General features: G+C 42.2%; 5 protein-coding genes and 2 pseudogenes across 26 annotated transcripts; 3 read left to right on the forward strand and 4 right to left on the reverse strand.

The window, feature by feature from the left end:
* Positions 1-6180: 6180 nt before the first annotated feature.
* Positions 6181-49455, reverse strand: SRSF12 (serine and arginine rich splicing factor 12). 17 transcript variants are annotated; one of them, XM_078369772.1, is made up of 9 exons: positions 48975-49455; positions 47183-47290; positions 29868-41943; positions 22330-22427; positions 22082-22192; positions 20873-20920; positions 20526-20637; positions 19602-19743; positions 6181-9189 (listed from the first exon to the last, which is right to left on the reverse strand). In XM_078369772.1, exons 6-9 carry the CDS (start codon positions 20906-20908, stop codon positions 8820-8822), a joined length of 660 nt encoding a protein of 219 aa, XP_078225898.1. In that variant the 5' UTR covers positions 20909-20920; positions 22082-22192; positions 22330-22427; positions 29868-41943; positions 47183-47290; positions 48975-49455; the 3' UTR covers positions 6181-8819. The 17 variants fall into 17 exon arrangements, with proteins under 17 accessions (XP_078225898.1, XP_078225895.1, XP_078225896.1 ...); XM_078369769.1 differs by having other exon boundaries at positions 22082-22427; XM_078369770.1 differs by lacking the exons at positions 29868-41943; positions 47183-47290; positions 48975-49455 and adding an exon at positions 29284-29471.
* Positions 49456-49523: 68 nt separating this feature from the next.
* Positions 49524-96001, forward strand: PM20D2 (peptidase M20 domain containing 2). Of its 2 annotated transcripts, none has more exons than XM_078369767.1 (7): positions 49524-50079; positions 52898-53046; positions 56155-56297; positions 62984-63138; positions 66455-66590; positions 70217-70324; positions 92910-96001. In XM_078369767.1, exons 1-7 carry the CDS (start codon positions 49615-49617, stop codon positions 92912-92914), a joined length of 1161 nt encoding a protein of 386 aa, XP_078225893.1. In that variant the 5' UTR covers positions 49524-49614; the 3' UTR covers positions 92915-96001. The 2 variants fall into 2 exon arrangements, with proteins under 2 accessions (XP_078225893.1, XP_002746859.1); XM_002746813.5 differs by lacking the exon at positions 92910-96001 and adding an exon at positions 70541-71041.
* On the reverse strand, positions 86924-133664 carry GABRR1 (gamma-aminobutyric acid type A receptor subunit rho1). 2 transcript variants are annotated; one of them, XM_002746814.6, is made up of 10 exons: positions 133412-133664; positions 117792-117845; positions 115834-115940; positions 107646-107713; positions 106390-106613; positions 98798-98880; positions 94782-94922; positions 90960-91112; positions 89357-89553; positions 86924-88463 (listed from the first exon to the last, which is right to left on the reverse strand). In XM_002746814.6, the coding sequence occupies exons 1-10, from the start codon at positions 133513-133515 to the stop codon at positions 88170-88172; spliced, it is 1425 nt and encodes a 474-aa protein (XP_002746860.1). In that variant the 5' UTR covers positions 133516-133664; the 3' UTR covers positions 86924-88169. The 2 variants fall into 2 exon arrangements, with proteins under 2 accessions (XP_002746860.1, XP_078225892.1); XM_078369766.1 differs by lacking the exon at positions 90960-91112.
* Positions 133665-155960: 22296 nt separating this feature from the next.
* Positions 155961-157167, forward strand: LOC100397973 (eukaryotic translation initiation factor 1 pseudogene; annotated as a pseudogene).
* An 8626-nt stretch (positions 157168-165793) lies between these two features.
* On the reverse strand, positions 165794-229327 carry GABRR2 (gamma-aminobutyric acid type A receptor subunit rho2). 4 transcript variants are annotated; one of them, XM_002746816.6, is made up of 9 exons: positions 229081-229327; positions 212311-212417; positions 185997-186064; positions 183350-183573; positions 182062-182144; positions 181727-181867; positions 177113-177265; positions 175960-176156; positions 165794-168561 (listed from the first exon to the last, which is right to left on the reverse strand). In XM_002746816.6, the coding sequence occupies exons 1-9, from the start codon at positions 229266-229268 to the stop codon at positions 168250-168252; spliced, it is 1473 nt and encodes a 490-aa protein (XP_002746862.3). In that variant the 5' UTR covers positions 229269-229327; the 3' UTR covers positions 165794-168249. The 4 variants fall into 4 exon arrangements, with proteins under 4 accessions (XP_002746862.3, XP_035152221.1, XP_035152223.1 ...); XM_035296330.3 differs by having other exon boundaries at positions 177095-177265; XM_035296332.3 differs by lacking the exon at positions 181727-181867.
* Positions 229328-236877: 7550 nt separating this feature from the next.
* On the reverse strand, positions 236878-260936 carry UBE2J1 (ubiquitin conjugating enzyme E2 J1). Its single transcript, XM_008994763.4, has 8 exons — positions 260617-260936; positions 251829-251902; positions 250761-250892; positions 247668-247752; positions 247414-247519; positions 243900-244029; positions 242035-242154; positions 236878-238917 (listed from the first exon to the last, which is right to left on the reverse strand). The coding sequence occupies exons 1-8, from the start codon at positions 260645-260647 to the stop codon at positions 238639-238641; spliced, it is 957 nt and encodes a 318-aa protein (XP_008993011.1). The 5' UTR covers positions 260648-260936; the 3' UTR covers positions 236878-238638.
* Positions 260937-264615: 3679 nt separating this feature from the next.
* Positions 264616-264790, forward strand: LOC118153429 (U2 spliceosomal RNA; annotated as a pseudogene).
* The last annotated feature ends 7293 nt before the right edge of the window (positions 264791-272083 follow it).

A 272083-nucleotide genomic window follows, 5' to 3' on the forward strand; every position in this document is an offset into this window, starting at 1 on the left:
TCCTGCCTTTTAAAGCCTTTAATGCTGAGATTAACTCCAGTGGAGTAAATGAGATGCTAAAGGCATTGTTTGAAATTATTCCTTAAGTGATGTAGTTCCACTTTTTATGACAGACACTGAAACTACAATCTTTTGGTCAAAATAAAGGGTGAGGCCAGGCTTAGTGGCTCATGCCTGTAATCCCAGCACTTTGGGAGGTCGAGGCGGGTGGATCACCTGAGGTCAGGAGTTCGAGACCAGCCTGACCAACATGGCGAAACCCTGTCTCAAAAAAAAAAAAAAAAAAAGATGGACAAGGTGTGGTCACAGAAACCTCAAATGAGTTGTCAGTTATATTTGACCACTGACAAGTAGCTTAGAGCTTTGTATAAAGGACTATTTGAACTATAAAATTTTCATCCATGTTTTTAAGTGACATTTATTAAGTATCCCATTTAATAGGATATGTAGTATGAGTAAGAAATTATAAAGTGTAAAACAATATCAAAAATTGCTAGAATTTATATAGTCATGCACTGCATAACAACATTGAGGTCAACAGTGGAACACATATATGATGGTGGTCCCAAAAGATTATAATGGAGACTATATAGAAATCTGATATATGGCACTAAATGTGGCACTGCAGATCAAGTCATGGAAATATCACCATTACTGCTATTCAGTAATGGTGCTGGGACATTTGGATTTCTGTATGAAAAACATGTAAATAAAAATATGCATACCATCTAGATTTGTGTAAGTACACTCTATGTTTGCACAACAGAATCACCTAATGATGTGTTTCTCAGAATGTATCCTGTCATTAAGTGATGTGTGACTATATCCATTAAAAACTGTAATGAACATCCTAATTAGAATATTAGAATTTTAAATTCAGCTACATTTAACATTTTAAGGCCAAAATTTTAAGGTTTACTGACAACAATGAATGTTTAAAGATGCTTTTTCCTAATAGTCTTTTTATTAGTTTTTTCCTAATAGTCTTATGAAATTATATAAATACTGGTCAGGCATGGTGGCTCACAATTGTAATCCCAGCACTTTGGGAGGCCGAGGTGGGTAGATCACGAGGTCAAGAGATCAAGAGCATCCTGGCCAACATTATGAAACCCCGTCTCTACTAAAAACACAAAAATTAGCTGGGTGTGGTGGCGTGCACCTGTGGTCCCAGCTACTCAGGAGGCTGAGGCAGGAGAATTGCTTGAACCCGGGAGGCAGAGGTTGCATTGACCCAAGATCATGCCACTACACTCCAGCCTGGCGACAGAGTGAGACTCCATCTCAAAAAATACATATATATATATATATATATATATATATATATATATATATATATATATATATAAATACTTCACAGTGTTAAGATAATTTGAGTAACATTCTTTTTTTTTGTTTTTTGAGACGGAGTTTCGTTCTTGTTACCCAGGCTGGAGTGCAATGGCGCGATCTCGGCTCACCGCAACCTCCGCCTCCTGGGTTCAGGCAATTCTCCTGCCTCAGCCTCCTGAGTAGCTGGGATTACAGGCACGCGCCACCATGCCCAGCTAATTTTTTGTATTTTTAGTAGAGACGGGGGTTTCACCATGTTGACCAGGATGGTCTCGATCTCTTGGCCTCGTGATCCACCCGCTTCAGCCTCCCAAAGTGCTGGGATTACAGGCTTGAGCCACTGCCCCCGGCCGAAGTGTGAACTTTTTTTTTTTGAGACGGAGTTTCGCTGTTGTTACCCAGACTGGAGTGCAATGTCGCGATCTCGGCTCACCGCAACCTCTGCCTCCTGGGTTCAAGCAATTCTCCTGCCTCAGCCTCCCGAGTAGCTGGGACTACAGGCACCCACCACCATGCCCAGCTAATTTTTGTATTTTTAGTAGAGATGGGGTTTCACCTTGTTGACCAGGATGGTCTTGATCTCTTGACGTCGGGATCCACCCACCTCGGCCTCCCAAAGTGCTGGGATTATAGGCACGAGCTACGGCGCCCGGCCTTGAGTAACATTCTTTTTTTTGAGACAGAGTTTAGCTCTGTCTCTTAAGCTGGAGTGCAGTTGTGCAAACATGGCTCACTGCAGCCTCAACCTCCTGGGCTCAAGTGATCCTCCCATATCAGCCTCCTGGGTAGCTGGGACTATAGGCATGCCACTACACTGCTAATTTTAAAAAATTTGTTGCAGAGACAGGGTCTGGCCATGTTGCCTAGTCTTGAACTCCTAGGCTCAAGTGATTTCCTGGCCTCCGCTTCCCAAAGTGCTGAGTTTATAGGTATCTGCCACCATGACTGGCCTCTTCTTATTTTAAAAATATAAGATTGCTCAGAAGAGTCTGACAAGTTACATAGTTTATGTCAGGTCTGAAAAGATCTCTAACAGAGTAGAATTGTTACTATGAATCCAATACTGCCTCACAAATGTAATTTCCCCAATCCACAAAAGTCCATAATGTTTTCTTTTTTCTTCTTCTTCTTTTTTTAAATATTTTCTTATTATTAAAAGAAACAGGCTACAGTTGGGACTTGGAAGTCTATTTTATATTGAGATTTTTGTTGGTATTAAAGTCAATTTAACAGTGTTTTAAGTCCATACTATTAGGAGTAAGCTAAGAAAACTGGAATGCAGTTTTTGTTGTTGTTTTTAAATAGAGATGAAGTCTCACTGTGCTGCCCAGGCTGGTCTCAGACTCCTGAGTTCAAGTGATCCTCCCACCTCAGCCTCCCAAAGTGCTAGGATTATAGGCCTGAGCCACTGTGCCTTGCCACAGTGTCTTTAGATAACAAGTGATCAGTCTTTTTTTTTTTTTTTAAGACGGGTTTTTTATGTTTTGTTTTGTTTTTTTTTAAAGATGGGGTTTCACCATGTTGGTCAGGTGGTCTTGAACTCCTGACCTCTCAGGTGATCTGCCCGCCTTGGCCTCCACAGTGCTTGGATTATAGGTGTGAGCCACCACGACCGGCCCAGTGATCAGTCTTATAAGCTGCATTCCTGTAAAAACGAAACAGGTGGTCATAAGCAAATAATAATTCTGGATCATGTCTCTCCATCTATCTCTATGAAGCAGTTTCTAAAAAGCATGTGGTACTTAGGCATGTGGTTAATCGAATTCTACTCCTAGAGAAGTGCTAATGTTGCTTCTTGCTTCAATTACACACTTTCTGAGGAACTACTTGCCCTACACAAGCTTTAACACATACAAAACCAAACAGTAATGCACGTGCAAGCAATGTAGTTATAGGACTAAGTATTAATTACTGGCTAGGCAGTCTCTCATGTGAAAAGACTGAACCTTTAATCTACTGACATTCTGAAAGAACCTGAAACCTGGCACACAGTAAGACATTCTTTTTTTGTTTCTTTGTTTTGTGATGGAGTCTTGCTCTGTTGCCTCGGCTGGAGTGCAGTTGAGTGATCTGGGCTTACTGTGGCCTCTGCCTCTCAGGTTTAAGTGATTCTCCTGCCTCAGCCTCCCAAGTGGCTGGGATTACAAGCACCTGCCACCATGCCCAGCTAATTTTTGTAATTTTAATAGAGACAGGGTTTTACTACGTTGGTCATGCTGGTCTCGAACTCCTGGCCTCAAATGATCCACCCACCTCAACCTCCCAAAGTGCTGGGATTACAGGCGTGAGCCACAGGGCCCAGCCTAGATATACTTGATTTTTAATTTGTGACCTATTTACTACTTTATAAATAGATGTAGGTTGAGTAAGGTGTATTAAATTATGTGAATCAAACATATACTTAAAAATAACATAGTACTTCAAAAAAAAAAAAAAGGATAACCATTGAGCATCCATCTACCTAAGTTGGCACTATTTCTTTTCACAAACTCAGTAATGCTATATTCCTGGAATATAAAATTCAGGAAAGAGTAATTATATAATCCTTTTTCCAAAACAGAATAAAAACACCATGATACCATGTTTTGGAAATAGTAGTCTTGGGGTATGGTAGTCTTTGTATATTTATTTTTTATTCAACTTTCCTTCACAATTACTCCTAGCCTTTGGGAGTCCAAGGCAGGTGGCTCACAAGGTCAGGAGACCGACACCCTCCTGACCAACATGGTGAAACCCGCCTCTACTAAAAATACAAAAATTAGCTGGGCATGGTGGTGCATGCCTGTAATCCCAGCTACTCGGAAGGCTGAGGCAGGAGAATCTCTTGAACCAGTGAGTCGGAGGTTGCAATAAGCTGAGATCATGCCATTGCACTCCAGCCTGGGCAACAAAGGGAGACTCCATCTCAAAAAAAAAAAAAAAAATGTGGATTTGTCATAATTATCCTAAGTACTGTTTTAACTTGAGATGTTGAATCAACCTGAAATATCTAATACTTCTATTAAGGACTATTATAAGAAGGTATTTGTTTCTCTTGGTGTTGTTAAGATAGTGTCTTATTCTGTTGCTCAGGCTGGAGTGCCGTGGCGCACTTACTGCAGTCTCAACCTCCTGGGCTCAAACAATCCTCCCTCCCCAGCCTCGTGAGTAGCTGGGACTACAGGCATGTGCCACCACACCTGGCTAATTTTTAGAAATGGGGTCTTGCTCTGTTGCCCAGACTGGTCTCAAACTCCTGGGCTCAAGCAATCCTCCTCCCTCAGTTTCCCACTGTTGGGATTAGAGGCATGAGCCACCTTGCCCAGCTTTTTTTTTTTTTAAGCAACCCAGTCTATTATATCAAAAAAGTTATATGACTCAATTATCTGTGTGCTTAATTTGATCAGCATCTTTTTAAAGGTATACAAGATAAAAAATTTTTCCAGAGTGATAAAATCAAGACTTGGTAGACCAATGTCAGAGTTAATGCTATGTTCCTAAATACCCTACTTTCATCCAAGGAGTGATTTAAATGCTAAGGTGCATAATCCCCATTTAGTACAAGGAAATGTTTTCTAAATATTTAAATAAAGAAATTGACATTTAAATGCCTATCAGGTACTTGGCGTTCTGCTAAGCATCTTTCTTTTTTTTCCCAAGCATTTTTTTTTAACCCTAACAACCCAATGGGACAAATATATCCACATTTTACAGGTAAAGAAATTGAGGCTCACAGATGTTAGGTAATTTGTCCAAGGTTGCATAGCTAGTAAATATGTGTGTGGAATTCAAACTGAATTCCGACTTCAAAATTAACATGTCTCACTGAACTGTCAGTCCTTAAACTGTTGGGGGTCATGGAATTGTTTCAAAATGATATAAAACTACATCACCTTTCTTTTGAGAACTGCACATACAGTAGTTTGGCATTTCACTTTGCAGGCCCTAGACCTGAAGCTCTGGGTCTATTATGCCAGGTTAAGAGCCCCTGCACCAGACTGTACTGCATTAAGTAACATATATCTATCTATACAAGTACCCTACATGTTCTACTACCCTTTGGAAAACAAATTTAATTTTTTAAATTCTAAAAAATTACTTTTTTTGAGACAAAGTCTTGCTCTGTATCCCAGGCTGGAGTACAGTGGTGCCATCTGGGCTCACTGCAACCTCCAGCTCCCAGCTTCAAGAGATTCCTGTGCCTCAGCCTCCTGAGTAGCTGGGATTACAGGCATGTGCCACCATGCCCGGCTAATATTTTTGCTATCTTTTTTAGCAGAGATGCGCTTTCACCATGTTGCCAGCTGGTCTCCTGGCTTCAAGTAATCTGCCGACCTCAGCCTCTCAAAGTGCTGAGATTGCAGGTGTGAGCCACCATGCTCAGACAGAAATTACAATTTTAATGTAGTTTAGAAGGATTCCAAAAGTATTTGCATATGCCTTCCTTTAAATTTTGACTAATTTTGCCTCTGGCAATGGGATCAAAATAAAAGCACCAATTCTTATTTGTAATGCAACAGCGTGTCTTAGAATAGATCTCAAGTAAACGTTACAAATAAAATACTGAAATTAATTTACATTAAAAATAAATTACCCAGTAGCATAAAATTAAATCCAAAGCTCCAAATAAAAATTTCAGCAAATTCCCCTATTATCTGTTAGCACCGAAAAATATCAGCTGCTATACATAAATAATTTGTGCATTATTCATGGGTAGAAGGAAAACAAGCAGCTGTCATGGTAGTCTTTCTTTTCTTTGACCTTAACTTATCCTCTATAATCATTAATAAATGGTAGGTAGTACCCCTGCACTAAACTTGGGAAGTACTTAAGTAAATATATTCTCAAAAAGAATTGATCACAAATGTCTAAAAATTAAAACATTTGATTTATTAATAAACAACTTAAAGTATCTCTCTTAAATGGGCCAAGAAACAATTCTATGACAAAAGCGAACCCTAGAACATACATATTCCCAGGAGAAAATTTTGCAGGATACCCAGCCAAACAATTTCACCCAAGCACAAAAGTCATTTGCATTGAAGCCTACAGTTATTTCTTTTTCTAATTCTATTCCCTCATTTCGTTCTAAACATGATCTTAATTAAACATATACTTGTCAAAGACTTCTCTTTGCAAAGCCATGGGAATAGCAGTCAGAAAGAGAAATCTGGAGCCCACTCTACAGATCCAAAGTTTAAATGCCGTGTGCCCTTGTAACTTAGCTTCTCTGCATCTATTTTCTTGTCTGTAATGGTATTAGGTTGGTGCAAAAGTTATTGCGGGATATTTACCTTATAAGGATGTTGATAATTAAAGACATGAGTGAATAACCTAAAACGTATAGAAAAGTGCCAAGCATGTACTAAATGCTCAAGAGTTTCAGCTATTATCATTCCAGCTTTTTCATCAAACCAAACAGTATCCTCCTAAGTAACCTAGGGATTACAATGACAAACCCAGTCAGAGATAAATCAAGGTATTACATATGTTTGGGAATACAGAGATGATTTGTGAATACAGAGTAAAGATACTATAATTAATCCCAAGTTATTATTTCTCACCATAGTATCTGAAATATGGTACCTAGTTATTATTATTTTTATAGATACAGGGGTCTTGCTATGTTGCCCAGGCTGGTCTCAAACTCCTGGCCTCAAGTGATCCTCCTGCCTTGGCCTCCCAAAGTGCTAGGATTACAGGCATGAGCCACTGTGCCCAGCCCTAGTTTTTAAAATGATTTATATGTGTGACCCAAACATTTTGAAAATACTAAAAATTACTATCAATATTTGTCTTACTCATTCTTCAGATTCTTCTTTAGATTTTCAGTAGTGCCACATAATTTTATAACTAAATTTTATTATAGCTGAACACTTCAAAGAGTTGTTGTTTTGAAATAAATAAATTTTGCTATGATTAGAGAAAATCTATTCAGAAAGTACAATATACATGAATTTATGGCACTTGTCCAAATATCAGCATACAAATTATTGTGTAAAGTTTTTTTTTTACATGTAGGATCTAATATGCAAAGAAAAATGGAATTTGTATTCAAAACAAATAGAAGCAACACTGACTCCTATATACTAAAAATATAAGACAGATTTTTTTTTTCTTTAACACTCTGGATACAAATACTAACTGTATGGGTCGAGAACTTTTAAGTTTTCATAATATAATTCACAAAGTATACAAGTAGAGCTCTATAAATATATCCCCTATAATAATCATATGCAAAACCATTCTATCACAAATACGACCAAAACCCTTTGAAAAACATAAACTACAAACACATTTTCAAAGAAATTATTAGTTATAACAACTACAAAAGCAATCAGTATCAACAAAGTTATTTGGCTGTCAGAAATGAAGGGCAGTATAATGTAAAATTCAAATACTGCAAAGTTGTTTTTTGAAGATGTAGTCTTGAGTTTCTTCTTCTTTCTTTAAATCTTAGAGTCAAGGTTTCACCATGTTGCCCAGGTTGGTCTCAAACTCCTGGACTCAAGCAATCCACCCACCTCAGCCTCCCAAAGTGCTGGGATTACAGGTGTAAGCCACCATGCTTGGCCAAGTTTCTTAATACAAGGTACTAAACACTCTTTCAAAAATAATAAGACTTATACTGTATAAAGCTGAGCTAGAACTCTAAAAAGAAAAAATTAAGCAGCAGATGAAAAGTAGGTATGTGGAAATAATGGTATCAAATATGATTTTATACAAAATGTACCACTCTTCAAATGTGTAAGGCTTAATATGAATATTTTTGAATTGTGAGTGTTGCTCATCCTAATTTTTAAAGCATTAGTCTCAAACCATTCAAAATCCAGTAATTCACAAATGTTTTGACATTACTGATGTGGACATGGTATAGGATGCAATTTCATGACACCTTACCTATACTGTTCTACCCAATAAATATATAACCTTTGAGCTTAGGAGAGAATGTATCTTTTGATATATTTATATTGATCTCTATATAAATTCTACTTTCCGGAACATCAGAATTTTGTAGTATGAACTAATATCCACCAGGAATTGGTCCAAGTTTAAACAGAAGACCCAAAAGAGACATAGGTGTCAAACAGTTTAAGTCTGCTCTATGCAATTGTACAGTTATAGTTACTTTTTACAGGAAAGTGCTTTAAAGTCAAAAATACTTGTGTAAAAAGTATTATTAATAATACTAATACTATCCAAGTAGAATTTTAAAAATTAGTTCCCGTTTACTCATTTATCTTGAAAAGTACCCTTCTGCCACAACGTAAATAAAAAATGGTCCATAAAATGGTGACATTAGACGAATCATAATTTGTGGTATGGGCCCTTTAAATGGAGACCAAATTTTTATTAATACAAAGCTAGAGAGATTTTATTTCTTCCATATGCCCAAAGTAACTAATATCAACTCGCATTTTCTGTACACCTTAAGGAATTTTTATTTAACGTAATGAGAGGTTTAATAACTTATATTAAAGACTACGTAGTGCTCTTTCTGTTGCTGTTCACCAACTGTTTTTATGACGATAACTTCGAGATCTGGAATGTGACCGAAAATGAGAATGCTTTGCTGTTTGTACTTTCGTTTCGGAATTGGTATACGCTTTGGGAGATTTACATGGGGATCTTGCTATTGAGTCAGAATGTCTTCCATGTGATCTTGATTTTGTTCCTGAACTAGTCTGCTTCTGAGGTGAACTTGACTGTGATTTTCCTATTGACTTGGACCTTTTTTGTAAGGACTTGGACCTTGACCGTCCTCGAGAGCCAAAATTCCTTCTTGGAGTTCTTGACTGCCTTGCTGAGGTAGACCGCCTTGGTAATGATTTGGAACGAGATTTAGACTGGCTATACGAAAATCGCCTGTGTCGAGACCTGCAAATATCCATAATGTTAGAGCATATATTTCACACAAAATAAGAGATCAGAAAACAACACTTTTAGGAACTTAAATACTTTATATAACATTAATTATATTTTTACTAGGTAAGATAAAAACATTTCTCATTTTATTATGCATGCTTTTGGTTCAAACGTTAAGTAACAAGTTTGTAATATTTATTATACTAGAATATATGGCCAAAACTTTTTACTTTGCTAGATATGTCTTACAGGAATCAGTTCTGAAAAATGCACTTCATATTTAGATTGGGTTATATAGCTCTAAAGAGGTACAAAAATCTGAAGGAAAAAAGATTTTTTTTTTTTATTTATTAAGACGGAGTTTCGCTCTTGTTACCCAGGCTGGAGTGCAATGGCGTGACCTTGGCTCACCGCAACCTCCACCTCCTGGGTTCATGCAATTCTCCTGCCTCAGCCTCCTGAGTAGCTGGGATTACAGGCACGTGCCACCATGCCCAGCTAATGTTTTGTACTTTTAGTAGAGACAGGGTTTCACCATGTTGACCAGGATGGTCTCAATCTCTTGACCTCGTGATCCACCTGCCTCGGCCTCCCAAAGTGCTGAGATTACAGGCTTGAGCCACCACACCAGGCCAGAAAAAAAAAATTTTTTTAAACCCAATTATTTATGCCGGGCATGGCGGCTCACAACTGTAATCCCAGCACTTCGGGAGGCTGAGGCGGGTGGATCATGAAATCAGGAGTTTGAGACCAGCCTGGCCAGTATGGTGAAACCCTGTCTCTACTAAAAATGTAAAAATTAGCTGGGCGTGGTGGTACGTGCCTGTAGTCTCAGCTACTTGGAAGGCTGAAGCAGGAGAATCACTTGAACCTGGGAGGTGGAGGTTGCAGTGAGCTGAGATTGCACCACTGCACTTATTAGGGTGACAGAGTGAGACTCCGTCTCTAAATTTAAAAAAGAAAAAAAAAAAAAAATATATATATATATATATATATTTAAAGTTCAAATAATGCTTATAAAAATAAAAATCTAGATACAGGACTCTTGGGTCCTGCCATGATAGAACAGCTTGTTATTAGGCTAATCTTCCCAAAGAAGACAGCTGTATTAAATAGCTACACAATATTTATAAAACAACTCTTCGAAGGCACTGGAGAATAATCAACTGAAGCAGGAAGAACCTGAAGCATTACAAGCCTTGGCTCTTTTACTAAGACCACTGCCAAATGACACCATGGAGGAGTTGAGCCCAACCAGAAAATGGCTATTTGATTAAGCCGAAGAGATAAAAGAATTCAGGACTACCAAAATGCGTAAGGCTTGAGAGGCAAAAACTCTAGAGATGAATGAATTACAGACCAAAAAGTACCTCTAAAATCTGCCTACAAATTTTCCTTAAATTACTGGCCATCTTCTAAGTTGTGTGTGTATGGGAAGAGATTCCAAGGGGCCAGCAAAAAAATGGAATTCAGAAATTCAAGAACTGAGCAGAAATTTTTATCAGACACATGGTGCTGGGGAGAGATTAGAGTTCAAACTCCCAAAAGGCCAGTGAGGAACATTAGGCAACAACCCAGACAGGCTACATTCTAGCGGTAAGGACGATCATGCCCTAGGAATGGGTGACAGGCGAGACTCTATCTCAAAATTAAAAAAAAACAATTAAAGCTCAAAGCCAAAACAGAGCAGCTTTAACAATGCCCAAAACCAAGCTTTAAGAAGATCAAAGTGATCTGCCAGCACTCTGCCTGCTAGAAGAAAACACTGTCTTTGGAGAATAATATCATGTAGCACCACTATAATTTTTTGCCCATAATGTCTAACATGCTATTTTAAAAAATTATGAGATATGTTTAAAAAAACAAGCAAGAATGACTAAAAACTAAGGCAAACAAAAGGCAAAATAATCATTCCCAAAGTGATTTGGATATTGGCATCATCAAACAGGAATGGAAAAATTACTATGACTAATATATTCAAGAAAATAAGAGGAAAAGACAAAACAGATAAAAAGATAGTTTCAGTGGAAAACTAGAATCTATAAAAAGAAACAAACAGACATTTAAAACTAAAAATATATGATATCTGAAATTAAAAAGTCATCAGGTGGTCTTAGCAGGAATCTGGATACAGCAAAAGAAACAGTGAACTAGGCTAGGTGGCTCATACCTGTAATCCTAACACTTTGGGAGGCCAAGGCAAGTGGATCACCTGAGGTCAGGAGTTCAAGAGCAGCCTAAGATGGTAAAACCCCATATCTACTAAAAATACAAAAATCAGCCAGGCGTGGTGGCACACGACTGTAATCCTAGCTACCTGGGAGGCTGAGGCAGGAGAATCACTTGAACTTGGGAGGTGGAGGTTGCAGTGAGCCACGATCATGCCATTGCACTGTAGCCTGGGCAACAAGAGAAAACTTCGAACTAAAAAAAAAAAGAAGAAACAGTGAACTAAAAGATCATTAGAAAAACATCCTACTGAAAGAAAATGCGAGAAAAGGAATTTTAAGAAATCCATAAAAGAACACAACAGATATATAGTATACAGTCACACAGGCAAGAAGAGACTAAATAAGGCAGCAGCAATATTTGAAGAGATAATGGCCTAGAATTTTATAAAACTAACAAAAAGCATTAACCCACAATTTCAAAAAGCTCAATAAACTCCACATAGACAAAGAAAACTATACTAGGCACATTGCAGTAAAAGTGCTGAAAACCAAAGTCAAAGAAAAAATCTGAAAACCAGCTGAGCACAGTGGCTCATGCCTGTAATTCCAGTACTTTGGGAGGCCAAGGCAGGCGATCACCTGTGGTCAGGAGTTCAAGATCAGCCTGGCCAACATGGAGAAACTCCGCCTCTGTTAAAAATACAAAAATTACCTGGGTGTAGTGGTGTGTGCCTGTAATCCCAGCTACTCAGGAGAATTGGTCCAATCCAGGAGGTGGAGGTTGCAGTGAGCAGACATTGTACCACTGCACTCCAGCCTGGACAACAGAGTGAGACACCGTCTCAAAAAAACAAAAGGGCTGGGCGCGGTGGCTCACGCCTATAATCCCAGCACTTTGGGAGGCCAAGGCAGGTGGATCATGAGATCAAGAGATCGAGACCATCCTGGTCAACAAGGTGAAATCCCGTCTCTACTAAAAATACAAAAATTAGCTGGGCATGACTGTAGTCCCAGCTACTTGGGAGGCTGAGGCAGGAGAATTGCTTGAACCCAGAAGGCAGAGGTTGCGGTGAGCCGAGATCATGCCATTGCACTCCAGTCTGGGTAACAACAGCGAAACTCCGTCTCAAAAAAAAAAAAAAAAAAAAAAATTGAAAACCTTGCCAAAGAATGAAAGACAAATTACCTTCAAAGGAGCAATCACAAGACCGACAACAGACCGATATCAGAAAAACAACAGAATGACATTTTTTTTTTTTTGAGACGGAGTTTCGCTCATTACCCAGGCTGGAGTGCAATGGCGCGATCTCGGCTCACCGCAACCTCCGCCTCCTGGGTTCAGGCAATTTTCCTGCCTCAGCCTCCTGAGTAGCTGGGATTACACAGGCATGCGCCACCATGCCCAGCTAATTTTTTGTATTTTTAGTAGAGACGGGGTTTCATCATTTTGACCAGGATGGTCTCGATCTCTTGACCTCGTGATCCACCCGCCTCGGCCTCCCAAAGTGCTGGGATTACAGGCGTGAGCCACCGCGCCTGGCCAGAATGACATTTTTAAAGAGGAAAAAGAAAAGTCACTGCCAATACAGAATTCTATATACAGCAAAAATATTTTTCATAGATGAATATTAAATAAAGATGTTTTCAAACAAAAGCTGAGATAATTCACTATAAGCAGATGTGTATTATAAGAAATACTAAATATTCACTGCCCTGGTACTTCCTGGTGAGATTAAAGAGAAAAAAAAAATACTAGGGCGGGGCACGGTGGCTCACGCCTATAATCCCGGCACTTTGGGAGGCCGAGGAGGGTGGATCACGAGGTCAAGAGATCAAGACCATCTTGGTCAACGTAGTGAAACCCCGTCTTGACTAAAAATACAAAAAAAAAATTAGCTGGGCATGGTGGCGCATGCCTGTAATCCCAGCTACTCAGGAGGCTGAGGCAGGAGAATTGCCTGAACCCAGGAGGCGGAGGTTGCATGAGCCAAGATCAAGTCACTGCACTCCAGCCTGGGTAACGAGCGAAACTCCATCTTAAAAAAAAAAAAAATAAAAATAAAATAAATAAATACTAAATATTCTTTAGACTGAAGAAAAATGATACTATATAGTAACACTGAACTAGAAGAAGAAATTTAAAAAGCTTTCTTTGGATAATAGCATCATGCATAGCCTCTTTAATTTTTGGTTTTGTTTGTTTTTGAGACAGAGTCTTACTCTGTCACTCAGGCTGGAGTGCAGTGGTGCAAGTTTGGCTCACTGCAACCTCATCTTCCCAGGTTCAAGCAATTCTCCTGTCTCAGCCTCCCAAGTAGCTGGGATTACAGGCACGTGCCACCATGCCTGGCTAATTTTTGTATTTTTAGTAGAGACGAGGTTTCACCATGTTAGCAAGGCTTGTCTGACCTCAAGTGATCCATGTGCCTCAGCCTCCGAAAATGCTGGGATTACAGGCATGAGCCACTGTAGCTGGCTTTTCTTGAATTTTTTAATTATATATTTATACCAAAAATATATTGATATCAAATATGTTCTGGAATAAATACATAGTCTTTTAGAAATTATTAAATTTCATTTTGTGGACAATTGTAGAAAACAAAATGAAGAAAATACTCTTGAAAAAAAATCCTAACATAGGAACATTTAGAGTTCTAACATACACATTTCTTGATATAAAGTTAAAAAAGATTGATGGAATACCTTTTAAAATTTTAATTTAATTAATTTATTTATTTATTCTGAGACAGAGTCTTGCTCTGTTGCCCAGGTTGAAATGCAGTGGCGTAATCTTGGCTCACTGCAACTCCACCAGGTTCAAGCAATTCTTGTGCCTCAGCTTTCTAAGTAGCTGGAACTACAGGTATGCGCCACCATGCCCAGCTAATTTTTGTACTTTTAGTAGAGATGGTGTTTCACCATGTTGGCCAGGCTGGTCTTGAACTCCTAGCCTCAAGTGATTTGCCTGCTCCAGCCTCTCAAACTGCTGGGATTACAGATGTGAGCTCCCATGCCCAGCTGGAATATCTAATATGAGCTAGCAACTACTTTAAGTGACAGATATAAACATGTGTTAGACAAAAGTCCTTGTCTCTTGAAATTCATAGCCTAGTGCAGCAACAAACTAGTTTTCTGGTATATCCACTAAAAAAAAATAAAAGACCTCTTTTAAGTCCAAGGTAATACCACATATACTGCATACATTTACAGTATATGTTGGCTTATATATTCTGATCCATATACATACATAACATATACATATATAAATATACACATATGCTCACATACCCACCCACTGATAATCTGATCCTTATGAATACTTTGAGAGCTAGGTCAGAGTTCATTCTTTGCAATACTATTTTTATTATTTTATTATTTAATTAACACAGGGTCTCACTTCACTGCCCAGGTTGGAGTGTGGTGGTATAATCATGGCTCACTGCAGCCTTCACCTACTGGGCTCAAGCAGTCCTCCCACCTCAGCTCACCCTCTTCTTACCTCCCAGTAGCTGGAACAGGCATGTGCCGACACACCTGGCTAATTTTTTTTTTTTTTTTTTTAGACATGGGGGTCTCACTATGTTGCCCAGACTGGTCTCTTGACTTCCTGGACTCAAGTGATCTCACTCTGGCCTCCCAGAGTGCTGGGATCACAGATGTAAGCCAATGCACCTGGGCATAATACAATTTTTAAAATGAGAAAAACTGGGGTCAGGGAGGTTAAGCAATGGTCTCATAACAAGTACAAAGCAGAATAGCATTGTCCTGAAAGATGTGGTCCTTCTATCCCTGAGACTCCATGATTTGAGATAGTCAAGTGTTATACTTCCACTAGAAGGCAGAAAATGATGGGAATATCCACCTTACTTAAATCAAGCAGGAGAAAAAAACTGGTTCACTAAGGCTGTAATGAATTTAGAAACAATCAATTTAAATTCTTTTTTTTTTTTTTGAGATGGAGTCTTGCTTTGTCACCCAGGCTGTTGTGCAGTGGCATGATCTTGGCTCGCTACAACCTCTGCCTCTCAGGTTCAAGTGATTCTCCTGCCTCAGCCTCCTGAGTAGCTGGGACTACAGGCATATGCCACCACTCCTGGATTTTTTTTTTTTTTTTTTTTGAGATGGAGTCTCGCTTTGTCACCCAGGCTGGAGGGCAGTAGCACTGTCTTTGGCTCACTGCAACCTCTGCCTCCCGGGTTCAAAAAATTCTCTTGCCTTGGCCTCCTGAACAGTTAGGGTTACAGGCATGTGCCACCACACCCAGCTAATTTTTGTATTTTTTGATGGACACGGGTTTCACCACGTTGGCCCAGCTAGTCTCAAAACTCCTGACCTCAGGTGATCTGCTTGCCTTGGCCTTCCGAAGTGCTGGGATTATAGGCATGAACCACTGCACCTGGCCCGTATTTTTAGTAGACACAAGGTTTCATTCACCATATTGGCCAGGATGGTCTGGAACTCCTGACCTCAAATAATCCACCCACCTCTGCCTCCCAAAGTGCTAGGATTACAGGTGTGAGCCACCACGCCCGGTCCATATAATTTCTGCTGTGATTCACTTATTATTCTAATAGAAATAAACTCCTGGCTAGCAAAATAAATAACTTGCAAATATCTTTCCCCCTCCCCCCAAATTACTAATATGTCTTCAATACTGCCATACTTGGAACTTGTTCTTGATAACTTACCTTTCAAAAGTAAATTGATTTACATTAACTTTAGTCAACCACCTTTTTCATAGGGAATTTTATTATATGTCTTTTTTTCTTGTTTTTTTTTTTTTTTTTGCAGAGATGGGGGTCTCTCTCTGTTGTCCCAGGCTAGTCTTGAACTCCTAGCATCAAGTGATGCTCCCATCTCAGCCTCCCAAAGTACTGAGCTTACTGCACCTGGTTATTTTATTATATTTCTTATGCATTTAAACATTTTAAAGTTGAAGATTCCAAATTTTTGGGCACATTTAGGAAAATATTATTTATCTAAAATTTATCACCTTATCATTGTTTTTTTTTAATTTTTCTTTTACTCAACAAGTAGTACAAGATTTTTTTTTTGAGATGCAGTCTTGCTCTGCCACCTAGGCTGGAGTAGTGGTGCAATCTCAGCTCACTGCAAGCTGTGCCTCCCCAGTTCAAGTGATTCTCCCGCCTCAGCCTCCTGAGTAGTTGGGATTACAGGTGTGTGCCACGATGCCTGGCTAATATTTGTATTTTTAGTAGAAACAGGGTTTCACCATGTTGGTCAGGCTGGTCTCGAATTTCTGACCTGTGATCCGTCTGGCCTGGGCTCCCAAAGGGCTGGGTTACAGGTGTGAGCCACTACACCCAGCCGAGTATATATTTTCTTACCTTTTGTTTTTTGTTCACTATATATTATCTTCTCATATAAAAAAGTTAAGTCTTTAACTTTGACATAAGAATGAATCCAATAAACCCAAATTAAATAACAATATATGATAAATAGAGAAGAGCATTATCTTTTAACAGAAATTGATTATTTTTATACATTAAACAAAATGACTCAAGTGGACTGTTTATAAAAAGTTTAAAGGTGGAGAACGATCCAAGATGGCCAATTGCTAACATCCCGGGATTGCAGCTCTCAGGGAAGGCGCGGAGAACTAGAGGACCCCACACTTTCAGACAAAGTCTGGTCGCTCACGAAGCAGAAGATCCCCCAGTGGTGGAAACACACAAGTCGCCAGCGCGACTCTAGTGGTCGGTGCAGCGGTTCCACCCGCACCTCGACGCGGCAGTGCTCGGCGCAGAGTAAACGGGACTGGTTCCCCTTCTGACCGAGGTTTGGAGCCCCGGGAAGGCAGAGTCGCTTACTACGGAAACAAGAAGGAAGCCCGACAGGAGAATCCTGGGCAGAAAAGCACCATGAGTTTTAACGCCGCTGCTCTGGCCCTGGGAACTAACAACCTGGACGTCCACTCAAGAGACCTAATCTGAAAGTTGGTAATTTCAAAGACGATAGGAGGATAAATTTACAATGACAGGAAGAAACCAGCGTAAAAAAGCTGAGAATACTCAAAGTCAGAACGCCTCTCCCTCTAAAGATGATCACAGTTCCACATCAACAATGGAACAAGGCTTGATGGAGAACGAGCGCCTCCTGATGACAGAATCACTCTTCAAGGAATGGATAATAACAAACTTCGGTGAGTTAAAAGAACATGTTGTAGCCCAACGTAAAGAAACTAGGAACTTTGAAAAAAGGTTTGATGAAATCCTATTGAGAATAGACAACTTAGAGAGGAGTATGAGTGAATTAATGGAACTGAAGAATACAATACAGGAACTCCGAGAAGTATGCACAGGTTTAAACACCCGAATTGTTCAAACAGAAGAAGGGATATCAGAGGTCAAAGTCCAACTTAATGAAATAAAACATGAAGAAAAGATTAGAGAAAAAAGGATAAAAAGGAATGAGCATAGTCTCTAAGAAATGTGGGACTATGTGAAAAGACCAAATTTACGTTTGATAGGTGTACCTGAGTGCGACAGAGAGAATGAATCCAAGCTGGAAAATACCCTTCAGGATATTATTCAGGAAAATTTTCCTAAACTAGCAAAGCAGGACAACATTCAACCCCAGGTAATACAGAGAACACCACAAAGATATTCCTCAAGAAGAGCAACCCCAAGGCACATAATCGTTAGATTCACCAGGGTTGAAATGAAGGAGAAGATACTAAGGGCAGCCAGAGAGAAAGGTCAGATTACCCACAAAGGCAAGCCTATCAGACTTACAGCAGATCTCTCGGCAGAAACTCTACAGGCCAGAAGAGAGTGGGGGCCAATATTCAACATCCTCAAAGAACAGAACCTTCAGCCCAGAATTTCATATCCAGCCAAACTAAGCTTCACAACTGAAGGAAAAACAAAATCTTTTATGAACAAGCAAGAACTCAGAGATTTTATTACCACCAGGCCTGCTTTACAAGAGCTTCTGAAAGAAGCATTACACACAGAAAGAAACAACCAGTATTAGCCTTTCTAAAAATACACCAAAAAGTAAAGAGCACCAACATAAAGAAGAATTTACACCAACAAATGGATAAAACAGCCAGTCAACATCAAATGGCAGTAACCCTAAATTTAAATTGACTAAATTCCCAATCAAAAGACACAGCCAAAACCCAACGGCATGTTACATCCAGACCTGTTTCACATGCAAGGATACACAAAGACTCAAAACAAAGGGATGGAGAAAGATTTACCAACCAAATGGAGAGCAAAAATAAATAATAAATAAATAAAAAGCAGGAGTTGCAATTCTTGTATCAGATAAAATAGATTTTAAAGCAACAAAGATATAGTGGTAAAAGGATCAATGCAACAACAAGAGCTAACGATCCTAACACCCAGATAGGAGACTTAGATTCAATGAGACAGAAAATTAATAAGGATATCAAGTACTCGAACTCAGATCCAGAACAAGTAAACTTAATAAATATTTATAGAGCTCTCCACTTCAAATACACAAAATATACATTCTTGTCAATACCACATCACACCTACCCATAAGTTTAAATGAAACATTGATTGGCCATTATTAATACCCAATTTTTTTCAAAATAAAGCAATATTTCCATTTACTCTCCCTCTTTCTCTTCCTCTCCTTTACTTATTTATTTATTTATTTTTCTTTCCTTCTCTCAAAAAAAAAAGAAATCAACTTGTAAACCTCTAGATTCAGGTCGGCAATGTCTCATTGCTTGATTTCCTTTCTTCCCTTCCCTCCCTCCCTCCCTCCCTCCCCGCTTCCTCCCTTCCTTCCTTCCTTCATCCCTTCCTTCCTCCCTACCGTCCTTATTCCCTTCCTGCCTGCCTTCCTCCCTGCCACCAAAAAAAAAAAAAAAAAAGTTTAAAATATTTTCCAGGCTGGGTGCAATGACTCACACCTGTAATCCTAGCGCTTTGGGAAGCTGAGGCAGGAGAAATCACTTGAGCTCAGGAATCAGGAATTTAAGACCAGCCTGGGCAACATAGCAGGACCCTCCATCTCTACAAAATAATTAAAAAAATTAGCCTGGTGTGGTGGTGCACACCTCTAGTATCCACTACTTGGGAGGCTAGTGGTGGGAGGATTGCTTGAGCCTGGGAGATCAAGGCTACAGAGGGCCACGATCGTGCATCACTGCACTCCGGCCTGGGAAACAGTGAGACTCTATCAAAAAACATATATATATATATTTCCCAGAAAAAGTAGAAAATAAAGTTTTCAGTCCCTGTATTTCGTACTCACTCTTTAAGGCTGTCTGACCGCCTCCTATTTCTTCCCCATGAAGAACTTCTACTTCGAGTTCTCCTTTGGCTGGGGCTTCTTGATCTCCTGTGATCACTTGGAGAACAAGGATGACGTTCTTTTGATTTCATTTGGCCTGGTGCTGGAACATCAAGAACAAGACTTATAATTTGTTACCTGAATACTACAGTAACAGCCACTTAACTAGTAATCACTTTCTGAAAGAATTTTACATTAAAAAAAATCAGTCAAGGCCAGGTGCAGTGGCTCACGCCTGTAATCCCAGTACTTTGGGAGGCTGAGGCGGGTGGATCATGAGGTCAAGAGATCCAGACCATCCTGGTCAACAAGGTGAAACCCTGTCTCTACTAAAAAAAATACAAAAATTAACTGGGCATGGTGGTGTGTGCCTGTAGTCCCAGCTACTTGGGAAGCTGAGGCAGGAGAACTGCCTGAACCCAGGAGGCGGAGGTTGTGGTGAGCCGAGATCGCACCACTGCACTCCAGCCTGGGTAACAAGAGCGAAACTCCATCTCAAAAAAAAAAAAAAGGAAAGAAAGAAAAAGCTGGGTGCGGTGGCTCACACCTATAATCCCAGCACTTTGGGAGGCTGAGGCGGGTGGATCACAAGGTCAAGAGATCGAGACCATCCTGGTCAACATGGTGAAACCCCGTCTCTACTAAAAATACAAAAAATTAGCTGGGCATGATGGCGCGCGCCTGTAGTCCCAGCTACTCAGGAGGCTGAGGCAGGAGAATAGCTTGAACACAGGAGGTAGAGGTTGCGGTGAGCTGAGATTGCGCCATCGCACTCCAGCCTGGGTAACAAGAGCAAAACTCTGTCTCAAAAAAAAAAAAAAAAATTGGTCATCACTAAAACTCATTCTGCTGAATAAATAAAATCTAACATTCAGTCACACTTACTTTTGCGATCACCTTGTGCAAACTGTATTTCAATTTGACGGCCACATACCCACTTTCTATTGAGGTTATAAAGAGCATCTTCAGCGTCTCGAACGTCTTCAAATATGACTAGCTGTTAAGGATACTTTGAACATGAGATATCAAGTAAACATATTTTAAAAGTACTATTTACATGTAAAATGAAATTAATAGGAAAATAAAGTTCAAGTTACTAAGCTCACATTTTCAATATAATATGAATAATTAGAAAAAAGCTTTCACTTTTTCTTACGAAAACAAATGACCCATTATGATTTAGAAGAGTGAGTCTAAAAATAAAAAGAACAAAAGCAAACATGTAACTATACCTTTAGTGTCTGTAATAGTGTAGCTGCGGTATGCATGTATAATTTGAACTACAAGAAAAAAAAAGTGCAAAATTGGCTAGCATTATAAAATTATAAACTGTTTAGTACTCACTCCCTTCTCTCAGATAAAGGATCCATCAGGTTTTTCACTGAATATCAGCATGCAGAAGCCTTTATTCTGAAACTAAAATTACTCTCATTAAAAGACTTTTATTTATTTATTTATTTATTTTTTGAGACGGAGTTTCGCTCTTGTTACCCAGGCTGGAGTGCAATGGCGCCATCTCTGCTCCCCGCAACCTTCGCCTCCTGGGTTCAAGCAATTCTCCTGCCTCAGCCTCCCGAGCAGCTGGGACTACAGGCGCGCGCCACCATGCCCAGCTAATTTTTGTATTTTTAGTAGAGACGGGGTTTCACCTTGTTGACCAGGATGGTCTCGATCTCTTGACCTCGTGATCCACCTGCCTTGGCCTCCCAAAGTGCTGGGATTATAGGCGTGAGTCCCCGCGCCCAGCCATTAAAAGACTTTTAAATTTGACATTTAAGAAAGATTACTTGCAAACAAAACCAGACATATACAAGCGAGTTAAAACAAAAACAGATTCAGTCCTTTAAAAATGATATCTACCTTTGAACCTACCACTTTATACATTTATTTTTTATTTTTTTGAGATGGAGTTTCACTCTTGTCACCCAGGCTGGAGTGCAATGGTGCGATCTCAGCTCATTGCATCCTCCGTCTCTGGGGTTCAAGAGATTCTCCCGCCTTAGCCTCTGGAGTAGTTGGGATTACAGGCCCATGTCACCACACCCGGCTAATTTTTGTATTTTAGGTTTCACCATGTTGGTCAGGCTGGTCTCGAACTCCTGATTTGAGGTGATCCACCTGCCTCCACCTCCCAAAGTGCTGGGATTACAGGCATGAGCACTGTGCCTGGCCAAACATTTCTCTTTTTACTACTTGGGATATAGATATAAAAGAAACATAAAAGCAATCTGTAAATATCTGGAATTACATATATTGGTTTGTAAATCCCACTAAACTTCCTTATATATATAAATTATATAATATTAAACCTAGCTATAATGGAAATTAGCTATATAAAAATAAATAACTTTTTTTAGAAGATTTCTACTGATTTAATTAAAAAATATTACAAACAGAAAAAGTTCAAGAAATACAATATAAAACGAGACTTTGGCAATTACCTCAATGTCACTTGATCTTGAACCTTGCCCTTTACTCTTTAAGGCTTGAAAGGTGGACTTTATAAGAGACGCAGAACCAACAAAATCAGACTTGGCTTTGACTCTGGAACTCTGAGTAAATGTAGGAAAGCCGAAGTCTCAACCTGGTGTTGGCTTTGTCTTTTGCTTGATAAAGACTTCCCCTCTTCCAGGTCTTTATATCTGTGTCCACCCTCCCTTTTTACTCCTTGATGCTTGAACTTTAGTACCTTTTGTCTTGCCTGCTGGATTTATGCTTGGATTCTAGCTAACAGGTTGGTTCAAACTGGGGGCTGCTTGCCAGCTACTGTGGACTGCTTTAGATCTTCTGAGATAAAGAAATAAACACATTTAATTAGGAATATTAATATCATATGTTACTGAATACATATATGTATAAGCACACATATGCAGTATATTCACATGCACACAATAAAATAAAGGATATTGAACATAAGCAAATCCTCTCGGGCGGCGCGTGTAGAAGTCAAGTGGAATGTAAACGTCTACTATAGGGCCGTATCGACCAAACTCACGGCGCAAGTCCTCAGGCCTGAAGTGTTTTAGAAATAAGGTAAAGAAATATGAATAGCTGGATTAAAATATTTTGCCTCCAGAAATCCTCTCGAAACATCCAAAAGAAAGAACATCATCTAGACCAGCATTATCTAAAATTGTTTTTTGTAAGAATCATGCAAGGTTTTGAAAGGAAGGGAAAAAAGAAAGAAAAAAACATTCTCAGGTCAGGCATGGTGACTCACACCTATAATCCCAGCACTTTGGGGAACCAAGGTATGTGGATCACTTGAACTCCTGAACTCCAGCCTGGGAAACATGGTGAAACCCCGTCTCCACAAAAAGTGCAAGAATTAGCCAGACTTGGTAGCATGTGCCTGTAGTCCCAGCTATGCGGGAGGCTGAAGTGGGAGAATCACCTGAGCGCAGGGAGGTTCAGGCTGTAGTGAGCCAAGATCACACCACTGCACTCCAGCCTGGGTGACAGAGTGAGGCCCTGTCTTAAAAAAAAAAACAAAAAAACAAAACCCCCCAGATTCTAAGACCTCTCTTGGAGGTTCTGATTCAGGTAGTCTGGATTAGAGGTTGGAAATCTGTAGCTTTACAAGCACTCCAGGTGGTTGTTACGCTTAATTTCCAGAAACACTGACCGAGCATCTCTACCTCTGAAAGTTACTATAAGACCAAGTAAGTACTTGTTTCACTAAGAACACATTCATTTTGCCTCACTATAATTTTTCTTTTTTTTTTTAGCATCATCATTCCATAAGTGCCTCACTATAATTTCATGTTTATGTTAATCTTGTTTTCAGATTGTAAGAATTAGATTCTAAAGAAGTCCTAAAATTATTTCTCAGGCTTTAAAGAAAATGAGTGTTCTAATATTAAACATAAAACAAAGTAACTACTGTATTCCCAAATTGGACAAGTATTTTGAGCCTGCTATATGCCTTCTAGTGTGATTAGGTACTTCAAAAGGGATATCAAAAAAAATTAAATAGCATGATATTAATCTTCATGGGGCTACAATTTAACTGAAGAGACAAAACATTTAGCAGTAATAGCTAACAGTTACAGTGCATTTATATATTAGCCACTGTTCAGCTTACAACCATTTAATTCTTACAAGATCCCTGTGGTTATTTACAGGTGATATAAACAGATTACAGGTGATACAGACAGATTACAGGTTACTTACAGGTGATAAAAACAGATTACAGGTGATATTGACAGATTAACCCTTCTAAGGTTACTGAGCCAGCAATTGACAGAGCCAGAAATCAAATTTTCAGTCCCACACTAGTCCATCTTCTTGTTTCTTTCTTTTTTTTTCTGAAACGGAGTCTTGCTCTGTTGCCTTGCTGGAGTGCAGTGGTGCGATCTCAGCTCACTGTAACTTTGGCCTCCCAGGTTCAAGTGATTCGTCTGTCTCAGCCTCCTGAGAAGCTGGGACTACAGGCAAGTGCCACCATACCCAGCTAATTTTTTCACATTTAGTAGAGACAAGGTTTCACCATGTTGGCCAGGATGGTCTCAATCTCCTGATCTCATGATCCGCCCACCTTGGCCTCCCAAAGTGCTGGGATTATAGCCGTGAGCCACCATGCCTAGTCTAGTCCATCTTCTTAACCACTACACCCTACTACTTCATGGTGCTATCATAGGGATTCAGCATCAAGCTATGATCACAAAATGTGGCTCAGGAGAAATAAAGATTCACAGATGACTAATAAGCTTCTAGCTTGTTAGTGTCAATTACAAAATTAGATGATGTCAGTTACAAAAATTAGAAAAGAGAGCTAGGCTAGATCAAGGAGGGAGAAAAGAGGCAAAAAAAAAAACAACTTCCAGGTTTAGAAATGCAGAATTTGAGGTGATGGTAGAACATTGGTAAGAGTTCTGTAAGCAACTGAAAATTATTACATGCATTATATTAATGCATATAAATATAGTTAATAATTATAATAATTAAGTCTCGAGACTAGAAGCCAGTGATAAGGCTACAGATGGGGATTTAGAAATTATTACACATGAGATTGAACTAATATCGATGAAGCATCTACTATATGCCAGTAGCACAGTCACTATTATGACATACTTTATTCAACTTAACACTCATATAACGTTTGTTTTTACTATTAGTTTTTGAAGACAGTGACAATGTCTTTTTTCTTTCACTTATTCAGAATTCAGCAAATACTTATTGAGCACTTACTATGTGCAAGTTTCTAGGAATATGGTGAGAAACAAAGAATATACAATTCCTGCTCCCACAGATCATAGACTGGCATAAAGAGTCTCAACCTCTCCTGAGTATTGTAATCATCTATGAGGGGATGTTACAGACAGAGGCACCCCAATCTGACGCATTAACTCTGGACCTAATTAGTGTTTTCCATAGTGAGGCCTAAATTATGTTTAAATTTTTCAGGATTTTACAGGCAATTCTGACACTGAAGGTGGAGAATCACTGCTAAAGCAGGTGTCTTCACCAGCATATCTCTGTACCTGATGTAGCTGCTGGGCACACACTAGGTACTCAACATACATTTGCCTATCAATGAGTAAAGAATACATTATTGTTACCATTTAAGAGTAAAGGACACTGAGAGTGAGAGAAGTTACCTTGCCCAGAGATCTACACAGCCAGTAGCAGAGCTAGGATTCAAATGAAGGTCTTCTTAGACAACCAATCCCATCAACCAAATGTAGTGGCTAAGAGGAAAGGGATCATAGATCATATAAAGGAGGAAGCTGGAGCACTGTGTGTCACAGAGGTTTGGAGTCCTGGAAGCCAAGGGTGACTGGAGTCGGATGGAACAGATCTTTTCAAAAGAACCGATTCCCATTCATTGTCTCTACTCCCTCACCTGTTAGCTGTTGTTTTGTTTTCACTTATTTTTGCACTTTTGGTATGATCTACTTCAACATTCAAAACAAGCACAGAGAATAATAAATATCCATGTATCTACCAAACATCTCATTATTTGCCATATTTGCCATAATTTTCAGTATTTTTAAAGAAATTAGATACTATATCCTTCTGTTACCAATGGGGGGTCTTGACTATGAGTCTTCCAGGTTCTTGGCATTTTTAAAAAAGAATTGGACCAAAACACACAAAGCAATGAACAAAAAGGAAGCAATGAAAGCACAGATTAACTGAAATGAAACATTACTCCACAGAGTGGGAGCAGACTCAAGCAAGTGGTCAAGTGCACTGGTTACAGAATTTTCTGGGGTTTAAATGCCCTCTAAGGTTTCCCATTGGTCACTTGGTTACACCCTATGTAAATGAAGACTTGACAGGCAACCAATCAGAGGCTGAAGTGAAGGTTCAAAGTTGCACATGAAGAGTTGGCCTGGGACCAGTCTGATTGGTTGCAGGAGGGGACCAGTCAGAGGTAGTTTCCATTTTTCATCTGCAATGCAGTATAAAGGGAGTAGCCTCTGATCCTTTTGTCACTTGGGTGTAGAGAGGTGGAGTTTTCCTTTTGATTCAGTTATAGGAAGTCAGCATGAATCAGTCTTAGGTTCCCTGCCTACAGACCCTATTCTCCTGCTTCAGTATCACCAGCAAAGAATTATTGGTGGGCTGGAGGGTATGCCTATCTCAGCTTCACTACATGTTCTTCTAAAGTGGCCCAACCAACTTACACTTCCAAAAACATGTGTTAGAATTCCCACTATTGCCCAGGCATGGTGGCTGACACCTGTAATACCAGCAGTCTGGGAGACTAAGGTGGAGGACTGCTTGAGCCCAGGAGTTCAAGACCAGCCTGAGCAACATAATGAGACCCCATCTCTACAAAAAATAAAATAAAAATCAGCTGGACATGGTGGCTATAATCCCAGCTACTCAGGTGGCTGATCACTTGAGCCCAGGTTGAGCCCAGGAGTTTGAGACTGCAGTAAGCTATGATCATGCTACTGCACTCCAGTTTGGGAGACACCGCAAGACCCATTTCTTTTTTTGTCTTTTTTTTTTTTTTGAGATGGAGTCTGACTTTGCCACCCAGGCTGGGGTGCTGTGGCGCAATCTCAGCTCACTGCAGGCTTCATGTCCCAGGTTCAAGCAATTCTGCCTCAGCCTCCCAAGTAGCTGGGACTACAGGCATGCACCACCACACCCAGCTGATTTTTGTAATTTTAGTAGAGACAGGGTTTCACCATATTGGCCAGGCTGGTCTCAAACTCCTGATCTCGTGATCTGCCCACCTAAGCCTCCCAAAGTGCTGGGATTACAGGCATGAGCCACCATGCCCGGCCACAGCTTTTATTTGTTTAGAGACAAGGTCTCTCTGTCACCCAAGCTGGAGTCCAGTGGTATAATCATAGGTCACTGTAACCTTGACCTTCCCAGCTCAAGTGATCCTCCCACCTCAGCTTCCCCAGTAAATGGGACTACAGGTGTGTCACATACCAGGCTATATTTTACAACTTCCTTTATTTTTATTTTTGAGACAAAGTCTCACTCTACTGCCCAGGTTGGAATGCAGTGGCCTAATCTCAGCTCACTGCCAACCTCCACCTCTGGGATTCAAGCGATTCTTATGCCTCAGCCTCCCAAGCAGCTGGGATTACAGGCGTAAGCCACCATTCCTGGCTAATTTTTGTATGTAAGAAGAGATGGGGTTTCACCATGTAGGCCAGGCCGGTCTCAAACTCCTGGCCTCAAGTGATCTGCCTGCCTTGGCCTCCCAAAGTGCGGGGATTACAGGTGTGAGCCACCGCACTTGGGCTTATATTTTACAGCTTTTAACTCTACAAATGGGATTTTCATAGGATTCAACTTACTAAATGCTAACATCTAAAGACTGAGTTTACACATACAAAATCCAGATTTCTGACTTCTCTTGAAAACTAGAAAGATAATGTCAACAAGAAGTCCAGATGTCTACATAGCAGCTATCAGGTGGAGTTTAGAGGCAGATGCTGCTTTTAGATGTCACTTTTCCTTTTCTATTTGCTACAGTCCACACCATCCTACTATGCATTATAAGCTGGCAGCTTCAATTCCTGTGGCCATTAGAATTGGAAACCTCTTGATTTTTCTGCATACACCCAGAAGAGGCTTGATACTTATTCCGTTTTCAAACTGTCCGTTCAACTGCAAGATTTTTAAAAATTCTGCCCAAATTATGAATTTGGCTCACGTTTTCTATGTAATATATTGATAAACAGGCTGAGAGAAGAAATGTAAACAAGGCATCTTTCAGATGTTAACTAAGATATAGTAATCACAGCATACAGTTGTGATATATGTACTTGGGGTGATCAAATAAAAAGTACTTGGCGGGGCGCGGTGCCTTATGCCTTTAATCTTAGCACTGTGCGAGGCTGAAGTGGGCCGATCAGTTAAGGTCAGGAAAGCCTGGCTAACATGGCGAAACCTCATCTTTACTAAAAATACAAAGATTCGCCAGATATGGGGGGGGCACATGCCTGTACTCCCATCTACTCGGGAGGTGAGGCAGGATAATCGCTTGAACCCAGGAGGTGGAGGTGCAGTGAACCAAGACTCGGCCATTGCACTCCAGCCTGGGCGACAGAGACTCCGTCTCAAAAACAAATAATAAAAAAAAAAACTTAATGTTTATTTACTCCTCAAAGGCAAATTATGATACTCCAGATGACTATGGAGTCAAGAGCTCCATATATCTGCACCTGTCTGGCCCCAGGTAAGTCATTAAAACCCATAGCTTCTTATATTGTTTACTGAGAACAGCATGGAAAAAAATTTTTAAAAACCTCTTAGCTGCCGCTCTCCCATGTGTACAATAAAACAATATTGCATAGGTAGAAAGCTTAGGGGCAAGTAAATGAAAAAAGCCTAGTGAAATGAAAATGCCTATTTAACACCGTTCCCTCACCTCCGCCCCGCGCCCCCCATCCCTCCAGCTCCATTAAGGAAGGAAGTGCTACAAGAAGAAGTCATTCCCTAAAATCTGTGTTCAGACACTCTGTGGACAGACTTCTCAAAGGAGGACGGGGTGGGGCAGCAGGGACTGAGCATCAGGATCGACCAGGTGAGTCCATCCAAGCTGTTAAAAGGGGTATTAATACTGGACTCAGAACTTTAAAGAAAAGCGCACTGATCTCATTCACTGAAGTTATCTTTTGTATGCAGAATAAAATGTAAGCAGCACCGTCTGTAAGTAGATCAGAACTGGGGGAAAGAAACTGTAAGGCCCGAGTCCGCATTATGGTACAGTACGTTCTCACCAGCCTCAATTCCTCATCTAGAAGGGTTGGACGCGCGGTTTTATCGCGGCACGGTGACAAAGAGGCTGAAACGCGGGCACTCGCTGGAGCGCAAACCCTCCCGGCTCGAGGCGGGGAGCGACCCAGGCCCCGGAGAGGGGCGCCCCTTGCCCCACCGCCTGCCGGCTGAGGTGCTGAGGCGGGGAAAGCGACGAGGGCCCGGGACGCGGTGTGCGCGGCGCCTGGGCTGAAGCCCGGCCGGGAGGGCGGACGCGGGAGTCCCGCCCAGGCCGCGGAGTGGCCCGAAGGCTCACACCTCCCCCCGGGAGGTGCCTCAACCGGCGGCGCAGTCAGGGCCCGCGGGGAGGCTCCGTGCAGCCCCGCCGGGCCTCGGCCGGGCTCCGCGGCGCGGCCGTTACCCTACCCCTCCTCCGCGTCCCCAACCTGCCGCCGCGGCTGTTCACCTGGTGGCGTCCGCGACGTTCCTGATGAACAGGGAGGTGTTGGGGGGCCTCGTGTAGCGAGACATGACCGCTTCCTCCGTTCCCTCCGGGTCTGCCCGCGGCCGCTGGGCTCGCTCCGTTTCCCGCTACCACCACTGCCACCACAGGAGCTCCGCTGGCCCCCGGCGCGACCCCCTCCCCTCGGCCTCAGCCCGGCTAGCGCGCAGCCGCAGAGGCCGGCGCGGAGGGGGCGCTGCACGGCGCGAGCCTGGACGCACTGGCCGGGGGCGGGGTCGGGGCCGGCATGGGCCCGGGGGCCGCGGGAATCCCGAGGACAGTAGCGCCGGGGTTCCGAGGCCATATGGGATCTGGGGATGGGGGTTCCTGGAGTAAGACGGAATTTGGGGAGGGGGCGGCGGGGATCAGGGTGTGTCAGGAGGGCGGAGGCCAGAGAGGGCCTGAGGACCCAGAGGTGGTGGCGGGGCTGTGGCTGGGCAGAGGTGGGGTCGGTGAGAGCCGTGTTCAACCAGGCCCCCGCCCAGCCGCCGCTCCCCTCAGCGTATCGTCCACGGCCCAGGACCTTGGCAATTGGGTAGGCCTCCTACCCTTCTGGTCTTGAGCCTTCCGCTTTCCAACTGTGAAGTCTCGGTTTTGTTCCGATGTGTTAATAGAGACGGGGGTCTCGAACTCCTGGGCTCAAGCTTCTGGCTGGACCGTCCAAAGTGCTGGGATTACAGGTGTGAGCCACCGTGCCTGGCCTGTTGGATTTTTAAGTATTAAGATTCTTCATCCTTTATTCACTTGGAGCATAACACTAAGCTGTGAGTACATTCATTTGCATGTTTATTGAGCAGCTACTACTATGCACCAGGCACGTAGCGTGGGATATAGCAATGAACGAACAGGCCAAGCCCCGCCCCTCAGAGCTTACATTCTTTGGCGGGGGACCAACGAATGAGCAGTGACATAGAAGACACGAGTTAAAATGCAGGGACAGGTAAGCAAATTTAAATTACCCTCTCCCCATTCCCTCATAATGTTGTAGCCCCTCCCCTTCTAGTTAGATTCTTGTCTTCGCCTTGTTCCTGTGGCCAGCAGGCACAGCCTGTTACTCAGGGCTAGAACTGTAAAGTGGTAACTCCTAAGTGTGAAGAGTGCCCCTTTTCACTCTCAGAAGTGATAGGCTTTGAAGAATACATGGTCACGCTTCCTAGCTCACAACCCTTCCAGAGGCCGTGGAGGTTCCTTGGTCTGCAGCTCTACTGGAAAGGTGGCTTTTCATTCATTCAGAAGGGATTGCTCTGGCACAGCAGGCGCAGGGCTAGACTGGGAATACAATGGTGAGGAGGGGAGGAACCGTGCCTATTCCCCTGCAGAGTAGAATTTGGTAGGGAGGCAGATTCTAACAATCACACTGGTAAAGATACAAACTATGATACAGGACTATGAAAAGAACTATATGCTGCTGATAAGGGGCATTGTTGGGTGGTGAGCAGGGCTCACTTACGTTCCCTGAACAAGTCTCGAAGGATGGGTAAAGAATGGAGAAGAGTAATTAGTGCAGTGGAACAGCACATGCAAAGATTTGGGCAATATAGTAAACGAGGCAAAACAAGAGCATAAAGCTGGAGAAGAGCTGGAAAATGGGGCTGGAGAGCAGGCTGGGTTCATAATACAAAACCTTAGAATGTTCACTATGTGTTCGTTTGCTAGGGCTGCTGTAACAAAGCACCACAAATTCGGTGGCTTGAAACAGCAGACGTTAATTCTCTTGTAGTTCGGAGGCCAGAAGTCTGAAATTCGGGTGTCTGCAGGGCCATAGTCTCTCTGAAGGCACTCAAGGGGAATACTCTGCTTCTTCCAGTCTCTGGTGGCCACACACATTTTTTGGCTGTGGATACATAAATCCAGTCTCCACCTCTGTCTTCACATGGCCTCCTCTCTTTCTCTCTCTCCATTTTTGTTTTAATGATGGAGTCTCTGTTGCCCAGGCTGATTTCAAAATCCTAGGCTCAAGAGATCCTCCTGCGTTGGCCTCCCAAAGGTGAGATTACAGGTGTGAGCCACTGTGTTTGTCCATTTTCACACTGCTAATAAAGACATACCTGAAACTGGGGAGGCCTCACAATCATGGCGTAAGGCAAAAGGCACATCTTACATGGTGGCAGACAAGAGAATGACAGCCAAGTGAAAGGGGTTTCCCCCTCCTTTTTTTTTCCTAAGGGGTTTCCCCTTATAAAAATATCAGATCTCGTAAGACTTATTCACTACCAGGAGAACAGCATGGGGGAACTGCCCCAATGATTCAATTATCTCCCCCTGATTCAGTTATCTCCCCCGAGTTCCTCCCACAACAGGTGGGAATTATGGGAGCTACAGTGCAAGATGAAATTTGGGTGGTGACAGAGCCAAATGATATCACCCAACTACCCTATCCTCTGTTCTATCTATTATAAGGACATTTTTCATTGAATTTAGGGCCTACTTTGTTAATAGAGAACGATCTCATCTTGAAATCCTCACTTACACCTGCAAAGACTCTTTCCAGATAAGGATACATATCTGGAGATAGAACTTGGACATGTATTTTTGGGGGCCACTATTCAACCTACTCCATTTTTGCAAAGAAAAGAAACTTGACCTGGTGGGTAGTCATAATTACTCATCCCTGGCATATTGTTTATTGGGGAAAAATCAATTAATAAGACATGTAAATGATGAACCTATTTAGTCAAAAATATATTGGCCAGGCATCGTGACTCATGCCTGTATCCTGGTACTTTGGGAGGCAAAGTTGGGAAGATTGCTCAAAGCTAGAAGTTTGTGACCAGCTGGGTAACATAAGACAAGAGAGTCTCCCCATCTCTACAGAAAATTTTTAAAAAACATTAGCCGAGCATGGTGGCACATGCCTATAGTCCTAGCTCCTCAGGTGGCTGAGGCAGGAGGATTGCTTGAGCCCGGGAGTTGGAGGCTGCAGTGAGCTATGTTTGTGCCCTTGCACTGCGTTCCAGCCTAAGTGATAGAGCAAAATCCTGTCTCTATATAAATAAATTTATCTGTATGTTCATATATAAATATAATTTTCCAGGTATAGGTATTATACTCTGATACTTGCTTTCTTCATTTAGTATTATCAGATTATTTTTAAAATGCTTGTTGTGAATATAGAAAAAAAAACACAAAGCTGTTGAGTTTGAAAAAAGCTTTGTAGGAGTATCCAAAAATACTTAGCCTGCATGTATGGATGGGAAGTATTTTTTTCTATTCCTTTTGATAGAAGTACTTGAGGAAAGGGTCTTCAACTGTGTAAGGAGTTTCCCTTAGTAACTTCAATTTAAAAGGTGGCTGGAACTGATATAAAATAAGTTGTGGAGCCATAATTATTTATATTACATAAAAACATAAGTTCTTTTTTTCTAGATATGATTTGAGGCAGCATGTGTAAAGTGTAAGTAAGCTGCTTTCTGGTTGGAAGGCCTGAGAGAACATTGTCCGGCATGGCCAACTAAGGAATGTTAAACGGTCGGCTTGGCCAGTGTTTTGCCTTGGTCCTTAAACCAGTTGAGATGAGTAACTGATAAAGCTGTATCTTGTCTTCCCTTTGGTGGGTTAGGGTATTTGAAGAGGTAAGGGAACGGCTGAGGTCAAGAGTAAACACTCTGCCTGTCCCTGGACTCACAAACATATTCATATTTACCCCATGTCCTAAAACTTAGGTGCCAATTCACAAAAGTATTGCTTTATTGAGTCATTGCTTTAAGGCACCAAATAGTACCCTACAGGCTTAGGAGAGTTAATGTTCTTCCTAAAGTGCCAGAGGATTCCCCAAGAGTATATAATTGGCAACTATGACAACTGTTCAATAACTAAAGCCTCATTTTTACACCAGAGTTTAATATATTGTTCTTCGAAGTAACTGTTACTTTCATTACTTTTTATTTAATACATTTTAAAAATTATGAGGAGCAGTTTAATGCTTCTTAATTTTTCTCCTAAGAGAGACTTGGATTTGAAAATATTTTAGGAAAATTTGTGTCATTTCTCATTTAGATATCATTATCTGACTTTTCAAAAGTAAATAAATTTTAAACTTTTTCATTGAAATCACGGTTTCATAAAGAGTATTGCAAGAAAAATTCAGAATCTTTTTTTCAATTTTATAAGTCTCTAAAATTAGTAGTCTATATTGTACTTAAAATAGAGCCACATATGAATTTATTTATAATGTTTGGGTGTTTACTCCTGAGACATGTCTGTGGGGAAATTGCTGATATCACAATAACTTACCATCATTTAGAATCTAAACACTTAGGACTTTCCTCTTATCTCTACCTACCTGCACACTGCGCAGGTTAGGTGAGCTGGCTATCTCTTCCATCCTTTTTGTCTCTCAGAAGCATCTATTCCAAATGGTACAGGAGAAGCACAAACCTCTCAATATCATCAGTAGATTTGTGAGAGAAGAGTTTGAATGTAGAAAGTTACTGTTTCTGGGTTATTAGTAAAGTTCACAATTTAAGGCTATTGCTATTTCTTTCTAATTATGGATACTCAAGGGGTCAAGACAGGTCTCCAATATTGAGCAATACGTCCGATATTTGTTATTCTAAAGCAATCTGATAGAGTATGTGGTTGAATAAGTAGCTTTTCTTCCATTTCTTAAATGGCTCAGAATGGGCTAATTATCAGGTCTAATCAAGGAGTCAAATAATAAAAGACTAATTAATATTTTAACTATATTAAATAATAAATCTTTTTTTTTTTTTTTTGAGATGGAGTTTCGCTCTTGTTACCCAGGCTGGAGTGCAATGGCGCCATCTCGGCTCACCACAACCTCTGCCTCCTGGGTTCAAGCAATTCTCCTGCCTCAGCCTCCCGAGTAGCTGGGACTACAGGTGTGCGCCACCATGCCCAGCTAATTTTTGTATTTTTAGTAGTGACGGGGTTTCACCATGTTGACCAGGATGGTCTCGATCTCTTGACCTCGTGATCCACCCGCCTCAGCCTCCCAAAGTGCTGGGATTATAGGCGTGAGCCACTGCGTCCGGCCTAAATAATAAATCTGATTAATATTTTAATCAGATTAATTAACTAGTTTTGTTTTTTACTGTCATAGTGGATAACTAGAACTAATTGAAAATTAAGTTGTATTTGTGTAGGTATTAATGTCTTGAAATTTGTGTAATTAAAAAGTACCTTGAAGAAACAGTGTCAGGATTAATGAGGTCAACAGAGAATATCATTTTTTGTTGTGAAGTCACTCTCCAACAGATGGTGCTAGCTTTCCTCTAGTGACAGCTGCCTGGTCTATCCTTTCTTAAAACACACCATGACAAAGATGAAGAGTGATGTGGGGATTTGTATCCAATACATTGTAAACATTTTTCTATTACGTATGTACTTTGGTTTATAAGACATCATTCCACAAAATCAGTTGGAGAAACTATGATTGTATCCTCTTATGACTTTGATCCCTTTTGCTACAGTCATAAGAAATCATGTCTTTAAAAAGGTCAGTTGTATGATAATAATGTAACTAGGAGGGATCAAGCTAACTTTTTCAGAAAAGCTTAGAGAAGGTCTGTCACTTTCCCTATATATTTCCTAAAATGATGTTGGGCTCAAGCAGTCCTCCCCACCTCACCCTACCAAGTTGCTGGTACTACCATGCTCAGCTAATTATATAATTTTTTGTAGAGGTAGGTCTTGCTATGTTTCCAGGCTGGTCTCAAACTCCTGGCCTCAAGTGATCCTCCTGCCTCAGCCTCCCAAAGTGCTGGGATTACAGACATGAGTCACTGTACTTGGCCCCATCAAGATTTTTTAAGCAGGAAATTAAGATTTGTGTTTAATAAGGATATTCTGACAAAAATGTAGAGGATGAATTGGAGGGAACAGTAGAGACTAGTACAAGCAGATCACTTAAAAAGCTCTTGTATGTGATATATTTTCTCTTTTAAAAGTATTTCTCAGCTGGGCATGGTGGCTTATGCCTGTAATCCAGCACTTTGGGAGGCCCAGGTGGACAGATCACTTGAAGTCAGGAGTTTGAGACCACCCAGGCCAACATGGCAAAACCCCGTCTCTACTAAAAATACAAAAATTAGGCATGGTGGCCAGTGCCTTAGCTCCTATAATTCCTGCTACTTGAGAGGCCAAGGCAGGAAAATCACTTGAACCTGGGAGGCGGAAGTTACAGTGAGCCAAGATCATGGCCCTGCACTCCAGCCTGGGTGACAGAGAGAGACAATGTCTCAAAAAAAAAAAAAGGGGTATTTTTTTGGCTGGGTGTGGTGGCTCATGCCTGTAATATCAGCACTTTGGGAGGCCAAGGCGGGAGGATGGCTTGAGCCTAGAAGTTGGAAACCAACCAGGGCAACAAAGTGAGACCCATGTCTCTATAAAAAATTAAAACATTAGCCAGGTGTAGTGACATGCATCTGTAGTCCTAGCTACTGGAGAGGCTAAGGTGGAAGGATCACTTGAGCCTGTGAGGACTGCAGTGAGCCATGATTGTACCACAGCACTCTAGACTGAGTGACATAGCAAGACCTGTCTAAAAAAAAAAAATGGCTCGGCTCAGTGGCACATGCCTGTAATCCCAGCATTTTGGGAGTCCAAGTCAGGTGGATCATGAGGTCAGGAGTTCAAGACCAGAAATTCTACCTCTACTAAAACTACAAAAATTAGCTAGGTATGGTGGTGGGCATGCCTGTAATCCCAGCTACCTGGGAGGCTGAGGCAGAGAACTGCTTGAACCCAGGTGGTGGAGGTTGCAGTGAACTGAGATCATGCCACTGCACTCCAGCCTTGGCAACAAAGCGAGGCTCAACCTCAAAAAACAAACAAATAAAAAATAGTTGTTAGCATTGTCCACTGAAAAGGCTTAGAAACAATGACCAGCCCAATACCATTTGGCACCCCTTAGGGCTCAGACCATACTCCCTAAATATAATTTCCTCTTGAAATAAACAATGACTTTTTGGAGTGTGGCTGATTCCATGTTTGAGGCAAAAAAATATACAGGATGACCCTAAATATATATCTTGTCGTATCAGAAAGAAAGAAGTTATCAAAAGCTTCTGGGGTCATGTGAAAAGGATTCCACAGACAATCCTGGCTAAAGATAAGACTATTTGAGCAGCAATAAGAACAATAACTACAATGAATTAAAACATCAAATTTTTTAGGTGCACAATTTCATAATTATACTAAAAAACAACCCTAATTTGTCACTTTTGGATCCTAACTTTCCTGTATAAATTTATTCCTTGGGGTAACCCAAATGGTTGATGAAGGAAGTTTTGTTTCATTTTTCTAAAAGTATTCCAGTCAATAAAATAAAGAGGGGATGATAGAATTATAATGTCATAATGTTGCAACCCTTAATGAAGTCATGGGTCCAGGCAACGGCCATAAATGACTGCTAAATTAATACAAAGGGAAATAACCAGACATTTTATGCTCTTCTGAAGGAAGTTCACATCAGTACCTATGAAATGCTCTCTTTTTTTTTTTTTGAAATGACGGTGTGTCACACTGTTGCTATTGCCCAGGCTGGAGTTCAGTGGCGTGATCTCGGCTCACTGCAACCTCTGCCTCCTTCATGCCTGCCACATTTCTCATCCTCCCTTACATGTAGACATGAATATGACCACATTCTGGCCAAAGACATGTAAAAGGAAATATAGTAAGATATATCTGGAATGGCCCCTTAAGGGGCTTTTATTCAGCTGAGGGGGTACACTCTTTGTCCTTCTCTTCCTCCTACTGCCTGAAATGTGGACTTGATAGCTGGAATGCGAGCAGTTATCTTGGACTCATAAAGTAACCTTGAAAGAAGGAAGTCACAAACTGGGGATAGCAGAGCAGAAGTGTGGCTACTTGGTCTCTGATGGCTGTGAAGTTGCCCTGGACTAACACCAGACATATTTTATATTGGAGGGAAATACAATTCTTATTAGATTACATGGTATTTGGGTTTTAGAATAAATGCTGCTAAATCTAATTTTAGCGAATCCATCTTTTATCCTATCCCTTCAGCTCAGTCTGTCTTTGGTGGTGACAAAGGCAGGTGGGATAATCATAGTAGTTGCCAAAATAGTTAGCAACCCAAGCCTATTCCTCAAACCACTTGAAGAATGGATTCCATGTTCTAGCTCAGTTTCCCCTGTGCAGTGATACTGATAATTAGGACCAGAAATGATCCACAACTGGGGCAACTTGAAGCTTCTAGAATTTGGAGGCATCTATATAAGAAAAAGAACACCAAATTACAAATACAAAATTAGCTACTCTCTTAGGTGGGATTCCTTAAAAGCAGAGCCTGAGATGGAGAGTCTTGTGCCAGTGATTTATAGGTGGGCTCTCAGGAAATTGTAAGGAAGAGAGGGATGCAGGATAGGGCAGGGGTAATTAGGCAAAGGGGTGGTTTCAGAAGAGATCTAGTCTCAGGCTAATTTCATGGGGAGCTCTGGAATGTGAATTACCATGCTGTGAATCAAAAGCTTGTATGCTTTGCCATTGATCAGTCATTGAGGGAGTCCAACCTCCCAGGCAAGGTGGCTCCCCCAGGCCTGGGCAGTCATTCGGCTGCAGAAGGGTACAGGTATGGGTCCTTGGTAGTGAAAACCTGCAGCAGCTGGGAGATGCGTACACTGGCTTGCTGAAGGGAATCAGGGAAGGAAACTAACAGTTATTGCTACAGATAAAAAAGAAGAGAAAATAGTCATTTAAAAATCTTAAGAAGTTGGTAAATATTATAAGTATCACAAAATTCAGAAAAATATACCATTTCTCCTCTATTTTTTGACTTCATAATTTTTGATCACCTCTTCATATGACATTGGTTTTGTAATGTAGTTTTTGAGAGATAATTTAGTCTAGCATAATTGATTAAATTTGTTTTTATTATTGATCATTTAGAAAAGTTTCTTTTAGCTTCATTATTTAGCTATAATCCATTACAAGCAATGCTGTGTATATTTTTAGGATTATTGTTAAATTTGGTAAAGCCTCTATCAAATTTTTTTGGTATATGGATTGTAAGATTTAGAGGCATTTCAAGTTTTCTTCAACAGTGATAAATCTTAAATTATCTTTGAATTGGCTACACTCAGTTTGTCTTCAATGGCTTATCTCAATGGCATATGATGAGTTTATATTATCTTTATTAATAAATTTAAATCTGCTTTCAGTGAGTGACATGTCATCAGGCTTCATAAAGATCAGACAGATTGTGTGTAGTCCTGCTAAGTTTGTACCCTGTAAGCAGTAATTCTGATAAACTGTATTTTGTATAATTCCCATTAAAAGAGAGGGAAAAACTATGAAACAGTTATAATTGTGTATAATGCATCATTGAGTATATTCTTGACAAGTAGAACCTCCTTTTCGACTAGGAAGATAAAAACAGACTGACCCCTCCATAACAATTTTACATATCTGGTGACTAGAAGCATTTCCAATAGACTGACTTTAACCTCTGTTCATTTCAAGCCTTGTTTCCCCTTCACTGTCCATATACTTATGGTGTTGCCCATTGTAGGACAAGTTCATATGGCAATATGACTCTGGCCCTGAACATTCACCTGTGTGGATGCCAGTAAGTTGTCAGAGTGGGCAATAAGAATATTGCTGGATGCCATTTCTGCTCCTAGACAGCTAGATGAGTGTTGTAGACATGATTGCAATACCCATAATTATATCCACTAAACCCAAACCAATGTATGCCCAGTTCAACTTTCCCTTAGTTTGAACCCAAAATGCCTATGGCCATTTCAGTGTCAAACTGTGAGGTCTCATCTTCTTTGTTAGACCTGTGTTCCCAAGTATCTTACTGACCAAGATACATCCTTACCAAGAATATAAGTTAAGTCATGTTCACTTAACTCTGCTAGTTCAGTGTAATTTATTTCTAACATGTTAATATTCAAAGTATTTTCAAACATATACATCCTCATGATACTTACATCTTTTTTAAAATTTCTAACCAGTACACTATGTATACCTTTATATTTGGAAAAGTTCCACATGTCATGCTCTAATTAATCTTACGGATTTCCTCAGAATAAATTTCTCTTTTGATGAACTCTATACTTCATTGTATAGAGTTTATTCTGAGGAAATCCATAAGATTAATTAAGGCATGACATGTGGGACTTTTCCAAACATAAAGGTATACATAGTGTATCTGGTTAGAAATTTTAAAAAAGATGTAAGTATCATGAGGATGTATATGTTTGAAAATACTTCGAATATTAACATGTGTATATACCAACCTCAGGTGTGGCAGTATAGCAAAGGGATGTCAGACAATTTCTCTGGTATTAGTAGTGGAGGCTAAGGGTAGAAGCCATTACTACAGTGTTTTCATCCTACATATGTGTTGATATTTTGTATGAGATGTTTCCTCCAGATTATTGTGTCAGCTTTTAAGGTTTTACAACTCTCACAGGCTTGCTGTCCTGTTAGAATCATGGATTGATTAAGGTGATTCTCTATAAAATGATGTGATTTCTCCTGTATACATGGGTCTCAATTCTACTGAAACTTTACTAACAATTGCTGTTTTGGAGATCAAATCAACCAAAGCTAACTAATAAGCACGTACTGAGTTTCTACATTAATTTTTAAAATATACAGTGAAGCTAATAGAAAGTCCAAAATGGGACACAAGAAGCACTTTATAGAAGGAATTTCAGGCTGGACACAATGGCTCATGCCTGGAATCCCAATACTTTGGGAGGCTGAGGTGGGAGGATTCCTTGAGGCCAGAAGTTTGAGACAAGCCTGGGCAACAGAGTGAGATCCCATCTCTAAAAAGAAAGAAAGAGAGAAAAGAGTTTGAAACTGGAATCTGAGTTCATATATAGAGGATTTGTTTATTTCACAACCTTAGGTATTTGAAGATCACATTCTTTTGGTTTAGCAACAACAATGGATGAGCCTATCATGCAAAGTAGAAGTTCAGATTTAATACGATCTTGCATGAAAGTCATTTAGCCATGGCCAGGCGTGGTGGCTCACACCTGTAATCCAAGCACTTTGGGAGGCTGAGGCAGGTGAATCACCTGAGGTCAGTAGTTTGAGACCAGCCTAACCAACATGAAGAAACCCCATCTCTACTAAAAATACAAAATTAGCTGGCGTGGTGGCGTATGCTTATAGTCCAGGCTACTTGGGAGGCTGAGGCAGGAGAATCACTTGAACCTGGGAGGTGGAGGTTGTGGTGAGCCGAGACTGCACCATTGCACTTTGGCCTGGGCAACAAGAGTGACACTCCATTTCAAAAAAGAAAAGAAAAGAAAAGCATTTAGCTGTTAATTGAAAGCAGACAAAGAGGCTGATAATGAATTAGCTATTTTGGCCTTTCTGTGTACTTATTTAGCTTAGCTTGCTTTCTTAAACTTCACTTTCATGTGTAATGCCTGGGCTAAATATGCATATTACAGTTTTTTATTTTATTATTTTATTGCAGACTTAATTTTAAAAATAGAAATATTTAGATCAGACTACAACAATGTATAAATTTCACAGCTGCATACTGTTTCCTTATTACCCCTCTTTTTTTTCACTCTTTCCTTCAGGCACATTCATTGTTCATTTCTTCTGATAGTTTCTCTATTACTCTAAAGTTATGTGGTATAGGTCTCTTCTAATGGTAAATATAAACCATTGGACATTCCAGTTTAATAACTTTGATTTTAGGCCTTTTATTCACACTTTGAAGATAATTTTGGTTCACTTCCATTCAACAGCACACACTGTTCTACAATTAACTTTGTCTTCTACTAACTCTTGGTATTTAGTGCTATGGTCAAATCTGGGCTTTCAAGATTTCTTTTCTTTTTCCTTTTTAAAAAATTTTTTAAATGTGTTGTAAAGACAAGGTCTCACTATATTTCCCAGGCTGGTCTTAAACTCCTAAGCGCAAGCCATTCTCCCGCCTTGGCCTCCCTAAGTGTTGGGATTACAGGCATGAGACACTGCACCCAGCATCAAACTTTCAAAGCAACTTGATAGATCCATATTATATGTCTTCATGGTTGCAGATCTCTGCATGGTCAGGTGTTCCTAGAGAAAGAAATTGGATCACTTGGCAACAACAACACTTGGGTACAATGATAAGCTAATTTTAGACAAGAAAAGAAATGAGAGCATCTATTGCTGCCACTTGGTATGAATTAGACAGTGAAGAAAGTATTTACTTTTTTGAAATGATAATAAAAATAACATTCTAGGTTTTTAGAAATTTTCCAGGTGAGGTTTCTAAAAAACAAACGAAGATTTTTTTTTAAAAAAAAAAGGAAAGGGGAAGAGTTGGAGGTAGAAAAAAAGGGGGGCGGGAAATATATGCCAGCTATTACACTTGCCTGACAAAAATTGAATTAAATATCTCTATCAGGTCTGGCCCCGTGGCTTACTTTGGGAGGCCAAACTGCTGATCACAAAGGCAGGCAGATCACTTGAGGTCAGGGAAGTCGAGACTAGCCTGGCCTAGTGGTGAAACCCCGTCTCTACTAAAAATACAGAAATTAGCCAGGTGTAGTGCTGCACTTCCGTAGTCCCAACTACTTGGGAGGCTGAGGTGGAAGAATTGCTTGAACCCGGGAGGCGGAAGTTGCGATGAGCAGAGATGGCACCACTGCGCTCCAGCCTGGGTGACATAGACCCTGTCTTAGAAAAATAAATAAACAAATAAATATCTCTATCATAGTTCATCTTGAACAAACTTTTCTCCTAAGACAAATTAATTTATAACAAAGAAAGCTAGTTTTAGTGAAGTTGGGTAGCTTACAATAATAGAAATAATGAAATTTTCATTAGTCGACTTAAAAAACTTAATACTAGAGAGAATAAGACTGTAAAATGAAGCTTTTGAGGAATGTTTTAATCTTTGTTTTTTTAGACACTGAGACTCACTTTGTTGCCCAGGCTGGAGTGCAGTGGCACAATCATTGCTTACCAAACTCCTGGGCTCAATTGATCCTCCCTAATAGGTAGGACTACAGGCACATGCCTCCATGACCAGCTACTTTACATTTTTTTGTGTGAGAAGATGGCGTCTTGCTTATGTTTCTCAGGCTGGTCTCAAAATCCTAGCCTCAGGCGATCTTTCTGCCTAGGCTGCCCAAAGCACGGTGATTGCAGGCCTGTGCTACCACATCCAGCTAATTTTTTTTGTCTTCTTTGGAGAGGTAAAGTCTCACTATGTTGGCCAGGCTGATCTAGGCATGAACTCCTAGGCTCAAGCCATTCTCTCACCTCGGCCTCCTAAAGTGCTGGGATTATAGGCATGAGCCACCCTTATGACCTTATTTCGCTGTAATTACCTCCCTAAAGTCCTACTCCCAAATATGGTCACATTAGAAGTTAGCACTTGGGCCTGTAATTCCAGCTATTCTGGAGGCTGAGGTGGGAGGATTGCTTGAGTCTGGGAGGTTGAGTCAGCAATGACTTGTGATCACGCCCCTGCTCTCTGGCCTGGGTGACAGAGCAAGACCCTACCTCAAATAAATAAATAAGGTCATAAAGGTGGGGCCCCAGCTGGAGTGACTATTGGGTAGACAGGCAGGAAGGGAGAGATGAGTCAGTAGCGAAAGGGAGAGCAATTTTGGGGGAAAAGAGAAATGCTTAAAGTGTTTTAAGGAAAGTTTTTTGTTGTTGTTGTTGTTGTTTGTTTTGTTTTGAGACGGAGTTTTGCTCTTGTTACCCAGGCTGGAGTGCAATGGCACAATCTCGGCTCACCGCAACCTCCGCCTCCTGGGTTCAAGCAATTCTCCTGCCTCGGCCTCCCGTGTAGCTGGGACTACAGGCATGCGCCACCATGCCCAGCTAATTTTTGTATTTTTAGTAGAGATGGGGTTTCACCTTGTTGACCAGGATGGTCTCAATCTCTTGACCTCGTGATCCACCCACCTTGGCCTCCCAAAGTGCTGGGATTACAGGAGTGAGCCACCGCGCCCGGCCTAGGAAAGTTTACAGTGCAAGGTATGATATAATGCTTTCTTTATTTCTCTTCAAAGCATTCAATAAAATCTATAATAACCATCAGTGGTCTGGATTTGAATTTAATGCCTCAAGTCTGGCCTAAAGATAAAAATGGAACAAACATAGAAGCTGCAAAAGGGGAGCAGCCATGAACAGATTACATTTGTTACACAAACGTGAACATATGCACACACATTCAGAGACAGAGTCGGGACAACAGGTGCACACCACCACACCCAGCTAAGATTTTTGTTAACTTTTTTGTTGCTCATGCTGGTCTCATACCCCTGAACTCAAGCAATTCTCCTGTCTCAGCCTCCTAATGTGCCGGGATTACAGCCATGAACCACCAGTCCTGGCCTATTTACTAATTTTTAGAACACATGTATTTTTATTTATTAATGACTCATCACATTTTTATAAAAGTTTATTCCCATAGAACACCTTGACGATTGTGACCCTGTGACCATATGTACCTGCCATCCATTCCTGCTAGCATCTTTCAAATAGGAAGCAACAAAATGACCAGGAAGTTTGAGAAGTGAATCCTTAGTAAAGGTAATTATTAACCATGGTATGCACACAGTCAAGGTGAACACACTGCCTGAGTGATCAGTGCAGGAATCTCTTGAGGGACTCTCAAAGTACTGCATCGGGTCCAAGCTCTAGATGTTGTATAGAGGACCAGGGGCAGGCCAAGTTCTCCACCCATCTTCCTGAGCCATAACCTTAGGAGAGAAATGTTCTTGTTTACCACAAGCTGAGTTATGTCTTTACAGCGTTGTTTTGTACACACTATGGGGAATCAGGGCAACAGAGAAGCCTGTCCTCTCAGAACCTCCCTGTCCTCATTTCCAGGAATGGTGATGGAGAACAGAGCAGCTAATTTCACTGCCAAGAGTAGGGAAGCCAGAGGGAGCCTCAAGTCATCAGGTATCAGGACATTCAGGGCTTTAAAATCGCTGCCTTTACTTTGTGGGCCATTTGAAGAAATATATACAGAACTTGAAAAGAAGTTATAAGAGAATCTTACCCAGCAGAAGCCAGGGGCATATGAAGCTTTTGAGGAATCTTTTAATCTTTTTTTTTTTTTTAGACACCGAGTCTTGCTGTGTGGCCCAGGCTGGAGTGCAGTGGCACAATCGTTGCTTACCAAACTGCTGGGCTCAATTGATCCTGTTCCCCACAATGAGCACTTTTTATTCCTCTCCCCACCATGGGCATATTTGCTCATTCCCTTTTTGATTTCCAGGATTGCTGCCTCAGCTTACATTTTTCCCTTCCAACTCACTCCCTGGATGGTTTAATTCCTCTCTGGGTATATCCTTACCCATACTATGTAGACATGCACTTTCCTTGGTGCTCTGCTAGTCTCCTCCTGGATGGCTGCATCCACCTCATCTCCACATGTCTAATGCATATCCAGCAACTTGCCCCTTACTCTCCCTTTGCCCCTATTTTGTTTTATGGTTTTACCATTCACTGAGCTGTTAACCCGAGAAACCTCAGTTCTCTTTCCCCCTTTCTCCACAGCACCTTCTTCCCTAAACAGACATTCAGTGAGGCATTAAGTCTGGCCACTTCTGCCTGTGGAATGTTTCTGGAATCCTTGGACTTTGCAAGAGCCTTTTATTTTTTATTTAAAAAAAATTTTTTTTTAAGACAGAATCTCACTCTGTCACCCAGGCTGGAATGCAGTGGTGCAATCTCAGCTCTCTGCAACCTCTATCTCCCAGGTTCGAGCGATTCTCCTGCCTCAGCCTCCTGAGTAGCTGGGATTACAGGCGCCTGCCACCATGCCCAGCTAATTTCTGTATTTTTAGTACAGACAGGGTTTCTCCATGTTGGCCAGGCTGGTCTCAAACTCCTGACCTCAAGTAATTCGCCTGCCTCAGCCTCCCAAAGCTCTGGGATTATAAGTGTGAGCCACCATGCCCGGCCTGCAAAAGCCTTTTAACTTGTCTCAGACCTAAGTCTCTCTGTTTCCAATTCATCTTCTACATAGTCATCAATTATTCTTATAGAACAAATTTCTGATCTTGTCTCTCCCCTGCTTAATAACATCCAATAGTGTACACTAAGTTTTATTTTATTTTACTTTGAGACAAGGTCTCACTCTGTTGCCCAGGCTGGAGTGCAGTGGTACAGTCATGTCCACTGCAGCTTTGACCTCCCAGGCTCAAGTGATCCTCCCACCTCAGCCTCTCAAAGTATTGGGATTACAGGCATGAGCCACCAAAACCAGCCTAAAGCTGTAAATCCTTAGCAATGTGTTGTACAGTTCCTCTATGTCCCTTTATCCCCAATCAAATTCACCTTTCTGCTCACCTACACTCTTATTGTCTGCTTTCTGCCAGCTCTTCCAACACCTTAACCCAGATTGATTTTACATGTGAAATCTAGTGAGTGTTACTTGTTTATTTCAGCAAGAGAGGTTTCTGGAGTTAACGAAGTTTGCATGTGTGTCTGGGGATGCTTAGGAGAATGTTGTAAATGACCAATATACTAGAGTAACACTGTGTTTTGCTTCTTCTGCATGCTGGCAGCAGGAGTCCCCAAATCGTGCAGTGACCAGCATTTTGTTCAGGAGAAAATTGCTCCAGTTCCAAATATTGTTAAACTAAAAATATATAGGCAGGATTCACATGCACTTTGGAAATACTTTCATACATTTTGAAGGTATTAATATAAGTTTGATTTACTATTTGGTGAAATATCTGCACTCTCTCCATAGATCAGATCATTTTTGCACTTTTTATTCCTTTCTGCCACAATTCTTTTTGTTTATTTGCTTTTCATTCCTGAAATCCTGCATTGAAGCTCCCCAGTACTTCTATTTGCTTTTTCTTTACCTTTAATTTTTCATTCCATTCTGTTTTCTGTTCTTTTCTTTTCTTTTTTTTGAGATGGAGTTTCGCTGTTGTTACCCAGACTGGAGTACAATGGTACAATCTCAGCTCACCACAACCTCTGCCTCCTGGGTTCAAGCAATTCTCCTGCCTCAGCCTCCCGAGTAGTTGAGACTACAGGCGCGCACCACCATGCCCAGCTATTTTTTGCATTTTTAGTAGAGACGGGGTTTCACCTTGTTGACCAGGATGGTCTCGATCTCTTGACCTCGTGATCCACCCACCTTGGCTCCCAAAGTGCTGGGATTATAGGCATGAGCCACCGCGCTCGGCCTGTTTTCTGTGTTTTCAAAAAAATTTTGTTTTCTCCTTTAACTCGTGCTTTGCCATGAGCTCATTCTTTGCTATGTTGGGGATTTTATTTTATTATTTCTCTCTTAATTCAAGGAATATAAACCATACAAAAGCCTGCTGTCTTATCAAAAGGAGTTCTGAATCTGAAGCCCAAAATAATATCCAGTATAGTCTTGTACAATTTGGCTGTATTTCAGACATGAATAACAGTAATACTTTTCCAGAGTAAAGGGAATTTTTGATCTACTCTTTCCACCAAAGCTCTCATTTGTCATGAATGTCCTGTTCTCAAAGTTACTAAGTCAGTTGTGATGACAGCTGTTTGTCCCCCCCCCCCACCCCGGGCTTGTCAGTCAAGACAGCTGGTTTTCTAAGCAGCCAGGAAAGAAGAGGAATCTTTATATACTTTTCCTTTTTTTCTATTATCAAGAGCCAAGGAAGAATATTTATATACTTTAAAACCAGTCCTCAAGAGAGAACTATCTGTACTCTCACCCCCCCAAAAAAGGTTTTACACACACACACACATCTTAATACTAAATTCTGGATATTGTGTTATTTCTTCAGATCCAGCACTAGCTAAAAGAAAGGAGCTTATATAATTTTTTTTTGTTTCTAATAAAGATATGCAGGCTCCTTACCAGTAGCACATAGATAGGGTAGACAGTTGTATGAATATTATGGGTACAAATGAAAGTAATAGTAAGAATTTATGAACTGACCAGATTCAAGAAGGCCACATGTCCAACTCCATCAGCTTCCAAAAGCAATTCTTCCTGCTCCCAGCTCTACATACAGGACTGAGAAGTCTAGGAGCAGCATAACAGCATCTGTTGGTAATCAGTGTAGTTTAGTGGCTAATTGCTGCCATTACTCAATTAGCTTATTAGATTCAAGAAGAATAATCAGCCAACAAATATTTGTTAACACAGAGGAAACGCTGACCATAAGATGTTAGGTGTTGGAGAATATAGTGGGAAAGCAAAGGAGTTCAAAGACTGGAGGGAAAGATAGACAGCAAGTTATCACAGTTTATCAAATAAATGTATTCTAGGGTGCAAAATACCTGAGCAAGAAATATAAGGTGTCAACAGTAGAAACCAAATACATACATGCCTGTGGGCATGTATACCCTCCCACCTAACCACACACACACACACACACACACACACATACACACACACACAGAAACAGAGCTTGAAATGCTTATCTTTCCTCCACCTCAAGTGGCAGCTTTGTTAATTGCTGCAAACAATATAAATAGCAGCTTCTATATGAAATGTATATGCATCCCTTTTCTGTTGCTGTTTATTGATGCCTGAGGGAGCAAACATGGGTTCTACTGATGTCAGCAGGCAGAGTTGCTACAGTAAAATTTATTCAAAATGAGTGATTGCTGTGGGTTCTGATTTGAATAGATAAGCTGTGGATGCATTTATGAATTTGCATGTTGTTTACACAGCAATAGACCATGGTGGCTGAAAGTCAGCCACTGGAGGCAGACTCTGGCTTCTGTTCTACAGTGGGTTCTTACTAGCTCTATAATCTTAAGATTACTAGCTCTATAATCTTAGGCATGCATCTGTAAATGAAGATAAATAACCACATTAACAACCTCATAGTTTGCTATGAGGATTAAATGAGTTAACACATGCTAAGCACTTTGAACAGTGCCTGGCACAGAGTTATTGCTCTATAAATGTCACCTATTGCTTTTGCTCTCCAATCCCCCTCCTTTTTTAGCCAACTAACTGAGCAGGATAATACTGAATCCCATGGATAAAGGGGAGATTTTCCAGGATATTTTCGTCAGCAGAATACCAGAGAAAGATTTATTAAACCAAGGGGGTTCAGGAATTTAATAACACATTTGTTGTTTTTAGAGTGGAGTTTCTGTTAGAGTGCTAACTGAGAAAGGAAATGTTTTCAGACACGAATGTGACATTTCCTCTGCTATTATTAGCATATAGAGTAGTAAAAACAGTAGTTGATAGTCTTCATGCATGTTAGCTTCCTTTAAGACTTATTTTCAAAACACACATTTTGTTTATCACATTAATATATTGTGTCTCACTTAACATAGTTGAGACAAATTAAGGAAAGATGATGGGGTTTGAAGAGCTGGTAGAAGCTTTTAATATGTGGAAAACCTCAGAATATAAACGTCTACAGTGCTATTAATAGGCATATCATCAACAACAGTTTTTCAGACTTTGTGCTTCACTCTGGAGAAAAACAAGAGCATGACATCTTGAGTTTCTTCATTGGGTAATTAAAAACCTAGTTATAATGTAACACCAGCTGCACATATTAGTTGAGTTCAGCATCAATTAAAACTATAAACGAAACTTGTCATATGTTCTCTTTCAAAGCTGTTCAAGACAACTGTCCAAATCAACAAAACAGTATGAATATTTATTACCATAAATCTTTTAACTCTTTTGTTTTTAACTCATTTCAAATTTTTAGTTCTACTGTATTCAAACAAATTATTATATAATAGCTAATACATACCAAAAGCTTACTGCGTAATCTAGGTGCTGTTCCAGACATTAGTAACTAATGAGAAAACTGTAGAGAGTAGCTGCAGCTTTTAGTAATATGGCCTCAAGGAGAAGAAAGTGGGGCTGTACCAAAACTTAAGTAGAGCACCGTCCTCAGTACAGCATTAACACTGACGGCCTCCTACAGGAAATAAAAACCTTGTGAAGTTTTTAATTACCAATGCTAGAGATTGGCGTTTTCCCGAGGACTGTGTTCCACTTGGTCTGTCTCTGATGGCTATTAAACTAATAAAACCGTTCTCATTCTGCTGCTGTCGGAAATAAGCAACAACAGAAAAGTAATCGATAATCTTAGATGATAACTCAAAGGCCAGAACAGCCAAGGAGGTGGAAGAGTCCCCAGCCCTGCCTTCTCCACAGCACCCCCAGAACCCCGCCGCACTCCCGCCTAGCGGGGCGCCAGAGGCCGCCAGCGTTTCCCTCGGGCCTCTGGGGGCGGGCCCGGGGCTGGGGGCGGTGCCCCGGGAGCTGTGTGGCCGGCGTGCGCGCGCCGCCGAGTGCTGGAGGCCGCTGGGCGCGTGCGCGGGCGGTCGCTACCTGCAGTGGAGTAAGAGAGCGAGTGGGCGACTATTGCAGCGGTCTCGGGCAGCATGCGGCCGGGAGAGGAGCGGCCCTTGGAAGGGGGCGCGTGTGATGGCGGCTCCGAGCTGGAGCTCCTGAAGCTGCGCGCCGCGGAGTGCATCAACGAGGCGTCCGAGCGGCTGGGGGCCCTGAGCCGCGCGATCTGGAGCCAGCCTGAGCTGGCCTACGAGGAGCACCATGCCCACCGCGTGCTGACGCACTTCTTCGAGGTGGAGCCGCCGGCCGCCTCCTGGGCAGTGCAGCCGCATTACCTGCTGCCCACAGCCTTCCGCGCCGAGTGGGAGCCCCCGGAGGCCTGGGCGCAGAGCCCCGCGCTGCGCCCGCTGCACCTGGGCTTCCTCTGCGAGTACGACGCGCTGCCCGGCATCGGCCACGCTTGTGGCCACAATCTCATCGCCGAGGTCGGGGCAGCGGCAGCGCTAGGCGTGAGGGGGGCCCTGGAGTGCCTCCCTAGGCCACCTCCGCCGGTGAAGGTGAGGTGGGGCCCGGGTGCGGGACCCCATCCGACTGCCGGGGCTGGGGGCGACCCGGGAAGGCCGGGATCCTCGTGCGTCTCGCGCGCCTCGGGGCCCTCCAGTCCGTTGCAGGTGTGTGCGTGACCGCGCTAAACCTGCGGGCCTCCCCTCGGTGCAGAGGTGGAGCTGAACCCTGGATTAAAGTCAGTTCGCGTTGCCGACCTAGCGACATCTTGCAGATTATTGTTTCCTCCTCTCTAGTTGTAAACAGCTCTGCTGAGTTGTTCCGTTAGGAAAGAACTTACACCCAAGCCTGGTGTACGTTACGGGTTATTTTTGGTAACTGAGAGGCAACAGCAATTTGCTGACAAGGTTGTGCAGTCTCAGGAGGAAATACTTCTTGTAGGGAAGCCTACGGCCTCTTTTTATTCGTCTCCAAAGAAATCTTTTGTTTGTGGCAGTTGTAAATGTTGTGATTTAAGTCATTGGTATTTGGATAAGAAATTTCAGTCTCTAGAACCACCAAACCCCTAGAAGTATGCAAATAAAGGGGAAGTGAATGAGCATTATACATAGATGAGTTCATTCTTGTCTTAATTTTTTTGTTTTATGATTTTAAGAAATACCTCGACTCTTTAAACGGGGAAATGTCGCTCGTGTTTGTCGTAGAGCAAGTTTAATCCTGTGTTACTCTGTTTTTCCAGATGGTATATTCTACACTGTGAGCTAAGATTCAGTCGTCATTCAGGTTAAGGAGAAACAAATGTTTTACTTTCATATTCTTTAGCTCATTTTCCCCAGTGTCAGTAACCTTCTTCTTTTATCCTAACTGCATCTTTTGTGGCTTTTTCACTTCAGCTGCCTTCTCTTTTCTGTCTCTGGGGACTCGTTTTTGCATTTGTTAGGTTTTTGTTTGGGTTGAGGGGGAGCATCCTTTGCCATGCCATGAAACACTGGAGAGATTTCCCTTCAACCACGTTTCTGATAGGTTCTGAGAGTCAGCGAGAGATGCATCCTATTTAATGAGTTAAGGGTTAAGAATGAAGAGCGACTTCATGAAAGAGTTTGAGCACTGTAGAACCTCTAAAGAAAGCTAGACTTTGGGAAATGTACACTTTTTTGAGGCAGAGTTTCCTTGCGTTGCCCAGGTTGGAGTGCAGTGGTACAATCTTGGCTCACCGCAGCCTCCGTCTCCCGAGTTCCAGTGATTCTTGTGCCTCAGCCTCCTGAGTAGTTGGGATTACAGGTCCGCTGGTGCCCGGCTAATTTTTGCATTTTTTAGTAGAGACGGGATTTTGCCATGTTAGCCAGGCTAGTCTCGAACTCTGTACTTCAGGTGATCCGCCAGCTTTGGCCTCCCAAAGTGCTAGGATTACAGGCATGAGCCACCGCGCCTTGCCCACACTTCTAATTTCAAATGATTGCTCTCAGTTTTAGCAAGGTTCAGTTATTAATTATCTGAAAATGGAATTTAAGCTGATTTCCTTTGCAAGCCAAGACTTTTTTCCAGCTTGTTTCACTGTGTTCTTATACATGATCTTGAAAATATGTTAGTTTATGGATACTTTTTCTTTGCTTTTTAAAATTGTTTGAAGATGTTAAGCTTAAATATCAAAGTGCAATGTTTATTCTGTAAAGTTTTCTTTTGTTTAATTAGGTGTTTGGTGACCAATAAATCTGCCTGGTTGAACTGGTGGAATCGAATTAGTAAGTTTGTGTAATAGTTGGCTGTTTCTAACTGTGGCATTAAGACTTGTTTAATGTTCTTCATAAAGGATTAATGAGTTAAGACTTTTAAAGTAGGTAGCTTAGTAGGGAATCAGAGTTTAGGCCAGAAGGTCAGGACTTCTAATCCCATTTCTGCCTGAAGACTTGCTCTGTGACCTGAGGCAAGATACTTAACTCAGTTCCTCACAACCACTAAAATGATGATACAGATTGCCTACCTACCTCACAGGGTTGTTGTGAGGATAAGTAGTAAATTTCTGGAAAGTTCCATACCAGTAAAGTACTTAAGAATAATTACATACATACACTAAAAGGCTTAGTTAAGAGGAAGCTTTATGAAACAAATCCTAACAAAATTTGAGGAACTAGACTAGTAGTATTTAACTTTTTTATCTTTGCCATTAGTTGACTTGTAAAATTGGGAAAAGCTTTTTCTAGCGTCTTTTTTTTTTTTTGTTATTGAGATGGAGTTTCACTCTTGTTGCCCAGGCTGGAGTGCAATGGAGGGATCTCCGCTCACTGCAACCTTTGCTTCCCGGGTTCAAGCAATTCTCCTGTCTCAGCCTCCTGAGTAGCTGGGATTATAAGCATATGCTACTATGCCTGGCTAATTTTTGTATTTTTAGTAGAGATAGTGTTTCTTTTTCTTTTTTTTTTTTTTAATCAATGAGCGCTTGTTATGTTGCTCAGGTTGGCCTTGAACTCATAGCCTCACCTCCTCAAGTGCCAGGACGACTGGCCGGAGCCACTGCGGCTCCCGAGATAGTGTTTCATCATATTGGTCAGGCTAGTCTCAAACTCCTGACCTCAGGTGATCCACCTGCCTTGGCCTCCCAAAGTGCTGGGATTACAGGCCTGAGCCACCACGCCTGGCCTTTTATAGTGTCTTTAGTACATACTTTGCACCAAGTTGGTATAACAGTGTACATTTTTTGATTAAGTAAGCACCATGTATTGATGCCCACCATATAAGCGTCATAGAACAAAACCTCTCTTCATAGGTTAAGGACTTTAATGTAGATTGTGAATATGTATGCAAGTGAACCTGTTTGCTACTTTCCTATGGAGATTTTGTTGTTTTTAACCTCACATGAGTATTTCCTTCTAGGTAATTGTTTTGGGAACCCCTGCAGAAGAAGATGGTGGTGGCAAAATTGATTTAATTGAAGCAGGGGCTTTTAAAAATCTTGATGTTGTTTTTATGGCCCATCCATCACAAGAGAATGCTGCTTATCTACCAGATGTGGCTGAACACGAGTAAGTAATCAAGTTGAAGATAAACTTCTTTGGGGAACACAGGCTATAGAATACCTTTATGTCTAGAGACGAAAACTCCACATTTGTACATTTAAGAAGTAAATTGATCCTCAAAAAATGGATGAAAATGGAAGAAAAAAAGAAAAGTAAATTGAAAGACTGACGAGATGTCTCGATGTATGGAGTGACAATTAGCAAGCCTCTTATAATTGAGATTCATTATGGTGTTCATAATTGGAGTATTAAAATCATAGCACTTAAAAAGCATAGGAATAACTTGTTGACACTCAAGTTCCCTTTTGAACTGTCAGTAATCTGGTTTGTGGAAAACATTTGTCCTTTGATATGAAATTGTCTTTGCAACTGAATAGATTTGCAAGAGATAATTCTATTAGATATGAGAAGGAAACACACGACTCCATTTTATTTATTTTAATTTGAGTTCTTTGCAAAGAGGATAAATTATGTCCTGAGAGAGAATATGGAACATGAGCAGCTATGATTTTTGTGGAACTTGACAATCTGTGCTTTTCTGATTTGTCGCTGCTGAAACCGTTTGTCTTTATGTTGAGGAACTCACTTTTTAGTACCTAGGAACACACGTCATTGAAGTGGTTTAGATTTCTTATACCAGAAATTTCAACCATAGTAGTAACCATAGTAGTTAATGGTCCAGGCACAAGGAGCCACTGCTCAGCTGCTTCAGCAAAACTGTGTGTTTCCTCAGAAATAGCTTAGTAACTAGCAATTGATAGCAGAGCCATCACAGCAGTGCTTCTAGATTGTACCCAGGTATCCCATTTCTTAGCACCTTACCAGGCCCTGTTTTCAAAGGGTGATCATTTTAACTGTATGATATCTTCCTTCTTACCACTGGGAATTGGTACTGTGACAGTAGGAAGAATCTTTCAACTTTGGTTTCAGGGTGGTAGTATACTAGTCCATCTCTAGAAAACATTGGGGATTAGAAATTTCTGCCCTTGCCTCTGGCAAGAAGGAGCCTGCAGATGCAGGCAGGCTCTGCTGCTCATTAGCCTTCTTGAACTTAGGGTTAGGCTTCTTCGTGGTCTTGGCTCTGAAGTCAGCACACTTAACCCCAGGCCTCCTCTTAGTGTCTGGGTTCTTAGCTTTCTCCTTGGTCATCTCTCTTTTTTTTTTTTTTTTTGAGCCGGAGTCTCACTGAGCGTGCGGTGGCACAATCTCGGCTCACTGCAACCTACATATCCCAGGTTCAAGTGATTCTCCTGCCTTAGTCTCCCGAGTAGCTGGGATGCACTACCACGCCCAGCTAATTTTCACATTTTTAGTAGAGGCGAGGGTTTCACCATCCTGGCCAGGCTGGGCTTGAACTCCTAACCTCAAGTGATCCACCCACCGCAGCCTCCCATAGTGATGGGATTATAGGTGAGTACTACCACACACAGCTGATTTTTGTATTTTTAGTAGAGATAGGGTCACCGTGTTGTCCAGGCTGGTCTTGAATTTCTGACCTTAAGTGATCCACACACCTTGGCCTCCCAAAGTGCTGGAATTGCACACTCTAGCCACCATGCTCCACCAGACATTTGTAATGAATAAGATAAAGCAATCCTGCTGACCACCTTTTCCAAAGCCAGTCCTTTTTCTAGAGATATGTGTCCTTTTCAGAGTGTTTTTGGTGTACTTATGGGACATAAATAGAATTATGTGTAAACTAAATTGTGAAGGAAGGTTTTCCTGAAGTATTCTGCTCAATATATTGTTCTGGCTTTTTAAAATTAATTAGTATATCTTGAAAATAATTTCATATTATCCTTTTCATTTTTACATTTATCACCAGTTGTGGTAAAATTCCAGTTTTGCCAAGCCAGGTGGCTCATACCTGTAATCATAGCACTTAGGGAGGCCAAGGCAGGAGTATCTCTTAAACCCAGGAGTTCAAGACCAGCCTGGGCAACATAGTGAGGCCCTGTCTCTACAAAAAAATAAAAAATTCGCTGGGCATGAAGCACTCCTATGGTCTTAGCTATTCATCTGTGGGAGGTTGAGGCAGAGAAGGATTGTTTGAGCTTGGGAGGTGGAGACTGCAGTGAGCTGTGATCAAAGCACTGCATGCCAGCTGGGGTGACAGAGCGAGATGAGTATCAAAAAAAAATTCATTTCAAGGTGATGGTGATAAGATATATATCAGGGAAATAACAATACAGTATCCCGAAATCTAATAAATGTTTGGATGTTTTTCCTTGATTTTGTCCTGCTGATAGAACGTCTGGAATCAGTTAAGAAATAAAAGCATTCTTTTTCCCTGTAACATGCGTGATGCACAAGGCAAGAAAAAAAAAAAAAAAGCATCCTAAGGACTCCTGAATCTAGCCCATTAAAATAAATCCAGATTGGTTTTCTAATAATCTAAATGTGGCTTAAAAAGCAGTATCTAAGCAAGTCAGTCATAGAGCTTTATAAGTAACTCTTCAACATGCAATCCTTTCTCTAATCTTTATTTTATTAGAGCAGTTAGACTGGTGTGAGAACTATTTGTAAGTAGAGTAACAATTTATAAAAATGTAAAATGTTAGTGATATAGGCATTTTGGAACATTAATAAAATATTGGATATTGGTCAGGAACAGCGGCTTTAATATTAGGGTATCTTACGATAACGTTGAATATAATCTGATTTTCAGAGGTTGTCTTAACCCACTTCAAATATTAACTCCTTTCTGTCTTTCCTGACCTTCCTCCTATTAAGACAGAATTTCTAATTTTTTGCAGACTTTTGATATAGAATCATCACAATGCTGTGTAAAAATATACAGGATCCATTTTTTTTTTATAATTTCAGCACCTGATACCATGTTGCATGTTTGTTTGAATTAAATTGTGTATACATTTAATCTGTTCTCTTTTTCTCTCTTTTTTAGGAATATTTTCTTTGTGTCAAGTACTATGTTACATAATAATAAACTATGACAAGTAAATTGCAGTGTTACAACTACAAAAAATTTGCAAATCAAAACTTCAGCAATGTGAATTAATTTTGAATAGTAGTTGGGTAATTCTGACTACCTGGATTTTCTTACTTTAGCAGTAATAAGAAAAAAGTAATTTCAAATGATTTTTTATTTCCTAGTGTGACTGTGAAATACTATGGAAAAGCATCTCATTCTGCTGCTTATCCCTGGGAGGGATTAAATGCATTAGATGCTGCTGTGCTGGCCTATAACAATCTGTCTGTGTTCAGACAGCAAATGAAACCAACCTGGAGAGTTCATGGTATGAATGTCAAATACATTCTGTAATAGATGATGGTTAATATGTTTCAATGCAGTATAATTATTTAATATTCAATTTTTTTTAATGTGTAAACATTTTTGTACTTCATGTGAATATTCTGATTTTTAAGCGTATTTTCAGAAATTTATTTGACAGGATACTGTTTGTCTATATGTAAGTAGAAAGACAGTTTTGGCTATTGTACATAAATGAAATGTCATCTTTGAGTATCAAAGATAAAGGTTTATTTATTTTTATTTATTTTTTATTTTTTATTGCATTTTAGGTTTTGGGGTACATGTGCAGAGCATGCAATACAGTTGCATAGATACACACATGCCAGTGTGTTTTGTTTGCTTTCTCCCCTTCACCCCCATTTGGCATTTCTCCCCAGGCTATCCCTCCCCACCTCCCCCTCCCACTGGCCCTCCCCTTTTCCCCCCAATAGACCCCAGTGTTTAGTACTCCCCTCTCTGTGTCCATGTGTTCTCATTTTTCATCACCTGCCTATGAGTGAGAATATGCGGTGTTTCATTTTCTGTTCTTGTGTCAGTTTGCTGAGAATGATGTTCTCCAGATTCATCCATGTCCCTACAAACGACACGAACTCATCATTTCTGATTGCTGCATAATATTCCATGGTGTATATGTGCCACATGATTATCTCAATAAACACATACCGAGTTTATTGAGGGTTTTTAACATAAAGTGCTGTTGAATTTTGTCAAATGCCTTCTCTGCATCAATTGAGATAATCATGTGGTTTTTGTTTTTGGTTGTTTATGTGGTGAATTACGTTTATAGACTTGCGTATGTTGAACCAGCCTTGCATCCCCGGGATGAATCCTACTTGATCATGATGAATAAGTTTTTTAATTTGCTGTTGCAGTCGGCTTGCCAATATTTTATTGAAGATTTTTGCATCTATGTTCATCATGGATATTGGCCTGAAGTTTTCTTTTCTTGTTGGGTCTCTGCCGGGTTTTGGTATCAGGATGATGTTGGTCTCATAGTATGATTTGGGAAGGATTCCCTCTTTTTGGATTATTTGGAATAGTTTCAGAAGAAATGGTACCAGCTCCTCTTTGTGTGTCTGGTAGAATTCGGCTGTGAACCCGTCTGGACCTGGGCTTTTTTTGTGTGGTAGGCTCTTAATTGCTGCCTCGAATTCTGATCTTGTTATTGGTCTATTCATAGTTTCAGCTTCCTCCTGGTTTAGGCTTGGGAGGACACAGGAGTCCAGGAATGTATCCATTTCTTCCAGGTTTACTAGTTTATGTGCATAGAGTTGTTTGTAATATTCTCTGATGATGGTTTGAATTTCTGTGGGATCTGTGGTGATTTCCCCTTTATCATTTTTTATTGCATCTATTTGGTTGTTCTCTCTTTTATTTTTAATCAATCTGGCTAGTGGTCTGTCTATTTTGTTGATCTTTTCAAAAAACCAGCTCTTGGATTTATTGATTTTTTGGAGGGTTTTTCGTGTCTCAGTCTCCTTCAGTTCAGCAGTTATTTCTTGTCTTCTGCTGGGTTTTGAGTTTTTTTGATCTTGCTCTTCTAGCTCTTTCAATTTTGACGATAGGGTGTCAATTTTGGATCTCTCCATTCTTCTCATATGGGCACTTATTGCTATATACTTTCCTCTAGAGACTGCTTTAAATGTGTCCCAGAGATTCTGGCATGTTGTGTCTTCGTTCTCATTGGTTTCGAAGAACTTCTTTATTTCTGCCTTCATTTCGTTGTTTATCCAGTCAACATTCAAGAGCCAGTTGTTCAATTTCCATGAAGCTGTGCAGTTCTGGGTTGGTTTCTGAATTCTGAGTTCTAACTTGATTGCACTATGGTCTGAGAGGCTGTTTGTTATGATTTCAGTTGTTTTGCATTTGCTGAGCAGTGCTTTACTTCCAATTATGTGGTCAATTTTAGAGTAGGTGTGATGTGGTGCTGAGAAGAATGTATATTCTGTGGATTTGGGGTGGAGAGTTCTGTAAATGTCTATCAGGTTTGCTTGCTCCAGGTCTGAGTTCAAGCCCTGGATATCCTTGTTGATTTTCTATCTGGTTGATCTGTCTAATATTGACAGTGGAATGTTAAAGTCTCCCACTATTATTGTGTGGGAGTCTAAGTCTCTTTGTAAGTCATTAAGAACTTGCCTTATGTATCTGGGTGCTCCTGTATTGGGTCCATATATGTTTAGGATCGTTAGCTCTTCTTGTTGTATCGATCCTTTTACCATTATGTAATGGCCTTCTTTGTCTCTTTTGATCTTTGTTGCTTTAAAGTCTATTTTATCAGAGATGAGTATTGCAACTCCTGCTTTCTTTTGCTCTCCATTTGCTTGGTAAATCTTCCTCCATCCCTTTATTTTGAGCCTTTGTGTATCCTTGCATGTGAGATGGGTTTCCTGGATATAGCACACTGTTAGGTTTTGGCTTTTTATCCAATTTGCCAGTCTGTGTCTTTTGATTGGTGCATTTAGTCCATTTACGTTTAGGGTTAATATTGTTATGTGTGAATTTGATACTGCCATTTTGATGCTAGCTGGCTGTTTTGCCTGTTAGTTGTTGTAGATTCTTCATTATGTTGATGCTCTTTAGCATTTAGTGTGATTTTGGAATGGCTGGTACTGGTTGTTCCTTTCTATGTGTAGTGCCTCTTTCAGGAGCTCTTGTAAAGCAGGCCTGGTGGTGACAAAATCTCTGAGTACTTGCTTGTTTGCAAAGGATTTTATTTTTCCTTCACTTATGAAGCTCAGTTTGGCTGGATATGAAATTCTGCGTTGAAAGTTCTTTTCTTTAAGGATGTTGAATATTGGCCCCACTCTCTTCTGGCTTGTAGAGTTTCTGCCAAGAGATCTGCTGTGAGTCTGATGGGCTTCCCTTTGTGGGTGACCCGACCTTTCTCTCTGGCTGCCCTTAGTATTTTCTCCTTCATTTCAACCCTGGTGAATCTGATGATTATGTGCCTTGGCGTTGCTCTTCTTGCGGAGTATCTTTGTGGTGTTCTCCATATTTCCTGGATTTGAGTGTTGGCTTGCCTTGCTAGGTTGGGGAAATTTTCCTGGATAATATCCTGAAGAGTATTTTCCAGTTTGAATTCGTTCTCTTCATCACCTTCTGGTACACCTATCAAACGTAGGTTAGGTCTCTTCACATAGTCCCACATTTCTTGGAGACTTTGTTCATTCCTTTTTGTGCTTTTTTCTCTGATCTTGGTTTCTTGTGTTATTTCATTGAGTTGATCTTTGACTTCTGATATTCTTTCTTCTGCTTCGTCAATTCGGCTATTGAAACTTGTGCATGCTTCTCGTATTGTGTTTTTCAGCTCCTTTAATTCATTCATATTCCTCTCTAAGGTATCCATTCTTGTTATCATTTCCTCAAATCTTTTTTCATGGTTCTTAGTTTCTTTGCATTGATTTAAAACATGTTCTTTTAGCTCACAAAAGTTTCTCATTATCCACCTTCTGAAGTGTAATTCCGTCATTTCGTCACAGTCATTCTCCGTCCAGCTTTGTTCCCTTGCTGGTGAGGAGTTTTGGTCCTTTCTAGGCGGCGAGGTGTTCTGGTTTCAGGTGTTTTCCTCCTTTTTGCGCTGGTTTCTTCCCATCTTTGTGGATTTATCCACCTGTCGTCTGTGTAGTTGCTGACTTTTCGATTGGGTCTCTGAGTGGACACCCAGATTGTTGATAATGAAGTATTTCTGTTACTTGGTTTTCCTTCTGTCAGTCTAGTCCCTTCGCTGTACAACTGCTGAGGTCCACTCCAGGCCCTGCTTGTCTGGGGTGCACCCTATAGCAGCTGCAGAACAGCGAGGGTTGCTACCAGTTTCTTTTTCTGCTATCTTTGTCCCAGAATGATGCCTGCCAAATGTCAGTCATTTGGATATAGAGGGGTCAGGGAGCTGCTTGAGGAGACAGTCTGTACTTTGTAGGAGCTCAAGTGCTGAGCTGTGAGCTCTGTTGTTCATTCAGGGCTGTTAGGCTGCTATGTTTAATTCTGCTGCAACATAACTCATAAAAAAACCCTTTTTTTCTCAGATGCTCTGTCTGGCGGGGGGTTGGGGCTTTCCTTGTGAGTGTCCGCCTCACTGTCCTGCCCAGCTAGGAGGCATTCTAGTCACTATTTGCCTGCCGAGGCTCTGCCCTGCTGGTGTGAGGTTCACCCTGTTGCTGCAGGCTCTGCCCTTCTGCTGCGGTCTCCGCCCTTTTGCCATGGGCTACGCCCTGCGGCGGAGTCTCTCTGTTGTACCGGGTTGCCTTGGCAACGGCAGGCTGTGTCAGCAATGGGCATGTACCTCAGTAGGGGCTGATTGCCTCAGTAATGGCGGACTCCCCTCCCCCACGGAGCTGCGCTTTAAGAAAACCTCCTCACCAGGAGCGTTTGGAATCGCCGTTTTGTTTGTCGCACTGCGCTACCCCAAACGCTGTGTCCCTGGGATTTCTTGGGCTGGCTCACTGTCCAAGTCCCGTTCAGTCTCAAGTTCAGCCCTCTCAGGTCTCAGTTTGCCGGTTCAACAGGGCACCCATAACAGTGCGCTTTTGTATGGAGCACTTTGGAGCACCTCTGCACTCCGGCGTGGGCCGCAGCCACACCGGCTGCCGGCTACACCAGCCAAGACCTCTGCCTGGTGTCCCGCGTCTCTTTTATACCTGGGAATTTCCCCGTTCTGTGGGCAACTAAGATCCGTCTGGAAATGCGTCCCCGACTCACCCTCTCCGCGCATCCAGCGAGAGCTTCAATCCTGGGTTGTTCTCACAGCGCCATCTTCCGATAAAGGTTTTTTATAAGGAGCTGTGTTCTTTCTGTGGGTATTTGAAAATTGGATCTTGATTTTCCAGTTGTCCTCATTGTTTCTTAATGATAACCAAATTTTGTCACTTCCTCAATTAAAAAAAGATGTAATAACTGCTGGTTGTACTTAAGTGCTGTTAGTCCTGAGTAATATCTTTTTTTGTGTGTTTGTTTTTTGTTTTTGAGACAGTCTTGCTCTATTGCTCAGGCTGGAGTGCAGTGATGCAATCTCAGCTCACTGCAACTTCCACTTCCTGTGTTCAAGTGATCCTCCTGCTTCAGCCTCCCAAATAGCTGGGATCACGGGAGAGCAAGCACCATCACACCCAGCTAATATTTGCATTTTTTGCAGACAGGGTTTTGCTCTGTTGGCCAGGCTGGTCTCAAACTCCTGGCCTCAAGAGATCTGCCCACCTCAGCCTCCCAAACTGCTGGGAGTACAGGTGTGAGCCCCAAGCTTGGTCCTGAATAGTATCTTTTAAAATTTTATACGTATCACTGTAATATAAATACAGTCATAAAGTACTGTAATGAAAGCACACAATTTATTTCCTTATGATTTAGGAAATTGTTTTATTTTAGTATCTATTCTTTACCTGATGTTGCTATAGCCTGAGGTCAATTTGTAATTGTACTTTTACCAGTTTTTCTGCCTTAGCTTCTTTAAAAGGAACAAACAGGAACGTGTAGAAATATTTTTTTAAAGTAGGTCATATTACATTGGATTTTGCATATCCATTTTAATTATTACTTTGAATGAATCTTAATTCTTTGTAATTCCAAATAAATGCATTTGTTTTGGCAGTTGACAATACTTAGTGATCTTTGACCTGCATTGGTTTTTTTCTTGGCATAAAATTTTTTTTTTTTGAGACGGAGTTTCGCTCTTGTTACCCAGGCTGGAGTGCAATGGCGTGATCTCGGCTCACCGCAACCTCCGCCTCCTGGGTTCAGGCAATTCTCCTGCCTCAGCCTCCTGAGTAGCTGGGATTACAGGCACGCGCCACTGTGCCCAGCTAATTTTTTTGTGTTTTTAGTAGAGACGGGGTTTCACCATGTTGACCACAATGGTCTCGATCTCTTGACCTTGTGATCCACCTGCCTCAGCCTCCCAAAGTGCTGGGATTACAGCTTGGCATGAAAATTATTTTTCTAGAGCTAAATGCCATTTAAAATATTCACGGAATTCCCAAGGTACGAAGGTAATTATAGAACCTCATACCGTTGTTGAGGTATGGTAAAATCTTTTCCAGATGTTAAGATATTACTAAGTTTATTTGGTGTGGTTATATAATTTCTAAGTTTCTGTATAGTCTGGATCACAATTTCTTAACATTATATAAATTCCTTTGAATGAAGTATATATGAATAATTATTTTTTCTATTAGCCAAAAAATATCACCCTATGTATAGAAATTTCAGTTGCACAGGCTGGGCATAGTGGCTCACACCTGTAATCCCAACACTTTGGGAGGCCGAGGTGGGCGGATCATCTGAGGTTGGGAATTTGAGACCAGCCTGACCAAAGTGGAGAAACCTCGTCTCTACTAAAAATACAAAAATTAGCAAGGCATGGTGGCGCATGCCTGTAATCCCAGCTGCTAGGGAGGCTGAGGCAGGAGAACCGCTTGAACCGAGGAGGCAGAGGTTTTGTTGAGCTGAGATCACGTTATTGCACTCCAGCGTAGGCAACAAGAGTGAAACTCTGTCACAAAAAATAAAAGACATTTCAGTTGTACAACATACCAAAATCTTTGATTGGTATATTGGTGAAGCTAGTAAGTTTAATTTGTTGTTCTTTATGTTCATATTGGCTGAAAAACTTAATGGGTGTATTTAAGCTTAAAGAAATGGTCACCAAGCTTAATTTTAGTAATTTGGTTCTTTTTATAGGTATAATAAAAAATGGTGGAGTAAAACCCAACATCATTCCCTCTTATTCTGAATTAATCTATTACTTCCGTGCACCCTCAATGAAAGAACTTCAAGTTTTGACCAGAAAGGCAGAAGATTGCTTCAGAGCTGCAGCTTTGGCTTCAGGGTGCACAGTAAGAACTTTTAAAAGTTAATCTAAGTTACAATCAGAGGTATGCATGTGGGCTAGCACTGTTAGATTGAAACCTAACTTGACTCTCTTATTTGGTGACATGTTGAATATGCAGATTGAGTTGGCTGAAGAGTTAATGTGAAAGTCTTCAATTTTTACATGTTTTATTCCTTAGTGCTTGCAACAGGGAAGATGACAGGTCATCTTACTTATATGGTAATTAGAATCATTCTGATACTTCTGTGCTAGAATCCCTGCCATTTTACAAGTTATATCCTTCCTTGTTGGCAGTTACCCTTTTATAATTGCTCTATGTAGTTTCTATAAAGGCAACTATGGCAAAATCAGCAAAAACTTTTTTTTTTCTCCCAGACAGGGTCTTGCTCTGTTGCCCAGGCTGGAGTACAGTGGCACAGGCTTGGCTCACTGTAATCTCCGCTTTCCAGGCTCAAGCAATCCTCTCACCTTGGCTTCCCACCTCAGCCTCCTGAGTAGCTGGGACTACAGGCATGCACCACCACACCTGGCTAACTTTTTGTATCTTTTTGTGGAGACAGGGTCTCACCATGTTGGCCAGGCTGGTCTCAAACTCCTGAGTTCAAGTGACCCGCCCACCTCGGCCTTCTAAAGTACTGGGGTTATAGGCGTGAGCCACTTCACCCAGCCAGTAAAAAGCTATTTTTGTACTTATAGATGTGTATAGTAGTGATATAAATACTATCGTTTGCTGGAACGGAAGATAAATATACATGGAAGTTAGTCGAGAGGTTTTATTGATTGGTTTTTGTTTGTTTTTGAGATGGAGTCTTGGCCTGTCGCCCAGGCTGCAGTGCAATAGCATGATCTTGGCTCACTGTAACTTTCCTCCAAGGTTCGAGCAATTCTCCTGCCTCAGCCTCCCAAGTAGCTGAGATTACAGGCGCACGCCACTACGCCCAGCTAATTTTTTGTATCTTTAGTAGAGACGGGGTTTCACCATGTTGGCCAGGCTCAAACTCCTGACCTCAGGTGATCCACACACCTCAGCCTCCCAAAGTGCTGGGATTACAGGCGTGAGCCAACACACTCAACTAGTTTTGTTGATTTGAACCCTAATGACAGAGTCTCCTTGTGTCGCCCAGGCTGGAGTGCAGTGGTGCAATCTCGGCTCACTGCAGCCTTTGCCTCCCAATCATGTACTATGTAAAGTGGAGTGAGTTTTAGAATTATATAAATTATGAATCTTGCCCTGGAGGGAACCTGTAGTCTAGTTGGAGAGATGAGATATAACCCATAACTCTCAGCCTAGCTAATTCTGTAACCTTTAGAAATGTTAGTGTCTTTGGCCCTCCGTTTTCTTGCTTGAAAAATGGAGATAACAATCTATCTTAGGGTTCTTGTGAGAATTAAATGAGATAATGTTTGTGAAGGTTTACAGCCCAGCGTTCATTTATATTACCTTACTTTTTTCTTCTTATTAGTCTAGAGATGTGTGATTGATTCACATAGTAGTAGCAGTATCTCACAGTAGCAGTAATTCTCAGAAAGCATATGTTATGTGTCCTGAGAGTAGTGTGGAATGCATTCTGAGGATCAGAGGTGAGAAAGAGTGGTCTGGGGCTGTTAATCTTGGAAGAAGGTTTTGTTCAAGACTGTAGACCTGAACTGAGCTTTGAAGGGTGATCATACTTTTAGATATGTATGTGAAGGACAGAGACCGACAGTTCTTAAGGAATATAGTCTGCAAAGATAAGAATATAAAAGCTCGTGTTGTGTTGTAGTGAATAGATAAATATATGGACACATGTAGAAGCAAGGATGTATTTTCATATGCCACTAGAGAAGATGGGTATACATTTAGTGAATGAAAACTATGAAGTGTCCTTAACCTAGAACAGTAAAAACTAAATATTTATTCCCTTATTTATTTAAAATTATAAATATTTGTGAAATACATATGCATGTGAACTATTATCATTAGGCAGTATCTCAAGGCATACAGTATTCCCTTAGAATAAGGTTCGTTGTTACTGGATTTGAATCTATATGTAATTAATTTATTTTTAAAGTTTTTTGTAGAGATAGGGTCTCCCTGTGTTGCCCAGGCTGGTCTCAAACGCCTGGGCTCAAGTGATCATCCTGCTTTGGCCTCCCAAAGTGCTGGGATTGCTGGTGTGAGTGACCTTGCCTGGTCTAAATCTATATTTTAAATAATCTTTTAGTAATTTCTTATATTTTGGCTGACTTGTAAAGTCTGATTAGGTTGTCATTATTTCTACCATGGATGTTGCTAAGAATAAAAGAAAGGTCATCTCTGCCATTTTATGATTGGCTATCGCTAATATTGGTATTATCTTTAGTGTGAGGGAATATTGCCAGTTTTCATTTAATCAAAACTAAATCTGTAAATCTACTTAGCTGGGTACATAAAAGCTGCTTCTGTGTCTTTATATACTGAAATTAATAAATGAGGTCTATTGTCAACCGTTTCTCATTGTAGATCTTCTACCTTTCCCTCAGGGTGCTTTTGTACCTCTCACACCAGGCAGTGACATCAGTGTGAATTTGTATATTTAATATTAGTAAAGCTTAATTTCTTTTTTTTTTTTGGAGACGGAATCCTAGAGCAATGTTCTCAGAGTGTGGTTTTTGGATCACCTACATCAGAATTACTTGGAGGGTGCTAGTTAAAATAAAAATTAGGCCGAGCGCTGTGGCTCACACCTGTCATCCCAGCATTTTGGGAGGCCGAGGTGGGTGTATCACTTGCAGGAGTTCGAGACCAGCCTGGCCAACATAGCGAAACTGCATCTCTACTAAAATACAAAAAAAATTAGCCGGGCTGGGTGGTGGGCACCTGTAATGCCAGGTACATGGGAGGCTAAGGCAGGAGAATCACTTGAACCCGGGAGGCGGAGGTTGCAGTGAGCTGAGATTGTACCACTGCACTCCAGCCTGGGCAACAGAGTGAGACTCCATCTCAAACATAAATTTCTGGGTTTTCCTCACACCCTATGTAGGCGACTGAAGTTGACACTCGCTAGCTAGTAATCAGCTTGGTGACATTGTGGGGTTTAGTGTATAAAGAAGATAGGGTCCTAGGAACTCCCATTATAGAAAATACATCTTTTTTTTTCCTTTTCTAAGACAAGAGATTTGAAAGTGTTATATCTAGAAGGGAAAGTGCCTTCTCTTAAATCTCTTCCTATTAGAGAACTACCACTGGTTTGGTTTAAAATTAGATAGTGAATTTTATTTTTTATTTCAAAATTTGTTTTGCAATTTATTTTTTCTCTTATACCAATCAATGCTAGAGCATGTTTTGCAATTTTTTATAGGTGGAAATTAAAGGTGGAGCACATGATTATTATAATGTTCTTCCCAATAAGAGCCTATGGAAAGCTTATATGGACAATGGAAAAAAGCTAGGAATAGAATTCATTTCAGAAGATACAATGTTGAATGGCCCTTCAGGTAATTAAGTTCTTTTTTTTATATATTGAACTATTTGAGAAAGAGAAATACCATCTTTGGCTAAATTGGTTTTATTTAATGATTTGGAAGATAGAGAGGTATTGCAGATGTTTTTAGTATTTTCACAAACATAATTGATAGGGGAAAGAAACTAATGGACTCAAGTGAGTGTAAAATGTCGAATGAGCAGACTTAATTTTAGAAATAGTCAACCTATATTTTTGTCTATATTCCAAATATTTCTAGTGTTTTAAGTTTCTTTAGTTCTGATTTTTAAGTAAGTTGGTAAAGTGGGATATAGAATTTTAATCCATTCTCAGTCATCACAATAAGTAGGTTACTAAGTAGTTCGTTATCTGGGGCATTTTCAGCTTCTAAGGAGCAACAGACAACTAGAATTGAAATAATCATAAGCATATTTGGGGTTATGTCATTTTTTTTTTTTCCTTTTTGCAAGTTAGAATTGTTTCTTCTGTTTTAAAAATAGATGTTGATGAAGTAGGCCCAAAAGGACTTGGGGTGAAAATGGGGTGTCAGTGTCATTCATTAAGATAAAGAGATCAAGAGAAAGAGCAAATTAGGGTAAGAGAGATTGTTATAAATTATTGATAAGTTAAACTTGAGGTGCCTATAGTATTTCTTTTTCCTATTTTTTTTTTTTTTTTTTTTTTTTTTTTTTTTTTTTTTTGAGATGGAGTTTTGCTCTTGTTGCCTAGGCTGGAGTCCAATGGCGCAATCTCGGCTCACCGCAACCTCCGCCTCCCGGGTTCAAGAGATTGTCCTGCTTCAGCCTCCCAAGTAGCTGGGATTACAGGCATGCACCACCATGCTGAGCTAATTTTGTATTTTTAGTAGAGATGAGGTTTCTCCATGTTCGTAGGGCTGGTCATGAACTCCCGACCCCAGGTGATCTGCCTGCCTTGGCCTCCCAAAGTGCTGGGATTACAGGCGTAAGCCACCACACCTGGCCTATAGTATTTGTAAGTGAAGCTGTTCGGTACCTGTTAAATCTAGAACCCAAAAAGATGTCTAGTTTGGAGATTTAGGAGTTGTCCATATATGGGAGGTAATAGAAGACATAGATGTTGATGAGATTGCCCAAATATGTAGAGGAAGAAGATTCCCAGAGATCAGACAGTGGTGGTCAACAGAGTGGTCGGTGAAAAAGCCAGACAATCAGGAGCGAGGAGAAGTTGTGGAAGCCAAGAAAACTTACAGAAAAGAAGGAGGAGTAAATCATGTCAGGTGCTGTAGAGACTAAGTAAGATGAGTATGGTCTAGTGTCCACTGGCGTCTACTAATAAAAAAATTCATGGATTGTCTCAAAGAAAATAGTACAAGACCAGGTGGTACCAGATGCCAGGTCTCACTTCTCTACCCAGGGCATTGACTGGTGAGACAGTAGAAATAGCAAAGACTATTCTTTTTCAAGAGAGTTAGCTTTCAAGGAAAATGGAGTGGATACAGGCTTGAGGGAAGTGTGGAAAAGAAAATAATTTTTGAGGGAAGATACTTGAGAAGTAGCTGTAATGTTTAGGAAGGAGGTCAGGGAGTTCAGAGCCTTTCCCTCTAGGAAGTAGCACACAGTGAGCATTGATGGGGCTGAGGAATTGAGAGAGAATTGCCACTGAGAGGAGTTGGTCAGGGACATCAGTTTTGTGTTTTCTTTCTGAATAGCATTAGAGCTCAGCTCAGCATTGAAGACCATGAATTTGTTGTTAAGGCAGTCTTCATGGTTCTATTCTTTTACCCTAGCAGGTTTCTGCAGTATAGCTAAAGAAGGGAAGATGCATGGTTAGCTCTACCTTGGGTTTAGGTTTTACGTAATGGACAAAACAGTAGGACAAAGTGGCTTTGATTTTGGTATGATTTATGGGCTCTAGGGTCTAGCTCCACAAGTAAGAACTTAAAATACACAACAGGCCTTTTTTTGTCCATCCTTTTTTGTTTTGTTTTGTTTTTATACTCAGACTCTTTCAGCACTAGAGAGGCTTTTTCCATCCTGTTCACTGATGTCCCATCACTGTGCATCCTCAGTGTCTGGAGCCATTTCTGGCATAGTTAAGTGCTTATGAATATTTTCTGAAGCAGTACTTTTATACAGAGGCGACATGCCTCAAAGCCTGGCCTCTGTCTGCCTTTACCACATAACTGGCAGCTGTGAGACTATTGGCATGTTATTTAATCCCCATCAGCCTTGGTTTTTTCATGTTTAAAATGGAAACTGTTGGAAATATTAATGAGAATACATACGAAGCACTTAGGATTGTTTTTGGAACACAGTATTCCAGATAAATGTTAGCTGCTGTTTGTCACATATTCCTTTATTCTCTTACCACTCATTGTGTAGTCTCACTTTGCCTGGCATGGTGTTTGACATGTAATAAACATTCAGTAAATATCTACTGAGTGAACATAAGGCTTTGTTTTTACTGTGATTTATTTAACAAGTGTCAATCATGTGAGAAGCTAGAGGTACAGTCATTTCAAATACTATTTCTTGCCTTATACAGCCTCATAATTTAGTTTTTGAAATAAGCATGAACCAAATTATCCAATACATGGAAAATTTAAAAGTGCTGTAAAGGAGAGTAATACATCTCTGTGAGAGCCTATCCTAGAGGGATTTCAGTTTATGGGGAGATGAAGTAAGTAAGGCTTTGCTGAGGAAATGATGCTTAAGATGGAATTTGAAGGTTAAGAGTTAGAGGAATGAAGCCAGGATAGCATGTGCAAGGGTCCTGTGGCGGGGAGACCATGGTGAGTGTCTAGAGTGGCTGGGGCAGAGAGGGTAGTGGGAACATGGTATGAGATCAGGTTGGAAAGGTAAGTGGAGTAAAGATTGAAAAAAAAGGCAAGTAGAGTAGATGCTGCTAGACCAGTTAGGAAACTTTTAGTTCAGCCAAGAGATGATGATAGCTTAGACTGGGGACAGTTGTTGGTGATGGTGATACAAAGAGCGTTAGGATTCTGAGATACTTGGCAGGTACTGTAAATAAGTGGGGTGGAGGTAGAAGAAGAGAAAGATCATGTATTTGACTTTATATGTAAGTTTGATCTACCTTGAAGACATCCAAGAGAAGATACCAGGCTGGCAACTGGATGTCTGAGCATGGAACTTAGAAGAGACTGGGAATAGATTTGAGTTGGTGGTGATTTGAAGCAATACATATGGACAAAATCTTGAGAAAGAATATGTAGTGAGAAGAGAAAAGGGCCTGACATGGAGGGTCCCATAACTAATATTTCATCATAGAGGGGGATATATCCCCAAAAGAGACAGAAGAAGGGGCCATCAGAGAGGCAGAAGGGCAGCTATGCAAGTGCTATGTCACAGAATAGAAGAAAGGGAGTTGGTGCAATGTGGAGTGCTGCCGGGAGGGCCAGTAAACGCTGTGAGACCAGGCCAGGGCAGGTTTGCATGACCTTCATGAGAGATGTGACTGATGCAGGTGAGTGGGTGGCAGGCTCAGTGGAAGGTGAGCTTATGAAAGCACAAGCATATGGGCAACTCTCTAAGAAGCTCACTTCTCTGGGTCTCTTCTAACAGGGACTGTGACTTCATAACTCAAGAATACTTAACCACATATACTTACATATACTTTTCTTACTTTGTGTGTTCCAAGGATCCACAGATTTTGGAAATGTTACTTTTGTGGTTCCTGGAATTCATCCATATTTTTACATTGGATCTAATGCCTTGAATCATACTGAACAGTACACTGAAGCTGCTGGTAAGTGTTGCTGGATGTGACTGTTTTGGCATGCACACTCTTCTGGTAGTAGCTGCCTTTCTGTTTAACCAATTATTTCACTACATATCATCACCTCAGTAAATACTGTACTGCGGTGGGCAGTTGGAGAGCCAGTTTAGATATGGAGAGCTGACCTGAGAAATTAATAAAAAGTTTAAATAAGTAAGGAGGTATTTTATTTTCTCTACCCTCTAGGGTCACAGGAAGCTCAGTTCTACACTTTGCGGACGGCCAAAGCTCTGGCAATGACGGCCCTGGATGTTATTTTTAAACCAGAGTTACTGGAAAGAATTAGAGAGGACTTTAAACTGAAACTTCAAGAAGAACAGTTTACAAATGCAGTAGAATAAAAGGAAGAGTTAGGGGCCGCTTATGAATCAAGAAGATGTGATGATTTTTTTCTTTTATTCTCTTTTAATGAAGGCATGCTTGTTTTTTAATCTTAAAGGAATCAAATTCTTCTTACCTGATAAATGAGGACAGGGTGTGGAGAAAACATATTACCTCATATGAAATTTTTTGCAAATCTGTACTTGATGGATTGTGATATTGCTGGAGCTGGTAGGTGATGCCATTCTTTCTAGTCTTTCCCTCACAACCACTCACCTTCACAGTAGTGATACCATCTTAAACAACCTGGATGATACATGGCATCATTTTTATAAAATATTTTAATAAACCTTTTTATCAGCCTTACATGTTATGTGTTTTTTTTAAAGTTTAAGAGATTTTAAGCCTTATATTCAGAATTGACGCCCATGAGAGCATTTTGTGGTACAGGGTGGTAAACTTGTTCTCCAGTTGTATATTATTCCTTTACCAGATTGTATATTTGAAGCCAGTGTCTTTTTTTTTTTTTGGAGACAGAGTCTCGCTCTATTGCCCAGGCTGAAGTGCAGTGGCACAATCTCAGCTCACTGCAACCTCCACCTCCCAGATTCAAGTGATTGTCCTGCCTCAGCCTCCTGAGTAGCAGGGATTACAGTTGTGTGGTACCACACCCAGCTAATTTTTGTATTTTTTATAGAGACTGGGTTTCACCATGTTGGCTAGGCTGGTCTCAAACTCTTGACCGTAAGTGACTCACCTGCCTTGGCCTCCCAAGTGCTGGGATTGCAGGCGTGAGCCACCATGCCCAGCCTGCCAGTGTCTTTTTAATATGCATGTGTGTCAGTATTTTTAAATTCTTACAGTATCTAGCACATTGCTTCCTCTGAATATCAGTACTTTTTGGATAAGTAAATATGGCTTCCTTGCTTGGAATCATCCAAGTTTAAAGTAGCTTTGTAGATAGACCATGATCCTGAGTTTTAATTTTGTGTTTATAGCCATCTCTTGTGCAACCTGTTGCTTCGGGTACACATAAGAAAACCTCTTTTTTTTTTTTTTTTAATTTTTAATTTTTTTTACGTAGTAGAGACAGGGTCTCACTATTATCTTCTAGGCTGGTCTCAAACTCCTGGGCTGCTCAAGCAATCCTCCTGTCTTGGCCTCCCAACGTGTTGGGATTTCAGATGTAAGCCACCAAACCCACCCATTTTTTTTATTATTTTTTTTAATATGAAGGGTCTTGCTCTGTTGCCCAGGCTGGAGTGCAGTGGTGTAATCACAACTCACTGTGGTCTCAAACTCCTGAGCTCAAGCAGTCCTCCCACCTCAGCCTCCTAAAGCACTGGGATTACAGAATTGAGTCATTGCACCTGGTCCTGACTCATTTTTTAAAAAGGTTAGGCTGACTTAGTGCAAAGTTTAAAATTATATGATTCTTAAAATACTGAATTAGTTTCTAACCTAAATTAGAGGTACAGGTGGACCTGCTTGAGGTATATTTGTTTTTATGGATCATTTTTATTACATGCCTTTATAATATTTCATTGTTCTCTGTACTGAAGCCTTTTCTCAAATACCAGGTCTTGGCTATGTTAAATATATAGGCTTTAAAAGGTATTATCTAAATTAATGGTTTAAATATAGAAATTGAGACTATTTTCTCTTTAGTGACAATTTTAAAAGCAGGCCTTAATATGGGACCTGTGTAAACTGTGTGGTACTATGAATTACTAAATTGCTCTATACCATGTAATAGTGAGCATAGCTAATATTTAGTCTGCCTTTTAAAATTTTTAGACAGCTTTTCAGTTTTAACTAATTCTCCATAGTGTGTGAACTACTCAAGAAATTTTCCCTTTTTAATTGCCTCTATAGCACTCATATGAGCTAGCAATGGGATAAATTAGAATATTTTGTTTATGAATACTTGTATATAAACTTAAGTTTTTGATTTCTCACAATCCCCCAAAAGAATGTTTATTTATTAAGAGTTGTGTTGATATTTTAACTGTTAAAATTTCAGCAGTTGAACGTTGGTTGAGGAGTGCCTATTTCTAAGCACTGCATGTAAGAAGAAAAGACATTGCAAAAGGAAGAACTGAGATTAATTTACTTTCTTTGGTTTTTCTATTGCTTATTATAATGTAAAAACTGGGTGGCAGTTTAGAAGGAAGACTGTTAAAAGAGTGGCGACCAATAACTTTTTTGATCATTAAATTAGATTTCCTAAACCGTGGCAGGATCATGGACTTAAGGCATTCTTACTTGGTTTTGTCAAAATTTTGCAAAAATATGATAATGTATGTATACTAAAACTATATAATTCTTTCGGTTTAGAAAAGCAATCAGTTAATGTCTTTAGCAGACTGAAGCAGTATTAAACACAGGTGTGCAAGTTGGAAATTGTAGAAAACTGAAAGAAAACAAGACAAAATGTCTTTTTTTTTTTTTTGAAATGGAGTTTCGCTCTTGTTACCCAGACTGGAGTGCAATGGTGCAATCTCGGCTCACTGCAACCTCCGCCTCCTGGGTTCAGGAAATTCTCTTGCCTCAGCCTCCTGAGTAGCTGGGATTACAGGCACGCGCCACCATGCCCAGCTAATTTTTTGTATTTTTAGTAGAGACGGGGTTTCACCATGTTGACCAGGATGGTCTCGATCTCTTGACCTCGTGATCCACCCACCTCGGCCTCCCAAAGAAAATGTCTTAAACATAAAATTGTATATATTCTCTTTTACAAAAATCATTTGTGAAAAGTGTGCTAAACTTTTTTTACGTGAGTGATATTAAGATTTATTTTTAAATATACTTTGGAGATCCTTTGTTATCCAAATAAAAGTGATGAGTTTCTATGCCTTTAAAAAAAAAAAAGGAAGAAAAAGAAAAGGCACTGTGCTTGTCTCAGAAAGCTTGTGTTTGCTGGTAAGTTCTTCTGAGATTTATTTATCTGAGCAACACTAGGACTGAGGGAACATCTAAAGGCTATCATCTTGAAAATTTTTGAGGAAGTGTTTCTGAAATATTTAAAAATACCTAAGTCACTTTAGTCATTTTGAACAAAAGAAATCAATCAAAAAGTTTTTTTAAGGATGACTATCTAATTTTGTAATACGTTCTTTTTTGAAACCTGTCTGATGGTGTTTTATACATTTCTAACTTTTTACCTGAATTATCTCTTTAGTCTTTTGGAAAAATATCCTACATAATACTAATCTTGAACCCTATCAAATTGTTGTAAGATAAATGTTGTTTGTACTAGAAAGCAACCCCCTATAAGGTTGGAAGGTATGATAAACTGTCTTTATTTTTTTTACATACTTTATAGCAAGCATTTTGCAGTCCAGTCATATAGTTGAGGATGATATATTTTGATATGTATGAAGTTAGTATTTTCAAGAAAGCAGTCTACTACCAACAGATTATAAGTTTTCTTTGTAATAATAGGTACATAATAAAATGTATGTGAAAAATCTAAAGTCATAAACATGTTTGTCTGATAGCAATTGTTTTTAATGACAAAGGTATAGATACATACATACATACATACATAGATAAAGCACAGTTACCCAAATCCATTGGGATATACATACTATACTTTGTCTTATCCATCAGTATCATAGATGTTGACTTGCTTTTTCACTATATGTCATGTATTTTAAAAGAATAATAAAGTTCTTTTGTTTAAAAATGAATGTTTCATTAGTCTCAAGCTAAAAAATTACAAAGCAAATTGTACATGGCAGGAGGTAGATACATATAGTATTGAGTTTCCTTTTAAGAAATGTTTCCACCTTTAATACAGAGTAATTCTATGTAATAACACAAATGTGATGGGACAGGTTTTTAGATCCTGGCTAAAGTATAAGTGCCTTATATGAGAAAAGTCACAAATGTCCATGTTTCTTTGTTTAAACTGGTTTTTAATTTTTATTCTTATTTTTAGAGACAGGGTCTCGCTGTCACCCAGGCTGGAGTACAGTCAGTGTTGTGATCACAGCTCACTGCAGCCTCACCTTCCAGGCTCAAGCAATCTTCCTGTCTCAGCCTCCTGAGTAGGTGGGACTGTAGGCATGTGCTCCCCTAATTTTTAAACTTTTTGTAGAGATGGGATCTCGAACTCCTGCGCTCAAGAGATCCTCCTGCCTTGGCCTCCCAAAAGACTAGTATTTGGGCATGAGTCACTGTGCCCAGCCTTAGACTGGCTTTCAAAATGGAGCCCAAATCTGTTCTTTTTTTAAGAGATTAAAATGTAAGATTAGCTTCTGTTAGTTCAATAGATCAAACCACCTAACCACCTTAAAAAAGAAACCTCAGAAATACGAAGTAGAGAAGATGATCAGGTCAGGGTCTTAAGTAGACAAGAATCTTGTTGAAGTCAGAGATGGCAGACATTGCCTCCCTGGATGAACAGTCAAATTTGGGAGTTTGAATTTTTTTCTATTTGTTGTTATTGGTCACGGACAATATATTTTATTTAGCTCAAGAGAATGGATAAGAGTGAAAAAAACCTGCATCTTTTCCATTTGTGTTTAAGATAAACCAAAGCTTCTAAATTAATGTACTGTTACTGCCTGAAATGATAAGAATTTAGGATTAACAGTAGCCTCATGGCATGTCATCTGATCTGGCACTTTCCTTGAAGAAAGATCGTGTGTTAACCTTAAACAGTTTGATTAGAACCTGAGTAAAAATCCTTGAGTATAGTTAAAAGTTTGCTTATATAGCCATGTGCGGTGGCTCACACTTGTAATCTCAGCACTTTGGGATGCTGAGGCGGGTGGATCACCTGAGATGAGGAATTCAAGACCAGCCTGGGCAATATGGTGAAACGCCATCTCTACTAAAAATACAAAAATTAGATGGGTGTGGTGGTGGGCATAGTGGCGGGCACAATGGCAGGCACCTGTAATCTCAGCTACTTGGGAGGCTAAGGCAGGAGAATTCCTGGAAACTGGGAGGTGGAGGTTGCAGTGAGCCGAGATCATGCCATTGCACTCCAGTCCAGGCCAACAACAGCAAGACTCACATAGATGATTGATTGACAGACAGACAGATAGATAGATAATTTGTTCATTGCCTGAGAGCAGGATAGGATGCCACCTTTGAAGAAGTTAATTCAGATGCAGTTGAAACCTAATGCTTGAAACTAATATCCACGTCTGAACATTGTGTGGTGGTACTAAATTATTGTCGAGTTAGGACGTTTCTTCAGATACAGAGCAGTTACTCACAGCAGCTATGTGGTGTGCTTGCCATAGTTTTGGAAGGTTTATAGCCTCTGCCCCTACATCCCAGGTCACAGAACCCACTTAGGTGGATTGTGTGTTCTTTAAGAAAAGGTCCCTTGTAAAAATATCTAAGAATAGTTTATTCCCTGATACTGACTCAGAAATTAAAAGAAAAAAGAATCGTTCATAGTAGAAAATCCAGGCTGGGCATTGTGGCTAATGCCTGTAATCTCAGCACTTTGGTAGGCCAAGGTGGGCAGATCACCTGAGGTCAGGAGTTTGAGACCAGCCTGGCCAGCATGGTGAAATCCCTATTTACTAAAAATACAAAAATCAGCTGGGCATGGTGGCACGCATCAGTAGTCCCAGCTACTCAGGAGGCTGAAGAAGGAGAATCACTTGAACCTGGGAGGTAGAGGTTGCAGTGAGCCTAGATTGTGCCATTGCATTTCAGCATAGGCAACAAAGCAGGACTCCAACTCGAGAAAGAAAGAGAGAATCAATCCCAGACAGAAAGATTACAACTATGACTCTCTTGGATTTTATTTCTAAGTACTTTCTCCAAGCAGATTTGAGTCCATGTTTCCCAGCTTCTGATATTGCCACTACCCCCGCATCTAACCTCTGCTACTTTGCTTTTTTTATGTTTCTTTTTTTTTTTTGTTTTGAGACAGTCTTGGTTCGTTGCCAGGCACCAGGTTGGAGTGCAGTGGCGCTATTTCGGCTCACTACAACCTCTGCCTCCCGGGTTCAAGCAGTTCTCCTGCCTCAGCCTCTCAAGTAGCTGGGACTACAGGTACACGCCACCACGCCCAGCTGATTTTTTTATTTTTTAGTAGAGACGGGGGTTTCACCATGTTGGCCAGGATGGCCTCAATCTCTTGACCTCGTGATCCACAGGCCTCGGCCTCCCAAAGTGCAGGGATTACAGGCATGAACCACCGCGCCTGGCCTATAATGTTTCTTGTTTATTTTGAGAAAGGTCACCTGGGGTGGAGTGCTGTGGTTTAATCAGAGCTCATTGCAGCTTCAGCCTCCTGGGCTCAAGTGATCCACCTCAGCTGGGAGTAGCTAGGACTTCAAGTGTACATATTCTGAAGAAAAAATTGTGAAAATTCAAATCTTACTATATTGCCCAGGCTGGTCTCAAACTCCTGGGCTCAAGCAGTCCTCCTGCCTCAGCCTCCTGAAGTGTTGGAATTTCAAGTGTCAGCCACCGTGCCTGGCCCCCTCTGCACTTTCTAAATTCTCCTGGCCTAAAGTTCCACTGTTGATAAGCCCTAGAATTTTGAGGTTAGTAATCCTGTAGCTGAATGTCGGAGAAGTCTAATTTTTAAATAGAATAATTTTAATAATTACCTCATTTAAGTCAAGTAGCCGATAATGTAATCACCTAATGGGTTCTCCTTGCCCACTGCCCAGATAGAGTTGATTTAGGAAGGTGAGATTTGCAATAGAGAAAGAATTTAATTTACACAGAGCCAGGCTAAACAGGTGAACAGAGATTTAATACTCAAATTAGTCTTCCTGAAAATCTGGAGACTGGGGTTTTCTAAGGCTAATTTGGCGTGTAGGGGGTCAGGGTGGTGAGTGTGGATTGCTCAGGTCAGAGATGCAATCATAGGGGACTCGGAGTGGGTTCTTGCTGTCTTCTGTTCCTGGGTGAGATCACAGAGCTGGTTGAGCCAGATTATGGGTCTGGTGGCTCCAGCTGGTGCATCAGAATGGGGTTCTGAAGAATACCTCAAGCACCGATCTTAGGTTTTGCTATGGGGATGTTATCCCTAGGAACAATTAGGGAGGTTCAGGATCTTGTGGCCTCTGGCTACAGTGACTCCTCAACCATAATTTCTAACCTGTGTGTGGCTAATTTGTTAGTCTTAACAAAGGCAGCCTGGTTCTCAGGCAAGAAGGCTGTTTGTTCTGGAAAGGGTTGTTATCTTTGTTTCAAAGTTAAACTATGAATTCTTCCTGAAGTTAGGCCTGCATCCAGGAAAGATCAAGGGCAGCCTGGAGGTTAGAAGCAAGATGGAGTCAGTTAGGTCAGATCTCTTTGGCTGTCATAATTTTCTCACTTATAATTCTAGCAAAGATGGTTTCAATGACACAATCCAGGGAAGTGAGACTTTTTTTTTTTTACAATGTCCAATGGACATTTTATCCAACAGGAAGATTTTCAGCTCTAACTCTCCTCCCTCCCTCTCCTCCTCTCGCCTTTGGAGTTCCCAGAGTCCATTGTCATCTTTATGCCCATGTGCACCATTTGTTTAGCTTCTACTTACAAGTGAGAACATGAGGTACTTGATTTTCTGTTTATGTGTTCTGTTTCTGTGAGGATAATGGCCTTCGGCTCCATCCATGTTGCTGCAAAGGACATAATTTTATTTTTTATGGCTGTGAGAAGTCTGATCTTATGAATAAAGCAATCGTCCATCAAGAAGTAAAGTACTATATTGCTTAGAAAGAACAGCTGTCAGAAATCTTTACAGTGAGCCGCAGCTGCACTTTATTTCCTGCCTGCGCGATTCCCCTGTATTCTATTTCTTAAGCTAGTTTGAGTGAGTTACTGTTCATATGATCAGATATCACCAAGGTATAGTTTAATACCCTTTCCTGAGTTTTTAAAGTCTTAAGAAGCTAGGGACCTAGAGTTGTGCTACCATAGTATAATAAAGAAAATTGATCTCAAATCAACATAATTCTATATGGTTATTGTTAATGCAAGGAAATAGTCTGTGATAGGAATATAAGGAATATTCATCACAACATTTTTTCATTCAATATTAGCAGAAAGATTGAATTGTATATCTATAGTATGGAATGATTATAATGGCTGCAAAACATAGAGAGTTTTTAGTAGAAAAATGATAACACTATTTTTTGGAAAAGAAAAAAAACAATCTTTTCTGCCTTCTAAAACTTGGTGAAAGTTCCCCAGTGCCAAAAAGAAAAGGAAAACAAATCAATACTTAAATCCTAGGTAACTCAGATTCATACTCCCTCAGAATTTAAAAAAAAAAATTAACTGAGTTTTGTGGTAGAGGAATATTTTAAAGAAATAATTCCTTAACAAACATTTCTTCCTATTTTGAAGAGGCAATTTTGTTCTTTAAAGCTGAGCTGCTTCTGGGCACAGTGGCTCACACCTATAATTCCAACACTTTGGGAGGCTAAGGCAGGCAGATCACCTGAGGTCAAGAGTTTGAGACCAGGCTGGCCAAAATGGTGAAACCCCATCTATACTAAAAAATACAAGAGTTAGCTGGGTGTGGTGGCATGCACCTGTAATCCCAGCTACTCAGGAGGCTGAGGCAAGAGAATTGCTTGAACCTGGGAGGTAGAGGTTGCAGTGAGCCAAGATGGCACCACTACACTCCAGCCTGGGTGACCGAACAAGACTCTGTCTCAATAAAAATAAAAAATAAAAAATTAGTTTAAAAAAAAAAAAAAAGCTTGGTGTTTGAAGGTGTAGACCTTAGGGGGATAGTTTACCAATTTCTTTGAGATCAATGGATCAGTTATAGCTCTTAACATAGGGCTTAGCACCTAATAAACACTGAATGTGGAATAAGTTGTTGAATGTATAGATGCAACACTCATCACTTTCTGTGAATGACAAAAGGTGTATGGTTATGAGAACCTGCGTTAGAGCTTTGCTAACTTGAATGTGTATATGAATCACCTGGGGATCTTGTTAAACTACAGGTTCTAATTGAGTGGGTCTGGGATAGGGCCTAAGAGTCTGCTTCCCTGACATGTTCCAAGGTAATGCCAGTGCTATTCTGGGGATACTATGAGTTACAAGAACCTAAATGTATTTATCTCAATTAAAAATAGGTGCATTGAGTCTGGACGTGGTGGCTCATGCTTGTAATCCCTGCATTTTGGGAGGCCAAGGCAGGTGGATCACCTGAGGTCAGGAGCTCGAGACCAGCCTGACCAACATAGTGAAACCACATCTCTACTAAAAATGCAAAACTTAGCCAGGCATAGTGCAGTGTCTGTAAACCCAGCTACTTGGGAGGCAGAGGCAAAAGAATCACTTGAACCCAGGAGGCGGAAGTTGCAGTGAGCCAAGATTGTGCCATTGCACTCCAGCCTGGGTGACATAGTGAGACTCTGTCTCAAAAAAAAAAAAAAAGATATGCCCAGTGATTACCCAAAAGTGGAAATCCAACTTGAGGAATGCCATGGTAATTAAATAGTGTTAAATTTTTAGTTTTTAGGTAAAGCTACCAGATATATTTGAGTATAATCATACCATATATCATAACTAAAGACCATTTTGCAAAGACTGTTAACTATTTGAGATGGCAAAGCCAGCAACTTTATAGCTAGGTTCATATTTAGTTGTGTTACAGTGTTTCGGAGACAAGCCAGAACATTAACATTGATTTTAAGATAAGGATAGTTATGTGCAGAAGTATATATAACATGAGAAACGGTGCCAATGTGGGGTGAAAACTAAGAAATTTTCAAAGATCATTTTTTTCTTCTCATAATACATGTTCTGTTTCTTTGCACATGTCATTAACCAAGCAATATAAAGTTGATTGCTTTCCAATAAAGTCTAAGAGAAAGAAACCACTGGAAAATTACAAACAGAATCCTGTTATAACATGCCTGAATGAGATATAAAGCTTGGCCTTTGAACAATGGAAATCTTGGCACGGCAGCCAGTAAAATTTCCTAAAGCAACTTCTGCCTCTTCTCAAATAATTCCACTCACCTCTTACCCTGCAACAAATGTCTTTTTCTTTGGAATCTATCATTTTTAGGAACAATGTTTTGGAATGACATTCATCTAGGTTCTATATTGTAACAAAAATTAGAGGTTATATTTTTTTATTTGTTGCTGGACCTTTTTTTTCTTGGTCTGTGGGTTTTCCTCAGTGTTAATGACCACTTTTAGAAATGTCAACTAAAATTTTAAGCCAAAGGAAATGGTGGAAATTAGAGAGGATTTACTTTTCACACTTCTTTATGGCATGTGGTTCCCTGTCTTATGTTTGTTTATTTTTATTTATTTATTTCAAGACAGGGTCTGGAAATAAATAAATAAAAAGGCTGGAGTGCAGCGGCACAATCACGGCTCACTGTAACCTCCACCTCCTGAGCTCAAGCAATCCTCCTGCCAGTGCACACCACCACACTCGGCTAATTTTTTTTTTGTGAAGTATTTTTGGTAAAGACAAGGATCAATATATTGCCCAGGCTGGTCTCAAACTCCCAGGCCTAAGCCATCTTCATACCTCAGCCTCCCAACGTGCTGGCATCACAGGTATAAACAACTGTGCCCAGCTGTCCTTATTTTTAGTTTTCAGAATAAATTAATTTTTTTAATGTTTAAAGGACTTTTGTTTATTGGAGAATCACAAAGTTTAGATAGGTACATGAGGGTTCAGTCTACAAAATGCCAAAGCAATCATTCAACTCAGCATACCAGTCAAACTGTCTGGCATTGTATACACTCAAAACGTATTGCCTACATTTTTATCTTGTAGTCATTGGGGTTGTGTTTAACTCCATTTGGACTGAAATGGAAGTTTTTTACTTTTTTTTGTACTGCAAACTAGATTTTAAATTTTTTATTTTTTAAAATTTTATTAATTACTTGCACAAGATTTTAGTTATTTTTTTAGAGATAGGTTTTTCTCTGTCGCCCAGCCTGGAGTATAGTGGCGTGATCATGGCTCACTGCAGCCTTGACCTCCTGGGCTCAAGTAATCCTCCTGCCTCAGTGTTCAAAGCAGCTGGGACTATAGGCATGTGACCCCATGCCCAGCTGAAGCTAATATTTGTATTTTTTGTAGAGACAAGTTCTCGCCATATTGTCCAGGCCGGTCTTGAACTCCAGGGTTCAAGTGATCCTTCCACCTCAGCCTCCCAAAGTGCTGGGATTACAGGTGGAAGCCACTGTGCCCAGCTAAAATTATGCTGCTTTAAACAGAGTATTGAAGCTTGCAAATCAGGAAAAATGAAAAAGCTAAACCCTTCCCTATCTTCCACTTCCCATTACAGATATAAGGTATAGTTGTGTGGTTGAACACTTCATTATAAGTTAACCTCACTTAGGCATGGCTTTGATTCTCAAAGAGACTCAGTTATATCTTCATTCAGTTCTCATGGCCAAGGCCCGCCTGCCAGCCAAGTAACCTACAAATGCATGTGTTTCATTACAAAGACGCTGAGTGTGTACAGAGCTATAAATGCTACTTGCAGGAACCCACTGAACTCTCCGATAAGGATCCGTTCATTGTTTTTGAAGTAAACTAGAGGGCATTTGTAAAATACTCTGATCTCAAGAAAAGTAAGGATGTCTCCTTCCACACAAATACTACTACTTGAAATGATTGAAAGGAAATAGATTGAAATTAAATTTCAATTCCATAATTAGTTTATGGAATTGAAAACACATCCACTTATTTTAAGAGTGAGTGAAGTGATTTTACTTTAACATTTTACTTTTACTTTAACAGTGTTAAAGTAACTGATGTGTGGATTGGTGGATGTACTTTCTTATTACTGTAGGTACTGAAATTTCCCATACATAGCAAGCCCTGAAATTTAATTGTAGCAATTTTCTTGATAACATCAAAATGAAATAGTTCTTTCTATACATGGATTATTGTGATTGTTGTGATTTCAGCCACACACAATAGTGGGCTCCATGGTTCTGGAAGGAGGGGATGCAGGTACAGGACTGGGTTATGTCAGGGACTCTCCATGTTCAAAAAACTCATCATACGAAAAGCTGATGGACTGGACATTTTTTTGTTATTGTACGTTAGGTTCTGAGGTACATGAGCAGATCATGCAGGATTGTTGCATAGGTACATACATGGCAATGTGGTTTGCTGCCTCCATCACCCCATCACCAATATCTGGCATTTCTCCCCATGTTATCCCTCCCCAACCTTCCCACCTCCCACTGTCCCTCTCCCACCCCCACTAACAGACCCCAGTGTGTGATGCTTCCCTCCCTGTGTCTATGTGTTCTCATTGTTCAACACCCGCCTATGAGTGACAACATGTGGTGTTTGATTTTCTGTTCTTGTGTCAGTTTGCTGAGAATGGTGGTTTCCAGATTCATCCATGTCCCTATAGAGGACATGAACTCATTGTTTTTTATGGCTGCATAGTATTTCATGGTGTATATATGCCACATTTTCCTTGTCCAGTCTATCATTGATGGGCATTTGGGTTGGTTCCAAGTCTTTGCTATTGTAAACAGTGCTGCAATGAACATATGTATGCATGTGTCTTTATAATAGAACGATTTATAATCCTTTGGATATATACCCAGTAATGGGATTGCTGGGTCAAATGGAATTTCTATTTCTAGGTCCTTGAGGAATCGCCACACTGTCTTCCACAATGGTTGAACTAATTTACACTCCCACCAACAGTGTAAAGGTGTTCCTATTTCTCCACATTCTCTCCAGCATCTGTTGTCTCCAGATTTTTTAATGATTGCCATTCTAACTGGTGTGAGATGGTATCTCAATTTGGTTTTGATCTGCATTTCTCTAATGACCAGTGATGAGCATTTTTTCATATGTTTGTTGGCCTCATATATGTCTTCTTTTGAAAAGTGTCTGTTCATATCCTTTGCTCACTTTTAAATGGATTTGTTTTTTTCTTGTAAATCTGTTTTAGTTCTTTGCAGATTCTGGGTATCAGCCCTTTGTCAGATGGGTACACTGCACAAATTTTTTCCCATTCTGTTGGTTGCCAGTTCACTCTAATGATTGATTCTTTTGCTATACAGAAGCTGTGGAGTTTAATTAGGTCCCCTTTGTCTATTTTGACTTTTGTTGTCAGTGCTTTTGGTATTTTAGTCATGAAGTCTTTGCCTATGCCTATGTCCTGAATGGTTTTGCCTAGGTTTTATTCTAGGGTTTTTATGGTGTTAGGTCTTATGTTTAAGTCTTTAATCCTTCTGGAGTTAATTTTAGTGTAGGACATTTTCAAAAATGAAGCAAGCTGAGCCTTCACCAAAGATAGTTTGAGAAGTACTAGTTTAAAATATTGCCTATGACATAATAGGTGTTCAGTATTACTTGATGAATATATGAAGAATGGATAGATGAATGAATGAATGAATAAAAAATATACCAATGATTGGTTAAAAGATTTTCCTAGAGCAATACATAAACACTCAATGTATTTATGTATTGTTTATGACAGTTTGCTTGTCCAGTATTTATTATCTGGGAAAGAACACTGAGTTAAGAGTCTTTCACTTAAAGTTGGTGCGGTGGCTCACACCTGTAGTTTCAGCACTTTGGGAGGCTGAGGCAGGTGAATCATGTGAGGTCAGGAGTTTGAGGTCAGCCTGGCCAACATAGTGAAACCCCTCTCTATTAAAAATACCAAAAAAAAAAAAAAAATTAGCCGGACGTGCTGGCAGGTGCCTATCATCTCAGCTACTTGGGAGGCTGAGGCAGGAGTATTGCTTGAACCCGGGAAGTGGAGGTTGCAGTGAGCCAAGATGGCACCACTGCACTCCAGTCTGGGTGACAGAGCAAAACTCTGTCCCAAAAATAAAACCAGTCTTTCATTTATTAACCATGTTCTCTGTGTGTTCCATCAGTCTCTCTCAGCCTTTAGAATTTCCACATTCAGGTTCAAATGCAACAGAATGTGAAAGTTTTTTTTGTAAAACTGGGTTTACAAATGTGAGGTTTCATTGTCACTAAAGTGTAAGCCATTTTTATTCTAAGATCTACCATCATCACCCTTCCCTATAAAGTGTGAATTATGAAAGAAACAAGACTATTGAAACTCCAGTTCTCTGCTGCCTAACCCCTCTGCACATCCGGATATGTTCACATCGTGTCACAATGATAAGAAACCTTCCAAATCCTACAGCGCCTTCTGAACAACCAGGCAGAGAATACATTATGTTTGATATAGTTTTAGTTAAATATATTTTAACTCTTTAAAAATTCATTATTCAAGCCAGGCACAGTGGCTCATGCCTATAATCCCAGCACTTTGGGAGGCTGAGGCCGAGAAAGATTGCTTGAGGTCAGGAGTTCGCTTGAGACTGGCCTGAGCAACATAGATCTTGTCTCTACAAAAAATTTTAACAATTAAAAAATATATTCAATATGACACATGATACCTGCCCATTAACCAAACAATATTATTAACCAAATATTCCTATTCATGCCAGTAAAATCTATGAAGTACTATAGATGATCAGATATATTATGTGGTTTTCTCCAAAATTATCCTTCAGAAAAGAGGGAGTTGCTTTATATTGGGGTCCTTATGAAGTCATATTACAGAGCTCTTTGTCAATTACGTGACTTTCACAGAAAAGTATTGCCTTAAGAAAACACATTAGCATGGAAATTATTCAATTGATTCTAGTTTTAGATACTCATGTTGGTCACCTGGAATTGCTGGAAAAGATAACAAAGACATTTAACATAAATTTAATCACTAAGTCCTCACAATCATTGGTGCGACTATCATGTAAATAAGTCTTTTAAATATGACTTTAAAAAACAATGCTGCATATGATTATGTTGCAAAAATTAAGAATAAATATCTAAAAGATGCATCAGATGTACTATTAAGCAAATTGATAATTTCCATTGGTGTCTGTTATGGAATGAATTATGCCCCCCTATGGCCCCCAAATTCATATATTGAAGCCCTAACTCCCAACATAGCTGTATTTGGAAATAGGCCTTTACAAGTAGTTACGGTTAAATCAGGTCATTAACATGGGCCCTATTCTGGTATGACCAGTGTCTAAGAAGAAATTAGGGCACACACATGACAGCCATCTACAAGCCAGGAAAAGAGGCTTCCAGGGAAACCAAGTCTGCCAACACCTTGGTCTTAGACTCCAGTCTCCTAAACTGTGAGAAAATAAATTTCTGTTGTTTAAGCCACCCAGTCTGTGGTACTTTGCTATGGCAACTTTAGCAGACTCAGAGTATCCCATAGGCTGGTTCCCATACAAATAGATGGAAGTTCAGATGGTGTGCCCTGGATACATTCCAGATGGCTAACAGTGGCCCTAGTGATCATGAGGAAGAAAACAGCAGCAAAGATCTTTGTAAAGCGTTTGATTGCAATTGTTCTATAAAACAATCATGGGAAAAAAACAATGTTTTTAAAATAACATTTTAATTTTATTTATTTTTTGGAGACAGAGTCTCACTCCATCACCAGGTGCCAGGCTGGAGTACAGTGGCGCAACCTTGGCTCACTGCAACCTCCGCCTCCTGGGTTCAAGCAATCCTTCTGCCTCAGCCTCCCGAGTAGCTGGGATTACAGGTGCGCTAATTTTTTTGTATTTTTAGTAGAGACGGGGTTTCACCATGTTGGCCAGGATGGTCTCGATCTCTTGACCTCGTGATCCGTCCGCCTTGGCCTCCCAAAGTGCTGGGATTACAGGTGTGAGCCACCATACCCGGCCTAAAAAAACATTTTTAAATATCAAAAGTTAACATTTAGAAGTCAGGCATGGTGGATCACGTCTGTAATCCCAGTACTTTGGGAGGCTGAGGTAGGAGGATTGAGCTCAGGAGTTTGAGAACAGCCTGGGAAATATATGAGACCTTGTCTCTACAAAAACTTAAAAATTAGCTGAGTATGGTGAAGCACGCCTATAGTTCCAGCTACATAGGAGGCTGAGGTGGGAGGATCACTTGAGCCTGGGAGGTAGAGGTTGCAGTGAGCTGAGAAGGCACCACTGCACTCCAGCCTGGGTGACAGAGTAAGACCCTGTCTCAAAAACCTAAAGTGAGAATTTAAATAGTTAAACTATTTTAAACATTTAACTATTTCATCTATATCCCTTTAAGTTTATTCAAGTTTGCCAAAAAGCTTTCTTTTGGTCAGCTTTTATTGGAGATAATGGGAGATTACATTGTAATTAGGGTTTATGCAAATAGGTTTTTTCAAATTAGAATATAGTCTTGCATGTGTAGAAATGTCATAATATTTAGTATTGGTGATTAGTCGAATTAACTTTAAAATGAAGATGACATTATTATGTATATAATTCACTTTATTAAAGTGAGTTTCAAATAAAACAAATGCCGTTTAAGTTTGATGGGGGTTGATCTTTATGGTAGATATAGAATGTAAATAACCATTTTAAAATGATACATCAAATTAGAACTCTCTCCTTTACCCCATTCCCTGGTTTCAGTTGCCATTGAGCCATCCTTCTGCCTGGTATCTGGACTGTGTGGTCTGGGTGATGGCATTTTTCTGGTTCATAGAAAATGCTGATATTTCAAATATAAATGCAGATGTCCAGTCATGTCTTCCCATTTATTTTGCTTTCCGATGTTCTTTTTCTCTTAAGAAACCATGTGTTTATTTCTCATTCTAGTGAGTTACAAGTAGTCCCAAATTATGTATTTCCTTGAAATGTTTATGCAGAAGAAATCATTCTCTACCCAAGTTCCTCAGGGAGGATATCACATCACTGAGAAAGAACTTCTCTTTGAATAAGAACATGCTCCAAGAAGAAGATACATGAAGTGGTGATTATATAAAACAGGGAACATTTAAACACAAATTTTCTAGCCTAGTTACCTCGGTGACACAACACACAAAATACATGCATGTAGTCTTATCTTCAGAGTTTCCCTACCAAGGAAACTCACCAAAGTCAGAAGCAATTGCACCAGTCTAAAGAGCGTTTCTTGTAAAGGAGTAAAACTTGTGAACCACAGCATGTAAAGAAAAATAATGTGAATATTATTGCCTTTTATTAAAATAAACATGCAGAGATGCATACAAAATAGGTAATAAGGTATAAACTGAAGCATGAGTTTCTGTCAAAGTGGGGATTTAGGTGCATGTGAGTTTCGTGCAAATGGCCTTTAGGTTCTTCCAAGTCCACCTAGCCTGAAGACTATAATGACACTCGAGGAAAGGAAATCATTCAGTGAATAGCATCGAAGGTCTAACAGGTGGAACTAAACGTGCCCACAACACTGGTAGTGTGCTTTTCCAGGGGATCTGGGTAACAACTAACATCAGTTGCTACAGTGTCGTATGTCTGCAGCACCTCATATAATGCTGCGTATTCAATAGATAGTTAATAAGTGCAAATTAAACCAGTAAGTGTCTTGTCAGTGTAGCTTTGGAAAGCTGCAGAAAGATAGTGAAAACATGAGTGGGTCTTGGGATTTTTTTTAAAACCATATCCTTACATTCTTTCTCATCATACAGATGTTTCTGTAGTGGATGCCATGGAAATGTGAAATTTATAGAATTACAAGCATCTAGGAGAAAATAGACCAGTATATTAAATTGAATAAAATGTATGCTGCTGGAAAGATTATCCTGGAGTATTTATCAATGGCGTGGGTGTCAATTCTCATGCTCACGTAGCTGCTTCTCTGACTTTTCCTCTGTGGGGAGCTCCTCTCTGAGGCCAGGGTCAGCTGCACCATCATCCTGTCAGGCTTCTCTCCGTTCTCTGGCATGTAGCTGTCCAGGTCGTTCACCTCCCCGTCACTGTAGGTGCCGTCCAGCATCACGGTGCGGGCCGGAGGTAACCCACTGGTGCAGGGCAGCTGCAGACACAGCAAACACACGTAGGGCTGTGAGCTCAGCATCATCTCTCAGAAGCCTTTCAAAAGAAACCACATAGTGGAGGGTGTTGTCTTTTTCTAGTTTCTTGTATTCCTAGTTTGGGATGAGGGTAGGTTTTTGCCGATCTAAAACCTGCATACTGACTCTTAGGAAATATCACAATGCCATACCAAAAACCAACAAGAATGCTCATGATTCATAGATCACCCTGTTCTCCATGAGAGGACAAGATGTTATGAACCCTTGATAAAAATGTTTACAGATCACATTACTACAAGAGTGTGCATGAACATGTGCGATTGTCATGGGATGGGAAATGGCATTGTGGGGATAGATTACTACCACACGGTTAGAGTTTGCTGGGGGAGATGACCATTGAGCTACAAACTGGAGGAGGAAAGGAGAGTCAGGTAGGAGGGAAGATTACCTGGGAAGTGGTGGAGGATGCATGAGCCTACATATGCAGGAAGATTTCCTAGAATGAGAAGTGTTCTTCCCCAGACAGTTCTTTTATTACACCTTCATGTTCAAAAATAATTTGTTCCACCATGTTAAACTGTCATTTATTTTTCTCCTGGGAGTCCCTCACTAAATTACGAACATCACCAAGATGTTCCCTAAGATGTAACTAAGACCTGGCACAAGTATGTGGTAGGTGCACAATAAATGTTTCAATGAATGAAAGATGTCACCCAAAGTCAATTTCCCAATGACTTGAAATACACCAATTTGTTTGCTCTTCACAACAACCCTGTGAAGTAGTCAGAGGAGGGGGTATCATGACCCCGTTTTACAGAGGTCTGCCCTGTCCAAGGTTCCAGAGATAGATCAGGCTCCATCCTGACCAGACGCTAGAAGCACATGGCAAAGTCACCTTCTCCCGCAGCTTCTGTTCCTTCCGCTCCTGCACGGTGGTCAGGTAGTTGACTGCCGCGTACTCCAGCACCGAGAGGAACACGAACACAAAGCTGACCCAGAGGTAGATGTCCACGGCCTTGATGTAGGAGACACGCGGCATGGAGGCATTCACGCCCGTGATGATGGTGGACATGGTCAGCACCGTCGTGATACCTGCAAACACATGAATGAGAAACAAGTGTTTGCTTGTCTTTCACCAAACATGGGATAGTTTCGTGCCTCTGCTCATTTGTCCCCGCTTTTCCCTCAGTCTAGAATATCTCCATTTCTGCTCCTCTGTCTAGCAAACACCTACACATCTTTCAAGATTTAGCTTTTCATGAAGCTGTTCCTGTTTCTCTCCCCCCTGCATCCCCACCTTTTCACCCCTCTGCATATCCTGTGTATTCATCATAGCACCTGTGTCACGATTCTTCTGCAAAGAACCCCAGACATTTTGGCATTAAAACATTTATTTCAATTCAATTTTTACAAAATAAGAGGTTGCATACATGAACAGGTATATATGTTTCTTAGAACTACTGCTCTATCAAGGGGAAGAAGCCCATGAGATTTACTTTAATATCATGTCCTGGCTTTTGTTGTGCAGTCCTGTTGTCCTGGGCCTGTGTCAACAGCTGTCAGGGCACCCCCAGCAGCCACCACCATGCTGGACCAGGCTGCCCATTCAGCAATGTCCACTTGAGGACTCATGGGTCAGTTTCACTAAGGATGATGACGTTAACTTCATTTGTAGGAAACAAATTTTAAAACTAGAGTGTTTGTCTTTTCAGCACAGTAACTGTTCAAGCTATGGAACAACTGTTAGAGGACATGGCATCTGTCCATGGAAATTTGCCCAGGATTTCAAATTAAGCTCAGAACATTTGTTTGGCAAACATCAAATCACAGGGGATTGGGGTCATCTTAAGGGCCAGCTCCAATCCAGTTTCACTAAAACCTGGTGGGTCGCATTCTCCCCTGCAGCCCCTGAACTCTTTGAGTGATGGTGGTGTGTGTAAATGGGTACCACATTTAAGGTCAGAAAAAGAGCTGACGGCAAATAGCCATAAGTGGAATGCTTATCGAGTAGGGATTCTCAGACTTGAGTACATAGAATAATTACTGGGAGAGCTTGTTAAAAATGCAGGTTCCTGGTCCTCACTCAGAGATTCTCATTCTATAGATGCAGATGAGACCCAGTACCCTTCATTTTTAACAATTTCCCATCACAAAGATTCCTTGAGCCATCATTTGAGAAATGCTGTTGTGGGATATGATTAATTTTGCAGGTGAGCAAAGAAGGCATGTAAAGACCAGGCTCAGCCATCCTGGAACATGGCTTCAACAAGACTAAAAGTGGGCTGTTTGGATGGGCACCTGTAGAGTCCTGGAAAGCATTTTGCTACATAGATTCCTAATTATGGGCTTTTACCTACAATAAGTAACTCTTGAATTTTTCCAAGTCATAACACCAAAAGGGGCATAGGACCAATTGGAAAAGAATGGTTTTATCTGGAAAGAATTATTAATACCTATATTTTCAGATGCTTGGAATATGCACTTGAGATATTCCTTACCTAAGGGGACTCTGGCAGGCACAGCTCTGCGGTCAATCCAGAAGGACACCCAGGACAGCATGACCATCAGGGTGGCAGGGAAATAAGTTTGGAGCAAGAAGAAGAAGATGTGGCGACGCAACGTGAAATTAATGTACAGACGGTTGTACCAGCCTGGGGGACACAGGAATTAAAGACAGTACACATCATGGCTCCTTCATAAAACACATTTTATTCAGGAAACCATAAGAGCTTTAGACACTCCAATGGAATCTTACTATGCCTATATAAGGTGAAAGTGAGAGAAATCATGGAACAAAGTGATTATACAGTAATGCACACTGCCTGGGTGAATCTAGCTCAAGAAACCTTTGGCCCTTATCTTGTTCACAAAGGGAACCCCTTGAAAAGATCATAAGATCATTTAAACTTTTTTTCTTTTTTTGAGACAGGGTCTTGCTCTGTCACCAGGCTGGAGTGCAGTGGTGCGATCTTGGCTCAATGCAGCCTCAAACTCCTGGGTGTTTGAGAACCTCCTGCCTCACCCTCCCGAGTAGCTGGTACCACTACACCCAGCTAATTTTAAAATTTTTAGGTAGAGACTGGGTCTTGCTATGTTCACCAGGCTGGCCTCAAACTCCTGGCTTCAAGTGATCAACCCACTCCAGCCTCTCAAGTGCTGAGATAACAGGTATGAACCACCACCACACCTGGCTCATTTAAACTCCTGTTTTTCCTATTACCTGGTCTAGGGCCCAGCAACCTCACTGTCACCTGGGAGTTTCTTATAAATGCAGATTCCTGGACCCCACCCCAGACCTACTTAATTGGAACATCCATTTAACAATATACTCTGCTGCGCACAGTGGCTCACACCTATAAGCCCAACACTTTGGGAGGCCAAGATGGGAGGATCGCTTGAGCCCAGGAGTTGGAGGTGACAGTGAGCTATGATCACCCCACTGCACTCCAGCCTGAGCCACAGAGTAAGACCCTGTCTCTATTAGGAAAAATAAATAAATAAATTAAATATATATATATATGTTCCCCACGTAGTTCCTATGCACATCAAAGTTTGAGAAGCACTGATTTAAACAATCTCTTTGGGTTTCTTTATGGGGAGAAACATGCTTTAAGTTAAAAAAGAAAGTTAATCACAACATTGTATTTAGGAACAGAGTGAACAATCACAGGTCCAGCTACATTGTAGCTCTTCTTTTGTGTTCCTTACAAGGAAAACATACCTGGAGGAGTTGAAGAGAAAGCGAGGCTGAAGGAAAGAAAAGGAAAAGGCCTTATATGCGGGAGATGCCTAGGACTGAAAACAAGATGGATGGGGACTTGGCAATATGAACTTGGAAACGTGGCATCCTGGGTCATTATAATGCATGGGACATGCTTCTGGTTACCAGCAAGCTACTGCAGAGGGACTGTCGAAATGCTGAGGGTCAAAAGAGCAGGGGTCCTCCAAGGAACCAACACTTTTGGTGATGGATAAGAAGATAGGATGTGCTGGACTGCAGTGCTATGTTGGTGATGGATAAGAAGATAGATAGGATGTGCTGGACTGCAGTGCTATGTTGGTGATGGATAAGAAGATAGGATGTGCTGGACTGCAGTGCTATGTTGGTGATGGATAAGAAGATAGGATGTGCTGGACTGCAGTGCTATGTTGGTGATGGATAAGAAGATAGGATGTGCTGGACTGCAGTGCTATGTTGGTGATGGATAAGAAGATAGGATGTGCTGGACTGCAGTGCTATGTTGGTGATGGATAAGAAGATAGGATGTGCTGGACTGCAGTGCTATGTTGGTGATGGATAAGAAGATAGGATGTGCTGGACTGCAGTGCTATGTTGGTGATGGATAAGAAGATAGGATGTGCTGGACTGCAGTGCTATGTTGGTGATGGATAAGAAGATAGATAGGATGTGCTGGACTGCAGTGCTATGTTGGTGCTCTCTCTTACAGATTAGAAAGACCATGGGGGTACTTATCTGTGCGTCAATTGTGCAAGATTTTAGCCATAGAAACTGCATGAAGATTTGAGGAAAATCGTCCTGAAAGGTAATCGGTGAAAAGAAGGCAAGAAGCACAATTCACAATTGCAAAGATATGGAATCAACCTGAGTGCCAATCCACAGATGAGCAGATAAAGAGAATATGGTATGTACACACCATGGAATACCACTCACCCATAAAAATGGGTGAAATAATGTCTTTTGCAGTAACTGGATGGAACTGGAAGCCATTATTCTAGGTGAAATAACTCAGGAAGTGAAAAGCAAATTCAACATGTTCTCACTTATAAGTGGGAGGTAAGCTATGGGAACACAAAGGCATACATAGTGGCATAGTGCACACTGGAGACTCAGAAGTGGGGAGGGTAGGAGGAGAGTGAGGGATGAAAAACTACCTATTGGGTGTAATGTACACCACTCAGTGACAGATGTACTAAAGTCTTAGACTTCACCACTATGCCATTCATCCATGTAATCAAACCCACTTGTATCAATAAAACTACTGATTTTTTTTTTTTTTTTGAGATGAAGTTTCACTCTTGTTGCCCAGGCTGGAGTGTAATAGTGCAATTTTGGCCCACCACAACCTCCACCTCCCAGCTTCAAGCGATTCTCCTGCCTCAGCCTCCCAAGTAGCTGGGGATTGCAGGCATGTGCCACCACACCCAGCTAATTTTGTATTTTTAGTAGAGACGGAGTTTCTCCATGTTGGTCAGGCTGATCTCAAACTCCTGACCTCAGGTGACTCACCCACCTTCGACTTCCAAAGTGCTGGGATTACAGGCGTGAGCCACCTTGCCTGGCCTGAATTTTTTTTAAAAAAAGAGGCAAGAAATGGAGCAAGTTAACCTCAGCTATTGAAGTAGCGCAGGCAAGCTCCCAGGAGAGAGTCATGGAGCATGACCTCAGGCAACAGGAGGGTGTGAGCCTGACCTGACCCTTGGTTCAAAAAAGGAACAACTGGGTCCACAGGGAACTGACCAGTGGTTCCTGCACTGAGACTTAGAATTCTGAGAGTCACCAGGAGGGGCTATGCAAGCAGTGTAGCAAGAGCAGGCTGGTCAAGAGTGGAGCAACCCCAAGGGGCTGGCTGGAGCAAGGAGAATGTAAATGGAGAACAACAGACCCGAAATGTATTTGTCTCTTGCTGTCAAGGAGGGGGCTCGGATCAGCATATCATGGCTGAGATGCCAGTTACTAACTGGCAATGCAATTGTCTCAAATAAACCTACTCGCACGGCTTATCTTTTAAGTTCTTACTGACTTTTTTAGGTTATTACTCTGATGCATTGGTAGCATTAAAAAAAAATCATTTCCACCTACTGCTTGCTACCCACTAGACTTCACTTAGGATTTCTGTCTTTAGTTTCTTTTCTTTCTTTCTTTCTCTTTTTTTTTTTTTTTTTTTTTGCGACAGCGTCTCACTCTGTCGCCTAGGCTGGAGTGCAGTGGTGTGATCTAGGCTCACTGCAACCTCTTACTCTAGGGCTCAAGGGATCTCCCACCTCAGCCTTCCAGGTAGCTGGGACTCCAGGCATGAGCCACCACACTTGGCTGATTTTTGTATTTTTAGTAGAGACTGAGTCTCACGATGTGGGCCCGGCTGGTCTTGAACTCCTGAGCTCAAGCTATCCACCCACCTTGGCCTCCCAAAGTCCTGGGATAATAGGCACAAGCCACTGCACCCAGCCTCTGTCTTTAGTTTCAAATATAAGTGACACGGCTCACTTGACAACCAATTCAAACCTTTTCTATAATAGAGGGTGAACCTCTGAGGCCAAGCTGAAGCTGCCCTGACTCTCAGCCCTCACCCCACAATTACCTGTGCTGCTGTAGAAAGCCAGTTTGGTGGTGGTGTGGAATTCCTGAATGAGGAACTGGGAGAGTGAGATTCGTTCATCCGTCTTTAAGGAGTCGTTGCCTTTTTTCCAGTACAGCATGAGGTCATCTTCTGTATAGGCATCTGAAAGACAGGAGCCAGCATAAGACACATAGTGGTGGCAAGACAGGATGGTCTGTGGGGCTATGTGGAACCTGTGTCCTGGCTTCCTGCACTGACTGCTGGGATTGTGGTACGATAGTTTGAAAAACAAACCATAGTCTAAACAAAGCAAAGCAACATCCCAAAAGACACATCTAATTCTCTCCACTCTTCCAAAAGTCATCAAAGCAAAGTTCTCAACCCCAAATGCTCATAACTGCTGCGAAAGGTTCACCCTGCAATTCAGCCTGCCATTTACTAGGTTAAATCAAATGAAATTGCTCTTTTTATAGGTCAGAAATGGTTAAATATTGGCAACATTTCCTATGACTCAGCCTTATAAACTGGGAGTAATTTAGCCTTTTTCTTTCTTTCAAAGTGCAGCGACTCATCAATTAGTGGCAAACATCTGTAAACCCTATCGGGTAATAAAGGCTGCATTTTAGCAAGAAAAGATCCATAAAGAGACAGGAGTGGAACAAGTTCCTTCTCTGTAAGACTCCAGTCACTCCTACTCAGGGTAAAGCTGAAGTGACTCCATGATCATTGCCCTTTCTGGTGCTACCATTTCCCCTTCTCTCACCTGCTTCCAGTGAACTCCCAGTGAACAAACCTACCCACAGCCTGAGCATAACTGAGGAAAAGCTTCATGGCACTGCCAGTCCAGTCTGCTTATGTGTAAACAGTTCCTTCCAGGAACTATTTTATTCCTGTTTTCTAACTCTTGACCTGTGTGATAATCAGTTTCATGTGTCAACTTGGCTTGGCTATGGTGCCCAATCATGCAATCAAACACTCATCTGTAAAAGTATTTTGTAGATGTGACTAATGTCTAAAACCAGTGGACTTCACAGGGGATTTTCCTGATAATGTGGGTGGGCCTGATTCCAACAGGTGAAAGGCTTTAGGAGCAGAGCTGAGGCTTCCTGGAAGAAGAAATTCCACCTGTCAACTCCGGCATCTGCTCCTGTTCTCCAGATGGTCAGCCTGTAGATGTGGGACTCTTAGCTAGCCCTCACAATCCCATGAGCTACTTCCTTGCAATAAATCTCTACTCTGTATATCTTACTGGTTCTGTTTATTTGGTGGAGACATGGACAATACAACCCGAAAGAAGGCTACAGTGCAGATGGAGGCAGAAGCTGCCCAGGCATAGTGGGGAAAACTAAGTTCAGGAGCCAGTGAACTCAGTATTTCAGGGTGGCTCTGCCACCAAGCTCTGTCCCTCCTTTGTATGAAGATGATAACCTGCTCACCAGGGTCTTGTGAGGGCTGGATGACAAGGCAGAGGTAAAGCCACCGTGCAATAAGTAGCCACTCCCTTGGTCCTGGGTTTTATTAACCCTTTCCCCACATTCACTGCCCTACGTGGCTATCCCTTTGGCCCCAGTGGTGTGTGACGTCAACAGCCCTGCACTCCTTGGTCCTAGATGACTGGAGCCAGGGGACACCTGGTCTACTACCACAAGCGCAGGCTGGCTTACAACGTGCCCTGGACCAGTAAGAATCCTCACTAGGGCTTTCACACTGCCAGGGAGTGCAGCGTTCAGGAGAAGTGTAGGAGTCATGAGGGTGTCCACGGTGCTGTCAGAGGAAGTGTTTTGGCAGGGAGGAGAATGGAGCGAACATGTAGAGGAGGGCAGAGATGCATGCGGGTCATTTTACACTGCCTCGGCCTGGATCTTTCTGTGGTCTGGTTTCTGGGGTGTGTGTGTGTGTGTGTGTGTGTGTGCGTGTGTCTCGTGTGCATTGTGTTAAAATACACGTAATACAAAATTTGCCATCTTAACCATTCTTTAGTGTAGACTTCAGTGGTAGTCCACTACATTCGTAGTGTTGTAATTATGATGCATGATACATACAATGAAAATTACTACACAAATACAACCATTACTATAGTTGGATATATCATTTGCCAATGTGTATTCTCCCATTGTGGGTTGCATTTTACTCTGTTGATAATGTTTTGATGCACAGCATTTTAAAATTTTTAGGCAGTATTTATGTTGTACTACATTACTACATAAATACAACCATTATGATGGTCTTACCACCATCTGTCTCTGAAACTCTTTTCATCTTCCCAAACTGAAACTCTGTACCCATTTAACAATAACCCCTCATCCTCACTTCCCCTCCCGCCAGCCTCTGGCAACCACCATTCCACTTTCTGTGTCTGTAATTTTGACTACACTAAATACCTCTTAAAAGTGAAATCATACAGTACTTGTCTTTTGCAATGGCTGATTTCATTTAGCATACTGTCCTCAAGTTTCAAAATCCTTGTTTTCTAAGGCTGAACACTTTTCCACTGTATGCATTACCACATTCTGTGTGTCCATTCATTCATTGATGGACACTCGGGTTGTTTCATGTTTTAGCAATTGTGAATAAAGCTGCTATAAATATGAGTATACAAGTACCTTTTGAAGACCTTGCTTTCAATTCTTTTGGTTATATATCCAGAAATGGATTTGCTGGATCATATGTTCTTGTTGTAATTTTTTTTTTTAAGAGCTGGGGGTCTTGCTTTCTTACCCAGGCTGGAGTGCAGTGGTACAATCATGGCTCACTGCAGCCTCAGGCTCTTGGGCTTAGGTGATCCACCTGTCTCAGCCTCCAGAGAAGCTTGGGACCACAGGTGCCAGCCACCACATCCGACACATATTTGTATTTTTTGTAGAGACAGGGTCTTGCTATGTTGCCCAAGCTGGTCTTCAGCTTCTGGGCTTAAGTGATCCTGTTACCCCGGCCACCCACAGTGCTAGGATTACAGCTGTGAGCAACAGTGCCCAGTCATTGCTTTAATTTTTGAGGAGCTGCACCATTTTACATTCCTACCCACGAAGCATAAGGGTTCTAATTTATTCACATCCGCCCAGCACTGTTTTCTGTTTTGATGACAGTGCTCATCCAGTAAGTGTATCGCATTGCAGTTTCCTAATGATTACTGATGTTGAACATCTTTTCATGTGCTTCTTGGCCATTTGTGTATCTTCTTTGGAGAAATGTCTATTCAAGTCCTTTGCTCATTTTTTAATCAAGTTACATGTTCTGCTGTTGTTGTTGTTGAGTTTTAGTTGTTCTCTTTATATTCTGGATATTAATCCCTTATCAGATAGATGATTTGCCAAAATATTCTCCCATTTGTGGGTTGCCCTTTTACTCTTTTGATAATGTCGATGCACAAAATTCACAACTGTCATGTAGTCTAATTTGCGTGTTTTTTCTTTTGTTGCCTGCACCAATGGTGTCTTAGGGCCTGGTTTTTAGCTTTTCCAGGACATCTGTGTGTGTGCAACTTTTCTGAAATCCCTTGTTATGCCTGAGAATCTCAGCCACCACAGGAACTCACAGTGGCAGTTCCCTAGGGGGCAACTATTGTCAAACTTGTTTTGGCCGGGAAACCTTTCTTCAGCAGAAATCACATTTAGAAGAGCAATAAAACATGTGAAAAATGAGCTTTCTGGATGAATTTGCATGTGTGTATGTGTGTGTGTGTGTGTGTGTGTGTGTGTGTGTGTGTGACGCGCGCGCACTGAGCAAAGGGCTTGGAAGGAGACCCATATTCACTTAGGTCTCTACTTCCCCTCCTCAAGCAGTTATCCTGATTCAATAGAACAAAGTTTAAAACCATCGCCACAGGGCATTGAAAAGATCAGTTAGAGCAATGGAAGGTTTTAGTCCCAAATTTGTTCCTGATACTTAAAATTACCCTAGACCTAGCTTCAATCTAAAAAATTACTTTAAAAGTATTGTCATGAATGAGGAATACACACTGTTCCTGTAGTTGAGAGTTAGAGGTGTTCAGAATTATCAGGAGTTATGTGCTGATCCCTGGGCACAAGTCTACTCACAGCTTTCAATTTCAAGAGAGCACGTTTGTGTGTCCAAGGGAAATCGGCTGAAGTCCATGTTGCACATTGCAGTTACTGTAACCCTAGGGCCACAAAGACAAAACTGATTTATTCAGAGCCTGCAAAAGACAAGTGCAAAATGACAAAACAAGCAGAAAAGGCCTCTGCGTCCTTCCAATATGGTAACTGCCTCCTTCTCATACTTCAAAAGTGATGTGTCAGGATTTAGACACGTGGCTTATGAGTGATACCCTCACTGGAGTACTCTTAGGCATTTATGTTTAACCCAAGGGTCAGTGTGAGGCAAATAGAACATCTCTGCTAACTCCTATCACATTCAATCATTTTAAAGAAGCAATGGTCTCAATCAATATAACAATGTGAAATAAAAACATGATATAGGTTTTGTTTTGTTTTGTTTTTTTAAGACAGAGTCTCACACTGCTGCCCAGGCTGGAGTGCAGTGGCGTGATATCAGCTCACCGCAATCTCTGCCTCCTGGGTTCAAGCAATTCTCCTGCCTCAGCCTCCCGAGTAGCTGCGACTAGAGGCGTGCACCACCACGCCCAGCTAATTTTTTTGTATTTTTAGTAGAGACGGGGTTTCACCATGTTGGCCAGGATGGTCTCCATCTCCTGACCTCGGGCTCCACCCACCTTGGCCTCCCAAAGTGCTGGGATTATAGGCGTGAGCCACCACGCCCAGCCGATACGGTTTCTTAAAAGAAGCCCTGGGAGCATATATTGTTCTCCTGTTTCAGATAAATTCCAGTTCTTTTATTTATTTTATTGATATTCAATATTGTATACAATACTGTGTACACTCATGCCAGTTGCCGAGCTTGGCACTTTCTTTTTAACAATGTTGATATTTTTCGACTGATAATTGTATCGACTAGTGGACATATATGTTGTTAGTGGAAAATTCCTTGGATATCAAAGTAATGGGAAAACACCGAAAGTCTTATTGTGTTAACAGGCAAGCACTTGCTGGCATTGAGTGATTTTATTTCAGAGTTTACACAGGAAAAGAGGCTTCTGTATTAAAAGCCAAACACATACAGATCATTCTTCGTAGGTGAAAGGCCTCTTGTCCAGTGGGGAATTTCACAGCAGGACATAATTAATGCTTGTTCGCTGGTGCTGAATGTACTACTTTTCCTTCAACCGTGCAATATTTGCTACGTAAAAGCTGTGGAAATTATATGGATAATTCATGGTCAAAAATAAAAAAATTCACTTTTAATTTAAATGGAAAATTTAAGGAAAAGAGCATTCTTGAAAGGAGTTATTCAAATATTTGCCTCACTTTTTCCACTGCTTTGAGGATGGGATGGTTGTATTCTAGGTATGAGGCATTTTTGATGGCCAGTAACTGGGTGGTCTTATGTCCCCTGGAAATCCTGATAAACAGGGCATGTTAGAGTATGCAGGTCGGGTGGGGGGTCAGGCTGGCAGCTGACTCAATGCCCAATGGGTGGACATCCACTTCTATGGGTACATCATTGCATAACAATGCCCGCTGTCATCACCAACATGAAATAAGCTAAGAACTAACTTTGGGGACACTGGAGCTAATTTTAGGGACATGGAATGCCCACTGCAGGAAATGTTTTGCTACGAACCAGGGGCCGAATACCCCTTCTCTTTCTGTTAGTTGGTACAGGGACAGATATTTTCAGAATTACAGACATCATCAGAATGGGTCTTCCCACCCTGACTCGCTTCTCTCTGTATAACCTCTACATAAAACAACCATTTGTGAAGTAATTAAAGCCCATGTTTATTCTTGTTTCCACAAGTTCCTATAAATTGATTCATTGGAGAGGCTCTTCCCTGCCCTGCATGGAAACTTGGCAGGTCCTGTGGCTCTTCTGCTCACTCTCATGTAATAGTCAAAACCCTCTTAAGTCACAAACCACAACTGAATTCAGAAATTCAAAGTTTCAGTCTGAGGTATTCATCAGCTTCAAAGTTCATTCAAATGAAGACTTCTGCTGTCCCTCCTCAACTAAGATAAAAAGTTGGCATTTGAGTGGTCAGTTTCTGCCCACCTCCAATCTCCTCCCACACAGGTGGAAGTGTGAGGAGACAGGGAGGTGGGCATAGGACAGTTCTGTGGATGGGCAGCTTCCTACTCTCTGGGCCTGCTACCTGGTGGAAGCTGATACTTTTTTTTTTTTTGAGATGGATTTTGGCTCTTGCTGCCCAGGGTGGAGTGCAGTGGCATGATCTCAGCTCACTGCAACCTCCACCTCCTGGGTTCAATCATTCTCCAGCCTCAGTCTTCCAAGCAGCTGGGATTACAGGCATGCACCATCACGCCCAGCTAATTTTGTATTTTTTTTAAGTGGAGATGTGGTTTCTCCATATGTTGGTCAGGCTGGTCTCGAACCCCTGACCTCAAGTGATCTGCCTGCCTCAGCCTACCAAAGTGCTGGTATTACAGGCTGGAGCCACCACGCCCGGCCCAGAAACTGATACTTTCTTTCCTGGCTTCCTCACTCCCATGACTTGGCACCTCCACGCTGCAGGTTTCCATTCTCCAGCTCTTGGTTCACCCACCATCCCCTCCACATACACTCACAGATCAATACAGACTGATCCCACCTCGGCAAAAATTTCTGGGCCTGCCCCCAGGGTGGTCAGACAGCTCTTCTCTCCCACCTAAATGCACAGTGTCCCAAACTGCAGGCACACACACTCAAAACTCTGTGAGAGGTTCCAGTGAAGGCCCACTCACAGCATGCCCACAAAGCTCTCCTGAGAAAATTTCATAAATCTTTCCATTCTCCCGCTGTCATTGACTCTTCTTCTTCTTCTTTTTTTCTTTTTTCAGACAGAGGTTTGCTCTGTTGCCCAGGCTGGAGCAATCTCGGCTCACTGCAACCTCCACCTCCCGGGTTCAAGCAATTCTTCTGCCTCAGCCTCCCGAGCAGCTGGGACTATAGACATGTGCCACCATGGCTGGCTAATTTTTGTATTTTTAGTAGAGATGGGGTTTTGCCACATTGGCCAGGCTGGTCTCGAACCCCTGATTTCAGATGATCCACCTGCCTTAGCCTTCTGAAGTGCTGGGATTACAGGCCTGAACTACCACACTCGGCCTCATTGACTCTTTTATATCTTGAAGTTGACTAGGGATTCAAAAGTCATGGAATTGGTTTTTCAATATTGCCTCAGTAAAATCTACCAAGCATAACAGAGCATCTCACTTGTGGATTTCAGTTTTTATTGTGTGCTGGTGCCTAGGAAACTGTTCTCGTTACCCTGTTATCTAGCTCCTCCCACTGCCCTGCTGCATTCCTCATTTGCATCCTAACCACTGGGTTCTATGCCTGTCTCCTCCACAGCCTGCAGTCCCACGAGGGACAGTGACCTCTATCCCCGTCTTTTTGTCCCCAGAGCTTGAGTTAGAACCTGGCACAGCTTTCATTCATACAACAGGCCACTGTGGCACCCAGGAGGCTCTTAATAAGAACCTGTTGAAGTGATCAATGAGTGAATGAAGTGAGGAGATGGTAAATTAGTATGTATTTTAGGAGCTGGCCAGTTGCTGACAGAGTTGACATTTCAAAGTGGTGGTCCTCAGTAACTTAGATCTCTTTTTTTTTTTCATTTTAATAAAAAAACTTATAACTTTATTTGCAATGAGAAATTAACTCATCTGTTTAAAGGCACAGAGAGGGAAAGGAGGTGTTTTCCTAGTGAGTGAGGCTCCCTGAGGATTTTTATTCTGAACATATAAAAGATTTTCTACCCCTTTCTTGCACTCACATCCAGTGGTGCACTGGACTAGACTTCTACAGGCTTTTGGGAGCTGATTGCCAGATTTTCGGGAAGCTTGTGAGCCAGTTGTTAAGCACAGTTGTTATTAAATATCAAAATTAAATGTCACATTAAAAACATAAATAATAGCTTCCAGTTCCAAAATGGTGGCCTAGAGGCAAGCTGCTTCACTCCCTACCACAGAAAACCAAAAACAAATGTAACACGCTGAGATTTTGACCAGCAGCAACCCAGAGCTCATGGGTAAGGATGAGACAGTTCCCTAGGCCACAGAGAAACAGAAAAACTGAACTGACAGCAGGAGAACTGGACTTACACATCCCTAATGCTCCTCTCTCCCTTTTTACCTGTCACCAAATGCATGGAAAATCTTCCCACAACTCATGATTTCTACACTGGAAAAAGTGAAATTGAGGTGATCAATCAGCTTCTCTGCCTTCTTGGGTTCCCTGGCAGGAGACTTGTCCTTTCCTTAACCCACAGGAAGCAACATGATTGCCTGAAGGGAGAAATAGCCCTGAGAACAGGCAGAGACAAATGGGAGGCAGAACTACCATCTCCAGCCTGGACGCTATGCTCCATAACTTGACCAAAGGAGATGCCAAATCAAAGTGGCTGTTCAGCAGTACTGCAGGAAGAACATTCTGCAGGTCCCCTGGGCACGAATCCCTCGCCAGCCTTCACACACTGCAGGGATAATCCCTTCAGGACCTCCCCCATTCAGGACAGGCAGTGCACAGACAGACCAGTTACTGGAGCAAAGCGAACCTGGGCTGTAGGTGCCACCTAGAGCCGAAAAGGAGGCAGCAATCTAGGGACAGATTCACTAAGCAAATATAGTCAATAAAAAACAAAACTAACTGGACAGAGAAAACTAATCCTTCAATGCAAAGACGTAGATGTATAGCAACAAGAAACAACAGCAACAGGAAGGAACTATGACCTCCCCAAAAGGGGACCCCAACAAGACCATGATTTGTAACACCTCTCTGACAAGAATCCAAAAGAGCAATTTTAAGGAAATGTAATTATAACCAAAATAACACTAAAAAGCAATTCAGAAATTTATCAGAGAAATTTAACAAAGAGATTGAAGTAACAACAACAATGAAAATCAAACAGAAATCTTGGAACTGAGAAATACATTTGCTGAACTGAAGAACTCTTTAGAGGCTCTCAGCAGCAGAGTGAACCAAGCAGAGGAAAGAATCTGTGAGTTAGAAGACTAACTATTTGAAATTATAGTCAGATAAGAAAAAATAAAAAAAGAATAAAAAGGAATGAAGGTTGCCTACAAGATATGGAAAATTACCTCAAAGGAGCTAATCTAAGAATTATTGGTGTTCAAGAAAGAGCTGAGCAAGAGCAAGGGGTGCAAAGTGTATTCAAAGGATTAATAACAGGAAACTTTCCAAAACTCAAGAAAGAGTTAAATATACAGGTATATGAAGGTCTGAGAACACCAGACAGAATCAATGCAATTAAGGCTCCCTCCAGACATATAGTAATTCATCTCAAAGGTCAAGAATAAAGAGAGGATCCTAAAAGCAGCAAGATAAATAAGGCGCTTTTTTTTTTTTATCAAAAAGCTCCAATTTGGCTGGTCTGAAGATAGTGAGAAATCTCAACTGATAGTTCACAGTTACAGATTGAACTCCTTGTTCAACTCTTTTCCCCCTTCTCACTACTGCACTTGACTAGTTTTAAAAACAAAAATAAAAAAGCTCCAATTTGCCTGGCAACAGACTTTCCAATGGAAACCATTCTGGCCAGGAGGAAGCAGAAGAACATTTTCAAAGTCCTCAAAGAAAAAAACTGCAAGAATGTTGTATCCAACCAAATTTTCCTTTGACTATAAAGGAGAGATGAAGTCTTTTCCAGACAAACAAAAGCTGAGAGAATTCACTATTACCAGATTTATCTTGTAAAAACAAAAGTAATAAATATCACTTCCTAATTATTTCACTACATTTTATCATTATCTATATTCTTGAAGTTGTTTACACTTTCTGCATCTGCATGGTAGAAATACTGCATAATGGTGTGCTGTCATGAATTTCTTCCTAATTCTGGATTTAGTGACATCAGGTTGGGAGCTTGATCAACCAGGATGGCAGTATTTGCACTATAGAAATCAGCAAACTGCCACTGAGTTGTGTTGCTGTATTGGTAGTTTTTGAGCCTTAAGATGCCTTGGAAACCTGCCTCAGGAGGCCAGGTGTGATGGCTCACACCCATAATCCCAGCAATTTGGAAGGCTAAGGTTGGAGGATGGCTTGAGCTCAGGAGTTCAAGACCAGCCTGAGCAACACAGGGACATTCTGTTTTTACAAAAATTTTTTTTTTTAAGAAAAGTATCTGGATATAGTGGCACATGCCTCCCAGCCACTTGGAAGGCAGAAGTCAGATTACTGCTTGGGTCTGGGAAGTTGAGGCTGCAGTAAAGCCATGATCGTGCCACAGTACTCCAGCCTGGGCAACAGAACAAAACTCTGAAAAGAAAGAAAGAAAGAGAGAAAAAGAGAGAGAGAAAGAGAAAGAAAGAAAGAGAGAGAAAGAGAAAGAAGAGAGAGAGAGAAAGAAAGGAAAGAAAGAGAGAGAAAGAAAGGAAGGAAGGGAGGGAGGGAGGGAAGGGAAGTAAACAGAAGGGAAAGGAAGAATAAAAAGAAAAAAGAAAGGAAAGGAAAGCAAAAGAAAGAAAAAGAGAAAAGAAAACCTGCCTCAGAAATGCAGACCTCAGGGAGAACCAGCTCAACATGGTTTGGGGAAGGGTTGCACATCCTGGACCCGCCTGAGTACTTCTTATGGGAGGAAGCATTTTAAACCTTAAAGATGAAAACACCATAACCCCACTCCGTGTCAGGTACCTAATTACTTAGGTTCCAGGCCAGAATGAATATGGAGGGATCATTATAAATATTCCTTTTGGCAATGGAGCCAGAAATTCAGCTTCAACATTGCAACCTCATATTCTATAGGTCTACTGTGTAACCATCCATGAACCCTCTCTTTATACATTGATGTGTGGATTCATCTTTACCATTCATCAACACAGAAGCCAAAGCAAAGTCCATGAAACTGGAATGCACCCTCCACACAGCGCAAGAGCAATACCCCACAGCAAGTGAACACATCCCTTCTCTGTGCAGGCCTGCTGCTCATCTCCATGTACCTCCTAGGGAGGTGAATACCATGAGTTTCTAAAGCTTCTGTGCAGCCTGAAAACCACACTGTGGTTTAAGGAAAGATTCGCTGAGCCAGTGCTTAATGAGCAAGTAAACATTTCTGAAGTATCTGAATTGGTGAGAAGGTTTTATTCTTTATATTTTGAAAGTGATGCTCAGAATGGCACTTCAAGTCATCAAGAAGCCCGGGGTCCCCATAGTTTCTCAAGTAGGACACTATGGAGAGAAAGGGGTGAAAATATGCCTGTGGTGGCCAGATGAAGCAAAAGAACTTTTTTTTTAAACCAAAGTTCTAAAATGTTCCCAAAAGATGGGAATCAGAGACATTGTAGGAGGTAAGTCCTTGAGAACACATTATCTATTTCTCTGACTCCTACTAGAGAATAAACTTTTTTTATTATTGAAATATACAGAACAGTATCAGCTTGAGAAATTGTCCCAAATGTATTTTCAAGGCTGAATATACCTTTTAGATTTCTACTCATGTATAAAGTTGATGTTGAGAAGCTGGCAGCTACTGAAAAGTTAGAAAGTAGACATTAAGAGCCAAAAACCCAAATTGTTGTTGTGAAACCAATGCTTTTCTTGGTTAAGACGAACGATCTGTCTTTCTTCCTACCTGAGACTGTAGAGCACTTTCCCATCGGGCTGGACCCGCAACATGACGTTGTCTGTGGTGGTGTCATGGATGAAGGAACGTTTGGAGTGCACGAAAAACATGTCAGGGACCCAGATTTTCTTCACCAGCCGGCCATCAAAAGTCATGCTGAGGTTGTTGGTGCTTGGAAAAGACAGCCTCTCGTCCTTCCAGTAGTGCCTCAGGTAGAGGGTCATCGTAAAGTCCTGGGGGGCAGAGGGACATAGAAGGAACCCAAGACACAAACAAACCCACTGAGGTGTGGATTTTGTAGTCTCTGTGGAGCCATCACTTGGCTAGGGAATGAAACTGGGCCAAATGAGGTCTTGTGAGTCCCTGGAGTTTGCTGCAGTAGGAGGAAGAGAACGCTGCAGGGGAAGAACTCAGCTAGAAGCCTGGAGAAGACAGTGTGAGTGTGCCTGGCCCTGCCCCAAGCTCCTGGCATTCACTGTACACTTGAGAGGCTGCTACTGTCGCCATGTGTAACTCAAGCCACAAGTGCCAGAAAGTTAGTGCCTGCAAGCAGCACTCAACCAGAGAGAAGGCGGTGGGTAAATACTCCCGCTCCTGCACCCCTGAGTTGGATAATCCTGAAGCGTGCTCTTCACTGACTCCCAGAGTACGCCAGTGGCACTGAGTTCTGTTTTTATGACTGAGTTTTATACCAGTTCCATAGTAACTGGTTTGACAGCACAGTCCTCTTTGCTTCCTTCTCTTCCTCTGACCCTTCCCCACTCTGTTCTGCTGTTTCCCAGGATCGCTTCCTATATAAACTACTTATACCTAAGACAGGTCCCTAAAATGTCCTGTAAGTCAAGGACTTGGAGGATGTTGCACTTTTTATCTGAACCCACCAAAAAGGGGTGGGGGAAAGGACATTCTTTTGCTTCTTTTGCATTTCTACAACCAGGTACAGAATCCACAGGAGTAAGATGTGTCTACTTGGCAGCGGCAAACTTGGGCCATGCTGCTTACATTTGAGAGCCTTTGTCCAGAAAATGCATCCCAGGGGCAAGAGCCTGGGCACTGGAGTGGGAAAGGTCAAGCTTGTTATCTGGCTCTGTTTCATACCACTTGGGTGGCTATGGGCAAATCTTGAGCCATCTGTAAAAAGACTGTGGGGATTCCCACCACCCAGGGCAGTTGTCAGACTAATTGAATTCAGATGCATGGAACTCCTGGCCTAGGACCGGCTTTGTGAAACCCACTGCCATGGCTCTGGTCAGAGAAGCACTTACCATGTCAACCTCTGAGATGCTATCCAAACTCTCCACCTGCACATCTACACCAACAGGAATGGCAGGGCCTGGGGACAGAGCGTGACAAAAGCATTCACTATTTTTACTTGAACTTTTAATATGGAGAAAATAGGTGAAATGAGCGTTTCCCCTGGAACCTCAATGTCATGTTAGACTTGGAGGTTTGGTCACGCCAACCTGAAGTCAAACCAGAGATCAAAGCATGGTATCACAGGCTGGCTTTCTGAAATATTCCAATGAAAGGAAACATTCTTTCTTGGTTATATATGCTCCTCTGATGGTACGATGAAGGCCTAGGTCAAAGGCTGGGTCTGATCTAAGAGTAACTGACTTCTTAGCACAAGGTCACTCACATTATTCTCTAGATTTGCCTTCTGGTTTTGCACCCTCTTTCATCCTGGAAGCCAGGAGCAAGGCATTGTTTGCTGACAGGCACTCAGAACTGAAGTCATATTCAGACCATTTGCCAAACCCACTGATCTGCATCTTTGCAACATAATGGAGTAGCTTCAGGGAAGGCAGGCTGCCTGTGTAAGGGCAGCTTTAAAGCACTCACATTTTTGTTATTTCTGGGCCATGCAGACTCAATACTGTTAAAGAATAAGGAAGCAGAATAAAGGGAATTGATTCCTGCCCCCTTCCCTGCTGTCAGGATGAAGGGCAGGCATGGAGCACACTGAATCATTATGGAGTAAAAAGGTGGATTTGGATTCAACAATGGTGGATTATGGACTGGATAGAGACTGTTCTACAGCCTATTTATTCCTTGGGCAAAAGTGACTGGAAGAAATAAAAGGTATGAGAATGATTTCTTTTTTAAAAAAAATTTTTGGAGACAGAATCTCACACTGTTGCCCAGGCAGGAGTGCAGTGGTGTGATCTCAGCTCCCTGCAACCTCTACCTCCTGGGTTCAAGCAGTTCTCATACCTGAGCCTCCTGAATAGCTGGGACTATAGGTGCACACCACCACAGCTGGCTAATTTTTGTGTTTTTAGTAGAGACAGGGTTTCACCATGTTGCTCAGGCTGTTTTCAAACTCCTGAGCTCAGTCAACCTGCCCACCTCAACCTCCCGAAGCGTTAGGATTTCAGGCACGAGACACCATGCCCAGCCAAGTCTGATTTCTAAAATAAATATTTCTTTTCCAGGAAAATAAACCCATAAGGATGAAAACTTCTTGACCCTAAGAAGGCTGAAACCCAGCACCTGCAGGCTAAGTTTCAAAGGGCTTTGCCATTCTTCTGGACCAAATCATTATTCTCTCAAGCTATTTTCTTTTTTTTTTTTTATTCTTTTTTTTTTTTTTTTTTAATTTTTTATTGGATTATAGGTTTTGGGGCACATGAGCAGAGCATGCAAGACAGTTGCCTAGGTACACACATGGCAGTGTGCTTTGCTTTTCTTCTCCCCTTCACCCACATTTGGCATTTCTCCCCAGGCTATCCCTCCCCACCTCCCCCTCCCACTGGCCCTCCCCTTTTCCCCCCAATAGACCCCAGTGTTTAGTACTCCCCTTTCTGTGTCCATGTGTTCTCATTTTTCATCACCCACCTATGAGTGAGAATATGCGGTGTTTCATTTTCTGTTCTTGTGTCAGTTTGCTGAGGATGATGTTTTCCAGATTCATCCATGTCCCTACAAACGACACGAACTCATCATTTCTGATTGCTGCATAATATTCCATGGTGTATATGTGCCACATTTTTCCAATCCAGTCTATTATCAATGGGCATTTGGGTTGATTCCAGGTCTTTGCTATTGTAAACAGTGCTGCAATGAACATTCGTGTACATGTGTCCTTATAGTAGAACGATTTATAGTCTTTTGGATATATACCCAGTAATGGGATTGCTGGGTCAAATGGAATTTCTATTTCTAAGGCCTTGAGGAATCGCCACACTGTCTTCCACAATGGTTGAACTAATTTACACTCCCACCAACAGTGTAAAAGTGTTCCTTTTTCTCCACATCCTCTCCAGCATCTGTTGTCTCCAGATTTTTTAATGATCGCCATTCTAACTGGCGTGAGATGGTATCTCAATGTGGTTTTGATTTGCATCTCTCTGATGACCAGTGACGATGAGCATTTTTTCATATGATTGTTGGCCTCATATATGTCTTCTTTCGTAAAGTATCTGTTCATATCCTTTGCCCACTTTTGAATGGGCTTGTTTTTTTCCTGTAAATCTGCTTGAGTTGTTTGTAAATTCTGGATATCAGCCCTTTGTCAGATGGGTAGACTGCGAAAATTTTTTCCCATTCTGTTGGTTGCCGATCCACTCTAGTGACTGTTTCTTTTGCCGTGCAGAAGCTGTGGAGTTTCATTAGGTCCCATTTGTCTATTTTGGCTTTTGTTGCCAATGCTCTTGGTGTTTTGTTCATGAAGTCCTTGCCTACTCCTATGTCCTGGATAGTTTTGCCTAGATTTCCTTCTAGGGTTTTTATGGGGCCAGGTCTTATGTTTAAGTCTTTAATCCATCTGGAGTTAATTTTAGTGTAAGGTGTCAGGAAGGGGTCCAGTTTCTGCTTTCTGCACATGGCTAGCCAGTTTTCCCAACACCATTTGTTAAACATGGAATCCTTGCTCCATTGCTTGTTTTTGTCAGGTTTATCAAAGATTGTATAGTTGTATGTATGTTGTGTTGCCTCCGGTGCCTCTGTTTTGTTCCATTGGTCTATATCTCTGTTTTGGTACCAGTACCATGCTGTTTTGATTACTGTAGCCTTGTAGTATAGTTTGAAATCCGGTAGTGTGATGCCCCTCGCTGTGTTCTTTTTGCTTAGAATTGACTTGGCTATGCGGGCTCTCTTTTGGTTCCATATGAAGTTCATGGTGGTTTTTTCCAGTTCTGTGAAGAAAGTCAATGGTAGCTTGATGGGGATAGCGTTGATTCTGTAAATTACTTTGGGCAGTATAGCCATTTTCACGATATTAATTCTTCCTAACCATGAACATGGAATGTTTCTCCATCTGTTTGTGTCCTCTCTGATTTCGTTGAGCAGTGGTTTGTAGTTCTCCTTGAAGAGGTCTCTTACGTTCCTTGTGAGTTGTATTCCAAGGTATTTTATTCTTTTTGTAGCAATTGCGAATGGCAGTTCGCTCTTGATTTGGCTTTCTTTAAGTCTGTTATTGGTGTAGACGAATGCTTGTGATTTTTGCACATTGATTTTATATCCTGAGACTTTGCTGAAGTTGTTTATCAGTTTCAGGAGTTTTTGGGCTGGGGCGATGGGGTCTTCTAGGTATACTATCATGTCGTCTGCAAATAGAGACAATTTGGCTTCCACCTTTCCTATTTGAATACCCTTTATTTCTTTTTCTTGCCTGATTGCTCTGGCTAGAACTTCCAGTACTATATTGAATAGGAGTGGTGAGAGAGGGCATCCTTATCTAGTACCAGATTTCAAAGGGAATGCTTCCAGTTTTTGCCCATTCAGTATGATATTGGCTGTTGGTTTGTCATAAATAGCTTTTATTACTTTGAGATACGTTCCATCGATACCGAGTTTATTGAGGGTTTTTAGCATAAAGTGCTGTTGAATTTTGTCAAATGCCTTCTCTGCATCAATTGAGATAATCATGTGGTTTTTGTTTTTGGTTCTGTTTATGTGGTGAATTACGTCGATAGACTTGCGTATGTTGAACCAGCCTTGCATCCCCGGGATGAATCCTACTTGATCATGATGAATAAGTTTTTTGATTTGCTGTTGCAATCGGCTTGCCAATATTTTATTGAAGATTTTTGCATCTATGTTCATCATGGATATTGGCCTGAAGTTTTCTTTTCTCGTTGGGTCTCTGCCGGGTTTTGGTATCAGGATGATGTTGGTCTCATAAAATGATTTGGGAAGGATTCCCTCTTTTTGGATTGTTTGAAATAGTTTTAGAAGGAATGGTACCAGCTCCTCCTTGTGTGTCTGGTAGAATTCGGCTGTGAACCCGTCTGGACCTGGGCTTTTTTTGTGAGGTAGGCTCTTAATTGCTGCCTCAACTTCAGACCTTGTTATTGATCTATTCATAGTTTCAGCTTCCTCCTGGTTTAGGCTTGGGAGGACACAGGAGTCCAGGAATTCATCCATTTCTTCCAGGTTTACTAGTTTATGTGCATAGAGTTGTTTGTAATATTCTCTGATGATGGTTTGAATTTCTGTGGAATCTGTGGTGATTTCCCCTTTATCATTTTTTATTGCATCTATTTGGTTGTTCTCTCTTTTATTTTTAATCAATCTGGCTAGTGGTCTGTCTATTTTGTTGATCTTTTCAAAAAACCAGCTCTTGGATTTATTGATTTTTTGAAGGGTTTTTCGTGTCTCAATCTCCTTCAGCTCAGCTCTGATCTTAGTAATTTCTTGTCTTCTGCTGGGTTTTGAGTTTTTTTGATCTTCCTCCTCTAGCTCTTTCAATTTTGACGATAGGGTGTCAATTTTGGATCTCTCCATTCTCCTCATATGGGCACTTATTGCTATATACTTTCCTCTAGAGACTGCTTTAAATGTGTCCCAGAGGTTCTGGCACGTTGTGTCTTCATTCTCATTGGTTTCGAAGAACTTCTTTATTTCTGCCTTCATTTCGTTGTTTACCCAGTCAACTTTCAAGAGCCAGTTGTTCAGTTTCCATGAAGCTGTGCGGTTCTGGGTCGGTTTCTGAATTCTGAGTTCTAACTTGATTGCACTATGGTCTGAGAGGCTGTTTGTTATGATTTCAGTTGTTTTGCATTTGTTGAGCAGTGCTGTACTTCCAATTATGTGGTCAATTTTAGAGTAGGTGTGATGTGGTGCTGAGAAGAATGTGTATTCTGTGGATTTGGGGTGGAGAGTTCTGTAAATGTCCACCAGGTTTGCTTGCTCCAGGTCTGAGTTCAAGCCCTGGGTATCCTTGTTGATTTTCTGTCTGGTTGATCTGTCTAGTATTGACAGTGGAGTGTTAAAGTCTCCCACTATTATTGTGTGGGAGTCTAAGTCCTTCTGTAAGTCATTAAGAACTTGCCTTATATATCTGGGTGCTCCTGTATTGGGTCCATATATATTTAGGATCGTTAGCTCTTCTTGTTGTATCGATCCTTTTACCATTATGTAATGGCCTTCTTTGTCTCTTTTGATCTTTGTTACTTTAAAGTCTATTTTATCAGAGATGAGAATTGCAACTCCTGCTTTTTTTTGCTTTCCATTAGCTTGGTAAATCTTCCTCCATCCCTTTATTTTGAGCCTTTGTGTATCCTTGCATGTGAGATGGGTTTCCTGGATACAGCACACTGATGGGTTTTGGATTTTTACCCAATTTGCCAGTCTGTGTCTTTTGATTGGTGCATTTAGTCCATTTACATTTAGGGTTAATATTGTTATGTGTGAATTTGATACTGCCATTTTGATTCTAAGTGGCTGTTTTGCCTGTTAGTTGTTGTAGATTCTTCATTATGTTGAAGCTCTTTAGCATTCAGTGTGATTTTGGAATGGCTGGTACTGATTGATCCTTTCTATGTGTATTGCCTCTTTTAGGAGCTCTTGTAAAGCAGGCCTGGTGGTGACAAAATCTCTGAGTACTTGCTTGTTCGCAAAGGATTTTATTCTTCCTTCACTTCTGAAGCTCAGTTTGGCTGGATATGAAATTCTGGGTTGAAAGTTCTTTTCTTTAAGAATGTTGAATATTGGCCCCCACTCTCTTCTGGCTTGTAGTGTTTCTGCCGAGAGATCTGCTGTGAGTCTGATGGGCTTCCCTTTGTGGGTGACCCGACCTTTCTCTCTGGCTGCCCTTAGTATTCTCTCCTTTATTTCAACCCTGTTGAATCTGACGATTATGTGCCTTGGGGTTGCTCTTCTTGCGGAGTATCTTTGTGGTGTTCTCTGTATTTCCTGCAATTGAGTGTTGGCTTGTCTTGCTAGGTGGGGGAAATTTTCCTGGATGATGTCCTGAAGAGTATTTTCCAGCTGGGATTCATTCTCTTCGTCCCCTTCTGGTACACCTATCAAACGTAGGTTAGGTCTTTTCACATAGTCCCACATTTCTTGGAGACTTTGTTCATTCCTTTTTGCGCTTTTTTCTCTGATCTTGGTTTCTCGTTTTATTTCATTGAGTTGGTCTTCGACTTCAGATATTCTTTCTTCTGCTTGGTCAATTCGGCTATTGAAACTTGCGTTTGCTTCGCGAAGTTCTCGTATTGTGTTTTTCAGCTCCTTTAATTCATTCATATTCCTCTCTAAGGTATCCATTCTTGTTATCATTTCCTCAAATCTTTTTTCAAATCTTTTTTCAAGGTTCTTAGTTTCTTTGCATTGATTTAATACATGATCTTTTAGCTCACAAAAGTTTCTCATTATCCATCTTCTGAAGTCTAATTCCGTCATTTCGTCACAGTCATTCTCCGTCCAGCTTTGTTCCCTTGCTGGTGAGGAGTCTTGGTCCTTTCTAGGAGGCGATGTGTTCTGGTTTCGGGTGTTTTCCTCCTTTTTTCGCTGGTTTCTTCCCATCTTTGTGGATTTGTCTGCTGGTCGTCTGTGTAGTTGCTGACTTTTCGTTTGGGTCTCTGAGTGGACACCCAGAATGTTGATGATGAAGTATTTCTGTTGCTTGGTTTTCCTTCTACCAGTCTAGCCCCTTCGCTGTACGACTGTTGAGGTCCGCTCCAGACCCTGCTTGTCTGGGGTGCACCTCTAGTAGCCGTGGCACAGCGAGGGATGCTACCAGTTTCTTTTTCTGCTCTCTTTGTCCCAGGATGATGCCTGCCTAATGACAGTCTTTTGGATATAGACGGGTCAGGGAGCTGCTTGAGGAGACAGTTTGTACTTTATAGGGGTTTAATTGCTGAGCTGTGCACTCTGTTGTTCATTCAGGGCTGTTAGGCTGCTATGTTTGATTCTGCTGCAACACAGCTCATTAAACAACCCTTTTTTTTTTCCTCAAATGCTCTGTGTTGAGGGGTTTCGGCTTTATTTTTGGATGTCCGATCAGATGTCCTGCCCAGCTCAAAGGCAGACTAGCCACTGTTTGGCTGCCGAGGCTCCGCCCTGCTGTTGTGTAATTCGCGCTGTTCCTGCCGGCTCTGCTGTGGTCTCCGCCACGCCCTGCGGCGGAGTCTCTTCGTTGTAGCGTGTTGCCTCAGCAACGGCAGGCTGCGTCAGCAGTGGGCGTGTATCTCAGTAGGGACGGGTTGCCTCAGCAACGGCAGGCTGCGTCAGCAGTGGGCGTGTATCTCAGTAGGGACGGGTTGCCTCGGCAACGGCTGGCTGCCTCAGCAGTGGGCGTGTATATCAGTTGGGGCAGGTTGCCTCCGTAGTGGTGGACGCCCCTCCCCCACAGAGCGTCTCGGACCGTCTGCCCGGGATAGTTTGAAATCGCGGTTTTGTTCGTCCCACTGGGTATCCCAAACGATCTGTCCCTGCAATCCCCTGGGCTGGGCTACTGTGCAAGTCTCGTTCAGTCTCAAGTCCAGCCCTCTCAAGTCTCAGGTTGCCGGTTCAACAAGGCACCCGGACAAGCGCGCCCTGTGGGGATTGCTGGGTAGGGCCGGCCGCCGCCGCCCCGGCTGCCGGCTTCGCCAGGCAGACCTACTGCCTGGCGTCCCGTGTCTTTTTATACTTGGGAGTTTCCCCGTTCTGTGGGCAACAAAGATCAGTCTGGAAATGCAGCACTGACTCACCGTTTGCGAATTCAACGCGGGCTCCAATCCTGGGTTGTTCTCACAGCGCCATCTTGAGTCCCCTCCCAGTTACTTATCAAGCTATTTTCATTTAATTAAAAAGAGCGGACCACCCTCTGCCCAAGGAGATGCACCCTGAACTCTGTCTGCCAGCTCCCAGATGACAACAAATATAATCCAAGGTTGTTATTTCAGAGCATTTTTAGGAAGCCACATTCGGCGGCGGCTGCCCTGTGTTCCTCTGCCCTTCCTGCAGCCAGCTGCTGGCCTCCCTCACCATGAGCCATCCTTGACAGGGGCAGTAGCCATTCAGCTACAGATACCTCCTGAGACTGTTCAGCAGAACCCAGGGCTGGGCAAGGCAGATGCTCAGAATGTTCTGTGGGCTCCATGTCTTGTCCACCAAGCACAACTGAGGCAGACCAGGTCAGGGGGGAGCAAAGCTGTGCTGTCCCTTGGCTGAATTTCCTGCCCACAGACAGAGGACCAGAAGGAAGAGGACCCCCCCCCCAACTCAGTGAACATCCCATACCTCCGAAACCAGGCCTCATGCTGAAATCATGATCGTCTATCCTCAGAAGCTGTTCTGACTTTGTCAGAGGCGATTTGGTGATGTCAGGGCTTCGTTTCAGAATTGGGCTGCCAAGGGGAAGAAACCAGGTTGATCATATATTCCAGCCAAGCCAAATAAAAAAGAACTTGCATTCTGACTTGATCTGGATAGGTGTGACAGCTGTGCTATTTCTTCTTTTAAGCTATTGGACATCCCCTCTTCCTTTCTCCATCTTTCTGGATAAATGAGTTGACCCAGAAGGTCCAAGACATTGGCTTTAATCATGACTGTGGAGCTTTAAAAATACTGATGCCCAGGCCCCACCTCAGAGATGCTGATTTGAATGGTCTAAGAATAGGGTCTGGAAATCGGTATTTTTAAAGCTTACCAGATGATTTGAATACATAACCAAGACTGAAAATTGCTGGTTCCATTCTTATTACTAATAGCCCAAATTCCCTTAAAGTGTCTTAGATTTGGGGGGGGTTTGAGCTGGAGAGGAGAGCTAGTGAGTATGGTCCAAGCCTGGCATCCCAACCTCTCTTGGCCCACTGTGGAGGGAGTGGGGCCTTACCCTTGAGGGCAATGCCAACTATCCTGTCTGCATGGAAGGATAGTTGGCATCCTCCTGCTGCTGCTTCTGAACTGCACCTGGGGTCATCTGTATTTACTTTCACTTTTTCTCAATTGGTAACATACTTTTAGCATTTGACAATTAAAAAAAAAAAAAAGAAATGTATTGAAGACTCAGCATCTCCCTTCTGCTTCCAGCCACCCTGCCCTGACCTAGCCCTCATCCACAGGTGTTTTGCTTTTTTATCTTTGAGACAAGAGTCACCCAGGCTGGAGGGCAGTGGTATGATCTTGACTCACGGCAACCTCCGCCTCCCAGGTTCAAGTGATTTTCGTGCCTCAGCCTCCCAAGTAGCTGAGATTACAGCCAGCTGCCACCATGCCGAGCTAAGTTTTATATTTTTAGCAGAGATGTGGAGTTCACCACGTTGGCCAAGTTAGTCTCAAACTCCTGGCCTCAAGTGATCCACCCCCCTCAGCCTCCCAAAGTGCTGGAATTACAAGTGTGAGCCATCATACCTGGCCAGGTGTTTCTCTTACTGGTTTCTTGTCTATCTGACCAGTTTCTTGTATACCAGTATATACAGATATATATTCTTAGTTATCCCCTCTTTATTTTATATTTTTATTTATTTATTTATTTTTCGGCACAGGGTCTTGGTCTGTCACCCAAGCTGGAGTACAGTGACCTATCATGAGCTCACTTCCGCCTTCAAACTCTAGGCCTCCAGTGATCCTGGGTTCAGGTGATCCTCCCATCTCAACCTCCCAAATAGCTGGAAGTACAGGTACAAACAACCGAGTCCAGTTAATTTTTAAATGTTCTGTAGAGATGGGGATCCCACTCTGTTGCCCAGGCTGGTCTCAAACCCCTCACCTGCAAGCAATCTTCCCACCTCGGCCTCCCAAAGTGCTGGGATTACAGGCATTAGCCACTGTACCCAACCTGGAAGCACTTCTCAAACTAGAAAGTAGTACATGAACGGGAGGAGCCACTGCCATTTCCGAATCCACCAGGAAGTGTCCTTCTAAAGTGAGAAAACTACAGTGCTGACTGCAAAGGAGATGGCCCAGGGAAAGAATCTGAACCAGCGAGCTGCTTACAGGTATAGGGAAGAACACAGGCTCAAGAGGAGGAACACCAGCCCCCATTGCCACTGACATCCTCTCTTGCCAGCTTGATCCAGGAGCTGCCCCCCGCCCCCACCTGCTTTCTCCTTTCAGGCTCCCTTTGCACTGGTCCCCCACCCTCCACTTCCTGATCCTAGGTGAGGGGTCATGGAGGGGCTCTGCTGAAAATCACTATGGTCGAGGTTCAGGAAAGAAACATCTGCAGAACGGTGTGCATGTGCTTCTGGCCATACCTGACTTGCTTGTGGGCGTCTTCGTGTACTTCTCGTCTTTGTCTTTGAGGCCTACTGTGAACATAAAAAGTAAAGACATTGCAGAGACAGTCTAGGTACTCAAATCAACCAAGCACCCCTCTCCCACCAGATTTGCTTCAAATCTAACCAGAATAAAATGTGAAGGAAGAAGGAAAAACTGGAACCTTCAATGCATTCATTTAACCTCTCGTGAAGCATTTCCCAAGTATTACAGCAGAAACTAGAGGATTCATTACTTAGAAGGCTTCATTTGCAGAGGTCTGACCTAAAACAGCTCCCCACTGGTCTACCCAGGCCTGAAGTGGATGCCCTTCTTTTAGGAGGCTCTTAAGGATATGTACATTTTAATTTTGATCCACCATAAAACTGTCATTATGAGAGTCACACATTGCCAGGTGAACGGCATCACTTGAGCATCCTCGCTCTTTGGCTCATGATTTCAGTCAAATGGGCACTGGTAGGAGATGAGAGAGGAGGAGGAGGAGGAAGAAGAAAGAGGTCAGGGTATTTCTTCTTCATTCTCTCCCTGCTTTGATGCCAGGGACTAGCAAAGCCTGTGTTGCTCTGTGATTTCAGATAATCATAGTATCTTCAATAAGCTCCAATAATAACATTTCTCCTTCTAGTCAAGGGGTGTCCTGGCTTCCTGCTGTTCCTTGTCCTTGAGGGCATCAGCATGCCTGACTGGATCCCTGAACTCTGTCCATATCTCTCCGAATTGTCCTTTTATTCAATTATCATGAGTTAAGCCCTTTTGAAGGCAATGCTGTTTTCTGCCAGGACTCGATTGATACACAGGGACACATCAGGACAGATGCACAGGGATTATATCATCTGTAGCAAAATGGAGCAGAGGCAGGTATGAGCTCCGCAGGCATGGGCAGAGCTAAGACCGGGGAGTGGCATGCATTTCTGGCGATGGGCCATCAGAGTTGATGGGCAGCAGGGACGGCATGAGGCTGGAGGACACCGAGGGCAGAGTTCTCTTTGCATTCAGTCCCTTGCACAGGGTTGGACCCCTGTGCACTCTCAATACCTATTAGCTGAATGAAGGAAGGAATCAGCCACCCTAAGATGAGCTGATTAGATGGGCGCCTAAAACGGGAGACAGGAGAGAATGAAGGAGGAAGTTGGAACGGAAAAAAATCTTGGCTCAGCTCTTAATTTGACTTTGGGCCAGCCTGAGATGAAACCAGACATTGATGAAACGAGGTTTGTCAGATTCTGAGATGCCACTGGCTTTACCTTCATGAAGTCTGGATTCTAGCCGAGAGAAGACTGATGAACAGAATAAACTTATAGTCTTTTTCACTATTGTTTAATATTACTAAATAACTTTTTTTCTGTTTACATGCCCATGTAAAAAAATTTAGAAAATAGATTAATCATAAAGGAGAAGATGAATATAACTCAGAAGTAACCTCTGTCATTCTGCATCTGTATTTTTTTTTTTTTTTAGAGACAGGGTCTTGCTATGTTGCTCAGGCTGGAGTGTTGTGGCTATTCACAGGCTCAATCCCACTACTAATCAGCACGGGAGTTTTGACCTGCTTTGTTTCCGACCTGGGCTGGTTCACCCCTCCTTAGGCAACCTGGTGGTCCCCTGCTCCTGGGAGGTCACCATATTGATGCTGAACTTAGTGCAGACACCCTATCGGCATAGCGCACTACAGCCCAGAACTCCTGGGCTCAAGTGATCCTCCCACCTAAGCCTCCCGAGTAGCTGGGACTACAGGCACGTGCCACTGCACCCAGCACATTCTAATTCTTGGAGAGTTACACTGTTTGAAATTTTCTTTTAAACTCAAATTATATCATGGAATATTTTTCACATCATTGGCATTTTTTTTTTAAGATGGGATTTCACCCTGATGGCCAGGCTGGTCTTGAACTCCTGACCTCAGGTGATCCACCCACCTTGGCCTCCCAAAGTGCTAGGATTAGAGGCATGAGCCACCGTGCCCCGCCTTATTGGCATTTTTTTTTTACCAGCAGAGGGTATGATTATTAATCTTGAAATCAGGTGTTACACAAAACAAATCATAGGAAGAACTAACACTGCTTGAGCCCTTCCTGTGTGCTCGTTACTATGCTAACTCCTGTTATGCGCATTAACTCCATTTATTCCTCAAAACAACTCTATGAGGTAAGCCCCATCATTATCCCCATTTTATACTTAGAAAACTGAGACACAAAGACTTTAAATAATTTGTAAAAGTGAAGGAGCCAGAAGTCAGAGCCAGGGGTTCTGGCTCCAGGGTTGAAGCAAGGCTGGCCGCAGAATCGTGTTGGAAGATTTGCCTCTCACTGCCAGGAATCTGGCTTAGATGTGGAAGGTCTGAACTTATCATCTCCTGATGTAGGAGCTAATACGGACCTTGCACAAAGTCGGTGCACAATAAATACTTATTGAACGAGCCCCAGGGGGTTATGAAGAAAGGATAGGCATGTACCAAGTTAGGATGATATAGGATGACATTCAAGACAGCTTTTTGAACTGAACATAGGGTGTACATTTGTTGAACACCCACTTTTATTTTGGATAAAATGACAAGTTCCAACCTATGAGACTTCTTGATGTCTGCTTGTTCTAATTCTTAGTCTGTGCATGGATGTTTTCCCAAAAGAGGTACCAGAACTCTCTTGAAGGTGAGCTGGAGCAGGGATGGGGTTTGTGAGGAGGGAGGGCTGCCGGAAGGCTCATTCAGCTAATAGCCAAGCATCTGATAAGTTATACTTCACCTTGCTGATTATTTCATCTGAGAAGATAGAGTGTAGCACCACTACACTCCAGCCTTGGGCAACAGAGAGAGATCTTGTTTAAAAAAAAAAAGTGGAGTCTCTCATCTGTTGATCCCATGGTGAAATGAGTGGGATAGTCAGAAGGCCTAGCACCACAACAGCACGGTGTACACCTTCTCAGAAAAGCAGGCAAAGGAGAGAAGCGCTGAATTCAGTGGGAAGGAGAAAAGTCCAGGAATGCTTTCAGGAGGAGGTGGTATTTTATCTGGGAGTGCATGAAGTTGTCTGGGTAAGAAAGGGTAGGAAGAATGATGGGAAGGGCAGCCCAGATAGTTGGGACATCGGGAGCAAAGCATAGAGATGTAATTGACAACGGCAAAAAGTTGGGGGCAGAGTGGGAGCCTTATTATGGGCCTTATATGCCCAACTTCCATGGATTTTACTTTGAGGATGAAAGGTTTTAAGAAGGGAAGTGACATAATTGTGATTTTCATTCCCGGGTGTTGGTGGGATGGTTGGATTAGAGAAGGGCAAGACCAGAGGCAGGAAAGCCTGCTGCCTCCCATGTGCTAAGTAATGACACCTCAGGCAGGGGGAGTGGGGATGAAGGGCAGGAGAGCAGGGGCAGGGTGGGGGTTTTGAGAAGCTCAGCCAGGACTGGCCGCCTGACTGCTGTGGGCAGGGCCGCAGACGGCCTTTCCTGGTCTTTATGCACATCAGAAAAATGTACCTCTATGAGCAGATACACTTGGAAGCAGTGGAGCTAGAGCTGGCTGTACCCTGGAGGAGTATGTGAGAGATGTGGGGGGAGGGGTGCCAAGGACAATATCTGGGTGTTTTGCGCTACATACAAGGACTTCTTTTCTTGGCTGTTACAAACGCCAAGAAAGCAAGATCATTTTCATTAGCCAGTTTCTGCTTCCTTCTTAAATTATCTTAATAATTTAACACCTCCTCCTGAAAGCATTCCTGGACTTTTCTCCTTCCCACTGAATTCAGCGCTTCTCTCCTTTGCCTGCTCTTCTCAGAAGCTGTACACCATGCTGTTGTGGTGATAGGCCTTCTGACTATCCCACTCATTTCACCATGGGATCAACAGATGAGAGACTCTACTTTTTTTAAAAAAACAAGATCTCTCTCTGTTGCCGAAGGCTGGAGTGTAGTGGTGCTATTATAGCTCACTGCAGCCTCAACTTCCTGGGCTAAAGCAATCCTCTTGCCTCGGTCTCCCAAGTAACTAGGACCACAGGTGTGTGATACCATGCCCAGCTAATTAAAAAGAAATTGTGTAGTGAGGGGTCTCACTGTTGCCCAAGCTGGTCTTTGAATCCTAGGTTCAAGGGATTCTTCCACCTCAAGCCCACTCAGTGTTGGGATGACAGTTGTGAGCCACCATGCCCAGCCTCTATGTCACCCATCTCTTAGGGGTGTGCAGAACTGACTTTACAAAGACAGGCACAAAATATGGAAGGAGAAGCATAAACCCAAGGGTGTATTCCACAGAAGTGAAGGGACCTATAAGAAATGAGTCAAGAGAGGCCAGCATCTAAATGAGACTCAAAAGACATGGTAAAGACAAGCAGAATTCTTTTCAGTTGCATCCTGAGCTAGGAGAGTCAGTAGAAGGAAACATACTGCTTAGAGAAGATGAAGCGAGGTTTTAATTTTTTTTTTAATTTTAATATTTTTGAGCGAGAGACAGGGAGTCTCACTGTGTTGCCCAGGCTGCAATGCAGTGGCACAATCTTGGCCGGCTGCAGCCTTGGCCTCCTGGGCTCAAGCTATCCTCCCATCTCAGCCTCCTGAGTGACTGGGATTACAGGCATGTGCTACCATGCCAAGCTAATCTTTGTGTTTTTTTGTGCAGTCAGGGTTTTGCCATGTTGCCCAGGCCAGTCTTGAACTTTTGAGTTCAAATGATTTGCCTGCCTTGCCCTCGCAAAATGCTGGGATTACAAGTGTTAGCCACCGCGCCTGGCAGAGATGAGGTAATGTTAATAAACAATTATGGTAAGGCTGAGATTCTGCTAACAGAATCCAATTTTACTTTGCTATTCTCCATCAAAGAGAGTGGTCTTCAAATCAGGAAGAGGGAAAAGAATTCGTTTCTTCCAGAATAGTGGACGTGTAGCACGCAACCATCTAATGCTCCGCCCTGATTACCATTGAAATCACCCGAGCAGCTTAAAAATCCCCGCCGCAGAGCAGACCAATTAAATCAGAACCTCAAAGGGTGGGACCAGCCATGAATAGTCTTCAAATCTCAGGTGATTACAATGTTTGGCCAAAGTTGTGACTGCTCATTTTTAAAATGGAGCTCTTTTGCACAGCTCTCTGAGGCCACGACCTGGCACAGGAGGAGGACAGCAGGCAGTTAGGAAGCCAGCACGCTTCCTTGAGCCCATTTTGCTGACCAGTGGGAGATGGTAAGTTGCCTCTCTCCAGGTCTGTTTCCTCAGCTGTGAAATAAGGCCCTAGGCAATGAGATGGCTTAGACACCTTTCAAGTCCATTCCAGAAGGCGGCGGGCTCCCCGAGACGTGAGAGGTGCTTCACAACTCCAGTCCTGTCGGCTGAAGGCGATGCTAGAAAGGTCAGTCCCCTGACAGAGGTGCACCAACAGGGGTATGCATTCCCCCAGACCCACTAGCACCAGGGTGTGCACGTGTGTTTAACTTTCAATAACTCAGTAAGCATGCACCCGTCATGTTATTTATATTGCATTTCTTGAATTGTTCTAGGGGCTGTGCTTTCTTCCACACAATGATTTGAGCATTTTGTATTTTTCCTTGGTTGTAAATATTAAATAGTTCATTTCCTTTTATCCTTCCTAAGTGGATTTCTGGCAACTAATAATCTGCTTTTCAAATCATGTTCTCTAAATGTGTGATGGTTAATTTTATGGGTCAACATGGCTAGACCATGGTACTGGTTCTGGTCAAACCTCAATCTAAATATTGCTGTGAAAGTATTTTTAAAAGATGTGATGAACACTTAGATCAGCGGACTTTAAATATGGCAGATTACCCTCCATCATGTGGGGAACCCCCATCCAGTCAGTTATAGGCTTTCAGAGAAAAGACTAAGGTTTCTTGAAGAAGAAGGAATTCTGAAGGAGGAATTCGCTTCCAGACTGCCTTCCTACTCAAGACGGCAACACGCCAGCTTCTGCCAGAATTTGCAGTCTGCTGGCCTGCCCTGCAGATCTCAGACTTGGCAGCCCCCACAGATGTATGATCCAGACAGAGAAAGGCATAAGGATGTGTATGTGGACAGCCTATTGGTTCTGGTCCTCTGTAGATCCCTGATTGATGGAGTATGAACACTCGTTGACCTCTGAGGCCTGCACATCTGAGGGAGATCTAAGCTGTTTGCCTGCAGCCAAAGAGCTGTGAGGGCTCTCTGGGGTATGGGGGACCAGCCCAGCTTTGAGCTATCAGCTTCTGTAGGGTCTCGGGGTATTTGATCAAGTTGTCTTCTTGCCACCATTACTGACTTCTGTTCCCACCAACTTGGTGGGCCTCTAACACACAGACAGCCCTGGCCTGCTACTGCCTTGCCTCAGAGTAAAAAGAACACATCAAGAATATGTTTGTCTACCTGCTTCTTAGATAAAATCTCAGCCTATCGTCCAAGTTGCAGGCTTAGAAAAAAAAAAAACTCAGCCTAGATCATCCCTTTTTTTCCTTTGTACATACATTTGAATTCCTGTGCCTAGGAATACCATCTGCCTTCCCACTTGAAGACACTGGGTTACTTTCTTTATTTTTTTTTTTTTAATTTAAAGCTCTAAATTTTGTTACCTATTCCCTTTATTAGAATTCTCATTTTTTATAGAACATACTACTTTCTAACTTGTAGATATCTATTTGACTCTTTAGACTCTTGTTAAATGCCTTTTGAAATTCCCATAGCTAATTAAGTATCTCAGCTGCTTAAAAACAAAAACAAAACAAACAAACAAAAACGGGTGTTTGTCAAGGAGACAGCCTGCTGTGCATTTCAGAATGCGAAACTGTGGATGGAACATCTCGGCTTCACTTCACCTCCTGCCCTCTGGCCTGGGGAGTGGAGCAGAGACCAGGCCTTCAGCAGGGGTGAGTCAAGACTCACACACAAGGTCTTCTCAATGCTATCCCCGCAATCCCAAAAGCCACCACTGCTTGTCTGAGGTTAGATTTATTTGATGAGGCCGCTTACGGTATTGGAAGAAGTGCAGACTTGGCATCAGCCAGACTTCAGTTTCAATCCCAGGGGAGCCCCAAACTAGCTGTTAACCTTCGGCAACTTACTTGATCTTTCTGTGTCTCAGTTTCCTATAAAACGGGGGGAGCAATACTAACTTTACTGGCTTGCTGTAAGAATTAAGCAAGAAAATGTTAATTTGAACCACATGAAATGGTTGACATTCAACTGATTTTGATATACAAAAACATTTTCACTTGGTTCAACCTGAGTTTTATGTCCATCAATACAACTTTCTTTCATTTTACAAGGGTGAGAGGAGAGCACCAGAAGTGGAAACATGGGGGCTGTGGGGCTCTGTGGGTATGTTATGTGATCACGGCACAAGGTTTATACCTTTTTGGGCCTTGCTCTTTTCATCTTTAAAATGAGGGAGTTTCTAAGGTCCTTGAAGGACTGATACTCTGCAAAAAAAAAATTTTTTTGAGATAGGTCACACTGTCACCCAGGCTGGAGTGCAGTGTTGCAATCTCAGTTCACTGCAGCCTCAACCTCCCAGGCTCAAGTGATCCTGCCACCTCAGCCTCCCAAGTAGCTAGGACCACAGGTGTGTACTATCACACTTGGCTAATTTTGCTTGTTTTTGTAGATACAGGGTCTTACTATGTTGCTGAAGCTGGTCTCAAACTCTCAGGCTCAAGCAATCCTCCTGCCTTGGCCTCCCAAAGTGCTTGGATTACAGGTGTGAGCCATCATGCTCAGCCTTCTGCAAAATTTTGATTTTTGCATTCTGAAAAAATGGTCTGATTAAGGTCTGTCTCCCCCACTAGACTGTCAGCACCTCAAGGGGAGGAGCAGGTCTGTTTTGCTTACCACTGCCTCCCAAGCCATGGGCACAGTGCCTAGAGTACAGTGCCCTCAATAAATATTTGTTCAATCAATGAATGAATGAAGTACAGGAAATAGCAAGGGTCAGTATTCACTCATTTATTCATGCCCAACATTTCATGAGCATTCACCATTGTACTTGAATGTGGGGAAACCAGGATAAACGGTGCAGGTTGGCTCACAGTCTAGAAGCAGAGAGAGATGAAATTTTTTTAAAAAAAGCCTGAGTGATTAGTCCTTGGAGAGAAGAGTGGTGGAGAGCTGCAGAAACTCAGAAGTCAGTCACCTAATTGAGACTTGAGAGCCAGGGGGTGAGGGAGGACCAAGGAAGGCTTCTCAGAGGAGGTGATATTTCTGCTAAATAATGGAGGAAGAAAAGAAATGGACCAGAGAAATAAGAAAGAGAAGGGCATTGTGAGTATGGGAGCAGCAGGTACAGAGGCCTCAGGAGGCTGCAAGGAGGAAGGGTAGGTTGAAATCAGCAGAGAGACGAGGACTAGGAAGCATAAAGTGAGATTCCAAAGTCCAAGCAGACTTTCCGGGGAGGAGAGGGCCAAGATGAAGAGAGAGCACTACTAAGTTAAGAAAAAGTCAAATGTCAAGGTGTTTAGGGTGATCAGAGCCCCAGTCCATAATTCCACAGCGTTCTCTTTGTCACTAATGACAGGGATTCAACAGCAACACCTCATGCCACATTTTTGCCACCCCTGGCCTCTCTGCATCCTTTGAACCCTCCAAGTCCCTCCTACCCTAAATCTCTCCTGTCTCCCTCTCTTACCTTTATCCCGTCTGTCTTTCAGTTCATGCCAAGTTTCTTGTAAATACTGTTAAGATTCACTCCATTTTCTCTTCTCCTCTCCTCAACCTGCTGACACCTGTCTCTTCTTGGGATGATCATTAATGGCACTTAGCCGCCATATCTAGGGCTCACTTCTCAGCCCTCTACCTAGTTGATTTTGACCTTGGAGTGACCTGACCCTACTGACCACTCCCTCCCTCTTAAAACCCTTGACACCTTGCTGGAATGCCTTCATAGTCTGAAAGCCTCTGACGGCACAGGCCGCATCTGGTTTAGTGACAGGTGAAGAGCTCATTGCCCAGTGTAGTGCCTGCCCTGCAGTAAGCACTTGATAACTGTGGAAAAAATAGCCTCATAGCATCCTCAACACCTCTGTGTTCCAGTTCTGTTCCCATTTCTCTGGTTGCTCATTTCCAGTTTCCTTCATTGAGTCCCCTTCCTTTAGCTTCTGCTTAAATGCTGCTCTTCTCCAAGGTTTGTCCTTGATGTGGTCCTTAATTTATGCTACATGCCGTCTCTGGCCACCTCATCCATTGCCACCTATGAGGACTCCCTTTAAATCTAATTCCGCAGGCCAGTTTCCTTCTTGAGCTGCAGACTTACATCCCTTCCTGCCGACTGGACAGCTGTCTGTTGGTATCTTGCAAGCACATCTCGGTTTATATATTCATACCAAACTCATCACCTTCACCCTCAAAACTACTCCTCCACCTGCTCTCCTTCCTGGCACCACCATCAACCCAGTTGTACAATCCAAATACCTGCTGGACATTCACCCTAAACTTCTCTCTCACCCTGAAGCCAATCAGATTCTGACCATTCTAGCTCCTTGAAAGCTCTCATGGCCATTCCTCCCCCATCCCCATCCTATTCATTCAACTATGAATGAGGCTGCACCAGCTCTTACCTGGCCTCAGCCTCTGATCATAGACTCTGGATTACCTTCTCTGTTTCCCCTCTAGTCCCGCTCCTGGCACTCCATCATGCTGCTGAGCAAGCAAGCATCATCTCTCTGAAATGGAAATCTGCTGAGACTATTCACCTCCTCTTTACCTTCAGAATGAAACACAAATTCTTTAGTACAACAAAGAATGTATGATTATGTACTTCCAGCATGTGCTAGGATCAGTTTGCACTCCCATAGCCCGTCCAGGCATTGTCCAGGGGCCTGGAGTGTAGAAATGTTATGTTTCCATTCTCCCGGGGAAGAGAGGAGGAGAGGACAGACAGTAAGTTTTGGGGGGTTTTTTTGAGACAGGGTCAGATGGGCCCAGGCTGGAGTGCAGTGGCATGATCACGGCTCACTGCAGCCTCGACATCCCAAGCTCAAGCCATCCTCCTACTTCAGTGTCCCAAGTAGCTTCGACTATAGGCACACATCACCATGCCCAGCTACATTTTTTTGTATTTTTTATAGAAACAGGGTCTCACTTTGTTACCCAGGCTAGCCTCGAACTTCTGGGCTCAAGTTATCCTCTTGTCTCAGCCTTCCAAAGTTCTTGGGTTACAGGCATGAGCCACCATGCCCGGCCTGAGACAGTACGTTTTGATTTATTCTGGAAACATTGCCCAGTGCCCTGGTATTCTGATCTTGATTCTGCATGACTGATGAAGGTGAGCCTTATCTGGATGTGCCTCCCATGGAGTTTCTGGGAAAACACGAATTATTTGCTGGGTGGAGACTAGATTGAGGCAGGTAAGGTGCGTAGGGAGTAAAATTTAAAGAGCCACTCACTCTCTGGGGTGTGCAAACACCTTCTTCAGTTCTGCACCCACGGCATCTCACTGGACTCACCCCCTGGTGTACCCATGTTTATATAAGCTCTTTTATTAGCATGACCATGTAAAGAAGGCTGGATACAAATTGCCAGCAGCTTATGGATTTAGAGTCTAGTTGAAATTAAGTGAGCCCTTTAAACGTTTAGGCTACAAAAAATAAAGTTTAACCTGGCTTGTGGGTTATAAGTCGGGTCTACCTTCCATTCTGGAAAGAGATTTGCCCACATATATCTGGAGCTTTCAATGTTCTTGTGCCATTTGATCCAGAACACTTTCAGGAGTCTATCCTAATTAAATGATTATGTATGTGAGCAACTCTTTTTATATACAAAGACGTACATACAGAATATTTGTAATAACCAAGAGGAAGCAACCAAATGTCTGTAGAGAGGAAAACCCTGAAATGCTGGCACACTGTGCATTAATTTACATATTTGCATGATTATGCAGCCAATCAGGTGATAATTCTATTGGCTTTTAAAATAAGTAAACATGAAGATAATATTATATTAAATACAATAAGGTTATAAAACTACACGCATACCATAATTCCAGACTATTTAGTATTCAGTATATGCTTACCAAAAAAGACAAGAAAATACACAAAAATGTCAACAAGGTTACTTCTGGGTTTGGAGATTATGGGTAATACCTGTGTGTTTTAAATATTTGTTCTCTTTTTTTTGGTAAATTTAAATAATATTTATATGTGTCTTTCATAACTAAAAAAATGAAAGTTTTTATTTTTATTTTTGAGACAGAGTCTCACTCTGTTGCCAGACTGGAGTGCAGTGGCATGCTCTCAGCTCACTGCAACCTCTGCCTCCTGGGTTCAAGTGATTCTCCTGCCTCAGCCTCCCAAATAGCCGGGACTACAGGCACTCGGACCACGCCCAGCTAATTTTTGTATTTTTAGTAGCGATGGGGGTTTTACCATGTTGGCCAGGATGGTCTCGATCTCTTGACCTCAGGTGATTCGCCCACCTCGGCCTCCCAAAGTGCTGGGATTACAGGCACGAGCTACCACACTGGCCAAAAAATGAAAGTTTTTAAAAGTAAAATTACAAAGAAATTTTATTTCGCTCTCTAAGATCAGTAACAGGACTCATTCTCACTACTTCTATTCAACCACAGTACCGGAAGTCTTTGGCAAAGCAGTTAGACAAGGTAAAGAAAGAAAAGGCATACAAATAGGAAAGAAAGAAGTGAAATCGTTGCTGTTTGCTGATGACAGGATCTTATATATAGAAAACCCTAAAGATTTCACCAAAAAAACTGTCAGAAATAGTGAACAAATACAATAAAGTTGCAGATACAATTCAACATGCAAAAATCAGTAGTGTTTCTGTACACTAGCAACAAACTATCTAAAAAAGAAATTTTAAAAAATCCAATATACAGTAGTTACCAAAAAAAAAGACAAATGAATAAATTTGATGGAAGAAGTGAAAACTTTGTACAATGAAAACTATAAAACACTGATGAAAGAAATTAGACACAAATAAATAGAAAGATGTGTTATGGATTGAAAGAATTGATCTTGTTAAAATGTCCATACTCTCAAAGTGATCTACAGATTCAGTGCAATCCCTGTCAAAACTCCAAGTCATTTTTCATAGACATAAAAAAAAAATCCTAACATTCGTATGGAACCACAAAAGATCCCAAATAGCCAAAATAATCTTGAGCAAAAAGAACTAAGCTGGAGGCATCACACTACCTGATTTCAAGCTATATTACAAAGCTATCGTAATTAAAACATCATGGAACGGGAATAAAGATGGATACATCAACCAGTGAAACAGAAGAGAGAGCCTAATAATAAACCCATACATTTACAGTCAATTGATTTGTGACCAAGGTCCCAAAAACACACAATGAAAAAACCAAAAACAAAAATAAATCTCTCCTATAAATATGTTGAGAAAAGTGAATATCTACGTGCAGAAGAATGAAATTGGACCTTCTATCTCATATCATTTACAAGAATCAATTCAAAATGGATTAAATACTTAAGTGTAAGACCTGAAACTGTAAAACTGATAGAGGAAAACATAGGAGAAAAGTTATACAACATTAGTCTAGGCAGTGAATTTTTTGCATTTGACTCCAAAAGCTTGGGCAACAAAAGCAAATAGACAAATGAGATTGCATCAAACTAGAAAGCTTCTGCACAACAAAATAAACAATTAATGCAGTGAAGAGACAACCTGCGGCTTGGAAGACAGTATTTGCAAGGCATACATATCTGATAAGGGGTTCATATATAAAATACCTAAGAAACTCAAATAACTCGATATCAAGAAAACAAGTAACCTGATTAAAAATGAGCAAAGGACTTGAACAGACATTTTACAAAAGAAGAGCTACAAGTGGCCAACAGATATGAAAAAATGCTCAACATCATTAGTCATTAGGGAAATGCACATTTGAACCACAATGAGATATCATCTCACACCAGTCAGAATGGCCATTATCAAAAGATGGCCAGCATGGTGGCTCATGCCTATAATCCTGGCACTTTCAGAGGCCAAGGTGGGAGGATCACTTGAAGCCAGGAGTTCTAGACCAGCCTGGGCAACATAGTGAGACCCTGTCTATAGAAAAAAAAAATTGTAGGACGGGCGCAGTGGCTCAAGCCTGTAATCCCAGCACTTTGGGAGGCCGAGGCGGGTGGATCACGAGGTCGAGAGATCGAGACCAACCTGGTCAACATGGTGAAACCCCGTCTCTACTAGAAATACAAAAAATTAGCTGGGCATGGTGGCGCGTGCCTGTAATCCCAGCTACTCAGGAGGCTGAGGCAGGAGAATTGCCTGAACCCAGGAGGCGGAGGTTGCAGTGAGCCGAGATCGCGCCATTGCACTCCAGCCTGGGTAACAAGAGTGAAACTCCGTCTCAAAAAAAAAAAATTTGTAATTACCCAGGCGTGGTAGCGCACCTGTAGTCCCAGCTACTCAAGAGGCTGAGGTGGGAGGATCACTTGAAACCATTACAATCCAGCCTAGGTAACAGAGCAAGACCGTATCTCTAAAACAAACAAACAAACAAAAAAACAAAACAAACTTAAAAAGATGAACGATAACAAGCCTTGGCGAGGATGTGGAGAAAAGAAAACCCTTGTAACACTGTTGATGGGAACATAAATTAAACGTAAACATTATGGAAAACAGTTGGATGGGGTTTCCTCAAAAAACTAAAAACATAATTACCATATGATCAGCAATCCCATGTCCAGGTATATGAAATGACTTGGAATCAGTTTGTTGAAGAGATATCTGCACTCTCATTATCACTGCAGCATTATGCATAATAACCAAGTAATAGAAACAACCTAAGTGTCCATCAATGGAGGCTTGGATAAAGAAAATGTAGTATTCAACCTTAGAAAAAGAAATTCTGTCATTTGCAACAGCATGGATAAACCTGGAGGACATAATGTTTAGTGAAATAAGTCAAGCAACAAAGACAAAAACCGTATGACCTCCCTTGTATGTGAAATCTAAAACAATAGAAATCATATTAACAGAGAGCAGAATGATGGTTAGCAGAGCCTGGGAGATTGAGGAGATAAGGAGATGTTGGCCAAAAGGTAGTTTCAGTTAGACAGGAGGCATAGTTGTTTGAGACATACTGCACAGCGTGGTGACCATAGTTAAAAATCGTGTATTGTATATTGCAGAATTGCTGAGTAAATATCAAATGTTCTCACCACAAAAAAATAGTATTTGAGGTAACAGAGACATTAATTAGACTTAATCATTTCACATTTATACATCATATATCCTTACATCATTTTGTATGTACCCCATTAATATATACAATCATAATTTGTCAATTAAAAATTTTTTAATAAAAAAATTATTTAAAAGAAAGTCTATTTCACTCTCTTAGACTTCTTAGTCACCAATATTTGCTAATAGATTGCTATTTGAACTCTGGCCTGGGAAAAGTTTTTGATGACGACCAATAGAGTTTGTTGTTGTTGCTTTTAATCCCTACAAATACTTTTGGATGAAATCATCTCTACAGCTGCACCACTCCACAAGTTCTAGTGTTTGCCCATGCAACTTCTGACTCTGATGGTAACAGGCCTTAGTACCCCAGAGCTCACCATGACCACTGGGTATTTTAGCTCCTAGTTTTGTGATATTGTTAAGAACAGCTTGAAACAAACACTGTGAGCTACAGCTGGCTGTTTGGGAGCCCATGTGTGGAGGGCTCCCTCCAGCCCGGGAGGGAGGGCACTGAGGCACTAGGCACACAGCCCTCCTCCTAACCCCAAACTCCCAAAAGCTAGATTTCTTTTCATATTCACTGATCTCTCAGACTATTTATATTTACACTCAAAGAAAGCTGAAGTTCAATGTGAAGCTAAGGCTAATAAAGGACCAAGAATCAAGAATGCCCTACTGTTTCCATTTCCTCATCAGTACAGAGAGAGCACCGGATTAGGTTGTCTCCAAGTCTCCTACATTGTTGACTGATGCCAGGCAAGCAGGTGTGCGCTCCAGACAGACATTGCCGGTGCTGCCGTCAGAATGGCCCAGGTAAGGCTGAGTGCTAAGGAGCTGGTGGGGAGCCTGGTTCCCTGTCTAAGCTCCCGCTGCAAGTACTGTCATGGACAGGGTGGCATGCACCTTCAGTGTTGACCACAGGCAAGCGCTTACCTGCAGGCAGCTCTTTCCCTGGCCCTCCCAATTTACAGGTAGGGGACCATCTAATGATGATCCTTGTAGCCATACAGCTTGAAGAAAACTGCTTTGTTTTCTCTTAAAATATTAAAAAGTGATTCACAAATCTAACAAATAATTACAGCAGAATCATGCTCACAAAATAGAGGTCCCATTGGTTATTTGCATTTGTTCTAACCCTTTTGTAAAAAATCAAACAATTGCCTTTGATTAAAAAAAAAAAAAGAAAAAAGTGCATATATTCTATTTTCCAGAATCTACCTTTCACCCAGGGCAATTCATAAGGAATTTAAAAATATGCACTGATAAAATGATCTAATCTAGCATCATTTTAAAAGAAAACATAATTCTAACTTTCTAAAAGGGGAGCAGCAGGAGAACAAAGGGAAAGGGCAGAAAAAGGCATCCACACAAAACACCATACACTGGAAATGATGCCGTTTCCAGGACAATACTGTCAGCTCACTTTGCACACCCTCTTCGTAAATCCTCTGTCCCTAAATGTCCACTCACCTGCCTTTCTTAGACATCTCGTGGACTTCTCTTCCGGGCCAGTGCACTCTGCTTTCAGTGGCCAAAACCCATCCCCACCACAAAAGAACGATGCCAAATTTCATATTTGGGACAGCTAAGATGGGTTTCCAAATCCAAACAGCTCTCTCCAGAAACAGCAAAAAGGAAAAGGTTGTTCTTTTTCTCTCTTAAGACATCATTCCTCTGTTCATTATTAGAAGGATGTTTACTCATGCAAAAAAAATCAACCCACAGGATGCAATCTGGAGAGCAGGAGAAAGCAATTTCCACTAAACCTATAAATCCTCCTACGTCAGATGTCAGGGATTTTCTGAACTGAAGTTGAATTCCTGTGTCCCAGTGGAACAATTATTTTGGCCAATCTAAATTAGTTCATCGTCAAATGTGGTAAAAATGTTGGTAAAATTCTGTATGTTCTGGTGCATTGAATAAAAGGAAGTAAAAATGGACCAAAGCAATTTCCAAAAAGAATAAGGCCAGAGGTGCGGAATTGCTTGCTATGTTCACATTAATGAGCTCCTCCCTGGATCTATTTTAAGCTTACAGCCATTATTATTTGCTTTAGCTGAGGGCTGGATTTGGACAGCTCCCTGCCCCCACTTCCTGTGGCTGAATCCCTGAAACTCCAGGGCTCAGTACCTGCGTGGGCTGTATATGTGGCTGAGACTGGGAGAGCAAGTGCGGTAGAGGCTTTTTTATGTTTGGCACAGAAGCAAGTAAATTTTCTTGTCAGTTGCATATTCTTATCATGAACCTCACTGCAATTTCCACATTTGAAAAATACCAGTAATAAATTAACTCTAGCCTCAAGTCTGTATTATTTGCAGACAGTTTTTCTTTTGCTTTGATGCTTACTCTAAGACTGTGCTATAATCTACAGGTCGGAGTTTGTGTTTTCATCAAAAGATAGTCTCAGAGCCTTGTGGAAGAGACTGCACTACGTACTCCAAACTATTGACTCTTCAAAGCTGAGTTGACATGGCTTTGATAACTTTCAGACTGTTCTGGTAAACTGAGTCAGGATTCCCAGAACTCTATAGTTGAAATGCAGTTTCACAAAACTGCTAACCCAAGATCCAACAGAATAATGAGAATTAATTACACAGGGCTGAACGAATTGATGAGGGAGACTTTGTTAAGGTTATTTGAAATGTAGTCGTTTCTGTTCCTGGATCGTAAGAAGCCTTTTTTTCTCTTCTTATGCTATCTGTAATTCACAATAAGTTTGTAAATTCTGCTTTTATAAACTTAAATGAAGCATTTGTAAATGATATATGATTCTCACTCTCACAATTCTCCTTCTTTGAATTCAGAAACCCTTACCCAGTCTTTTTACATCTCTTGGCAATATAGTTGTTTGCATAGGTTTAGTAAGAATCTGTCCTCCTTTTTGCCAAAATACAACTGGAAGCATCAATTATGCAATGAAAGCCTTGCTTTGAATGCCCTACTTGACAATAATATTCACTTAATTGAGGTGTGACAAGCCATTTTTTTTCTTTCTTTCTTTTTTTTTTTTTTTTTTTGAAGAAGTCCCCTGAAACAGACAAGCCATTCTAAGGAATAAAGGTTGGCTGTACTTACAGAACCAACGCCTACAAAGTCCTCCCAGGAAACCTGGCGTAGGTCCAGTTTATAGTGTCCAGTCTTACAATTAGTAAGGAAAGTCACTTTCAGGCAAGTACTTGGGGTATTTTTCTGAAACCTCTAGAAGAAAGGAATTCACTCAAATCTGCAGGTAAAATTTGGTGGAGTTTCTAGGGCTTGGTCTCCTAATCTTAGCAAGATAGATAATAATGGACACTTTTACAAGTCCAACCTGAGATTCCTTATGATAACTTCTAGGCAGAAGCTAATTTGGAATCATTCAACACTGTGTGGCTCTAAATTTTACAAAGCAAATGTCAAAGGAGGCCTCTATGATGCATAACTCTCTTGACGCACTGTAGAAGTCATCAGCCAAACCTAAGGAGCCCAGCCTTTTTTTTGTGATCAAGAATAATCTTTAGAGTTACATATAATAACAAGGAGAAGGAAGATGGTTAGGAAAAATTGTCAGATTTTGAAATGAGCAAAATAGATTACTGGGTGTTCTTTCAATAGAATGCTGAGCCTTGTCCAGTGGGTCCTCCAGGGATTATCTGATCCTATAGGAATGTATACCTTTGATTGTCTTTAGGTTATTTTGCAATTTTGTAATAGTAGATGTTAACACTTAGAAAACTGATAGTAACACATATCTTTCCTGTCCATAGCTATGCAAATTATTCCTTTTGTGCTGTGGAGAGTATAAATCTCTATAAATCTCAAGTCCTTATTTGAAACAGTTGTAACATCTTACTGGTCCTGTAACTAAATAATGAGTTAAATAAAATCTTCAATGTCATTCATTTTGTAGTTATGTGAGAGTCATGATTGTATCCTCTTGTGTAAATCATCCTTTCACGTACTTTCAATTACTAGACGTCAAAACGTTCAATCTATAGAAATAAAAGCAGAATATGTGATGTCTCCAGAGGTCAACATAGTTAGGCATGGTTATATACTTAATCCGTAGTGACTTGCTGATTTAAAGAACCAAATTGGCAAAAGGGAGATACTCTGGGGCTGAGTACATCAAAATGAACAGGACAATGAGGCATTACATTGGGGAGACAGAAAGGGCATTAAATGGCTCCTAATGCCCAGATTGGAAAATGCCTTTCTTTCTTGTTTAGAGGATCCCGGACTAGCTCCAGGAGCCAGGAGCCAGGAGCCTGGGCATAACCAAAGAGAGCAAAGCAGAAGGCCTCAAACATGCATTTCCTACCCTCTCTTAGCTAAGCAGAGAGCTGGCTCAGCAGGTCCCGAGTCAGCTCGATGGCAGCCCAGATGGTCCAGCTGCTAAGCCTTTGCAACAAGGCCACTTCCTCCATCTGGAAGCTCCTGTGGCAGCACCTTGAACGGAGGGGTCCTGTCTTAGAGCCCTTTCTGATTTGGGCTTGAGCCAACCATGCATCCCTCTTACTGCCATCATGAGAGCTCAGAAAGCCATGGCATTCTACCACTTTGCCGCTTGTAAATGTTCTTAATCAACTTTATTTCCCACTAACACTATGTGGCTCTATTGCGGAGAGTTTCTGTCCTCTTTATAGGACAAGGATGTAGGAGGGAGCTGGAAAGCGGAGGTGCAACCTGAGAGAACCAGTTAGGGCCAGCATCAGAGCTCATCAAAGATCCAGACTGACTTACTGAAGCATAACACTTCCAGACCAAAAAGACACTATTTTTTGACAAAACTCTCCTTTTCCTTTATTTGGTATACCAGCCTTCTCTCTCTTCTCATGCCTCTTTTTATTCCTCAGCCATCATGGCCTTCCCTGCACCAGTGCAGGGTCTCCGGGGCAATAATCTCATCAGCAGAGGAAGGACCAAGCAGTACTTGACTCCAGCTTACTTTCTTGCGGCCATCAAATGCCCCCTCCCCCAAGCCCTCAGAGCCAGCCAATGCCACACACAAAAGGCACTCACTGACTGATGAGTAAACTGAGGCAGCATACCCCAGCTGCTCCCAGACAGTGACTGCAGATTCATCAGTTGTTTCCAAGTGCTCCCTTCAGCACCTTTTCTAGCCACAGTCAGTCCTCTGCATCCATGAGTTTCACGTCTGTGGATTCAACCAAGTGCAAATCAAAAATATCTGAGGATAGAAAAGCAAGTAAAGAACACACATTCAAAAAACTAACACAGTATGACAACAATTTGCTAGTATTTACATTGTATTAGATATTAGAAATAATCTAGAGATAATTTAAAATATACAGGAGAATATGTATAGGTTATATGCAAATACTACCCCATTTTATGAAGGGACTTAAGCATCGTGGATTTTGGAATCCTCGGGGTCCTGGAACCAATCCCCTTGTTACCAAGGGATGACCATACAAGTGCATCAATTTTGCTTCTGGCTCTGAGCTCAGTGCCTAAACATAATCTCCCGGCATTGGGCTGCTCCTTTCCAGATAGGGGATGAGGGACAAATAAAAAGGCAAAGGACAGGAGTTTGATGAAACAACCACCCAAAGAGCCACTTTTCAGGTCCTGACACAGCTGCTTCTTTACTCACTATGCTGCCCAGCCCACAGTTTAAACTGCTGCTGTAATCAGGCCATGGGAAGATCAATAAGCAGGATAGAATAGTGTTTCTTTGCCATGGAACAGCTTAGAGGTGAGTGGTCCAGGCTGACGGGGAATCTGCTCCAGGACAAAGTGCCTTTCGACATGCTGCTCTTTCTCAGGGAGTGATCTTTGTATACCCAGTCAAAGTCTGGCTGCCAATAGGCAAAGCCAAAACACGAAAGGCAAGCAGTTTTCTTTTAAGCAAGTGACATAGGCGCTGCACCCATCACTTCAATTCAAGTTTCGTTGGCAAGCACTTGGCCTTGTAGTCTCTCCTGTGAGGAGTCCAAATGTAGAAATGCAGTCTCTCAATGAGTCATCTTACACCAACCTAAAATTCTATCTCGGTGAAAACAAGAATAAATTTGGGAGAACAATCATCGATATGCTGAGCTCTGCAGTTTTCTTCTCATCTCGAGTCAGGTAGCCATGACTTAGATCCTAAATTTGATTCCTGTAAAGGGGCTCCTTTTCTCCTTGGCCCGCTGCATATCTGGAGCCAAACACTCAGATTAGTCAGAACATCCAAATAAAACAAAGAGGGGACAAAACATCAGTCAGATTGTTAGTATCAGTCCTGTCGGGAAGGCTGTGGCATTTATAGTATGCTTCCAAAGGAACCACCCCCGTTCTACATCTGCTCGTTTAATTCAGGTCAGATTCCTTGATCTCTAGGTTTTTTAATGCCCATCTGTAATGTGCTCTTTTTGTCATTTCCTGTCTCTCCTTCCCTGCTGAGTTACTAGTGCCATAAACCAGCTGGTGTTGGTGATGTCCAAATGTGTTTTACTTATTTAATATGATGATGACAATAGGCTTTTTCGAGACTGCCCACCATCTATACTGAACTTTTCGTAAGTGATGAGAAATCTAGATGGACAGTAAGCTCAATTAGCTTGAGTTAAACTTTTTACAGCCTAAGTTTTGCCTTCTGAACACATGCAGCCCAGTGTTCCACAACTGCTCCAGCCACAACTGTGGTGCCAAGGATCGACAGACCATTAGACTATCACCTTAAACTATGACCTTTTGATAGCAGAGGCTCAATTTTACCCATCACATGCATCACCACAAACTTGATGTCTGACACTTGGTAGAAATCAATGTCCATGTCTAGATTTTTAAAAAAATTTTCATAGGTTTTCGAGGAACAGGTGGTGTTTGGTTACATGAGTAAGTTCTCTAGTGGTGATCCATGAGATTTTGGTGCACCATCACCTGAGCAGTATACCCTGAACCCAATTTTTAGTCTTTCTCCATCCTTTCCCCTGAGTCCTCAAAGTCCACTGTGAAATTCTTATGCCTTTGCATGCTCGTAGCTTAGCTCCCACTTACGGGTGAGAAGGTGAGAACACACAATGTTTTTTGGTTTTCCATTCCCGAGTTACTTCATGGAGAATATTACTTCACTTAGAATAATACTCTCCAGCTCCATCCAGGTTGCTGTGAATGCCATTAATTCATTCCTTTTTATGGCTGAGTGGTATTCCATTGTGTGTATATATATATATTTATGGGTATATATATACATATATATATACGTGTATACATATATATGTGTGTGTGTATATTATATATATATATCACAGTTTCTTTTTTCACCTGTTGTTTGTTGGGCATTTGGGCTGGGTTCACATTTTTGCAGTTGCAAATTGTGCTGCTATAAACATGCATGTGCAAGTGTCTTTTTCATATAATGACTTCTTTTCCTCTGAGTAGATACTTAGTAGCAGGCTTGCTGGATCAAATGTTAGTTTTACTTTTAGTTCTGTAAGGAATCTCCACACTGTTTTCCATAGTGGCTGTACTAGTTTACCTTCCCACCAGCAGTGTAGAAGTGTTCCTTTTTCACTTCATTCACACCAATAACTAATTTTTTCTTCAAGAAAGAGATGTTAAGAAAACTAATTTTTTAAAATTATGACCATTCTTGCAGGAGTAATGTGGTACTGCACTGTGTGGTTGTTTGTTTGTTTGTTTTGAGATGGAGTCTTGCTCTGTCACCCAGGCTGGAGTACAGTGGCATGATCTCAAATCACTGCAGCCTCTGCCTCCTGAGTTCAAGTGATTCTCCCACCTCAGCTTCCTGAGTAGTAGCTGGGATTGCAGGTGCATGTTACCACGCCTGGCTAATTTTTGTATTTTTAGTGGAGACAAGGTTTCACCACGTTGGCCAGGCTGCTCTCAAACTCTGCCTGCCTCAGCGTCCCAAAGTGCTGGGATTATGGGCGTGAGTCACTGCGCCCAGCCTGCATTGTGGTTTTGATTTGCATTTCTCTGATCATTAGTGACATTGAGCATTTTTTTACATGTTTGTTGGCCATTTATATATCTTCTTTTGAGAATCATCTATTCATGTCCTTAGCCTACATTTTGATGTAATTTTTTTCTTGTAATTTGTTTGAGTTTGTTGTAGATCCTGGATATTAGTCCTTTGTCTGATGTATAGATTGTGAAGATTTTCTCCCACTCTGTGGGTTGTCTGTTTACTCTGCTGAGTGCTCCTTTTGTGCAGAAGCTCTTTAGTTTAATGAAGTCCCACCTGTTTATGTTTGGTTTTGTCACATTTCCTTTTGGGTTCTTGGTCATGAAGTCTTTGCCTAATCCAATATGTAGAAGAGTTTTTCTGATGTTATCTTCTAGAATTTTTATAGTTTCAGGTCTTAGATTTAAGTCCTTGATAAATCTTGAGTTGATTTTCATATAAGGTGAGAGATAAGGATCCAGTCTCATTCTCTTACATTTGGCTTGCCAATTAGAACAGCATCATTTGTTGAATAGGGTGTCCTTTCCCCACTTCATTTTTTTTTAAAAATATACTTTAAGTTCTGGGATACATGTGCAGACTATACAGGTTTGTTACATAGGTATACACGTGCCATGATGGTTTGCCGCATACATCACCCCGTCATTTATATTAGTTATTTCTTTTAATGCTATCCCTCCCCTATTCCCCCATCCCCTGCTAACCATCCCCTAGTCTGCCACCCCACAACAGGCCCCAGTGTGTGATGTTCCCCTCCCTGTGTCCATGTGTTCTCATTGTTCACTTATGAGTGAGAGCATGTGGTATTTGGTTTTCTGTTCTTATGCCAGTTTGCTGGGAATGATGGTTTCCAGTTTTATCCATGTCCCTGCAAGGGACATGAACTCATCCTTTTTTATGGCTGCATAGTATTCCATGGTATATATGTGCTACATTTTCTTTTTCCAGTCTATCATTGATGGGCATTTGGGTTGGTTCCAAGTCTTTGCTATTGTGAACAGTGCCTCAATAAACATACGTGTTCATGTGTCTCATTTATAAACCTTTGGGTATATACCCAGTAATGGGATTGCTGGGTCAAATGGTATTTCTAGTTCTAGATCCTTGAGGAATTGCCATACTGTCTTCCACAATGGTTGAACTAATTTACACTCCCACCAACAGTGTAAAAGTGTTCCTATTTCTCCACATCCTCTCCAGCATCTGTTGTCTCCTGATTTTTTAATGATTGCCATTCTAACTGGTGTGAGATGGTATCTCAATGTGGTTTTGATTTGCATTTCTCTAACGACCAGTGATGATGAGCTTTTTTTCATGTATTTGTTAGCTGTATAAATGTCTTCTTTTGAGAAGTATCTGTTCATATCTGTTATCCACTTTTTGATGGGGTTGTTTGTTTTTCTTTTTGTAAATTTATTTTAGTTCTTTGTAGATTCTGGATACCAGACCTTTGTCAGATGGGTAGATTGCAAAAATTTTTTCCCATTCTGTTGGTTGCTGGTTCACTCTAATGATTGTTTCTTTTGCTGTGCAGAAGCTCTGGAGTTTAAGTAGATCCCATTTGTCTATTTTGGCTTTTGTTGCCATTGCTTTTGGTGTTTTAGTCATGAAGTCTTTGCCCATGCCTATGTCCTGAATAGTACTGCCTAGGTTATCTTCAGGGTTTTTTTATGGTATTTAGGTCCTACGTTTAAATCTTTAATCCATCTGGAGTTAATTTTTATATAAGGTGTAAGGAAGGCAACCAATTTCAGCTTGCTCCATATGACTAGCCAGTTTTCCCAACACTATTTATTAACCTTTCCCCATTGCTTGTTTTTGTCGGGTTTGTCAAAGATCACATGGTTGTAGATGTGTGGCATTATTTCTGAGGCCTCTGTTCTGTTCCATTGGTCTATATCTCTGTTTTGGTACCAGTACCATGCTGTTTCGATTACTGTAGCCTTGTAGTTGTAGTTTGAAGTCAGGTAGTGTGATGCCTCCAGCTTTTTTTTTTTTTTTTTTTTTTTTTTTGCTTAGGATTGTCTTGACTATGCAGGCTCTTTTTTGGTTCCACATGAAAATTAAGGTGTTTTTTTCCAGTTCTGTGAAGAAAGTCAATGGTAGCTTGATGGGGATAGCATTAAATCTATAAATTACTTTGAGCAGTCTGGCCATTTTCACAATATTGATTCCTCCTAACCATGAGCATGGAATGTTTCTCTCTCTGTTTGTGTCCTCTCTTATGTCCTTGAGCTGTGGTTTGTAGTTCTCCTTGAAGAGGTCCTTCATATCCCTTGTTAGTTATATTCCTAGGTATTTTATTCTCTTTGTAGCAATTGTGAATGGGAGTTCACTCATGATTTGACTCTGTGGGTCTGTTATTGGTGTATAGGAATGCTTGTGATTTTTGCACATTGATTTTTTTATCCTGAGACTTTGCTGAAGTTGCTTTATCAGCTTAAGGAGATTTGGGGCTGAGATGATGGGATCTTCTAAGTATATAATCATGTCTTCTGCAAAGAGAGACAACTTGACTTCCTCTTTTCCTAATTGAATAGACTTTATTTCTTTTTCTTGCATGATCGCCCTGGCCAGAACTTCCAATACTATGTTGAGTAGGAGTGGTGAGAGAGGGCATCCTAGTCTTGTGCCAGTGCCCCTCTGCTGCAGGTCTGCTGGAGTTTTCTGGAGGTCCACTCCAGACCCTGCTGGCCTGGGAATTGCCAGCGGGGACTGCAAAACAGCAAAGATTGCTGCCTGTTCCTTCCTCTGTTAGCTTTGTCACAGAAGGGTACCCGCCAGGTGCCAGCCAGAGCTCTTCTGTATGAGATGTCTGTCAGCCCCTGCTGGGACGTATCTCCCCATCAGGATACACAGGGGTCAGGGAGCCACTTGAGGAGGCAGTCTGTCCTGTATCAGGGATCTGTTGCTCACTTCAGAGCTGCAGGCAGGGATATTTAAGTCTGCTGAAGCTGTACCCACAGCCAACCTTTTTCCCAGGTGCTCTGTCCCAGGAAAGTGAGGTCTTTATTTGTAAGTCCCTGACCGGCTGCTGCCTTTTTTCACAGATGCCCTGCCCAGCACGGAGGGAGCCTAGTGACACAGTCTGCCTGCAGTGGCCTTGCTGAGCTGCTGTGGGCTCCACCCAGTTGCTGTGTAAACTTCCCAGTGACTTTGTTTACACAGACAAGGTTAAAACCACCCACCCGAACCTCAGCAATGGTGGTTGCCCCTCCCCCAAGTTCAAGCCTCCCAGGCGGTTCTGTCTCGCTGGTGTTCCGGGCACCACTGGGGTATGAAAAAAAAAAAAAAAACTGCTACAGCTAGCTTGGTGTCTTCCCAAAGGGCTGCCCAGTTTTGTGCTGGAAACCCGGGGTACTGGTGTTGTAGGCACTGGAGGGAATCTCCTGGTCTGTGGGTTGTGAAGACCGTGGGAAGAGCATAGTTTCTGAGCCAGAGTGCCAGAGTGCCGGGAAAAGTCCCTCATGTCTTCCCTTGGCTAGGAGAGGGAGTTTTCTGGCCCCTTGTACTTCCCAGGTGAGGTGACATCCCACCCTGCTTTGGCTACACTCGCTATCTAACCAGTCCAATGAGATGAACAAAATACCTCAGTTGGAAATGTGGAGATCATGTGCCTTCCGCATTGCTCTTGCTGGGAGCTGTGCACTGGAGCTGTTACTATTCGGCCATCTTGCCCGCTCCCTCTACCCCCACTTTGTTTTTGTTTACTTTGTCAAAGATCAGTTGGCTGTATTTGGGTTTATATCTGGGTTCTCTATTCTGTTTTTATTGGTCTATGTGCCTATTTTTATACCAGTACCATGCTGTTTTGCTGACTATGGCCTTAGAATATAGTTTGAAGTCAGGTAATGTGATGCCGCCAGATTTGTTTTTTGCTTTGTCTTGCTTTGTCTATGTGGATTCTGTTTTGGTTCCATATTAATTTTAGGATCGATTTTTCTAGTTCTGTGAAGAATGATGGTGATATTTTGGTGGGATTTGCATTGACCTTGTAGATTGCTTTTAGCAGTATGGTCATTTTCACACTATTGATCCTACTCATCCATGAGCATGGGTTGTGTTTCTGTTTGTTTGTATTGTCTATGATTTCTTTCAGTAGTGTTTTGTAGTTTTCTTTGTAGAGGTCTTTCACCTCCTTGGTTGGGTATATTCCTAAGGGGTGTGTGTGTGTGTGTGTGTGTGTGTGTGTGTTTTGCAGCTATTGTAAAAGGGGCTGAGTTTGTGATCTGATTCTCAGCTTGGTCGCTGTTGGTGTATAGCAGAGCTACTGATATGTGCCCATTAATTTTGTATCCTGATACTTTGCTTCATTCACTCATCAGTTTTAGGAGCCTTTCGGAGGAGTCTTTGGCATTTTCTAGGTATATGGTCATATCATCAGCAAACAGTGACAGTTTGACTTCCTCTTTACCAATTTGGATGCCCTTTATTACTTTCTCTTGTGTGACTGCTCTGGCTAGGACTTCTAGTACTATGTTGAATAGAAGTGGCGAGAATGGGTGTTCTTGTCTTGTTCCAGTTCTCAGAGGGAATGCTTTCAATTTTTTCCCCCATTCAGTATTATATTGGCTGTGGATTTGTCATAGATGGCTTTTATTACATTGAGGTATGGCCCTTGTATGCTGATTTTTCTGAGGGTTTTAATTATAAAGGATGCTAGATTTTGTCAAATGCCTTTTCTGCATCTGTTGAGATGATCATGTGATTTTTGTTTTTAATTCTATTTATGTGGCATATCACATTTATTGACTTGTGTATATTAAACCATCCCTGCATCCCTGGTATGCTACCCACTTGCTTATGGTGGATTATCTTTTTGATATGCTGTTGGATTTGGTTAGCTAGTATTTTGTTAAGGATTTTTGCATTTATGTTCTTCAGGGATGTTGGTGCATAGTTTTCTTTTTTTTTTTTTTTTTGTTATGTCCTTTCCTGGTTTTGGTATTAGGGTGAAACTAGCTTCATAGAATTATTTAGGGAGGATTCCCTTTTTCTCTATCTTGTGGAAGTGTCAATAGGATTGATACCAATTGTTCTTTGAATGGCTGGCAGAATTCAGCTATGAATCCATCTGGTCCTGGACTTTTTTTGTTGTTGGTGGTAATTTTTTAAATTTCCATTTCAATCTCGCTGCTTGTTATTGGTCTGTTTGGGGTTTCTAATTCTTCCTGATTTAAGCTAGGAGCGCTGTATATTTCCAGGAATTTATACATATCCTCTAGATTTTGTAGTTTATGCATGTAAAGGTATTCATAGTAGTCTTGAATGATCTTTTGTATGTCTGTGGTGTTGGTTGCAATATCTCCCATTTCGTTTCCAGTTGAGCTTATTTGATCTTCTCTCTTCTTTGCTTGGTTGATCTTGTTAATGGTCTATCAATTTTATTTATCTTTTCAAAGAATCAGCTTTTTGTTTCATTTATCTTTTGTATTTTTGTTTGTTTGTTTCTATTTCATTCAGTTCTGCTCTGATCTTGGTTATTTCTTTTCTTCTGCTGGGTTTGGGTTTGGTTTGTTCTTGTTTCTCTAGTTCCTTGAGGGTCAACCTTAAATTGTCTATTTGTGCTCTTTCAGACTTTTTGATGTAAGCATTTAAGGCTGCAAAGTTTCCTCTTACCACCACCTTTGCTGTATCCCAGAGGTTTTAATAGGTTGTGTCACTATTATCATTCAGTTCAAAGAAGTTTTAAATTTCCATTTTGTTTTCTTGTTGATCCAACAATCATTCAGGAGCAGGTTATTTAATTTCCATGTATTTGCATGGTTTTTAAGGTTCCTTTTAGAGTTGATTTCCAGTTTTATTCCACTGTGGTCTGAGAGAGTACTTGATATAATTTCAATTTTCTTAAATTTGTTGAGAGTTGTTTTATGGTCTATCATTAGATCTATCCTGAAGAACGTTCCATGTGCTGATGAATAGAATGTATATTCTTCAGTTGTTGGATACAATGTTCTGTAAATAGCTGTTAACCCCATTTGTTCTAGGCTATAGTTTAAATCCATTGCTTCTTTGTTGACTTTCTGTCATAAGGACCTGCCAACTGCTCTCAGTGGAGTACTGCAGGTCCCCACTATTGTTGCGTTGCTGTCTATCTCATAACTGTTTTGTAAATTTGGGAGCTGCAGTGTTAGGGGCATATATTTAGAATTGGGATATTTTCTTTTTGGACAAGACCTTTTATCATTATGTAATGTCCCTCTTTGTCTTTTTTAACTGTTATTGCTTTAAAGTTTGTTTTGTCTGATATAAAAACAGCTACTCCTGCTTGCTTTTGGTGTCAGTCTGCATGAAATGTCTTTTTCCACCCTTTACCTTAAGTTTATGTGAGTCCTTATGTATTAAGTGAGACTCTTGAAGGGAGCAAATACTTGGTTGGTGAATTCTTATCCATTCTGCAATTCTGTATCTTTTAAAAGGAGCCTTTCGGCCATTTATATTCAATGTTAGTACTGAGATGTGAGGTACTATTTCATTCATCATGCTCTTTGTTGCCTGAATTTCTTGATTGATTTGTTTTATAGATCCTGTGAGATTCATGCTTTAAAGAGGTTCTGCTTTGATGTGTTTCCAGGATTTCTTTCAATATTTAGAGCTTCTTTTACCAGTTCTTGTAGTGCTGGCTTGGTATTGGCAAATTCTCTCAGCGTTTGTTTGTCTGAAAAAGACTGTATCTTTCCTTCATTTATGAAGCTTAGTTTCACTGGATACAAAATTCTTGGCTGATAATTGTTTTGTTTAAGCAGGATGAAGATAGGGCCCCAGTCTATTCTAGCTTGTAGAGCCTGCTGAGAAATCTACTGTTGATCTGATAGGTTTTCCTTTTTAGGTTACCTGGTGCTTTTGCCTCACAGCTCTATAGATTCTTTCCCTCATCTTGACTTTAGATAACCCGATGACTATGTGCCTTTGTAGTGATCTTTTTGTGATCACTTTCCTGGGTATTCTTTGGGCTTCTTATATTTGGATGTCTAGATATCTAGCAAGGCCAGGGACGTTTTCCTCAATTATTCCCCCAAATATATTTTCCAAACATTTAGATTTCTCTTCTGCCTCAAGAATGCCAATTATTCTCAGATTTGGTCATTTAACATAATCTCAAACTTCCTGGAGGCTTTTGTTCATTTTTTAAAATTCTTTTTTCTTTGTCTTCATTGCATTGGGTTATTTCGAAAACCTTGTCTTTGAGCTCTGAAGTTCTTTCTTCTGTTTGTTCGATTCTACTGCTGAGGCTCTGTGGTACATTTTGTATTTCTCTAAATGTGTCCTTTATTTCCTGAAGTTGTGATTTTTTTTAATTTATACTGTCTATTTCACTAATGAATACTGTCTATTTAATTTATACAAGATGATTTCTCCTCTCATATCTTGTATCATTTTTTTTTAAGTTAGACTTCACCTTTCTCTGGTGACTCCTTGATTAGCTTACTAATCAATATACTGAATTCTTTTTCTGGCAATTAAGGGATTTATTCCTGGTTTGGATCCATTGCTGGTGGGCTAGTGTGATTTTTCGGGGAGAAGTGTTAAAGAACCTTGTTGTATCTTATTGCCAGAATTGTTTTCCTGGTTCCTTCTCATTTGGGTAGGCTCTGTCAGACGGAAGATTTGAGGCTCAAGGCTGCTGCTCAGATTCTTTTGTCCCACAGGGTGCTTCTCCGATGTAGCACTGTCCCCCTTTTCCTAGGAATATGGCTTCCTAAGAGCAGAACTTAGTGATTGTTACTCTCTTACCACCCAGCAGGGCTACCAGGCTCTGGGCTGGTACTGGGGGGGAGTCTGCACAGAGTCCTGTGATGTGAACTGTCTTCAGGTCTCTCAGCCGTGGATACCAGCACCTGCTCCAGTGGAGGTGGCAGAGAGTGAAATGGACTCTGTGAGGATCCTTTGTTGTAGTTGTTTAATGCAATAGTTTTGTGCTGGTTGGCCTTCTGCCAGGAAGTGGCACTTTCCATAGAGCATTAGCTATGGTAGTATACGGGAGGACCAGGCAGTGGGTGAGGCCCTAGAAATCCCAAGAGAATATAACCTTTGTCTTCAGCTTCCAGGGTAGGGAGGGAAGGCCCATCAGGTTGGGGCAGGGTTAGGCATATCTGAGCTCAAACTCTCCTTGGGTGGGGCTTGCTGTGGCTGCTGTGGGAGATGGGGGTGTGGTTCCCAGGTCAATGGAGTTATGTTCTCAGGAGGGTTATGGATGCCTTTGCTGTGTCATGCAGGTTGTCAGAGAAGCCGGGAAAGCCAGCAGTTACAGGCCTTACCCCGCTCCCACGCAACCCTAAAGGCCAGTCTCACTCCCACCATGCCCCCCTCAAACAACACTGAGTTTCTTTCTAGGCAATGGGTGAGCATGGCTGAAAACTGCCCCAGGATCCCAGCCTCCTGGCTGAGAAAGCAAGTAGGCCTTTCACGCCTCCCCGCCTGTGGAGTATGCACCCTAGATTCATGCCCTCCCCCAAGTTCTGGCCAGCAAACTTCTCATTTGGTTCGAATTGTTATAAAGTTCATTAGGAGGTTTCCTTCTCCCTGTGGTATTTTCCCAATTCCTCTGGCAGCCCTCCCCAAGGACCCCTGTGACACAAGTCAGAAATGACTTACCTGGAGACCTAGAGAGTCCACGGGGCTTTTCCCACTGCTTCCTCTACGCTTGTATTTCACTTGGCTCCCTAAATTGTCTCAGCTCCAGGTAAAGTCAAATCCTTTTCCTGTGATCTGGACCTTCAAGTTCCCCAGTGATGGTGTGTGTTTGGGGGTGGATGATTCCCCTTTCCCGTTTTCACAGTATGGGTACTTGCAGTATTTGGGCTGTCTCCTAGGTCTTGAAAGAGCAATCCACTTCCTTCAAAGGGTCTGTAGATTCTCTCAGCTTTCCTGTATATTCCTGCAGTAGTTCTGGAGCAAAAGTTCGCAATGCAAGTCTCCACAAACTGTTCTGTCTGTCCAAGTGGGAGCTGCAACGTGGTCCTGCCTCCTATCCACGGTTTCTTCCAAATACCTTCTAAGTCTAGATTTTTTTTTTTTTTTTGCATGTGGCAGTCCACTTATTCCAGCACCATTTGTTAAAAAAACTGTCCTTTCTTCATTGAGTTGCCTTTGATCACTTATCAAAGATCAGTTGATTGTATTTGTCTGTCTATTTCTAGGTTCTCTACTCTGTTCCGTTGATCTATTGTCTACTCTTTCATCAAGACTACACTGTCTTAATTACTGTAGCTTTATAACAAGTTTTAAGTGGGTTAATATATATAGTCCAATTTCATTCTTCTTCCTTCATATTGTATTGATCGTTCTATTTTTTTGTTTCTGTATAAATGTTAGAATCTGTCAATATTCACAGAGTAACTCACTGAGACTTTCATTGGAATTGCAATGAATCTATAGATAATGTTGGGAAGAACTGACATCTTAAAAATACTGAGGCTTTCTATCCATGAAAATGGAATATCTTTCCATTTATTTCAACTTTTTAAAATTTCTTTTGCTACACAAATAATTGAATTAATAAATACTGCCAATAAGACTTCATATTTGGAATTATTTGTGTTATGTTAAGAGCCTGAGTCATACCATAGAATTTTCATATTTTCAATATTCTCTTCTAATGAATAAAGATGGTAACTTAAACTTAACATTTTTTAGCACCTACCTCCAATAGATAACTTGAATGAGTCTATTTCTCCAACTATGTTGCTACCACTCTCATCCAGCCCCCAACTCTCTCCTTGACCATGGCAATAGCTTCCTAAAAGCTTTAACTCCAAGTCCACCCTTTTAAATTTATTTATTATAAAAATAATAAATAAACTATTTTGTGAGACAGGGTCCAGACTGGAATGCAATGGTGTGATGACTGCTCACTGCAGCCTCAATCTCCTGGGCTTAAGCAATTCTCCCACTTCAGCCTCCTGAGTAGCTGGGACTACAAGCATGTTTACTACTGTAAGCCAGGTAAGGTTCTAAGTGGTGAGCAAAATAAGCATGCCTCATTGATTATTAAAATTTTGGGGAGATCAACAATAAACAGGTAGTTAGACATGCTTCAAAGGAAAAGGACAAGTTGAAGTGACAGCAAATAACGGTTGTAAAATCTACTTAGGTAGAACAGTCAGGGAGAGCTGTGGTTGAGATTTAAAGAATGAGCAGAGCCAGGCCTGAAAAGTGGGGAGCAGAGCTAATTTGTTATATTTTTTGTAGAGACAGGGTCTTATTATGCTGCCCAGATGGGTCTTGAACTCCTAGTCTCAAGCAGTCCTCCTATTTTGGCCTCTCAAAGTGCTGGGATTACAGACATGAGCCACTGCACCTGGCCACCAAGTCCACCCTTGATCCCAGTGCCAGTTATCCACTTATTTGTTCTTATCCTCAAGCCCACCTTTCTTTGCTCTACTGTATGATACTTGAGCTGACTCTGTAAACCGCATTTCTGCTTTGCCAGTCAATACAATGCTAGGCTCTGCCAGTAGAGGGTGCAGGACAAAGTCTGCAAGGCTGGAAGAGGGAGAAGAGAACCCTCTTCTCTTTTTTTTTCTCTTTTTTTTGAGTGGCAGGAAGGGACACAGTGTGCAGCTACTTCCTGTGGTGTTCTTCAAAGCAGCTGAGGCCTCATGGTTTCAGCAAGCAGCCCCCTGCAAGTTTCTTCTTCCCCCTAGTGGTGAATAGCATGTTCCTGCAGGAGTCTCATCTCATCAGAGCATTGATCACAGACCTTACAGGACTGCCTCTAGATTTCCAAGTTCCTTCCTTGTTCTTCCCTTAGCCTAGGGTGTTCTCAGCAGTTGCTACCTCTTCTACACCTTTTAAAAGTTATCCATCTTGTGCATAGTTAACAACTTCTATCAAATGTTCCCCATTCGAGTCACTGATGGGGTTTCTGCCTCTCCACTAGATCTTGACTAGGCTCCCTATTTATTCTCCCTAAAAATACACTCTATTTTATTCCCCAGAGAGTAGCCAGAGTGGCTTATTTTTAAATTTGGGTCCCACCGAACAAGAGAATGAAAAATAGCTCTAGGATGCATGAATCTCCATTCCCTGCTATTACATTTCTGTGTTTTCCCAATGCACTTGGAATAAAAGCTAAACTCTATCTTAGCCTCAAGACCTCTACCCAGCTTCTCAAATTTATCTGACTTTCTTGTCGTGTCTCACCGAACTCCAGATGCTGTGCTAGATGTGATGGTTCCCTGCTGGGATGGTTGGTTTAGTGTGTCAGCTTGGCTAGGTCATAGTCCCCTGTTATTTAATCAAACACTAATCTAGATCTAGCTGTGAAGGTGTATTGTGAGGATGTGGTTAGCATCTACAATCAATTGACCTCACACAGAAGGAGATTAGCCTCAATCGCATGTGTGGGCCTCAGCCAATCAGCTGAAAAGCCTTAAATGCAACAAAACGGAGGTTTCCTGTAAGAGGAAATTCTGCCTTAAGACTATAGCAGTAGCCCAGGTGTTGCAGCCCACTGGCCTGGCCTCCAGATTCAAACTTGCCAGCCCCTACAATCACATAAGCAATTCCTCGAAACACATAAGCAAATGAAATAGTATATACAGTATGTATAAAATATATCTTTTTTTTTTTTTGAGACAGTGTTGTTCTGTCGCCCAGGCTGGAGTGCAGCGGTGCCATCTCGGCTCACTGCAACCTCTGCATCCCGGGTTTAAGCGATTCTCCTGCCTCAGCCTCCCTAGTAGCTGGGATTATAGGTGCCCACCACCATGCCCAGGTACTTTTTTGTATTTTTAGTATAGACGAGGTTTCACCGTGTTAGCCAGGCTGGTCTTGATCTCTGGACCTCATGATCCACCCGCCTCAGCCTCCCAAAGTGCTGGGATTACAGGCATGAGCCACGGTGCCTGGCAAAATATATGATTCTATATACATATACATAAAACCTACATATGGTGCTATACCTGGGCACCTCAAACTAGCCCTGGGGGGCTGCCTGGAGCTCTGCTCCCCGCTTTTCAGGCCTGGCTGTGCTCATTCTTTAAATCTCAACCACAGCTCTCCCTGACTGTTCTACCTAAGTAGATTTTACAACTGTTATTTGCTGTCACTTCAACTTGTCCTTTTCCTTTGAAGCATGTCTAACTACCTGTTTATTGTTGATCTCCCTGAGATTTTAATAATCAATGAGACATGTTTATTTTCCTCACCACTTAGAACCTTACCTGGCTTACAGTAGGTATTCAATAAATATTTAATGAATGAATAAATTAACCCATCAAATGCCTAAAACTTTTATTTCCTAAAAAGGAAATGTATAAATACATTCAATTTTTCTTAGTTTAATTCTGAAGTATTTTAAAAACATAGGAAACAATTTCAGATGTCCATATATTCATAAATTTTCAGAAAAATTTCAACAAGGGTTGAAATAAAAGGCATTTCTGATTAGCATTGATTTAATTTTTAAAAATGCAATACCATAATTGCCCCAATTTTTCTCACCTTGGAAAGTCTATCTAAACTTAAACCATTATGTGAAGCTCATCTCCTCCACAAAATAACCTCTCCTGACCACGGTAGCTCACTGGGAGCTCTCTTTGTCTGTGTCCCAGTGGCATTTATTCTATACCACATGACTTTAGGGTTTAATTATCTGCTGCCTAAAATGGTTGGCTACTGTTTCACATGTGCTGTGTTAGTACTCTTTCTCAAAGGACAATCTAAATGGCATCGCTGTATCTTATTCATCATTTTATTACACTAAGCACCCAGTATTATACTTTGTACACTGTTGGATGAAAAATTACATTTCTTTTTGAGTTCTTATTTCTCACTGTTTTCTGTTTCTGAGACAAAGTTTTGCTCTTGTTGCCCAGGCTGGACTGCAATGGTACAATCTCGACTCACTGCAATCTCCGTCTCCTGGGTTCAAGAGATTCTCCTGCCTCAGTCTCCCAAGTAACTGGGTTTACAGGTGTCTGCCACCACACCCAGCCAATTTTGTTGTATTTTTAATAGAGACAGGGTTTCACCATGTTGGCCAAGCTGGTCTCAAACTCCTGACCTCAGGTGATCCACCCGCCTCAGCCTCCAAAGTGCTGAGATTACAGGTGTGAGTCACCGCACATGCTTAAAGGCCTGGCTCAAAAAAAAAAAAAAACCCAGAAATAATAAATGGCTTACAGCTACTCAGACCAATTATCTGGCAATTCTCTAAGCAATCCATTAAATACTTGACCAAAATCCTTCTTAGGAAGTTGGGCACTTCAGTCTCCTTCCAGTGAGGCAACCCCTACCTCTTACTTCTGCTAGCTCTTTCCACCAGGAGCCATGAGTGGTTTTTAAAATGTAATCTCTTGTTTAAATTAGAAGTTATAAATATGAACTATCAATGAAGAATCAGTAAGAATATATAACATGCCTTGGCTGCTATTTCCAAACGCCCTAGTGGCTCTTGTCATCAATAGGCACAAACTCATTTTGGAAGCATAGCTGAATTTGTAATGGCCTTCAGCCATGTATTTTCTCCACCAGGGGACATTCAAATCATGACTACCATGATTTGATGGAGGGAGGAAGGAAGGAAGGGAGGGAGGGAGGAAGGAAGGGAGGGAGGGAGGGAGGGTCTTGCTCTGTTGCCAGGCTGGAGTGCAGTGGTGCCATCTCGGCTCACTGCAACCTCCGCCTCCTGGGTTCAAGCGATTCCCCTGCCTCAGCCTCCTCAGTAGCTGGGACTACAGGCATGCGTCACCATGCCTGGCTTTTTGTATTTTAGTAGAGATGGGGTTTCACCATGTTGGCCAGGATGGTCTTGACCTCCTGACCTCGTGATCTGCCCGCCTCAGAAGGAAGGAAGGAAGGAAGGAGGGAGGAAGGGAAGGAAGGAAGGAAGGAAAGAAGGAAGGAAGGAAGGAAGGAAGGAAGGAAGGAAGGAAGGAAGGAAGGAAGGAAGGAAAGAAGGAAGGAAGGAAGAGAAGGAGGAAGGGAAGAAAGGAAGGGAGGAAGGGAGGGAGGGAAGGCTTTTCATATTATAAACCTCTAAATGAAAATGCATATCCTGTGGGAAAGTGCAGTCCTGTCTCCCTCTGCTGGAATCATAGTAAAATTGTTTAAAGCAACCTTTTCACCTTTTCTTCATTTCCAAATCTGCCTTTGATTGAAACCCATAGGCTTCTAGGCTCAAATACAGATTCACAAGAAGTCTCCAGGCTTCTTTTTGATCAAGTTTGATATGCTGATCAGGCTTCAGGGAAGTCACTAAGGGCAGATGTTGTGGTGAAAAGAGGAAATGCCGTGAGATTCATCTGGGCTTAAAGCCAGGGTGGCAGTGAGAAGCCCTTCATGAGGGCTGCTAGGATGGAAGAGGCTGTGGACATGGGGTTCCCTTAGATTGTTGTCTGAGGACTGAATACAAAATTCAGGGACTTCTTTGGTTGTCTCCCCAAGCAAATCCAATCACAGGGGAATAATGATAGTTTACAGTTGAATGGTGCTTGGGCATTTACAAAACATTTCCACATGTGTGATTTCACTTGGCCCTGAGAACAAGCCCTTGAAGCAGGCACAGGCGGTTACTACCTCCACTTCCGTAAGGAAGTCCCCAAGGCCCTGAAACATAAAGTCATTTGCCCCAGGGCACGTGATTAATAGACAGAAAAACTTGTGCTTTTGATCCCCAGGCCTGGGCTTTTTCATGAGCTCTGTCTTCCCCGGTCCCCTTCTTGAAATGACTGATCTGTAAAATGATTTTATTTGTGACACATTCTTCTTATTTACCATGTTGCCCAACAAGACATTTTGATGACAACTCAGATCTTATAGTTAATTAATTCCAGATTCTTCCCTGCTAATTAGAGGAGCTGATTCATTAGAATGGAATAGAGGTTTGGGGGAATGACAAGAATAATTCTTTGAATGAGAAGCCATATTAGGAACTGTCAACTCTTTTTTTTTTTTTTTTTTTTTGAGACGGAGTTTCGCTCCAGGCTGGAGTACAATGGCGCGATCTCGGCTCACCGCAACCTCCGCCTCCTGGGTTCAGGCAATTCTCCTGCCTCAGCCTCCTGAGTAGCTGGGATTACAGGTACGTGCCACCATGCCCAGCTAATTTTTTGTATTTTTAGTAGAGACGGGGTTTCACCATGTTGACCAGGATGGTCTCGATCTCTTGACCTTGTGATCCACCCGCCTCGGCCTCCCAAAGTGCTGGGATTACAGGCATGAGCCACCGCGCCTGGCAGGAACTGTCAACTCTTGAAGAAAAGAAAGGTGTGATTTAATTTTATGATAAATACACAACACACTTAAATTGAACTCATGGGTAAAGATACAATGGGAAAGAACAATATGGCATACATAAGTTGTGCAATTTAATGTATTACAATTTAACTTTTTTCAGCATGTGACTGTCGACTCACAGAGTAACTTTGATTGCATATAATTTCTCAAGTTAATATGAATTCCACTCTGTTTTAATCTATTGAAAAATAAAAACAAAATAATAAGCTGCAGAGTGTTTTCATTCATCTTTTTTTTTTTTTTTTTTTTTTTCAGATTATTTGGTTCCTTGCTTTAAGAGAAAGAGAAAATACAGGGTTCTTTATGTGCCAGGGGAACTAATTTTTGTGGATTTCTGCCCTGTGAGGCTTCCCTGGGGCTTCTGAAGTCACCATGAGCCTTGCTCCATACCCTGGGCCCAGGAGAACATCCAGGGCAGTTTGGATGTGAATATAAATCACAGGTTTGCGGGGGCTCACATTGGTGGCGTGAACCTACCTTAGTCATCTTTCAGAATCGTGACTATTTCAGGTGGGATAGATGTTGGGGCTCCCCTAAGTTAATCTCCCTCTTTTACTAACAGAAATCTCATTCAGATGAGTTATTCAGTTTTGTTTGGTTTCCCCAAGTGGCTATAAAGTTGTAGGAGCTTCTCGTTTTTTATTAGTACCATTTAGGTACAGCTAGTAATTTCCTGTCCCTTTCAGTCAATGCTGGAGATGATGGAGCCAGCCGATCTCTAGTGATGTGGTCTTCGGGGCTGTGACTTCCACTTTTAATTGTTCTATAGAAAATGTTAAAGTTGCCCAGTTACTGAGCCGCCTCCCCCTCGAGCCCCCTCGCTTCCCGACCTTCCGTCTCCACTGCCCACCTTCTCCTGCCGCCGCCGCCTTCCGCAGGCCGTTTCCACCGAGGAAAAGGAATCGTATCGTATGTCCGCTATCCAGAACCTCCAGTCTTTCGACCCCTTTGCTGATGCAAGTAAGGGTGATGACCTGCTTCCTGCTGGCACTGAGGATTATATCCATATAAAAATTCAACAGAGAAACGGCAGGAAGACCCTTACTACTGTCCAAGGGATCGCTGATGATTACGATAAAAAGAAACTAGTGAAGGCGTTTAAGAAGAATTTTGCCTGCAATGGTACTGTAATTGAACATCCAGAATATGGAGAAGTAATTCAGCTTCAGGGTGACCAGCGCAAGAACATATGCCAGTTCCTCGTAGAGATTGGACTGGCTAAGGACGATCAGCTGAAGGTTCATAGGTTTTAAGTGCTTATGGCTCACTGAAGCTTGTGAGGATTTCCTTGCAATGAGTAGAATTTCCCTTCTGTCCCTTGTCACAAGTTTAAAAACCTCACAGCTTGTATAATGTAACCATTTGGGGTCCGCTTTTAACTTGGACTAGTGTAACTCCTTCATGCAATAAACTGAAAAGATCCATGCTGTTTAGTCTTGAAGTCCCTCATTTAAACAGAGGTCAAGCAGTAGGTGCCTGCTAATGTCAAGCTTGAAACCAAGCAGTACCATCATGTTTCAGCCAAGCCCAGAGCCCTAAGATCACAGACAACCATAGCCAGAAACTCCTCCGCTCTCCCTCTGCAGAGTTCCCTGCCCTAAGAGAATGTTACCACCTGAACAGTCAGTGAATCTGAGAGGAGAGGATGGGGTAAGGCAGCACCAGCAACTGTACCACTAGAAGGGAGCCTTTGGTGGTAGAAGATGCCCTGGTGTCTCCAGCCTGACCTGGTCAGAGTTCAGAGAGGCCCCCTTCCCTCTAGTGAGATGATAGGACATCTGGATTGCCACAAAGGTCTGTTTGACTAGACGTATCCTAGCTAAGGGATGTCCAAATATCAGAATGTGAGGCCAACCTTCTATCAGAGTTAAACTTTTGACAAGGGAACAGATCTGAAAGTGATGAGTCATGTAGCTAGCTGTAGCGCTTGCACCTTAATAGCAGCGGCTGCCTAATGCCATGTGAAGTAACAAACTGGTTTTTGGTTTTTTTCCCCTTTCAGTTTTAATGTTACGTGTAATGTATTTAAACCCTTATTTAAATAAAACTTGTTTTCAGGAAAAAAAAATGTTAAAGTTGGCAACACAGGTGGTTTTCTCAGTTGGTTCTTCTTGAGTTGAATATTCAGTAGTTTCTGGAGTTGCCAAGTGAAATTTCACCTAATTTAGAATTTCTACAGCTCATTCTCTGAAACCTCGGTAATAGGGCCATGGAATTTTTAGAAAACCAGAATTATTTTGCTTGAAAAATGTTTTGCTTTCTTCTCTATTTACAGGTGTTAACTAGTGGCCCCTAGTTCTTTTAAAATAGAAAGAAATACTGCTGTCTTTGTCCCCACGTGTCCCCACCCAGTCATGCAAGGTACCTGTCCAGCTCCATTACTATAGCCTCTCAGGCAACAGGAGGCAAAGCCTGAGGCACCAGAGAAATCGATAAGGAGCAAGGCCAAACTGTCCAGGTGGTGAGGACAGAGAGATCAGAGTAATTGACCTTGGATATGGGAATGCTTATTTCTTAGCAGTCAAAGCCAAAGGGCATTTCCCACCTCAGTTGGACATGGTGCTGCACATCCTGGGAAAGACAGCCTCATACAGGAGATCACGGGATCTGCTCTATCAGGTTGGTGATTCTGATTGTCCCATAAATACAAAGATTGCTATAGTGTGTGCGAAGCATATGGCTTACCCAGCCATCTCACTACAAACATCTAGAAGACAAAAATGGAAAAGCATTTACATTTTAGGCAAACTTTCAGCATCTTCTGTTATGTCTAGTGGGTAACACTCCAAAGAATTTGAAGATAGCAACCCTCCCACAAGTAAGCAAAGGCTGGGGATGGAGAGGGTTACTATAAAGTAGAGATCCTACTCAGGTATGACGACATCTTCTTAGAAAGACAGACAGTGCAATCTTAGCAGCTCAGACTCTAGCCAGCTCTATCTGTGTTCAAATCCCAGCTTGGCCGTTTAACTGCATGGACTCTGGGAGGGAAACCTGTCCGTACCTCAAGTTCTTCATTGTAAAACAAGAATGATAGCAATAATACTTACTTCTTAAAGAGGCAAATAAGTTAATGTAAAATGCTTAGAATCATGCATTACATGGGTAAAATTTTTGCAATGGGCTGAACGTTGGCATCTGCCCGCAGCCAAATTCTAGGCTGAAACCTGAATTCCCAATGTAATGGTATTTGGAGGCATGGCCCTTTGGGAGGTGATTAAGTCATGAGAATGAAGTCCTCACAGATGAGATTAATGCCCTTAGAAGAAGAGACATGAGAGGGATGATCTCTCTTTGCTTTCCTCCAAGTGAGGATACTGCTAACCAAGAAGAGAGCCTTCACCACACCCTGAATCAGCCAGGGCCTTGATCTTGGACTCCCCAGCCTCCAGGACTATGAGAAACAAATGTCCATCGTTTACACCACCCAGTGGATGGTATTCTGTTATAGCAGCCAGAACAGACTAGGATAAAGTTCTACAACAGTTGCTCAAGGGAAAACTGTGTGAATTTATCACAGACAACGCCACCACTTTGCACTTAGACAGGACTATAAGCCGACAGACACATTCCCATGCATTCACTCATTTGCTTCTCACAACAACCCTATGAGTTAGACAAGGTAGGAGTTAGTACCTCTATTTTATACACAAGGAAACGGAGTCCAGGAATTTTCTCCCCTGTAAAATGGAGACATCAACAGGCCTCCAGGAGCAATTTGTCTCCAAACTGTAAACATGAATTTTCACACCAAGCCTATTTTCTCCATTTGATTGCAATTGGTAGATAACTTTTAAAGACTGCATGGACTTGTATTTTTTTTGCTTCATCTTGGCAACTTCTTCCACAAAGTCTTCACTTGAACCTCATGAAGGCTGTAGTTGTATATTCACCACTTCCGAGCTTCATTTGTAGCTACCTTTGATGAGCATGTTTCTGTGCTAAGACATGCACAGCTCACATAACACCTATCAGTACTTTATAAGATTCAATGTATGCCTGGCATAGGTATGACACCAAAAGCACAATGAACCAAAGAAACGACAGATAAGCTGGACTTTGTTGAAATTTAAAATTTTGCTGCTTCAACAGACACCATCAAGAAAGTGAAAAGACAACCAACTGGGAGAAAATATTAACAAAGCGTATTTCTGATAAATATCTGATAACTGTATTATAATACATAAAGAATCCCTACAACCCAATAAAGACAACCAAGCTTAAAAATGGGCAATCTGAATAGATATTTCTCCAAAGAAAATATGCAAACAGCCAATAAGCTTATGAGAAGATGTTCGACATCACTAACAATCAGGAAAATGCAAATTGAAACCACAATGAGATAACACTTCACACCCATTAGGGTGGCTAAAATAAAAGACAGACAGTAGGAAGTGTTGACAAAGATTCCCAGAAATTGGAAGCCTCATCAATTGCTTGTAAGAATGCAACATGGTGTTAGCAAGAAGTTTGTTATTCCTCAAAAATTTAAATAGAGAGTTACCATATGACCCAGCAATTCCACTCTTAGATTTATTCCCAGGAGAAATGGAAAACCATATCTACACAGAAGCATGTACACAATATATCTACAAAGCAGCATGATTCCTAATAGCCAAGAATGAAAACAAACCAAATATCATAAATAACATAGGGTATATTCCTACAATGGAATATTATTTGGCAATTAAAAAGGAATAAAGTATTGATCCATACTACAACATGGATGAACCTTGAAAACTTACACAACATAAAATAAGTCAGTCACAAAAGACCATACATTGCATGAGTCCATGTATATGAGGTGTACAAAATAGGCAAATTTATAGAAACATAAAGTAAATTAGTGGTTACTTAAGACTAGGGGAGGGGAGGAATGTGGAAATTGGGGTGATGGTGAAAGGATAGGGGATTTCTTTTTGAGGTTATAAAAATATCCTAAAATTGATTGCAATAATGGTTACATGACTCTGAATATATTAAAAGCCATTGAATTGTATACTTTAGATAAGCAAATTGTATGGTATGTGAATTATGTCAATAAAATGGTTTCTTTAAAAAAAATTCACTGGCCTAGTTAATACCTAATAATTCTGTTCCTAGGTACATACCAGGAGAAATAACAGCATAAGTTTACACAAACTCTTGTGCACAAATGTTTGTAGAAGTTTATTTATAAATAAATTTGTTATTTTAAAATCATTTTAAATAATTTATTGTAAGAAGATTTATTTCTCCAAACTGGAAACAACCCAAATGTCCATCAACAGAAGAATGGATAAAGAAATTCTGGTTATTCATACAAAGGAATACTGCTCAGCAGCAAATCGGAATGATACATGCAACAATGTGAATTAATCCCAAAGATGCTACGTGGAGTGAATAAAAGCCAGACATAGAAGAGTACCTACCTCATGATTCCATTTATATGAAGTTTTAGAAATGATCAAACCAATCTAATAGTGATGGATCTCAGAACAGTAGTTGTGAAGTAAGGGAAGGTGATTATAATGATGAATCTGTGGCATGGAAGAACTTTATGAGGTGCCAGCAATGTTCTGTCTCTGTGGATTGTGGGCTAATGGGTACATACATTTGTCTAAACTAAAGGAAATATACACCTAAGATCTGCACATTTTAGTGCATGTGAATCATACCTCAATAAAAGTTGACAGCTGTAGGTAGTTATACAGTTATCTGGTAATAGTTTATGAAAAGGTGGCTTTCCCAGAACACAGATATGACTACACATTCCCACTCTTTAGATGGCCATATTCGTGTGGCATGTGCACGTGACATGCAGTAGTCAGGGGCAGGAGAGTATCGTGGAAAATGAAAGATGTCATCATTCTTACACACTGTGGCCTTAAGATAAGCAGCAACTTGAATCCCAGGTGTACAAATGGCCCAGATTACTGACTCATTTAGTCACACATTATTATTCACAATGTTGTTTTTAAATGCTGTCTTATTTCTTTTATTATTTTGTTATTAAGAAGGAACATGCAGAAAATTAAACTAGTTGTTTATCTCACTCTGGATTCTTTGTGTGTGTGTGAGACATAGACTTGCTCTGTGGACTAGGCTGGAGTGCAACGGTATGATCTTGGCTGACCATAACCTCTGCCTCCCAGGTTCAAGCAATTCTCTGGCCTCAGTCTCCCGAGTAGCCAGAATTACCACACCCCGCTAATTTTTTTTATTTTTAGTAGAGATGGGGTTTTGCTATGGCCAGACTGGTCTCAAACTCCTGACCTCAGGTGATCCACCTGCCTCAGGCTCCCAAAGTGCTGGGATTACAGGCGTGAGCAACCGTGCCTGGCCCTCATCTGTTCTTTTGGTGAAAATATCAAGGATAAAGTGCAAACTGAGTTTTCTTGGGAAGAATTGCATATATTCTGAACTCAGACCTTCCCACAGTTTCAGTGTTAACATTTTTCTTTTAGAAATGACAGTGGGCCAATGGGTCATGCCTGTAATCTCAGCACTTTGGGAGGCCAAGGCAGGCGATCACCTGAGGTCAGGAGTTCAAGACCAGCCTGGCCAACGTGGCGAAACCCCATCTCTATAAAAACACAAAAATAAGCCAGGCCTGTAATCCCAACTACTCAGGAGGCTGAGGCGGGAGAATAGCTTGAACCTGGGAAGGAGAGGCTGCAGTGAGCTGAGATCGCATCACTGCACTCCAGCCTGGGCGACAGAAAGAGCCTCCTTCTCAAAAAAAATCACAGTGATAATAGGTGGAAGCAATATTTTGGGTTGTGGATGCTTTTAAACCTTTTCATTTGGTAAAGTTAAAGCTCAGCAATGCTCCTCCTCTCTTGGGAACACTCTCCTCCTTCTTCCACACGTTCCTCCCTTCTCCTTCTCTCTTTCTTCTACTTCATTTTTCTTCAGGGGCCAGACACTGGGCTGAGTATTTTAGTATTAGTTTAGTTCTCTTTTTTAGAGATAGAAGAATCTCTCTCTGGCACCCAAACTGGAGTGCAATGGTATAATCATAGCTCACTGCAGCCTTCAATTTTTGGACTTAAGCAATCCCCCACCTCAGCCTCCCAGATAGCTGGGACTACAGGTGCGTGACACCATGCCCAGCTAATTTTAAAATATTTTTTGTAAAGATAGGGTCTCACCATGTTGCTTTGGGAACACCGATGAGATGATAATAAATTCTGCCTTGGGAAGGGAATGTGAGATAGCTCGTCAGGTTGCCACTGACAGGAGGTGACACATCTGAGTTTCACTTCAAATTATGAGCAGGGGTTCCAGGGCCTTGTTACTTAAAGTCCCAGACCAGTAGCACAGACATCCCCTGCTTGTTAGAAATGCATAATCAGGGTCCCCTCCCAAACCCACTGGATCAGACTCTGCATTTTATGAAGGTATCCAAGTTATTCATATGCACATTAAAATTTGAGACATGTTGGGCTAAATGGACAAGGTGGAGAAACACATTCAACACCATGAACCTGGCCAGTTTGAACAGCAGTGTACTACAGCAAAGGTTTATTTTTCAATTTGGCTTTTAAAATAAATCCGAAACCTAATGTTATCAATGGCTGGCCCAAATGTCATTTTTTTAATGGGATCTGAAGGTCCAAGGGTCAGGACTGAGTGCTTTATCCAATCTGCTAATGGGGAACTTTCCTATGCTACAGATATAGGCAGGCTCTGGATGGCTCTGGAGGCTGGGCAGCCTGGGCCATGAGACCCTTCTAGCACAGGACTTAACCCTAGATGAGAACAGTCCGGTGCACTTGTCCTCAGACACATGTAAGGCACACAGCCTTTCTTACCGGTACCATTTCCTAGTGATTGGTGGGAGTGGGGAGTCAGCAGCTTCCAAACCGGCACTAATCCCCCAGGCTCCAGTTGTCTATTCTTTTGCAATGGAATGAAAGAGACAAGACGTTTCAAATGGTGGTAATGGCGGCGACTGTGGATTCTCCTTGAGCACTCATTAAATGAATAGTGCCTTTTAGCAGAGTCGGTGCTGGAAACCCATGATGCCTCTGCCCTGGCTGCCCTGAACATGTATGTGTGCATCTCTCAAAGCCAGCTTCCTGCCTTAAGGAGCTAACTGGATGTCCTAGTTTAACTCCAAGTTCTCACCTGCGTGTAGAGATAACCATGTATATGTGTTTCAACATCACCCAGATTTTCTGTCTGCTCTTTCTAACCACTTCTCTGTCCATATATGTAAGGGAAGGAATCACCTTTTTCTTGGAAATACTATGAGAAAATGGATTGTTTCATGCAAGATCCACCTACCTAGACATGTTGAATACAGTTGTGGAAGGCCCCACAGCTTAGCAGGTATGGAGTGGGGAAAAGTCCTTCCTGCCCACAGCAGGGTTGATGTGAGAACTGAATTAGGAACCACACACCTGGTGTCTAGCATGGTGCTGAGCAGAGAATGCCCTCTACACTTGGCCGTTTACCTAATATGGTCACTTTAACAGCTGTTCTCTTCTCTTCTGTGACAACTGGATCTGATGAGCCAGTTATAAATGTTGTTCTTGTGCCACTCCCCCAATTTCCAGTGGAATCGTTTGGGGAACCAACTGTAGAGAACACAGCCCTTATTCAGACTGGGTATGCTACCATGTCATGTTTTAAGCCTTCAAAAATGTAAGAATCTGTAATTGTCTTTCCATAACAAGTAACATCATTCTCTGAACATTTTTCCTTTTGCCTTCCTAAATCACTGTGGTTGAGGCAACCAAGGATGGCTGTCTACCTGGTGTTTGTGGCCACCGAGCCTCCTGCCTACACCTTGCCTCATCTGTTCAGTCTTTACCCTCCTCATGTCTATGGTTTTAATTTTCTCCCAGCCCCACCCTCCTCCCACTGAAAAACTCTCTCCTCTCAGCTTCTATCATAATCCTCCTCCCACCTAAATATATACTCCTGAGCTCTTGATTGGATAAAGCTGGTCTGTGTGACCGGCTGTCAGCTGTTTCTTCTTCTTCTGGAGTCTGGTCCATTTCATTGCTTCGTTCAGCCTATTTAGGATATGGCTCCAAATCTTTATCTCCCTCTCAGTCTCACACCAACATTTACTGCTTTTTATTTGACATTTTTAGTTCCTTGTCAAACAAATTCCTCATCCTCCACACATATCAGCTCTTTCTCCTGGCTTCCAGTCTCTGCGAATATCAATGCATAGGCTGTGGCCCTGGCACATTACAGAACTCAGTGTGAACTTTCTCCACTATTATTAATGTTATTTTCCTTCTTCACTGATTTCCTCAAACTAAGCAGTATTTCATTTTTCAAATCATGACCTCCCTTCAACAGATGTTTGCAAAAAGATGGAACCAAATAAAAGTGTTTTTGAAGAGTTTTAGCTTTCTCAACCTAAACAGCACAGAGCTCTCATCATCTTCGACTTATATGGCCCAGCCCAGCCCAGTCAAATCATTCCCCAGGTTTATTCTAAGTGGGATGAGCATAGAAAGACCCTTGACAATGGGTAATTGAGCTAGAAAGCTGTGGGCCTAAGACTGTCAAGGCCACTCCCCACACCCACCCCCCTACCCACCCCCACCAGGTGGAGGAAAGTTGTCTGTAGTGGGTGAGAATGATGACAGAGTGTTGGATGGAGACATGACCCTGAAGAAACCCAATTCCAGACCCTTAAGTCCCCAGAGCTTCTGTGCTTCCTTCAAATCCTCTTTCATTCTATGAGCTCTTGGCATATCCTTCCAGTACATCTCCTTTTCATTTGTACCATTTTTAGCTGAATTTCTGTCACTGGCAACTAAAATGGCTAAAAAAAATACACCTGTTTATGTTCTGATGGCAAATTGGTTTTCCAAAAGATTATTACTTCCCTGCTCAAAGCCCTTTTTGTCCAACTTGCTTTTCCCATCTTACGTCTTTTGTATATTCCACAGGGTGTCTGTTCACTGACCCCTGAACACACCTGAGCTTTCCTTCTGCCAAGTTATCATCCTTTCCTTCCCTTTTCTAGTAGTCAAAGCTGTGTTTATTCATTGCTCAAAATTTGGCAGAAAACACTCCTCAAATTCTGTGATCTTTCCCTCCTTTGAACCGCATCCATTAGAGTATAAACTTCTTAATGACTGAAGAGTGTTTCCCATTCATTTCTTTACCTGTCACCACCATCCCTCACCTTGGCACAAGACCTTGAGGACAAGTGCTAAATAAATATTGTCTTCTTGGTGTCAATGAAGTATGTCCAATCACCAGTTTTTGTATGCAACCCATTTCTTTTATTGTAACATTAATATTTTTTCACAGTTTCATATTGGTGAAATCAGAATTCATATTATAATCATTGGCCAGAATTTATTAGTATTTTTTCTCAGTACATAAAATATGGGTGCATCTTACGTTTCACAATGTCTTAGATTCAGTGAAGTAAAGTATCATTCATGCATCCCTGATAACAAATAACAATTGTGCTTGCTCCTCTGTCTTCCTGCCTCCAGGGTGAATCATCACAGGTTCTCACTATTTCCTTAAGTTCCTGTTTTCTACTCCTGCCGATGTTGTCTCCACTTTACCTCTTTAAATTTTCTACTTTTCTCAAGTAGTGTCAGACTATTAGACCCTCGTAAGGCAATGCTAAATATAATGGTGTCATTGTATCATGGCCCTGCATGATAAAACACAGTTTATGATCCTACATATGTCTGCTATAGAATAAACTCCAGTTTAACATAGAAGCTAGCAAAAATACATCTTTATTTGTTTTAATTTGTGAACAGGCAACCACATTATAAGAACCACAATTTATGAAAACAGTGCAGTCAGAAGCGGAGGAGTGTTGGAATTAAATAAGACTTACAACCAAAGCAAAACGATGTATTTAATGACAATAAAATTATCATTCTTTGAGCAGCATTGTGGCCTGGGAGAGTCTCAAGAGATAAAAGGTTTCTAAACAAGTCCACATGCCCTGTACCACCCAATCACACTTGTTTATGCATTTTTATTCTTCATTAGTCTATGAGGCTGGAAAATCTAGTGGTCTTGGGTCCAACAACTCCATAGTGGGGAAGCTGTCCTCATAAGCACCAGCATGGTGGGGACCTGCCTTGACCCCTAGTGTTGTGGAAAAAGTTGTTCTCTCATCTCCTTTTCCCACAGCCTGGGATCCTGTCAAAATGAATGACATGCCCATAAACCCTATCCTCTGCAATGGCAAACCTTCCTGTTCTCGCCATGCATCCTCTCAGGCTGTCTCTTGGCTGGTAGAGCTTTCTGGTCTTTAGGTCTGCACAGCCCAATGCAGCAGCTACTGGCAACTGTGCTTACTGAACATACTTGAGTGTGGGTGGTGTGACCAAGGAACTGAGTTTTCAATTTTATTCAATTTCAACTAATCCAAATCATAATTGTTATTATTGTAGAGATAGGGCCTCACTCTGTCGCTCGGGCAGGACTGCAGTAGCTTGATCACAGCTCACAGCAGCCTGGAACTCCTAGGCTCAGGCAACCCTCCCACCTCAGCCTCCTGAGTAGCTAGAACCCCAGGCATATACCACCACACCCGGCTAATATTTTAACTAATTTAAATTTAAATAGGCATGTGGCTAGTGGCTACCATATTAGACAGCCTGGATCTAGGATGTATTCTGCCTTGTTTCTTCTTCTTCTTAAAATCCTGACCTTCAAGGGGTATCTCAGGGCTGCTTTCTCCATGAGGCCCATCTCCCCAGTGGGACTGTTTTTCCTTCCTCAGAATTCTCATCTCACATTGAACCATTACTGAGGCACTAAACAGTCGGAACCTTGCATTATAGATATCTATGTGGCAATTCCTCTACTAGTTCCTTCTCTGAGAGCTTTGACTATTCTTATTCTTCATTTGGACCCCACTATACCTAGTGCAGAGATACTTTAAAATGTTTATTGCCTGAATATATAATAGTAACACTGTAATTAACATTAATGGTAAGGAATTGACAAGAGTTGCTGCGTAGTGAAGGACTAACCTTGCCCAAATAAAGGTTGTTTGAACCTTGGCCCCAACCCCTGGAAGGGAACCTCTATGCCCTTGGGATTTCTTGTGTGACAGACAGTCTTTGTGTACTGGGGCCTTGGACCACACCAGATAGTCTATGCCAACAGTGTGATTTATGATGGGTGCCCTGGACCTCAAGGTAACAGCTCAACTTCTGGAGAGGCTAAAGACTAAAGTCAGCCATGAGGGCAATTAGCCATAAATCCATGGCCAATGCCAATAAAAAAACTGTACAATTTGGCGAGCTTGGGTGAGTTTCCCTGGCTGGTAATACTCCATGCACGTTGCCAGGCATCATTGCTGGGCAAAATCAGTGCTATCTGCGTAACTCCATTGAAGGAGGACAGTTGAAAGTTCTGCACCTTGTCTCTCATGGACACTGCCTTATATGCTTAAGAGTAAAAGCAACAGCAAACAGAATGGGTCTGTGGGGAAAGAGGGGTTGAGGGAGGGGAAAGAACAGGAGCACCTCACGCCACATGTAGAATGAGAACAGCTTAGAGAAGATCTCTGAGGAAAGAGACTCTTTTTTTCATTTCCACAGTACCTGGTGCAGAGTGGGACCTCAATATTTAATAAATGGTTGAATGGATGGTTAAATGAAAATCTTCTCTAATATTGCAAAATCCTGTGGGTTGCCATACTTCCATATCATTTCCTATCTGGGATCTGAGCTCTTTTTCCTTCTAGACAGGCACTTGATCCAGTTGCATGGGTTTACAGGGGGGTTTTCTTTCTAATTTCCTGTCTCCTATCCAGAATGCCCCTACGCTTGCCCTTCAGTTTTTTCTTTACCCTCCATAACTGAATCCTAGGCATCCTGAGGATCTCAGAATGTCTGGGAGGCATTTGAGTCCTTGTTTATAGGAGGGGAGTTCTTATGAACTAGTTCACACACAAGAACAGAAGACGGCGGTCCCAGAGAGATGTGAACTGTGACGTGAGACACAGCATGAGCAAGGAGCAACCCCACGAGGTCCCGGGTCAGGGCAGCTGGAGGGCTCCTGGGCTCCTCTGAGAGATGGGTGCTGCACAGGGTGGTCCAGCAGCTGCTGCTCTGTCTGGTGAGGGGTGTGTGGTCAACAAGTCCATCTGCCCATGACTGGCCAGGCCCCTCCATGTCTATGCCTTCTTCTAGGAACAGCCTTAGAGTCCCTAGGAAAACACTGACCAATAAATTAAGTTGAAAAATATGTAGGAGGCAGGGAATATCAACCTGGAGTATTTGTCAATGGCATGGGTGTTCTGGAAGATACGAAAACCCATCTGGCCCTTCAGGAGCCCCTTCTTTCTGGCAGTGTTGGCATCACCACTCAGGCCCAGGTGGACCACTATTTTGTCTTGCCTTTCTTCTTCTGTCAGGATATGGCTTCTGGGGTACCCAGCCAGGCTGTTGGCCTCAGACTCACTGTAGCTTCCATCCAGCATCATGGTTTTTGAATGAAGCATTCCACACATGCACGGGAACTATGGGCAGCAAGCACAAAGAACATCATGAAGCCTTGTGAGGTGGGCAGAGCAAGGGGCCTGGTCCAAGAGCAAAGCCGTATTGCTACTCAGAACCACAGAAAGACAGAACTACAAGATCTCCAGGGGTTACTTAGTCCAGCGATACTCTACCCTGGCTGTATATTAGAATCATTTGTGCAGCTCTTTAAACTGGCCATGCCCAGACTGCACATTAGAGCAATTAATTTAAAATTCCCAGGTTATTCTACTGTGTAGCCAGAATTGAGAACCACTGATCTAGTCCAAATGCCCTCAATTGCAGGGGCAAAAACTAGGTCCCAGAAAACTCTATGATTCTGAGACCACACAGCTGGTGTCAGAGCAGGACTTTAAGTCCATATAGTCTGATTCCAGCTGCAGGACTCCACCTTCCTGTGCAGGAATCAAAAGATGATTAGGAGCCAGGTGCAGTGGCTTATGCCTATAATCTCAGCATTTTGAGAGGTCAAGGCAGGAGGATCACATGAGGCCAGGATTTCAAGACCAGCCTGGGAAACATAGTGAGACTTCTTCTCTACTAAAAAAAAAAAAAATCTATTGGCCAGGCATGGTGGCATGCACCTGTAGACCTAGCTACTCAGGAGGCTAAGGTAGGAGGATCACTTGAGCTCAAGAGGTTGAGGCTGCAGTGAGCAGTGATCACAGCACTGCATTCCAGCCTGAGTGACATAGCAAAACCCTGTCTCTTTTTTTAGAAAAGAAAAAGATGATGAGGTAGAAGAGTGTCCTTACCTTAAAAAGTCACATTTAAGAGTCAAGGGTCATGGTATCTACAATGTATTTTTAGACAGTTCAACTGCACCAACAGATACATGTTTATATGGAGAAAATGTGTTATGCATTCATTTTCTGAATGGATGAGTTGGATCTAGGTGCTGGGTACCTGAATGTACATTATCCTATTTTAATAGTTTCTGCAAGTCTGGAAATATTTATAAGACATTCTAAGCGGAAAGGAAGGAAATGGTTTTACTTGACTTCTCCTCATAGTTGTCAGTGGAGAGTGGGCTTCCACTGGTGCCTGGAAGCTTGGTGTTGACAGAGCAGGAAGCCCACCCGACACAGCCAACTGGCGTTGATTTTAATCTGTTTCTGACCTGGCTCTCAGCCCTTCAGTGCCTCTATTTTCCCTGGGAAAGCAAAACTATGAAGTTTCAGAACCTACCTCTTATTGTTATGGATCCTGAAACTCTCAGATGAATATCATAAAGCTTTAGAATGCAAAAATAGATGAATGGTTTTATGCAGAATTATAATGGCTTGAAATATTCTTATCCTTGAAGAAATTGTTTGTGGTTTAGGGGGCTTTTTTTTTCATCAGGCATGATTGTTTCATTATTATTTTTTGTATCTTGTTCCATCAGTAACAATTCTTTTTTTTTTTTTTGAGACGGAGTTTCACTCTTGTTACCCAGGCGGAGTGCAATGGCGCGATCTCGGCTCACCGCAACCTCCGCCTCCTGGGTTCAGGCAATTCTCCTGCCTCAGCCTCCCGAGTAGCCGGGATTACAGGCTCGCGCCACCACGCCCGGCTAATTTTTTGTATTTTTAGTAGAGACGGGGTTTCACCATGTTGACCAGGATGGTCTCGATCTCTCAACCTCGTGATCTACCTGCCTCGGCCTCCCAAAGTGCTGGGATTACAGGCGTGAGCCACAGCGCCCAGCCTCTTTTTTTTTTTTTTTTTTTTGAGATGGAAGTCTCATTCTATCTCCCAGGCTGGAGTACAGTAAGGCACAATCTCAGCTCACTGCGATCTCCTCCTCCTGGGTTCAAGCGATTCTCTTGCCTCGGCCTCCTGGGTAGCTGGAATTACAGGCATGCAGCACCCCACCCAGCTAATTTTTTGTATCTTTAGTAGAGATGGGGTTTCACCATGTTGGCCAGGCTAGTCTCAAACTCGACCTCAAGTGATCTACCTGCCTCGGCCTCCCAAAGTGCTGGAATTACAGGCATGAGCCCCGTGCCTGGCCAACAATTCTTGAATAATAAACATAGACTCATAGATATAAGGGAGTTAGGGATAAAAGGTCAGTAAGAGGTTCTCTCTCTCTCTCTCTCTTTGTTTTTTTAGACAGGGTCCTTCTTTATTATTGCCCAGGCTGGAGTGCAGTGGCACCATCTTGGCTCACTGCAGCCTCCACCTCCTGGGCTCAAGGGATCCTCCCACCTTGACCTCCCCAGTAGCTGGGGCTACAGGCACATGCCACCACACCTAGCTCATTTTTGTGTTTTTTGTACATATGGGGTTTCACCAAGTTGCTCAGTTTGGTCTCAAACTCCTGGGTTCAAGGGATCCATCTGCCTTGGCCTCCCAAAGTGCTGGGATTACAGGCATGTACCACCATCCCTAGCCCTATTCAACTCTTTGCATTTAGGTATAATCACACCCAAACTGATAAAATTGTGTGATATTATAATGAAGGGTTATTTATTTATTTATTTAAGGAACAGGTCTTTACTTCTTCTCCTTGCTCTAAACTGAAAATGTTTCTGCTAAAATGAAAACAGACTTTTCTCCTAAGATTTTGAGTTTGAATCAGGGAATGCCACACAGATCAGCTTGTTTCTAAGAAAGAGGAAGTGGCTTCTGGCATGTCAGGCAAGGTCTGGCTAATCAGCCGAAGTACTGGAGCAACTGAGGGGAGGCAGGCCCTGGGCTCCCACGAGCCGCGTGGTCATGCCTGCACTTGTCTGCCATTCAAACCAAGGGTGGACCTATTGAGTCCCAGGCAGCTTTTCCCTTTACAGAGTAGAAGTCACACTTCAGTGAGCATTGGAATCACCTGGGAGCTTGCTTAAAATGTTGATTCCAGGGTGCCATCCTCAGAGATTCTGAATCAGTAGACCTAGGGTGTGGCCTGGGAATCCATTTTTAACAGACTTAGGAGGTGATTCCAGGGCAGGTTCTCCGTGGCTTCCACTTAAGAACCTCAGCTCTACTGGGAACCATTTCAATGACCGTGAATATTGGTTTCTCTGTGAGGCAGCAGGAGAGAGAGTGTGTGTCTTCTCACCAGCGTCTGCACTCCAGCAACTGTGCTTCTTGGCCTTAAATCCTACATTGACAACAGCAGAGTACAAGCTCTCACCTCCCAATGTCTGTTACCACACAGACAGACGGGGAGACTTAGGGGCCCCAAGGCTCTTTCCATAGATAATTTCCTTGCCTCTTTAAACAAGCTCATACAATTGCTGGCAAAGATCAGGACCTGCTATGGAAACAGGCTAGTTGTGCTGGTGAACGTTAGTGAGCCCCTATTTGTCAAATGAAGGCTTTGCTATCTTTTTAACTGCTCTATACGGGAAAGTCTAATGATTTGTAAGTCAAAAGTGTTTAAATATAGTCCAAAGGCCTGTGACAATGATCAGTGTAGCTACATTAGGTAATGAAAGTTTAAACAAGTAAATTTTCTGAAGTAAAAAAGAGCTTTAAAAATAAGCAATCTAGTATAATATATTTGGAGATGTAAACTAAACATGAAATTCTAACCTCCTAAACTGACTGAACAGACCCCCTCTTAGTCAAGGGGACACCAGAGAAACCTTAAAAACTGAGCTCCAGTCATGATGGGACAAGAGGTCGAACACACCTTGTTTTCCTTCTTCCTTTTGAGGTCTAGACACAACTGACCAGCATTAATGCTGAAATACAGATCATAAGACAGACCAGATTTTTTTTTACCTTTTCTAGATTTTTCTTTTTTAATATTTTTGTACTATACTTTAAGTTCTGGGATACACATGTACAGAATGTGCAGGTTTGCTACATAGGTATACACGTGCCATGGTGGTTTGCTGCACCCATCAATCCATCATCTGCATTAGGTATTTCTCCTAATGCTATCCTTTCCTAGCTCCCCACCCCGAACAAGCCCCAGTGTGTGATGTTCCCCTCCCTGTGTCCATATATTCTCATTGTTCAACTCCTGCTTATGAGTGAGAACATGCTGTTTGGTTTTCTGTTCTTGTGTTAGTTTGTTGAGAATGATGGTTTCCAGCTTCATCTATGTCCCTAATAATATATGGCAATGAGATACCAAATTACAAACATTACCTAAGGCCATTAGAGGCCTGGGTTAAGTCACATACCCTGCACTTAAAGAAGACACTGTGTTCTCACTGCTATAAGGTTTTTCTTTTTCTCTAGCAGCTAAATAAGCACTGGCCTCGAGATAAGCAATGTTAAAACAATTTGGGGCTGACACAGTGGCTCACACCTGTAATCCCAACATTTTGGGAGGCCAAGGCAGTCAGATGGCTTTGACTTCAGAAGTTTGAGACAAGTCTAGGCAACATGGCAAAATCCCATCTCTTTTAAAAATACAAAAACTAGTCTTGGCATGGTGGTACATGCCTGTGGTCCCAGGTACTCAGGAGGCTGAGGAGGGGGACAGCTTGAGCCCAGGAGATGGAGGCTGCAGTTAGCCGAGATCACACCACTGCACTCCAGCCTGGGTGACAGGGCCAGAGCCTGTATCAAAAAAAAGAATTTGCAGCTCACCAACCATCCGACACTGACTGACCAAACCCCCCGGCCCCTGTTCCACCAGCCATAACTACAGCTTTGATTGGACGAGAGAGTGATTTTAGTAACCTTTGCTTGATAAGACCATCAACCATGGACCAGTCCTGGTCAGTTTACAGAGGCTGTTCACTTGAGTGCCTTTGTGTCTCTTTTGCATATAGGGTCTAATTGCAATACATTGAAATGTTAAGTCTCCACCCCAAGGTGAACAAGGGTTGTATGTTACATGCACGTTTGTTCAATAGGCATGTGTCAGAACTAAGATCATAAATATTCACAAATCTGTTGAAATATTTATAAAATATTTATATAAAGTATTTATGAAATACTCATAACCTATTGAATATGTATGTTTAGCCATATTCAGCATAAAGCTCCTACTCCAACACTTCCTCCTTCAAAGTACTGTTTCCAGGTCTCTGCTGGAGGCGGCACTTCCCAGCCTCTGGGATGGCCACCTTGCAGACTGTAATCCTTTATTAGAAATAAAGTCTCCTTTTTCAAATTTATAAATATCTGATTTTTTTTTAAGTTAACAGAGACTTTGTGGAAATACTTGACAGGTATAATGCAGGTGTTGAAAGACAATTTTTGAAAAGGCAACATATTCTCTTTTCTTAAAATGTAAATGTCCCATTGACCAAAATGTCATGACATGGCAAAATAAATTATTTTAACTTTAAAAGCTCCTTTATGCCGAAAGGTTAATGGCCACCCAGTTGTGCATAAATGTGAGATTTTCATGTTCATTTATCTCCACAGCTTTTAGATAAACACCCACTTTGATTAGTGCAGTGATTGGCTATGATTAGGTAGCAAGTCAGCATTATTTATTTACTATTAGGTTGGTACAAAAATAATTGCAGTTTATGCCATTACTTTTGCACTGACCTCACTCTAAAATGAATAAGAGTCTAACTATTGGGCATGGTGGCTCAAGCCTGTAATCCCAGCACTTTGGGAGGCTGAGGCGGGTGGATCACTTGAGGTCAGGAGTTCAAAACCAGCCTGTCCAACATGGCGAAACCCCGTCTTTACTAAAAATACAAAATTAGCCGGCTGAGGCAGGAGAATCGCTTGAACCTGGGAGGCGGCGGTTGTAATGAGCCAAGATCCTGCCACTGCACTCCAGCCTGGGCAACAAGAGCAAAACTCCATCTCAAAAAAAAAAAAAAGAGTCTGACTGTGAATGAAAAAGACTGCCTCTCTGTGCCAAAGGCTCGTGAGTATAGCTTTGAAAAATCTCCCAGTTGCATTCTGTCTCATAGTATGCAGTGGACCCTTGAACAACACAGGTTTGAACTACACAGATCCACTTACACTTAGATTTTCTTCCACCTCTGCCACCCCGAAGACAGTAAGACCAAAGGCTCTCTTTCATCCTTCTCCTCAGCCTACTCAGAGTGAAGATGGCGAGGATGAAGTCCTTTATGACCATCCACTTCCACTTCATGAATTGTAAAGATATTTTCTCTTCCTTATGATTTTCTTAACATTTTCTCTCTAGCTTACTTTATTGTAAGAATACATTTTATAATGCATGTAACATATAAAATATGTGTTAATCGACTGTTTATCTTATCAATAAGGCTTCCAGTCAATATGAGGCCGTTAGTAGTTAAGCTCTGGAGGAATCAAAAGTTATACTTGGATTTTCCACTGCACAAGGGGTCAGCACCCCAACCCCTGCCTTGTTCAAGGATCAACTGTAGTATAATATAGTACAGTATAGCATAGATGGTATAGTATTTCTTTATTCATTATTATTTTTTGAGACAGAGTCTTACTCTGTTGCCCAGGCTGGAGTGCAGTGGTGTGATCTTGGTTCACTGCAACCTCCACCTCCCAGGTTCAAGCGATTCTCCTGCCTCAGCTTACCAAGTGGTGGGGATTACATGTGTGTGTCACCATGCTCAACTAATTTTTGTATTTTTTGTAGAGACAGGGTTTCACCATGTTGGCCAGGCTGGTATTGAACTCCTGACCTCAGGTGATCTGACCACCTTAGCCTGCCAAAGTGCTGGAATTACAGGCGTGAGCCACCATGCCCAGCTGATAGTATATTACTTCCAATTTTCTGCTACATCCACACATAAAAGTTTTTTTTCTTTTTTTTAATTGCATTTTAGGTTTTGGGGTACATGTGAAGAACATGTGAGATTGTTGCATAGGTACACACATGGCAGTGTGGTTTGCTGCCTTCCTCCCCATCACCTATATCTGGCATTTCTCCCCATGTTGTCCCTCCCCAGCTCCCCATCCCCTGCTGTCCCTCCCCTATTTCCCCCCAAAAGTTTTTTTTAAAGAAAAATATATAAAATATTTAGCTTTAGTCCTTACTGTGGCTGAATTTTCGCTGAGCACTGAAAAATAAAGGCATTTTTTGTTCTAGAACTCTCCCTTCTCTGGTCATAAGACAGAGAGGCATTGTCCCTAGACACGTTCAGTAATAATAGGGAGAGTTTGTTTGTCTAGATCCCTGATGTATGTGTAAGATCGAAACAACTTTCACATACATTATCTCACGTGACTCTTACTATAGAGGTGAGTGTTCTGCAATCTCTTCTAGAGATGAGGAAACTGAGGCTCAGCATAGGTGGCAAAGTTGAGTCTAAGACCCAAGTCTTCCTGTTCCTAGTCTTTGTCCAAAGACCTTCTGCTTTCTGGAATCCTTCGGATTAGAAGCCAGAACCTATTCTAAAACAAGTTCCGCCTCCTTTTGCACAAACATCTTTTTCTACATGCCCCCGCCTCTGTGCCGCGCCCAGCCAGCCTTCATTTTCACCGAGTGGCATGGACTTAGGCAAGGGCCACAGGGGCCCTCTCACCTTCTCCCGCAGCTTCCGTTCCTTCCGCTCCTGCACGGTGGTCAGGTAGTTGACGGCCGCGTACTCCAGCACCGAGAGGAACACGAACACAAAGCTGACCCAGAGGTAGATGTCCACGGCCTTGACGTAGGAGACGCGCGGCATGGAGGCGTTCACGCCCGTGATGATGGTGGTCATGGTCAGCACCGTCGTGATACCTGCAACGCCCGGCGTTCGTTGGGCTGCTGATCGGCCCCCGCATCTCACTAAGCCCCGATTTCACACTCTCTGTCTGTTACACCACATGAGAAATTCCCAGATGTGTTTCCACCTCGGAGAGGGGCGAGGATCTGCCCCTCCAACAGCCAGGCCTCCTCTCCCCGGAGCCAACTCGCTGCTTGTCACCTTTTACTTCAAGCACCTTAAAGACTGTGTTTCTCTGATGTGGCTGACAAGGAGAGGACCTGTTCTCATGTGGAATTAAAGACAGCGACTAAAAGGCACCTCTGAAGGAATTCTCCCAAACTTCAAGGAATAGACACATTCACCCTCATCTAAGCCACACTTACTAAGTCCTTAAAGGCTGTGGAAATTGCCAGAGGCCCATCACGCGGGATTCTTCTTCACTCTGTCTTGCTGCTTAAACCATCATATTTCTCAAAGCCTAACCTGATTTTTGTCTAAGTTTACAATGACATGTTGTAAACTTTTACTATGGAATTCAGGGTCTGTGAAAGTCTAAACCACAGCTCCAGGGAACGTGGCGCACCTTTTCCCAGAAATCTCATATTCTGGGCCTGCCTCTAAGCCCTCAGTCTGTCTAAAAGACCAGCAAATGAAGTTTTTGTATTTACAGAAGGAAGTGTTGGCATTTGCAGAACCGTCTTATTTATCTAAGTACGGAGCTCTGATACTGACACTTGCCGAAGTCTAACCCCAAATCTTTCTCAAGTGATGTAATCACAGTTGATGTGGTTTTAGCTCCCTTTGGCTCTCATAATGTAGGGGAAACTGAGACCAGCATCTAGATGTTGAAGGCAAGAAACAGAAGTTGCTCCTTCTGACTATGATAGCTCATCAGTCAAGAGCTTGAAATAATGATTTTCACTTTTTTTAAACATAGTGATAAATTGAAAAAATAACCACCCTACCACACCTTGTGAAATGCTTTTACCCAGTGAAACTCTGGCAGGCACAGCTCTGCGGTCGATCCAGAAGGACACCCAGGACAGCATGACCATCAGGGTGGCAGGAAAATAAGTTTGGAGCAAGAAGAAGAAGATGTGGCGACGCAACGTGAAATTAATGTACAGACGGTTGTACCAGCCTGGGGGACACAGGAAGAAGCCAGTGAGGTTCCATCTAAGAAGTAAAAGCAAACTCTGTCCCTGGGAGCCCATCTGTGACTGGCATGGCTCTCATCAGCAACAGAAAGTTGAAATTAATGATTGGCTTAATATAATACCTTTCTTTTCCAAAATATAAGCCCTTTCTCCTACACCTAATTATCTTGCCAATATCTAGTACATTTACGATCTCAGTTGCTATTACCTAACTTCTCTTCACAGCATTTTGGGGAAGGGCAAAACTAAACAGAAGGGAAGTTTTAGTTGTTTGGGTTTTTGGTTGGTTGTTTTTGAGATAGGGTCTCACGCTGTAGCCCAGGCTGGAGTGCAGTGGCACGCTCACAGCTCACTACAGCCTCAACCTCCTGGGCTCAAGCAATCCTCCCACCTCAGCTTTCTGAGTAGCTGGGACTGCAGGTGCATGCCACCATGCCCAGCTAATTTTCTTTTGTTTGTATTTTTTGGGAGAGACAGGGGTTTCGCCATGTTGCCCAGGCTGTAGTTGCTTGTTCTGTATTTGTTGTTTGCAAATTACAACCATATTTCTTGAGTGACTTGCTGCTCAAGAGCATAAGAGGTTAGAGTAGTTCTATTTTGTTGAGGTCAGTACCACTGAGGTAGGAGCTGGGAGAGCTAGGCTCTGGTCACTGTCATCTTTATTGTGAAATTGTCACCTTTATTGTGAGACCCTAACCCTTTATCACACAATCTCCATATCTGTCACAAAAAGAAATAGGCTATTCACATGATTTTAAAGTCTGACATTTGGGACATGAGAAAATGAGACTCTTAGAGCCTTCTCCAAAACCTCAGATAGAGTCAGTTGCACTTGGTTCAACCCAGGCCTCCAGTGCCAGCCTAGTGTACAGGTCACTGGCACTAAGCATATTATTCACAATATGGTACAACCATCAGCACCATTCATTGCCAGAACTTGTTCATCATGCCACACAGAAACTCTGCACTCATTGAACAAGAACTCTCCATTCCCCGTCCTATGAGTTCCTGGGAAACTTTATTCTCTCTCTCTCTCCCTCTCTCTCTCTCTTTTGAATAGAGACAAGTCTTGCTCTGTTGCCCAGGCTGGAGTGCAAGGGCACAATCATAGCTCACTACAGCCTCAAACTTCTGGGCTCAAGCATTCCTCCCTCCTCAGCCTCTTGAGTAGCTAGGACCACGTGCATGTGTCACCATGCCTGGCCAATTTTTTTCTTTTTTTTTGAGACAAAGCCTCACTCTGTCACCCAGGCTGGAGTGCAGGGCCACAATCTCGGCTCACTGCAACCTCCGCCTCCTGAGTTCAAGCAATTCTTCTGTCTCGGTCTCCTGAGTAGCTGGGATTACAGGAGTGTGCCACCATGCCTGGCTAATTTTTGTATTTTTAGTAGAGACAAGATTTCGCCATGTTGGCCAGACTGGTCTCGAACTCCTGACTTGAGGTGACGTGCCCACCTCAGCCTCCCAAGGTGCTAGAATTACAGGCATATGCCACCATGTCCGGTCTTTGGCTAATTTTAACCTTATTTTAAATATAGAGACAGGGTCTCACTCTGTTGCCCAGGGTGGTGTTGACTTCCTGGCCTTAAGTGATCCTCCAGCCTTGGCCTCCCAGAATGCTAGGATTACAAACATAAGCTACCTAGCCTGGCCTCTACTTTTATCTGTGAATTTGCCTATTCTAGATAAGTCATGTAAGTGGAATCATACAATATGTATTCTCTTCTGGTTGATTTCACACCTAGCAAGTGTTTTCAAAATTTATCCATATTGTGGCATGAATCATAATTTCTTTCTTCTTTTTTTTTTTTGAGACAGAGTCTTGCTCTGTTGCCCAGGCTGGAGTGTAGTGATGCAATCTCGGCTGACCGCATCCTCCACCTCCAGGGTTCAAGTGATTCTCCTGCGTCAGTCTCCTGAGTAGCTGGGATTACAGATATGCACCACCATCCTCGGCTAATATTTTTTGTATTTTTAGTAGAGATGTGGTTTCACCCTGTTAGCCAGGCTGTTCTTGACCTCCTCACTTCAAGTGATCTGCCTCGGCCTCCCAAAGTTCTGGGATTACAGATGTGGGTCACCACACCTGGCCTGAATCATAATTTCATCCCTTCATGTCTATGCCACATTTCATGTATCCATTCATCTGTTGATGGACACTTGGGTTGTTTCCACCTTTTGGCTTTTTTGAATAATGCTGCTATGCTCCTGGGGAACTTTTAAAATGTGCCCATGCCTAGGTCCCCAGCCCAGCCTAACTGACTCATTAACTTCCGTAAGGCTCCCAAGGCTCCACTTGTACAGCTCGGCTGAGTCCTGGGCCTCAGCCCACCTGCTCACTCCCATCCCCGTGCCTCTTTTCCCCCACCCAGCAGTCCAGTTCACACTCAGTCCTTCCACAGGGCCTTTCTTAGTCTTTCTAGCCATTCGTGATCCAGGTCTCTCTGTTTCCAAAACCTAAATCGTTCACTGTTTACACAAACATTTTAGCACTTAGATCTACACTCCTGCATATCTTGACATTTCCTCTCTGTGGGGCTTCCACTCAATGCCTTGAAAGTCTTTGAGGCCAAGAACCAAGATCTGGGCTTCTCTCTGTTCCCCTCAGGCCCTAGCACAGCCCTCACTCAAGGAGATCCTCCGTGATTACCTGCTGAATTAAAGGGACATTGTGTGAGAAGTCCTAACTCCCAGCACCTGTGAATGTGACCTTATTTGGAAATACGGTCTTTGCAGTTGTAATCAAAGTAAAAGAATTCACGCCGGATTCAGGTGGGCCCTGATCCAATGATCAGTATCCTGGTAGAAGAGAGAAATGCGGACCTAGGCACACAGAGAGGAGAATATCATGTAAAGGGCACGGTGTCTCACGACTGTAATCACAGCACTTTGGGAGGCCAAGGTGGGTGGATCACCTGAGGTCAGGAGTTCAAAACCAGCCTGGCCAACATGGTAAAACCCTGTTTCTACTAAAAATACAACAACAAAAAATTAGCCAGGCGTGGTGGTGCACACCTGTAATCCCAGCTACTCAGGAGGCTGAGGTGGGAGAATTGCTTGAACCTGGGAGGCGAAGGTTGCAGTGAGCGGAGATCCTGCAACTGCCCTCCAGCCTGGGCGAGACTCCATCTCAAAAAAAAAAGAATACCATGCGAAGAACACAGAGACACAGGGAGGCCACGTGATTGTGGATGGAGTGAGGCAGCTGTAGTTTGGAAAAAACTACTGGCAACCACCAGAAGCTAGGAAGAAGCAGGAAGGATCCTTAGAGCCCTAGAGCTCTTCCTCTTCCCTAGAGCCCTCGTGAGGAGCATGGCTCTTGGACTTCAGGCCTCCAGAGCTATGAGAGAATACATTTCTGTTGTGCGAAGCACCCAGTATATGGTACTTTGTTACTGTAGCCCTCGGAAGCTTACACAAGAGTTAATAGTAAGATTAGAGAAAGGCTGGCAAATCATTCCTCTTAAAACTTCAGACAGGGCCCAGGGTCCGAGACAAGGTTACACTACATATCTCAATATAGGCAATAAATAAATACATTTCCTCAGAAAGCTATCCATCCATATGTTAAACAGAACAAATCAAGTTACAGAATAGCACATAAAATCTAACTCTGTTGCAAAATTACACAATTAAAGCAAGATTTCTTGCCAAGTGTTTTCTAAATTGTTAGGAGTGATTACCTCTGGTGATGGTATTTCAGAGGATAACAACTTCTTTCCTCTTTGCATTCTGCTTTTAAGTGCTATTTATATTTTGTGAGACTGCATTATTTTATTTTATCATTAGGTTGATGCAAAAGTAACTGCAGTTTTTGCCATCACTTTTAATTAATAACCCAAAATTATACAGCCTAAAAGTAGACAACTCAAAAGTCTATTTTTTGTAGACACAGGGTTTTGCTCTGTCACCCAGGCCAGAGTACAGTGGCACAATAATAGCTCACTGCAACCTCTAACTCCTGGGCTCAAGAAATCCTCACCTCAGCCTCCCAAATTGTTGGGATTATAGGCATGAGCCATGGCACCCAGGCTACATTATTTTAATAATCAAAATTTAGGCTGAGCATGATGGCTTACTTCTGCAGTCCAGCACTTTGGGAGGCCAAGGGAGGAGAATTGCTTAAGTCCAGGAATTTGAGACCAGCTTGGGCAACATAATAAGACCTCATCTCTACAAAAAAGTTAAAAAGTTAGCTGGGCATGGTGGCGTATGGCGGTAGTCCCAGCTACTCAGGAGGCTGAGGTGGGAGGATCACTTGAACCTGGGAGGTTGAGGCTGCAGTGAGCCATGATCTCACCACTACACTCCAGCTTGGGAGACAGAGCGAGACCTTGTCTCAAAACAAAACACACACAAAACATTATTTTCCTTGGGGTTAAGGCTGAAGAACTCAAATGTGCTTTCTTGTGCATTTGAATCCGATTGTGGCAAAAGATAGCTACCAGTGCTGCTGTAGAAGGCCAGTCTGGAAGTTGTATGAAATTTCTGAATCAGAAACTGAGACAAGGAGATCTTCTCATCTGTTTTTAGGGATTCATCCCCATTCTTCCAGTACAGCATCAGATCTTCATCTGTATACGCATCTTTGGGAAGGGGAAAACAAGTTAATTTGACTCCTTTGCTTCTTATGCAGGGTGAAGCAACAGGGAAATCCTGTGCCAGTCCAGAAGTAAATAGGTCTTAACGCTGGCAGGCAGTGCTCAGTCTCATGATTACTAAAATGGCACAAAGATCAGAGAGGAAAGAAGGCGAGGGAATTGGGAATGCTGATACTTACAGCTCTCCAGCTCCAAAGAACAGGTCTGGGAGTCCAGGGGAAAGTGGCTGAAGTCCATGTTGCACATGGCAGTGACCGTAATCCTAGACAACCCAGAGTCACATATTGGCTTGTGCAGAGAGTTATTGGCTCCTATGTCTGCCCAGAGCAAGAAGGCAAGGCACACAACTGAGAGAAGCTGCCTCCTCACATCTGCTGCAGACGTTTGGAAACACAGTTATCTGAGTTACAGAACCTTAACTTCCAGAGTTTTGTCTTCTGTAGTGGAGTGTTAATGTTAGTGCTCTGCCAGATCCCCGTTACTGGGCTGGTGTGCCCCTCCCCCAGCCACTGGGGGGTACTGGCTGCTAATGGCTCTCTCCTGTGCCTCTTTCTGGCCTGTGCCCTCAGCCAGCAGAGCCAACTCCTCCAGAGGTGCCTGGGAGGCCCCCTCCCAACTCCCGCCCAAGGCCAGAAGTGTCGAATATCACCACTGCATTCTGGTGGACTGTACGAGCAGACTGAGGGATGTGGGACAATGAGCTTCCTTAGTGACAAGTAAGAAAAAAAATTCGTTTTTAAAAATGTGAAATATGTCTGTTTACATAACTCCCCATGCTCCAGAAGCCACTCTGCAATAGCACTCAATACACAGTAGCTTTTTTTTTTTTTTTTTTTTTTTTTTGAGATGGAGTTTCACTCTTGTTGCCCAGGCTGGAGTGCAATGGTGCAATCTCAGCTCACTGCAACCTCTGTCTCCCGGGTTCAAGCGATTCTCCTACCTCAGCCTCCCTAGTGAGTAGCTGGGATTACAGGCATGCACCACCACACCCAGCTAATTTTGTATTTTTAGTAGAGACAGGGTTTCTCCATGTTGCTCAGGCTGGCCTCCAACTCCCCATCTCAGGTGATCTGCCCGCATTGGCCTCCCAAAGTGCTGGGATTACAGGCGTGAACCACCGTGCCTGGCTTTTTCTTTTTGGAGTGTTTTTTAAAAATCTTTATTCCCAATCAACTAGAATCACATGCTTTCAGGGAACGGAAGGCACAGTATATGGAAGCCCATTGTCTCCATCGACTCATTCAGGCCAAAGTAGTCTCACCCAAGCTTAAGACCCCCAATGATGGGGAAGTCACCCCCCTGCTGGGGTAGCCACGTCATCTTTAGACAGCTCTGACTGGCATCAGAAGGCTCATCCCATCCAGGAACCCACAGACCCAACCGTAGTGACAGTCTTCAGGGCCAAAGGGCCTGACCGCACATACTGGAACAACACTGGACAAAGGAACCGTGGCCCTGGACAGCTACCTCATGCTGTACAGCACGTGTCCATCGGGGAACACCCTCAGCATGATGTTGTCAGTGGTGGTGTCATGTGTGAATGACCTTTTGGAGTGAACAAAAAAGACGTCGGGGACCCAGATCTTCTTCACCAGCCGGCCATCAAAGGTCATGCTCTTGTTGCTGGCGCTGGAGAAAGCGAGCCTCTCATCCTTCCAGTAATGCCGCAGGTACAGAGTCATAGTGAAGTCCTGTGGGAGCCGGGGTGAGACCAGACAGAAATGGCTTAGAAAGCTTCCTTCCTTACAGTCGACCCATCATCCACTACTGTGATGGACATCTCAGGCTCAGCCTCCAGATTCAGAGGTGACAGTTCTGCAGCCCTGTGGCATTATGACACCATGCAGTTGGAAAGAGAATGGCTTACTTTTATGTATCATGCAGCTGGAGCCCAGGAGACTGAGCAACCGGCCCCTCAGGCTTTGCAAATGAAAACTGTGACTGTGACACTGGCAGCCTGGCCCGATGCCAGTGGGGAAGGATTTCTCCAAAGCTCCACTCTCCCTCACTTAGACCTCTGCACACATGGCTCCTTACCCACTGGTACCCACTGGTAACCATTCCATTTCAGCTTAGTTGTCACTTCCAGAAACCCGGATAGTCGAACATCCCTCTTAGGATGATTCTTGCCATTAGGCTTGTAAGATCCTTGAAGGAAAATTGTGTCTTGCCCACCATTGAATCCCCATTCACCACAGAATTTAATACCTGGCAAAGGACATAGTAGATGCTCAGTAAATATTTGCTGGTTGAAAGATTGGGGAGATAAATGGATGAGGGGATGAGCAGTTGCATACCTACTGTAATTTCTGCCTGAAATCTGACCTTGTTTAAAAGTGTCTCTTTGCCTGCATGGTTGATGCCTTAAATTAAGAGTTTGGTCCTTCATAGCCAGAGCTCACACAGGTGCAAATAGAAAAATAACTGCCCAAAAGGTCCTCTTCTGGGTGGAGCAAGGGTGGAGAGAGTGCATGGTTGTGGCGAACCCAGAGGGAGCCCCAGGAAGAGAGGAAAGAATGAGGGAGCACTGCGATAGTGCATGAATGAGAATCTGTCCCTAGACTGATCCTGGCCCCCAGAGCCTCAGCAGCTGCCGGGAACTCCCCTTCCACATGCAAGGAGAGCAGCCAATACGTGAGTAGGAAGAAACCAGCCAAATGCCCTTTCTGGCTATTTCCCTTCTAGGTCACAGAGCTGAGGGCCATTGCCCAGGGGAAGTGCAGATTCACAAACACCAGTGGTGCATGGCTACCTTGGATGTTACGTACCTACTGCTGGTGTCCACCTGTCTTCCCACGAGCTGGTGGTTGCTCTGTGAGAGGCAGGTTGTGATACCTCTCCCTAGGATCCTGAGCCACACGGGACAAAAGTCTTCACACACAGCACAGACATCTGGGTTGACTCAGTTTAGGGCAGCCAGGCTGTTCTAGACACAGCAGGTTCTGAAACTGGGCTCAGCTTTTGGATATCAGGGGCTGATAGCCAAAGGGTCTGGCAATGTACAATCTAGCATCTTGGAAACTGTCATACTTGCACCTTTCACACCTAGGCCCCATATTTTACTGAGTGCTGGAGCTATGGGGGGTGCACAGCCTCCGCATCAATCATATCAGCTCTGCTGTGCTGGGTTGATTAGGAGCCAGGGGAGCTCCCATGCTTCAAGGGCACATGACAGCATTGCAGAGGGATGCAGTGCTGGAAGGTGGAACCTCGCCCCAACTTTTATTCCACATGTTTTGAGGGCTCCTGGGGGAGCCATACTGGACTAGACTTGGAGATATTGGGGTAAAGAAAAACACGAGTCACTGCATTCGTGGAGCTTATAGTCAAGCATGGAAGACAACCAATACACAAGAAAGCCCCCCAAATAAACATATAGCACAATTATAAATGATGATGTAGGCTATGAAGAAAAAGCAGAAATTCTTTAGATCAGGAGGTCAGGGAAGCATCTTCGATGAAGCCTCATTTTGGGGGGGGGCTGAGGATAAGAGGGAGACAGCTGTGGGGAAGGCCAAAACCAGAGCATGTTCAAGGTCCTTGAGGCAGAAGAAAGAGGAAGTTTGCAAACTGAAAGAGGCACACAGAAGAAGGAAGAGAGGAGGCTGGGCCTTGGGGTCGGGGGTGCCCTCCACTCCACTGTGAGCCCTGCAGGACACCCAGGCCTGTGGTGGTAGAATTGGGGTAGACATGGAATGGGGGGCACTGCCACAGAGTGAGTAGGGAACTGCGCTTGCAGCAGGAATGGACCATCAGAGAGCTGCACAGTATCCGCCTGAAACTGCCCACTCCAGTACCCTCCAGGTGTGGTTCATGTGACCACTCGCATTATTTGTGATGTGTCTTGAAAATGAGAGATTCTGAATCAGAAAGTGTGAAATGGGGCCCACGAACCTACATTTAGCCAACTCCATAGGTTATTTTTGCCCATGCAGCATGAGAATGACCCTCTAGATATTACTACTCCCAGACCGACTTCCAAGTGCCCATTTTATCACCTCCAGCTCCCGCTCCGCCCACACGGGCACTGCCCCACTGAGCCCCACCAAGTCCCACCACACCACAGCTCTCATGCTCTTTCACTGGAGGCCACCCAGCCAAGGGCGCTGCATACCATGTCCACTTCGGAGATGCTGTCCAGGCTCTCCACCTGCACGTCCACGCCCACCGGGATGGCAGGGCCTGCAGAAGAGCAGAGACAGCTGGTTAAGGCAGCTTCCTCTCTACCTCTGGGCTGGGGACAGCCCCATTTAGCTTCCCCCTGGGGAGCCAGAACTGGAGCAGGGTAGGGCAGAGGTTTAGAATTCTATAAGGGTTTCTTGCTAGTTCCTGACCTGTTGGGTGCCCGAGCTCTCTCCAAGAGGTCAGGGACTGTGCTTGCCTTACGTGCCGTCCCTGGGCTAGGTGGATGTGTAATCCATGCTTATTGGATGAATCGATGAGCTGATCATTACTTTCTACATCCCAGAGCTGTCTCTATAGGGTAGAGGTAATAATGTTGCTCTAGTGCCTGACTGGAGACTCTGGTCATTTGGCCTCCTGTGATGTCTGAAAAAGAGAATGAGGCCTAAGATCCTCCAACTCTGGGCTGGGCACCTGCATGCCCTGGTCAGGATTCATTTGATCATTCAGGCTCTGTCTACAAAGACCCTAACATACAGCTGGGGTCCAGCCCTATAGAGGCCTTCAACCCAGTGTGAGACAAGGTCTTTTCTGTACAATGTCACATCACAGCAAAGGACAATGAAACCTTGTCAGGCCATGTCAGATTAGAAGTATGAGAAAACCCAGCACAGAAACAAGCACTGAACTTCATCTGGCCTACAGCAACACTTCTAAAACCTAGTTTGTCTGTGGGGTCCTATCCTTTTCCTTGAGCTGGGTGATGTTTACACAGATAAGTTCACTTTAGGAGAATTTAGTGAGCAGTACACTTATAATGAGTGCACTTTTCTGCATGTATGTTGTGCTTTAGTAAAATGTTTTTTAGATGTTAATACATTTTTTAAACTTAGGGAAAAACCAACCATCTGTCTGGTTTATGCCATTACACTCAAAGTCAGGTGCAGCCAGGCTGGGTCTCGGGGGAAAGGGCATTGTCCTGAGGCCAGCCTAGCTGCACCTGGGTCTTCTGAGCCCTGACCAGGGAGCATAGGACCAGGATGTTCTGATCGACTGTGGTCTGAGCGGGGAGGACCTTAGGGGACATGGTGAGTCTGAGTCCCGAGGAATGAGCAGAACTGGAAGGGCCTGAGACTTTGGCCATGGATAGGGAAGGAAGATCAGAGATTCTCACATGGCATGCATAGGAACTAGAAACCCCAGTCCTCAGCTCCAGCCCAAATGCAGGGTAGAGGTCCTTTGGGAAGTAGTCCAGGGCAGGGGATAGCCTTGCTGACTCCCCCATGGCTCCCCGTAGGCTTGCAAACACTTGAAACCCCACCATTAAAGATTTCTTTTTTTGGCTGAGCTGATAGAATGGAAGTATTTTATTCATTGCTGTTGAGGTTAGGTGACTATTTTCTGTGTTATTTAATGTGAAAGAAAATAAGTACAATGCTTTAGTTTTTATTTTTCCCTCTTAGATAACTATTTTTCTCTGTTCCTCAGATGATAGCTAAGATCAGGACCCATGAGAAATCTTTGCTCTGATAGTCATTTGTATTCTCTCTCTCACTCTCTCTTTTTTTTTTTTTTTTTTTTAGACAGAGTCTCACTCTGTTGCCCAGGCTGCAGTGCGGTGGCACGATCTCCGCTCACTGCAACCTCTGCCTCCTGGATTCAAGCAATTCTCCTGCCTCAGCCACCTGAGTAGCTGGGATTATAGGCACCTACCACCACACCTGGCCAAATTTTTGTATCTTTAGTAGAAACTGGAGTTTCACCAGGTTGGCCAGGCTGGTCTTAAACTCCTGACTTCAGGTGATCCTGACCTCGGCTTCCCAAAGTGCTGGGATTACAGGCATGAGCCACCACACCCAGCCGGCATTCTCTTTTTATTCCAGGCTCCAGAAGTGCTTTGAGGGTGCCATAAAAGGGATGGCCTCTGTGGGAGGAGGCCCCTCCTCAGGGTTTACCAGTTAGCCTCTGTTTCTTCCCTGAGGGACGTGCAACCCGAGGGAGGGTCTGTGGGCAGTCTGGCGAGAACTCTCTCCTAGTACCTAGATCCCACGCCCTGCTAGGGGCTCCCAACACCATTCATTCCCCGAGCCTGGGGGTCCTTCCTTAGTCTAAGGTATTCAAATGGCCCAGAGTGGCACTTTAAATTCCAGGGCAGCATGGCCTCCTGTGGAACATGTGCTGTACTCTCCCTGTCTCTCCTGTACCCACTTTCTCTAAAGTGCCAGCTGACCTGCTGGATACAGCAGTCCCAAGAGCCGCAGGAAAGAAACAACATAGCCATGGCCCTCTTTGGATTCATGTTCTAGTGGCCTGGTTTTCAAATAATATGCAGTGTTTGACCAGGAGCTAGTTTTGGCTCAGGCATTTTCCAGATAAAATATGTCAGCTTGCTTGGTGTCAGTTACTGCGTCTGTCTGTTCTCAGGACCTGGCTTGCTTTTCAGAGCTCCAGTGCCCTTTTAAAGTGAAATTTGATTTAAAAAAAAAAAAAACTCTAAGGGAGGCATCAGTGTTCTGGAGGTATTGCCCCCAAGGAGTGCAGGTCAAGGTCTCAGGTGCCCCCAGCTGTTGGAGGAAAACAGTCTGTCTATTCAGGAGCCCTCAAAGCCACATTCAGGGAAACTCACACCTCAAATTTGAACAGAGACCGAAGGCCCTGCCCTGCTTGGTCTGAGTGCTGCCTTCAACCTGCCCCACTGCCTGGCTCACCGGATCGCCTCTTTCATGGACCTTCTCAACCTGGGTTTGGGAGAAATTCTAAAATTATTGGTTTTTCTCCTCCTTCCATGAACAATTTTATGTTTTGAATGGGGCTGAGTCCTAACGAGTCCTATTTAGAAGGAAAATAGTCTCATTAAACTAGAGGCTTGGCCCCCTAACACTGCCGTGGGGTGTTCTGCTTTAGCAGAGGGGTCTGGGCTGGGTGCAGTGGCTCACATCTCTAATCCCAACACTCTGGGAGTTCAAGACCAGCCTCAACAATTGGCAAAACCCTGTCTCTTCAGAAAATACAAAAAGTAGCTGGGCGTGATGGCATGTGCCTGTAGTCCCAGCTACTCAGGAGACTGAGGTGGGAGGATTGCTTGAGCCCCAGAGGTCCAGGCTTCAGTAAGCTGTGAGCATGCCACTGCACTCTTCTAACCTGGGCAACAGAATGAGACCCTATCTGTAAATAAATAAGTTTTTAAAAATAACAAGGGGTCTGGTGACACAGAGACTTCTCTTTGGATTCCTCTTCTCTGGTGCGATTTCAGGCAGTGTAGCCAGTTAGGCGACAAATTCAAGGCAACATAAGGGAAATACATGCTTAGCCAAGGGCTCTTCTTGGTTCCTAGCTTTCTGCCTTAATTTTTCTTCACATGGTCCTGGAAAGCACACTTTAGGGATTTATCACATCCAGCAAAACATTTAAAAAGATAATAAATCATGTCCAAATCAGGTTCACTACAGGAAAGCGAAATTGATTTTAACACTAGAAAATCAATAAAGGAGTTCCAGTAATAGCAAGCTAAGTAATTCACACTAACATTTCTATTGAAATTTTAAAAATTGAACAAAAATAGAAAAACTTACTTTTTTTTCTTTTTTAATACAAAGTCTCGCTCTGTCACCGAGGCTGGAGTGTAGTGGCATGATCACCGCTCACTGCAGCCTCCACCTCCCAGGCTCAAGTGATTCTCGTGCCTCAGCCTCCCAAGTAGCTGGGATTACAGGTGCGTGCCACTGCACCCAGCTAATTCTTGTATTTTTAGTAGAGATGGAGTTTCACCATGTTGGCCAGTCTGGTCTTGAACTTCTGGCCTCAAGTGATCCACCCGCCTTAGCCTCCCAAAGTGCTAGGATTACAGGCGTGAGCCAATGTGCCATAAGAAAAACTTACTTTTGAAAGCATTCAAGTTAACAAATCAGGCCAGCATTGGGGGTCTAGGGGCAGCAGAGTCCCAAGGAGATGGCCCAGTATTTGGATCTACTTCTCCTAAGAGCATTTGCCAACTCAGGAGGGGAATTGAGAGGCAGAGAGATGCTTTTGATGACTTCTGCGGGCTGTGGGACAGGATTAAGGTCCAAGTGCTCACTTAGTGGAGCTTCGTACTTTGTACATTGTCCATCCCAAAGACTGCACGTTAGAAATGAAGGTGGACCAGAATAGATAAACCCTTGCAGGGTTTGCAGCTTAAATAATGTCAGTCACTGAACTCAGATTAAAGCTCTCTGGAGTGATAGTGCCCTCAAGCAACCTTGGGTGTTAATGCCACCAGGCATCTGGCAGAAATAAACATAAATCCTCTCTGGAGGAAGATAACATCATCCTTGGTCTCTAATTTTTTCTGTTTAAAATATTATAAATACATAGTTCATAAGCAAAAATAAGCAGGCACATCAGAAAATAAGGCATAAACAATAACCAGCAGGAAAATAAAGAACATAAAGAGATCCATAGGGGTCTTTGGATGCTGAAATAAGATAGACTTTAAAATATGTAAGTTTACTATGTGCAAAGAGATTTTTAAACATTAAGATTGAGAGTGACTGCATAAAACTGGCAAACTATAAAACATAGAATCAATATAGATTTCCACATCAACAGACTACAAGAGAAAAATTCTTCAATTACCTCAGGAATTGCAGAAAAGGCATTTGTTAAAATCAGTACCTTTTTATGATTTTTTTAAAAAGAGAAAGGAATTTTCTCAGTCTGATGAAGGAGAGTTACCAAAAAATCTACATTAAGTATCATCTTTAACAGTAAAATGTTCTAAGAGTTCCTTTGAAATTGGAAACGAGACAAGAATGCCATTGATGTCACTCCTATTGTCCTGAAGGTTTTAGCCAGTGCAATAGGGAACGAAAAAGAAAAAAGTTATGACACTTGGAAAGCTGTCGTACGATTGAGTACATAAAATTTAAAAATCAGCAGCTAAACTCTTCGACTGATAAAATAGCTTAGCAAGATTGTTAAATATAGAGTCAGTATATAAAAATCAATTACATTTCTCTATACCAGCAGTTTTTAAAAAATGAATTTATTTCAAAAGTATCATTTATGAAAGCATCAAAAGTACCTAGAAATAAGTACATAGAAATAAGTCTATGAAATTCTCTGAAGTCCTCTACATAGAAAACTATGAAACATTATTGAGAGAAATTGAAGCAGACCTAAATAAATGGAGAAGTATATCATTTTCATGTATTGGAATATTCACTATTTGACATGATTAGGCTTTCTGTCCCCACCCAGATCTCATCTTTAATTGTAACCCTCATTATCTCCATCATGCCCACTTTTCACACCAGGTGGAAGTAATTGAATCATAGGGATGTTTTCCCCCACGCTGTTCTCATGATAGTGAGTGAGTTCTCACAAGATCTGGTGGTTTTATAAGGGGCTCTTCCCCACTTTGCTCAGCCCTTCTCCTTTCTGCCGCCTTGTGAAGAAGGTGCCTTGTTTCTTCTTCACCTTCTGCCCTGACTGTAAGTTTCCTGAGGCTTCCCCAGCTATGCTGAACTGTGAATCAATTAAACCTCTTTATAAATTACCCTGTCTCAGGCAGTTCTTTATAGCAGTGTGAGAATAGACTAATATACTATGTAATACAGTGTGAGAATAGACTAATATACTATGTAATACATATAACTGACAGAGCTAATATACAAAACATATAAATAACTCCTAAGAGTCCCATTAAGAACAAGTCAACCCAATACAAAAACAAGCAAGAGATTTAAATAGGCATTTCACAAGAGGAAATTAACAATAAATGTATTTGGGTGATGGTTACACTAGAAGCCCAATGCCCACCATTACACATGTATTTAACAAACACACACGTACCCCCCGAATCTAAAATTGAAAAAAATAAAATAAAATAATTACTATTACTGCAACAACAAAATGATAAACATCTGAAAGGTGCTCAATCTTATTAATAGTTCCATTAAAGCCACAATGAGATATTATTACTATATACTAACAAAAGTGGCTCAAATGAAAGGTCACCTACCCCAAGTGTTGACAAGGATATGGGGCAGGAACTCTCATACGTTGTCGATGGTGGTGTGGGGGTTTGCAAATTGGTACCACTACCTTGGAATGCATTATCCAGCAAAATGGAAGCTATGTACACCCCACGACCCAGGAACTCCACTTCTAGAAATGTATGTGAATGTGCACCAGGAGACATACACAAAAATATTCACAAAGCATTCTTTGTAATAGCTGAAAGCTGGAAGTCTCCCAAATGTCCATCTCTAGTATAGGATACATTGTGGTGTATTCATACAATGGAATTTCATAGTTACATGCAATAACATAAGAGATTTTCATGTCACGGATGAATATGTACTATATGTTTTCATTTATATAAAATTTCAAAACATACAAAGTTAAATTATGGGTTGAAGATTGTGTGTGTTGGAGATGAAAGCATAAAAAGTCAAGGAAGCAATGACCATAAGGTAACTGACTGGAAGGGCATGTGGAGAGGTGACGGGTTTCTGGGGAATAGAAATATTATTTTTCTTGTTCTGAATGATGGTCACCTGGGTGTTTATTTTAAGCCATTTCACTGTACACTTGTTAAGCATCCTTTTCTCAATGTGTATTATAGCTCTAAGTTTAAAAAATAGTAAAGAAAAATAACACCTATTGATATTTTGAGAAACCAGTATTTGGAAACAGCGGCCTCAAAGCTCATCTGAGAAGATGAGGCTGAGGAGCTTGAGTCTCAAATCTAGGCTAACTAACCAGGGTCTCAGCTTAAACTCCACCTTTTTTCTAAGGGGCTTTTCCTGGGCCCCTGGGTAAGGTTGTCCCCACAGTGTCCCATTTTTTTCCTAGCATAACACTCATCTGCTTCCTCCATGAACTTTCAGGGAAAGCAGCTGTCTTTCTGCTTTGTCAGGCTTCAAAATCTGCACTCAAGAAAACACCAGAATCCCCCACTCTCATCCACCCACACTAATGTGGTTACGGGAGATTGGCACATTAGTAGAGACCAAGGTCCAAGGCCAATGGCACAAAGTTCCTCTGAGGTGTGGGAGGAAGAAGAGGGAGGTATTGGTGGCTTTGTGGTCCCACAAGTGGGTCATTCGCCAACCCAGACTCTGGAAGTGGGCCCCTGAATTCCCTACTCCTGGCTTCTCCAACCAGCTTTCCAGTGGGCTGAGGGGCTTCTCTTTGCTGTGAGAATGACCAATACCACGAAGTGGAGGATAAGCCGGAGCAACCACCATGCTCTGTGCATGCACTGGAAGATGAAGCCGGCTCTAGAGCAGAGTGGGGCCGTCTCTCTGTCCCTCAGATCCCCAGCTTAGCCCTGCACCCCCGCTTCTTCCCTCTCTGGGTGTCCTTCATGCCACCCACAGCTGCTCCTGATGGCTTGCTTGCATTTGTGCTCTGTTGTCCACCGTCATCCATGCGTTGAGCTCATCTGTGTGAGGCAGGCAGGGGGGATCCCTGTGTCCATGGAGCCTGTGGGGACTAGCTCAGGGATTCTGTGAACACCCTGAATCTGCATATAAAAGTGTGTTTGTGTGTGTGTGTGTGTGTGTGTGCTTACCCTGATGTGTGTGCATGACAGAGAAAGAGAGAGGCAGAGATTGTAAATTACTGTTCTGGGAAACAGACTCTCAAAGGACTCTATGATTCAAAAAACTTTTTTTTTGGTTTATTTTTAGAGACAGGGTCTTGCTCTGTCACCCAGGTGGGAGTGCAGTAGCAAGATCATAGCTCACTCTAACCTCGAACTCCTGGGCTTAAGGGATTCTGCCTCCTCAGGCTCCCAAAATACTGGGATTACTGTGTGAGCCACTATGCCTGCTCCAAAAAAGCTTAAAAAAAAAACCCACTGATACACTCCCTGTATCTGAATTTTGTTGCCATCATTTCTTAGTAGTGCAACTTTGTACATACATGATTTCTCTTTCCCTCAGTTTCCTCATCTCTAAAATAGGTATAAAAATTGTACCAACTTCATGTGGTTATCAGGCTATCATTAGGATTAAATGTGCTCATCCATGTAAAGCCCATGGAAAGGTTTGCATATAAGATGTTCACCATAGTTACATCAGCTGAGCATGGTGGCTCATACCTGTAATCCCAGTACTTTGGGAGACCAAGGCAGGTGGCTCACCTGAAGCCAAGAGTTCGAAACCAGCCTAGCCAACATGACAAAATCAATTTCTACTAAAAATACAAGAATTCTACTAAAAATACCAGCCAGGTGTGGGGGTGCACACCTGTAATGTCAACTACTTGGAGACTAAGGAGAATCGCTTAAACAGGGGAAGCAGAGGTTGCAGTGAGCCAAGATCACGCCACTGCACTCCAGCCTGAATGACAGAGAGAGACTCAGTCTAAATAATTAAAAATACAATAAATATAAATACACACACACACACTCTTACATCATCATTATCATTATTATTATGGCCTAACTCACTTACCTAGAGGACAGAGCCTGAGGCTGTTACTCTTCATTATACTTTTCTCAGCACTCACAGAGCAGATAGTCTGGTCTGAAGGGGGCTGAATACACATTGGAGGAAGGAATGGCTGACAACCTCTTAGCACTGGTGTCTATGTCACTGAGGGCCACATCTGCAAATCTGATTTCCTGAGGAGATCGCAGGCACCCAGGATAGTCTGCCTGCCATGCCAGCATACTGCCCACTGCCCTTGGACTCCACGGGCCCTGACAAGGGTCCTGAACTGTCTCCTGGCCCTGGACTCCAAAGCTGCTGTCAGGGGTGAATGCAGTTTTGCTCAGCTCCAGCAGAGTGGGCCAAAATAAAGCATTCCAACCTGTGCCATGGAATAAAAGGTGGATGCCCAGCAGCAGAAAAATCTGAGCCACACTTGAAGAAAGGTTGGCCATTGTGAGCAATGTGTTCTCCCAGTTATTATGGAGATTTTTAAAAAAACTATTTCTAAAGTTCTGGATTATCAGCTAAGGAGAACTTAACATATTACAGTGAAACAAGAACACAGCAAAAATTTACTCAAGGAAATGCAGTGGTCAGTGAATTCTTCAGGCTCTCCCACAAGGCTTCGTCTCAGGATGAAATGTTGTCAAACTTGTAAAATGAATTAAACCAAAATTAAATATCTAATAATATTTCACTATTTCTCTTAATTCGATATTTTATGTATCATGATATTTAAAGAAATAGATCCGCATCAGAGATGAATGTAATAAGACCTTCCACATGTCAGTGCTTCCTAGGGGCCACGTGCCTGCACTGACTGAGTGGGTCACACCTGTACTGACCGTGTCCAGCCGACCAAGCCCTGAGCGGACACAATTCAGAACATGGAGATGCATAGGCCACAGTTCCTTCCTCCAGGAGCTTAAAATCCATAGAGAGGGGCAACTGGCTGTGTTTCAGGACACATCACAGAAGTGAAAAAGTAGCATTCATGATACATAATAGGAGGCCAGAGGAAGGATCAACAAAAGCCAGTGGAGAACATTTCACATAAAATACAGGTTTTGCTGAACTTAGGCCACAGGCACTGGAGAAAGAATCACCAACGGGATGCATTTGGGCTCGACTTTGAAGCATTAGTTACTTCTTTTTTTTTTTAGATGGAGTCTTGCCCTGTTGCCCAGGCTGGTGTGCAGTGGCACAATCTCAGCTCACTGCAACCTCCGCCTCCCGGGTTCAAGCAATTCTCCTGTTTCAGCCTCCCAAGTAGCCAGGAATACAGGTGCCTGCCAGCACGCCCAGCTAATTTGTATATTTTTAGTAGAGACAGGGTTTCTACATATTGGTCTGGCTGCTCTTGAACTCTTGACCTCAGGTGATCCACCTGCCTTGGCTTTCCAAAGTGCTTGGGATTACAGGTATGAGTCACCGCACCTGGCCAAACCACTAGTTACTCTAACTGTAATGGGAGGAGGAAGGGCACTTAAGATTATGTAATGAGCATAAGTATAGTGTAGCAAGTAGATCATCCACCCACACTTCTCATATGTGCACACTTCTTATAGATAGTTTCTTTGATCCTTCTCACAAGCCCTTATGTCTGTTAAGGGTGGGAAAATTGTAATGAACTATAGCTCAGTCTAGTCCAGGTTTCAAAGTGTTTCAGATTTCCTCTCACCCTAGATGGAAAAAGGGGGCCCTTGAATCCTTGCTGGCTAGCTGGTCTCTGCCACTAAGCGCTTGTCTGGACTGGTGTATGCTGGGGTATGATGAATCTCAGCTGTCTTTTGGCAAATCCATGGTCCTCTGGCCTCCAGCAGGAAATTATCTCACACCAGAGCCTCTGGGTCCAGACCGAAGCCTATGTTGTTGGTCTGCTGTTCATCTCAGCACCTGCATCTGCTTACTGTACACTGAGTGCTCATGGACTGCAGAAGGCTGCGGTGCCCCTCTCTGACTGGGGAGGCCAGTCACTCAGCTTCACTCATCGGTCCAGCCACCTCCCTCCATCACCACTGCATCCCTACTCCTTCCTCATACTCAGTGTAGCATCAAACGCTTGCATATGTGCACACACACTCTCACACACACATGCAACCTCCCCATGCTAGGCCCAGGCAGTGGGCCACTGGCCCCCTCCTCCACCATCCCACAGAGATCTTGGGCTCCCTCACACACTGATCTGGCTCTCCAAGGGGAAGCGAGTACACATGCATTTGACCTCTGGGTCTACCCATCTCTCTTCTCCCCCTACAGCTCCCCAGGGGATGGGCTTGTCACCTCCTCCTCCTGTTTGTCAGGAATTCCTCTTCAGCCTCCAGGCATTCCATCTCACATTTCTGCCTTGAGGGCAGAAGTAGTGTTTTACCTTCACAGTGAAAACACCCAATGGACCAAGTTGATATGGCTCTTGCTATGAGAGTCCAGTGTGATTTGGAGTAGAGGTTTCTGATGATGAAGACACATTGCTTCAATATATCCACCGTGATTCTTGTCATAGTGAAATGACATGAAAGTGTGACTGTGTTTGGGGAGTTGGGAGCAAAATATATAAGAGTAGCATAGGGCGTGTGAAAGTTTGTTGTTTGGGAGAAAGTGTGGCAAGGTAAACTGGGATGGGATCCTGGAAAGGCCCTGTATCCAACAATAGCCCAAATCCTCTATCAGGCCCACAGAAGCAGCCCCAAATGGGGCTTCCCGCAGGGTCAACCTGCCCAGCTCAGCAGGCTTCAGACTCAAGTGGAGAGTGGCTGTTGTTGTATGCTAGTCAGTCTCCCCCTTCCAGATCCTCACTTCCCCAGCTCCTGCCAGAGTCCTCCCAGAGCCATTCCCATGATGCTGCGCAGCTGTGTGTTCTTGACTTGGGGCAGACATGGGGTCCTGGTGACTGTGGTGCCGACCCCATCCTGTGTGCTGCGTACATGGTCTCACACTCACTAGCCAAGCACGGACTCCTCAAAGCCCAGAGACTTGCATGATCCAACTTGTCATGATTCAGCTTTCTAAGGCTCACTTATCTGATAGGTATAAAGTTCTTTCTCAGTTTTTTCATTTTTATTTCTCTAATAACCAATGAGTCTGATCATTTTTATGTTTCTGGTTCAGGATTTCATCTTCTGTAAATTGCCCATTTCTATTCTTTGCACATTTTTCTACTGGATTTTAACTTTTTTTGCTTGTTGTAAGGAGATCTTAGTTTGCCAAAAATTCTTGTCATCAACAGGTGTTCTTTATCAAGAGCTTTTTCCATATCTGTTTAGAGATTCCTATGATTTTCAAAATTAGAGATGTACAAAATCATAAAAATGACATATATACATATGACTTGTGATAGCAACATAGTGGAAACAATTTAAATGTCCTTCAATAAGACACTTGGCAAATAAAGTGTGATAGATCCAGACAATGAAATAATACGCAATCATTAAAAATATGAAGACACCATTTATGAACTGATAAAGATTCCCAAGATATAGTGCAAAGTAAAAACAACATACAAAAGAATATGTATAGTACAATAACAACAAGAGTATGTATAGCTATACAAGAGTCGGTATAACATGATAGTCTAGAAAGTGGGGTAGGGAGGATGTAAATGCATATTTCAATGCATAAAATAACTTTGGAAGGACATGAAAAAGATTTATATAGGCATCTAGAAAAACAGAAGGGATGATTCCCCTGGCTCCACATGAGCCAAGTACATCCAGAAGGGACAGCGTTTAGAGCCGTGAGCTCTCTGTGAATAGTACAGACCAGGGAGAACTGTGCAGGGCAGGCATGTTCATGATCACACTCCATTAGAATCTATTGAAGGGCGTGGGTTATTGAGCTCGTAAAAATCAATTCGGAAAACAGTCTTCAACTATTTGAAGGATTGTCATGTGGAAGACAGACTTTTTCTGAACAGCACCATAATTACGTCTCTCAAGATCATCTGTGTATGAGCCTCAGAGAGATAGACTGGCCATCACAATGATGCAAACTCTCTGATGGTCCTCCCACTCCAAAGATGGATGGGGTTGTTTTAAGAGAGAGGGTCACATGCTGTATGATTTCATTACATGAAGTTCAAGAGTAAGCAAAACTAATCCATGGAGACAGAGGTCACAAAAATGGTTACCCTTGGGAAGCCCCAGTTGGGAGGGGGTGTGAGGGAGCCTCTGGGAGCTGGAAAGTTCTCTATCTCAATCCACATAGTGTTTTTGAGGGTAAATGTTTACATATACAAAAATTCAAGCTATACACTTAAGACTTGTGCACTTTACATGTATAGGTTGGTAGCAGGCAGAATAATGCCCCAGAGATTTGTACATTCACACCTGCAGAATCTGGGAATTTGTGTGGTTGCAAAGAGGAACTAAGGTAGCAGATAATTAAGGTCGATAGTCAGCTGAACTTAAGAGTAACCTGAAGTACCCAGGTGGGCCCAATGTAATCACAAGCATCCTTAAATGTGGAGGAGAGAGGCAGAAGAGGTCAGCTGATGCAGTGTTTGAACAACTCAACCCACTGTTGCTGGCTTTGACCACAGAGAAAGGGAGCCAGGAGCCACACAATGTGGACAGCCTCTAGAACCCCAGAAGGGCAAGAGAATGGATGATGCCCGGAACCCCAAGAAAGGAACACAGCCCTGCTGATGCCTTGCTTCAAACCCAGCGAGACCCATTTCAGACTTCTGAACCACAGAACTGTAAGACAACAAATCTGTGTTGTTTGTGTTGTCTCCAAGTTTGTGATAATTTCTTATGAAACTTATAGGAAAGTAATACAACGTTTTACCGTTCAAAAATTTTTTAAGAGACAGAGCGTCTGAGGTGTTCTAGAGAGTCTGCTGGAACAGGGCCGGAACAGTTTACCCCAGTAGAAACTATAAAGAATGTGTTGACGGAATACTTGAGTTCCCTGTCCACAACCCGCTCCCCAGGCGCACAGCCCCGCATCCCTCTCCTCTGTGAAAACGAGTTTGTCTGTGAGCAGCCTTGCTCTTTTCCACTGACTCTTAAGCTTAATCTTGTGGGGAAATATTTCAGACATTCTTCATCCCTGAGAGAGGGAGAGAGACTCTGAAGGAAGGAGATGCCTTTTGCCCAGTCTCTGCAAGGCTGGAAACCATCTAGTCCCTAGGGGCAGTAGTGGCCAGACTGGCCCAGCTGCCCTGAAATCACTGGCGCGGGGAAATTCTTGTGACTGGGGTTTTATGGCTTGACGTTGTGTTTCCTTCATGTTCCTTTCCACGAGGGCTTCTTGCAAAGTGAGTTAATTTGAAATGTTGGCAATGACTCTTTTTCTCTTGGTGGGGGTAATCAAACATTTTGGTTTAAAAATAGGCCTGACCTTTCTCATGGTGAGGGCTGACTCCAAAACAGATCTGAGCACCACGTGTGACTGGGGGTGGGGATGGGCAAGGCTGGGCTCCATCCGTGGCTCCCCCTTCCAGAGCAGCACCCCAATCACCCAGGCAATTAGAGATGCAAGTTCTTCGGCCACCCTCCAGGCCTGATGAATCAGACACTGGGGGTGTGCTCAGGGGTCTAGGTTTAAGGTAGCCGGTGGGTGATGCTGATCCACACTCAAGTTGAGGATCTCTGGATTACTGACCCTGAAGGAGGCATCCAGGAGGGAGACTACAGCCTGCCATGTCCTGGTGGCTGCTTCCCTTTAGCGGTCAGACTTCTACCGTCCGAAACAGCCATGGGCATTTCCCACCGGCACGCCCCTTCCCCACTGCACTTGCTGAGTGTCAGAGACTTTTTCTAGGCCTCAGCCTCTTGACCTTTCTCAGTGGGCACCCTCCTTGAAAGTCCCTCCCTCTGAGGTCTCTGACACAGCTCTCTCCCGAGTCCTCCTCTCCCTCCTGAGGGCTTTGGGACCCTTCTCTTCTCTGCTGATACTCAGCTCCCTGTCCACCCCCCAGCAACCAACTCTCACCCTAAAACTGATGCTGGTCTCCCTCCTGGGCCTATCTTTGACCCAATTCCTATTGCCTATTTGTTTTTCAATGCCTACAAGAGCTCTCCAGGGAATAGCTGACCAATTTCTTAAATTTCACCTATCTAAATATTGCATGATCACACTTATACGTGGAATCTGCAGTAGTCAAATTCACAGAAGCAGAGGTAGAACAGTGGTTGCCAGGGGCTGGAGGAGGAAGAAAATGAGGAGCGGTTGGTTAAAGTGTACAAGTTTCAGTTCTGCAAGGTGAGCGAGTTCTGGTGATTGACTGTACAGCAATGTGACTATAATTGACAACACTGGATTGCATAGCTGGGATTTGCTAAGAGGGTAGACCTTAAGCATTCTCTTCAGGAAAGAAAATGGTAACTATGTGACGTGATACATTTTTAGCTTGATTGTGGTGATGATTTTATAATATGTTTATCAAGGCATCAAGTTGTATACTATATAGTAAATAGTATACTATACATATATAGTGTTTACTTGTCAATTATACCTCAAAGCAGAAAACAAAATAAAAAATAAACCATGCCAAACTTGTCTAGCAGGACGCAGCCCTGCCCCACTGCTCAGCAGCCCTGTCCTTCAGGAGCATGGTGACCTCAAGGGTCACCTTCACTCGGATGGGGTCATTAAGTACCAGGCAAAGGAAGAGAGACTGCCACGAGGGCGAATGGCTTCAGAGAAGGGGCTATGTGAGACACAGGGCAGGGAGGGAAGTTTCATTTTAGGGGAAGGAGCAAGTAGGAGCATATCATGGTGTCAGGTTAGAGCTTGTGTTCCAGAGGGAAGCTGGGATGGGTCAGAGGTGTCCCCACCTTCAAGGGTAGAAGCCCCTGGGAAGAAGCCCAAGGGAGCCCCAAAAGGCCAGCTTCTCTCCAGTTCCTGTACCCCATCCCACTTCCCCTAAAATGTAGCAGTGAAGCACTAACCTCACCCAGTGAGGGGAAGGTGGGGAGGCAGAGCCAGGGAGTCCAAGAAGCAGCTCAAAAGAGGAAGCTGCTGCCCCGAAGTGAATCAGTGCCCTTGCCCTGAGTCAGCTCCGTGGGCCTCGGTGGGGCCAGAGGAGCAGCAATCAGGGCCCTGCTGACCAGGCTCCTGTGACTTGGAAGTCCAGGGGTCAAAGCTCCTCTAGGAAGGAGGCCACACACAGAATAAAGCACAAGGAGAGCCAAGGGGGCACGAGGGTCTCTACTCACAGTCTGGCACCCCAAATACAGCACACATGGGCACTAATATAGCCAGTGAGGTGAAAGTCATGTGACAGAATGAGCCTAGAAAGTTCTTTCAGAAGGCATCACATTGGAGACAGTCCAGCTGGGGAAGCAACCAGGGGGAAACCTAAGAAGCAGTACAAGTCTTTGTCCTGAGAGAGGTGCTCAGGGAGCCATGAGCTGTGTCAAGAAGGCACAGGCCGCTGGCTCTTCAGGGGCAGGGTCTGTGTCTTTGTCATGTTTGCATCTGGAGCCTCTGCCATGCTGTGGGCACCCCCTCCCCGCCACTGTCTCACACACACCAACTGTGCTGGCCAGCCCATGCCAAATGCTTCCAGCAGGACATCTGAGTCCATCCTCACTACAGCCGGCTAAGGTGGTGCTAATATCACCCCCATTCCACAGGTAAGGACTTGAGGATTAGAAGACGACTGAGTCTCCATCTAGAGGGAGGCACAGCCATGAGCTGGTCCTCAGTGGTCCACCTCCAGGGCCCTGTACTTAGTCACTGCCCTGGGTTGTGCAGAACATTCTTTTTTTGTTTTTGTTTTTGTTTTTTTTGAGACAGAATCTTGCTGTGTCACCCAGGCTGGAGTGCAGTGGCACAATCTCGGGTCACTGCAACCTTCACCTCCTGGGTTCAAGCAATTCTTCTGCCTCAGCCTCCTAAGTAGTTGGGGTATGCACCACCACCCCCAGCAAATTTTTGTATTTTTAGTAGAGACAGGGTTTCACCATGTTGGTCAGGCTGGTCTCAAACTCCTGACCTAGTGATCTGCCCGCCTCAGCTTCCCAAAGTGGAACATTCTTAATAAATAAAAATACCCTTTACTGAGCACTTCCTATATGCCATGCGCTATGCTAGAGAGTCACACATATTACTCAATTCTTAGAACTCCCCTCTGAATGAGGTACTATTATCGCCACTTTAAATATGAGGCAGTTAAGGAACAGAGGGGCTCAAGAACATGCCTGAGGCCACACAGTGAGAGACGGAGCTGAGGTTCGGATCTGCCAGGGCAGTATTGCCTCAGTGTGGTGGTTTTCAAACATCTCTGCAAGTTCTTTAACACTCTTCCTCTCAAGAGATGAGGTTCAGTTCTCCTCCCCTTGAGCCTAGGTGGGACTTTGTAATCAATTCAATGAACAGAATTCAGCAGGAATGATGATGGCTGCAAACTTCCATCTGCTGGCTTTTCTTCAGCTGCCTTGGAGATGGCAGAGAAACCAGAGAGGGCAGGACCAATGGGGAAAAGCACTGGGGGCTGGGGGCAGGCAGAGACAAAACAGGAGGGTGAGAGAGGAACCAGAGAGAGGGGAGCCAGAGCGAGGAAAAGGAGGAAACCAGTGAGAGAAAGTGGGGGGATGATGCCAGGATGGCTGAGGAGCCCCATCTTTGGGGTCTTCCCAGCCCAGGCACCAGACGCGAGCATGAAAACACCTTCGAGAGGACCCCATCAGCTGTTACCATCTGACTACAACTGCATGAGCGCCCCAGTGAGAACTGCACAGCTGAGCCCAGTCAATCCAATTTGTGAGCAAATAAATAAATGCCCGTTATTATTTTAAGTCACTGTCTTAGGGTGGCCTGTTATGCAGGAGTAGATAATCAGAAACCCAGTGTCCATGCTTTATTCTTATTATTTTTTAGAGACCGCATCTTACTCTGTTGCCCAGGCTGGAGTACAGATAGCTCACTGCAGGTCTTGAACTCCTGGGCTCAAGTGATCCTCCCACCTTAACCTCCCAAGTGGCTAGGACTACAGGTGTGCACCACCAAGCTCAGTTAATTTTTAAAAATTATTTTTTGTAAAGACTAGGTCTCACTGTGTTGCCCAGGCTAGTTTCAAACTCCGGCTTCAAGCAATCCTCCCGTGCAGTCTCCCAAAGTGTTGGGATTATAGACATGGGACACCGTGCCCAGCTAATGTTCTTAATCACTATATTGTGAACAAATTAATTGACCAATGAGTGAATGAAGGAATGAGCCAATGATGTCAAAGGAAGAAAAGGTCGTATACTGAGTTCAAACAGCCAAGAGATGCTTCACGTAAGAGGAAAGATTAAGCTGGGCTCTAGGTATGGAGAATCCATCAGAAGGAGCAAGACTAGCAGTGGGGTGCTGTGAACAAATGCTCCTAGGCAGAAAGAAGCACAGATGTGCAGGGCCAGAGAGCATGCTAGGAGAAAAGAATCCTTGTCTGGGAGGAGAGGGGAAGTGAGCAGAGGAGGCAGGGGGCCAGGTTGCGGAGAGGTATTGGGATTCAGCTGCATTGCATCTTGTAGAATAGGGGAAGCTCTGAAGCTTCAGAGCAAGCAGTGCTGAGGAAGAGCTGTTTGGAAGGTGAATCTACCTAGGAGATACGGGAGAGCCGGAGGTGATGCTGGAGGATTAGAACCATGGTGTTGGTGCATGGCAATAAACTTTATCACTCCCTAAAGAGAGAATTTAATTTGAATTTGAATTAATTAATTAATTATTTAAATTCTAAGGAATAAGATTTTGTTAGAGAGGGTCCAGCTAGGATTCTTTCACCCTCCAAGGTCATGTGGAGAACATTGGGTTTAAGGGATGGGGGCCCTTAAACCAGAGCAGGGGAATAAGGGACAGATCTGAATTACAGTCTGAGGGATGGATTGATATAAGTTGATTGATCTGGAAGGGGAAGGGTGAGGAGGAGGGCAAAATCAACAAGGGCTTTGTCTTAGTTCATTTCGTGTTGCTATAACAGAATACCTGAGGCTGGGTAATTTATAAAGAAAAGAAGTGCATTTAGCTATGATTCTGGTGGCCAGAAAGTCCAAGAGCATGGCACCCACATCTGCTTGGCTTCTGGTGAGGGCCTCGTGCTGCATCACAACATAGCAGAGAAGCAGAAGGGGAAGTGGGTGTGTGCAGGGACCAAGGCACAGCATTGCTTTATAACAACCTGCTCTTATGGGAACTCTTTCATTCCTGAGAGAACTCGGCCAGTCTCTTGAGAGCAAGAACTCACTCACTACCAAGAGAACAAACAGTACCAAGTGGAGCTCCATGACCCAAACACCTCCCAGTAGGCCCATCAGCATTTTTGAGACCCTGTCTCTAAAAACAAACTGTAAAATGACATATATCCCCATTCTGCTGTTTTGACAAATACACTTTCCTGTCAGCCCAGAATGCCCAGTCCAGCTTCAGAATTCTCAGACTCCTCAAGTGGAGTTCCAGGCTGATGTGTGACAGCACAGGAACACTGGGACCATTGCATGACCTGCCTTTCTTCCTTCCCTGCCACAGCAAGTCCCTGCACAGAGAAGAGCCCCTGTGCATGCATGTGGTCATCCTGCCCATGCATCTGAGTCATTCACACCCCCTTAAAACAGCCACCCCCAGCCACCTCTCAGGACCAGGGGCTGGTACAGGCAATGCAGCAGTGCCCTCAGGGATTTGCCCGGAAAAGAAGCATGCACAGGCCCTGGAGGAAGGCTCGGGGCTGTGTAGACAGTGATTCTAGGGTCCAGTGCCCTAGTGTGGCTGGAAAGGTCAGGAGCAGCAGGTGGGCAATCTCCCCTGGGCCCCACAGACTCTACACCCTGAGCCGGGTGTGTGGCCTGATCAGGGCCCCTCATGCCTGGGTCTGAGGCCGCCACTGACAACAAGTCCTTGCCCTCCACCTCCTGCTTGGTTCTGCCATTGAAGATGCCAGTTGGTATGGGAAGGCAGGGGGTAGCGGAAGGCAGGAGGTAGCGGAAGGCAGGGGGTAGCGGAAGGCAGGGGGTAGCGGAAGGCGGGGGTACGGGAAGGCAGGGGGTAGCAGAAGGCAGGGTGTACGGGAAGGCAGGGGGTACAAGAAGGTTGGGGGTAGCGGAAGGCAGGAGGGGCGTGAGGGGAATGGCTTCTCCTGCATCACTCTTCTGAAGGCCACAGCTCCCATCGGGCAGCTTTTTCCAAGTTACATTTGTTTTCCAGGCTCAGGTAACTGCTTCCCTCAGGCCCAGCCTGGCCCAGCTGAGCCTGGCCTGGCAATGGCTCCACATTCTTCACAGCTGCCAGTTTCCCTTGACCCGGCCCATGCCTCTGTAAGCTCACCTTCACTAGGCTCTCTTCAGTGATCCCTTGGAGCATGCCAGCTGCTTCCCGTTACTACATCCTTTCCCTGCTGCTTTTCCTCAGTGGTCTATCTCAGTGAATGGCCTCACCCAGGTCACACACTCAGGAGGTGCCCCAGGTTCCTCTGATTCTGTGGGATACCAAGACCTGGCTCTCTTCTCTCCGTAGCGTCTCTCAGGTCCCTCCACTTCTTTCTGTGGTCTTAGCTCAGCGTCTCATCAGCTGTAGTCTGGAGCATCCCTGAAGGGCCTAGCCCATGCCTTGCATCCATCCTTAGCCCCTCCAGCCTCCTCTATGCAGGCCCTAAAGAGCTTCCTAAAGCCCGAGCTGCATCTTGTTGCTCTTCAGCTTAGGCTGTGCTGCTAAGAGTCAGACTTCAGCAAAACCCTCCCAGAGCGGCACTGCCCATCCCTCCAGCCTTCTCTTGGTGTGCCCCTGGCCTGCACTCCCTCCCGTCTACACATGCACACACTGTATATAACCCAGCCACATGGAGCTGCTCCTGCTCCCTGACACTTCACCGCTTCCTGCCTTCTCCTCGCTGCAGGTGCTCACCCTCCAGGTATCTGTCCAGACTCACTGCAAGTGTCCCCTCCTGGATACAGGATTCTGCGATCCCCTCTCTGGGCAGAACTGATTATTCCCTCCTTTCCCTGCATCGCTTCTGTCATACTTGATTGTACTTAATAGTTTATCTGTTTCCCCCAGTAGACCATTAGCTTCTTGAGAACAGTATTTCATTTCATGCTAAGCAATTTAATGTAAAAAGAGCTCCAACAGTATGCATTTCCCAGGCAAGGGCAGCTCTTCCCCAGGGCAGCCCTTCCCTTGTGCCTGTGATCAGACCCTGCTGCATGCCCCAACAGCTTCCCAGCCTTTCCTTCCTGGTGGCCCTCACAATTTGACATCTCCACGTGAGGATTTCATTAAAGTAGTCTTCCAACTAAAGTATAAACTCCAAGGAGTATGTCTGTCGTGCTCCCCACTGGGTCCCTAGGTCCAAGGACTCTGCCCAGCACATAGCAGCTAAAAAAAATACATATTTGTTTTAGGAACAAAACCATTTTGGTTGGAGAACCTGACCTACTTTTTTGTCTCCATTTTTTCCCGGCCATTCTGACAAACTCCTTGGATATATTTCAAAAGATTCCATGATGATACTACGTCCCTCCTGTCCCTCCCATCTATGCAGTTTGAATTAAAAATCAGCATTGTGCTGATAAAAATGTAAAACGGTACAGCCACTGTGGAAAATGGCATGGTAGTTTCTCAAAAAAATATATGCCCACCTATTGCTATATGATCTAGCAATCCCACTTCTGGGTATGTTTCCAAGAGAATCTAAAGGAAGGCCTTGAACAGATATTTGTGCATCCATTTGCATAGCAGCACTATTCACAGTAGCCAAAAAGTAAAAACAACACAAATGTCAATCAACAGATGAATGGATACACAAAATATGGTATACACATATTTTGTATATTTCCTTTAAAAAAAGGAAATTCTGTCACATGCTACAACATATACCTTGAAGACATTATGCTAAATGAAATAAGCCAGTCATAAAAGCCACTTGAAAGTAGTGTAATTCCTATATGAAGTAGTTAGACTAGTCAGTTATGGAGACAGAAAGTTGAATGGTGGTTGCCAGGGGCTGGAGCGGGGAGAGAGAAATAGGGAAATTCTGTTTAACGAATACAGAGTTTCTGTCTGGAAAGATGAAAAAAGTTCTTTCCAGATGGATGGTGGCAATAGTTGTATAACAATGTGAATATACTTAATGCCACTGAACTGTGCACTCAAAATTGGTCAAAAGGGTCAAGTTTATATTATATATTTCACCACAATTTTAAAGATGAAATTTAAAAGAAAATCAGGGCTGAGCACAGTGGCTTACCCTCATGCCTAGCACTTTGGGAGGCTAAGGTGGGTAGATCACCTGAGCCCAGGAGTTCGGGACCAGCCGGGTAACATGGCAAAAATCTGTCTCTACACAAAACATGGGAAATGAGCCTGGCATGTTGGTGCACGCCTGTAGTCCCAGCTACTCGAGGCGGAAAATCACCTGAGCCCAAACAGTTGAGGCTGCAGTGAGCTCTGATCCTGCCACTGCACTCCAGACTGGGCAACAGAGCAAGACCCTGTCTCAAATAAATAAAATCAACATTGCAACATTTCTCCCAACAGAAGGAAGAGAAACCCTGTGCCTCTGGAGGTTCTAACCGGGGCACACTACCTAATCAAACAGCTGGTTGATTAAACAAGGTATTTTTGTTTCAACTGATCCATGGGATTATTAGGAAGCTGACAGATTTTTAATCTTTTCTCTTTTTAGACTAAAAAGGTCACCCAAGGGGTATCTAGTCCTAAGCAGATTCCTATCAACTACTTTTAATTTTTTAAAAAATACTTTGTTTAAAAAAAAAACTTGGTGTTTTGGTCCCACCCCCAGAGATTGTAATTTAATTGGTCTGGGGTATTGTCTGAGCATGATAATTTGTTGTTGTTTTTGAGCCAGAGTCTGACTCTGTCGCCCACGCTGGAGTGCAGTGGTGCAATCTCAGCTCACTGTAACCTCCGCCTTCTGAGTTCAAGTGATTCTCATGCCTCAGCTACCCAAGCAGCTGGGACTACAGGTGTGCACCACCACACCAGGCTAATTTTTGTAGTTTTAATAGAGATGGGGTTTCACCATGTTGGCCAGGTTGGTCTCAAACTCCTAGCCTCAAGTGATCCACCCACCTCAGCGCCCAGCTGCTTTCAACTACTTTTAAACACCATTCCACAGGAATCCCTCTTAGAGAAATAAGATGGGAATAAAGGCCATAGTCCACACAATATTGAGGCTATTGAGAGACATCTTTGCTCAGATGACCTGCTTCATGTGGTGGGCGCTACTAGAAAGGGGTACTAGGCTGGGCCTGCACTTTGGGTGTGTTGGGCCCAGGCTCTACTTTTAACTAGAAGCCTGTCAGGGGCTGCTTCCAGGGAATGAGGTATCTTCTATCACCTGCACAGAGTCACCTATGTGCTGTCTGCACAGCCTCCTTTCTCGCAGAGACCTGCCTATGAGGCGCTGCGTGAAATGGGGACACCCAGGAGCACCTGCAGGGAAGGCTTCTTGGCTCTAAGCCATCTTCAGATGCTCCTGGAGGGTACGAGTGATAAAGATCATTGACGCCACAAACAGTGGGAATCCCGCTCCTGCAACCATCCCATCTTGCCTGGCTAGCCAGAACTCTGGGTCTTATTTACAGGCTCATGGAGGCAGGGAGCCCTGGTACCTCACTATTGCTCTCCTCCCCTGTTTCATCCAAGTGACATCTGGACATCCAGGAAAGCCCTGCAGGAGATCAGGGGTACCCAGGGGACCAGCTGCCATGGGGAAGAGGCTGGAAGGAAGGAGGAGCAGCCCCCACCTAAGCTGTGGTGGCTGAGATCTTGACATCTCTGGCAGGTGACGCCTCTTTCCTTAGTCGCTTCCAAAGACAGGGCCTTCCCCAGGGTCAGAAGCTTACCCAGGCAGGGGTTGGGAGCAGTCCTGACCTTCCGTGCTCTGGAGGGCCCTGCAGAAGGGCCCAGCAGATGCAGTGGTCACAGCACAAGAAGTCCACTTTGCTCCTGGAACTGACTTGAGGAAGGAGTAGGCTGACTGGGGACTGTGGTGCATCGCAGCATTGTGCTTGGAGTCAGGCTTTCTGGGAACATGGCAGGATTTCACCTGCCATTCCTGAGACCTAGCTCCTGGTGGGAACATTTTCATAAGGCTTTCCGTTTTGCAGCCGATATCACAAAAGAAACCTAAGTTCTGCCTCTGGCTGTTGTGGCCATCACCTAACTCCTGGGACCCCAGGTTCTTCTTCTACTTACTGAAGGTACTGACCAGGTGGTGGCCCAGGTTTCTGATAGCAACACCAGCCTTGGGTAAAAAAGTACAACACATCATTCGGAACAGCACCCACACCCAGTGCACACCTGCAAAAGACTGCACTGAGCAGGGCCACATTATGACTTTTGAGGACCCTGGGCACTCTTCCTCTATAAAAATTTTAAAAAGTGTATTTGAGGATTGTGTTGGTTTAATGATGAATGTATTAATAGTATATATTAAAACAACTTCTGCTTACAAATTTGTTTTTCTTAAGATGAAGCAAAACATTTTGTTGTGGGCCCTAGGCAGTGTGCCTGTGCCACTAAATGGATATGTCAGCTCTGCGTCAAGACATGCAGTTAGGAGACAAGAAGGGGAGGGGGTCAAACCTCAGCTGACTTGGGCCATTTAACTTCACCTCTCTGTGCCTCAGTTTCCTCATCTGGGGACAATAATAGTATCTACCTCATAGAATTGATGAGAGGATTAAAATAAAGTCATATATATATAAGTACCTTGATTAGAATGGTGCCTGGCCCAGAAAAAATTACTATGAAAGCGATAGTTGTGGCCGGGCACAGTGGCACACGCTATAATCCCAGCACTTTGTGAGGCCAGGGCAGGCAGATTACTTGAGGTCAGGAGTTCAAGACCAGCCTGGCCAACATAGCGAAACCCTGTCTCTACTAAAAATTAGCCAAGCGTGGTGGCACATACCTCTTATCCCAGCCACTCAGGAGACTGAGGCAGGAGAATCACTTGAACCCAAGAGGCAGAGATTGCAGTGAGCCAAGACTGCACCACTGCACTCCAGCCCAGGTGACAAAGTGAAACTTCATCTCAAAAAAAAAAAAAAAAGTGCTAGTTGTCGTGCATGCTATTGTTGGTTATTGTGATTCCCAGCCACTGTGCTCCTCTGGCTCTTAACTGTTGCTGTGCAAGAAGAGTGGAGCTTCCGCTTTTGGGGATGACTTGCTTAGACTTCCCGGGGCAGATGCAGCTATTTTAAAGCTGCTTATTCAGCATAACTGTATTTTCCTAAAATTCCTTGGCAGAATTGCTCATGACGAACGCCTGAGGAAACTAAAGCTACCGGAAATATGGTGGCCTCTTCTTGACCTTCCGTGGGCATCAGTCGGGTTGCGAGTGGGAGGGAGATGAGTCACAGGCCTGTAATCTGCCCCTGCTTTTCTCCTGCTTAGTGGGTGTCAGAGCTCAGGGAATTTAGTGGGAGGCTTTGAGGCCTTTTAAAATGCAAAGGCCTCTGGGATAAATTAATTTCTTAATCCCGTAACAGTCACAAAAGAGGAAGGTCTGACAGCTGGGTTTTTCAGAGAGGACAGGAACGAATGTGTGTCAGGGGCTTTACATACATTGTCTTGTTTAATCTGGACAACAACCCCCTAGGTGGGGATTACTCTCCCCATTTTATAAACAAACAAATGGAGGTTCAAAGGATTGGTGACCTCCAGGCAGGTCACCTCTACTCCTTTCTGCTACCCCAGAATGATGGGACCTACGAGGATCAAGGGCAGAGATGAAGGAGGAAGTGAAGCCAGACTGCCTGGTCTGTCTTGGCTAGACCAAGGTTCATCAGCTGAAATCCTTGGGGCCTCAGTTACCCCAAGAAGAGAGGAAAGAGTTGGGCCAGGGATCTCAAGCATTCTTACCCATCTCCCTGCCTGGTCAGAGCAGATGACTGACTCCTTTCCCAGCTGCTGTGGTCTGAATGTTTATGTCCCTGCCAAATGCATATGTTGCAATCCTAACTTGAAATGGGATGGTACTAGGAAGTGGGGCCTTTGGAAGGTGATGAGATCCTTAGGGTGGAGCCCTCATGAGTGGGATTAGTGCTCTTATAAAAGAGGCCCCAGAGAGCTGCCTTGCCCAACCCACTATGTGAGGGTACAGTGAGAAGGCACTGTCTATGAATAGAAAGTGGGCACTCGCCGCACATGGAACCTGTCAGCACCTTGATCTTACTTCCAGCCTCCAGAACGATTAGAAATCCATTTCCATTGTCTATAAGCTGCCCAGCCTATGGTGTTTTGTATGACAGCCGGAACTGACTAAGACTTTACCCCCCTTCTCCATGGCATTTCTCTAGTTCCTGGGAAGGACAGCCACTGGCCATGCCTCCCCTCCCTGAACCCAGGAGTAGCAGAGCACCTTTGGGCACAGGTGTGCAAGGAGTCTTTGTAATTAGTTAAGTTGTTGTTGCTGCATTGGAAAGCGGGTGACTCCCTCAAAACAGTCAACTCCAGCTAGCCAAGGGAACAAAGTTACAATGCATTGTTCAGACTTCCACCCACACCCAGACACACACACGTGCCAAAATAGTGCAGAGGCAGGACCACATGAGGACTTTGAGGACCCTGGCCACTTCTGACTTCGTGGGCCTCTTCCTCTATAAAAATAACAGAGGAGCTATTTTGTGTCCTGATTCTCCTTGCCTGCTCGTATTTTTGTAGGACAAAAAGTTTGCAGCCACAGGGCCCATCTCCTTTGTGAATGTAAATGGCTTAGTCACTGGCAGGCCCTCTTCAGTCCACAGCCCTCTTTCCCACTTCCTTCCTGCTCTTTTCTCCTCCGGAAAATTAGGGACTCAGAAGTGGAGTTGGGTTTATCTGACTGAGTGGGAAAATCGCACCACCTGAGGAAGGGCTTGCTGGAGGAAGCCAGAGAGAGCAGCACCTCGCATCCGTGGGGCCAACATCCCACCTGGCACCAGGGAAGGACAACTGTACCTCCAAAGGCTGGCCTCATGCTGAAGTCATGTTCATCCACTCTGAGAAGCTGCTGAGGCTTTCCCTTATGGATCTTGGTCACGTCGAGATTCTTCTTATATAAGTGGCTGCGAAGACAAGCAAGAAACCATTTTCCATGGGGTCATCAATGCATTGAGATGATTTGGGAGATTATTCCCTGCAAGATCTACCTGTTAGGCACCTTTTCTCCATTCTGCCATCTCCTTCTTGGCCCAGGGAAGGGGGAGGGCTGAAGGACCCTCCACACACACCCCAGATCCTCACAGGTAGACTGACCTGAGGACCAGATTCTTCCAGAGACTTCCGAAAGTGTATGTCCTCCTGAGCAGGACAGAATTCTACCTTGGCAAAGGCTATAATTGAATTAAAATGGTTGAGTTGGCTGCTAGCTAGACTAATAAAGAAAAGAGAGAAGATCCAAATAAACACAGTTAGCAGTGGCCCACACCTGTAATCCAGCATTTGGGAAGCTGAGGTGGGTGGATTGCTTGAGATCAAGAGTTTGAGACAAGCATGGCCAACATGGTAAAACCCTGTCTCTACTAAAAATAGAAAAATTAGCTGGGCATGATGGCACGCACCTGTAGTCCCAGCTACTTGGGAGGCTAGGGCACAAGAATCACCTGAACCAAGAAGAGATTGCAGTGAGTAGAGATTGCACCACCTGGGAGATGGAGACTCTGTCACACACACACACAAAAATGACCAAGGGGATGTTACTACTGACCCCACAGAAATACAAATAATCAGAAACTACTATGAACAACTCTATGTATGCAAACTAGAAAACCTAGAAGAGGTTGGGTGTGGTGGCTCACACCTGTAATCCCAGCACTTTGGGAGGCTGTGACAGGCGGATCACAAGGTCAAGAGATCAAGACCATCCCAACCAACGTGGTGAAACCCCATCTTTACTAAAAATACAAAAATTAACTGGGCATGGTGGCACATGCCTGTAGTCCCAGCTACTCGGGAAGCTGAGGCAGGAGAATTGCTTGAACCCAGGAGGCAGAGGTTGCAGTGAGCCGAGATCGTGCAACTGCACTCCAGCCTGGTGACAGAGCAAGACTCTGTCTTAAAAAAAAAAAAAAGAAAAGAAAAAGAAAACCTAGGACAGATGCATAAATTCCTGGACACATACATAGCCCCGACCAAATACTGAACCAGGAAGAAATTGATTCCCTGAATAGACCAATAATGATCTCTGAAGTTGAATCAATAATAAATAGCCTACCAACCAAAAAAAAAAAGCCCAGGGCCTGATGGATTCACAGCCAAGTTCTACCAGATGTGCAAAGAAGAGCTGGTACTATTCCTACTGAAGCTATTCCAAAAATTTAGGAGGCAGAACTCCTCCCCCAGTTCATTCTATGAGGCCAGCATCATCCTGATACCAAAACCTGGCAGAGACACAACAATAAAAGAAAACTTCAGGCCAATATCCTTGATGAACATTGAGGCAAATAGTCCTCAACAAAGTATTTGCAAACTGAATCCAGCAGCCCATCAAAAAGTGAATCCACCACAATCAAGTAGGCTTCAACCCCAGGATGCAAGATTGGTTTAACATATGCAAATTAATAAATGTGATTAATCACATAACAAAACTAAAGACAAAAGCCACATTATTATCTCAATGGATACACAAAAGGCTTTTGATAAAATTCAACACTCCTTTGTATTAAAAACTCTCAATAAACTAGGTATTGAAGGAACATACCTCAAAATAGTAAAAGACATCCATGACAAACCCATAGTCAACATCATACTAAATGGGCAAATGCTGGAAACATTCCCCTTGTAAAAACAGCACAAGACAAGGATGCCCTCTCTCACCACTCCTATTCAACATAGTATTGTAAGTCCTGGCCAGGGAAATCAGGAAAGAGAACAAAATGAAGGGCATCCAAATAGGAAGAGAGGAAGTCAAACTATCCTTGTTTGCAGATGATGTGATTCTGTATCTAGAAAACCCCATAGTCTTGGCCCAAAAGCTCCTTCAGCTGATACACAACTTCAGCAAAGTTTTGGGATACAAAATTAATGTGCAAAAATCACTAGCATTATTATACACCAAGAATGGTCAAGCCTAGAGCCAAATCAGGAATGAAATCTTATTCATGATTGTCACAAAAAGAATAAAATACCTAGAAATACAGCTAACCAGGGAGGTGAAAGATCTCTGCAACGGGAATTACAAAACACCACTCAAAGATATCTGAGATGACATAAAGAAATGAAAAAACATTTCATGCTCGTGGGTAGGAAGAATCAATATTAAAACAGCCATACCCCCCAAAATAATTAATTTATAGATTCAATGCTATTTCTGTCAAACTACCAATGTTCACAGAACTAGAAAAAATTTTTCAATTCATATGGAACCAAACAAATAGCCCAAATAGCCAAAGCAATCTTAAGCAAAAAAAAAAAAACCCCAAAACAAAGAAAAACAAAAAAACAAAGGTGAAGGCATTACATTACCTGACTTCAAACTATATTACAAGGCTACGGTAACCAAAATAGCATGGTGCTGGTACAAAAACAGGCACATAGACCAATGAAACAGAATAGAGAGCCCAGAAATAAGGCTGCACACCCACAACCATCTGATCTTATACAAAGCTGACAAAAACAAGCAATAAGGCAAGGACTCCTTGTTCAATACATTGTGCTGTGTGAGCTGGCTAGCCATATGCAGAAGATTGAAACTAGACCTGTTTTTTACACCATGTACAAAAATCAACACAAGATGGATTAAATACTGAAGTATACAACTCAAAACTATAAAAACCCTGGAAGACAACCTAGATAATACCATTCTGGACATAGAAACTGGGAAAGATTTCATGATGAAAACGCCAAAAGCAATTGCAGCAAAAACAAAAATTGACAAATGGGATCTTTTAAACTTAAGCACTTCTTCACAGCAAAAGAAAGTATCAACATAGTAAATAGACACCCTATAGAATGGGAGAAAATATTTGCAAGCTATGCATCTGATAAAGATCTAACATCCAGCATCTATAAGAAATTTAAACAAATTTACAGAAAAAAACAAACCCCATTAAAAAGTGGGCAATAAATTGGCACAGTGGCTCCTGCTTGTAATCTCAGTACTTTGAGAGGCCAAGGCAGGCGGATCACTTGAGGTCAGTAGTTCGAGACCAGCCTGGCCAACATGGTGAAACCCATCTCTACGAAACAAAATTTAGCTGGGTGGTGTATGCCTGTAATTCCAGCTATTTGGAAAGCTGAGGCATGAGAACCACTTGAACCCAGGGAGCAGAGGTTGCAGTGAGCCAAAATTGTGCCACTACATTCCAGCCTAGGCAACAGGGCAAGACTCCATCTCAAAAAAAAAAGCAGAGGAAAAAAAAAAAAAGGTGGGCAAGGGACATGAACAGATGCTTTTCAAAAGAAGATATACATTCGGTCAACAAGGATATGAAAAAAAGCTCAATAACACTGATCATTGGAGAAATGCAAATCAAAACCACAATGAGATACCATCTCACCTCAGTCAGAATAGCTATTATTAAAAAGTTAAAAAATAACAGATTCTGGTGAGGTTACAGAGAAAAGAAAACACGTATACACTGTTGGTGGGAATATAAATTAGTTCAACCATTGTGGAGAGCAGTGTTGTAAGTCCTCATAAAGCTAAAAACAGAACTAACATTCTACCTACCAATCCCATTACTGCGTATATAACCAAAGAAATACAAATTATTCTCCCATAAAGACACATGCATGTTCGTTACAACACTATTCACAATAGCAAAGACATGGAATCAACCTAAATGCTTATCAGTGACAGACTGAATAAAGACAGTGTGGTATGAGGTCTGGTGGCTCATGCCTGTAATCCCAGCACTTTGGGAGGCCACGGCGGGGGGATCACATGAGACCGGGAGTTCTCTGGCCAACATGGCAAAACCCCATCTCTACTAAAAATAAGGAAATTAGTTGGGCACGGTGGTGTACTTCTGTAATCCCAGCTAAACAGGAGGCTGAGGCTTGAATCCTAGAGGTGGAAGTTGTAGTGTGCTGAAATTGTGCCATTACACTCCAGCCTGGGTGACAGCATGAGACTCTGTCTCCAAAAACCATAAAAAAAAAAAAGGAAAGAAAATGTAATATACATACACATGAAATACTATGCAGCCATAAAAAAGAATTCAATCAGCTGGGGGTGGTGGCTCACGCCTGTAATCCCAGCCCTTTGAGAGGCCAAGGCAGGCACATCATTTGAGCCCAGGAGTTCAAGACCAGTCTGAGCAACATGGCACCACATCCAGCTACTTGGGAGGCTGAGGTGGATGAATGGCTTGAGCCCAGGAAGACAGGGCTGCAGTGAGCCATGATCACGCCACTGTTCTCTAGCCTAGGTAACAAAGTGAGACCCTGTCTCACAGAAAAAAGCATGAGATCATGTCATTTAGCCTGAACATGAATGGAACTGGATGGAGACCATTATTCTAAGCAAACTAACACAGGAACAGAAAATCAAATACCACATATATTCTCACCTCTGAGTGGGAGCTAAGTGATGAGAACACATAAACACAAAAAGGGGAACAACAGACACTGGGGCCTACTTGCACGTGGAGGGAGGGAGGAGGGAAAGGGTCAGAAAAAGTAACTATTGAGTACTGGGCTTAGTACCTGGGTGTCAAAATAATCTGTACAACAAACCCTTGTGACACGAGTTTACCTCTATAACAAGTCTGCATATATACCCCTGAACCCAAAATAGAAGTTTTAAAAATAAATGAGAATCTCACCCAGAAAAAGTAAATAAATAAATACGTTTGTGATGAGAGAAAAAAAATGTGTTGAGTAGTAGATCATGATTTTTAAAAAATTTCTTGGCCAAGTACAGTGGCTCACATCTGTAATCCTAGCACTTCAGAAGGCCCAGGAAGGAGAATGGCTTGAGCTTAGGAGTTTGAGACCAGACTGGGCAACATAGCAAGACCCCAACTTGTAAAAAAAAAAAAAAAAGTGATTAGCTGAGCATGGTGGCACATGCCTCTGGTCCCAGCACATTGAGAGGCTGAGACAGGAGGGTTACTTGAGCCTGGGAGGTTGAGGTTGCAGTGAGCCATGATTGTGCCATTGCATTCCAGCCTGAGTAAGAGAGTGAGACCCTCTCTTAAAAAAAAAAAAACTTATTGTGGTGTTATAAGAATGGTTTTGTGATAAATACACTTCTAAGACAAATATAGTCAAAAATTTCAAATGCTGGTTTTATCTTTGCCAAATGTGATGCTCCTTACTTCAGTCCAGCTATGCAGAACCCATCCTGGGGCAAACCCTCCATGCTGAGAAAGACAATTCACAGCATTGGAGGGAGTTGCTCTTACCACTCAGCTGGGTGGTGCACCCAGAGCTGGAGCCCAGGACACAGCCCTCGTCAGTCCTTCCTCTAAACCAGGTGGCAGTGAAGGAGTGATTCCTCTCTTCTCTTTCACACTCACTCTATCCAGATCATTTTCTTTGCCACAACTGCACACTAAAGCAGTCAGATCCACAATGTTCTAAAGCAATTGTCTGCTGACAGTTATTACTAAACAAACATAGGAAGAAAGAAAAGGAAAGAGAAAAGAAGGAAAAAGGAGGAAGGGAAGGAAACGTCACACAGCCAGGCGAATCCGCAGTACCTTACCTGTTCCTTTTACAAGGCTTTTGGTTTGTGCCTGGCACTTGGGTTACTTTGTGCACATGTCTCACTTAGCCTTCTAAGAGCGATAGGCCAGGGTTTATCTCTGTGCTCATTGCACTTAGTGCAATGCCTGGCATTAGCAGGCATCCAATAAAAGGTAGCAGTGTGACCACACAAACAACTAAGAGAAGTTTAAACCAATTCCGTTCTAGTCCATTTGCTCAACATCATCTGTAACCCAGATGCTTCTTAGCCTTAACTGCACTTTAGGATCATCGTGAGGGGCTTTTAAAAATCCTGATGCCCAAGCTGCACCCCAGACCAATCAAATTCACCTCTCTGGAGTGAATTCCCCAGCTATTCCCAGCGATCAAGGCTGAGAATCACAGTCACTCTAAACTTAGCGTTTTTTGATCTTGCAATACCTTAATAATAACTCTATCTGGGTTTGTGTTTTGTTGGCTAAACCTATGATTCTCAAACTTAGCTACATATTGTAATCAACTGGGGAGATTTAAAAATCACTGGTGCTAAATCACACTCTTAGAGATTTGAATTTGACTGGAAATTTATTTATTTATTTATTTATTAAAGAAAGAAAGAGAAAGAGAAAGGGGGAGAGAGAACAGGAGTCTTGCTCTATTGCCCAGGCTGGAAGGCAATCTAAAAATAGGTATTAAAACCCTCTTTTATGCCGACAATTGTGCTTAACAGCGGAGACAGGAAGGAATAAGGGAAGAAAATAACAAACAGCCAACCAATATTTCATTTAAGTCTGAAATGCTATGCAAATGCTGAAGAGTGACTTACTTCCAATTATGTGGTCACTTTCAAAATAGGTGTAATGTGATACTGAGAAAAATGTGTGTTCTGTGGACCTGGGGTGAAGAATTCTATAAATATTCATTGAGTTTACTTGTTCCAGGTCTGAGTTCAAATCATAGATATCCCTGTTAATTTTCTATCTCGTCGATCCATCGAATATTAACAATGTGGTGTCAAAGTCTCCCACTAATGTGTGGGAGTCCAAGTCTCTTTATAAGTCATTAAGAACTTGTCTTATGTATCTGGGTGATCCTATATTGGGTGCATACATATTTATGATCATTGACTCCTGTTGTTGCATTGATCCTTTTACCATTATATAATGTCCTTCTTTGTTTTAGTCTTTGTTACTGCTAAAGTCTATTTTGTCAGAGACAAAAGTTACAACTCCTGTTTTGTTTTGCTTTTTTTTGCTCTCCATTTGATTGGTGAGTCTTCCACCAACCTTTTGTTTTGAGTCTTTGTGTGTCCTTGCTTATGAGATGGATCTGGATACAGCGTACCGATGGGTTTTGACTTTTTATTCAATTTGCCTGTCTGTGTCTTTGATTGGGGCATTTAATTCATTTAAATTTAGGATTAATTTTTTAATCCTAAATATGTGTGAGTTTAATATTGTCGTTTAATGCTAGCTGGCTATTTTGCCCATTAGTTGACATAGATCCTTCATTATGGAGATACTCTTTACCTTGTGGTACATTTTTGGGATGACTGATACTGGTTGTTCCTTTCTGTGTATAGTGCTTCTTTCAGAAGCTCTTGTAAAGCAGGCCTGGTGGTGATGAAATCTCTGAGTGCTTGCTTGTTCGTGAAAAATTTTATTTTTCCTTCAATTATGAAGCTTAATTTGGCTGGATATGAGATTCTGGGTTGAAAATTCTTTTCTTTGAGGATATTGAATATTGACCCCCACTCTCTTCTAGTTTGTAGGGTTTCAGCTGAGAAACCTGCTATGAGTCTGATAGGCTTCCCTTTATGGGTAAACTGACCTTTCTCTCTGGCTGCCCTTAAAATTTTCTCCTTTATTTCAACCCTGGTGAATCTAATGATTATATGTCTTGGGGTTGCTCTACTTGAGGAATATCTTTGTGGTGTTCTCTGTATTACCTGGAGTTGAGTATTGTCCTGCCTTACTAGATTAGGAAAGTTTTCCTGAATAGTATCCTGAAGAATATTTTCCAGCTTAGATTCATTCTCTTCATGACATTCAGGTACACCTATCAAACCTAAATTAGGTCTTTTCACATAGTCCCATATTTCTTGGAGACTTTGCTCATTCCTTTTTGCTATTTCTTCTCTAATCTTGTCTTCTCATTTCATTTCATTGAGTTTGTCTTCGACCTCTGATATCCTTTCTTCTGCTTGATCAATTCGATTGTTAAAACCTGTGCATACTTTGCAGAGTTCTCATATTGTATTCTTCAGTCCCATTAATTTGCTTATATTCCTCTCTAAATTGTCTATTCTCATTAGGATTTCATCAAACCTTTTTTCAAGGTTCTTAGTTTCTTTACATTGGGCTAGAACATGTTCTTTTAACTCACAAAAGTTTCTTATTATCCACCTTCTGAAGCCTAATTCTGTTATTGGAACACACTCATTCTCCATCAGGCCTTGTTCCCTTGTTAATGAGGAACTGTGATCCCCTGTAGAGGGAGAGGCATTCTGATTTTGGGTATTCTCAGCTTTTTTACACTGGTTTTTTCTCATCATTGTAAATTTACCCACCTGTCATCTTTGTAATTACCAACTTTCAAATTAGGTCTCTGAGTGGACGCCCAACTTGTTGATTCCCAGTGCTGGAATCTGAGCAACCCACTGCCAGTGGCGTTAAGATTCGTGGTGCTTTTCTGCCCGGGAATCCCAATCTGCCTTCCTTCTTGAGTCCCGTTTTCAATCAGCTGAATAGGTGACTCTGCCTTCCAGGAGCTCCAAACGTCAACCAAAAGGGGACCCAGTCCTGTTTACTCTGTACCAAGAACCGCCACACCAGGTCGCTGGCAATACCACCACACCAGCCGCAAGAGTCGCGCTGGCGACCCATGGGGCTCCTCTGCTGGGAATCTCCTGGTCTGTGAGCAACAAAAATTCATCTGAAAGTGTGGCATCCTCTCGTTCTCTGTGCTTTCACTGGGAGCTACAATCCTGAGCTGCTAGTAATCAGCCATCTTGCCTGGAAATTTATTAGAGCTCTTGGGTGATTCTAAGGTACAGCAACATTTGAGAACCACTAGGATAAGCCTTAATCCAATGCCTTTGGTGGCATCCTGAGAGCTTCCCAGGGCACATGTTGGTGCTGACCATTTAGCAGCAGCAAATGAGGAACTGCTAACTCACCCACTGAAGAAACCAGGGCCCTCCAGGCCTGTGACTTTGTTTTATGCAGCATATTGAAGGTTTTTAGATCAATGGAAATTTGGTTTTACGTGTTTGTTGTTTACTTACATATACCTCTATTTTTTTTTCTCCCCATTCTTACCACATTTCATTCACTTTTTTTCTTTTGAGACGGAATCTTGCTCTGTTGCCAGGCTGGTGTTCAGTGGTGCAATCTCGGCTCACTGCAACCTCTGCCTCCTGGGTTCAAGTGATTCTCCTGCCTCAGCCTCCTGAATAGCTGGGATTACAGGTACCCACCATCACACCCAGCTAATTTTTATATTTTAGTAGAGACAGGGTTTCACCATGTTGGCCAGGCTAGTCACAAACTCCTGACCTCTGGTGATCCACCCACCTCAGCCTCCCAAAGTGCTGGGGTTACAGGCGTGAGCCTTCATTCACTTTTGAGAGCAACAAGGGTGTTTCCTGTTTAAACTCTGTAAGAGGGAAGTGATGGTTTCCTCTCTTGAGGTTCTGATCTTGGAGACATCCTCCTATGAAATCCTTCTTAAGTTTTATTCCCCACCATCTCTGCCCAGATGGCATAATTCAATGGGAAGTCTAAAGCTACACTATCAATAAAGTTGCCACTAGACACATATGGCTGTTTCAATTAATGAAAGCTAAATAAACTAAGCTGGTGGCCTAAATTGCCATCAACATGCTGATGTTCTTAAATTCCTACCCTCTACTCTCAACCTTTATATCTGACCACCTAATTGAGTATTCTATAGGCATCTTAATTCAATGCATGCCCAGCTTGCTCTGGGCCACACTCAGTTTGAAGTGGCATAGGATGAAGGATAAGTGAGCATTAGATGAGAAGCGGGATGGGGTGGGATGTGTGGTGGGAATGAATGAAGAGAATGAAGCTGCAGGGACAAGCAGAGGCCAGGCCAGGCGGAGCCTTGAGAGTCACGTTAAGAATTCTGTTTTTATCCAAAGGCAATGGGAAGACAATGAAGGGTGTCAGGCAGATGGAAGAGGAAGCTATAAGATTCGCATTTAGACAAGCCCATTATAGCGTCACAGGCCAAAGATGAAATAATATTTGGTTTTTCAGTTGCACTAACCACACATATGTGTTCAACAACTCATGCAGCTAGTGGCTACTGTACTGGACAGTACAGCTATTAACCATTTCATTACCTCAGTGTAGTGTGATCATAAAAAATTAAATAAATAACATTTCCATAATCACCAAAAGTTTTATTGTTCCGTACTATTATAAAAGTTGGCCTGCCTGCTCCAAACAGATTCCCCTATAACCCAGGGTTTTGCCATTTATAGCCCTACTTCTAAAACTGCCTTGCCCAGCTTCTCACTGTTGCAGACCTCCCAGTCATTTCCCCACTCCTGTGAGGGCTCAGGAAGTACCCACTTCTCTTTCTCTCCGTTTAGTTCCTCCCATCAACCTTGAAGATGTCAACATCCACACAGACAGTTGTGCCATACCCTGCACAGTTTCCCAGTTCCCAGATTCAAATTGATTTGCGCAACACGTTTCCATAGAGCACTTACTCTGTGCAGACACACATTTCCATAGAGCACCTACTCTGTGCAAACACACATTTCCATAGAGCACCGACTCTGTGCAGACACACATTTCCATAGAGCACCTACTCTGTGCAAACACACGTTTCCATAGAGCACCGACTCTGTGCAGACACTGCTCGAGCCACAGGGAGGGCATATGTTCACAGTCCTCACAGGGCTTCTGACCTAGTTGGGGAGGTGCATGATAAACCAGTTGACAGATAAATCACGTGAAAAAGCAGGGTAATGAATAGGGAGTTATGGGTTTGAGTGGAGGGCTGTTTAAGTGAGGTGATTGGTGATTCCTCTGAATCCTGGGAGGAGAGAGTCATGAGAGGACCTGAAGGAAGTGATTCTGAGAGAGAACAGCAGAACAGACGTCCTGAGGAGAGCCTGACTTGCGTGAGGACAGCCTCCCACCTGGCAGCCATCTTACCCAGCCACTCTCACATCTGCTTTCCAAACTCCCCTACCCTCTAGTCCTTCCACCCTGTGTTGCCTTCCCCATTGCCCTGCCCTATTTGCATATCATCCAGACATGTCAGTTGTGAGGTAACTGAGGCTCAGCAGAAGTGCCTGATGCCCCTTCTCACAGAGCCCTTTGAACCCTGCCTTATGCCCCCTCACCACAGCTTCCTCAGCTTCTCCCCCTTTCATGCCTCCTTCCCACCAGTGTTCAAACTGGATTCAAGGCTCTCCTGCTTTGAATTAAAACTAAGCAGAAAACCCATCTAAACCCCACCTTCTCCTCTAGCTCTCAATTCATGCAAAATGCATTGAATGTGATGGCAACATAAACGTGTTGGTTATATTCTTTAAACATTTCCTTTTTAAAAAAATGTGAAAGACTTTTATTTTTTAGAGCAATTTTAGGTTTGCAGCATAATTGAGCAGAAGGTACAGAGTTTCCATACGCCCCCTGCACCTAAACATGCATGGCCTCCCTGCCACCAGCATCCTGCACCAGGGCGGTGCACTTGTTACAGCTGATAATCCTGCATTGACACAGCATTAGCATTAGCACCCAGTTGATTATCATTATTTTAGAGACGGGGCCTTGCTCTGTCATCCAGGCTGGAGTACAGTGGTGCAATTGTAGCTCACTGCAGCCTCAAACTCCTGAGCTCATGTGATCCTCCCACCTCAGCCTCCTGAGCAGCTGGGGTTAACAGGCACATGCCACCATGCTTGGCTAATTTTTCTTCTTCTTCTTCTTTTTTTTTTTTTTGTACAGACAGGGTCTCACTATGTTACTCTTGTCCTCAAAAGATCTTCTTGCCTCAGCCTCCCAAACTGCTGGGGTTACAGGCATAAGCCATCACTTTCAGCCTAGTGTTGATATTCTCTGGGTTTGGGCAAATGTATAATGATGTAGATACAACATTATGGTGGTATATAGAATCGTTTCATTGCCCTAAAAATCCTCACCGTTCCACCAAAAAAAACTTTTCTTCCCCCCGCTCAGTAAATAATTAACTCTTCCAAATAGCCATGTTCCACAGGCTGCTGGTGCTGTCTCACTCCAAGCCTTTTTGCCTATTTATGCCCAACCCCAGGTCCTACAGGTGCCCTTGCTGCGGTCTGGCTTCTTTGCGGCTCCAGACGGAAAGGTCCATGCTTTTGCCAGAAACCATGTCTTTCAGGACAAGGTACTCTGGTTTTCCTCCTACCTCTCTGACAGGCCCTTCTCCATGGTACCTCCCCATCCTCTTCCCTTAAATGCTGGTATCCCCAGGACCATCCCTGAAATGCCAGTGTCCCCAGGACCCTGTCGCAGCCATCTTCTCTCTCCAGTCTCTCTTTGGAAGACTCACCTAAGCTGGTGGTTTAAATTACCATCAACATGCTGATGTTCTTAAATCCCTACCCTCTCCTCTCAACCTTTATATCTGATGGCCTAACCCAACATCCCTAATTGAGTATCCTATAGGCATCTGAACTCAATGCATGCATAGCTTGCTTTGGGCCACACCCAGTTTGAAGTGTGGATGAAGGATGAGTGGGCATTAGATGAGAAGCAGGATGGGGTGGGATGTGTGGTGGGAATGAATGAAGAGAATGAAGCTGCAGGGACAAGCAGAGGCCAGGCCAGGCAGAGCCTTGAGAGTCATGTTAAGAATTCTGTCTTTATCCAAAGGCAATGGGAAGACAATGAAGGGTGTCAGGCAGATGGAAGAGGAAGTTATGATGAGATTCACTTTTAGACAAGCCCACTGTAGCTTCACAGGAAAGTCCAATTTAACTTCCTCCCCTATGGCTGAAATACAGAACCTCCGTCCAGCCCCCTTGAGGCATGCGTAGTCATGGTCGGTGCTGCCAAGGAGCTTTCACACTCACTGATCTCTTCCTCAAGCCTTGCCTCCGGGAGTCAAGTGGGGCCAGGCCTGCGTCTCTGGGCAGTGACTGTATGAGGGGCCATGTCCAGACACCCCAGGAAAGATGCTCCAGGAAGGCAGATGAAGAACTCAGCTTGAGGGCTTAGCAGATCATGGACATTAAACCATAAGTGCAGCTGGCTCACTGCCCCTCTGACTCACAGGGAGTAAATCCCTCCTGTCAGCACAGTTTCCACATCCATTTAGGGAAAGGCTTAGAGGCATGGAAATCGCAGAATGCCGCCACCCCAACAAGAGAAAGATTTAAATCCCACTGCCATTGAGGGCCCAGAGTTTTTTTAAGGGATCAAGCCACTAAGATCCTGAGCCTCCGGTTATTTGTGTGAGCCATATGTTCTCCATTCATCCTTTCACAGGAGATGGCCACCCAGCCTGGACAGCCTTGGCCTCAGACCCTAGATTCCTGAGCCCCCATCCACCCATGCAGGGCAGCCAGGACCTTCATGGAACCTCAAACCCAGCCTTTGGGTAAGGGGTGAGGGGTGAGGGAAGAAGAAAAATGGATCCACTATGCCTTTGGAAGAAGGGCTAGTGTCATCGTATTCTGTTTTTTTGGCAATGGCAGCAACCAGGATGACCAGGCCTTTGTGGATGCCCCTCCTCCCCTCCCTGTGCAGGCCCTGAACTGTGGGTGTTAGGCAGACCTCACCCCATCCTCACATCATCCCCCTCTTCAGCTGGAGAAACTGAGGTTCAGAGAGACCAGGAAACATTGATAGATGGTGGCAGAACCAGGTCTGAATCTGATTTTTCCTAAATTTCCAACTCCTTTTCCTTTGCCAAGACCCTGAGCAGTGGATAAGGGTCACTGCATGGCTGGAAAGCAAAGCTGCTGCTGCATCCAGTGAAACAGAACCACAATGCAGACCCAGGAGGGATGGCCAAGGCAGGGGTACCGAGGAGGCAGCAGATGGGGAAGGAAGCTACCAGAGAGGGTTCCAGGTTGAGACCCACAGGGGCCCGACGGTGCTGACCAGGGCACAGCTCAGACTCCCACAGCCCAGAACCTGGTTTATTCTTCAGCTCTCAAAGGAGAAGGGCCTCTCTTGGCAAGAAAGAATGGCAGTCATGTGGTCAGGAGGCCGACGTAGGCAGCAGGCCAGGAGGAGTAGGAATAAAGTTGGGAGGCTGAGAGCTGGGAGAACAGAACGAAACCAACAACAGCCAAGAGGAAACAGACTCCACAGACATTCAGTACATAGAGACAAAAAGCAGCAGAAAACAGGGACCGGTCTTTGTAAAAGCAGCTGCTGGGCAGAATCACTGTTCTATGTTCATGCCTTGGTGGGGTGAGGCAGGGAAGGCTTCCGGGTTCGAAGAGGTCTTCACAGTGTGTGTGTGTGAGGGTGACCCTGTGTACTGTGTGTGCCCGTGAAGCCACACATGCAGTGTGTGGTTTGTGTGTGAGTGTGAGTGACCATGTATGAGAGTTTGTGGGTAAACAGGACTTCTAAGAAAAGGAGCTATCCTAAAGAGAAAAATCGCCTTAAGAGTGTAATTGGAAAGGGTCATGACATTTTATTCTTTCTTGTTTGTATAGCTTGACCCTTGCATGTCAATAATGAAAGCAATTTGGAAAAATAAGTCCGAGGCTTGGCTGAAATGTTCATAGGGAGGTATCGCCCCATTGACCATCTGACCATGTGTGTGTGTCCTCGTGGATGAGAAAGGCCCAGAACCACGTTCCCTGTCCTTTTCCCCAGCCTCAGCTCAAGAAATGTTTTACTTCCTTGTAATGTATGTGTTCATCTTTTCCCACTTTAACACCTCATGGGCTGGATTTCAACAAAATCTTTTTCCCACTAAAAGTCAGAGCCCAGCTGTGCCCAGGCTCATGCAGGGAGCTGGGAATGAGACTGGTCTTCTGAGGAAAAGTGACAGAGGTGCTGCAACAGACCCCAGCAAAGTGGGATCCCTGAGCCCCCCTGAGGGACTTGTGCTGAACCCCGTTCTTAGGGAACAGCCAGTTTGGAGCACATTTTCTCCAGTCTTAGTAAATCAGGAACCTACATGCTAGTCTTGGGAAGCCACTAGCAGGTGGTGTGACTTACTCATGCCTCTGAGCCATTTCAGCATCAGTCAAATGAGTTGATTTGGGCAGTTTCCCAGTGTGTGCTCTGTGGAGTAGGAATCCCACAAGACAGTCCAAGACACTGGATTTTTTAGTTGTTTCTGAGAAACACTGCACAATTCATCCCTCTCTTCAAGATTCACAGCACCTGTGTGCATAACAAAGGTTCTAGACTTTCTGCCGGAAAGACATCTGTTGGAAATGGTCTAAACCAGGGTTTTCCACGCTTCAGTAACCCTGGAACCCCATTTCACGCAACAGCCATTCACATTTCCAAAACTTAGAGCTCAGGGGCCTTGCTGGGCCAGAGGACCTCTAAGTCTCCTTCCAGTTTAACAGCCTGTTGTTCTGGCAACAAAACTAGGATGTGTCTTCCAGAGCAGGATGTCTTTCCCATCCTGCTGGAGGGTTTTGATCTGTTTGCCTTCCGCTGAGTAGGACTAGGCCCCAGAGAGAGTAACTGTAGTCTGGGAACAGTGGCTCATGCCTGTAATCCTAGCACTTTGGGAGGCCAAGGTGGGTGGATCACTTGAGGTCAGGAGTTTGAGACCAGCCTGGCCAACATGGTGAAACCTCATCTCTACTACAAATATAAAAATTTGCCAGGCATGGTGGTGCCCGCCTATAATCCCAGCTACTCAGGAGGCTGAGGCAGGAGAATGGCTTGAGCCCAGGAGGCCGAGGTTGCAGTGAGCCAAGATTGTGCCACTGTACTCCAGCCTGAGTGACAGAGAGAGAATCCATCTCAAAAACAAACAAAATAAGAGAGAGTAATTACCTCTCCCAGAGCAGCAGTCACCATTGGGACAGTGGAAGTAGGGGCTGTAACTCTTATTTATTTTCAGTTTTTTTCCTAAAAATAAGAAGTCAATCAAACTTTAATTTAACATACATATTTATAACAGCACATGCATGTAATTTGTAAATAAATATGCATGTATTAGAGGTACAGTTTCAAAAAATTATTGACAGCAGTTCATGATCAAAAATGTTTGGAGATCACTGACCTAGAAAATGTGCCTCAATATATTAATTTATATTCCAAACCACTAGTTTATCTGATGCTTAGTAGAATGGAAAATAAATGTATAACGTGCCACACATGGTGTTTATATCTTAGCTGCTTGTTCTGTTCTTATCTCCATGTCTAACAGTCCTTACTTCAAGCCTGGAGTATCATGCTTCATATGTCAATTCAAAATAAACTTACTAAGGAACTTAGATTAGTAACGTGATGATTTTGAATGCAGATCCTGGGCCAGTATTTCTTGGGAATGTCTCCATTACATCGTGAAATAGCATTCACTGTTGTCCACACATGCATTTCTGATAATTAAGCAAATTTCTGAACACCTCTTCTAAGATTCAAAAAAGCTAAATGAAACCCAATATCATTATAAAGTTATTCTCTAGCAAATTTAAGGAAGACAATATTTGAGGAAGACAACTCCCATATACATTTTTTTCTTAATAGTTCAGCCTAGGCTCCTATATACAGTTCTCCCCAAAATACTTGAGTGTAATTATCTAGCAGGTCACCAGTTGTGAACTTTGAGAAACAAAGCAGCACAAAGTGATTTGTACAAAGAATGATTTTACCCACTAAGTCTCCACTATATTTGCCTCGAATCAAAATGCTTTGGCTGAATACAGGCATTCGAACGAAAGTCTCACCCCAGTCCAGTTCTGCCCTCAGTGCTTGTGACACGTAGAGTCTGTGTGCCCAGTGAGAGGCTGAGTTCAGTGAAGTAGCTGTGTTCTCATAGGGCAACCTCAAGATAGGATCTGCAGCCCCTCTGGGCAGCCATTCCACTGTGCCACTGCTGCTGCTACCATGCAGGGTAACCTCCCTCCTCTCCCACCCGTGGCTTTACCTTGGCTTGGGCGTCTCCACCTGCCCTGTCCATCGCTTCCTCTTGGGCTTTCTGCTCTCCACAAGAACCATCAGGCAAAACAAGAACAAAATGAGTCTTGTAAAATAAAGCATTTTGTGGACGTCTGTGAGGCAAAAAGCTGCTTTCCAGTAGCCTGTGGCGGAGTAAATCCCCCCCAGCTTGACCATTGATCCGTCTGCTGCCTCCTGATGGGCTGCTCAGAGGGGCTGTGAGGGCAAGACTGGCCAGGCTGGTTGTCCCGATTTACTATTTGATACTGATGCCCCACTCACCCCCTCCACTCCAGGCCGTGACACAAACACCAGGCTTTGCCCTCCCTGCTGATTAGTGATTGGCCATTAGTCAAGAAGTTTGTCCTCTCATGAAATTCTGCTTCCGCTGAATCCTAGAATAGCTTTGGCTAAAGCTGTTATATAAAAATTTAAATCCTTTGAACATGCCAGCTTTGTGCTGAGATTATTGATCCATCTTCTGGCTGCATAAAACCAGTCTGTTCCATCTACCAGGGTGTCAGCTTGGACTCCAAGTAGATTTGCAGAGAGGACTTGGTGGATGTTTAGATGGGTACATAAATGTGTTCAGGAAATGCTGAGTAAACATGAATGACCTGTTTCCTTACGGTTGATTTACTTGTGGAGCTAAGAGAATATGCTTTACCTATGAGCAAGGATACTTCCTTTCTCACAAACACAGATCAGTTTTTTCCAGCTTTTATATCAAAGTATAAAACACATTTTTAGTTTGAAGGATGGCATAAATCAAAGAATTCATAACTCTGTAAGTGTTTTTTCCTACAATGAGCATTAAATTAACTTTGGTCTTTAACCCTAAAATGTATCAAATCAAACATCATGAATTAGGCTTAATTCCTATCCTGGGATATGGAATTAAGCACATTAGAATTGTAGAGACGCATGTGGTTATGTCTAACCTACTGAACAACATGGAATAAGTTTAAGAACTACTCACTGCTTGCTATGTCCTGGCAATGGAAAAATTCGTGGGAGAACCATAGGGAGATGAGGGTGGAGATCAGAAGGTGGGATAGCTGTAAGTGAAACAGAATTGGGATTTTACTGTGTATAAAAGAATCAGAAGAAGCTCTTTGATTCCTTTAAGCAAAGTGAGATGACATGATCCACTTTATTTTTTAAAGAATTCCTAATTGAGATCAATTGGATCAGAGAACTTATGATGACAAAAGAGAATGAGGTCCTGCTCTGAGGAAAGGGAAGAGGGGAGAAGAGAAAGGAAGACAGAGGAGTGAGAAACTCAAGTTAGTTCAGAGGTAGCATACATTTGGTGCCTGTGCAAACAGAGTAGGAGGTGAGAGAGAGAGAGAAAGTCAGGAATAGTATCAAGGATTCTAGCGTGGAGGTGGGTTTGGTGGATGGTACCACCATTAACTGATATTTATTAGAGGTGGACAAGTTTGATGAGGAGATGAGATCAATTTTGACTTGTGGTATTTGAGTCTGAGGGACCTCTGATGCCCAATAAGAAGCTAGAGTATTGGCCGGGCGCAGTGCTTCACACCTGTAATCCCAGCACTTTGGGAGACCAAGGCAGGTGGATTACCTGAGGTCAGGAGTTCAAGACCAGCCTGGCCAACATGATGAAACCCTGTCTCTACTAAAAATACAAAAATTAGCCGGACGTGGTGGCATGTGCCTATAATCCCAGCTACTCAGGAGGCTGAGGCAGGAGAATGAACCTGGGAGGGAGAGGTTACAGTGAGCCAAGATCATTCTAGCCTGGGTGACAGAGCAAGACTCCATCTCCATTAAAAAAAAAAGTTAGAGCTGAGCCTGGAGCTCAGGAGAAAGGTCTAGACTAGAGAAATAGATATGGTAGATATGGAGCTGTAGAGACCAAGCGAAAGTTTTCCCTTTGTCCCATAAAGGATCACTGAAAAATCAACTGACAAAAAAGAAAAGTAATAGGAGAAAAGGCATACAAATTTATTAACATGCATGGGGTAAAATCACATCATGATTATCCAATTACCCAGCATGAAACAGACGTTTATATGCTCTTTTTCATAAGGAAGAGATGGAGGATGTAGACAATTCTTTTGAGGGACAGTTTTCTGCACAGTAAAAGAAACAATCAACAGAGTAAACAGACAACCCACAGAGTAAGGAAAAATCTTTGCAAACTATGCATCAAAAGGCTAATATCCAGAATCTACCAAGAACCCAAACAACAACAACAACAACAAAAACAAGCAACTCCATTAAAAAGTGGGCAAAGGACAAGAACGTTTTTCAAATGAAGACACACCAGCAGCCAACAAGCATATAAAATAAAATGCTCAATATAACCATCAGAGAAATGCAAATTAAAACCACAGTGAGGTACATTTTTCACTAGTCAGAATGGCTGTTATTATAAAGTCTAAAAACAAAAGATGTTCACGAGAATGCAGAGAAAATTCCACTGTTAGTGGGAATGTGAATTAGTACAACCTCTATGGAAAACAGAATGGATAGTTCTCAAAGAACTAAAAATAGAACAACTATTCAATTCAGCAATCCCACTGAAAGGGAAAAAGCATTGTATCAAAAAGATACCTGCACTCATATGTAACAACAGAGCAGGAGCTTCACCATCTTGGACAAACACCGCCATTTTAAGTTTCACTTGATTTAAAAAAAGAAAAAGCCTGCTTAAATCCAGCCCCAAAACATCAGTCTAATGGCTAATGTCAGAATAACCAGAAACATTCCAAGGCTAAACTAAACTCCACTCTGACCATAAACATGCCAACTCAGAGATAGCCTCCCCTCTAACCAGAGACATTCCAACCCCACAATAACCTTTCTTTTACATAGAAACATTCCAAACCTATGATAAGCTCCCCTCTTCTTAAATTCCTAAATATCCTTAGTCTATAAGAAACAACGCTCCTGACCAAAATCAGCCAGAAGTGCTTCTCAGATTTATTCTTCAAAATAAACCTGTTTTTGACTGTTGAGCCACTTTTCATGTTTTTTTTTCTTTTTCTTTAACTCTTACAATGTTTATCACAGCACTATTTATGAGAGCAAAGATACGAAATTGATGCACTGCCTCCTGCACTAAGGAGGCAACTTCCATAGCAAAGATATAGAATCAACCTAAGTGTCCATCAACAAAGGATTGGATAAAGAAAACGTGGTATATATTTATGCCATGGGATGCTTTTTAGCCATGAAAAAGAATGAATCACATCTTTTGCAGCAACATGGATAGAACTAGAGGCCATGATCCTAAGTGAAATAACTTAGAAAGTCAAATACTTCATGTTGTGTAAGTGGGAGCTAAACAATGGATATACATGGACATACCCAGTAGAATAATAGAAACTGAAGACTTCAAAAGGTGGAAAGGTGGAAGGGGGATGACGGTTGAAAAATTACCTATTGGAGACCAGGTGTGGTGGTTCACAACTGTAATCCCAGCACTTTGGGAGGCTGAGGAGGGTGGATCACCTGAGGTCAGATGTTTGAGACCACCCTGGCCAACATGGTGAAACCCCATCTCTATTAAAAATACGAAAACTTAGCCAGGCAATGTGGCAGGTGTCTGTAATCCCAGCTACTTGGGAGGCTGACAGGAGAATGCCTTGAGCCAGGGAGGTGAAGGCTGCAGTGAGACAAGATCGTGCCATTGACTTCAGCCTGAGTGACAAGAGCAAGACTGTCTCAAAGACAAAAAGCAAAAATAAAAATTACCTGTTGGGTACAGTGTTCACTAATTGGGTGATGGGTACACTGAAGGCTCAGATATCACCACTATGCAGTATATATGCATGTAAGAAATCTGTACTTGTACCCTCTAAATATATAAAGATAAAAGACAAATGGGATCTAATTTAACTAAAGAGCTACTGTACAGCAAAAGAAACAATCATTAGAGTGAACCGGCAACCAACAGAATGGGAAAAATTTTTTCCATCTACCCATCTGACAAAGGGCTAATATCCAGAATCTACAAAGAACAAAATAGATTTACAAGAGAAAAACAAACTCATTCAAAAGTGGGTGAAGGACATGAACAGACACTTTTCAAAAGAAGACATTTATAAGGCCAACAAACATGAAGAAATGCTCATCATCACTGGTCATTAGAGAAATGCAGGTCAAAACTACATTGAGATACCATCTCACACCAGTTAGAATGGCGATCATTAAAAAATCTGGACACAACAGATTCTGGAGAGGACGTAGAGAAATAGGAACACTTTTACACTGTTGTTGGGAGTATAAATTAGTTCAACCATTGTGGAAGATAGTGTGGCGATTCCTCAAGGACCAGAAATAGAAATTCCATTTGACCCTGCAATCCCATTTCTGGGTATATATCCAAAGGATTATACCTTGTTCTATTATAAAGACTTGCACACGTATGTTCGTTGCGGCACTGTTTACAATAGCAAAGACCTGGAACCAACCCAAATGCCCATTGATGATAGACTGGACAAGGAAAATATGGCACATGTGCACCATGGAATACTAAGCAGCCATAAAAAAATGAGTTTGTGTCCTTTATAGGGACATGGATGAAGCTGTAAACCATCATTCCCAGCAAACTGACACAAGAACAGAAAAATGCCGCATGTTCTCACTCATAGGCAGTTGTTGAACAATGAGAACACATGGACACAGAGGGGAGCATCACACACTGGGGTCTGTTGGGGGGAAACAGGGGAGGGACAGTGTGAGACAGGGAGAATGGGGAGGGATAACATGGGGAGAAATGCCAGATATTGATGACAGGGGGATGGAGGCAGCAAACCACATTGCCATGTATGTACCTATGCAACAATCCTGCATGTTCTGCACATGTACCCTAGAACCTAAAGTGCAATTATATATATATATAAAATGCTGCTATATTTGTTTACAAGTTTGCATATAAATATGTTTTCATTTCTTTTGGACATTTTATGTGGCAGTGAAATTGCTGAGTCATATGGTAACTTTATGTTTAACTTTTTGAGGAACTGCCAAATTGTTTTTCAAAGTGGCTCTGCCATTTTACTTTCCTACTAACAATGTATCAGAGTTCCAGTGTCTCCATATCCTCACCAATACTTCTATCTGGCTTTTTTGTTCTGACCATCCTTTTGAGTGTAAACTGGGATCACTGTGGTTTTGATGTGCATTTCCCTAGTGACTAAGGATGCTGAGATTTTCACATGCTTAGTTGACATTTGTGTATCTTCTTTGTAGAAATGTCTATTCAAATTGTTTGCCATTTTAAAATCAGGTTATTTCCTTTTTATTACTGAATTGCAATTCTTTAGATATTTCAGATGCAAGTCCCTTATCAGATATGTGATCTGCAAATATTTTCTCCCATTCTGTGTTGTCTTTTAACTTTCTTAATGGTGTTGAGATGCAAGAATTTTTTATTTTGATGAAATATAATTTTTCTTTTGGTTGCTTGTGGGTTGTTCTGTTTTGCTTTGTTTTGAAGAGATAGGGTCTTGCTCTGTGGCCCAGGCTGGAGTGCTGGGTGCAATGGGGCTATCATAGCTTCCTGTAATCTTGAACTCCTTGATTCAGGCAATCCTCCCACCTCAGTCTCCTGCATGGCTAGAGCTACAGGCTAATTTTTTTTAATTTTTAAAATTTTTGTATAGACAGGGTCTTGTTATGTTGTCCAAGCTGGTTTCAAACTCCTAGCCTCAAGTGATCCTCCCACCTTCACCTCCCAAAATGCTGAGATTATAGGCATGATCCACCATGCCAGACCTACTTGTGCTTTTGATGTCCTATTTAAGAAACCACTACATATTCCATCGTCACGTTTACTATGTTTCTAATAATCTTAGAGTTTTAACTCTTACATTTAGACCTTTGATCCATTTTGAATTAACTTTCTATATGGTGTGAGGTAGCGGATAATATTGCTTTATTTGCTCATTTTTCTCAGGGCAGGGTATAGCCCCAGTAGATCAAGGTCAGAGCTGTGGGAAGGCCCCAGAGGCATTTGCTGAGGTCTGATTATGCCAGAAACCTAGGCGGGACTGTAGTCACACACAGCATTGTGCTTTATGTTAAGGGTCTGGCCCGATCTAAGCGCCAATAGGAGAGAAGGGGTCAGGTCTGTATACTGAAGACTCTGGCTGCAATGTAAGGAATGGGGTGAGGCTAGAGACCTGTTAGGAGGTTATTGCACCAATTCGGAGGAGTTAATATCTAAATAGGGTAGTGCCTAGTTGGGGAAATGGAAAGATGTGAGAGAAATATTCCAGGAGGTAGAATGGATGAGAGACAAGACTGAATGACGTAAAGAATACAACCTTTGGTCAAAAACAAGGTATGAATAAAGTCACTGGTTTTATTGAGCAGCTCAAACTACTTTTGAAGGCAACTGTTCAAAAGATGTTCCCAATAGCTTTTGAGCAATGCACAGCCTCCCATAAAAGCTTTAAAAGTACATCTGTAAATGTGCACGTCTTTATTAGTCAGGTTCACTAGATGCATTAACCTTACATATACTTACTTGCAATTAAGAAAGCACAGGCTTTTCAGTATTTCAGCCTAGGTTTTTGTTCAGAGTCCAAATGTGACTTGTTTATGAGTCTAAATGTTTACTTGTTTTCTGATTCTGATCTATAAAAATGGGTGGTCTCAAGAGACCAGAAAGTTTATTCATGGCCAAAAATGACAGAGTTCTTATTCTCCTGAAATAGGAAACTTTGTATTTCCATAGTTAAAATAACAATTATCGTAATTTAAAAAAAAAAAGTTGAGAATCTTGAAATTCATTTATTCAGAATAAAATAAGCAGCATGAAAATGTAAAGTGCTAAATAAAAGCCCCATATTAAATAATTTTGAAAAGTTCATTGGCTTAAAGTTATAAGTGAAATAGATTATGTATTTTTTCAATAAGCATGCTATTTTAATTGCTTTGATATCTCATCATATGCTATATTGGTCAAAGAAAAAGTCATGAGTTATCTACATCTGAGGATTAAAGTAAGGAGTCCTCAGTCTTTACTTGCCAGAATATATATCCTTAAGTTTTGGCCTTGTGCTGGAATTGAGGAGTTAAAGCAGAACTTTAAAAATAATAGTTTTCTGGAGACTTTTCAGTGGGGCTTGGACAAGAAGGCTCCAAAGACCGATTTTGCTCATTAACCTCACATCGGGGGGGGGGGTCAGATTGACAATTTGATTTTTAGGGAGCATATGTGAGGCGAAAGGGAAGAAGAAAATGGTGCCACTTTCAGATGGTGCATCAGGTGCTAAAAAATATCCCAACACAAACAAGCAGGTAGCTACTTGACAGGTGAGGGAAGAGATGCAAGTCAGAGAGAGAAGGATCTGCAAAATGCAAAATCTTCTTGGCTTTTTTTTTTTTTTAACTTAGCAGTGAATGCAGCAGGATTGGCTTAAAGTATAGGTACACCCCATGGAAACATGCAACAAGATCACACTGATCCAGAGGCTGGCTCAGGTTTGACTGAGGGGAAATGGAAGGAAGACTGTTCCTAGCACACAATTAATCTCAGCAGAGGTTAAAGTGGTGGGGATTCCTTTCTTCTCATATGATACTACCTGGTTTTCCCAGCTGGGTCAGTGACTTCTTGCTAGGAAACCACTGAGCACTGAACCAATATCTCTAGTATGTTTCACATCAAGATTTTAGAATGTATTTTATCATGGCAATAAAGTCATAAATGGTAACCTATGATTTTCCCCACATGAGTTCTTCATAAAGTCCTTGAGCTTTTTAGACTTTATCAATTTCAGTACAGATATAAAAAACAATCTATAAACACCTTTAAAATGCTAATTTATTAAAGTTTAAGACAATTCTGTATTATATAATAGTGTACAATATGTTCTTATTTTAGATGTAGAAATAAAAGAAAACTGGCTCTCAGATGAAAACAGAAATTGTGTCTGACAGTTTTAATAGAACCAATGTTCCATAAACAGGAATAAAAATTAAATCTGCCTTTAAAATGATTTTACAAATTGTTTCTCTTATCCATAATTTCAGTTGGTTAAAACAACATAAGGACTTTATGAATACCCTCCCCTATCCAAGATATACACATATGAGCTAACTTTTGTGGACTGATCTAGAACCTAAACACAATTTCCAACATTGTTTGACTTGTAAAAAAATTAACTTACAAACACCCATTTGGAGCATAACCTATTTGAAAGCTTGGGACTACCTACATTTAAAAATTAAATCTTCATTAACAACACCCTCAAGAGTGCCTTCAGTGCTGCGAACTGAACATGCTGAAGGCAAGGTTTTTCTGTGATTACATGGTCTCACCAGGCATTATAATGAGAATATTATCTATTAGAGTCTGTGGAGCTAGCTAGCACTAAGTTATATATTGATTTTTCAAAATTCTTTCTTGGGCTCTGACTAGGTAGACAATTCTGAACATGCTGAAGGCAAGGTTTTTCTGTGATTACATGGTCTCACCAGGCATTATAATGAGAATATTATCTATTAGAGTCTGTGGAGCTAGCTAGCACTAAGTTATATATTGATTTTTCAAAATTCTTTCTTGGGCTCTGACTAGGTAGACAATTCTAAGTAAATGTTTTTCTAACTTCTATCACTGCTACCTGGGCCCTGAGGTTTTCTATTAAAATAGTACATGAAATATTTCAATATTATGCATATTCCTGGAATTAAAATTTATAGTGATTATAAAGCTAGGCATATAATACATCTCAAAAGACATACATTTCAAAGCAGAGCAAACATTCAAATCTTAAGATCTCCCCATTTAACTTCTGGGAAGAAAATAAAGCGATCTCCTAGCTTGGACCCTTTCTTCCTTAAAACAAAAATCTATGGAAGACTGTTTTACTTCTTGTTAAATTTGTGTGAGTATGGCAACAGGGGTCAGGGGGTGGTGATAACAGCATATCAAAGTGGTTACAAAGTACTCCCTCTTCAAGTAACATCCAGTGACAAAGATGTGATCTCATTTCCTCATAAATGTTTGACTGAAATAAAGTTTTTTCACTGAAGAATGTTGAGGACACAAAGTCACAGAATGAGCAATCCCAGTAAATCTCCTACGAATGACTTTTTTTAAGGAAACTACTTGAGTTTTGCTTACCCTTTTCAACTGTTTTAACCCTATACATTCTAAATACGTAGAAATAGAGTACTCAATAAATGGTATTGAGTAACTAGTAATACTCACTGGAACTTAAAACATCATCTTTTATCCAAAAATTTCAAAGGGCAATACAGGAAAGTATTACAAATTTACATAAAAAGAAGGCGATGCATGAGAAAAAATAACAAGTTATTTCCCTGAAAAGCAGATCAAATAGTGAGACAAGGAACTTTGACTTCCAGTCCCTTACACTAAGCAGGACATAACTGCTAGACATAGTCTGAATGTCTAGATATATTTATACTAAACTTATAAGGATCAAAAAAGGAATGAAGGGTAAATACAAAATAATCTTTTTGTAAACAATTCTTACATTATACCCAATGCAGAATGTTTAATGAAGCAGTTGAGTCACAGCTCTTAAGTCACAAAACAATATTATAACTCAAAGTCAAATATGTATTCATTGGCCAGATATATTCGTCGGAATATAAGAGCGGCCAATGCCAAAGTCAGGATGACAATCAGTACAGCTGATCCACCATGATCAGTGTGGTTGTCTCTTGGCTGGTGGCCCTGGATTACATCTGGTGAAGTAGATGACCTTCTCTGACTCTGCTGCTGGGCCCGGCGCTGTCGAGGGCTCATGGAAGTATTCTTAGCTACAGGCTGGGTAGGTTGTTGAAAGGATGCTGCTGAGGAATTCTGGACTCCATTCTAGGAAATTTTAAGAAATTTTGTTTGAAACTGGCAAAGAAGATTTGTATAAATGCTTGTTATCTATTCAAGAATACATAGAATCTCAGAGTACAACATATGGCTAAAGGCAACACTACCAGTAATGATAGTTACTAATAATGTATCCTTTCGGAGGCATCTAAATTTAGGTTAAAAAAAAAAGTTGTAACTCAGGACAGCTTTCTGGCCTTTTATTAGTTTTATTGATATATTTAGAAAAACAATCCCTTAAAACATTGACCCTAGATGATATTTTAACACATACACTTACTGAAAGTATTTATATACATATAATGTTTTAATTAGGTTCCTGTGTTTCAGATGCCTTTGTCTCTATTTTTTTTAATCATTATATTTTTAGGGATGGGATCTTGCACATTGCCCAGGCTGGTCTTGGACTCCTGGGATCAAGCAATCCTCCTCCTTGGCCTCCCAAAGTGCTGGGATTACAGGCATGAGACACTGTGCCCAGCCTCAGATGCCTTGTGGATGGTATAACACTGACTAAAAATTGAGTACCTTGATAAAATTCTAAAATGTTTCCTATTTCAAACAATCATACAGCCCTTTGGGAGGTTGAGGCAGGAGGACTGCTTGAGCCCAGGTGTTTGAGACCAGCCTGGCCAACAGAGCAAGACACTATCTCTACAAAAAAATTTAAAAACTTAGGTGTGGTTGTGCCCATCTGTGGTCCTGGCTACTTGAGAGGCTGAGGCAAGGAGGATCACTTGAGCTGAGGAGTTTGAGTCTGCAGTGAGCTATGATCACACGCAGCACTCCAGCCTGAGCAACAGAGCAAGACTCTGTCTCATAAAAAAAAAAATCACATTCTTAGTTAAGTCCCTAGTGATATATATACTTATATATATACACATACAAATTTTTCTATAATAACCTAGAATAACCAGCATGTGTGAGGGAGTTTTGCTTTTTAATATAAAATGAAATGGCTTATTTCAGAACCTCAATCCCTGGGAAAAGGGGAAAATCTGATAGATTCCAAGAACAAAACTGCCATTAGTGTTTTTCCCACTTCTGCATTTCCCATTACTTCTTGATGCTAAAATAACTGCAACAAAAATCAGCAGATGGCCTGATGTTATCAGCTGTATTTAGAGTTTTAACAATCTCTTGCTCCTCCTCAAGGCTAACAACAACAAAAAAAAAAATCATAGCTTATCTGGGATTTGATGTATAACATATCAATGAATTTATATTACATTTAATGTAAAGTAATCACCCTTAGCCAAACTGGTTTCAGTTACTTTCACAGTGGTAAATTACATAATCATACTCTGAGATAGTTTATATGTAAATATAATTAAAAGCTTAACTTGCAATTGTAGACAACTGATTGCTTGTTGGTATTTTAACCAAAAATGGTATCAATTAATGACCTATATCTATGAATAAGAATTCTAAGTTTTATGTAGATTAAAATCAAAATGAGAAATACTACTATAATAACATCATTGTTTGTATACTCTAATTTACTTCTTGATTTATTTAATTATATTCCTAGCATTTTTTAAAGTGTCAATCCTAAGATTCATTCATTCAATCAACAAATAAACACTGACAATCTACTGTATAGAAGGCACTAAGCCAGGCACTGGGGATACAGTGGAGAAGTTGAAAGAGACCCCTCACCTTCAAGGGACTTACATTCTGGGAAGAGAGATAGACAATAAATAATTACAAAGTAAATTACAACTGGAATAAGTATAACTGGAATATGTAACAAGGGGGACTTAACATAGATTTAAAATACACAAAGGATTTAAATACATCACAAACATTAGGAGGCTGTCCTAAAAGGTAAAAAAAGATTATCACCTTCCTTAAGAAAACTATGAAATAGAAAGTAATTAGAAAGCTTTTTTAGTATTTTAAACTAAAACATACTGACTTTAAAATTAATTTATTATTTTCCTCTGCAATTCATAAATTACACTGGGATCACATAAAAATGATTAAACTGATCCCCACATGCTTTTTTCTTGGACCTCCATCTTCAGTCCCCTATAGTACCACCCTCTCCCTTGTTCTTCAACAAACTTTTCCCTGCCCAGCTCACTCTCTGAATAGTAGAGACTTACTCAAAACTATTCAGTCCCACTTTATACAAGTTATTGCTGGGTAAAAGGCAAATATGCATCTGTCCAACTTCTATTTCAATTTCCCTTCACCCTTTAAAGTCCTCAATAAACTGAAGAAACAACAACAAAAAGGATGTGATTACTTAACCGAACAATCTGTTAGAAAAGACCTCAAAAGACGGTTCATCTTTTATATATAGGAAGGAAAATCATTTTTCCCTCATTATCCTAATTCTTTGGCACCAATCCAGTCATATTTTTTTAATCAGTCTCTCTGATCACCTAGGCCAACCAATTTCTTAGACAATAGGTCAGGGTACACTAACAACACCCACAGCATTCATTCTTCTATTCAACAATTATTTATTGGACACTTACTATATACGAGGTTGCACTGTCCAACAGAACTTTGTGATGATAGTAATGTTTATGTCTACACTTTCTAATATGGTACCCATTAACCACGTGTCTATGAAGCACTTGAAATGTGGCTAGCGTGACTGAGGAACTGAATTTTACATTTTATTTGATTTTGATTAATTTAAATTTAAATGTAGATAGCTGCATGTGGCTGGTGGCTAATGTGTTGGACAGAGCAAGTCTAAGGCAAATTTTTGGCTCTAGGACTTTATTAAGTCAGTACCTTAATGCAGCTGAACAATCCTACCAAAAATAGTGTCTATTTAGAAAGTGGCTAACATATGGATATTTTGTTTTATTCAGAGTCTAAAACTATATGAAAATTAACTTTTCAGAGAATCATAGAATTCTGGAGGGACAAGACAAAAATTAAATCCAGCCCCATTTAACAAAAAAGAAAAGTGAGGCCAGAAAACATGAACAACTTGCTCAACATAATATGATTAATTAGAGGGACTGTTAGAATCCAATTGTTAAGAGAACCAAATTTTTCAGATATTTAATCTAGGATCTTCTCCTATTCCAAACAATGATAATGATAGAGACATACATATATATTAAAAGATAAGAGCCATACCGATGTACTGGCCGTAGCACCCTGGAATGTTGTAGGTATATCATCTTGTAAATCAGTTAGTGAAAAGGAAGGGTTTAAGTCTGACTCAGTGATAGTCTTTCCAGATGAACTGACTTCTGCCTATAAATAAGATAGACCCAAGAGCAGCATTACAACAGGAAACAACAGGAAACACAGAATAATCTGCAACCTGCTAAATCCCCTCTATCGGATTTATTTTAATTGCTAGTTTAATATCTATTATCAGGCAGTTAAGCACTGAGTACTCTTTTGTCCAACACTGTACTAGGTATCATAGGAAGAAGCATGAACAACACCTGTTCTCAAGAAACCATTATTTGATGAGGAATCAAACTAACACCCATGGTTCACAATCCACAATGCTAAAACCCTCTCAAAACTCAAGGTTTTTTTGGTAATTTTTAGGCAAAGTCTGACATGAGCTGATGTGAAGCTATGAATAGTCTTTATCCCACATTAATGTAAATACTAATCCCACATTAATATAATATTCAAGGGTTTGCTGAGGAAATCCTAACGGATTTGATTATGAGGTACTGCCCCAGATATCATTGCAGGTTAATGTATGGTATATGTAAATCTTTTCCTAAGTTTGAAAAATTCTGACGTACAAAATGCATTTGGTCCTGAGATTTTTCAGAAGCAATTTTAAGTGTAATAGGAATCCTCTGAAGGAAGAAAGTAACCAGCATGTTCTGAGCAACTCCTCTTCCAGACACTACAATAAAAGAGAAGGCCATTGGACCTGGAAAGATAGTCCAGAGAGAAGTGGAGAGGGAGGAAGAGAGAGCATGTTGCTTAATGCAGGCTGACATTTCTTTTTGTGAAGGTGATCAAATTCCAGAAGGATTAAATGCTTAATACTTTATTTTTTATTTATTTATACATATTTTTTTGAGATGGAGTCTCACTCTGTCCCCCAGGCTGGAGTGCAGTAGCCCAATCTCGGCTCACTGCAACCTCCGCCTCCCAGTTCAAGCAATTCTCCTGCCTCAGCCTCGATTACAGGTGCCCGCCACCACGCCCAGCTAATTTTTTGTATTTTTAGTAGAGGTGGGGTTTCACCATATTAGCCAGGATGGTCTCAATCTCCTGACCTCATGATCTGCCCTCCTTGGCCCCTCAAAGTGCTGGGATTACAGGCATGAGCCACTGCGCCTGGCTAATACTATAAATAGTTAAATATTTACTACTACTATATAATCCTATGTTCGAGTAAAACATATACAGGAAAAAAGGGATATATGGGAGGTATGCCAAAATATTAACAGTAGCTATTTCTTGAGGATGTGTTTATGAATGTCATTTTCTTCTTATTGCTTATCTATAATCTCTATAATAATAGGTAGAATTTATTAAGCACCAGGGACAATTTTTAATGCAACTCATGTATTACATATATTAATTCAGTCCTCACAACAATCTTATAATATAGGTACCATTATTATTTGTAGATAAGAAAAAGGTGCAGAGTGGTTAATATGTCTGACATCATACCACTAATAAGCAATAGAGCTGGGATTTGAACCCTGGCATTGTATACCAGAGTTCAAGTTTCGACCACTCACTATGCTATAAAGCTTTCGTGAATGTAGTCATGAATTTTGTAATAAGAAAAAAACTGTGCCAGTATTAAAACATTTCATGTACCCTATATACATATGTACACCTACTATGTAACCACAGAAATTAAAAATTAAAATTAAAAATTAAACAAAATATGAAAAAAGAACATTTGCAAAACTTTATATTGCAAAAGAACTGCATTGCTTTCCCTTCTATGCGGAATCTAGCAGTTAACAAAAGGGCTACAAGATTAGAATTTATTTAAGGATTTATAGTACCTTAAAACTGATTTGCCTCGCCAGTTCTTTGGCTTCTTGGTCAGCTTGGCTTGAATCACTTCCAGATTTTAAAGGCAACAGGACATCCTTCATGGCAGAGCCACATCCTTCACAACAGAAATCTTGTGATCTGGTAGAAAACAATTTTTTAAATGAAAACGAATCAAATAGTTAGATGTTTAATTCCTCTTACTGAGACACTCAAATGCTGAATCATCAAAATGAAAAGAAAGGAACGCTGGAAAATTCCGTATCACATTTATCCATATGCTACGAATTAGACAATTAATGCAATAATTATAGTCCTGAGACAAGTAAATGTTAGGTTGGCTTTTAAAAAATCCAGGGCTCAGATTCTATTTTTCCAATAAACTATCTAAAGAAAAATAAACAGCCAGGTGCAGTGGCTCACGTCTGTAATCTGAGCACTCTGGGAGTCTGAAGCCGATGAATCACAAGGTTAGGAGTTGGAGACCAGCCTGACCAACATGGCGAAACCCCATCTCTACCAAAAATACAAAATTAGCTGGGCATAGTGGCAGGCGCCTATAATCCCAGCTACTCAGGAGGCTGAGGCAGGAGAATCGCTTGAATCCAGGAGGCAGAGGTTGCAGTGAGCTGAGACTGCGTCACTGTACTCCAGCCTGGGTGATAGAATGAGACTCCATCCCCCCAAAAAAAAGAAAGAAAGAAAGCAAAAAAAGAAAAATAAGCTTTACATCTTTTTTTTGCCCCCGCCCCCCAGCTTCAAATCTATACGATGAAAAATTTGTCTATTATACTATCCTTGAGATCACATAAAACAAACCTCTTTTAAGCCTGTGAAAAAAGTCTTTTAACAAGAGCAACTTACCTGTTAGTAGGAACATATATAAAGTAGTAAAGAAGCCAATTAAACATAGAACTTACAGATATTTCTAGAAAATAAAAACCTTGGGCCGGGTGCGGTGGCTCACGCCTGTAATCCCAGCACTTTGGGAGGCCGAGGCAGGTGGACAAGAGGTCAAGAGATCGAGACCATCCTGGTCAACATGGTGAAACCCTGTCTCTACTAAAAATACAAAAAATCAGCTGGGCATGGTGGCGCGTGCCTGTAGTCCCAGCTACTCAGGAGGCTGAGACAGGAGAATTGCCTGAACCCAGGAGGCGGAGGTTGCAGTGAGCCGAGATCGCACCATTGCACTCCAGCCTGGGTAACGAGCAAAACTCCGTCTCAAAAAAAAAATAAAAATAAAAATAAAGAAAAGAAAAACCTCACAAATAGCAGTATAACTTGAAAGACTTGGGAAAACTTGCAGAAAATCCAAAGACTTAATTTATTACTGATTATATATATTAAGTAGCCTCAAGATATGTCTTTTAACTAGACTATTTCCTAAAATGTGTTTGTTTTTCCATTTTTCCCTTCGTATTCCAGATAGAGCCAGAACTTCCTTGAAGTTTACAATAGTCCTATGAGGATATGAATGACTGAAAGTAAATACACATATATAGAAGTATATATTGTTACACTATTGAACTTCTTTTTAAAAAATTGTTTTTCATAGTACTTCTAGTTCTATTCAAAAACTTCGGGTCTTGAAGAACATGCTAGTTAAAATTATGAAGTAACATCATATAAACAAAATATATGTAAAAGCAGCATAATTTAGTGTTTTGTTTTTTTTTTAGACAGGGTCTCCTTGTTCTGTCACCCGGGCTGGAGTACAGTGGCTCACTGCAGCCTCAACCTCCCAGACCCCAGTGATCTTCCCACTTCAGCCTCCCAATTAGCTAGGACCACAGGTGTGTGCCACCATGCTCAGCTAATTTTTTTTTCCTTTTTTTTTTTTTTTTTTTTTGTAGAGAGAGTGTCTCCCTATGTTACCCAAACTGGTCTGGAACTCCTGGGCTCAAGAGATCCTTCTGCCTCAGCTTCCCAAAGTGCTGGGATTACAAGCATGAGCCACTCTGCCCAGCCTAATTTAGTATTTACTGATGAGTATTTTTTGTTTTACCAAAAGTGTTACTGTTCTCCACACACCTTTGAGATGTGGTTATATACAAATTATTTGCTTCAAAATGTATTCACTTTTAACTGAGTCAAATGAAACTTAGAGTGTTTATTTTGAATCTATTAGTTTATCCACAATGGTAGCACGCTACCATGGTTGAATGTAAAATGTTTGTTTTTTTTTGAGACAGGGTCTCAACTTGTCACCCAGGCTTGAGTGCAGTGGCACAGTCATGGCTCACTGCAGCCTCAACTTCCCCAGGTCAAGCCATCCTTCCACCTCAGTCTTCCAAGTAGCTGAAAGTACAGGCACGTGCCACCATGCCCAGCTAATTGTTGTATTTTTTGTAGAGATGGGGTTTTGCCATGTTATCCAGGCTGGTCTTGAACTCCTGAACTCAAGCAATCCACTTACCTTGGCCTCCCAAAGTGCTGAGATTATAAGTGTGAGCCATCATGCCCAGCCCAAAATCATTTTTTAAAAGGTTTCTATTATAGATTGAGAATCTAGAATATATACAGTGAGAAGCCTAGAAGAACAAGAACTCTAGTTCCTTTTTTTTTTTTACCTTGCCCATGAAATCAACTGGATAAAAGCATCAAGATAAAAAAAAGCAACACAGAAAATTGCATGAAAACAAATTCAAAGTACATAGTGTAATCTATGAAGAGTTGTATAAATAAAGTATATTCCCAGAGTTTGGAAATAAGGTTAAAAAAGAAAAGTTGCTTATAAGACCAAGTCTACCAAATCTTCCAGATGCTAAAATCTAACTATTTGATTTAGCAAATATCTGAGGAGGGTCTACTCTGGGGTGTGCTAGGGTAAAATATGACATAATTTAATTAACATAGTTTGTCTGAAGGGTGGTAGGCAGCAGACTCCAGAGCAGAAAAATTATCAACATCAAAAATTTGATTTCAGCGCTACTCAAAGAGGGGCTACTCTGAAGGGAATGTCTGATCTTGGTTATATAGACAAAAATGCACCTGCATCTGAAAAAAAACAGAGAAGGCATGACTTCTCTGTTTCTGATTGCTACTGGGCAATCATAACTTGAACAATCTTTTGCTTTATTTCAGATCATTTATTAAGTACTTGCTATGAGCTAGATGCAAAGATGGATAAAGTGGATTCCCTCCTGGCCCTCAAGGGGTTTGTAATCTTGCGGAAAGCTTAAATTAATTGCTCTGGTTCTTTTCCATCTATAATGCCATATGAGTGGAGACAAATGACTGGTATTGTTTTCCAGGATATCTCCCACTGTAGTTTAAAAAAAAAAAAAAGGAAACAGTATCAACTACTTTTTAAGACTAGATAGCATTAAATAATTACTTAGATTCTGGTCACTCCAAGGAAATTAGTATAGTTGAATTTCTAAAATAGCAAAACCGAGATAAGATCCTGTAGCCACACTCACTCAGAAAGTAAGTCACATAGTAAGAGGCAGGCCCTACCTCCTAATAGCCATTACCCTGAATACTATTCAGGCCTCAACAAGAATGAAATGCAAAACTTACTTTTTGGCAAGTGCTCTTCTTTCCTCAGGAGTGTAATCTAGAGAACCAATGGCTCCCTCTCCTTTTGTTGGCATAAACCCAATGATGGCTAATAATGCTGTCCTTACTGAAATAAAAAAGTAAACATCAATCTAAATTGCTTTGTAAAAGCAACTGGATTTATTCTGGAAAGAGAAAAAAAGAGAGTATTATACTTCATAACTATGAATTGACTGAAGTTATGAGATTTATATTCAATATAAATTAACACTTACTACTCCATGAAGGCTGCCAAGTTTCGGGATGATGTCCTGAGATGCTCAAACAGATTTTCTTGCCCACTTCAAATCGTCCATTAGCCTGAGGAGTAAACAATGCGTTTAGAAAATTAAATACATGTGTTTAATGTTTTATACTTTCGAGGTAAAAATACATTATTTATATATAACTAATAATTTTAGAGATTATCTTAAAAATTTTTTTTAATGTAACCTCTAATGGGGCACAGATTTTTTGTCCTTATAGACACTCCAAAAACACTTGTTGGCTGCTGAATAATAAAAGCTGTTTTTAGAAGGTGTTTTATATAGCACCTTTTGAAACTGAATTGCACAACTGAAATCTAAATAATTAACAAAGTTTTACTGGCCAGTGAAGTGGCTCATGCCTGTAATCCCAGCACTCTGAGAGACCGAGGTGGGAGGATCACTTGAGGCCAGGAATTCAAGACCAGCCTGAGCAACATAGTGAGACACTGTCTACAAAATAAGAAAAAAAAAGAAAGAAAACTAGCCAGGAGTGGTGGCATGTGCCTCTAGTCCTACCTACTTGGGAGGCTAAGACAGGAAGATTGCTTGAGCCCAGGAGTTCAAGGCCACAGTGAACTATGACTGCATTGCAGCACTCCAGCCTGGGTGACTGTGTGAGACCCTGTCTCAGGAGGGGAGGAGAGGAGGGCAGGGGAGGGGAGACTGATGCCTGTAATCTCAGCAATTTGGGAGGCTAAGGCAGGAAGATCACTTGAGGCCAGGAGTTTGAGACCAGCCTGGGCAACAAAGTGAAACCCTGTCTCTATGAAAAATAAAAATTAAAAAAAATTAGCCAAGCGTGGTAGTAAATGACTACGGTCTCAGCTACTTAGGAGCCTGAGGTGGGAGGATCATTTGAGTCTGGGACATCAAGGCTGCAGTGAGCTGTGATCATGCTATTGCACTCTAGCCTGGGTGACAGAATAAGACCCTATCTCAAGAAAAAAGAAAAAAAAAAAGAATCTAAAAGAGAAGACATGCAAGAGGCTAGGTGAAACCTCAAGACTCAGTATCCCCTAACTGAATGTTAGTGAGGAAAGACATGGGAAGAATGGCTTTGAGAGAAGTATGATTTTCAGAGGAAGGATGAATGAATGAATGAATGAATAAATAATACTTGTGGAATGAAAGTTGGAGAAGACTTTTTAAAAGAAAGGTAGTAATCCAGAAAGAGTGTCATGTTGAAAATCAGGGCTGATTCTCAGCCAATGTGGTTAGTATAACCATACCATTGGCTAACTATTGAAATATATCTGTATTTGTTGGCCAAGAGCTGCTGCTAACTACTGCCCTCCACCGTCACCGGTCTCCCCATGCACCAGCGCCTCCCTCCCCTAAGACCACTTAGCTCTCCCCATGATCTAGCAACTAAATAAGTGACTCCTGACACAGAAGAGTGTCTCCAGGACCCTGCTCCAACCCTACTGCCAGCATTAACAGTTCTCAATATCAGCTAATACTTGTTAAGCAGCTTCTGTATGTCAGGCACTTTATAGTGTGATTACAATTACCAAACACAACATTCCTTCTGACCAATGAGAAAACTGAATTTTAAAGACACTGTGTAACCTGCCCAGAGTGTAATGGAAAGAGCAATGGTCAGAATCCAGGTCTACTGGCTCTTAAACAAATGCTCTCTCCATTATTCAAAATAGAGTGAAAAGCAGCATTAATTTGGTATTTATTGATGAATACCTGTTGTTTCACCATTTGCTACTCCATGTGGGTCAGATGTTTAACTTAGAAGAGGATGAAGACTGAGAAGGGGCAGTGAGATTTCTCAAACTGGTTTCTGAGACTGGTGTAGTAAGCATGTTTCAACAGGGCGCTATGTGTGGAAGGTGGCCTGCAGCAGGCTAAACTAGAAGGATGCCTTGGAGGTTACCAAAGAGAAAAACAGGCACAGCTTAAAATGATAACAGATACAGGAAATGGTTTTTGTGTTTGTTTTTGCTTTTTTCAAGGTTAGGGGATAATTAAACATAGTTAAAAGAAATGAGGAAAGAAAAGCTTAACAATTAAGAGAGGAATTAGATCAACAGTTTTCCTTGGCTAGGTATGATGGTGATTTCCTGTCATCCTAGCTCTTTGGGAGGCTGAGGTGGGATAATTGCCTAAGGCCAGTAGTTCAAGGCCAGTGAGACCATGTCTCTACCAAAAAGCTTTGTAATTAGCTTGGTACAGTGGCATGTGCCTATAGTCCCAGATACTCAGGAGGCTGAGGTGGGAGGACTGCTTGAGTCCAGGAATTTTGAGGGTGCAGTGAGCTATGATTGTGCCACTGCACTCCAACCTGGGAATCAGAGCGAGACCCTGTCTCTAAGAAAAAAAAAAGTTTTCCTTTGCATGAAGAAGATATATAAAGTTGGAGAGAAAGAGAGATTCTGAGATAGAAATAGAAATGATGCTAATACTTATTGAGGACTCTGTGTCAGGCTTTAAGAGCTATACAATAAGATATTGATACTTTTCATCCCACATAAACTCAATGAGGTAGGTATCATGTATTCTTATTGTCAAGATGAGGAAACTGAGGAAAAGAGGCTGGAGTGCAGTGTTGGGACCTCGGCTCACTGTAACCTCCACCTCCCTCCCAAGTAGCTAAGATTACCACCATGCCCAGCTAATTTTTTTTGTAGGTTTCACCATCTTGGCCAAGCTGGTCTTGAACTCCTGACCTCGTCATCCACCTGCTTCAGCCTCCCAAAGAGCTGGGATTAAAGGCGTAAGCCACCATGCCCAGCCCATTAGCTACTCTTTAGTGAGTGATTATGAAGTGCCAGATGTGTGTGCCCAGCACTTAGCATATATTAATTTATTAAATCCTAACACCCATGATATGACATTTATGCATTTAGTTGTATCATTTTTACTTCTTAGATGTATCAGCTTCCTAGGAATTATTTTGGAAAATAAAAATTGTAGTCCCAGGGCCTGGACCCCAAAAGCAAAATTATAATAATGTTATATTATTTCTTAATGAAAATGATTTGTTTACTCTATTTTGCAGCTACCAGGAAGAGTTAAGCCACGAGCATTCTAAAAATCCAGAATTCTTACCGTTAGGAGAATAATGCTTGGTGGTTTCATGGGATACTCTGGTGGCAGTACTATCCGCCCATGATAAACTCCTCCATCAAAATCGGAGTCTGGGGGCCCTCTAACCGTGAAGTGCCATTCAAAAAGGTTATCCTGAACAAAAACAAAAATTCACAAGCAATCAATAACCTTAAAAAGTTTGATCATTTTATCAATCTAAATATTAGAAATAGTACCAAGCAAGAAAAATTAAATGTTTTATATTATTGCTAGGATAGTTTCTAATGCACAAGATGTCTCAAGAATATAAGTGATAAATTAAATTTATAAGTAAAAGCTATTTAATCTGGCTTTCATGGTCCACTGAGCTAAAATCGTTTTTAAATAAACATATTAAAACTTTCTGAGTGTTGTTATATATTCATAAGTTACTTACAGGTTTTAATTGGAAATTAATCCTTGAAAGAATAGCAAATTGTGATAATTATCATATAATCAAATAATTACTTTGTTTGGGTTATTTTAACACATCTTTAAAAATTATCCCTTATAGTTGCCTAAGAGCTTATTTACAAAATGGTCAGTAATATTAATATATTTAATGTCATCTTAAGTTATCATGTACTTTTCAGTTTACAAAATACTTGCATATAAGTTATTATATTTTTATTCCCACTGTTACCATGAAAACCTGCCTGAGCATATTTAAATGCCCTCCTGCTACAGATGAAAAGACTGAGACAGGTAAAGATGTTTGTACAAAAAGACTTAAGTAGCTACAAAGACCCATCAAAGGGCTTCCAAACTTTACTGTAAAGTATCTGGGGTTCTTTCCACTTCCCCTCCCTCATACTCAAGATCTAACCTCAACTTAGCATCTGAGACCCATTTTATAAACACCACAAATCCGTTTCTTCTAAAGTGATTTGCAATGGCTAATGAAATATTCATGAAATATGGTAAATAAAATGTCAAACTACATCACAAACATCTGCAATGACTCAAAGCAATGAAAAGCAATTTTACAGAATTTGTTTTAAATATTAAAATACTAAAATCCATATAAAGAACATGGAGATAGAAACTAACCTCTAAAGGTTGCGCATGGTAATGATCTGTTGGATCTTTCAATTCTGCTGCTTCTTTCATTAAACGTTTAACAGCTAAAATAAAATTCACAAAAGAGATATTTAAAATATACTTTTTCTGAATGATTAGCACAGACTTACAAGCCTAATGAAAAATGTTCAAAGGCCTAGTGCAAATGAGCATATGGCAAAGGTTTAATTATAAGATGATGGGAATAAATAGAGCGGGGGGAGGAAGGAAATAGTTGCTAGGCATTAACACTTTTAAAAGAGTTATATATTAAATATATAGTGAAGACACTATTTTTATTTAATAAGTACTTATATATACTTCCTATATGGTGGTATTTATTGAAGTGCTTTTACAGACATGAATAACTCATTTAACCCTTAATACAACATTACTAGATAGGTATTATTTCTATCCCCACTTTCCAGATGGGAAGCCGAGACACGGAAAGATTATCTATCTTGCTCAAGGTCACACAGCTAGTAAATAAGAGAGATGGGATTCCAACACAGGCAGTTTGGCTCTACCCATTAAAATGGTTTTATTAACAAAAAATGTATCCTCTGGATCTCATGTTCAGTGAACAGGAAACACCTCTATATCCTCTACCTCTTGGGACTTTCCATCCACTATCTTGCATTAAATTAATGGACTGTCCTCTGAATTCACTGACTCTCCATGACCCTGATTAAATTCCTTCTTGAAATGATCTTTCAGCTTCCCTAAACCTCCAGTCCACTGACCCCACAACTTTCTTCACCTCCCCTATACGTATATTCATTTTCCTCTTTATCCACATCCTTGGCTCTCAGGAGTCTCTCTTTCACACTCCCTTAATAAAATCCAACTGTGCCTGACCCAACCCAACCATCTTATTTGTTGTCTATAGCACCACTGAAAGGAGGAAAAAAAGTCACAGAAGCTGGTGCAGTAATGCCATTGCAAGTCATTATCAACAACCTCCACTGGGACACAATGCCACATAATGTCCCTATATTTCTTTTCTTTTTTTTGAGACGGAGTTTCGCTCTTGTTACCCAGGCTGGAGTGCAATGGTGCGATCTCGGCTCACCACAACCTCCGCCTCCTGGGTTCAGGAGGCAATTCTCCTGCCTCAGCCCCCCGAGTAGCTGGGATTACAGGCACACGCCACCATGCCCAGCTAATTTTTTATATTTTTAGTAGAGACGGGGTTTCACCATGTTGACCAGGATGGTCTCGATCTCTTGACCTTGTGATCCACCCGCCTCGGCCTCCCAAAGTGCTAGGATTACAGGCTTGAGCCACCCCGCCTGGCCTTCTTTTCTTCTTTTTCAATAGAGACGGGGTTTCTCTATTTTGGTCAGGCTGGTCTCGAACTCCTGACCTCAGGTGATCCACCCACCTTGGCCTCCCAAAGTGCTGGGATTACAGGTATGAGCCACCGTGACCGGCCCCTACATTTCTCTAGTAAGCCTTCCAGCCCACTCTTTCCACCTAGCACTCCAAGATTCCTTTGCACCTAGTCTCATTTCTCCTCTTTCCGTTAATGGTACCCAGCTTTTTATCTCCCTGATAAATTACTCCTAGTAGGAGCACACTCAGATGCCTATCACAATCTGCCTATCACATTCTACAATCCTATCTGTATCTGCACCTCTGCCTGGCCAAAAAAATGTTGTTACTATTCCTACTTCATAATTATTAATATTCTTTTCCATCTCTTACTCTGAACTAAGCCCCTATATGCAGAGACTTTGGTCACTGGATCATCAACTATTTATTGAGTTCCTACTAGGTACTAGATGTTACAGTTTCGACTATCAACAAAATATGGCTTTGGTAAAGGCTTATGGCTGGGAGGGGCAGTCAACACAAAATAGCATGATAAATGCTATCTTAGAAACATGTACATATTGAGACACCCTCTCCCTCCAAGTCTAGAGACTGGGTAATTTGTTCAATTCCTTGAACATGCTTTACCTGCCCTCTACTCTAGACCTTTCTACACAGCTTTCCTCAGGGGCCAGGCTGCTTTGGCCCCATCCTCCACCTCACCATCTAGTATGGCTACCCTAGACCTTTAAGTAACTTCTCAGGAACGTCTCTATGACACCGTCCCCTGTCCTCTCTCAGTGCCTAGAGATTCCAATCTGAACAGATCAAAATCTCTGCAGCATCCTAGGGAGGGGTGGAGACTAGGAATGCTCTCTGAATTACTCTGGTTAGGTTGAGAAACCACTGCCCTAGAGACCAGGTTGAGTCTCTTTGCTCTATGCCATCATAATACTGTATTTTTCCTTTTATGAAGTTTGTCTCACTTTAATTACTTGTTTAACATCCATCTTCCCTGCTAAGCAATAGTAATGACAGTGCAGCAATACAGTCTCCTCAGGGCTTAGCACATGGTAAGAGCTCAAATATTAGTTGAATTAAATTTTCTATCTTCTCTCAATTTATCTTTTTCTAAGAATCCGATTAAAGACAAGGTTTTTAAACTTATTTAATAAAACAAAATCCTTTATTCAAATAAAAGCTTAATGAGAATCCCAACATGTGAAACAAAAACCCCAGAGTCACTTTGAAGAGGCCAACAGAAGGGCCTGCAGGCTATTCCCTGCCCTTCCATTTCGCTCCTGAATGGACCCATGGAACAAGGATGGAAAACCCTGCTTTCAAGCCACATAAACATATCATTCCCTTAAGTTAATATTATTAGATATGGAAGCTGTTTCGAAGTTAATTAGTTTGGAGATGCCAAAAAGATTGTTTTTCCTTCATTCCTCGTCAACTGGCTGAACTCAATAATGATTAAGCTGAAGTCAGATTTTATGTCATTCTATACCCTTATCATATTTTCTCTGCCTCTTCCCTACTCAGCTCAGTTCAACAGGAGAGAAGACAATAAACACTCAACACTTGTATCTGGATATTGAGAGAGATGTATAAAGGGTCAGAATTGTTATAAGAATGTATCTGTACCAATCCTGTAAGGAAACAATCATTGGTTCAACAATTAAATAGCTGATTTTATTAGTTCATAAGCCACAGGCACATACCATGTAAGAGCTAGGGCCATGTAGCCAAAAGGTGAGATTAGTCTATTGTTTCCATAATCTATTTTTCCAAAAATAACATATATTATGAATGCTTCAGTGAAAAGGAACAGAGACTCGATTTAGAGCTGCATTAAAATTCTGACTGACATTTTGTAGCTGTAAGTCCTTGAACAAGTCACTTAATCTGATTGTGGCTTGATATTTACATCTGTCAAATAAGAGTCAATAATTTCTCCACATAATTATCCTTTCCTTTTCACCCATCTCTCTTGCCCAGGCCCTTAGTTATTAAGGTTGAAAATGGACTGGGATATAAGGCCTCAACGATTCTTCCTAACTCAAAACCATAAGTCAGCAGATGTAGCTGGCCTTATGGCATGGTTCCTTGCCTCCTGAGGAGAAATACCACTGTTAGGAAACTGTCACGGTTCAGGGTGCTGCCTGGCAACTGGGCTACAGTATAGTTGGCCCCTCCTGATACTCCATCTCTTGCTTATACATGGCTTGAGAGGAAACTTTTTTATTCCAGCTCCTCTCCTATCTCTTGGAAAGGTTGTTCCATGGAATCCTTTCACTATGGTGAGATAAGATGTGCCAGGAAAGGAAGGGGTGGCACCTGCCTCCCTGCTTTTGTTCTTCCTTCTTATAGAGGCCACATGGGCACTCTGGAGCCATGCTCTAGGTGCTGTGGGCCTAGGCATTAGCATTCTTCACACACTGGGGCTAGCTCACTAGGCTCACACTGGGCTTTGGATCCAGCTACAAATAAAGGGATCTTCTACAGGCCACTGGCTCCCATATATATGGATTTCTCTTGAAAAGCAATTATCCTAGCGGCCGGGCGCAGTGGCTCACGCCTATAATCCCAGCACTTTGGGAGGCTGAGGCGAGTGGATCACGAGGTCGAGAGATCAAGACCATCCTGGTCAACATGGTGAAACCCCGTCTCTACTAAAGATACAAAAATTAGCTGGGCATGGTGGTGCGTGCCTGTAGTCCCAGCTATTTCAGAGGCTGAGGCAGGAGAATTGCTTGAACCCAGGAGGCGGAGGTTGCGGTGAGCTGAGATCATGCCATTGCACTCCAGTCTGGGTAACAACAGCCAAACTCCGTCTCAAAAAAAAAAAAAAGAAAAGCAATTATCCTGATATTATCAACTTCCAAAGCATGAGTGAAATGCAGGAGACAGGTATATTAAGGAAGGCATGCTCCCTCACTGCCTCTTCCTGCTCCCATAATGCAGGTACTTAAGCAAATGCCTAAAGAGTGACGTTTCTGCCCAGGAGGACCCTGCAAAGGTATCAGTTCAACAAACATTCAAAGAATGTCTGAGTGTTGGAGATAAAAGAATGACCATGACCTGGTTCTTGTCTTCCATAAGAGTAGAGAAAGACATGAAAATAATTACAATACAAATGGTAATATTGACCAAGTATATATGTACAAATATATACAGAAACTAGTCTGCCTAGGGGAGCTATACAAGGCTGAACCTTAAAGCTTGAAGAACTATAGGAATTTCAGATGGATTTAAAGGAAAACATTCTAAGCAGAGGTTCCAAAAGGAACCAAAGCATGTAAGTGAAAAAAGCTACTCCACCTGGAGAGTCGTTTGGGCAAGATGGATAGGTAAAAATGCAGGCCCGGTACAGTGGCTCACATCTGTAATCTCTCCTCTTTGGGAAGCCGAGGTGGAGGGATCACTTGAGCTCAGGAATTTGAGACCAGCCTGGGCAACATAACGAAACCCCTGTCTCTACAAAGTATACAAAAATAAACCAGGCATGGTGGCGTGCACCTGTGGTCCCCGCTACTGGGAGGCTGAGGTGGGAGAATCGCCTGAGCCCAGGAGGTTGAGGCTGCAGTGAGCTGTGATGGCACCACTGCACTACAGACTGGAAGACCCTGTCTTGAAAAAAAAAGGAAAAAAGAAAATGCAAAACAGCATAAGAGTGGTGGATGATGAGGCTGGTGAGGAAGGCCAGGGTCAATCATGAGCAGCCCTGTAGGCCAAGCTAAGCAGTTTACTTTGAACTTTATCAACAGCTGTCAGAAAGCTACTGAAAATTTTTCAATTTGAGAGGTAGTCAGTTTTTGTTTTAACTGATCTGGTGACAATAGTGACTGACTAGATATATGTGTTTCTGTGTGTGTACTGAGTTGTGTGTTTCAGGGCAGGGATGGAGCAAGGAAGCAGACAAATAAACAAAAAATGACTCCCATAGGTGCCTGAGTGCTGTCTATCCCTGGGATATGGAACATTAGAGTAAACTGCAAATTTAGTGGACAAGAAAACTGATGAGTTTCGTTTTTATTCTCACAGAGTTTTTCTCTCTATGGGAAATCAAGATGAAGGTGTTGAGTCACCATAAGTTCTGCGTATCTATAGCTTAGGAGAAGGGTCTGAGTTGGACATGAAACCTTGAGTGGATTCGTGTGAAGGTGCAGCTGACACCAATGGCATGAATAGCTAACTCTTAGACTTCTGGTAGAGGCAGCGGGTACTTTTGCAGCAGTCTCTAATACTCCCATCACCTGCTGCACATGTCAATGGCCCCCTTATGAAGAAGCTGCCAAAGGAGGTTTTTTTTTTTTTTTTTTTTTTTTTTGAGACGGAGTTTCGCTCTTGTTACCCAGGCTGGGGTGCAATGGCGCAATCTCGGGTCACCGCAACCTCCGCCTCCTGGGTTCAGGCAATTCTCCTGCCTCAGCCTCCTGAGCAGCTGGGATTACAGGCACACGCCACCATGCCCAGCTAATTTTTTATATTTTTAGTAGAGACGGGGTTTCACCATGTTGACCAGGATGGTCTCAATCTCTTGACCTTGTGATCCACCTGCCTCGGCCTCCCAAAGTGCTGGGATTAAAGGCGTGGGCCACTGCGCCCGGCCCCAAAGGAGGTTCTTTATACACGTCTCCCCACTTTGCTCTGTAAGACTCTACTTCCTTAGCCAGAGCAGACCCAAACACGGGTCAGGGAGCTTGATCCACAGACCACTACTGACAGGCTAGTCAGAGGCATATGAGGTGATCCTACACAACAGCTCTAGCCACAATCACAGGTCCATTCCAAAAAATTCATAAAAGAAAAAGTTTCCCACCTATGAAATGAACAGGTTTACTATCCACATGCTAGTGCACTGGCCCTTAACCAGTTATCTGTATTGTCTTCATTTAATCTTTCCACTCATACATCAAAGACAACCCCACATCAGATAAAAAGTAAAGGATTATATCCCTCACACTGTGTGGTGGCTTTTGTTTGGTTGGTTGGCTGGTGTTTTATGTGCGTGTGTGTGTGTGTGCACGCACCCTGCCATACACAGGAGATTGGAATTTTCAGTTGTTTTCCTTCATATAGGCATTACTCTAAAAAATACCACAGGACTGAGAATAAAGCAAAGGAAGGATTTTCAGGATGCCTCCCAGCATTTTCAGTAAGTCTCATATCTCACCTAATTCAACTTCTCTATGAATTCCAAATAATCAACACACTAACAAAAATAGATTTTTAAGAAGCATTGTGGCCGGGCGCGGTGGCTCACGCCTGTAATCCCAGCACTTTGGGAGGCCAAGGCAGGTGGATCACAAGGTCAAGAGATCGAGACCATCCTGGCCAACATGGTGAAACCCCGTCTCTACTAAAAATACAAAAATTAGCTGGGCATGGTGGTGCGTGCCTGTAGTCCCAGCTGCTCAGGGGGCTGAGGCAGGAGAATTGCTTGAACCCAGGAGGCGGAGGTTGCAGTGAGCTGAGGTCACGCCACTGCACTCCAGTCTGGGGCCTGGTGAGGAAGCAAGACTCTGTCTCCAGAAAAAAAAAAAAAAAGAAAAGTAGCATTGTTTTTTAAATCAGCAACACTATCTTTGAGGAAATAAAACCAAAAAAAGGAAGCAATTTATGACAAAGCTAGAAGCATGTCAGCCAAAGCTCAGCCAGTGGATGATAGTTCGCATACTTTGGAAATGTACAAAATTCTGGAGAATTTTAAAAGCTTATCATTGTAGTATTAAGTCTAACCTATTGAAATTGAGTGATGTTTTCTGACAACAATCTCTTGGGTTCCACCAGTTCTCCATTCCAAACTGCACTACTACTCACATGTGGATTATCCTCTGGACCTTTCACTAAGCACCTCTGCTGTCCTAAGGAACCCTGTGAGCAGGGAGCCACCAGATGTTTCTACCCAAATAGTACTAGTTAAATCTACCACAATGTAAATAATTCAATCATACATTAAGCTTTTCTTTCTTCCCCTCTTTCTCTTTGGTCTTTTCTTCCCCCTACCTCCACTCCAGGTTTTTGTTTTGTTTTGTTTTTTTGAGATGGAGTCTTGCTCTGTCGCCCATACTGGAGTGCAATCGCGATCTTGGCTCACTGCAACCTCCACCTCCCAGACTCAAGCCATCTGGGACTACAGGAGTGTGCCACCACCATGCCCGGCTAATTTCTGTATTTTTAGTAGAGACAGGGTTTCCCCATGTTGATCAAGCTGGTCTCGAACTCCAGACCTCAAGTAATTTGTCCCCCACCCCCACAAGCCTCCCAAATGCTGCGATTACAGGCACGTGCCACCATGCCAGGTCTTCATATTTTTTAAGGAGTCAGTGGCCCCTAAAATGTTATGACCAAATCTACACACTTGGTCACCTAAGGACATTTCTAAGCCTGGCAGCACTCAAGCTAACAAAGCTCCCTCAAATCAATATCCTCAGGCTTTTCTGGGATTTTTGCATATTCTGAAACCTTACAAAAACCCCCAGATTCACAATGTCAACTCTTTCCATAAGGATGCTAATTTTGCTAATTCCTACTGAGAAACAGCTTTTTTTGGAAGGAAATTTTAAGCAAAAGCAAGAGTCGGTGAAATCATCATTAATATCCTAGAGTTTGCAGAGTTAACTGTGGAGTTTCTTCCTCCTGGCAAAATTTACCAAGGTACAGATAGAAAAAAATACCATTTAGACGATCCAATGATTCATTTCAAGCCTGTTGTATTAAGCTGAGAACGCTAGTTACTTATCTTTATTATGCACCAGAAAGTAATTAAAGGCTAGGATTGCTGGGACTGCTTGTGTAAATGAAGCAGGATCATTAAATGCAGGAAAAGAATCTCTACGACTGAATATAGATATATTTCATATTAGCCAGTATGGCAAAAATCAAGGTTAGTTCCCATGTACAGGGTTCAACCAGGTATTTTTTGTTTGTTTTGTTTTGTTTTAGTTCTATAGTTAACTGGCTTAGTTACAGAACATTTCCTTTATGTCTGCAATTCTATTCGGCCCAGGTGCCGCAAGTAAGATATTTAAACGACCAACCCCTCAAATGTGAGTAATGCAGCCGGCTAACAGAAGTCCAGTGGCAGTGACCGGGAGGGGATAGCGACGGTGTTCCCGATGCAGGTACAGCAAGGGGTTGTTGACTGTCGCCCACCGACATCACCTTTACACCTGTTCTTAGGGATGAGTTTCTGACCCAGCTCTACGGGACGGGGCGAAGATGGGAAAAGGGAGAGGCCGGGTGCTGCGGCGCGCTAGCCTGCCCGAGGATTAGCAGCGGGCGTTCACCGGGCCACCCCGCCCTGCGGCCTGCACTTCCCGGGCAGGCGGCGGTCTCGCGTAGAGCGCGACACCGGGAGCGGAGCCATGAGTGGCGCCAAACGCTAGGGGACCGCGGCGACCGCCCCGGGGTCCAGGTCACTCTGCCCTCTTCGCCCGGGGGCCCCAGCCTCGCTCACCAGGACTCTTCAGGTTGTAGCGGGTCTCCATGGCGGGTCGCTGGCCTGGCTCCGGCCTCCCGGGCCGCTGCCCGGGTCTCAGCACGGCTCAGGCTGACGCGGTCTGGCCGAGGAGCCTCCGCAGACGCCGCCCAGTCCAGCCCGGACTGCAGGCGGGGTGACGAGGCCGAGTGCGGGCGAGGTGCTGGCTTCGCGATGGCGCCGCCTCCTCCGCTGCACCCCCCGCCTCCCTGAGAGCCGGGCCGGCGCCGGCCGGGCGTCGCTGAACCGGGCGACCGGGCCGGAGATCAGCCTCCTCGGGTAGCCGCAGGCCCAGCCCCGCCGCGGCCGCGGGGCTTGCGTCACCTGCCCTCGTCCGGGTTTTGTGAAGTTGCCTGACGTGGCAGCAGCTTCGTGGCGGTCGGTCACTCCCCAGTCGCCGCCGGCCCCGTAAAGCCGGCTTGGGATCTGCAGGAGCGAGCAGTGTCTTTGTCCCCTCGCCCCGGCCCCCGGAAGCCGAACTTCCCTCTGGCCCTCCGGGGTCCCCAGGCGCTAGGAGCGCCGGCCCTACCCGTTGCAGGAGAGGTCCGGGACCCCCGGGCCCTCGAGAGCTCGGAGGGGGCGCCGGGCTCCGGCTGCAAAGCTGTTCACGCGCGGTCCCGCGGGGTCTGGGAAGGGCTTTGTTTATAGATCCAGTTGCTGTGGCGGGGCAGGGGTGCGGTGGTGGGGGGCGCGGCGAGAAACAGGGGTTAAGTGAGGGGGAGAGGGGAAAGCCAGTGGCGAGGGAATGGAGGAGGATTTTTTTTCCCCCTGTTCAGTCGGAGTCTCGCTCTGTCGCCCAGGCTAGAGTGCAGTGGCGCGATCTTGGCTCATTGCAGCCTCTACCTCCCAGGCTCAAGCGATTCTCCCACCTCAGCCTCTAGAGCGCTGGGACCACAGGTGTGCGCCACCACGCCCGGGTAATTTTTTGTATTTTTGATAGAGACAGGTTTTCACCATGTTGGCCAGGCTAGTCTCTAACTCCTGACCTCAGATTATCTGCCCTTCTCGGCCCCCCAAAGTGCTGGGATTATAGGCGTGAGCCACTGCACTAATCAGAGTTGTATATTAATAATTTTTTTCGAGTAGTGTGTTAGGTGCAAGACACTGTTTTAGGCGTTGCAGAAGTTTGTTTGCTTTTGATTTGTTTAGATTTAAAAGCCGTCAAAAAAAAAGGAATTACATTGAATTGAGAGAAAGCATACAAATATGAAAGATTAAACTTCAAAGAACACACTTCTTGCTTCAGTGTCAAATGTGTGGGATTGAGAGAGGACTATGAGTTCAAAAGACTTGAGAAGGAGTAGGAACCTTAGGACCGGAAAGGAGGGAGGGAATGGGAAGGTGGGGAGGATAGAGAGGATTAATCAGGTTGGGCAAGTGTTATTCTGTTATTTAAAGATACAAAACTCTTAAATTTGATTTGTTTTCTGTTGTTAAATAATCTAAATCCGTGAGTTTCTTAGTGAAATTGGGAGGAAAAAAGTGAAGGATATCTAAAATTAGATGGTATCTTTTAAACCATTCCCCATGTTGTTTTTTGTATAGTAAACTGATAATCTGATTGGCTGAGATATGCGAACAAAACCAAACTTCAGTGCTGCTTCATTCATTCATTGTGTTGGATCTTCGAATTAGCTACCACTTGACATCCTCGCCTGCCACAGCTCCATAAAAGCCCTTAATTTGTGCAATAGGCCCTACCACAGTAAGGCCTGCGAAGCAGATGCTGTATATAATGAGTTCCTATTTGATAGGGGAGTACTAGAAGCCTTTTGCTATTCAGCCTCCAGGTCCATCAATCTGTGGATGCAGTTGTCCTCTGGGGCTCTCCTTTAGCCACTGCCACCTCCTTTGCTCTCTGGGGCTCTTCTCCCACAGGACTGGCTCAGTAGGAATTACATCTCTCCTTCCTTGGTTAAAAACAACAATTTATTGTGGACGTAACAGTTTAATTATGGCCACATATCAAAGCTTAATTACAATCATATTCCAAGATCAAAGCCAATTCCAAAATTTCTCTCAGCAGAGACATTTATAGAGAAAAGAGAAGTTAGAGATATGAAAAGAAAGGCTGGCTGGGCGCAGTGGCTCACGCCTGTAATCCCAGCACTTTGGGAGGCCCAGGCAGGTGGATCACCTGAGGTCAGGAGTGGGAGACCAGCATGGCCAACATGGCAAAACCCTGTCTCTACTAAAAATACAAAAATTAGCTGGATGTGGTGATGCACACCTGTAATCCCAGCTACTCACAAGACTGAGGTAGAAGAATCGCTTGAACCCAGGAGGCAGAGGTTGCAGTCAGCCAAGATCAGCCTGGGAGACAGCGAGACTCCATCTCAAAAAAAAAGGCTGAGGTGGGCGGATCACTTGAGCTCAGGAATTCGAGATCAGCCTGGGCAACATGGTGAGACCCATCTCTACTAAAAATATACACATACTCAAAAATTAGCCAGGCATGGTGGTACGTACCTGTGGTCCCAGCTACTCTGGAGGCTGAGGAGGATGGATCAGTTTGGCTCTGGGGGATGGGGGATGGGGGAGGAGGAAGAGGAGGAGGTTGCAGTGAGCCATTATGGTGCCACTGCACTCCAGCCTGGGTGACAGAGCAAGACCCTGTCTCAAAAGGAGACACACAAAGAGAAGAGTAATTCTATTTAAAGTTTGCTAAATTATTGACTAACAGCTGGATGGGAAGAGGAGGTCATTTCCCTGGAAAATTTGTTATCCAAAACTGCTTTTTTTTTTTTTAATCTAGAACCCTTATTTCTTCCTAGAAAAAGTTACAAATTAGGTAAAAGTTTCAATCCCAGTTCAAATTTGGGGTAATTTTTTCTTTACGTTTGATGATCCTAAGGAAAACTCCTTTTTTTCATTTTAATATTTTTTCAAATCCTTAAAGCATACTCCTTAGCTAACAAAAATGACAAAAGATGAGGTTTAAAATGTCTCAGAATCTTAGAAAACATCTTAGAATCACAACCCTTGACCTGTGTAATTAATTCATCTTTTCCTTAGATAGGAACCAGAAGCCCTTTGAAGTGCAGGTCCTTTCCCCACCTCCATTTGCATCCTTGTGCAAGGTCTGGACTAGAGTTGTTTTAGCATCTACTGTGTATCAGGCACTTGACATAACATCAACTAATTTATTCCTCATAACAGCCCTAGAAGTGACACCAATTCTTTACACCCATTTTAAAGATGAAGATAATTGAGGTCTCAGAGAAATCAAGTGTCTACTTCTCGGTTTTTTCAACTACAAATTATTATCTTTCTGGCATATGATTTTTTATGTTAATGAGAAGAAAGTTTTCTAGATTTTCATCTATTTCTTGATTTGGTTTGAATACTTTGAAATATATTTTATAAAGTTTCTTAAGGTGACTTATTCAAGAAAAGCTTCAATGGCTTATCTAGAAAATGAAAGAACCCTGATTCAAGTCCAGGTCTTCTGACTGAAACCTGGGTTGTTTTGCTACACTAAGAAGGAATCAGGCTGTTTTGCGTCATTTGATTTTTCCACTAATTGAAAAAAGAATATGCTTCTTAGAACCTTAGAGCTATTCTTTGTTCACACACTTTACTAATTCTTTAGCACTGGAAACATTTTTTTTTTATTATTTTCTTCTTGATCATAAAATTAATATGATGATTGTTCAATACATGGAATATGAACAATATCCAAATCTCCCATAATCCTCCTGCTTAGAAAAGGCCATGATTAAGATTTCGATGTATTTACCTTGAGCTTTTATTTATAAGGCATAGATATTTTAAGAACTAATATCCCATTGTACCATATATACTTTTATATACTTAAAATATCTGCCATTAGCTAACTGGATTACTTGTTTTGCCAGTTGCAGTGCTATTATCACTTAAACTGATAGTGTGAATTGGCTTATTTTACATCAGTGTCTTCCTTGAGTAAAATTTAAAAAAAGAAAAATACCTCAGAAAACCAAATACAAACTTTATTGCATTGCTTCTTAGCCTTTTGGCTAAGATCAAGTGTAGACTTTATGATAAACATTTTGTTCATTACCTTGAATATTTTATAATACTTTTTTTTCCCAGAAAAGAAAACACCTGCTATAGTTTTTTCTCTTGTTTTATCCCCAGGATTTCCCCTTGGGACTGGTTAATAAAAAACATGGAACATTTTCCTATGGGGATGTAGGTGGTATTAATTTAATGGAGATGTTAGTTACATTATTATCTAATTACATTAGTTGCACAAGTTTAAACTCTGATTACCTGAACAAAAATGTCAGGCAGGAAGGAGTTCTCTGTTTTTGTGTGCCCCACCTTACTGCATTGCAGGTCTAATTCTTAGATCAGCAGCTGGCTGAAAGATCTAGGAGAGAAAATGCCTCTGTTTTTTTTTTTTTCTTCTCAGTTTTTGCTATGTTCAAGATATGTCTTGCTTGCTCATTTTAACACTTTTCTAATATATTTCAGGAGAAAATATTATGGAGGGATATCAAGTAAATATATTTGAAATACAGTAGAGTGCTTAAATACTAGTGTAGTAGGTTCCTTCACCAGATGGCTTGTACTGTACCATTTCTCATTTTAAAAGGTTTTCCTATAAGTAAGCAGAGAAGCATTTTCTAAATAAAATAGTAAATATTGCAAACAACTATTATTAATTTTTGCCATAGCTTTCTTAATAATGTCTTTTTTTCTTTTTTTGAGACCCAATTTGCTACCATAGCTTTGAATTATCTATTCCTCCCAAAATTATAACTTTTGCTGTTAGGGATAAGGAAATGCAAATCTGCTTAGTATTGTGCTTTTGCTTTATTTGCATAGACTGCATCTTGCTTTTCTCAAAGTGTAAAGGTGCTTTAAAAACTAGTAATAAAATTACAGTACTTATTCTTACTCCTTAGTTCTGATGAACTGATGAGTTTGAGTTATTTCATTTTCTAAGTTCAGCTCTAAAGGAAACACCTGCAACTAAAATAAAACTGTGGTTTCTGGGAGAGAAAATGTGCACTTGGTGGTGTGCTGGCAGACAGCTGCCAACTGTTTCGGCAGGGTGTTCTCCTTCCCTCCTCTGAGTCCTCTCCTAAGAGCTTTCAAAGCACTGTCCTTCTGCCTGTATCTTTCTTCTTGTGTTGCTTATCCTGTCACCCCAAATTGTCATTCCCTGGACCCTTTTTAGCCACTTGCTGATTGATGAAACTTGGTCACCAACAAACTAACCTGAACAAACAGCTGTAGAAGTTTGCTCTTCCTTGAGAGTAGTTTGTTTCTGTTCATTGGGAAAGTGCAAAAAAAAAGTCCAGAAATTTCTAAGTTCAATACTTTTAAACAAATTTGTATTTTATTTACCATTATAGTATCTACAAACTTCCAAAAAATAATGTTATAGGTAGAAGAAACATTCTTTAGTCTCCAGACAATGCTCAGCATATACATGATTTATGAAATTCTTGCAGTAATTCTGCAGCCATGGGACATTTTGGCAATATTATTAATGTCTTCAGAACAATCAGTACTACACTGCTTCCCATTAAAACCCAAGTTACAATTATAGGCAAACTTTGAATGATAACCACATCGTCATCTCAAAAGTAGTCCTGCACTTTTTTCAGCACTAAACAACCAGAAGTTATAGGTATGCCACAATCTGCCTTCTAGCATCTTTTGAGAAAAGACTGGGGCCAGTTTAACTTCTCTGGGGAATTCAAGTTGGGTTTAAGTACAAATGCTGGCTGGGCGCAATGACTCACATCTGTAATTCCAACACTTTGGGAGGTGAAGGTGGGAAGATCACTTGAGGCCAGAAATTCAAGACCAGCATAGCTAACATGGTGAGATCCTGTTTCTACACACACACAAAAGTTGCGGGGTCGGGGGATGATACAGGTGCTATTAGACAGTAATATATACTATGTATGCAGAATAGAAAGCAAAATTTTTCCAAAAATATCCTTTCTCAGAAAAGAGTCACCTTGTGTTTTTTTGTCCTTTTTGAACAAAATACTCTTGAGGAAGATAATATGTCTTGAAACGGTCACAAGCAATGGCAGTTTTCTGTCTTATAAACGTCACCTTGCATCAGGGGGAAAAAAGGCAAAGATATATTTATTAATTATTCCTGAGGGTATGACCTTGGAGAACAAGTATTGGCATTGGCAATCATTAGGCATTTAAATAATCATTGAACAGAGAAATACAGGAACTACTTATTTGCGGTGATATGTGGGGAAAAAAAACTCTGATGTTTAACAAATGTTCTTGAGATGTAGTAAAATCTCCCCTGACAGCATTCTATTCAATTTAAGGCATACTCTACCTTAAAGAACTAGGAGGAAACTGTGAGAGGACTCAGGATGTTGTTTCAGTGATGATAAAGACCCAGTTGTAAAGGATGCATGTGAAGTATTTGAATAAAATTGTTTGAGTGAGGAAAAAGCAATTTTTCTAAATTAGTACCATTTGTACAATTTGTGATATTAGATGTAAATGAGTATTTAAATACTGAATAAATGGTTTAAATAGACTTAATTACATTCATAAAAGTTTACATTTAAATTATAGATTAAATAATGTAGACTTTTAAAGCTGCAAGTTGGAAAAACACTAACACTTGAGATACTGATATGTATGTAGGTATGGAGGATGCAAAAAGCTCCCCTAGGTGATTGCAACCCTAATCCCCCACCATCTCCCCTCCCTATCCCTTTAAACTACTACGGAGAAAACAGTGTCTCCCAAATCATGAGAATTGTCTAGGGTCCTTATTTAAAAATACAGATTTCTGTATTTCTCCCTGGAGATTCTGATTCAAGAAGAATGGGGTGGGGCTGGGAATCTGCATCCTTAAGCACTCTAGATGATTTTTTAAATTGGGTAACTTTGGAAAATATGGGCCTAGAGCATTTGGAAAATATGGGCCTAAATGAAACAGTACTATGTTTGTTGGTGGCATCATTTCTTGTAGCTTATAAGTTTAAGTGAATTCCTTCCTCTGCCACTGAGATGAAAAGATATATAGGACTGGTCTCCCACAGCCAACCCCAGGGTGACTCTTCTCCCAGGGAAGAGAAACAAAGCCTAATTACCAAGGCCACCTTATAAGCAGTCTGGGAGAAGGCCAGAATTAGTTCCAGGCTATCTAGGTAAGGAAAGTTGAGTACTACAGGGCTTAGCTTTCTGCAAAGCCAAAGGAGAGAGAACGGCGTAGCAGCCTGAAGGACTTAGGCAATAATGAAAGCAGGAGGCAAACAAAAGCAGCCTGTAGAAATGGAATTCTCCACGTGGTGGTAAGGGTTAGCATGGCACTGAGGTTTAAATTGCTCTATCACAGTTGACCTTTCATGAGAGGGGGCTTGGTTTCATAACTCAATTTTGGAAGATTAGAATAAGCCTGCTGGCCTCAGAAGCTTATTAGTAAAGATTGTGGAAGCAGGATGGTTAAAGTCTCAGGCAGTTGCACACCAGTTAATGCCCCCACCCTCCTGAGTGTAGTCACTGGGTCAGCTCCCTTTCAAAACAGTACAAAAGGGCAAACTTATGGATTCTTGATAATGGATAAGACCAATGTCATCTGAATTAACAAAGGACCCGTTAGGAGTCAAACACGAGCTCATGAATCACTAAACTCCATGTGACACTATCATATTATAGTCAAGGTTAGAATCCATAGTAAAGACGATCCCCTCAGGCCTGCAACCCCATCAGCCTTTCACCCTTAATACAACCCAGCATATAAAAAATGCCCACAGATGGCAGTGAAAAGAAAAACCACTCTAGTACACACTAGAAAGCCGTGATCAAATGAAAGAAAAATTCAAGAACTTACTCAGAATTTCCCATTTGTTAAGATCTTAAATTAACAGAGAAGGAAAATATTTTAGGTCGGAAAGAAAATCCTTAGATATCTCTGATCTGGCCAATGGGTTCATTCTAACTCTGCTTTACAAACCACAGGTTGTGACCCATTAGTGGATTGTGAGATCGTTTTAAAAATGGAAATGAAAGATAAAATACCAGAATGCATTGCATGTAGAGAGGATATAACTTGGTAAGTTTTTGTTAGTAATATTTGCATGAGTATGCAATAGTTTGCAATGTGAACTGTATTTATTGTGGTTCACAATAACAAGAAGTTTAAAAAGGTCAATTTCTACAGTTCTGTCCTAGTGCAATTTTACATAGTGTTCAAACATGGCTTCAGGCATGAATTCACGTGGATGTTCTGCTTTTTAAAGATAGTTTAGTTTTTCAAGATTGACTATGAGAACCAGGCTTCATCTCAGCTTTAACTGCTATATCATTTATTGAAACCATAAATGTAATATTCTACAAAAAAAGACTATTGTAAATATTTGTTGCACTGTTCTTAACCTTGTTTTGGTTTTTTTTTTTAAATCATGGAATTAAGCTGTTCCTTGGAATAATAGGATACTTCAAATTTATCTTCAAAATCATGAGAGACCATTAGAACTTACAGTTTCACTTTCTTAGGACTATTGCAAAATACTGATGATACAACTGAAATAAGATCACTGCCTGAACGTAACTGTAGTTTATGATAAAAGTAGGTCTTTTGAGGACCTCTAGGCCAAGTTTGACACATTTTAAAATCACTCAGCCTTTCAAAATTCTAAACGATCTGAAGGAGTTCTGTATTAACCCTGTATTCTGCCATCAGATTTTTTCACATATTCTATTGTTCCTGATGACATGTTAAGAGAATATAAACATTCTTAGGCAACACTCATATTAATAGTTCCCTGGTACAGATTGAAAAGGATAGAAAAGTAAATTAAACTTTTTTGAGACAGAGTCTTGCACCGTCACCCAGGCTGGAGTGCAATGGCGCAATCGTGGCTTACTACAACCTCTGCCTCCCAGATTCATGCGATTCTCCTGCCTCAGCCTCCCAAGTTGCTGGGATTACAGGTACATACCACGCCAGCTAATTTTTTGTATTTTCTGTAGAGCTCGGGTTTCACTATGTTGGCCAGGCTGGTCTCGAATTCCTGACATTGGCCTCCCAACGTGCTGGAATTACAGGTGTGAGCCATCACACCTAGGCAAATAAACTTTTTATTAAATCTAATTCTGAAATGATATTGATATCATATATGTATTAAGCTGGAAAAGTATGAATATTAAAATAACATTTAAAACTTCCTACTTTTAAGATAATTCACCTCTTAATTACAAGGAAAAGCACTACATGTCTACAAACAGTTCCAATTTACGGCCTACTTCTTCTATTTAGTCTTAATGGTAAATACAGCGATTGCTCTATTGGTTGAACAACTCAGTTTCTCGGATGCTAGTTATTATTATCCATGGTCTCTTCTGCACCAAGTGGGCATATCAAAAATTAGTTTATTTTTTATTATTTTTAGATATTAAAATCCTTTCACCTCCAGTATCTGCCTTTCAGCCATTTCACTAGCACAGAGTCTGGATATGAATATCTGTTGGATGAAAGAACATTGTTAACTTCCCTCAGAAAGTCACACCATCATAGGAGATTTAGCAATCATTATTGGCAAAACTCACAGCTCCTTTTCTTTACCCCACACCCTTTTGGGCATGCTTGTCAACACAATGAGGGAGACTGAACCAAGTCTGGAGATGCAGCAAGGCCAGGGAGCAGGTCTTGTGAACTTTGCTAAGGAATTTGGACTGATAATTTAGGAGTCATAGAGAGCTTGAGAACTGAAGGATATTAAGCAAGGAAGCTATAAGGTCAGAATTGTGGTGTTTCAGAGAGGCCACTCGGGGTCTATGTGAAGGATGGATGGATGGATGGATGGATGGATGGATGGACAGATGAATAGACAGATGGGGTGGAGAAACACTGGTTAAACAGCTACTGAGGAGTCCAATCCAATGGCTCATGTCTATAATCCAAGCACTTTGGGAGGCCAAGGCAGGAGGACTGCTTGAGCCCGAGTTTGAGACCAGCCTGGGCAACATAGTGATATTCCAACTCAAAAAAAAAAAAAAAAAAAAAAAAAAAGCCAGATACGGTGGTACACACCTGTAGTCCTAGCTACTTGGGAGGCTGAAGCAGGAGAATCACTTGGGCCCAGGAGTTTAAGATTATGGTAAGCTGGGATCATGCCACTGCACTCCGGCGTGTACAACAGAATGAGACTGCCTCTTTAAAAAAAAAAAAAAAAAAAAAAAAAAAAAGGCTACTGAAATCCAAGTAAAAAGAGATGATAGTCTAAACCAAGACAGTGGCAGAGGATATGGACCGATTCAATAGACCTTTCTAGGGCTGAGCTGAATGAACTGAGTGACTGACTGCAGATGAACAGGAGGGGGAGGGAAGAGGCAAGAATGAGGCCTGAGTGTCTGGCAGAACTGCAGGGAGGAGAGTCACACCATCATAGGAGATTGAACAAGAAGGAAGCCAATTTTAGACATGTTAGATTTGAGGCGCTTCACCTATAGAAGATTCTAGTAAAGGCATGCTAGTTACAATTTAAGACACAGATCTGAAGGTGAAAAAAAAATTAGGATGGAAATGTACCTTTTGGATTTTAATCTAGAGCAGTATTTTATTTTGTTACACATTTTGAAATCTCAAGGTAAAAGGTTGAATATAGTTAAGACCAAAGGCTTATTATCCTCTTAATTTTCTGAGCTTGAAATATACTATTGCCTATTAGAAAACCAAGTTGCTGTAAAAAGTATTTACATTTTCTTCAGATATTTAAACATGTAATATACCATCTTCAGCATTAGAGTTATTTACTGGATTAGGAATAAAAATGCATTATCTTTGACTTTCTTCTCTGAGTGAAGCACATTTAGAAGACTGCTCCTATTGGTTCTATAAATATGCCAGGTAAGCTCATGAAGAATAGGTCTTTCTTTTTCAGTATGCCAACATTCACACCCATGTAGTAATTTATTAGTTTAGATACATAAACTCTGGTGAATCTGGTGGGCTCTGATACACTCTCCTGAATCCCACCCTCCTTTTGCATCCTCAAATGGCACACCTGCAGTCTTAGTCCACCAGACAAATCCTCCAGTGCCCCTTTTCACATTTGTGAAAGGAGAGTATTTTTAAAAAACATTTGGTGAAGCAGCTTATAGTTGTAGTTGGGAGAGTGGACTTACTAGCTATGTGATCTTGAACAAGTTATTTCATCTTTTTGACCTTAGTTGCCTCATCTGAAAATTAGATAATAGTACTTACCTCTTGGATTCTAAATTTTAGTTATGCAAAAGTACTTCAGAGCAGTGCCTGGGCATATTATATGTACTCAGTCAGTATCTGTTACTATTAAATATTTCTGTTGAAGAAACAGTTTTCTTTCTCTCAAGCTCAACATCACCACTGATTGAAAATCTTGGAAATAATTATTTCAGATCAGGGTTTCCAATCAGAAACAGGATTTCATATTTAAGGTATAACATCTAATGCTAGCCCCTCTGAGAACTCCTGTGGATCTGT

The sequence above is a fragment of the Callithrix jacchus genome, chromosome 4, assembly GCF_049354715.1.
Source record: "Callithrix jacchus isolate 240 chromosome 4, calJac240_pri, whole genome shotgun sequence".
Classification (NCBI taxonomy): domain Eukaryota; kingdom Metazoa; phylum Chordata; class Mammalia; order Primates; family Cebidae; genus Callithrix; species Callithrix jacchus.

What these genes read in the sequence shown, in the direction of transcription:
- UBE2J1 (XM_008994763.4), bottom strand. Translation starts at nt 260,647, where the DNA reads ATGGAGACCCGCTACAACCTGAAGAGTCCTG. An exon ending in ACCATGCGCAACCTTTAGAG is followed by an intron (nt 250,893 to 251,828) that starts GTTAGTTTCTAT and finishes GTTTTTGTTCAG; the next exon opens with GATAACCTTTTTGAATGGCA. An exon ending in GTGCTACGGCCAGTACATCG is followed by an intron (nt 238,918 to 242,034) that starts GTATGGCTCTTA and finishes AAAATTTCCTAG; the next exon opens with AATGGAGTCCAGAATTCCTC.
- SRSF12 (XM_054254258.2), bottom strand. Translation starts at nt 29,348, where the DNA reads ATGTCTCGCTACACGAGGCCCCCCAACACCTCCCTGTTCATCAGGAAC. An exon ending in AGGATTTGCTTATGTTCAAT is followed by an intron (nt 20,628 to 22,545) that starts ATCCTTTATTTT and finishes AGCTAGTCATAT; the next exon opens with TTGAAGACGTTCGAGACGCT. An exon ending in CGGTCAGACAGCCTTAAAGA is followed by an intron (nt 9,190 to 19,601) that starts GTGAGTACGAAA and finishes GGATATTTGCAG; the next exon opens with GTCTCGACACAGGCGATTTT.
- PM20D2 (XM_002746813.5), top strand. Translation starts at nt 49,615, where the DNA reads ATGCGGCCGGGAGAGGAGCGGCCCTTGGAAGGGGGCGCGTGTGATGGC. An exon ending in AATGTTGAATGGCCCTTCAG is followed by an intron (nt 66,591 to 70,216) that starts GTAATTAAGTTC and finishes GTGTGTTCCAAG; the next exon opens with GATCCACAGATTTTGGAAAT. An exon ending in ACAGTACACTGAAGCTGCTG is followed by an intron (nt 70,325 to 70,540) that starts GTAAGTGTTGCT and finishes TCTACCCTCTAG; the next exon opens with GGTCACAGGAAGCTCAGTTC.
- GABRR1 (XM_002746814.6), bottom strand. Translation starts at nt 133,515, where the DNA reads ATGAAATTTGGCATCGTTCTTTTGTGGTGGGGATGGGTTTTGGCCACT. An exon ending in GAGATGTCTAAGAAAGGCAG is followed by an intron (nt 117,846 to 133,411) that starts GTGAGTGGACAT and finishes TTATGTTCACAG; the next exon opens with TAGGCCTCAAAGACAAAGAC. An exon ending in AACAGAAGCTGCGGGAGAAG is followed by an intron (nt 88,464 to 89,356) that starts GTGACTTTGCCA and finishes CTGTGTCTGCAG; the next exon opens with CTGCCCTGCACCAGTGGGTT.
- GABRR2 (XM_035296330.3), bottom strand. Translation starts at nt 229,268, where the DNA reads ATGGTCAAGCTGGGGGGGATTTACTCCGCCACAGGCTACTGGAAAGCA. An exon ending in TTCTTTGGAGCTGGAGAGCT is followed by an intron (nt 181,868 to 182,061) that starts GTAAGTATCAGC and finishes CCCTTCCCAAAG; the next exon opens with ATGCGTATACAGATGAAGAT. An exon ending in GGGTAAAAGCATTTCACAAG is followed by an intron (nt 176,157 to 177,094) that starts GTGTGGTAGGGT and finishes CGGGCGTTGCAG; the next exon opens with GTATCACGACGGTGCTGACC.